The 243922-nt window shown below is 38.5% G+C and overlaps 1 protein-coding gene across 1 annotated transcript; it reads left to right on the plus strand.

Annotated features, from left to right (window-relative positions):
- The first annotated feature begins 18230 nt into the window (after window positions 1-18230).
- Window positions 18231-154630, plus strand: chodl (chondrolectin). Its single transcript, XM_069189725.1, is given in 8 exon segments — window positions 18231-18240; window positions 19064-19382; window positions 54488-54645; window positions 87113-87142; window positions 123128-123183; window positions 125355-125406; window positions 125802-125898; window positions 154558-154630. Coding segments are annotated over 8 exon segments (795 nt in total).
- The last annotated feature ends 89292 nt before the right edge of the window (window positions 154631-243922 follow it).

Consider the following 243922-nt stretch of genomic DNA (forward strand, 5'->3'; position numbering starts at 1 on the left):
TTTGGGTCTTAATTGCACCCGGAGTTCTGAGGCTCTGAATCGGTGTGGGCCTTAATTGCGCCCGGGGTTCTAGAGCAAGTGGTGCATTAAATGCACGTAGTTCAGGACTGGTGTGGGTCTTAGTTGCACCCGGAGTTCTGAAGGTCAGAACTGGTGTGGGTCTTAATTGCACCCGGAGTTCTGTGGCTCGGGATCGGTGTGGGCCTTGATTGCGCCCGGGGTTCTGGAGCTGAGTGGTGCATTAAATGCACGTATAATCCAGGATTGGTGTGGGCTTTAATTACGCCCGGGGTCCTGAGATTAGCTACGCCTTGATCGTGCACAGATTGGCGTGGCGTGGTTTTTTTTTTGTTTTAAAGGAAGCAGGAGTGGAGGAGATATATGTATGTATGTTTTTGGTGTTTTCCTTGTTTGTGAAATACATATACACACGCACGACACTAACATAAACACACCTCATAATAAAAGAGCAAAGCATTAATTAGCAGGATTTCAAGGACGTTGAGACCCGAGAATCGCCCTGATTGAGCTCAGTGCGTAAGTCCACCCCGGGGCAAAAGCAGCGATGCTGGCATTCTGGGGATGGTGAATTACTGATCAAGAAAGGGGGTTTTCGAGGTCTCGTTTCTTACCTGTGAACAGTGCGGTGTAAATCCTCTCTAAAGTCTCTGAGAGGTATTTAGATCCGGAGGTAACAGACGCCGTTAGCTGAATGAGTGCAGGAATGCACAGGTTTTTCCAAGTGAAAACATCCCCCTACTGAATGAGCTGTTACCTCACACACAACAAAAGTAAATCTTAAAGAGACCGAACATGTGCGCTAACTGATGGTTTGAGAAAGTGGTGGAAGGGTCCGTTTATATATCGGAAAAGTGTAAGTTGACGGAAAAGAAGGAGAAAAATATGGAAAAAGCTGAGCTTGTCAGAGGGAATTTGGGGCGAAGACGCCTGGAAAGAAAGCATATATGAGTATTGATTGGCAAAAGCACAAGCATGTAGCTCCCACCCTGGTGCACGGCCGGCACCAGTAGTGGCAGATACATGACGAAAAAGAAAGAAATTGGGATGTGACTTAAAAGTGTGTTTACGGGGAAAATAAAAACCCGGAAAAAAAATATACTTTACTCACTACGAAAGAGTATAGGAAAAAAAAGCTAAAAGAGGCAGTACAGGAGAGTGAGAAACGAATTAGGAATTAACTCCTGGTCACGCTGCACTGGTAAATGTGCTGCAGCCAGCGACTAAGTTATGTCCTGCTCTCCCACAGGGGAACAAACAGGCAGGAAACGAAAATAATTGGGATCAATTCCCACAGTGGCCATATGGAGAAGGGGGGTCTGATTGGTATAACACTTGGTATGAGTGTGATAAAAACGGATCAGGGTCTCCCCTGTTAGAGGGAGGGCGCCCGCAGGTCTGTACTCTCACTCGAAGTGGGAAAGGACTTGATGTAGCAGGGGCTGGTGCCGTTGATGACAGCGCCACTCTAACACTGTCTCGCACCCCGTCGAGGGGGTCTGCAATCGCACCTACCTTCCCTGATTTCCCCCATACGATCAAATCCAAAACCGTAAGATATTGACCGGTGGGCTAAAGTACCGCACCCGAAATTAGAAATGCAGCGAACCTGGAGTGCGCTTCAGGAATTAAAAGGATTCATGTAAAAGTAAAACAAGAATACAGCACATTGTATTACGAAGAGAAAAATATATTCTCGATGTGTATGTGTGTTTTATGAATTTGTGTGCCGGCATGTATGTGTGTAACTGTGAGTTTTGGTCTACTAAATGACGGTGTGAGTGTGTTTAGCCAGCGGGACTGGCTAGAGACGTAACTAAAGAGACTTGACGAAAATCAACTTAAGGAGATTGGAAAATATAAGAGCGTCTGAAACGTATAAGTACAGTACAGGTGGACGTAAAAGTAGTTAAACAGTTTTTGTATTATTATAAATTATTATAAATTGTAATTTATACAATTAGTTGTAATAGTGGAAACAATTTGGTTTTATTCGAATGTCTCGAAACCAGACATGCTGAAACGCTGTAGGTTTAGAATCGAGACTGGGGAGAATAACGTCTTGTGAGAAAATCTGTTTACCTAACGATTAGATCCTGTAAATCCCTTGTAGCCTCCCTAAGTCTGTCCCAGTCCAGTGGATAAAAATGTACTGTTAATGGAGTGGTGGTTTCTCTGTTAGGGGATACTGGAGCACTACTGTCATGCTTGTTTCACTCCTCTGTTCAACAGTGTACTATAGAGCAATGTATATGGGAAGATGGCAGGAGGCCACAGGAGTATTGGGACAGCAAGTTTTACTTGCCGAGTACCAGATTTTAATGGGTGGTTTGATCCCAGATCTATTGGGTTGAAATATTATGCATTACAAAGAATGACTATGCAGAACAGGGTATCACGTGGCTTCAACTGGCTGTGATCACTCAGTATGTTGATGGTATTCTGAGTGCTTCCCCTGACGAGGAAACCCACAAGTCTGAGTTGCTTCAGCTTTAGAGTGTCTAATAGAAGCAGTTATGATAAGGCCCTTTTGTGTCTAGCATTGTGAAATTTTAACAGGGCCTGGGTGCAATGTTTTTTACAGGGTGAGCACAACTCTTAACAGATCTGCTTAAGGGGGGAGTGCAGTACAAGGACAAGATTGCCTTGGTTCCTGCAGCAAAAGCCGCCTTTAATAATTTGAAACAAGTTCTCTTACAGGTGCTGAGACTGGGGTTTCCTCAGATGGGATCAACCATTCCTTTGTATTATTGCAAGTAGCTGACAGAGGCCACCCAAGGAGCCCGCGAGCAGGTCCTGGAGGCGTGGGGACCACCACCTGAAGGAGGGCACAACCTCATCCCAGGAGAGTGGGTGTGGATCAGGAAATTTCCTTCACAGGTTCTCCAGCCCAGGTGGGATCCAGATCCTGTTGACAACCGAGTCTGCGGTTCGAGTGGAAGGAAAAGATCGCTGGATCCACGCGCCACACTGCCGACGAGCCTCATCCCCATTTACAGACTCAGAATGAAATCATTTCTGTTTATAACAATAATTGTTGCTGTAGGACTATGTTCCGCAGGAATTAATGATCATCTCTCCCACAAAGGAGAACATGGAATTAATTCCTTTTTAGGCCTCTCCTATCTGACAGCTAAGAAAACCAACCAAAGTGCCTGCTGGGTGTGTGCCGCATTACCCAAATATGTACAGGGAGGACTTCCTATGGGAGCCATTACTTGGCGTCGCGAGGAAGTCATAGGCATGATCATTTGGAGGGATAATTTAGGAAATTTTAATATGACAAACTATGGGGGGTTGCCATAACACGACTTTAACCTGCACAACATTACAATATCTACAGGAGCGAGGCTTAGAGCCCACGAGTTTCACAGGCTCTTACGCTCCTAAATATAACAGAAGCCATACACCACCATACCTGACTCTAAATAAGGAACGTGAGGGAAACATATGCTTTCAGCACACTAATGGTCTGCACTTGGTTGGATGGAGTCGTTGCAACCTTACCATCGCTGCAAATATATCCACCTCTACCTTCCAAATTCCAGGATGGGATCGGCACACCCCACAATTCGGTATAAGCTTCTTATTTTCAGAGGCATGGGGAGCGCCAAACGGAACATATTTCATTTGTGGAAAACGAGCCTACCCATGGTTGCCAGCCCAGTGGTCTGGCTCATGTTATTTAGGATATGTGGTTCCTCATATCCGTGTTCAAACCCACAGCCCCTTCGGACCTAACCACAGACCACAAAGAAAATTGGCTGATTGGGAATATTATTTAGGTATAATATTTCCACAAGCCGGCATGAACTTTCTGAGTCGAGAGTTAATTCAAATGGCCTCGACTTTAGAAGAATTAGCAAATTCTACCTCATCTAGTCTGAAGGCTGTTAATGATGAGATGGTAGCCCTCAGAACAGTGGCCATGCAGAACCTACTAGCTTTAGATTATGTACTGGTGGCCCAAGGAGGAACTTGTGCAGTAATTGGCACTGAATGCTGCACATATATTCCTGATAATTCTGAGCACATCTCAGATCTGGCCCAACACATTTACAATGAGGGACAGAAATATCAGGACTATTATACTGAAAATTGGGGAATTGGGTCTTGGGTAAAGTCTGTGTTTGGGGCCTGGGGTGGAACCTTTTTATAGTATTTATCTGTAGGAGTAGTATTGTTTATATGTATAATTGTAATCATCACATTCACAAAAACATGTATCACATCTTGCCATAACCGTGGAACGAACAATGTCATGGCAATACATACCTGTTCGCCAAGAAAGGAAAGATCTGCCCTGACATTGTATGTATAAAAATAGGCTACACTGACGTATGCCATATTTTATAAGGGGGGAATGAAGAAAGATGTGAAGACGGGGGTTTGAATTTAATCTTTTCTGTAGGGGGTTTAGACTTCCAAGTCACAAGCAGGGGTTTATGGCAGGAAAGGGGGTTAACTGATAAGGATTGCAGATGCCAGCTAGGAACCCCCTGGGTGTAATGTTAAACTGACCATTTGCCCAGAACATCGTAAACTGGCCAAATACCATGAACCCCCCTCTTTACCATCATACCGAGTGACGTCAGAAACGGAGAAGAAAACACTATATAACCCAAAAGTTTGTAACAGTACGTTGAACAATACTTCGGTTTTGTTGTTTCTTGCGGGAAACAAGACTTCGGCTTTATTGTTCCTTGCATGCAATAAACTCATCTGTTTCACTTCATCTCGGGATCAAGAACCTTATTTCTTCTGTTACAACACTGTTAAGCCTTGGCTAGCTGAAGCTAACAGCCATGGGTTACTGATAGGCTTGAATCCCAATGCAGGAGCTCAGTGATCTCTGAAGGCTAGTGAAGATTGTCCAGAGAATGGTTTATGAAGACAGCCAGAGGCAGTGTAACGAACAGTTCTTTCCGGACCCTATGCGGACAACACAATCCGAAGTAGTGAGGAAACACTGGGGGAAAAGGTCATGCAGGAATACGGGGATGAAAACTGGGGGGTGTATCCTTGGTGTGCTGGTATACGCTGGGTGTAGGCGAGGCAAACAATCCAAAGAATAAGTCCATAGGCGAATTCCAAAAACACAAGCAAATGTCCATGGCCAGGTGATCCATCCAAAACGAAGGATTAAAAATAGGAGGGGAACAGGAACAGGCATTGAAACTTAAAAACATAACGGAGCCAGGCGCAACCAGGTCCCGGGCTCGCACAATATGGAAATCAGAAGCAGAGCCCAGATTAACGTCAGCGACTGGCTTTTAAGGGGGGCTGGAAGGAGGCTAGAACAAGGAACAGGTGCGGGGAATGAGGCAAACAAGGAAGAGCCGGAGCGCCCTTAAGGGGGGGGGACTACAATGGTGACAAGTGGCCGAGGAATATAAAGATGATGAAGAGGATTGGCAGATCTGAGGAGGTCTCTGTAAACCATAGACAATTAAAATAGTAAGGGCCATCAGGAGGGAAGTATAACTGTGCTGCACTCCAGAGTGAAACTGCACTGGTGTGAGAGCACTGGTGTGAGAGCAGTTGTCTTAAAGTTAGGCACCAATGCTGAGCAGTAGGCTGGTGTTCTTGGATTCAGGACAGATTATGAAATCTTCAGGATTCAGGCAGAGAGAAGTTCTCAGAGACAGGTCAATATTGCAATTGCAAATAACTTAAAGTCAAAGCCCTGCTCCAGTGGCAAAACAAGGTTTAAATAAGGGAGAATCTTTGGTGATGCACCCATTAATTAGATAAGGGGGCTTAGATAATCAACCCCAGTGTGCTCTGATAGTCCCAGGAGGTACAGACACAGCCATTCAAAATGCACAGAGCATACTGCGTTAAAATGCAGTATGTGTGGCACGTCATAACGTGTCATAATGCATCATACCACACCATATCACAGTTATGATAATAGTATCTGGAATCACCTTGTAAAACTGCCAGGTGGAGCTAATGAAGCATAACATTTCATATACAGCATTTAAGCTGTTGCCAGAAAATGCCTACGTTCAAATCCCGGTCACTGCTGACGGACCATATTTTTCCAATTAAGAATTTAAGTTGTATACTCTTTAGACTTTTAATAATTTTAAACTGTGTATTACAGCATGATAATCATTAAACATTAAAAAGTCTGTATATTTTATAAAAGCAAGATTGCTCAGTTGGACAAAAGTACACAACCTTCCAGCTTCATCATGAATATGTTAATTATGCAGAAATATTTTATGCATCAAAGTCTTTACAGAAGATATTACTAATTGTATTAATAATGAATGACCTTGGACAAGCTGTAGGCTCAAAGTATAACTGTGGTCAACTTTCTTTGTAACCGTCTGCACCAGTTTCACTGTTGTGACACGAAAATACTTTATTTTTTCATTGACAAAAAGTAACACTACAGCATTTCGTTGATCTGATCACATATTCGTTTCCAATCATACAAAGTAAGTTTTGAGAACCTCCAAGTCACCATGCCTGTAATGGTTTCCCAGAGATTGCTCATAAACAATATTAATTTTGGAACATAAACATATTATGCAAACTGTATATGGCTGGTATTGGTAGTTTAAATTAAAAAATACACACCGGTATTCCACTTTCTTCCTAAACATTTTAAGAATCAAAGTCTTTCATTCAGTTACATACAGATGCAGCCATTCAAAATGGGGGAGGTATTTCGTGGCATACCCCGGTGGGCGTGTCGCGGTATCACGCGGTATCACGCGGTTAATAGCGCGTCATTTGACGCTCTGCCGGAAACTATCCGGCGTCACCTTGTAAAACCGCCAGGTATTACAGCATGTTAATCATCAGTCATTAAAATGTTGGTATATTTTATGAAAGCAAGATTGCTCAGTTGGACAAAAGTACACAACCTACCTTTATCAGAAATATTTATGCATCAAAGCCTTAACTGAAGATATTACTAATAGTATTAATAATGGATGGCTTTGGACAAGCTGTAAACTCAAAGTATAATTTCTTTAGCACATTTGTACAAGCACTTGGAATCTGTCCAAGCCATACTTTGTCAGGCATTTTGTTTTACTTCAACGGGCATAAAAACTTCCTTGCTTTTAACACGGCGTTTCATAATTTCTAACTATATTTAAAATATTTTTTTGAATCCCCGGCAGAACACACTCCATAGGAATCAGCGCTTTTATATTTGATTATATTGATTGATTATATTGATTATATTTTATTTAAATCAAAACGCGATTCAAATCAATATAAATGTATATTTTGTAACTCATAGGTGACTATTCATTGTTATTAAAAAGACTTAAATTCGATCATGTCGTGATATTTAGAAATATAAATTTGTTTGGTGTGAGTGAGGTTTTATTTAATCTCTGACCAAGGGAAACATTTCATTTTTTCAAAGAAATGTTTGTTAAAAAATTCATGCCTACCTCAGACATTGTACTACACTCATACTGTAAGTATAAAAATAAAGTCATAGTTCCATGGGATTCAATCACAGACCATGTGACATGGGAGTCAGGAAACTAACACACAGCGCCACTGGATTTAATAACGCAATAAAAACGCTATAAAATAATGTGACTAGGCACAGAAAAAGTTTACAGCACAGTACAATAATAAATGCTGACCATGACTTTAGAAGCATAAATTACCTTACACTCAATTTAAACACAAGCTGTCTTTCTGTATGAACCTCTAAGCTGGTTCATACAGAAAATGCAGAAATGCATTAGCCTGATTATGATTAAAAAACACATAATTAAACACGCGTTTGCGATTTAAATCAGAACACATTTAAATCAATATAAATGTTTATATTGTAACGCATACCGTCCAGCCTCCATTTCTCTATAAAAATTTACTCTGTTGCACACACACACACAATAGAAGCAGGAACCGCTGTCAGAAGGGAAAATATGTTCAAAATATCACAAATATCGATCATGTTGCGATATTTTGAAATATAAAAGTCAATTGATTGTCCATAATATCGCTATTCTATTTTTTCGAAGAAATGTTTGTTAAAAGAAAAGTCCAGCACCAGCTGGATTCAAACACACAACCTGCCAGTTGGTAGTCACACACCTACACCAGTCGGCTACAAGACAGCTCGCATGAACAGGCAGGCGAAATAGCCCTACACAGCCCTGTCGCAGCACATGAATACCGTTATTAAATTCTTTAGATACGCGATTCCATATTATATTCCCTTTTAATCAAATTCTAAAAGTATGCTTGTTGACTCCGGTATCACGTTAGTTAAAGACTTCAAAGCTTACAATGTTTAGGGAGAAATGGAAAACTGGTGTGTATTTTTTTCTTTAAAGTACCAAGACCAGCTATATACTGTATGTTTATGTTCCAAAATTAATATCGTTTATGGCCCAGATTATGGCCCTTCACACGCGTTACAGTATGCTCCTATTCTTTTTATGCTCAGCTACTAAGATTTCCCTTCAGTGGTAAAATTCAATATCTACAACGGCACAGTAAAGACGTTTACAGTAAGTCTTTCTACGACAGACCAACGGACCACGAGTGCCCCTGTTGGTCAACCAATCACGTACCGCGGTACCCAGCATCATCTTGCGTCATGATACGCGACACCGCAGCCAATTACCTGCGGTACTTTGAATGGCTGTATCTGTACTATGGTTATTTTGGAAAAGTGTTTACGTGTTCCTCCTGACTATATTAAGTTTATATACTTTGGAAAATGTTATAATGTTTTAACCATTTCTGTGAATATTTACTCTTGTTATTGTAACGAACAGTAAAAAACACATTTTTAAATACAATACAATCTAAGATTTGATGTTATTTTTACTTTGAAACCGTGATCTTGACAAACTCATTCAGAGCGCCCTACATTACAAACTTTCTTCGTGGGATTGTACCATGCATCTTGAATGTTGTCTCTCATGGAAATGTGGCTGGACCCCAAGACAACCTAAAGCTGTCAGTTCCCACCCACTAGTGTGTGACAAAGTTAATATCTTTTGAAGAATTTTGAACTCTTAAATTTAATCTATTTTGCTTTAGTTCTTCAATTATTAATAATTCAGTTATTTTAGCATTTCAATGTACGGTACTGCCCTTCTTCAGGCCAGGTCCAGGAAAACAATATTGTCTTTCAATGTATCAACCAAAAATGTCTTGTCTAAGCATCTGACATACCCTTTGTCAACTGTGCGCTCTTGATATGAGCAAATAGAAAAATGATTAGTATCTAATTCCATTGAAATATTGAAATATGTAAGCATGTTTAAGCTTGATAAACTTATCCTAACATACATACTGTATAGAATGTCTAGTGCCATAAAAAGTAAAACTTCCTACAGTCTTTACTTTGTACTTCTGTTAAAGTGCTGTTTTTCTCAGGAGCAATATAAATAGTACCGAGATTTTTTCAAAGTTTATTTTTAATAAGTGTATTTCACATTAAATTTATAACCTAATTCCTCAAATAATTGTAAGTTTTGAGGTTGAGTTCTTACTTCAGAGTATAAAAAAACAAAGCATTTTAAAAGTATTTTACGTGACTTCTTAATCATAGAGCAACATTCATTATTATGCAATACACTCGAGACCATTTTAGATGTAAGGGCATCTCAATTGATTAAATAAAAATGATTGGATCTGAGAATTGCTAAGCAATGGTGAAGAAGAAAAAAAATCTACTCTTCATTTTGACAAGCTCCAGTGCTCTTGCATTAACATCATCTCTTACTCCACATTCCACATGTGGAAGGAACTTGTCAAGCCCATCCCAAATGAGCCAATGTGGGGCTTTTCACCTTGTTAAGGGAACCACCCACTATTTAAGCCCAGAGGAACCATTCCAGACTAGGAATTCCATTTCTCTACCCTAGAGTTTGTGTTGGGTCCTGCACCACATTCTCCAGGACTTCCTGCCTGCTTCACTGTGCATATCTCCTGTGGCTGTTCCCCTACCTATTTTACCTGAGCAGCTTGGCTACCTACTGCCTTTTTGTTTCCATCATTATCCTCCAATAAAATCCACATACCTTCACTGCTAAAAAGACTCTAGGAATGATCAATTTGCGATGCCCCCTTTTCCATTCACAGGCCCAGAGTTACACTGATATTAAGCATTACCCATGTTTTATATATATTGTGTTTATCCTTTATGCTTTTAAAAACCAATGAATTCCCTTCTTTTTCAAGTATTTATAACATTTTATATCTAGATATCCTGTGTGTTAGTCATGTAGCTCAGCAATGATTTGTTTTTCATGATGTCTGCACATCCTATTTAATTTCAGTGTTTTTTTATTTATAATTTTATTATCTTTTAGGAAAGGGCCACATGGTGGTGTGGTAGTTAGCATTGCTCCCTCACAGAGCTAGGGACTGCTTCAATTTCTGGGGTGCTTTTTGCGTTCTCCCTGTGTTCATATAAGTTTCATTTGGTGTTTACTCCCACCAGTCCAAAGACTAGCTAGCTGGCTTCTGGGAGAAAAAAACCCTGGTGTGTGTGTTTGCATATATGTTTGTGCTTGTGCTTGTGTCTTAATTAATTAATCGTACTGTATGTAATGCCTAACAGGCCAAAAAAGAGATAATCCTGCCTAGTAGACCAAAGAAAATACAACGTTGAGTTAAATCTCTCTCTATAAATCACTGTTGATGAAGATGAATGACAGCAGCTGAAATTTCTGTAAAAGTAGAATCATTGATTGAATTATTGAGTCGTTTATTGACTTAACCCACTTGGTTGAGGGCCAACCTCCGGGCTACAGGATGGGGAGGCTAGAATCTCCATGCTTGGTGAAAATGTGACCAAGGGGAAGCTCCAAAGGTGGAGATGAGGTGGAAGATGGATACCTAAATAAGCGAGGAAGAGGAGAGGGTGATGTGTGGTATATATGAGCTGAGGCAATTAGGAGCAAGTTGAGATGGCTGAGCTTAATTAGTTTGGCTGCCTTCATCCCTCCCAAACTTTTGTTAAAATCCATTAATGCACGTTATGTCATCTGCACATATTCCTAAAAAGTATTATGCATTTGATTATAATGTCTGTGTAGCAGTTATGAAGACATTACCAGAAATTATTATACAAATAATTAGCTGGAAAATATTGTTCATAATACTGTAGCGCTTTTGGGTTCACGTGGGTATTGCCACTGCTACCTCAGGTCAGCTCAATCCTGGGCTTCCGGCGTCACTATACAGGGAATCAGCCAGCTGAGCTAAAGGGAGACCTCCCCCTAGCCTGGCAGCTGAGGTCCCTGATATTCACAGGGAAGGGCTGTGACGTCACCACACTGGCAAGCCGCCTCGCACAACCTGTAATGTCAGCTGTATGTGTTACACTCTCCCCCGCTTAATTCGCTGTCCTTGGCGAAAGGCTTTCCCATCCCACTCGAGGTGAAAAACACGTTTCGGGTTCACGTGGGTATGCACCCTCACTGCTGCCCCAGCTGGGCGCTCTTCAGCCGCAGTGCCAGGCGAATGCACTATACTGCCCCCACCTGAGATGCCTGGCATCCTGCCAGCGTCAAATAGTCCCCTACATCCAGCACACAATCCTGCAGCCTTTGCTGCACCCGGCAAGTGCACCTGCTACATCGAGGTGGAGTCTGGCAGTCTGCCCCCTCAGCCCCCCTGGCTGCTCCCTGGCTCCTCTGTGCCCTCCTGTTCCAGCACCCCACACAAGCCCTGAAGGGAGCCAGGCGGTCTTGTGCAGGACCACCACCCTCCCTCGTTTCCCGAACCGGCCACAGTAGCTGACCTCCCCTACGACCTCTAGGACCTCCCAGGTCCCTCTCAGGCCGGTGCCAGCTTCTAGCTGAGGCCCTTGGGGCACCATGGGTTGTAGACCCAGACCTTGCCTGTTTCCACCCACTATGCCTGTTGTAGACCTTGCCTGTTGTAGAGCTTGACAGAGTAGTTCTTACCAACAGCAATTTGGACACAAACACCAAGTCTTAGGCCTGACCTAGACCTAAAGCAGGCCAGTCATGACATAGCATGACTACATTCCATGCAAGGACCATTACTGCTTTACCTGTACGATAGTCACATTTTTCTTAAAGATAAGTTTTTGTTTCTATTATACTTAAATGCCCTTTAGCACATAATTCGGAAAATGACTGTTATGGAATTATTAGAGAATATCAATAATAATTGTATTGATTATTTAATTGCTGTTTTGTATTAATTTAATGTTTTAATATGGTAATTGATATTTTGCAAAATGGCCATGATTGCTCCTCATTGTGGGTGTCTTTTATGATTTACCAGTTGTTGGATTATTACATATTCTTTAAATTGAATGAATTATAACAGCTACACAGATATCACAAGGTTTAATGATGAATTGGTGATTGTTTTAATGCCCCAGTGAAATTAAATTTTAAAAATATATTTTTACATAGATTACAATTCTCATTTTGTTAGAAAACAAAGAAAGACAGAAACTGTTTTTACAATTTGTCTACAAGTCTACACATCACTGTTTAAGTATAAAACAAAAAAAGTGCTTTAAATCTGTTTCTTCACTGAACCTTTAACACCCTGCCTTACATCCTCAAGCATCTGAAATCATTTCCTGAAATCCATCATCTTTCTAAATATGTTAAATGTAAATATACTCAGAAGCATCACAGAAATATCAGAAAAAAATATGATTACAGAGAGGCTGTCTGTAGTCACGTGAAGAATAAAAAAAATAAGAAAGGTTAGAATACCATTTGGACACTTTTAGTTGCTTATTGTTACAAGAAAATGGTCAAAATGCTTTTTGAATGATCCCTGGAAAAAAAGTGAATGAGTTAATTTTTCAAATTAATTTTTCAAATTTTTCACTTACAGTATCTCTTTCTGTTAAAGATGTGCCTTACATCTAAGAAAATGACCTTTTCTTTTCAGTCTTAAATACACTAGAGGTAGCATACTTCCCAATTGTATTGGTTACTGTGAAGCTTGATTTTCTAACACAGAAAGAGAGCAGAGTGGCTGTCAGTTTTAGACTCTCACAACATAACACACACCACAGCAAGAGGGTTGGGAAAGCACCAGTTACTTGTTTTGCTCCATCAGCTTATTTAAGAGGCTTAGAGATCATCTCAGAGAACACAATGCTATCTGACACACTGATCTACTGTATCTGATCTCTGGACTACATTCTGACTCTATTCTTTTGTTATTTAATTTAAAACAAATCTTTATTTTTTCTTTAATTTAACAATGCTGTTTGTTTCTCTGAACAGGAGTTGTAATTTTAAAATGATCCTTTTATTATGGGGAGTAGTATTCATGACTAAGGGCAGCTTTGGCTTCCGAGTTGTAAGTGGTGAGTATTGTAAAACTTTTTGTCTTCTAAAATGTAATATTCTTTCACCAGCAAGAATGTCATTGCATGTTTCCTCAACAAACTATTACAAGTTGAGTTTTTTTTGCATTCAAGTGAAAATTTAAATGATTCCAATAATTGTAAAAATAATTTTAACTACAACCGATGCATTATCTTATATTTATTCAATAGTTGAAGAACATTGTTGCAATATCTGTAAAGCTAAATCGATCTTATGCTTAGACTAATTAAATTTTTAAATAAAAAATATAAAATATGTAATAATGATCATGTTATTTCATAATACACCACTGGCTGATAAACTACATTTGTGATAAATAGAAAGTAGTAAACTAATTTCTTATATTATAAATATTGAAGTCTCTAATATTATTGGAAATGTGATGATGAGATTGTGTTATGAAATGTGTTTCTTTTCCTTAGTACAGGCTTCACTCTGGTCCTGTTTCAGTAGCAAACATGATAAAACCCCATAGTATACATACTGTAAACAGCACTCATAGTAGGCGAAAGGTACCACATACTGATTAATCTTGAACAAGCAGACTTGATGTTTTCTTCATACTGAAATTATCTCAAAAACAGAAATAAATAAGATATATATATATTTCAGAATTAATGGGATTATTCAAAGCAATATTTAAAATACCTTTTTCGTATATTTATTAAAATTACTCCATTTTTTAAATGTTGTTTTGAGCTTTGGAAACAAAGAATCATACAGAGCATTTCACATATAATCTACTGTGCAATCCACTGTGATGATATACAGTATATATATAGAAAAGCATAAGTCTAAGACAAATATACAGTATATATATTATAATTTATATAGTTTATATATGTATACTTAAAATGCCATTTTTCATGGCATTTGAGAAAAAAAAAACTTCATGGATTTTGTTCCATCCTTCTATTTACCAAGAACTACTGCAAATTTTAATTTTTCCGAAGAAAAATAACGCAACATAAATAAAAAGAATAACTCTAAAATGAGCGATTATAATGTAAAAATAGAAAAAAAAACATTACATTATTTTCCTACATTGTTCAATCTAAGAATGAGATTTGTGCAGGTCTGGACATTATATATGTCCGAACCCCAGTGGACTTTCTAGAATATCTAGAATAATGAAACAACATACTGTATCATAAGTGTATTCCTTGGGTTCTGGCAAATACAAAACAAAGTTCATGTTTGACTTTCCGTATGGCTGGTATAGCACCTATGGGGGTAATCATAATAAGCATTTTATAGATTACTTTAGCATTCTCTTTGTGTTGTGTTGTCATGTTCTTAAGTTTTATGATATAATATGCAAGATGAAATCTAAAATCACTGTATAAGAAGAATGTCAACTTATTTTATGTCAATATGGCACTGAAATGAGAGCTAAATGTATCAAAAAGTATATTTTAAGCATAATTTTTATTCCTCTAGCGAGACAGACAATCACATGGTGATGAAATAAGATAGATACTTTATTGATCTCATGAGGGAAATTGCAGTGCAACAGCAGCTTAACACAGACCACAAGCCACAGTGTAACAAATGATACAATAATAATAATATAATACATACAGTACAATCAGTACAGTGAGAAGTGCACTAAGAAGAGTTACTCACAGTCTAGAACACACAAAGAACAAACCAGAACAGAACAGTACACTAAAAAGTTGTATTGCACAATGTGAATATAAATATAAAATATAAATAAAATAACAAATGAGTTAAATCTCACAAAATAATGACTTCTAATGAAATTAAATTGAAAAGTTGACTTCAAAATTAGATAATCTATTTTTAGTTTTAGTAAATAATTAAATGTTTAATAACATTAAAGAAAAGTAATTTTTCAGTATGCAGACATATTTTTCTATCAGAGCACATAACTCTACCAATAATAACTTACAAAAAACTAACTTTCAATCATTTAGTGCACATTCAAATTAGAAAACGTATTAAAAAATTGTAACAAAATAAGCAAATTTCATGCAAACACCAGTTCAGAAAACAAAAGGGACTTCATTTGTATGCAAAATAAAAGTATTAATATTAAATAATATGACTCACAAGCTTGTTTTTTTTAATTATCTCTTTAGAATAAATGTTAACACATTGACATTAGAAATGTACGATCACTACATAAACATGTACAAACATAATCCAACCTGCATTACACCCAGTTAATATCAAGATTAGGAACACTGGACCTGGAGAGCTAAATATAAAACTGTTATGGATGGCTTGTCAATCAGGCTTGTGTTAAAGAACTGAAGATAAGAGGTAGCTATACAATTTTGAAATGCTTTCTGGATAGCTCTTTTCTACTACATCTGCAAATTCTGACACATTTTAATGTACATTAAATGAGATTAATTTCTCAGGTTTTTTCAATCGGATTGGTCTGATCTGACACCCGTAGGGCTTTGCCTTAAACAGCAGGAAAAAAGTGCTGAGTCCACCTTTGAGCTCTGGAGAGTCCATTCTCATCTTAAAAGCATGAAGTGATGATTATGCAATTTGGTCCTTGCAATTATTTAAAGTGCATCTTAGGCAGTGAGCTAATGTGATTATAAGACTTTTAACAGTGTATGTATCAATCATAGTAATTATCCCCACACCACAGTGTTTATGAGATGCATGATCATAAAATATATCTAAGGAATGTAATTAGCGATGGTCCTTGTTTAACTGGTTAATTTAACAGAAATAGCTGTCATAGATGATTGTCCACAAAGGAGCTTAAGAACAAGGCTTTAAACTAGGATACAAAAAAGACTGATCCGATAAGAAATATGTTTAGATTTGGAAATTGGAGTCCATGTGTTTTTTGAATGTTTAATTAAATGGCAATGATTTACAGCAATTGTAACATTTTTACATTTAACTAAAATACATTTTAAAATTAAATTATTAATTTGTAACTACTGCAACATTAGAATATGTACAGTGTGTCATAATCACCCCTCATTCTTCTGAACATTGTTAAATTTGGAAAATGAAAGCAAATTAATATTTTGTTTTCAATGTATTTACAGTATAATAATTAAAGTGAACCTCTTTCCCGAGGTTTATATAATTCAAGTAACAGAATTACAGAAACAAAGGAAAATGTGGGTATATCTTGGTATAAATTATATTTACAGTGTAATTGTTTATCCGTCTATTTTCAAACTGCTTCATTTGACTCAGGGTCACAGGGGAGTTAGAGCCAATCCTGGAAAACAACGTGCACAAGGCAGTGTACACAGTGCATGGGACGCCAGTCCACTTCAGGACACACAGACACAAAACATGTACACACTCACACCAGGACCAATATTTCCAGAAGCCAATTAACCTAACTGGCAGGGCAGTTTAATTCAAGGTAAAAAAAAATCAAAACAGAGTGGCAGGGTGGTGTGCTGTGTGCTGATTAAATCTCCTGCCCCAAACCACCAGATTCAATTCTTAACCAGGGATCTTGGGTGTATGTTTTCCAGGGTTACAATCAGGTGCTCTGATTAGCTCGCAGCTTCCATGGACGGGTTGGTTGTGTTTCACTGGGGCCTCAGTGTGAGCACTCTGCCAAGGACTGCTGTGATCTAGACAATGAGGCAATAACACATTATATTACATTAAAAAAAGAAATGTGCAGTAATATAGCAAATTAATTCAATCAAACTTATTTTATTCGATCAATGCTTTTATAAAAACCACCATCAGATTTATTTTCTTTGCAGGCAATTGAAAACTTGAACTTTGGTTTCAACTTTAAAACATATCAGGATTGCCTTTCTGGCTAAGAGAGATTTCATTAGGAATTCCACTTGAAACCTTTGGCTCTGGAGAAAATGAAAAAGATTCCTGATTCACAATTTCATTTGGGTTTGAGCGTTTGTATGACTAGTAGTGGATACCTCTTGCTAAACATCCATCACAGAGCACACACAGACATGAACACACTCACTCCATGGCCATTTTTCGCTGAGACCAATTAATCTAACATTGTAACTTTGGACCACTGAAGGAAACCAGAGCACCAAGATCAAAATCATGCATAATGGGAGAGAACATGCAAACTCTACACAGATAGCACACCAGCATTGTCTAGCAGTTTCCCATTTCATACACACACTAACATAACCATACTTTACTTCTAAATCTGTTATTGCTATTTGTAAAGAAATCACACACACACAAATATAATGTTGTTTTTTTATTTATTTGTACCTTTCCTTGTAGAAAAGACTGTACAGACGTCTTACTTTTTTCTTGTTGTCGTTTATTACTGTGCGCCTTGAGTAGTCTGACTTCTGTATATGGGGTCCAAACCTGAACACTTTGATCAGTTTGGCTTTGTGATGTCAATGTTGAGTGGTGCATGTGCACATCTTTCAGAATAAGAAGTACCATTATTGCGAATACATTTGGAAGGGGTAAAATGTTTTGCTTGTGTTTTCATTATTTTTTTAGATTCTTTATATTCTTTTCTTTAAAAAGTATGAATTAATTTTTATGGGGAAATTATAAGTTTATTTGAAATATGGATCTGGGTCATTTTAATGGGACAATGGTAAGTTCCGAGGGGGGCAAGGCTATACCTATTTTGGAAGTTCCTTTAGCTATGAAAGGGATATTTAGGCCGTGTCCTTATTTGTCACTCTATGCTTTAAGCCCTTCATCCAAGTCCACACATCTGTGACGTAGAGCAAGCGTGGATTTCAAGTGGGCCAGTATTCGAGGGTGCATCATTATGAAAAGGGTAATGGGACACCTCACGTGATGTCGCTCATTGGGTACATGACACGTGGTCAAAATGCTTTCACTTATTGATGCTGCTTTTTGATGTTTTGCTTTCTATTGTTAATGCTGTACTTTCCAGTGGCTAAGTGCATGTTGGCAGGTATGTTTTAAAGAATCTTTCATTCTCCGCTCGCAGTTTGATGAAATTGAAATTCATCTCGTCTATCCTTGCACAAAAGTAGTCACACATCGTGTTCATTCATGTTGAGCAGGCTCGACTCAAAACAGCGAACTGAGTAAACTTGGCAATACCACTCTCTGTTTATTAAAAGATTCGTACTACTATGCAGAACTGACCCAGAACAAAAATGGACAGTACGAGGAACATAATGAATTCATTCATATTCATTCAAGTTAAACTAAATAATGTAATCCAGGTGGGTAGCTGTGTCAGCAATGGACTGGCAACCTTGCACCAATTGCTTGTTGGGATATTTTCTGGCTCCCCTATGACACTGTTATGGATAAAGCAGATAGAAAATAGATGGATGGAATTGTTTCTGTCAAAATACAGTTGCAAACAACTGCACAGAAAGCATAGAAGAATTTTAATTTCCATTTGTAAAATCACAGTTACTTGTGACGGAGCCTTTACAGCCAAGATGTCTTCAAAAGATAACATAATCAACACTCTATTAACAACTACACTGATTTGCTTGTTTAGAAAAAAGCATGAGAAATTCTAAAACAGGGGTCTCAAACATCATTACCTAAAGACTGCAGTGACTTCTGGCATTTGTTTTTTTTTATTTTTGCTTATTTAATTTAATAGTTTAATTAACTGGATAGTTTCTGTTATTATCTCTAAAATAAATAAAGTTTAAAGGTAATGCACATGGAAAATTATTTAACAACTTGACAGAGAAATTAAAATATGCCATCATGGTACATATTTTCTTATGTATTCTTCATTAATTTTACAGGTCAGAAGTTGTGTTATGGAGGACCAAAGCATCCATGCTATAAGATTGCCTACTTCAATGAAATGTCCAGCAGAGTGGCATTTGAGGAAGCACGTAAGGCCTGTGAAATTGAAGGTGGGGCTCTTCTGAGCATAGAAACTGAGACAGAGCAGAAGGCCATTGAAAAACTTTTACAAGACCTGACATCTTCAGTCTCAGGGATTTTTGATGGAGACTTCTGGATTGGACTGATGAGAAATGGGGGAACACAAGAGCACACTTCCTTCACTACCTGCCCAGAACTCTACAAATGGACAGATGGAAGTGTTTCACAGTTCAGGTGAATTAATTTAACTCTGTAATACATTTTAATTAAATTGCATTGAGTAAAAGGGAACAACCAGTGTCTTCTGCACATTAACTCATACCATAATGCCATCATGGTATTCTAAATAACTTTATTATTTTATTTTTCTCTACGTTTTTCTCCTATTGCATTGCAATGGCAATGCTCTGCCTTTTATCAGAAAAGATAATTATACTGCACATACAGATGCAGCCATTCAAAAGGAACGGGGTAAGCTGCGGTAAAATGCGGTGGACGTGTCACATCAAAACATGTCAAAACACGTCATACAGTATAATACCACATTTATCATAATAGTATTCAGAATGGAGGTGGAGCTAATAAAACTTAATCTCTCATATACAGCATTCAAGCTGTCGCCATTAACACCTGGTTTCGAATCCCGGTCACTGCTGAAGGACAAACGTTTTCCAATTAAGAATTTAAGGTGTATAATCTTTAGACTTTTAATTTTAAACTGTGTATTACAGCATGTTAATCTTTAAACATTAAAAAGTCTGTATATTTGATAAAAGCAAGATTGCTCAGTTGGACAAAAGGACACAACCTACCACCTTTATCATAAATATTTTAATTATGCAGAAATATTTTATGCATCAAAGTTTTTAAGGAAGATATTGCTAATAGTATTAATAATGAATGACCTTGTACAGCCTGTAAGCTCTAAGTATTACTGTGGTCCACTTTCTTTGTAAACGAAAATACTTTATTTTTTCATTGACAAGAAGTAACACCACCATAAACGATATTAATTAAGGAACAAAAACATATTATGTAAACTGTATATGGCTGGTATTTGTAGTTTGAAGAAAAAATACACACCAATATTCCACTTTATTCCTAAGCATTTTAAGTATAAAAGTCTTACATTTGGTTATTTCAGAAACATTTTTACTTGCTCATTCTGACCATATTAAGTTTTTATACAGTATTTTTAGAAAAGTCATAATGTTTTAACCTTTTCTGCGAATATGCTTGTTATCGGAGTAAAAAAAAAAATACTTTTAGAATTTGATTAATGTACATTAAAATACATTCATGTACTGTAGTTCCAATAGTGCATTATACTACTTTCTATGGATATGTGTGCTTCAGTTTTACTGCTTAAGTGTGTGCCTTATAAGCCTGAGGTCTGGCATTCGAACCTAGCTGTCGCCATGAGTTTTCTTTTAACAAATAAACATTTCTTTGAAAAACTAAAATAGCAAAGATGGACACTATACTGACATTTTTATATTTCAAAATATCACAACACGTTCGAAGCTAAGTAATTTATTAATAACAACAAATAATTTCAAACTGCTACACATATTATTACTGACAATAAATATTATCGACACTCTATTGTCATTACAAACATGTATGTAATGTCGGCCACACAGCATACGCATTACTAAAGTTGAAAGTTTAGCCTTTGTCACTAATGTAACCACTAAATAAACACATAAATATAGAAATCCCTACATTACAAATTGTATATGGCTGGAATTTGTGGTTTAAAGAAAAAATACACACCAGTATTCCACTTTCCTCCTAAACATTTTAAGCATCAAAGTCTCACATGTGGTTATTTTGGAAATGTTTTTATGTGCTCCTTCTGACGATATTACATTTATATACTTTGTGAAAAGTCATAATGTTTCACTGCGTAATGTTTCAGTTTAACTGCTTCACATGTGATTACATCTGTGGTGTGATGGATTAAGTCACGCTGGCAACCTGGGAACCCACTGAAGCTAAGCAGGTGTGAGCCTGGTCAGTACCTGCATGGGAGACCTCTTGGGAAAAACTAAGGTTGCTGCTGGAAGAGGTGTTAGTGGGGCCAGTAGGGGGTGCTCACCCTGCGGTCCATGTGAGTCCTAATGCCCCAGTATAGTGACGGAGACACTGTACTGTAAACAGGCGCAGTCCTTCGGATGAGACATAAAACTGAGGTCCTGACTCTCTGTGGTCATTAAAAATCCCAGGGCACTTCTCGAAAAGAGTAGGGGTGTAACCCCTGTGTCCTGGCCAAATTTCCCATTGGCCCTTACCAATCATGACCTCCTAATAATCCCCCTCTATGAATTGGCTACATTACTCTACTCTCCTCCCCCCTGATAGCTGATGTGTGGTGAGTGTTCTGGCGCACTATGGGTGCTGTTGCATCATCCAGGTGGATGCTGCACATTGGTGGTGGTGGAGGGGAGTCCCCATTACCTGTAAAGCGCTTTGAGGAGCTCCACGGCCGAAACGTTGTTTTCTTTCTTCTTTTTTTTCAGCATGGAATAAACAAAGTACTTGTTCCTTTGCATTATATCTTTATTATTTATTTATTTTTCAAAAAATTTAAAAAATTGTTTGCCCAGCCTAAGGGGGTTTATAATATTGTGGTATTCTCAGGTTTGGCGAGGACGGACACAGTGACTCAGACACTCATTGAATGAAAAAAGGCGCTTTATTTTTTTGGCACAGCCGGCACAGCCAGCACAGCAGCCCCCACATGAGGTCACACTGTTGGATATGTACTCGATCCTCCAGAGATGTAACGTTTTACTGTATATGTCAAACACATTGCAGATGTGCTCCCGCGGAGACTTTTTTTTCTCCAAAGCCTCCGTTTTAGCATTTATACACTATGCCTATTCCAGAGACATTTTCATTGTCGATAACGATGTGGGCATTTTTAAAAGCATTGTGAAAGTACTCCAAAATGTGTTTCAGTTGTATAGACAGAACATAATTTCTTGCTGTAAAACAACATCCCTAGGCATAATTTGTTTGCTATAGATTTGTTCCCAAAAAGGAATAAAAAAGCCATTTGATTCAAATAGCTCTTGCAAAATCTATGGATACTTTGCCGTTGAGCTGTGAAACGTTTAGGTTCTTTGGGTCCTTTATGCAGACCTTTCAACTGTAGGAGCAGCCATGATTTAAAAGATTTAAAAAACTATGGCTTTCATAAAAATGTGAGAGTAGCTTCATGCATTCCTCCCCATAGCACTTTACACTTAGAGATCAATTTAGCCAATGTCCGCCTGGAATTTCCACCCCTTAAACATTTTGTTATATCTGCAGCAGAACATAGCAGGAGCCTGGTTCAGGTCTTAAATTGAAGCTAACCCCCTTGGCTTTGAGTGTGAATGGTCAATTTTTTAATTTTTCTTAATGTGTCCACTCATTAATGTGTCCACTTGTTTATGTGAACAAAACCCCCAAACAGCAGGCAGAAATATTGTTTTGGTCATCAGAGGTCAGAAAGTTCAATTCTAGGCCTGTGAATATTCTGGGAATTATTTGAAAACTTTGTTCTTGGTGACTACGAGTTTGGAGAAAAATCTGGGACAAATTGATCAATTAGAAAAAATTCAACATAATGTTTTGTGAAGACTGGACCTGGAATGAAAGTTCACGCATATAATAAAAATCATAAAAATATTGAAAATAATAACAATAAAAACCATTACAATTGCTATAAAAACCTTTAGACACTGCTAGAGAGCTTTATCTGCTGTTATGTAATGAAAAGAAAACTCAGAGTTGCCTTCTGGTGCCTTCTGGTGTACTGAACTTCTGATGCCTTTTGGTGTACTGAAAGGAGCACTGATAGGAAAATGATAAAAATCCGATTGATTACCCCTTCTGAGTCAATGTTTGACAGCTAGAGGAAGTTTTACTCCCTAAGGCCTCTGAATGGCTGAAAATATAATGAATGACAGCACTTTTTACCAAACAGATCGGCTTATTTCTGGCAGTTCTGCTTCAAACATTTACTACTAAATCAATAATGTTCAGTAGCCTCCAGTTCTGGAGATGAGCTAGTTTAGGCTTCTGTAGATATATATCATGCTTCAGAATAAGGTAAAAAAATGTGATATATGTTTTGCTGGTTTTTGCTTTTGCGGTCTTATTTTGCAGGCTTATTGATTACGGAATCGATGCATTTTGGAAGTTTGGAAGTGCATTATCAGATAAAAATTAATTTTGTGAATGTTTTTTTAAAGCTCCGGTTTTCCTTTTAGGATTGAGACAATGGTTATGTGGTTTTGTTGGTAAAAAAACGATTAAAATTACGAAGGAATCAAAGGTAGATATTGATTTACACTGCGGACGTTTACCCTGGAGCTCACTCGTTCTCTCTCTTTCACACTCTCACTCTCAGTCTGTCTTTCAATTAAATTCAATTCAAGGTGCTTTATTAGCATGACTGATGAGTACAGTCAGCGTTGCCAAAGCAAATAAAAATAATAAAATTAACATGAAACAAAACAAAAGATAAAAATAAGATACAATCTACAGACATATTACAGACATTTACAACCAAGACATATAATAAAATATTTACATATACTGTTAATTTATTACTTTAAATATATACTTGAAATATATGACAAATATATTACTTTTTTATATAGCACCTTTAAAAGTGGCATCTCAAAGCAATACAGGATTCTTGCTGTCAAATTCTGAACATATTGGAGATTGCTCAGTGTGGATTTAAATACCCCAGTGAACAGGATGTGCATTTATTAATTCTATTAAAAAAGCCTTTCTTTTCTCTAGTACCCTTTAAAAGAAACTATTAATCCACAATGTGGAGTACTACATGGCTGGTATTTACAAATGATATTTGTGATTTAAACCAATTAACATTGGCAGTTTTGGGGGAATAAGTGTTGGCTGAGTTATTGCAGAATGTAAGACTAGAGATGTAGGTAGGAAAAAGAAAATGTGGGAAAAGTTTCACTTCCTTATGTACAATGGGTCTAAACATAGTTTCTTTTAACACCAGAGGTATCAACGACAGAGTTAAATGCCAGTCTGTCTTTGATTACCTCCAGCAGAGAGAGGGAGATGTGTTGATGTTGCAGGAGTGTGCTTTAGCTTATCAAGAGAGGTATAAAAGCTTTGAAGATAGGTGGGATAAAGGGCTTTCTGATTGGTCAGGGACAATAACAACAGAGCCTCTGATGTGGCCTTAAGTGATGGGCCTTAAAATTGAAAAGTATCCAGAGGGTCATAGATGGCAGGTTGCCCCTTGCTGTCTGTATTAAACCTAGTTCACTCAGTAGTTTAAACTAAGTATAAAGTGCTATGGGGAGGAATGCATGAAGCTACTCTCACATTTTTATGAAAACCATCATTTTTTAAATCTTTTAAATCTTGGCTGCTCCTACAGTTGAAAATCTGCATAAAGGACCCAAAGAACCTAAACGTTTCACAGCTCAAGGGCAAAGTATCCATAGATTTTGCCAAAGCTATTTGAATCAAATGGCTTTTTTTATTCCTTTTCGGGAACATACAGATGCAGCCATTCAAAATGCGTGGGCAATACCGCATTATTTTCCGATACGCTATACGCAGTCTACCGCGAGTTACCGGTAAATACCGCAAGTTACAGGTAAATACCGCTAGCAAAATAATAGTATCCGGAATTTCCGCAAGGTGGAGCTAATAAAGCTCAACCTCTCATGTTTGAGCTGTCACCATCAAAGTCTTTAACGAAGATATTACTAATAGTATTAATAATGAATGACCTTGGACAAGCTGTAAGTGTAAACTCAAAGTATTGCCCTGGTCCACATTCCTTTTTTCATTGACCGTCTTTGTAAAAGTAACACCACAGCATTTTGCAATCACACATTTTTTTCCAATCATGCAAAGTACAGTAATTTTTGAGAATCGATTCACCATGCCTTTCACATGCTCATAAAATAGATTGATTTAGGAACATAAACATATTACCGTATGCAAACTGTACTGTATACAGTATGTATATGTATATTTAATGTCTTAACTGTGCCCGTTTAAGTATTTAATATTCATATGGAATTTTACCACTGAAGGGAAATCTTAGTAGCTGAGCATAAAAAGAATAGGAGCATACTGCAACGCGTGTGAAGGCCATAAACGATATTAATTTTGGAACATAAACATACAGTACAGATGCAGCTATTCAAAATGGGTGAGGTATTTCGCGGCATACCCCGGTGGGCGTGTCGCAGTATCACGCGGTATCACGCAGTTAACGTGTGTCACATGGTTAACTATCCGGCGTCGCCTTGTAAAACCGCCAGGGGGAGCTTAACCTCTCATGTACAGCATTTGAGCCTTTAATTTTGAACTGTGTATTACAGCATCAGTCATTAAAATGTTGGTATATTTTATGAAAGCAAGATTGCTCAGTTGGACAAAAGTACACAACCTACCTTTATCAGAAATATTTATGCATCAAAGCCTTTACTGAAGATATTACTAATAGTATTAATAATGGATGACTTTGGACAAGCTGTATACTCAAAGTATAATTTCTTTAGCACATTTGTACAAGCACTTGGAATCTGTCCAAGCCATACTTTGTCAGGCATTTTGTTTTACTTCAATGGGCATAAAAACTTCCTTGCTTTTAACAGGGCGTTTCATAATTTCTAACTACGAAAATGATTTAAAATGCGACACCTATCATTCAACTAGAGCTTAAAATATCACAAGGATCCTCATGAGCACAGCAAAGAGTGTATTAAAAGACACTTGTATTTATCAACGCTTTCTTTTCCGTATACCAGATTTTATGGAACCACTTCAGAGGGGTGTCAGCCAGTCAGATTCCAGGAATCGGCACTTTAAAGGAAAAATACACACCGGTATTCCATTTCTCCCTAACGATTTTAAGCATCGAAGTATTTAACTAGCATGTGAAATAGCGTGTGAAAAAGTGGTAGTTTTAAGCTTTTCTGCTAATATCATATGGGATCGCGTATCTAAAGAATTTAATAACGGTATTCGTGTGCTGCGACAGGGCTGTGTAGGGCTGTTTCGCCTGCCTGTTCATGCGAGCTGTCTTGTAGCCTACTTGTCTAGGTGTGTGACTACCAACTGGCAGGTTGTGTGTTTGAATCCAGCTGGTGCTGGACTTTTCTTTTAACAAACATTTCTTCGAAAAAATAGAATAGCGATATTATGGACAATCAATTGACTTTTATATTTCAAACTATCGCAACATGATCGATATTTGCGATATTTTGAACATATCTTCCCTTCTGACAGCAGTTCCTGCTTCTATTGTGTGTGTGTGTGCAACAGAGTAATTTTTAATAGAAAAATGGAGGCTGGACAGTATGCGTTACAATATAAACATTTATATTGATTTAAATTGTGTTCTGATTCAAATCGCAAACGCGTGTTTAATTATGTGTTTTTTAATCATAATCAGGCTAATGCATTTCTACATTTTCTGTATGAACCAGCTTAGAGGTTCATACAGAAAGACAGCTTGTGCTTAAATTGAGTGTAAGGTAATTTATGCTTCTAAAGTCATGGTCAGCATTTATTATTGTACTGTGCTGTAAACTTTTTCTGTGCCTAGTCACATTATTTTATAGCGTTTTTATTGTGTTATTAAATCCGGTGGCGCTGTGTGTTAGTTTCCTGACTCCCATGGTCTGTGATTGAATCTCATGGAACTATGACTTTATTTTTTAACAAACATGTCTTTGAAAAAATGAAACGTTTCCCTTGGTCAGAGATTAAATAAAACCTCACTCGCACCAAACAAATTTATATTTCTAAATATCACAAAATACATTCATTGTCTTCCAATCGAGTCGAGTTGACATTGGAAGCCTGCCACACCCGGACTGTTAAACCAACGCATTAGCATGTTAAAGCCCATTGAGCCAGTATTGGCTTTAGTATTCCCCCCTCTCCCCTCAATTCAATTCAATTCAAGGTGTTTTATTTGCATGACAGATGGGTACAAGCAGTGTTGGGTATGTATATTGTAACGCTTACGGCAGACAGGCACTGTGTAAGAGCCAGCGCACCAGAGCAGCGCACCGAGGGAGCGTCTGCATTTATAACTTAGTTTTTAAAATTAGTCAAGCAATATGAAGCATCTCCTTTTACTTTTAAGTCCCTTAAATACATTCAGCACAGCTTTCTCACCACTTAAGATTGCTTTTGATACCATCCTTACACAAAGCAGAAGGGAGATCTTAGTGCTTGAGCATAAAAAGAATAGGAGCATACTGCAACGCGTGTGAAGTCCATAAACGATAATAATTTTGGAACTTAAACATACAGTATATGGCTGGTCTCGGTACTTTAAAGAAAACATACACACCAGTATTCCATTGTATGTGCTGTCCTCGGCCAAAATGCAATTTAAAAAAAGTCAAAAACCGTGCTCAAAATGCAATTTAGAGCTTAATAAGATACACTCCACAGGCAAAATTAAAGACAAAATTAAAGACGATTAAAATCTGTAATCTTTCCACTTGTACTGTGAGTCATCAGACAGTTTCTGCTTTGTGTAAGGATGGTGAGAAAGCTGTGCTCAATGTATTTAAGGGACTTAAAAGTAAAAGGAGATGCTTCTTATTGCTTGACTAATTTTAAAAACCAAGTTATAAATGCAGACGCTCCCTCGGTGCCGCGCCGGGTGTAAATATCAAAGTATACATTCCCAACAAGAATTGTACCCATCTGTCATGCAAATAAAACACCTTGAATTGAATTGAATTGAGGGATAGAGGGGGGTAGTGTCTGTCTGTCTACAGAGATACTGTAGACAGACTCAAGGCAAATAAGATACTTATGGGTACGCAGGCATTCACGACAGCAACATACGAAACGTTTGCACGTACTGTATAGTTAAGTTATTACTTGGTTTTCAAAGTGCAATGAAATACAATATTGTTGTTGCTGCTGTTCTGGTTGTTTTTATCCCGTAAAGCGTTTTGAGAAGCCACCTTTAAAGGCGATATATACTATAAAACCGCTGATTCTTATGGAATGTGTTCCGCAGGAGATTCAAATTTTTATTTATTTATTTTTTAATCGCGTATCTTAGGAAATCTCAGTATAACTTTGTTCATGAACAGTGGCATGTTACATTATCATTCGTTTTTTTTAAAAAAAACGTTTTTTTAACGTTTTTTTAACAATGCTCGCCAGCTAATGTGAATCGAAACCTGTCTTGCTAGCTTTTAAAGTCGTGCATGTGTAAACTGTACTAGAGGGCATACAAGTTACTCTGCCCCTTTCAGCTGCAGGGAGTCCCTCTGCTGCAACACACAGCAGACAGAACGGGAGACTATTGCCTTTCATATTTGACACCAGTGAAGTAAAAGGGGTGTCTAAAGGGGTGATTTCAGACCACATTTTAGTTACTTTATTTTGTTTACTTTTAACATTTCTGTAATTTACAGTAGATGTCACAATAGAAGCCCAAAGCCTATTATACTCAGTCTAGCCTTGGATCCTCTGAGTCCCATGACTCAGTCCTGTCTGCTTTCCTAGAATAAAACCAGTTAAGTCTTGTGTACTATACAATTTATATTTTCCGATTCCATGCATTCCCTTAATGTTTAGAGTTTACTATATTCTCCAGACTCAAACACATAAGTACTAATAGCTCTGTCCCTTTAGGAGACTCTTTGCAGTACTGTGTCCCACTACCCCCATGAATTATTTAGGTTGGGTCTAATATTTTCCAGTAATATACAGAATGGGATACAAAATGCTGTTAGGCAGGTAACAGAAAAGAGAAAAATATAAACATTTCCATTTTACAGACGTTCACACATTTATAACATTTTGGCTCAATAAAAAGCTAACCCAATAATTAAATGTGATAAAGTATAGTGTGGATGTTTATACATTCATGTTAATCGTATTCTTGATTTATTTCAATAAGTGTTCATGTTTCATTTGCTAACTTAGAGCATATTGTGCAATGAAGAATAAAATAGCTGCATGACAAGTGACTTCCTTCTCTCAGTGGAAATTAAAAGGTAGCCTGATAAATTATAAGACAGTAAGAAAGGTTTCAATCAGGAGGAAACAATTCTTTCCATAATTTTATTTGATCTGAGGATCTACTCCAGCTCTTTCTCTTTTTATCATACAGTAAATTTTATTTTCTTGCTTTCTGAAACACAATATAACAAAAAATAACCTCACAAACTCAAAGAAAAAATCCTTGCTCCCCCCCCCTCCCCTTGGCAGTACTTCCTCCCATGCTTTTAACTAAGGGAATCTAAAATACTGTCAAACAGCTACAATGGTATCTCTGTACAAGGCTTTGACTGTGTCAATCACAGCACCTACCGTTCCCTTACCAGCAACAACATGGATTCTAACACTCAGACATTAAAAAAAGTCAGGCCAAGAGAGAAAATACCGAGCTTTACAACATGCGGTACCAGTAACATTTTACCCACAGTAGACTCACCAACCAGATGTGTTTCAGTTTCTGTGATAAGCCTAGATTAATCATATCCTCTCCTCTAGTAGGAGCACCAAGTGTAAACATGTAACGCCCCTATTAAAAATAATGGCAAAACAGAAGTTCACTCTTTCTAGAACATACCTTCCTATGGACACTCCTAAAATGTATAAAATAGTGTCCACAGCATCTCATAATAGAGGGAAATGGGGAACTACAAACTAATTTCATACAATGCCATCCATGAGGGGTTAAATACACCCTGAGAGAAATTAATTTCTGGATAATTCAACGGCTGTGATTTCTGGAATATGTATTATCCCAAATATTTTCAAAAGAAATTGAATCATTTCAATGAATCTGTGCCATTCAAGTACCTGCTCCAGACAGTAACCACTGCTAAGGGTTTATATGAAGCTTGCATTAAAGGACTTTAAAAAAATGTCATGTTCCCATAAAAAAGTCATGCCTTGGAGTATAGACCCCCAAAGGAATGCCATAGGCTCAAACTGCAAAATAAACACATACAGAAAGAAAGTATTTGTATTGTAATTGCAAATCCTGGTATGAGTGATTGGTATGACTTTCCTCATTACAAATCTCTTATTAGAATTTAAATTTCTCTGTAATTCCAGGTCAGAACAGAGAAAATGTAACTGCCTTAAGGAGTTTACGATTATGAAAAATAGAAGGATAAGCATGATACGTATGGCTTCTGTCATTTTCTAAGTCATGTTACTGAGCACCAAATCTTATTGAGAATATGAATCCATTTAAGGTTTATACCATTAAAGTAAAGGTTTATTCCTTGCTGAAAATGTTTGTACCAGACTTTTTTGAGGCCTGTTTAATTGTGTCTGAAGTCTGATGTTGTAAATTTTATTGTTAAAAAGATCCATGAAAATGTCACTACTAAAGTTAGCTGGTACTGTTGGTATTGTAAGTGCCAAGTAGAGCTCATATTTTAGATTTTGTGTAGTTGCTAGCGTTGAACTGTGTGTTGGATGCACATGAATTGAAGGAATGGGCAAACATAGCTGATGCGGATCCACAGAGCCAGCATATTAAGATGTCTATAATTGGAGGTAATTTGTTTAAATAACTAGGTATGGATACTGATGTGCAAGAGAGGTGGAAAGGCTGTTTCCTTAAGCCAGCACTATAAAATGTTTTATTCTCAGTGAGATGCTGCCATTTCATAGTGGGTTTCTAACACTGTGTATAGTTCCATCCACACAGTGCCTTTACTTCCATCCATTTCTAATCTCTTTATCCAGTACAGAGGATTTGGAGCCTATCCCAGTAAGCGACGGACACAAGGCAGAATGCACCCTGGACATAGCGCCAGTCCATCACAGGACAGACAGACACAAACACACACACACCAGGGCCAGTTTAAATCTAACCTCAGAACCTTTCTTTTCAGAAGACTTAGTGTCTGTATCTGCTTCATTTTCTAATTTTGGTAGCACCTCTAACTGCTTGTCTTTCTTATATGCATTTACTTTGTAATCTGTGGTCCTTTTATCTGTTTTTACATCTACTGTATTGCTTTGAGATGCCACCTTTAATGGTGATATATCAAATAAAGTTTTTTTATTATTGTTATAGGGAAACATGATCAGATTTTCCCTGGTTCAGAAAAAAAGATCTAAAGTATACTAGTTTGTCACTCTTCTCATTCCCTTTGCTAAATGACTTTTCATACTAATCTGATCAATCTAACTGCCAGTTTTCTGTGCTTTCTCTATCCTGCTAGATTTGCAATTATTCTGAAAATTTTCATCTTGACATAACTCATTTCTAAATACATGTTTCACTGTTAACATCTTGCAGCAACTCTGCAAAAAAATATACACTCTGACAGTTCATCCTGCTACCAACATTAAATAAAACAAATCTTAAGATTTCTATATTTATGTCTTTATTTAGTGGTTTCATTAGTAACTAAGGCTAAACTTTCTTGGAAAAATGTATTTTATGTGTTGCGGAAAAAACTGACTTGCTTTAACAAAATATGTTTACAAATCCTTTCACCTGGCATTTTCGTAGTTAGAAATTATGGAACGCTCTGTTAAAAGCAAGGGATTTTTTTATGTCCGTTGCAGTTCTTTTGCAACATGAATATAATTATATCGTTATTAATTTCTTGAGATACGCGATTCCATATTATATTCCCTTTTAATCAAATTCTAAAAGTATGCTTGTTGACTCCGGTATCACGTTAGTTAAAGACTTCGATGCTTAAAATGTTTAGGGAGAAATGGAATACTGGTGTGCATGTTTTCTTTAAAGTACCGAGACCAGCCATATACTGTATGTTTAAGTTCCAAAATTAATATTGTTTATGGACTTCACACGCGTTGCAGTATGCTCCTATTCTTTTTATGCTCAGGCACTAAGATCTCCCTTCTGCTTTGTGTAAGGATGGTATCAAAAGCAATCTTAAGTGGTGAGAAAGCTGTGCTGAATGTATTTAAGGGACTTAAAAGTAAAAGGAGATGCTTCATATTGCTTGACTAATTTTAAAAACTAAGTTATAAATGCAGACGCTCCCTCGGTGCGCTGCTCTGGTGCGCCGGCTCTTGCACAGTGCCTGTCTGCCGTAAGCGTTACAATATACATACCCAACACTGCTTGTACCCATCTGTCATGCAAATAAAACACCTTGAATTGAATTGAATTGAGGGGAGAGGGGGGAATACTAAAGCCAATACTGGCTCAATGGGCTTTAACATGCTAATGCGTTGGTTTAACAGTCCGGGTGTGGCAGGCTTCCAATGTCAACTCGACTCGATTGGAAGACAATGAACATATTTTAGCCCTAAATGAATTAATAGCAAACATGGTTTACATAAAATACATTTTTCCAAGAAAGTTTATAATAATACGATCTATAGTTGAAATCTGAGCCTACTTTAAAAATAAAGGAAAAGCATTTTCAGAGAGCAATCACGCTGTGTTTATGATAAAAAAGCGATTAGGTTTATGAGCAATCAAATTACCTATTCGCTTAAAACGCTATATAAAATAAAGTTTATTTAGAGATGAATGATCAGTGTCGCAGTTTAAATAATGGGAGTCAGGAAACTAGCACACAGTGCCACCGGATTTAATAACGCAATAAAAACACTATAAAATAATGTGACTAGGCACAGAAAAAGTTTACAGCACAGTACAGTAATAAATGCTGACAATGACTTTAGAAGCATAAATTATCTTACACTCAATTTAAACACAGGCTGTCTTTCTGTATGAACCTCTAAGCTGGTTCATACAGAAAATGTAGAAATGCATTAGCCTGATTATGATTAAAATCACATAATTAAACACGCGTTTGTGATTTAAATCAGAACACATTTAAATCAATATAAATGTTTATATTGTAACGCATACTGTCCAGCCTCCATTTCTCTATAAAAATTTACTCTGTTGCACACACACACACAATAGAAGCAGGAACCACTGTCAGAAGGGAAGATATGTTCAAAATATCGCAAATATCGATCATGTTGCGATATTTCGAAATATAAAAGTCAATTGATTGTCCATAATATCGCTATTCTATTTTTTCGAAGAAATGTTTGTTAAAAGAAATGTCCGGCACCAGCTGGATTTGAACACACAACCTGTCAGTTGATAGTCACGCACCTAGACCAGTCGGCTACAAGACATCGCACATGAACAGGCAGGCGAAACAGCCCTACACAGCCCTGTCGCAGCACATGAATACCGTTATTAAATTCTTTAGATACGCGATTCCATATTATATTCCCTTTTAATCAAATTCTAAAAGTATGCTTGTTGACTCCGGTATCACGTTAGTTAAAGACTTCGAAGCTTACAATGTTTAGGGAGAAATGGAATACTGGTGTGTATTTTTTTCTTTAAAGTTCCAAGACCAGCTATATACTGTATGTTTTTGTTCCAAAATTAATATCGTTTATGGCCTTCACACGCGTTACAGTATGCTCCTATTCTTTTTATGCTCAGCTACTAAGATTTCCCTTCAGTGGTAAAATTCAATATCTACAACGGGCACAGTAAAGACGTTTACAGTAAGTCTTTCTATGACAGACCAACGGACCACGAGTGCCCCTGTCGGTCAACCAATCACGTACCACGGTACCCAGCGTCATCTTGCGTCATGATACGCGACACCGCAGCCAATTACCTGCGGTACGTGTCTGTACTGCGCACTTTGAATGGCTGCATCTGTATATGGCTGGTCTCGCTACTTTAAAGAAAACAGACACGAAACTTGGTTTCATTATGACCAGAATCGGTCTTGAGATATTTTTAACTTGATTTACAGTATTTGAGAGGTATGTCTTAACATCGATACTACGTAAATACTGCTCACGTATATGTTTCTAGGTTTATATTATGCATTTCATACGGTCAAATTACTTTTGAGCAACTAATAAGAAGCTCGAAACGGTATGCCCAGGACGTTTTAGTTTCGTTTTGTGCTGGGACTCTGCTTTAACAATGTCGCCGTGGATTGATTAGAGATATCAAGTACATACAAGTCATTTTTTAAATGTTGTAGTTCGTCTTGTAAAAATGTTACGAGTACATCATCTATCAACAATTACACAGGTTCTGTCTCCATATTGCGGATTTTGGTTACGTAATATTATTTTCTAAATTTCACATTGTGAATATATGATTTGGGCAAACAGAGCCACAAAGAAGTACATTGTGGGTTGTTGTTTTTTTTTGCAGTTTTATCTAGAACAAGCGATGCTTAAACCTTTGTCTGATTCTTTTGAAACTATCCACACGACAGTTACAGTACCTAGGAGTTGACTTCAGTGATGTCACTGATGGGATGTTTCTAAAAATAGCATCCTCTGTAAAAGGTCTTCTCTAGTTGTCCTGCATATGTATTCGCTAATGAAGCTGTGTGTTCTGAGCCTGGATCTCTACATTTCTGTATGAACCAGCTTAGAGGGCTAAAGACAGCTTGTGTTTAAATTGAGTGTAAGGTAATTTATGCTTCTAAAGTCATGGTCAGCATTTATTCTTGTACTGTGCTGTAAACTTGTTCTGTGCCTAGTCACATTATTTTATAGCGTTTTTATAGCATTATCAAATCTGGTGGCGCTGTGTGTTAGTTTCCTGACTCCCATGTCACATGGTCTGTGATTGAATCCCATGGAAACTAACTTTATTTTTTAACAAACATTTCTTTGATAAAATGAAACGTTTCTCTTGGTCAAAGATTAAATAAAACCTCACTCGCACTAAACAAGTTTATATTTCTAAATATCACAACATGATCGAATTTAAGTCTTTTTAATAACAATGAATAGTCACCTATGCGTTACAAAATAAACATTTATATTGATTTGAATCGTGTTTTGATTTAAATCATAAACGCGTGTTTAAATATATGTGTTTAAAGGCAATATACTGTATAAAAGCATTGATTCTTATGGAGTGTGTTCCGCCTGGGATTCAAAAATTTATTTTTTTTAATCGCATATCTAAGGAAAATTGCAGTATAACTTTGTTCATGCACAAACAGTGGCATGTTACATTATAATTTGGGTGTGTCCTCTTGCCAGAAAGCTCTAAATTGCATTTTGAGTGCGGTTTTTGACTTTTTCTAAATTGCAACCCATAAATAAAGCTGATAAAGTTTAGACTAACTGTATTCTAAACTGTATTACAACAGCACATTGGACAATGCAACGTAAATTGCAAAAATACACTTGGAATCTGTCCAAGCCTTCCTACAAAAAATTATTTAAACTGCGACACTTATCATTCATCTCTAAATAAACTTTATTTTATATAGCGTTTTAAGCGAATAGGTTATTAGATTGTTCATAAACCTAATCGCTTTTTCTGCATAAACACAGCGTGATTGCTCTCTGAAAATGCTTTTCCTTTATATTTAGGCTCAGATTTCAACTATAGATCATATTATTATAAACTTTCTTGGAAAAATGTATTTTATGTAAACCATGTTTGCTATTAATTCATTTAGGGCTAAAATACTTTCATTGTCTTCCAATCGAGTTGAGTTGACATTAGAAGCTTGCCACGCCCGGACTGTTACACCAATGCATTAGCATGTTAAAGTGATTTTATTGAGGAGCCTAACTACCAGTTAACACTGTACTTCCTACTTTGAAAATACCTGTGAAACCGGTTTAATTTGTCACAGCCAGCAATCCGGCAGAGAGGGGGTTGTACTCGTAAAGTAGAAGCAGGCGAGATTTCCAGCGAAAGACACCCCCTCAAAAACCCGGTAAGTACAGTACTAGTTAAGAAAGGCGAGGCTCCTCAATGAAATCGCTTTAACATGCTAATACGTTGGTGTAACAGTCCGGGCGCGGCAAGCTTCTAATTTCAACCCGACCACGGCGAAAGGAACCCTTCTTTCATTTGAAGACAATGAACATACTTTAGCCCTGAATGAATTAATAGCAAACGTGGTTTACATAAAAGCCCTTTTAGCCTTTGTCACTAATGAAACAAAGGTCACTAGCCTTTGTCACTAATGAAACCACTAAATAAAGACATAAATATAAAAATCTTAAGATTTTTAAAGTACATGACTTTGCTAAAATTTATTTGAAAATAAAAACGATTACAAACACCAGGGGAGAGAGAGAACAGGGGAGGGATGTTGGTTTTACATAATGGGCTATGGAAATGAGGTCTGTTTGGGAATATGGAGTTACATGTTCTGGCTGTTTGTGAATTATCGTTGTTGAGTATGGAGTGTTGAGGTATTGATTTTGTGTAATGCTTTATGTTGAAGATTGAGGTGGATTTTGTTTATGATAAAGAGGATAAACTGGGATGGGAGGAGGGTTTGGTTTTGCATAAGGGGCGGGAGTATGATAATTGGAGGAATTTGCGTGAGTATAATGGTTTGATTTATTTGATTTTGTATTGTGGTCGTTATCTATGTTTTTGGTTGGTATTATGTTTATATGGTTGTTTTTGTTGGTTGGTTGTTATTATGGTTATTAATAATATGATCTATAGTTGAAATCTGAGCCTAAATAAAAAGAAAAAGCAAGTGATTAGGTTTATGGGCAATCTAATTACTTATTCATTTAAAACGCTATATAAAATAAAGTTTATTATTAATTTGCTGGACAGAGCGGTGAACATTATTATGCATAAGACAAAGATAACGATCCTGATCAGTTTAGAAATCTGTGTACGCTGTAAGGTTTTTACTTCTTAAACTTTTAAAATACACGTTTCGAATAGAAAGAAATCCTCTTCCTGGTACATATTATATTAGCAGAAAAGCTTAAAACTACCACTTTTTCACACGCTATTTCACATGTTAGTTACATTTAATTTATTTATATATTATATATTTATATCTCTGACCAAGGGAAACATTTCATTTTTTCAAAGAAATGTTTGTTAATAAAAGACTTATAGTTTCAGTGGGATTCGATCACAGACCGTGTGACATGGGAGTCGGGAACATAACACACAGCACCACCGACAAGGTCACATGGAGACTGCTGAAAAAGCACTACAGAAACATTATCGACAGACAATGTACAGCGTGTACTATTCTTGTGTTGCGGTACATGAATATGATTATATCGTTATTAATTTCGTTAGATAAGGGATTCCATATTATATTCCCTTTTAATCAAATTCTAAAAGTATGCTTGTTGACTCCGGTATCTCTTTAGTTAAAGACTTCGATGCTTAAAATGTTTAGGGAGAAATGGAATACTGGTGTGTATTTTTTACTTTAAAGTACCAAGACCAGCCATATACTGTATGTTTATGTTCCAAAATGAATATCGTTTATGGCCTTCGCAAGCGTTACAGTATGCTCCTATTCTTTTTATGCTCAGCTACTAAGATTTCCCTTCAGTGGTAAAATTCAATATCTACAACGGGCACAGTAAAGATGTTTACTGTACTGTAAGTCTTTCTACGACAGACCAATGGACCAAGAGTGCCCCTGTCGGTCAACCAATCACGTACCGCGGTACCCCGCGTCATCTTGCGTCACGATGCGCGACGCCGTAGCCAATTACCTCTGGTACGTTACTGTACCGCACACTTTGAATGGCTGCATCTGTATCTATAACAAACAAATTCTGCCTAGGGATGTTGTTTTACAGCAAGAAATTATGTTCTGTCTGTACAACTGAAACACATTTTGGAGTACTTTCACAATGCTTTTAACAATGCCCACATCGTTATTGACAATGAAAATGTCTCTGGAATAGGCATAGTGTATAAATGCTAAAACGGAGGCTATGGAGAAAAAAAGGACCACATCTGCAATGGAAAGCAACCAGTTTGACATATACAGTAAAAAGTGACATGTCTGGAGCATCAAGTACATATCCAACAGTGTGAGCTCATGTGGGGGCTGCTGTGCTGGCTGTGGCAAAAAATAAAGCGCCATTTTTCATTCTATGTCTGAGTCACTGTATCCGTCCTCGCCAAACCTGAAAATACCACATTATAAACCCCCTTAGGCTGGGCAAATGATTTTTTTAATTTTTAAAAAAGAAATCAATAATAAAGATATAATGATGTGTTCCTGCTTAACTTAGACATTGCATGATTTTAACAGGTATAAAAACAGGTTTCGATAGTTAATAACCACTTTTATGCATGAGAAATGGGTGATCTCTCTTCCTCGTAATCAGTTAAGTACGCTGTAAGTTTCACTTTTTTCTCTTTTCTCTTTTTGCACTCGCTGTGATTCGGGCACAGAAGGGTTAAAAAGAGGTCAGATAGGCAGAGGGATGGGGAGGGGTGAAACTGTTACCTGTCCTTGATAGAGCGATTAGAAAATAGGTGGATTTACACCTGTGAAAAGCATTCCAATTTTAATGTGATATGGAAGACATTATTCATAATAAATTATCTTGGACAGTCTGTTAACTGAAAATTTATAGAAGAGACACATTGTGTATTGCCTCTTTTTACGCTTAGAAGAACATTCCATTGTTAATGTGACACTGAAGATATTATTAATAACCTTTTAAATCTGAAGCTGTTAACTGTACTAAGCTGTTAACTCAATACTAAGTATATTAAACATGCACAGTAAAGAGATTAAATGATTAAATAACAACCAATGCACCACAAGTGCCCCTGTAGGTCATTTTTGCCAGCCGTCAGAGGGGAAGGCAGCACTGAGAGAGAGAGGAGGTGCAGAGCTCAGTATTACACAATGGCTGTTCTACAGAGCAGAGTGAGAATGGCACCAATTGCATCTGCATTCATAACTTAGTGTTTAAAATTAAACAACGTAAATGTAAATAATTTTCTTTGACTTCTAAGTCCCTTAATCATCATTAAGCACAGCTTTCTCACCACTTAGACTACTTTTTAATACCATCTTTATACAAAGCAGGAACTTGTTGTACTTTCTAATGACAATACATGTGGAAAGATTACAGATTTTAATCGTCTTTAATTTTGTTATACATTTTAGTAAAGTTTAATCTATACCAACTCCACAAAACTATTCTCGGTTGTATTTCTGAATGTTATATTACACTTAGTTCATTGTTTTAAATACATCTAATTATGAAAGTTAGGTGTTAGCATAAACTATTAGTAATCAATAATATTAAATTTAGCACTGTAATAAATTGTTACACTTCTCCCCACATCTTGTATAAATATATTTTCATTGTTCAAATATACATTAAATCTGACTATCATAAAATAAGTTAAATACAAAATTAAAGAAAAAATAGCTCTGTGTAGTTGGCCCCCCTACAGACAGCACAAACGATGAAACCCACCTCATTCGTTAGTGTTACGTTTGTGCCGTTGAAAGTAGCGTTTGTGCTTCTTTCGTTTCCAAGATATAGCGCCTTTTTTTCCGGGGTCGTAACATCACTCAGCCCTCCTACAACGTCGTAAGGGAACCGGTCTGGTTCAGTTATTAGTGCTGTTTGTGCCAGTTTGTGCCATTGAAAGTAACTTCCCAGCTTCTTTCTTTCCCGAGATATAGCGCCTTCTTTTTTTGGGTGTGATGTCACTCAGCCCTCCTACAATGTCGTAGGGGAACTGGACCGGTCTCAATCATTAGTGCTGAGTTTGTACCGGCTTGTGCCATTGAAAGTAATGTTTGTGCTGTTTTCGTTCTCGAGATATAGCGCCTTGTTTTTCCGGTGATCACGTGACCATGCACTGTGACTTTGACCTCCAGTGACCCTGTCTGCTGAGTTCAAGCGCTTTGTTACCGGCACGAGAGTAACAGTTCTGCAACTTTGTTCCTCTGTTTGCCCTAGTGAGGATATCTCTAATATCATACCCGAATCAGAAGAGTTGTGGGTGTAGCCTTAAAAAGCGAATATTAGCAAACAATTGTATGTTCTTACAGAGAGGCTTTAACGAACACATCTTAATACCTCGTAGCAGTGTCCTTTTATAAAAATCTGAAGAAGTAATCAGTTTCGCATTGTCTCCTTCTTAATAAACATAGGCATCAAGGGACATGTGAAGATTCAACCTGTCAGCATTTGAGCTGTCGCCAGAAAACACCTGGTTTCAAATCCTGATCACTGCTGAGGGACAATCTTTATTCAATTAAGAATTTAAGTTGTATACTCTTTAGACTTTTAAATTTAAACTGTGTATTACAGCATGTTAATCATTATACATTAAAAATGTGGTATATTTTATGAAAGCAAGATTGCTCAGGTGGACAAAAGTACACAACCTATCACCTTTATCATAAATGTTTTAATTATGCAGAAATATCTTATGCATCAAAGTCTTTACCGAATATATTATGAATAGTATATTAATAATGAATGACCTTGGAGAAACTGGAAAGTGGTCCACATTCTTTGTAATTGTCTTTGTAAATGAAAAGACTTTATTTTTTCATTGACAAAGAGTAACACCACAGCATTTCATTGATCTGATCACACATTCGTTTCCAATCATACAAAGTAAGTCTTGCCTTTCACATGCTCATTTATTTTAATTTAAGAACATAAACAAATTACTGTATGTAAACTGTACTGTATATGGCTGGCCTCTATGCTCACCACCGCCCACAGATGCAAGTGCAACATACAGTTCTCCCAGATATGCAACCGTTGCTCATCAGTCAAGAGAAGGAGGGGGGGTTGTACTTGCAGTGCATCGGCATAGATGGGAAAGCCAGAGCCGACCACTACGCCGCCATTATTAATACTATTAGATATTAGTAGTATTAATAATGAATGACCTTGGACAAGCTGTAAACTCAATGTATTGCCCTGTTCCACATTCTTTGTAACCATCTTTGTAAACGAAAATATTTTATTTTTTGTATAGCGCCTTATTGTGCACGTTTTAGTATTGAATATTTATATGGAATTTTACCACTGAAGGGAAATTTTAGTAGCTGAGCATAAAAAAAATAGGAGCATAACGCGTATGAAGGCCATAAATGATAATAATTTGGGAACGTAAACATACAGCATTATGTAAACTATGGTAGTTTAAAGAAAAAATACACACAAGTATTTCATTTCTCCCTAAACATTTTAAGCATCAAAGTCTTTAACATGTGAAATAATGTGTATAAAAAGTGTTAGTTTTAAGCTTTACGGCGAATACGCTCGATACCGGAGTAAACAAGCATACTTTTAGAATTTGATTAATAAGAAATATAATATGGAATCGCGTATCTAAAGAAATTAATAACAATATAATTATATTAATGTACTGCAACACAAACGGTAGTACTGTATACGTACACTGTACGCATCAGTGAAAAACCGGAAGTTTTTTAAAAAAAGAATTAGCTCACTAATACTGTAGTTTTCTGTGGAGACTGTGAACATTCTCACAAGTCTTTTAAATACATTTCAGAAAAGTGTAATCCATACTGAAAAGCTGTATTTATTAAATTCAAGTGTGGTAAAAAAATGGCTTAAAAACGACATAGTGAGGGCTGAGATGTGATTGAGATGTGCTTGTCACATGAGTGCCTCAGCGGTGTGATTGCTTAAGTAACTGACTTATACACCTAAGGTTGAGTGTTCAAACCCAGCTGTTGCCATCAGTTTTCTTTTAAAAACTAAAATAGCTAATATTATTGGGATTATATTGACTTTTTTTATATTTCTAAATATCACAACATGTTATTGTTGTTTTTATCCTGTAAAGTGCTTTGAGAAGCCACCTTTAAAGGCACTATATAAAGGCGCTATATAAAGGCACTGATTCTTATGGAATGTGTTTTCTTTCTTCTTTTTTTCACCATGGAATAAACCTATTACTTGATTCTTATGGAAGCCCGATTCCGCCAGGGATTAAAAAAAAGAGGAAACTTCCCATTAAAAAGAGGAAACACTTTACACTTTAACTCTTCAGTTCACAGCGAAATTTCACCAGAGCCACCCACTAATAGTTTATGCTAACACCTAACTTTCTTAACACACGGCGCCCCCCCGGGGGTTCCAATTAGTGCGTGATTACGCATCAGTGAAAAACCAGAGGTTTAAAAATAAAGAATTAGCCCGCTAATAGTTTTCTACAGCTACAGGCAAAGTCATCTATAGAAAAAAGTTGTATTTAATACCACTCGACAGCCGGCTGGCTGTGCTGAAAAATAGATACAAACTGGTTTAACAGCTCTGTTGTTTTTATCCCATAAAGTGCTTTGAGAAGCACCTTTAAAGGCCCTATACAAAGGTGTGTATGGCTGGTCTTGCTACTGTATTTTAAAGAAAAAATACGCACGAGTATTTCAATTCTCCCTAAATATTTCTTACATGACTTATATGTAGTTAATGTCTTATATGTAGTTAATACCACTCGAGTGGTATTAAATGCAACTTTTTTGTATAGATGACCTCACTGACGCGTAATCACGCACTAATTGGAACCCCTGGGGGGGGGGGTGCCGTGTGTTAAGAAAGTTAGGTGTTGTGGGTAGTGGGTAGCTCGGGTGAAATTTCGCTGTGAACTGAAGAGTATAAAAGTATAAAGTGTTTCCTCTTTTTAATGGGAAGTTTCCTCTTTTTTTTTAATCCCTGGCGGAATCGGGCTTCCATAAGAATCAAGTAATCAGTTTATTCCATGCTGAAAAAAAGAAGAAAGAAAACACATTCCATAAGAATCAGTGCCTTTATATAGCGCCTTCAAAAAAGCACTTTACAGGATAAAAATAACAATAACAACAACAACAACAATATTGAATTTCATTGCACTTTGACAGATCGTCTTTAAATCGATTGTTGATTTAAATTTTGACAGTAAATGTTTATATTGTAACGCATACAGCCTCCATTTCTTTATGAAAATTTAAAAAATAGTTTGCGCAGCCTGAGAGGGGGGGTCTGCTCTCATTGACAGCTGACACTCCTCCATACACTCAAGTGAAAAATTAATAACGCCAATGTAAACGTCATATTTACAATTTGTTGAAGTTCTCTAAAACTTTCTCAGTCAAGTATGATCGTTTACCCAGGGAGCTGTGTAAGCATGCGTAGGTAGCAAAAGATCAGCTAAACTGGGAAGATGCTACACCGAAGATATTATTAATAACCTTTTAAATCTGAAGGGAGATCTAAAGGGATCCCCACACGATACCAGTTCCTGCTTCTGGAGCGATTCAGAGGGAAAGACAGTGATAAGTATTCGTTGTTATTAAAAAATGACTTAGGTTCAAACATGTTGTGATATTCAGAAATATAAAAAGTCAATTAATTGTCCATAATATTGCTATTTTATTTTTTCAAAGAAATGTTTGTTAAAAGAAAATTAATGGTGCTAGCTGGGCCATCATGGCACTTAGACCATCACGCCACTCGCATGGTCACATGACAAGTGGTGAAACAGGTTTGTGTTGCAGTACATGAATATAATAATATCGTTATTAATTTCTTAAGATATGGGATTCCATATTATATTTTCTATTAATCAAATTCTAAAAGTATTCTTGTTTACTCCGGTATCGAGCGTATTCGCAGAAAAGCTTAAACTACCACTTTTTATACACACGTTATTCCAGATGTTAGTTAAAGACTTTGATGCTTAAAATGTTTAAGGAGAAATGGAAGACTGGTGTGTATTTTTTCTTTAAGTACCAAGACCAGTCATATACAGTTTACATAATACTGTATGTTTTTGTTCCAAAATTAATATCGTTTATGGCCTTCACACGCGTTATGCTCCTATTCTTTTTATGCTCAGCTACTAAAATTTCCCTTCAGTGGTAAAATTCCATATACATTTTCAATGTTAAAAAGTGCACAGTAAAGACATTTAAATCTTTCCACGACCAACCAACGCACCACGAGTGCCCGTCAGTCAACCAATCAAGTACCGCGGTATGATGCGTTATGACCACATAGCCAAATGACTGCATATGTAAATCTCTAGTTGTATATCCTGCAATAACTCAGCCAACACTTAAATCCCCAAAAGCTGCTTGCGTTCTTTAAATCACAAATATCATATGTAAATACTGGCCATGTAATATTCTGCATTTTGGAATTATAGTTTCTATTAAAGGGAACTAGAGAAATCAAGGCAGGCTTTTTTTTTTAGAAATAATAATAAATAATAATAAATAATAAATGCACATCCTGTTCACTGGATAAATTAAATCCACACTGAGCAATCTCCAATATGTTCAGAATTTGACAGCCAAAATCCTGATCGGGATGCATTACACCTGTATTCAGGTCCTTGCAGTGGCTTCCTATCAGGTTTCGAGTTAACCTCAAATTCCTCATCCTCATTCAGTACCTATCTGGCTAATTATCTGTCTACGCCCCACCTTTGTCCGTCTGCCTCTGGTCTTCTAGCTGTCTTAAAGAACATCTACATTCTGACAGGACCTTCTCTAGCTGCACCCCAGAGCTCTGAATTTGAATCCCCAGTGATGCCAGTCACCTACCCTGAGTGCAATTAAATCTAACCTCAAAACCTTTCTTTTCAGAAGACTTAGTGTCTGTATCTGCTTCATTTTCTAATTTTAGTAGCACTTCTAACTGCTTGTCTTTTTTATATGTATTTACTGTACTTTGTAATCTGTGGTCCTTATAACTGTTTTTACATCTACCGTATTGCTTTGAGATACCACTTTTAAAGGTGATATATAAAATAGTTTTTTTATTATTGCTATAGAGAAACATGATCAGATTTTCCCTGGTTCAGAAAATAAGATCTAAAGTGTACTAGTTTGTCACTCTTCTCATTCCCTGTTTGCTAAATGGCTTTTCATACTAATCTGATCAATCTAACTGCCTATTTTCTGTCCTTTCTCTATCCTGCTAGATTTACAATTGCAAACATTTTTCTTCTTGAAATGACTCATTTCTTAGTACCTGTTTTCACTGTTAAAATCTTGCAGCAACTCTGCAACAAAATATACACTTAGCTCAACCTGACAGTTCATCCTGCTACTCACATTGAATAAATAGTCTTTAGATTTCTATATTTATGTCTTTATGTAGTGGTTTCATTCGTGACAAAGGCTAAACTTTCTTGGAATAATGTGTTGCGAAAAACTGACTTGCTTTAACAAAATATATTTACAAATCCTTTCGCCTGGCAATCTACCTGAATGCCCAACTATCTGAGAAGCCCTCCATGAAACCATGTTTTCTATTTATTTATTTAAGGCTCTCTGACAGAATTGCTGTTTTTTATGTGTGCTAATTTTCTGATTCCTCACTCATTTCATGTTTGCATATTCTTTTGTAACATACAGCTTTCTGTGATTTATTTGTTTATCTAAGCAAGCAACAAACTTTTAGGTTATATAGTCCTTGCTTGCTGCTTCAGACGTCATTCGGTGTTATGGTAAGGGGAGGGGGTCATGGTATTTGGCCAGTTAAAAAACCCTGGCCAAATGGTCAGTTTAAGATTATGCCCCCAGGGGGTTCCTAGCTCGCATCTGGAATCCTTATCAGTTAACCCCCTTTCCTGCCATAAACCCCTGTTGCTTAGAAGTCTAATTTTCAGGCAGAACTGACTTAAGTTAACCCTTTTTACATCTTGTCTCTTACTACATTCCCCCCTTATAAAATATGGCATACGTCAGGACTGCCTATTTTTACACATACAATGTCAAGGCAGATCTTTCCTTTTTAGATGTACAGGCATGCATTACCATGACATTGTGCGTTCCACGGTTACAACAAGATGTTATTGATGTTTTTGTACAAGTGATAGTTACAATTATACATATAAAACAACCCTAATCCTACAAATACATAAAGTCCTACTCCAGGACCAAAACGCAGACCTCAGCCATGTGGAGATCTATCGTCAGGATCTTGGAATAGCAATATTGATCCAGCTTCGATTATATTTTTTGGCTGATAGATATGCCAACACCGGGAATGTATTGATACCATATCCCCAGTAATGCTCCTCAGGCCTAACAAGCACACTGTTCGTCTAAGGAAGCATCAGACACAGAAATGGTAACAACATCCTTCTTTCTGTTCACTCAGTCTCTGGTGCCGTGGGTCGGTGAAAGTGCGATGCGCGGATCCAGCGATCTCATCCTGTCACTCAGATGGCACAATCAGTAGTTAGTGGCACTTGATATGGTCCCTCTCAGCAGGATTGCAACGTCTGGCAGGGTATCTCTTCTTCACCTACACCCACTCGCCAGGTATCCGGTCGTGTATCCCCTCTACTGGAGGTCCCCAAGCGTCCAGCACCTGTTCACGAGCCCTGTGCACCGCTTCAGTTAACAAACCTACAATACTTTAATAGAGAGTTAGTAAATTCATCAGTGCGTTAGCCAAACTTGGCCTCCAGGGAGTTTCTTTGGCTGCCCATGATGATCTCAAATGGGCTCAGTCTCACAGTTCCGTTTGCTCCAGCCTGCAAACCGCACAGGACTGCAGGTAGAGCATCTACCCACGGTGTTCCTTCAGTTGATATTTCCTTAGTTGGTCTTTCAGACTCTGGGTGATGGGGTCAATGTGACTTCCAACTTACCCCTAGTGAGGCAATTACAGCCTGGCACACCTTCCCAGTGTCGTATGCCCCTAGATCAGTATCCAAGGGACAGGGCAGTCCGTACCATGGGATCATCTTTGTCATACACTTGGGTATGTGCCAGCCCACATCCCATCATCATACAACCCCACATTCTTTACACATTTGTTCTAACCACTATTAAACATCTATTAAAGGCCTCAACCTGAATTCTCCCTTTTCCCCAATAGAGGTTTCACAAGGGTCTCAGACTCCCGCTCTCCCAGTGCCGCTCGTCTGGCATCTGCATCTGCATGGTTGTTACCTTGAGTTACTGGAATTCTTCATTTATTGTGTTATTTACACCTTACTCAAGCTGCTTCTGTTGGCAGCTGTAAAACTACAAATCAGTTCAGAGACAAGCCCAGTATTCTTAACTGGAGTCCCTGCCGTTGTGAGAGAATCCTATTTCTCCATAGCCATCCAGAATTGTGGCCTACATGCAACAAATACATACATTATATACATATACAGTAACCCTTTAACATCTTTCTTTTTACAATCTTCCATCAGTGCTCTTAATTGGCTTGCAGCGCTGAGGCAGTGGAGGGGCATTTTTCCGATTGTTAGCACCTTGAATTCTGTTGTAACAGCTCAACCTGTTCTCTGTTCTCCCTCATGCATCAGAGAGGACCCATCAGTAAACAGTATTATATTTTCTTAAATTTTCACGGTCCCCCACCTTTTGGCTACAGCATCTAATGGTATAATAGTGCCTACCTCCATGCTCCTGCTTCAGCACAGCTGCCCAGAACCCTTTGTCCACACTTACAAAGGAATGGTTGATCCATCTGAGGAAACCCCAGTCTCAGCACCTGTAAGAGAGCTTGTTTCAAATTATTACAGGCGGCTTTTGCTGCTGGAACCAAGGCAATCTTGTCCTTGTACTGCACTCCCCCCTCAAGCAGATCTGTTAAAAGTTGTGCTCACCCCATAAAAACATTGCACCCAGGCCCTGTTAAAATTACACAATGCTCGACACAAAAGGGCCTTATCATAACTGCTTAATATTAGACACTCTAAACCTGAAGCAACTCAGACTTGTGGGTTTCCTCGTCAGGGGAAGCACTCAGAATACCATCAACATCCTGAGTGATCACAGTCAGTTGAAGCCACTTGATACCCTGTTCTGGATAGTCATTCTTTGTAATGCATAATATTCCAACCCAATAGATCTGGGATAAAACCACCCACATTCGTGTGATAAGTGCACGTGAATGTTAAAATCTGGTACTCGGCAAGTAAAACTTGCTGCCCCAATACTCCTGTGGCTACCTGCCGTCTTCCCATATACATTACTCTATAGCACACTGTTGAACAGAGGAGTGAAACAAGCATGACAGTAGTGCTCCAGTATTCCCTAACAGAGAAACCAACACTCCATTAATGGTACATTTTTATCCACTGGACTGGGACAGACTTAGGGAGGCTACAAGGGATTTACAGGATCTAATCATTAGGTAAACAGATCTTCTCACAAGACTGTTTATTCTCCCCAGTCTCGATTCTAAACCTACAGCGTTTCAGCATGTCTGGTTTCGAGACATTTGAATAAATCCAAATTGTTTCTACTATTACAACTAATTGTATATACATACAAAAACTGTTTATCTAACTCCTTTTACGTCCACCTGTACTGTACTTATACGTTTCAGATGCTCTTATATTTTCCAATCTCCTTAAGTTGATTTTCATTGTCTCTTTAGTTACGTCTCTAGCCAGTCCTGCTGGCTAAACACACTCACACCGTCATTTAGTATACAAAAACTCACAGTTACACACATACATGCCGGCACACAAATTCATAAAACACACATACACATCGAGAATATATTTTTCTCTTCGTACTACAATGTGCTGTATTCTTGTTTCACTTTTACATGAATCCTTTTAATTCCTGAAGCGCACTCCAGGTTCGCTGCATTCCTAATTTCGGCTGCGGTACTTTAGCCCACCGGTCAATATCTTCCGGTTTTGGATTTGATCATATGGGGGAATCAGGGAAGGTAGGTGTGAGTGTGAGAGTACAGGTCTGTGGGCGCCCTCTGTTTAAGAAGGGAGTTCCTGTTCCGTCTCTATCACACTCGTACCAGGTGTCATCCCATTCAGACCCCCTGTCTCCATATGGTCAGTGTGGGAATTGATCCCAATTATTTTCATTTCCTGCCTGTCTGTTGCCCTATGGGAGGGCAGGATATAACACATTAACTAGTGCAGTGCGACCAGGAACTAATTCTTTTAGTTTCCGATTCACCTGCACTGCCTCTTTCCGCTTTTGTTCATACTCTTTCGTAGCGAGTAAAGTATCTTTTCTTCCGGGTTTTTGTTTTCCCTGTAAACACACTTTTAAGAAGTCACATCCCAATTTCTTTTTTTTTCTCTCATGTATCTGCCACCACTGGTGCCGGCCATGCACCAGGGTGGGAGCTACATGCTTGTGCTTTTGCCAATCAATACGCATATGCTTTCTTTACAGGCGTCTTCGCCCCAAACTCCCTCTGACAAACTCAGCTTTTCCCATATTTTTCTCCTTCTTTTCCGTCAACTTACACTTCTCCGATATATAAACGGACCCTTCCATCACTTTCTCAAACCATCAGTTAGTACACATGTTCGGTCTCTTTTACTTTTGCCGTGTGTGAGCTAACAGCTCATACAGTAGGGGGATGCTTTCACTTGAAAAACCTGTGCATTCCTGCACTTATTCAGCCAAGGGCGTCTGTTACCTCCAGATCTAAATGCCTCTCAGAGACTTTAGAGAGGACTTACAACACACTGTTCACAGGTAAGGAACGAGACCTAGAAAACCCCCTTTCTTGATCAGTAATTCACTATCCCCAGAATGCCAGCATCGCTGCTTTTGCCCCGGGGTGGACTTACACACTGAGCTCAATCAGGGCGATTCTCGGGTCTCAATGTCCTTTAAATCCTGCTACTTAATGCTTTGCTCTTTTATTATGAGGTGTGTTCATGTTAGTGTTGTGCGTGTGTATATGTATTCACAAACAATGAAAACACCAAAAACATACATATATATATCTTCTACTTCTGTTTCCTTTAAAACAAAAAACCATGCCACGCCAATCTGTTCACGATCAAGGCGTAGCTAATCTCAGAACCCCGGGCGCAATTAAGGCCCACACCGATCTTGAGCCTCAGAACTCCGGGCGCAATTAAGGCCCACACCAGTCCTGAATTACGTGCATTTAATGCACCACTCAGCTCCAGAACTCCGGGCGCAATTAAGGCCCACACCAGTCCTGAACTTCGCGGTAAAGGTCCAAAACCCGTTCAAAAACTCCATGTGCAATTAAGGCATACACCAGCTTCAAACGCCTGTACACAATACCGCGGACCGCCTGCCAGACCAAATTCTGGGCTTACAGCAAACCACCCATTACATACACTGTGTCTTCCCCGGGCCAGAGGAATTCAGGAACTCACGTTTACTCCGTCATCTTGGGCGATTCTCGCAGGGAACAGAGACTTCCCAATCGGTCAGAGAGAGTCAGGACTTTTTTTTAAAAAGAAGAGTCCTTGCCCTCTTAGTAATGTGAGCGCTCCTCCGTCTCTCCTGCCGCTGGGAAGTTCTGCGCCTTCTGGAGCATCTGCCGACTACGCCAAATTTGTTGTAACAGAAAGAATAAGGTTCTGGATCCCGAGATGAAGTAAAACAGATTAGTTTATTGCATGCAAGGAACAATAAAGCCAAAGTTTTGTTTCCCGCAAGAAACAACAAAACCGAAGTATTGTTCGATGTGCCAGTACAAACTTTTAGGTTATATAGTCCTTCCTTGCTGCTTCAGACGTCATTCGGTTTTATGGTAATGGAAGGGGGTAATGATATTTGGCCAGTTAAAAGACCCTGGCCAGATGGTCAGTTTAAGATTACGCCCCCAGGGGATTCCTAGCTCGCATCAGGAATCCTTATCAGTTAACCCCCTTTCCTGCCCTAAACCCCTGTTGCTTAGAAGTCTAATTTTCAGGCAGAACTGACTTAAGTTAACCCTTTTTACATCTTGTCTCTTACTTCAGTATTGAATATTTATATGGAATTTTACAACTAAAGGAAATTTTAGTAGCTAAGCATAAAAAGAAGAGGAGCATAACGCATCTGAAGGTCATAAACTATATTAATTTAGTAACATAAACATTATGTAAACTGTAAATTGCTGGTATTGGTAGTTTAAAGAAAAAAATACATACCAGTATTCCATTTCTCCCTAAACATTTTAAGTGTCAAAGTCTTACATGTGGTTATTTTGGAAACATTTTTACGTGCTCCTCTGACCATATTACTGTACGTTTATATTCTTTGTGAGAAAAGTGATAGTTTTAAGCGAATACGCTCATACACCTTAATCGGCTCTGTACCCCACAATAACCCAGTTACAGATCCTGTCTGGGAGAGCGCTCGCTCAGGCGGAACCTTTTTCTCCGGGGGAATCGAGCACTCCGGATTCTGTCTGTCAGGAATGTTCAGGAGGTCTCTGAGTCTGAGAATGTCCAGGAGGTGCTCTGAGGGGCTCTTCGATGTAGGAGAGAGGGACTGGCAAGGGAGAAGAAAATTTAATTCCTGTACTTTAATAAGCCTGGCCGCTACATCGGAATAAACAAAAGGGCAGTGGTGGACAGTTTGCTATTTTGTCAGTAATCTGATAATCTTTTTAAAAACTGTAGAAAACATGATTTTATTTCTCTACGGAATGGGTGATAAGTTTAAAAAATTAAAGTGTTTCAAATGTTTAACAAAGAAGTAGTGTAGTCTGCAAAGGAACAAGTAATAGGTATATTCCATGCTGAAAAGAGAAGAGAGAAAATGCAACATTTTGGCTGTGAAGACTGATGCAGGGAACAGGGAGCAGTTTACACAAAAACAGGTGATTTCTCCAGACTGAACATCCGTTTCGCAGTGATTCAGCGGCGTTCCTAATCCCCGCCCTGATCACTACCACTCCCTTCCTGCCCCTCGCCAGGCGCTCTTCACCCGCAGCGTCAGGCAAATGCACTACGTTCATGTAGGGCTTTTGGGGGTCATGTTGGTTTGCGCCCTAGACCCTGCACTAGAGCTGTGTACATACAGTACGAACATGTGATATTTAGAAATATAAAAATGTCAATAGAGTGTCCATAATATTTGTTTTTTTAGAATTGTTTATTTGTTAAAAGAAAACTCATGGCAATAGCTGGATTTGAGCACCCAACCGCAGGGTTATAAGTCAGTCACTTAAGCCATCACGCCACAGATGCAGTGATGTAATGTTTTAAATACTGAAACAGCTGTACACATATTAATAGAAAGTCTTATACTACTGTTTGTGCTACAGTACATGAATATAATTATATCGTTATTAATTTATTTAGATACGTGATTCCATATTATATTTCCTATTAATCAAATTCTAAAATTATACAATTGTTTACTCCGATAATGAGCGTATTCGCAGAAAAGCTTAAAACTATCACTTTTCTCACAAGGTATATAAACGTACAGTATTATGGTCAGAAGGAGCACGGAAAAACGTTTCCGAAATAACCACATGTAAGACTTTGATGCTTAAAATGTTTAGGGAGAAATGGAATACTGGTGTGTATTTTTTCTTTAAACTACCAATACCAGCCATATAAAGTACAGTTTACATGATATGTTTATGTTCTTAATGTAGGCATCCTCTCACGAGGTACCAATAAATGTAGGGGTTTTGTGCATTTACTGGGACATTTATTAATTGTAGCAGTAAGTCACAAAATGATTCTTTGATGGCTATTAAAAGACCAACCTTGCGGGATAACTCAGCATGCACACACGTGGATACTAATACACAAGAATACATTTATTAATACATAAAATGTGCATATAAACATAACAGATCTTATCGGTGAGAGTTAGCAGAATACAAAAGGTATATATTCAATCATATAGAGTTACAAACCAAGAGGGACATACATTCAGTATACCATTCATTTAGACCGTTTCGTAAATGAACTTGGTTACAACTTGTACACTAGATACTCAAAAGCAAGTACATCACTCGTAGGAATTAAATTGATATCAACTAAGGTTGAGGTAACAATTGAATTCTTGAGCTGTAATGCAGAATGTTGAATACTCATCCAATCTGGGTGATCTCCCGTAGACACAAAGAAACAGTGGCAGGCTGTTGCTGTGTCCAATCCGTGCTCTCTGGCCTGGATCGGCGTGCGATGTGGGAGGAGGGAGAGATTTCTGCTGCGACGCCCTGTTGATGCTTTCTGAAGAACGGCTAGTTAGTTCTGGCTAAATAGCAACAGTTTGAGCACATGAGAAAAGTGACTGCGGGTCCAAGTAGGTCACACTCTTTAGACAGGTAGAAGACTGGTTCGTTCCTGATGTAGTGCTAGTCCTGAATCCTGAGATTCAGCTGTCCACAGTTCCGACCGTAGTTCTCTTGTTGATCAGGTGAGCTATCGTGGTGGGTTCATGAGAATTGCTGCTGGGCTAACCTTCGGGTGGATCCTTTGGTTACGTGCTGGCGACTCTTAGAACAAAGTAAAGTCCTGACACTCGGACACACTGGTCGTTACGTGATTGTCCAAGCTGAGTCTGAGAATGTCCTGGAGGGGCACAGAGGAGCCCTGTGCTGCCTGTTTTACCTGGAGGAACTACGGTCGTTCATTGGTTGAAAGTTTTGTGGGCATTCGAGACCCACATGGGGTTACCCTACCCTACCAGTTCCTGATTGGCTGATGATGAGTAACAATGCACTCTGACCTTAGAGTTGTAATCAACCTGGGATGAGACTCTCCCTTGGAATCTCCCAGACAGTAAGGCAACAGAGATGACCATTGATTAGGGTTGCTGGAGAATCTCAGCACTGGGAGTTATTCCTTATCAGGACACTCTATCAGCTAGAAAAACATGTTAAATGTGAACTAAATGGAATGGCCTCTCTGTATCCAGCAACACTGAGATGAGAGAGGGAGATTGGCAAGGGAGCAGCAAACTTAATTCCTGTATTTTAATAAGGCTTGCCGCTATTCTAAATTAATATTGTTTATGACCTTCAGGTGCGTTATGCTTCTCTTCTTTTTATGCTTAGCTACTAAAATTTCCCTTTAGTTGTAAAATTCCATATAAATATTCAATATTAAGTGGATTAAAACAGATTAAATTATTAAATCTTTTCACTACCGACCAATGCACCTAGAGTGCCCCTGTCAGTCATTTTGGTTATTGTATTGGTTTGTACCGTGCACTTTGAATGGTTGCATTTGTATGTATTATGTTATGCTACTGTTTTTATTTTCAGCTACCAAAATCACAAGCTACAGTATAATTATAAACTTTTTTATAAATCCAACTGAGCAATCTTGCTTTTATAAAATATACCTATACCTTAATTAGTTCAATATTTAACATGCTATAATACACACTTTAAAATTAATAAAAGTCTAAACAGTATACTATTTAAATTCTGTAATTGGAAAAATATTGTCCCTCAGCATTGACCCAGAAATCAGGCAATTTTTGGCAACAGCCTAAATGCTCTACATGCCACGTTAAGCTTTCACTGCTCAACTGGTGGTTTTACAAAATAGTGCAGCCCCACATCTAAGTATTTTAAAAAAACTGTGGTACCCAGCAGCCCCTGAACTGCAAGCTACTGCAGTATCTCCTGTGAATTCTAAATGGCTGGGTCTGTAACATTGTGGATTTTATCTGAGTCTGTTAATTAACTATGCAACATTTTTCTCTCAATCTACTGTGACAGTGTACTGTCATCTTATTCCATTTCCATGTGCTAACTGTGATTAACACATTTACAAGAAAATTGATTACATTTATAATAAAATTATGTAAATATATGGAAATTATTAAAAGTACCGTGCCTATTACTATGTAATATTTTTCTTCCAGAAACTGGTATTATGATGAGCCATCCTGTGGAGGGGAGGCTTGTGTGGTGATGTACCATCAGCCAACAGCACACCATGGCCTGGGAGGAGCCTATCTCTACCAGTGGAATGATGACAGGTGCAATATGAAGCACAACTTTATCTGCAAGTATGAACCAGGTACAGTTCTTTATGTTTAGAAAGATAGGTAGACAGATGCCTAAATCTTCTACATTACAGGTGATGTAAGTGCTTGCATTGTTCAGTGGCTGAGTCTCATTAATTCTACTGTTAAAAATCCTTTTTTTTCATTAGTCATGCTATAATTATTGGATCTAAAGCTAAGTTGATATTTGTTCTGGACTTCAGACATTATTCACATGTCATCCCTATCTTCTATTAATGCAATCACATAAATCTTGCAGTGTGGCTAATGAGGTTATGTCTTCAAAGTCAGATTTTCACATATGTTCTAAAGCTATTACAATAATCTTTATCAGAGTTCAAAAAGTTACATTTATCTTGGAAACAGCTGAGCAAGCAGCCTTTTTTCTGGATGCCACTAACAATAAAAACCATATTAACCTTGGGGGTAAAATCTTGATGCTAGTTAATTAGTATTAACATTTACCAAGTGAGCCCTTTGGATTAAAAATGTATGAAAGGCAAATTAAAAAGTACTGAACATTTGGAATACTAAGCAGAAATGTTATATTCTTGTAGTAAGGCTTGTCAGTCATGTTCAATACATACAGTAGGTGGGCTGGTTTTCTGGTGTTTCATTGTATTCTTAAAGCCTAAAGCCATTTGGTTAAACAGCCTAATAGAGCTTTCTATGAAGATACCATCTATTAAAACAATTTATGTATTAAACCTATTCGTGAGCAATTATTATGTGTGTACAGTATAAGTTTTATTTGACATTAGGGTAAAAGCATCTGTCTATGTAGGTTCCTTCAGTTAGATTTTGTAGATTTTGTATTTTGTATTTTAAACTCAAAAAGAGATTCAACACATAAAACTTTATTTGAAATTTACTTATTTTCAAGACATACGTTTGTAAATCAAGGGAGTGTATAGGTAATTCCTTAAAAAAAAACAGGCCAAAGATCTAAAACAAATTTCCATAAGACAGGGACCCAGCAGTTAAACCCGTAAAAACCCATCTAAAAACATTGACAGCAGTTATTGCTGACAAAGGTTTTTCACTGAATAGTGACTAACAGTAGTACTGTATGTATTCAGTAAATTTTTATTTACATATTTTGCAGACATTTAACTTTCTTCACAGATGAAATTATTTTGTGTTTATTATCACCAAACCAAATAAATAAATAAATGTTTGTTGTTTTTAATTGTTGTGTCATACAAATGACAAAGGTCAGGTGTCTGTGTAGTAGAAGTATCTTCATTTCATATGCATATGGGCTTGCAACCACCGAAGTTGAAAATAAATAACTAAAGATGGTCTTTTATACCGTGGGACAAACAAGCTAAAGTGACACTCCCCCTAATAGTTAATAAAACAGAATTATGTCTATATACAGATGCAGCCATTCAAAATGGGTGAGGTATTTCGCGGCATACCCCGGTGGGCGTGTCGCGGTATCACGCAGTTCACATGTGCCACGTGGCTACCTATCCGGCGTCGCCTTGTAAAACCGCCAGGGGGAGCTTAACCTCTCATGTACAGCATTTGAGCCTTTAATTTTGAACTGTGTATTACAGCATGTTAATCATCAGTCATTAAAATGTTGGTATATTTTATGAAAGCAAGATTGCTCAGTTGGACAAAAGTACACAACCTACCATTATCAGAAATATTTATGCTTCAAAGCCTTTACTGAAGATATTACTAATAGTATTAATAATGGATGACTTTGGACAAGCTGTATACTCAAAGTATAATTTCTTTAGCACATTTGTACAAGCACTTGGAATCTGTCCAAGCCATACTTTGTCAGGCATTTTGTTTTACTTCAACGGGCATAAAAACTTCCTTGCTTTTAACAGGGCGTTTCATAATTTCTAACTACGAAAATGATTTAAAATGCGACACTTATCATTCAACTAGAAAATTAAAATATCCCAAGGATCCTCAAGAGCACAGCAAAGAGTGTATTAAAAGACACTTATATTTATCAACGCTTTCTTTTCCGTATACCAGATTTTATGGAACCACTTCAGAGGGGTGTCAGCCAGTCAGATTCCAGGAATCGGTACTTTAAAGGAAAAATACACACCGGTATTCAATTTCTCCCTAACGATTTTAAGCATAGAAGTATTTAACTAGCATGTGAAATAGCGGGTGAAAAAGTGGTAGTTTTAAGCTTTTCTGCTAATATAATATGGAATCGCGTATCTAAAGAATTTAATAACGGTATTCATGTGCTGCGACAGGGCTGTGTAGGGCTGTTTCGCCTGCCTGTTCATGCGAGCTGTCTTGTAGCCTACTGGTCTAGGTGCGTGACTACCAACTGGCAGGTTCTGTGTTTAAATCCAGCTGGTGCTGGACTTTTCTTTTAACAAACATTTCTTCGAAAAAATAGAATAGCAATATTATGGACAATCAATTGACTTTTAGATTTCAAAATATCACAACATGATTGATATTTGCGATATTTTGAACATATCTTCCCTTCTGACAGCGGTTCCTGCTTCTATTGTGTGTGTTTGTGCAACAGAGTAAATTTTTATAGAGAAATGGAGGCTGGACAGTATGCGTTACAATATAAACATTTATATTGATTTAAATCGTGTTCTGATTTAAATCACAAACGCGTGTTTAATTATATGTGTTTTTTAATCATAATCAGGCTAATGCAACATAAATTGATACAGTATCTTTGTCTTCTAAGTATCTTAATAAACTTTCAGCATAGCTTTCTACCCGTCAAGATTTATATTTCTTGGGATTTTGGGATCAAACGTGGAAGGATTAGATTATAATCGTTTTTATTTGTCAAATACGTGATTGTATTTCTGAATGTTATGTGACACCTACAGTAGTTCACTGCTTTAAATACATCGAATTAAGAAAGTTATGTGTAGCACTTTAGATCTTTTTTCTGAACCAGGGAAAATCTGATCATGTTTCTCTATAACAATAATAAAAAAACTTTATTTTACATATCGCCTTTAAAAGTGGCATCTCAAAGCAATACAGTAGATCGAAAAACAGTTAAAAGGGACCAAATTTAATACCAGACAATCGCAAACGCGTTTTCAATAAAATTATTTTATTCATTCAGCAGTTTGTGAGAGGGACATCCAGCAGAGAGAGACACACACACCAGTTTTCATTGATAAAATTGTTTTTTTTTCAATTCCTCTTGTCTAACAGGAATGTCTTGTTTGTGGACAGACTGTTAGACTAGAGGAAAAGACTGCCACCTCCTACGAAGCATTAATCGCGTATCTAAGGAAAATTGCAGTATACCTTTGTTCATGCACATCATTATACAGTATCTCAATTTGTATTTCGATAAAAAAAATCGTTTGCCCAGCCACTACTGTTGTTATTGTTTTTATCCTGTAAAGCGTTTCCTTTTTCTGTGTTTTCCATTTCCTTTTTCTGATCACTCGCTTTCTGGATGCACATCTCACCTGTCCTGTTCTTTGTTTTCCTGGTTTGCTGATTATGCCTGCTGCGGTCCACTCCTACCCTCACACCTAAAGAATACTATTTATATATTAAAAATAATGGCAAAACAGAAGTTCACTCTTTCTAGAACATACCATCCTATGGACACTCCTAAAATGTATAAAATAGTGTCCACAGCATCTCATAATAGAGGCAAATGGGGAACTACAAACTCATTTCATACAATGCCGTCCATGAGGGGTTAAATACAGCCTGAGAGAAATTAATTTCCGGATAATTTAACGGCTGTGATTTCTGGAATATGTATTATCCCAAATATTTTCAAAAGAAATTGAATCATTTCAGTGAATGTGTGCCATTCAAGTACCTGCTCCAGACAGTAACCACTGCTAAGGGTTTATATGAAGCTTGCATTAAAAGACTTTAAAAAAATGTCATGTTCCCATAAAAAAGTCATGCCTTGGAGTATAGACCCCCAAAGGAATGCCATAGACTCAAACTGCAAAATAAACACATACAGAAAGAAAGTTTTTGTATTGTAATTGCAAATCCTGGTATGGGTGATTGGTATGACTTTCCTTACAAATCTCTTATTAGAATTTAAATTTCTCTGTAACTCCAGGTCAGAACAGAGAAAATGTAACTGCCTTAAGGAGTTTATGATTATGAAAAATAGAAGGATAAGCATGATACGTATATCTTCTGTCATTTTCTAAGTCATGTTACTGAGCACCAAATCTTATTGAGAATATGAATCCATTTAAGGTTTATACCATTAAAGTAAAGGTTTATTCCAAGCTGAAAATGTTTGTACCAGACTTTTTTGAGGCCTGTTTAATTGTGTCTGAAGTCTGATGTTGTTAATTTTATTGTTAAAAAGATCTATGAAAATGTCACTACTAAAGTTAGCTGGTACTGTTGGTATTGTAAGTGGCAAGTAGAGCTCATAGTTTACCACTCCTGTCTTTCTGAGCAAGGAAGAGCTCTTCATCTGCAACATATCTTTATGAAAGCGACCCTTTAAGAACAAAACAAATTCCATAATTTGGAAACACCGTGGCTGAGTCATTCATGCCTACCTCAGACATTGTACTACACTCATACTGTAAGTACTTCACACAAGTGCCAGACATCTTTTTCAACCTTCACTTTTGCAAGTGACAGAACTATAACAATAATTTATTATTAATTACTGGCAAAGGATTGTGTACAGCATATAAAAATTCTCACATACACATACTGTATATCATTAAAACCTACACTTGTTCTCTCAAATCTATAAACAATAGTTTTATATATTTATTTATTGGAAACTAACAAGTGCACAAAAACCAGGCAGACAGTTGGTAATTCTGTTTGATAGGTATGCTCAGTATTATATCAGGGCAGTACCAGGACCGTTCAACACTCTGTAATGACTATAGGTTATTGTGAAGTTAAAGGGAACTTCAGAGATTGTGCACTTTAAAAGTGTTTAATAACCTTGCAAGGTTTTGTTGCTTTTAGTTATCTGTCACAACTTTTTTTTTCCTTTGAGCAGGAAAAAGCCTGGATGAATTTATGAGAGATTTAAATGGTTGAGCATGTGAGTTTGAGGTAACATGCAAATGTGTGTTTCATGCATGAAGCACAAGATATGATATGGCGGCAGATGGTTCACTGAAATTGCTGCTGCAGACAATACAAGGTACAGTATAAAGCTACTGTAACTGCTTATCATTTTTGTCAGAAGTATGAGATTTTATTTTGAAGATGGGTACAGTACAAAACAAATGTTTTCACATTAAAGGACACATCAGTCTTCTGCATTTGGAGAAATTAGCTTTCTAATGTAGAGTATTGAGATTATTTTATTTCAATGAAATTCCTCCAAAATTTAACTTCTGGACATATACTAGAGAAATTGAAGATTGAAGACTTTTGTTCAATGTTACATGTTGTGGCCTGAAAAAAGACACAGGCACATCCTTGCTTGTGACCTAATCTTCTTGCTGAAGTGTCAAGAAATTCTGCTAATAGGCAAAATCCCTACTCAGCAAGCTGTGTGAATTGTTATGTGTAATGTTCAACCGTATCCATAAACTTTGGATAAATTAATTGCTTTGGAAGTACAGGGGTATGACTCATATTCATTCTATTCTATTTCGCCACAAAAGCCTGGCAGAACACTGAAGTGCTTTGTGAACAGCTGTTGTGAATGGCTATGAGTTACTAGTAGACCAGCCAGCAGCCATATCACCCTGCAACTTACAACTGGCAACCCACTGAAGCTAAGCAGGTGTGAGTACCTGGATGGGAGACCTCCTGGGAAATCATAATCAGGCTAATGCATTTCTACATTTTCTGTATGAACCAGCTTAGAGGTTCATACAGAAAGACAGCTTGTGTTTAAATTGAGTGTAAGGTAATTTATGCTTCTAAAGTCATGGTCAGCATTTATTATTGTACTGTGCTGTAAACTTTTTCTGTGCCCAGTCACATTATTTTATAGCGTTTTTATTGCATTATTAAATCCGGTGGCGCTGTGTGTTAGTTTCCTGACTCCCATGTCACATGGTCTGTGATTGAAACCCATGGAACTATGACTTTATTTTTTAACAAACATTTCTTTGAAAAAATGAAACGTTTCCCTTGGTCAGAGATTAAATAAAACCTCACTCGCACCAAACAAATTTATATTTCTAAATATCACGATATGATCAAATTTAAGTCTTTATATGCTCCTATTCTTTTTATGCTCAGCTACTAAGATTTCTCTTCAGTTGTAAAATTCAATATCTACAACGGGCACAGTAAAGACGTTTACAGTAAGTCTTTCTACGACAGACCAAAGGACCACGAGTGCCCCTGTCGGTCAACCAATCACGCACCGCGTCATGATATGCGATACCGCAGCCAATTACCTGCGGTACGTGTCTGTACCGCTCACTTTGAATGGCTGCATCTGTACGGGTGCAGCCATTCAAAAGCACAGTACAACCCTGTACCATGCAAAATTACCCACAGTTCACCGCTTTGTACTGCAGTACATAATTTGGGCAGTCGAAATGACTGACAGGGAAACTCGTGGTGCATTGGTTGTTAGTTAAATGATTTAATAATTTAATCTCTTTACTGTACATGTTTTAATCCACTTAGTATTGAATATTTATATGGAATTTTACAACTAAAGGGGAATATTAGTAGCTGAGAATAAAAAGGAGAGGAGCATAACGTGTCTGAAGGCCATAAACAAGATTAATTTAGGTACATAAACATATTATGTAAAATGTATATGGCTGGTATTGGTAGTTTAAAAAATACACACCAGTATTCTACTTTCCTCTTAACGATTTTTAAGTTTTTCATTTGGTTACATACTGTGGTTATTTTGGAATAGTTTTTATGTGCTCCTCCTGAATATATTAAAATTATATACTTAATACATTTTATAATGTTTTAACATTTCCTATGAATATGCTATCGCAGTTAAAAAATGCATATTTTTTAGAATTTGATTAATAGTGAATGTGTATCTAAAGAAATTGATAACGATATAATAATTTTCATATAGCTCAAATTATCACAATAGTAAACTTTCTTTAGAAATGTCTGCATCAGTTTAACTCATTCCCACGTGATTATGTGTATGGCACAGTGGCTTGGACATGTGCTCTGTGTGTGGAGGTCTGGAGTTTCAACCTACCTGTTGCCATGACTTTTCTTTTAACAAATAAACATTTCTTCAAAAAACTAAAATAGTAAATAATAATTTGTTGGTATTTCTAAATATCACAAAACGTTCAAAATTAAGTAAATTAAGTGATTAACCTTTTCATGAATAGTTGTGCTCGTTATCATGGTAAAAGAAACGCATACTTTTAAGAATTTAATTATTAAGGAATATAATATGGTATCAGGTATCTAAAAAAAGAATATATGTATTTATATAGCTGGTAGTATTACTGTAATCCACTTTGTAAACACATTTTATTTTTAATTTGACTCATTCATGCATGATGAATTGTGAGCATGATAGAATGAGACAAGATGGAGGTTCTTGTCATAACTACATTCCCCAGAATGCAGTGGGAAATAATTTGCCATCCTCAGTCACCTGACCAGGTGATGCACTGCATCAGAGAAAATGACTGAAGGATTAGTCCATTAAGAGTGAGTTCATAAAGCCAGAATTACATACTATACCATTACTATACTATAATGATAAGTACATTGTTAAATGGGAATGACATTACCCATATATACCCACACCCATATCTATATCACTGTACAACACAGGTTTGAGTCGGAGTATCTTCAAATAAAACAGAGCGCCTTCAAATACATATGACTACTGCATGATTTCTTTATCTGTTTCAGCTAAATGAGGGGAATTAAATCAGTCAGAATGCTACAGTGCTAACTGTAAATTCATCAAAGAGATTTACAAGTTCTGGGAGGAGGAGCTGACAGAACAAAGTTGCAACAGTTTTATTAACAGCCTGTTTCGTGCTCTTCCTAAGATTGTTGAGTGCAGTGGGGGACATTCGGGAATGTGATTTCACAGATGCTTTTGTTCTGTCTTGCATTGTAAAATTGTGAATCAATAAAAGCATTTATTTAAACACGCGTTTGTGATTTTAATTAAAAAATAAATGAAAAGAGTATGAAAATGTCTTTTCACCCACTGACCCGCTGTGGGATAATGGGGACTCTCCATTATAAACGTAAAAGTATAAACCCTAAAATAAATACACAGATTATAAATAATGTGTTCTATATGGTCTATTTATTAAGTGATAGACAAAAAGCAGGGCAATGGCTTTCTCTGCTAGCTAGTCGAAGAAGTAAGTAGGTGACTTGAAGCTCAAAGCCCAGCAGCAACAATAATTAATACAGTGTGTATTCTCCAGCATGGTATAAAATAGAACAATGTAGAGAACATTAAGATGCAGCCATTCAAAATGCACGGTACAAACCCGTACCATCTACGCATGCGCCCCGCCCTGTACCGCGGTATGTGTTCGGCTGGCCAAAATGACCGACAGGGGCACTCGTGGTGCATTGGTCGGTAGTGAAGAGATTTAATCATTTAATCTCTTTACTGTGCACATTTGAATCCTCTTAGTATTAAATATTTATATGGAATTTTACCACTAAAGGGAAATTTTAGTAGCTAAGCATAAAACGCAGAGGAGCATAACGAAGGTCATAAAGATCATAAATGATATTAATTTAGGAACATAAACATATTTTGTAAACTGTATGTTGCTGTTATTGGTATTTTAAAGAAAAAATACAAACCAATACTCAATTTCTCCTACAGTATATTGACAATTTTATATTTCAAAATAACACATTTGTACTGTATGTACAGTACACAGCGGTACTGCAGGTTGAACTGTAGGGCGCAAATTCACCCGAGCCCAAAAGCCCAACATATTAATGTGCATTCCCCTGGTTCTGCGTGGTTTTCATCACTCTATGCGGGAGTGCTGGCTGTGACTAATTAAAATGGTTTCACAGGTATTTTCAAAATAGAAGGGGGCAAGACACCCCCTCCTCCAAAACCCCTTTTTCTGCTTACAGTAGTAGTACTTAAGTACTTACTTACAGTAGTACTTCTCGCGTTAAGGAAGCTTGGTGTTAGCATAAACTATTAGTAATCAATAATATTAAATTTAGCACTGTAATAAATTGTACTAATAATAAATTCTATACTACTCTGAGAAAATAGGGGGGAGAAAGAATGCCCGTGGTCTTTTCACTGATAAACTTGTGTCAAGCTGTCAACAAAAAACAGCTGAAAAAAAAGTTGTTTTTTTTAAAAGTCAATTGTGTGTCCATAATATTGCTATTTTGATATTGCTAATTGCTATTGCTATTGAGTCTCAGTGTCTATAGTACATTGTTTGTACAGTACGCTGCACCTCAGTTGGCACCAGGGCCCAGAGGAACGCCGGGAGTGCTATCTCCCGGTGGGGCTCCTCCGGGAGAGTAGGGTAACCCTGGCGGGCTAAGTAGGCCACGTCTGCGGCGACTGGACCCAGTGGCTCTCCCGATAGGCAGCAGTGTTGGGCCAACCTTGCCCGCAGCAGTCCTGGCGCCTCCCCTCTCCTGCCAAAACGCCTCCAGAGGGCCAACGCCAGCGCCCCGGGTACATCCAGCAACGCCTGGCAGGCCTTCCCCTCCAGGATGGCGGCGAGATGGTCCACCTGAGACCAGCCGTTTGCCCAGGCCGCCATCTGGAACTGGGCCTCAAACATTTGCCATGGGATCTCCCCATTATAACGGCTCGGTCTCACCAGCCCAGGCTGGAGCAGGGGTGGTGGGCTGGACCCCGCTGGTCTGGTGTCTCCTTCCTGCCACACGGCCTGAGGCGACCCAGGAAAGGGCCCCCCTTCCGCTGAGTAGGTCACCGTGGGGTAGCCCTGATAAGGGTTGTGGCGACTGGCGGTGCTGAGGGGTCGTCCCAGCCCCTGGCTGCTGCTGCTCGCCCCCAAAAGGCGCTTTAGTGGGTCACTCGGCTGCTGGGGGAACCGGCGCTTCTCTGAGTACGACATCCTCAGCCGCTTACTGTCCATCCTCCGGCTTCTGACACCAATGTAATGAATTTGGGTTTGTTGAGGACGAACACAGAGACTCAAACTTGTAGAGTTAAAAACTGAGCTTTATTTCTTCTCTGTCACCACTCTCCAGCAGCACTCAAAACAAGCCCAACAAGAGCGCGGGCCTGAGAGAGACAGAGAAAGAGAGAGAGAGACACCAAGGGGTGCGGAACCAGGGAACTATTTACATGGAAAACGGGTGATCTCCCCAGACTGTACTCCCGTTTAACTGTTACCTGGATACCTCTTGGGGGATATCCTCTTGGGGGATATTCTAACGACAAGTGATTATAAGACGATCTGTCAAAGTGCAATGAAATACAATATGCTGGACAGTATGCTTTTCAAAGCGCTTTACAGGATAACAACAACAATAACAACAGCAATTTTACAAGTCCTGGGAGGAAGAATATCATCAATATTAATAATAATAATAAACTTTATTTTATATAGTGCCTTTAAAGGTGGCTTTTTTAAACTTTTTTTAAATGCATTTGCATTTGCACACAGAGAAGTGTTTACTTGAACATGGAGATGCCATACTGAATAATTCCTGCACACAACCATTGCAGCAGACTTTGCATCGTTTGGCAGGGCTATGATTCATAAAAGTGGTGGTGGATTTAGAGACAAAATGTATTTACATTGGGTTGCTGTCAATGGAGCACTTATAAGCCCAAAGCTCTACTTATTATTTTACAAGAGAATGCACCTGACAAGCTGGACAGTATGCTTCTCAAAGCACTTTACAGGATAACAACAACAATAACAACAACAATTTACAAGTCCTGGGAGGAAAAATATCATCAATATTAATAATAATAATAATAAACTTTATTTTATATAGCACCTTTAAAGGTCCTCAAAGCGCTTTACAGGATAACAACCGATGAAACAACAGTGGCTGGGGGTTGAAAATACCTGTGAAACCGGTTTGTTCACAATGTACTGTAGACACAGAGTGTTACACCAACGCATTAGCATGTTAAAGCGATTCCATTGAGGAGCCGGGCGCGATAATTGTTTTGTTCCTTGATTTTATGATCTGCAAGGCCATTTGGCTGCAGCGAATGTGAATTCTGTCTGGCATTACCAGATTGTGAAAAATTAAAAGTATTTTAATCAAGATTCCCTTATAAAATTAACATGAAACAAAACAAAAACTAAAAATAAGATACAATCTACAGACATTCACAACATAAACATATCTTTAAAAAATTACATATATTGCTAAATTATTACTTTAAATATATACTTTAAGTTACTGAAACAGCCAGTTAATAAAATCGTTGCAGTTTTGTTCTTGATTGGAGGTGGGGATATTCTGACAACAATTGATTTAAAGACAATCTGTCAAAGTGCAATGAAATACAATATTACAGGAGTACCTTTAAAGCGGAGACGACGAAAATAAAGTGTATTATTAATTTGCTGGACAGAGAGGTGAACATTATTATGCAGAAGACAAAGATAACGATTTAAGTTGCATTGCCAGATTGTGAATCAATGAAAATATTTAAACACAGGTTTGCGTTTTAAATGGAAATGGGGGTGATGGGAACTAAATAAAATAAAAGAAATAAATCTAAATAATCTAAATAAAAATAAAAGAAATAAAACAGGTTTCGAAAGTTAATTACCACTTTATATGCGCGAAGCACTGATTTTTCTTCCTCCTGATCAGTTTAGAAATCTGTGTACGCTGTAAGGTTTTTACTTCCTAATTAAACTTTTAAAATATGCGTTTCGAATAGAAGCAGCATATGCTGCTGTCTTCCTGCTATGTAGAACAGATCAGCAAGTTTTTTTTCCTCCAGTCAGAGGGGTGTCAGATGGTGTCAGCCAATCACCATTCTGAAGCCTACCGTAATCTCTCGTATAGGGACACCTCAGAATTCTGTCGCATTTTCATTTTAGGAAATTATGAAATGCTTGGTTAAAAGCAAGGGAGATTGTCCGTTATAGTGGACATAAAAACAAGAGTTTGCTGCAGGGTTATTGGAAACTCAATTTTAACACAAATCGCCGGCATTATTTCCTAGAAGACACAGACCGGTCCCAGACTGGGAGAATGCCCAGTGCATAAAAGAAAATGCAGACGAACTAGGGATTGGACAGTTTCCAAGTGCTTATACAATCGATGGAAATGTTCAAATAAATGTGCAAAAGAAATTAAAAAATCATTTATTCCTTTATCATATTGGCAAGCTAATGTCCTCTCTTTGCTAGTTACCTGTGGCTGTTTCAGCGTTGCGTAGCAACGAGTGACTATATTCTCAGGTGGAGGAACATAAACAGCTTAATTTTCGTGTTAAATTTTTTTTTAATTAAAATTCTTTCTTTACAGCAATTGCATATTTGGGGACCGTTTCATAAAACTTTGATGCTTAAAATATTTAGGGAGAAATGGAAGACTGGTGTGAATTTTTTCTTTAAACTACCAAGACCAGCCATATACAGTACAGTTTACATACAGTAATATGTTTATCTTCCTAACTTAATATCATTTATGACCTTCAGGTGCGTTATGGTCCTCTTCTTTTTATGCTCAGCTACTAAAATTTCTCTCTAGTGATAAAATTCCATATGAATATTTAATACTAAGAGGACTAAAATATGCACAATTAAGAGATTAAATGATTAAATCTTTTCACTACCGACCAATGCACCACGAGTGCCCCTGTCGGTCATTTTGGCCAGCCAATCACTTACCGCGGTGGACTGCGGTGGCTTGTGGGTAGTTGCGTGCGGTACGGGTTATGCATTTTGAATGGCTGCATCTGTATGTACTCTGCATTGTTCTATTTTATACCGTGACAGAAGAATACACACTGTTAAAATTATTGTTGCTGCTGGGCTTCGAGCTTTGAGTCGCCTACTTACTTCTTTAACTAGCTTGCAGAGTAAGTCACTGCCCTGCATTTTGTCTATCACATAATAAAAAGACAATGTAGAACACGTTATGTATTACTGTTAATTTATTTTTGGGCATTTATAATAGAGAGTCCCCATTACCCTCATTTTGAGTAACATTGCAAATGCGTGTTTAGTTAAATGCCTTTATTGATTCACAATCTGACAATGCAACATAAATCGTTATCTTTGTCTTCAAAGTCCCTTAATTAACTTTAAGCATAGCTTCCACACCATTTAGATTTATTTTTCATACCATCTTTAAACAAAACAGGATCATATTGTAATTCCTAATGGGATCACACGTGAAAAGATTAGATTATAATTGTTATTATTTATTAAATAAATTTTAGAAAACTGTCATTTATACAAAAACGTTGTATTTAAAACCACTTGATAGTTATATTAATAGAGATAAAAATTTAAGTAATATACTGTTTAGATGTTTTATCATTTTAAACTGTTTTACAGCATGTTAAACATTAAACATGAAAAGTCAGTATATTTTAGAAAAACAAGATTGCTCAGATTGACAAAAGTACACAACCTGCCATCTTCATCATAAATATTTTAATTACGCATAAATACTGAAATGGACAGTTTTAGTAAATTTGTTGAGAAATATCTGAATTATTGAAAGATAAAATTGTATCCAGCTGTGAATCAGTTACTTCAATCAGAGTGTTTTAGTACACTGTACAGTATAGCAGTATTAGCAAGTATATTTTTTAATATTTGTTATCACTTTTCTTTCATTTTGTATTCAGTTAGTTTCATTGAGTTAGCTGGTAGGTAAATGTTGAAGGTGAAAATTCTTCCACGAGGAGTGTACCTTTAAAGCAGAGAAGAATGCACCAAACTATTTCGGCTCTGTATGTTGCTCAAGCCATTTCTTTTTGAAACTTTCTTTAGTCATAGAGGTGGGAAGATACCTCCCCCTTCTTCTTCCTCACCTGTTCCCATTTTAACCAATTTAGTGGTTTCATTAGTGACAAAGGCTTAACATTTTTGGAAAAATGTCTTGTATGCATTGAAAACAACTGACTTGCTTTAACAAAGTATATTTTCAAATCCTTTCGCCTGGCAATCTACCTGAATGCCCAGCTATCGCCTCTTTTTACACTTCTAAAAAAGAACATTCCAATGTTAATGCAACATGGAAGACATTATTAATAATGCAGTGGCCTCACGTGGATTTGCAGCTGAAATGTCACTGTTTATACTAATAAGAGATTAGATTGCTCATGAATCTAATCACTTAGTCTACATAAATACAATCTAATAGCTCTCTGAAAATTCTCTTTTTCCTGTTTGTTTAAAGTTATACTGGGCAGTGGTGGACGATGCGCTATTTTGTCAACAACCTGCTAATCTGCTTAACACCTGTAGAAAACATGATTTTATTTCTGTACGAAATGTGCGTTGCATTTACAAAATTAAAAAGTTTCAAATGTTTAATTAAGAAGTAAAAATAACTTACAGCTTACACAAAGACTCAAACTACACTATGGAAAAACGAATGTTAAGAAAAACAGGACATTTGATTGCTGGCTATCTTATATTTATTTTTAAAAATGCTTTAATTTATTCACTATCTGACAATGCAAGACAGAAGAAAAGTATCTGTGAAATCACATTCCCGAATGTTCCTCACTGCGCTCAACAATCTTAGGAAGAAATTGAAACAGCCTGTTAAAAGCCTGTTTTTGCCTAATATGTCTACTGCTAAAAAATCACACCCAGGTTTTCAATAGCAGCAGACAGATTACCTAATCAAGGAAGAAAACAATTATCTGCCGTCTTCTGCTGAGGCTGGGAGAGAAAATCACGCCCAGCTTCTCTATAACTCTTCAGTTTACAGAGAAATTCCACCAGAGCCTCACAACATTGTCCAATAATACTCTTCTTGTGTCTAATTTCTAGTTTAGCAGATTTTGGGCTACAGTATATGAATATAATTATATTGTTATTTATTTCTTTAGATACGCTATTCCATATTAAATTCCCTGTTAATCAAATTTTAAAAAGTATGCGTTTTATATAAAAGTTTTTTATATAAACTTAACATAGTAAGAAGGAGCAAGTAAAAATGTTTCCAAAATAACCACAAATTGTAACCGGAAGCAAGACTTTGATGTTTAAAATGTTTAGGAAGAAAGTGGAATACTAATGTGTATTTATTCTTTAAACTACCAATACCAGCCATATACAGTTTACATAATCTGTTTATGTTCCTAAATTAATATCGTTTATGAGCAATCTCTGGGAAACTAAAGACAGAAGGCATTATGATATATGTTTTATGTATCAGTTGAAGCCTTCTGAACATAAAAAATACAGGATTTACTTTTTTCTGTCTCTTCCTTCTCTTTTTCACCCGCTGCGATTCGGGCACAGAATGATTAAAAAATGGGAAGAGGTCAGATAGGCAGAGGGAAGGGGGAGGGGTGAAACTGTTACCTGTCTTGGATAAAGCATTTAGAAAATAGGTGGATTTACCCCTGTGAAAAGCATTCCAATTTTAATGCGATATGGAAGATATTATTCATAATAAATGACCTTGGACAGTCTGTAAACTGAAAATGTATATAGGAGACACATTATGTATCACCTCTTTTTACACTTGGAAGAACATTCTAATGTTAATGAGACACTAAAGATATTATTAATAAAGTTTTAAATCTGAAGCTGTTAACTCTACTTCACGCCTGCATGTCAAGATCATGGTTTCAAAATAAACAAACATCAAACCTTAGATTGGATGAGAAAGTCTTGATTGTTTCACAAGGATGTGAAATGTGACGCTTTGTTACAGTTACATTCAGAAGTAAAACGTCAATGTAAATGTCATATTTACAATTTGTTTAAAATAAAAATGTAAAGTTCTTTAAAGCTTTCTCAGTCAAGAGGTGACTCAGTTTCAGGTGTGAAGAATACAGGATCAGGTGTTTCGCAGACATAGGGATAGTAAGTAATTCTGGTTTTATGAACTCACTCTTAATAGGCTAAGTCATTCTCTCTGATACAGTGCATCAGCTGGTCAGGTGACTGAGGGTGGTACATTATTTCCCACTGCATTCTGGGGAATGTAATTTTGACAAGACACCTTAATCTTGTCACTCTCTATCACTCTCTCACAATTCATCATGTGTGAATGAGTCAAATTAAAAATAAAATATGTTTACTAAGTGGATTATAGTAATACTACCATCTAAATAAATACATGTATTTAGATCCTTAAATTAATATCGTTATTAATTTCTTTAGATATGCGATTCCATATTATATTCCCTAATAATTAAATTCTAGAAAGTATGCATTTCTTTTACTGCGATAATAAGCGCAAGTATTTATGGAAAATATTAATCACGTAACTCACTTAACTTTAAACGTTTTATGATATTTAGAAATACCAACAAATTCAATATCGTGTTGATAATATTTATTATCAGTAATACCAACAGTAGTTGCAGTTTGAAATTATTCGTTGTTATTAAATAACTTAGCTTTGAACATGTTGTAATATTTAGAAATATAAAAAAAGATATTCAATTTCTCCCTAGCTCAGTCTATAGTTCCTTCCTGCTTTAAGAAAACTACCATTGTCCCTGTTCCTAAAAAATCCAGAGTCAGCTGCCTAAATTACTACCACCCTGTTGCACTCACATCAGTTATCATTTAGTGCTTCGAGCGGTTGGTCAAAGCATACATCACCTCACTGCCTGACACCCTAGACCCACTGCAATTTGCATACTGCCAGAACAGATCAACAGAAGATGCTATTGCCACTGCCCTCCATACTGCCCTCTCACACCTGGATAAGAAAGGAACATATGTGAGAATGCTGTTTGTTGATTGCAGCTCAGCATTCAATACCATAGTGCCCTCAAAGCTCATCATCAAGCTCCAGGACCTGGGACTGAACACCTCCCTCTGTAATTGGATTCTGGACTTCTTGATGGAACGTCCGCAGGTGGTGAAGGTGGGCCTCTATATCCTCTACCCTGACTCCAAACACTGGAGCCCCACAAGGCTGCATGCTTAGTCCTGACCTCTACTCCTTATTTACTGATGACTGTGTCACCAGGCATAACTCAAACTCCATCATCAAGTTTGCGGGCGATACAACAGTCATTGGCCTGATCACAGATGGTGAGGAGTCTGCAAACAGGGAGGAGGTTGAAACCCTGGCAGTATGGTGCCAGGAGAACTACCTCTCTCTGAACATCAGTAAGACTAAGGATATGATTGTGGACTATAGGAAACATCAGGGTGGAGACCACACACCTATTCACATCAATGGGACTGCAGTGGAGAGGGTCAGCAGCTTTAAGTTCCTGGGAGTTAACATCGCAGAGGATTTAACCTGGACCCACCACACCAACACCGTGGTCAAGACAGCACGGCATCGCCTGTTCTTTCTCTGCAGGCTAAAGAAGTTCGGCATGCCATCACATATCCAGGCCAACTTCTACAGGTACACTATTGAGAGCATACTGACTGGTTGCACCACTGCCTGGTATGGGAGCTGCTCCGCACGGGATGGCAAAGTATTGCAGAGGGTGGTGAAGTCAGCGCAGCTTATCACCAGCTGTGAGCTACCAAGCATCCAGGAGATCTACTCAGCTAGATGTCTGAAGAAGGCCAGGTCCATTCTCAAGGACCCCAGTCATCCCAGTCACAAACTGTTTTTCCTCCTACCATCCGGTAAACGGTACCAAAGCATTCGGTCCAAGTCCAACAGACTACGGAACAGCTCCTACCTCCAGGCAATAAGACTGCTAAATAGCCAACCTGTAGCTCCTTAGCAAATCACCTGTAATGGCGACATGGACACACAATTCTCACTATATTCAGCATAACTGCACTACGTGTATATATTGTACACACCATGGACACATAACAGCTCTACTCCTATTCAGTTTTATTCAATTTTAAAAATGTAACCTCAATTTTGTGATTTTTGTGTTTTTGTGAATTTTTGTGATTTTTGTGATTCTTTTAATTTTTGTGAGCTCGCAGAAAAAGACATTTCAGTGCCAGCAACTACTGCTGCACGCCGTATTGTTGTGCATTTGATAAATAAACTTTGGTTTGAAATATTAATATAATGTCCATGATATTTGCTATTTTAGATTTTCAAAGAAATGTTTAGTTTTATTTTATAAGAAAACTGATGGCGACAGCTGGAATTGAACCCCTGATTTCCAGCACAGAAAGCACACGCCTAAACCATTACTTCACAGATGCAAATGCAGACATATTTTATGCACTAAAATTGTATGCATCTTTACGGAAGATATTACTATTAATAATGAATGACCTTGGACAGGCTGTAAGCTCAAAGTATTATCGTATTCTTTGTAACCGTATGAATCAGTTTAAAGTGTTGCAACATGAAAATACTTTATTTTTCCATTGACAAGAAGTAACACCACCACATTTCATTGATCCGATAACATATTTGTTTCCAATCATACAAAGTAAGTTTTGAGACTCTCCGAATCACTATGCCTTTCACATGATCATAAAATATATTAATTTAGGAACATAACCATATTATCTAAACTGTATATGGCTGGTATTGGTAGTTTAAATAAAAAATACACACCAGTATTTCACTTTCTTCCTTAACATTTTAAGCATCAAAGTCTTTAATTTGGTTACATGTGGTTATTTTAGAAACATTTTTACGTGCTCCTTATCCCTATATTAAGTTTATATACTTCCTAAAAAGTTATAATGTTTTAACCATTTCTGTGAATACTTAAGCTTGTTATCGCAGTAAACAAAAGCATACTTTTTAAATTTTATTAATAGGAAACATAATATGGAATTCCGTATCTAAAGAAATTAATAACGATATAATTATATTTATATACTGTAGCTCAAATTATAACTGTAGTACACTTTCTTTGGAAATGTCTGCTTCAATTTCACTTCTTCCTGTGTGATTACTTCTGTGCCATAATGGGTTAGGTGTTTGCTTTCCATGCTGTAAGTCGGGTGTTCAAGACCAGCTTTTGCCGTGAGTTTTCTTTTAACAAATAAAAATGTATTTGAAAAACTAAAATAGCTAATCTTATGGACACTATATTGACATTTTTAGAATTTGATTAATATGGAATATAATATGGAATCGTGTATCTAAAGACATTAATAATGATATTATTATATAAATATATTGTAGCTCAAATCCTGCTAAAAATTATACACAAGAAGAGTATTATTGGACAATGTTGTGAGGCTCTGATGGAATTTCTCGGTAAACTGAAGAGTTATAGAGGAGATATGCCTCTTTTTACACTTGTAAAAAAAAACACTCCAATGTTAATTTGACACAGAAGATATTATTGTAGTGCATTCGCCTGGCGCTGTGGCTGAAGAGTGCCTGCCTGGGGTACGTGCCGAGGGGCAGGACGGGAGTAGTAGTGGTCAGGGCAGGGAGTAGGAAAGCTGCTGAGCAGTGCAGCTGACCCATTGCAAAATGGGCGTACAGTTTAGTGAGATCACCCAGATTCTTGTTTTGGACCCCTGTTGTACTTTTACCCAATATCCACCCTCTCCCTGAGTAACTCCCCGAATAGACCCCAGTGTATTGCTCTCTTTGGGGCACACTTGTTCTCTCTCTCTAGCTCTCTTTGTCGCTCGCCTTTTCTCACTCTCTCTCACTCTCTCTCTCAATTCAATTCAAGGTGCTTTATTAGCATGACCGATGGGTGTTGCCAAAGCAAATAAAATTAACACTTGTTCTCTCTCTCTAGCTCTCTTTGGCACTCGCCTTTCCTCGCTCTCTCTCAATTCAATTCAAGGTGCTTTATTAGCATGACCGATGGGTGTTGCCAAAGCAAATAAAATTAACATGAAACAAAACAAAAAATAAAAATAAAATCTACAGACATATTACAAACATTTACAACAAAGACATATCATAACATATTTACATCTTCTTCTTCTTCTTCTTTTTCACAGCCTTAGTCCCAGACTGTCCTGGGGTCAGCTGCTTTGGTTGCTCTTCTCCATTTGTCTCTGTCGAGCACATCTTCCTCACTCACTTCACATACCTCCATATCTTTTCTCACACAATCTATCCATCTCTTTCTAGGCCTGCCTCTTCCTCTGTTACCTTCCACCTCAAATTCCATTACCCTCTTTGTTACTTCCTCAACGTCCCTCCTCATGATATGTCCATACCACCGTAACCTCGCCTCTCGCATCTTCTCAACCACATCCACCACCCTACATCGTCTACGGATTTCTTCATTTCTGATCTTATCCTTCATTGAAATCTGCAGAATCCATCTCAACATCCTCATTTCAGTTCTTCTCATCAAGTTCTCTTCCCTCTTTCCAACTGCCAAGCATTCAGCTCCATATAGTAGGTCTAATCACAGGTCTAATCACAGTCTTGTACATTTTGCACTTTAATTTTCTGGGAATTTTCCTGTCACAGATTATTCCGGTTATTTCTCTCCACTTGTTCTATCCAGCTTTCACTCTTTGTTTTACTGCCTCCAGTGTTTCTCCTCCCTTTACCAGTTTTAATCCAAGGTATTTAAAGTCATCAACTTGTTTCAGTTTTCCTCCATTTGTCTCCTCAACATTGGTCATAGTATCTCCTCTTCTCTCCATTACCATTATTTCAGATTTTTCTGCATTCATTTTCAGTCCACCCTTTTCCAGACTCCTCTGCCATTTGAACACTTTCTCCTGTAGTTCTACTTCTGAGTCTGCCATCAGTGCCACATCATCAGCAAAGATGAGTTCCCAAGGCACTTCTGTTCTTACCTCCTCTGTCAGTGTGTCAATAATGTTTATGAAAAGGAAAGGACTTAGTGCTGATCCTTGGTGTACTCCAACTGTGATTTCAAACTCTTTTGTCTCTCCCTGTTGTGTTATCATCTTCGTAGTTGCATCTCTATAGGTTGCTTGAACTAACTTCACCATGCTTTCTGGTACTCCTTTCTTCCTCAAGCACCAATACACCACCTCTCTGGGCACACGGTCATATGCCTTCTCAAGTCCAGAAAGGCCACATACAGCTTTTTCCCTTTCTCTAGTGTCTTCTCCTGTAACTGTCTCATCACAAAAATGGCATCTGTTGTGCTTTTCCCCACTGAGAATCCAAATTGTGAGTTGTGGATCCTGATTATCTTCCTGAGTCTCTTGTCCAGAATTTTTTCCAGGATTTTCAATCCATGTTCCAGAAGTTTTATTCCTCTATAGTTTTTACACTCCATTGGGTCTCCTTTCTCCTTGTAGATGGTAACCATACTGCTTTTTGTCCATTCTTCTGGAATTCTCTCTTCCTTTGCAATATTGTTTAGCAATCTCGTCAGCCACTGAATCCCCTCTTCATCGAGGTTCTTAAAGTGTTCTGCTGCTATTCCTGATGGTCCAGTTGCTTTGCCCACTTTCATCTCTTTGATAGCTTCTGTCACTTCCTTTACTGAAATTTCTTGGATTGGTCCACACACTACGTCTGCCTCCACTAGGTTCTCCCTCTCATTTTCTACATTTAACAGATTTTTGAAGTACTCCAGCCATCTTTGCTTGATCTGTTCTTCTTTAATCAAGACTCTGCCTTCTCCATCCTTGAGTACTGCCACCCGGATAATATCTTTTTTCTGTCTCGCTCTATGTTTAGCAATCTTGTAGATTTGGTCCTCTCCTTCCTTTGTTTCAAGTTTCTCATACCATTCTTTCCAGGCTCTTTCCTTTGCTCTTGCTACACTTCTTTTTGCTACCTTCTTTAGTCTCTTATATTCTACATATTTACATATACTGTAAAAGTATTTAGCATTACTGGGAGACAGGCTCACTGTTCCTCATGCTGTGACAGGAAATCACACTGGGCTGCCAGTTCAACTGAGTTCCCTCCTCCCTCTCCCAGTACGATTGGGACCTGTTGTGATTCTGGCAGGTGTGGAAAATCTGGAATTAGATTTCTGAATTCAGGGAAGAATGTTTCTCTAATCCCAGAATATCTGTTACAGTGCAGTGAAAGTGCACATCTGTCCCTATTTCTCCCTGTTGGCAGTGGCAGTCTGTCCTGGCAGCCTGTCCTCTCTGGGCAGCCAGGTCTGCCTGTGTCACTCAGTTTCTATGGCCAGGCTGTGGTCATCGAGCCTGTAGTTCATCAGGGTCTGTTTCTTTTTGCTGTTTCTTATCTTGGTCAAATATTCGGCTAGTGTGTATTGTCTGTTTAGGGTTCTGTACTTTATGTTGTGTTTGTACTTGCAAGAATAGCGATTACAAACATAAAAAACATATATGCTTTATACTATGTATACTGTCCAACTGAGCAATCTTGCTTTTATAAAATATACCAACCTTTTCATGTTTAAGGTTTAACATGCTGTAATACAGTTTAAACTGATTAAAAGTCTAAACAATATACAACTTGAAATCTTATCTCTATTAATATAACCATCAAGTAGTATTTAATAAATACAACTTTTTTGTATAGATGACACTTTTCTAAAATTTATTAAAAATAAAAACGATTACAATCTAATCTTTCCACATGTGAACCCATGAGGAAGTACAATAGGCTCCTGCTTTTTTTATAATTGTATGAAAAATAAATCTAAATGATGAGAAAGCTATGCTTAAAGTTAATTAAGGGACTTAGAAGACCAAGATAATATTTTACGTTGCATCGTCAGATTGTGAATCAATCAGGGCATTGTAGGCATCCTCTCACGAGGCACCAATAAATGTAGGGGTTTTCTGCATTTACTGGGACAATTATTTGTAATTAATTGTAGCAGTAGGTCACAAAATGATTCTTTGATGACTATTAGAAGACCAACCTTGCGGGATAACTCAAACAATGCACACACACTGATACTAATACATGAGAATACATTTATGAATACATTAAATGTGCATATAAACATAACAGATCTTATCATAAGGGTTAGCAGAATACAAAATGTATATATTCAAACATGAAGAGTAACAAACCAAGAGGGACATACATTCAGTATATCATTCATTTAGACTGTTTCGTAAATGAACTTGGATTACAACTTGTACACTAAATACTCAAAAGCAAGTACATCACTCATAGGAATTAAATTGATATCAACTGGGGTTGAGGTAACAATTAAATTATCGAGCTGTAATGCAAAATGTTGAATATTCATTCAATCTGTGGGGATTCAGATCTCCTGCGGACACATAGAAGCAGTGGCATGCTGTTGCTGTGTCCTATCGGCACTCTCTGGCTCGGTGCCAGCAGTGGTGTTGCGACTTGCGACGTGGTGGGAGAAGGAGAATGAGGGAGAGATTCCTGCTGCGACGTGCTGCTGATGCTCTCTGAAGACCAGCTAGTTAGTTTTGGTTGAAACTAGCATAGTTTGTGTACAGGAGAAAAGTGACTTCGGGTCCAAGCAGGTCACACTCTTTAGACAGGAAGAAGACCAGTTCGTTTCTGATGTAGCGCTAGTCCTGAATACTTAGATTCAGCTGTCCACAGTTCCGACCGTAGTTCACTTGTTGATCAGGTGAGCATTTGCAGTGGGTTCACAAGGCTTGCTGCTGGGCTAACCTCGAGTGGATCCTTTGGTTACGGGCTGGCAACCTCTGTTCTTGACTCTTAGAACAAAGGGAAGTCTTGCACTCAGACACACTGGCCGTTACGTGATTGTCTGAGCTGAGTCTGAGGATGTCCAGGAGGAGCTGAGTCTGAGAATGTCCAGGAGGTGCTCTGAGGAAGCCCTATGCTGCCTGTTTTACCTGGAGGAACTATGGTCGTTAATTGGTTGAAAGTTTCATGGGCATTCACGACCCACGTGAGGTTAACCTGCCCTACCAGTTCCTGATTGGCTGATAATGAGTTACAATGCACTCTGACCTTAGAGTTGTAAACAACTTGGGATGAGACTCTCCCAGACAGTAAGGCGCCAGAGATGACCATTTATTAGGGTTGCTGGAGAATCTCAACATTGGGAGTTGTTCCTTATCAGGACACTCTATCGGCTAGAAAAACACCTTAATTGTGAATCAAATGGAATGGCTTCTCTGTATCCAGCACCACTGAGAGGAAGGAGAGAGGGACTGGCAAGGGAGCAGCAAACTTAATTCCTGTATTTTAATAAGCCTTGCTGCTACAGCATTTAATTAAACACGCGTTTGCGATTTTAATCAAAATGGGGGTAATGGGGACTCTCTATTTTTTCTCTGTTATTATCAAAACTCGTTCAATTGTAGTTATTTTGGAAACATTTTGACACTGCTGTCGATATTGTAGCAATAAACAAAATGAAACGCTTGGAGTTTGTAATGTAGGGATTTCTATATTTATGTCTTTATATAGTGGTTTCATTAGTGACAAAGGCTAAACTTCCAGCTTCTGTAAAACATACGCCGTATGGCCGACATTATAGGTATTGTGTGAGCCAACTTGCCAGTGCGTTAATGTCAATGTCTTTCATGTGAATAGCAGGAACCTGATCCGTCAAGGGGTGAGGGCAGATCTCTCTGTAGCTCGACTGGCTGGTTCCCTGTTGAGTGTTGCCACTGGTCATTCCAGCTGGTAGGGTGCATACCCGCATGGCCCTAAAGTGCTACATGGTTAATAATATCTTCCATGTCACATTAATATTGAAGAGGCGATACACAAGGTGTCTCCTCTGCAACTCCTCAGTAACTCTTCAAATCCCGCCAGAGCCTTGCAACATTGTTCAGTAATGCTCTTCTTATGTCTAATTTTTAGCAGGATTTGAGCTAATGAATATAATTATATCATTATTAATTTCTTTAGATAGGCGATTCCATGTTATATTCCATATTAATCAAATTATAAGAATGTCGATATAGTGTCCATAATATTTGCTATTTTAGTTTTTCAAAGATTTTTTTATTTGTTAAAAGAAAACTTGTGGCAACAGCTGGCCTTGAACATCCAATTTACAGCAAGGAAAGCACACGCTTAAGCCATCATGCCAAAAGGAGTGAAACTGAAGCAGACATATCCAAAGAAAGTGTACTACTGTGATAATTTGAGCTACAGTTTATGAATATAATTATATCGTTATTAATTTCTTTAGATACGCGATTCCATATTATATTCCCTATTAATCAAATTATAAAAAGTATGCAAAGCAATACGCCCACTGCGTTGTACCACAGCGTACCAGGCTCATTTTGAATGGCTGCATCTGTACATTTTGTATTGTTATTCAGTTTGTGTCTGTGCGTTAGACGGTGGGCAAACGTTCAAAGTGAAAATTCTTCAACGAGTAGGGAACCTTTAAAGCAGAGAAAACGGCACCAAACTTTTTCAGCTCTTTATTTTTAGGCTTGGTTCGGCTTAAGGAATGCTTAAGCCATTCCTCCTTGGCACTTTAGTCATAGAGGTTACATTTACAATTATGTTACATTTTTATGTTTATTGACAGCCTTCAAAAGGCTTCAACTGGTGCAATAATTGTAGCAAATTTATTCTGGCATTATGAAGCTGCTTACACCTGGGATCCGCTTTATTTTAAAACTAAGGTTTCTAAAAATGAAACCAGGTACTGGATATGGTTAAAATAAAAGATGTGACAATTTTCACAAATTGATATCTTTTAAATGCCTGTGGTTTGAAGGATCTGTCTCATCATTCACAAAGTAATTGACATCTAAACAATCTAAAAAATCGTGGTCTCATAAATAGGCAATTTAAGAAGCGAAGGTTCTGAAAACCGGAGAAAACTAATGACTCTGGCATCTCAGAGCTCGAAACCCAGAATGTGCAGCAACAACAATAATAATTTAATAATAATTTTATTAGACAACTCAGGATTATTATTATAATTTGTCTATTATGATCAAATTCCTCAACTCAACTTGACTCGTTCACTTGCGTTATTTTGGAAACATTTTGACATCTTCCTTTTAACAACTGATACTGTTGCAATAGGTGATGAAATGCCCAGAGTTTGTAATGTTGGGTGCTGTGAACAAATTAGACTTTGATACAGTACAAATAAAAGTATTTCCCACAAGCTTTGTTGTAGTGGCTTTATGACTATATAGCATCACGCTGTATGCATGTGGCACGTCTTTGTTCAAGTTTCAAACTTACAGTACAGAAAAACTTGTGTTTAGAAACAATAGGACATTTGATTGCTGATTGCCTTATGTTAAAGAGCGACAAACACAACAGAGGGCGTGCTCCTGAAATTGCATCCCCACCCCCAAGCACTGTCAATTCTACATAACAAACACAGTGGAGTGTAACATTTCTAGCCTTTGTGACAGCTATTTGTTAACGACGTACGGAGCTGCGTTACATGGCTGCAATGGAATACGGAAAAGTTAATTCCATGTTGAAAATGAAAGACTCAACATGTCTCCTCTATAATTCTTAATCTTACAGATCATCCAAAGTCATTCATTATTAATAATATTAATAATATCTTCAGTATCGCATTAAAATTGGAATGTTTTAACACATGTAAATCCACCTATTTTCTAACTGCTTTATCCAGGACAGATAGCAGTCGCACCTATGGTAAAGTTAGCTTGATATTCGAAAATGATATTGGCATGCCTGTAGCTTTTTCATGAAACCTCCTAGAGTTAAGAAAACACTTGCTGTGTGTACAAAGTACATTGTGGCTGTTTTCACAGTCTTCACTATGTCATTTTTAAGCCATTTTTTTGACCACGCATGAATATTCTTATGTCCATATCTTCGCAAGGGAAACACAGAAAGCCTTTTAAAGACCTTTACTTGTGAAAATTTTTCACATCCTCCACATAAAACTATTAGTGAGCTAATTCTCTTAAACCTCCAGTTTTTCATCGATGCGTAATTATGCACTAACTTGAACCCGGAGGGACCGCTGTGTACACATGTTCACAACGCGAGAAATACTGCTCAATATGGCTTCGTGCAAAACAACCCGTATGTCACCATAGGAAGCAGAACAGCGCGGTCTCCAATTACCCAGACTGTAAGCACTAGAATAAAGCTTTGTTTGATTTCTGAAACCCTTTCTTTATGTCCTGTTTTCATTCTGGTAAGGGTCAACTATATACACAATGCTGCTGACAGCAGGAAAATTCCTAATCTTTACTCAGCAGCTTATTAAAAACAGCACCCATGATGTTCAAACTGAATTTTACACAGAAGACTGACACAGCTTTGCATTGTGAATCTCTTTTTCTCGTGCTTTTATTGAATGTGGCACTATGCACTGGGATAGAGGGATGCTGTTCACAAGCCAATAGCATTTAAACCACAACACCCACAATGCTGCAAGTAAATGTTTTACAAACTAAGCAGGTCCTCTGACCTTTCCAAGCCTTGCTTTGGGTTGGGAAACCTCTTATAGTTTTTCAATATGGCACCATTAGACATGCAAGACACTGGGATAGGGGATCTTCTTCATGACTAGCTTTTTAAGCATGGCATTTATAGTGCTGCAACCCAGTGTTTTACACACCAGACAGTAGATAGCATCATTAGACAAGCAATACACTGGGATGTGGAGTGCTTCCAGTAATTTCTGGGTTTTCTGTGTTTTATTTCAGTTTCACATTCGCTCTGAAAGTTAACACTTATGCAAGACATACTGTTCCTTGATCACATTGAAACTTTCTTAATTTTCTTTGTGAGGGGAGTTATCCTGAGAAAATATGTACTTGTCACGCTCATTACACCTAGAGGGCGCTCTATGTTCCTTCTGTTCCTAGTTCCCTGTGATTATTCATGTCTTTCTGGTGTGTCTTGTTGTGTAACCTATTTATTTACTGCTTCTGCTCTGCTACTCGCTCAGCGTTGTTGTTCAGTTGCCCTGAGACCCGCCTAGCACCAGGTCACTCCTATCCTTGGCCTGAGGGCATAGGTTTCTATACGGCTTCTCCTGAACAGCTGAGCCCGGGCTAACCCCTGTCTCACCGCTACGCATAGGGTCTTTATCGCTCTCCTTACACGGTTCGTCCTGTCGGACTTATGTGACAGTACTTTTTTAACTGTTTTCTTGATTTTCAAACATAGCTGTTATGCTATACTGTGCAGTATGTGGTGGCTGTTTACTTATCAGTAGTGCCTGGAATCTAAAACCATTAGAAGGGTTACAAACAACAGTAGGCGATTCGCTCAATCTAGCTAATGTAGTAGTTAATCATATATTAAACTGAGGACCTTATCCTTTTTTTTTAAAGAAGCCCAAGTAAAATGATCAAAAACAAAATTGGACAGTTGTTGAAGTTGACCCACAACTGGCTAAAGAACTGCCCCTTGCTGTCTGTATTAAACCTAGTTCACTCAGTAGTTAAAACTAAGTGTAAAGTGCTATGAAGAAGAATGCATGAAGATACTCTCACATTTTATGAAAGCTATAGTTTTTTAAATCTTTTAAATAATGGGTGATCCTACAGTTAAAGGACCCAAAGAATCTAAAATCTTCACTGCTCAAGGGCAAAGTATCCATAGATTTTTCCAAAGCTATTTGAATCAAATGACTTTTTTTTATTCCATTTTAAGAACATATTTATAGCAAACAAATTATGCCTAGGGATTTTTTTTTTCCGCAAGAAAATATGTTCTGTTTGTACAACTGAAACACATTTTGGAGTACTTTCACAATGCTTTTTTATTTTAATTAATCCAAACATTTCTGGCTCCAGCATGCCAAACAACGTGGTCTTTAACATCATCCATGAAGATATGGTCTTCCCCCCTTTGTTTAAATATTACTGGATATAACACTGAATTGCATACATATTTTATCATCAAATTTGTTGCATCAGATTTCTATCATTGCAATGGTTGTGCATGCATGTAATAAGGAATACAACAATTAAATAAAGATTTGATTTATCTATAAACACTTCTGTGTTTCCTTTTTGTATTACTGTTGGATTCCTTTTCCCTAGTTTATAGAACCAATAGTCCTGCAGATAAGCTTATAGTCCTTCCACTGAACTATGCTTTGTTTCTTTTAAATCTATCACTACATATCCTGCAGGCAAAACCTACCACTGTGACATTGTGCATACCATACCCTCATCAGACCAGGGTTTGAAAAATGTACATATCCAGGTACCTGAAAAAATAGCCAGGTATCTGAAAGAAAGGTTTCACATATCAATCCAGCATTATGAGTATGGTTGTGCAAAAGCTATTGACTTGTAAAGAGCATATCCCCATGTACTGACTGTCTTATTGTGCCATATTGGAAAAAATCATAAAAAAAATAAAGAAAAGTTTCACTACCCAAAGCAAGGTTGTATAAGGTGAATGTTATGCTTAAGAAGCTGTTGAGTCACAAAGAAGACCCCCCTATCCCAGTGTATTGCATGTGTAATGGTGCCATATTGAAAAACTATAAGAGGTTTCACAACCCAAAGCAAGGCTTGGAAAGGTCAGAGAACCTTCTTAGTGTGTAAAACACTTACTTGCAGCATTGTGGGTGCTGTGGTTTAAATGCTATTGGCTCATTAACAGCATCCCCCTATCACAGTGCATAGTGCCACATTCAATAAAAGCATGAGAAAAAGAGATTCACAACCCAAAGCTGTCAGTCTTCTGTGTAAAAAATCATGGACCTCATGATTTGAACATCATGGGTTCTGTTTTTAAAAAGCCATTGAGTAAAGAATTGTAATTTTCCTGCTGAGTGAAAACAGGAAATAAAGAAATCATTTCAGAAATAAAACAAAGCTTTATTCCCGTGCTTACAGTCTGGGTAATTGGAGACTGTGTTGTTCTGCTTCCTATGGTCATATACAGGTTTTTTGCATAAAACTCTATTGAGCAATATTTCTCACGTTGTGAACATATGTATGTATACAGCGGTCCCCCAGTGTTCCAGATGGTGCGTAATTGCGCATCAATCAAAACCCCAAGTGTCAGAAAAAAAAATTAGTTCACTGATACGTTTATGCAGGGGTTGTGAAAATTTTCACCAGTTGTGGTCTTTAAAATATATTTGGTTTGAAGGCTTTATGTGTTTCCCTTGTGAAGATATGGACATAGGAATTTCGTGCATGGTAAAAAAAAGGCATAAAAACGACAAAGTGAAACCACAATGTACTTTATACACAAAGCAAGTGTGTGCTTTCTACAAATGCTACAGGTGTGCCAAAATCGTTTTCGAACTTCAAGCTAACTTTATCCCAGTCACTATTTGGATATTTTTTAGGCTTCAGAATGCTTCAACTGATACTTAAAAATAGAATATAATGCGCACTGTGGGGAAAGAGCTTTTGAGCACAGAACATCTTTCAGACTTCGAAAAGACTTGCATATGTAGTTTTTCTCATCTGTGTGAAAACAGGAAACATAGAGGAAGCTTCTCAAATTAAAGAGAGGTCTGGAACACCCTGTCTCAAAAATAAGCGTTTTAACCAGCGAAGGTTGTGAAAACAGTGACAAATCACTCCGAACAAAATACAATTTCAAACTACAAGTTTGAAATGTTTAGTTATTAACAAATTCATATTGTTAATAAATCTCAGATACGTTATTATAGTTCATTTTCAGTGGTCTTTTTAATACTGTTTTGTTATTCTCGATCATAATTACAATATATATAATATATATTGTTGTAAAGGTTTGTCTTTAATTGCGCCATTTGAATGAATAAGATATTTTGAATTGACTTGAATTAAACTGGTTGAACTGGTTTTTGCTCCCACTCTTGAAAGTATTAACGTTTGCCCATTCATGTTGTTAATATAATTTAACTTTGAACATGTTTTATATTTAGAAATATCAAAAAAATCTATTTCAAATTTTTCAAATTCAAAATTTGTCAATAATATTTACAATTTTTGTATTTTTTAAAAGAAACGCATATTTGTTCAAGGAGAATTCATGCTGCGAGCAGGATTCACACCCCAGCTTCCAGAGTACGAGTCATGCACCGAAGCCATTGTGCCATCTTAGGCTATAGCTGAAAAGGGCAGTCAAAACAAAGAAAGTGAACTACGGTAATACTTTGAGGTATATAAATATATTTAGATCCTTAAATTAATATTGTTAATTTCTTTAGATACAATTCCATATTATATTCCCTATTAAGCAGATTCTAAAAAGTATGCAGTTTATTACTGCGATAACGAGCGCAAGTATTCATAGCTTTTTATAAAGTATATTATAAGCTTAAAATAGAACGAGAACGCCATTACTCTCCCAAAATAACCACAATTACTGACCGAAAGTGAAAGACGTTGATGCTTAAAATGTTAGTTTATGAATAAAGATGAATACTGTGTATTTTTTATTTAAACTACCACTACAAGCCACATACAGTTTGATAATGTATTTATATTCCTAACTTAATACCGTTTATGATGTTCAGAGACGTTATGCTCTTTTTATTTTTATGGTCAGCTACCAAAATTTCCCTTTAGATGTAAAACTCCATATTTATATTCAATATTAAGCTGATTAAACATGCACAGTAGAGATTAAAAGAAGGAATAGTTTCATTAACAACCTATGCACCACAGGTGCCACCTGTTGGTCATTTTGGCCAGGCAATCACGTACTGTGTTATTCTGCACTATTCTGCAGATAATTTCATGTGGTATGGGTTTTTACAACGCATTTTGAATGCCTGCATCTATAGTGTGCTGCACCAATGTGGTTCAAGGCCCAATCAAAATTAAGTTTGTTTCTTACATAGCCGAATATATAAAAATAGTCCAGTATTATAGCTTGTTGTGAATGTGATATGTCTGTTTTAGGCTTACATCTGAATTAAAAAAATATATATTTGGTCTTAATCCAAATTTCAGCAGCCAGTAGTCAGCCAACAATTTCACTTTAAATTAAAACTTTAAACCGTTTATTCTGTAAACTAAAGAGTTACAGAGGAGACACATTGTGCATTGCTTCTTTTAATAGTTGCAAAAATGTTATAATTTAAATGAAACACAGAATATATTATTAATAATGTTAATAACGAATGACCATGGAAAAGAAGACACGCCGATTCTTGTCTTTTCAGCTTGGAGTTTATCCTTTAGAGCGATCCTTTTAACTTTATATTTTTATATTTTTTATATAGCCGGATGTGGAAAAATAGTTGCGAACCCGATGTGCCTCTTTCAGGTTTACATCCACGTTAAGAAAATCTATATTTTGTCTTAATACAAATTTCAGCAACAAGAAATGTAACCTTTAAATTTGGATTTATAAAAAATATTTCACACGAATTGTACTGTAGTGGCTTGGAAACCATACGGTCTCATACTGTATATACAGTATATTTCTACAGTATACAAACTCACTGCTGTTCATTGCCGTGTGAGCTACTGTTTCAGTGTATCTGTGGATCTGACTTCATGGGATTCGCATGTGAGGAACAGCGGGAGGTGAGACCCGGCGGGGGGATCATTTTGATTATACAATGAATGAGTCCCTGAGGCATATAGTGCAATAAGCCTTTAATGAGTTTGCACGAGAGAAAGTGGTACCTTTCCAGAAGTTGCATACTGTGCAAAGTAGGTAAATTTGACAAACAGCTAATGTTGCTTAAAGAACTTAAAATCTAAAATCTGACTGTACTGTAGCTCTCACGTAATTGAGCAGAAAGTCACCTTGCTTTCACAAGTGGCTCTGTTCAAGTTTGTGTTAACACACAGCACACTTTTGAATTTACTTTTATCACCTTTATCACCTTTGTCTGTCTGGGGTGTAGGAGTATATTCCTTCCTCAGTTTTAAACCTGATACGTCCCCAGTAAAGTGAGAGACTAAAACCTGCTATGGATAAAACCTTGTGACACTTCTCAAACTGCTCCAAAGTCGGCCACAGAGTAAAATGCCATCATGGACACCACAATTACCTGTAATAGAAATAATATCTAACATATTATTTCTATTTCTAATAATATCTAACATATCATGATTGTATTAACAGTTACAACAGATGCAAATCCAAAACCTTTTAAAACAAAGCTGTTAAGTCTACTTCACACCTGCATGTCAAGATCACTGTGTGCTCAGCAGCTCTTTTGTTTGGATTACACTATGAATTAGTCCCTAAGACATACCATCCAAGGTTTCGAAATTTAGAAAAAAAAATCAAACCTTTGTTTGATTGAAAGCAATGCGTATCGTTTGAGACGTCGTGTACTGATTGGAAAGAATCTGATTTTGACTAACCTTAAAGAGCTAATTTTAATTGAAGAATTTAAAATCTGTCTGCCTGACTGTAATGCAAATTATTTCATTGAACTCTCCGGACATCCACGGAGATACCCAATCTAAATTTAAACCTGCTTCTTTCACGGTTTTGTTGACAACTTTGACACAACTCCAAGATCCTGACTGATTTGACTTTATTTTTGCTTTATATTTATATTAAGTTGAAACAGAAAAAGAAGATGATTTGTAGTTAATCTCTATGGAATTCAATTCATTGAATTATTTGTTAATTATGATTATTATTATTGTTATTGTTAATAATTTTTATTTTATATGATAAAACCACTAATATCGACACAGGTGCTCCTGCTGTTCATAGCCTCTCATTAATTTAAAATGCTCTGAACTCTGCCACTGCCACTGGCGCCCCTTTGAAATTGTATCACCTTTGTCTGTCTCGGGGGATGGGGACACCAGTACCCCACTATGAGAACATTAATGTGAATTGAACATTTAAATACAGTGTATATATTGTAAATGTACAATTAATACTCTGATAAAACCAACTATATGTATATCAATAAATTAAATTGTTAACCATGCTCAGAAACCTATTGGCAACAAATTCTTCAAAAACTAAGACATTTCATATTTCGGAAAAGTCATGATAGTTACACAAGGAAGTGAAAATGTCACAGTTTGTTACAGTAATGATCAGGAAAAATTCCCGGCTGCTGCAGTTGCACCCTTGCAATGGCTAGATAGTTAATTTATTTTGTATAGCTCTACTCTGAAACTCGCAACTGGTAACCCACTGAAGCTAAGTAGGTGTGATCCAGGTCAGTACCTGGATGGGAGACCTCCTGAGGAAAAACTAAGATGGCTGCTGGAAGAGGTGTTAGTGGGGTCAGCAGGGGGCAGTCACCCTGCAGTCCATGTGGGTATAGTGACGGGGACACTATTCTGTAAACAGGTGCTGTCCTTCGGACGAGATTTAAACTGAGGTCCTGACTCTCTGTGGTCATTAAAAATCCCAAGGTGTTTCTCGAAAAGAGCAGGGGTGTAACCCCGGTGTCCTGGCCAAATTTCCTATTGGCCCTTACCAATCATGGCCTCCTAATAATCCCCATCTATGAATTGGCTTCATTAGTCTGCTCTCCTCCCCACTGATAGCTGGTTTGTGGTGAGTGTTCTGGTGGACTATGGCTGCCGTCATATCATCCAGGTGGGTGCTGCACATTGTTGGTGGTGGAGGGGAGTCCACATTACCTATAAAGTGCTTTGAGTGGAGTGTCCTGAAAAGTGCTATATAAGTTTAAGCAATTATTATTATTTTGATATTTCTCTGCAAGCTAGTCAAAGAAGTAGGCGAATGCAGCAGCATTGTCTATATTGCAATAGACAATGAAACACTCATAGCTGTACTTTAGTGACTTTAAAACTGTATAACATAATGCTATATGCACGTTGTACATCTTTGTTCAAGTTTTAAAACTACAATACTGAAAAACAAGTGTTTTAAAAAAACAGGACATTTGATTGTTAATTGCCTTATATTAAAGCACAACAAACAATGACAAGAGAGGGCATGCTACTGAAAATTCCATTCTAATCCCCCAACCAAAACTGTCTATTCTACATAACAAACAGTGGAGTGTAACACTTCTAGCCTTTGTGACAAATAAAATGTTTGTTAAAGAAGTGCGGAGCTGTGTTACATAAATTGGCTGCAATGGAATACGTAACTAATTAATACGTAATTAATTAAAAGCTGAAAAGAATCAATGTGTCTGCTCTATAACTCTTCAGCTTACAGATCATCCAAGGTTATTCATTATTAATATTATTAATAATATCTTCCATATCACATTAAAATTGGAACCTTTTTACAATTGTAAATCCACAAGTCTATCTTTTTTCTAACCTGCTTTATCCAGGACAGGTAGCAGTCTCACCTACACTATTTGGTTACATTTTTTTTATGATTTTGACAGACTTCAGAATGCTTTGACTGATGCTTAAAAATGTAACATTATGCGTACTGTGGTGAAAGAGCTATTGAACATGGAACACATGTTCTTTTAGCTACATAATTATATTATATTTAGGTCCTTAAGTTAATATCGTTATTTTCTTTAGATACGCGATTCCATATTATATTCCCTATTAAGCGGATTCTAAAAAGTACAAGGTTTTTTACTGTGATAACAAGCAAAAGTATTCATAGGAAAGGTTAAAATATTATTGCATTTCATAAAGTATATAAACTTAATATTGTCAGAATAAGCACATCAAAACATTTCCAAAATAACCACAGTAAGTGACTGAGTGAAAGACTTTGATGCATAAAATGTAAATGAAGAAAGTGGTCTACTGTTGTGTATTCTTTATTTAAACTACCACTACCAGCCATATACACTTTGTATAATATATTTATATTCCCAAATTAATATAGTTTATGACGTTCAGAGACATTATGCTCCTGTTATCTTTATACGCAGCTACCAACATTTTCCTTTAGTTGTAAAATTCCATGTTAGACAGATTTGAACATGCACAGTACAGAGATTAAATGCAGTGATAGTTTCACTACCAACTAATGTACCACAAGTAGCCTTAATTCCCTCGGTATAAGGTTTTACACTGCATTTTGAATGGCTACATCTGTAAAGAGAAGAAACAGAAACATTGTTCTGCACCCACTTTTACTTCTTTCCCCAACATTCAATGTGACAACATAACATCTTTGGTATCTTTGACTTTGGCTTCCTCCCTCTCAGCCACTACTGTTCTTCAGCTCATCTTCTTGGCCATGGATCTGTCTAACTTCCTACCTTCGGCTCAGCCAGGTGGCATTCTCCAGACTTCTTTTTTATGTCTGCCTTTCCTCCTGCTGCTATTCCAGGCATTCAAAATGTTTGGTGCCTTCAGCCCTGGTTTCCTCCCTCTTGGCCACAGCTGGTCCTCATGCCACCTCCTATCCTGGCTGTCCAGGTGCGCCTCATGCCATCTCCTGTCCTGGCTTACCTCTGCCTTATCATCAGGCATCTTACCATCAGCATTTCCCCGGCCTCTCTACATCTAACATGTATCTTAGATGTAGATCTTCATTGATTTTCATCCAACTTTTAGATGGCAATAGAAGCAGTTAGCAAGGTCAGTGATTTGCAGCACACTGCCCTTCTGTATTTTCTTTAATATTGCCATATTTTCTTCAAATGCTGCATTTTTTCAATATTTTTCTGCCCTTTTTGAATGGTACCCAATCACTATTGCTGTCTTTTTTGGGATCACAAATGGAAACAAAAGTTCATTCTCATTCATTCAGATTATCATACAGATACTCATCCTCCATTGTCTCAAATGGCTATCTATTGTTAACCACTGTGTTATTGTTGTACCTCAAATTCCTGGCTATTGAAATAAAATGTAAATGCTATTTTTTCCACATTCTTTTTTAGTTAATGAGAAACATTTTTGAAATTGACACAAGTTACCATATTAATACCGTTTATTCTCACATAGTAACGCATGGTACCGGAAGTAAAATAACAGTATCCGGAATTTCCACAAGGTGGAGCTAATAAAGCTCAACCTCTCATGTTTGAGCTGTCGCCATCAAAGTCTTTACCGAAGATATTACTAATAGTATTAATAATGAATGACCTTGGACAAGCTGTAACCGTCTTTGTAAACAAAAATACTTTATTTTTTCATTGACAAAAAGTAAAACCACAGCATTTCATTGATCCAATCATGCATTTGTTTCCAATCATACTAAGTAATTATTGAAAATCTCCAATTCACCATGCCTTTCACACGCTCATGGAATTTTACCACTGAAGGGAAATCTTAGTAGCTGAGCATAAAAAGAATAGGAGCATTCTGTAACGCGTGTGAAGGCCATAAACGATATTAATTTTGGAACATAAACATACAGTATATAGCTGGTCTTGGTACTTTAAAGAAAAAAATACACACCAGTATTCCATTTCTCCCTAAACATTTTAAGCATCGAAGTCTTTAACTAACATGTGAAATAACGTGTATAAAAAGTGGTAGTTTTAAGCTTTTCTGCAAATATGCCGGAGTGAAAAAGCGTACTTTTAGAATTTGATTAATAGGGAATATAATATGGAATCGCGTATCTAAAGAAATTAATAATGATATAATTATATTCATGTACTGCAACACACGAATAGTATACGCTGTACAATGTCTGTTGATACTGTATGTGTAGGGCTGTTTCACCACTCATCATGTGACTGGGTGGTGGTCTAAGTGCCCAACTTCTAAGTGAGAGGTCAGCTGTTCAAATCCAGCTAGCGCCATCGGTTTTCTTTTAACAAATAAAAATGTCTTCAAAAAACTAAAATAGCTAATATTATTGGCATTATATTGATATTGATAAGTTCTTGCTTTGTGCTGGGTTTAGCAGTTTTCCGAACATAGTCTTTCAGCAAATGCCATAACATCTCTATTGGATTTAAATCTGGGGATTTGGCTGGAGTTTTCACCCAGTTCACTCCTTCTGCTATAAGTACGCTGGTCAAACATTCCGTGGTCAAATTCTTCCAGGAAGGGGGTACCTTTAAAGCAGAGACAACAGCACCAAAAATATTTTCCGTGCCCTCTCTTTAAAGCCCTGGTCAAATATGAAGACAGTAAGTACAGTTATAATTCAAACTGAATTAAAAACTACACATCCCAGTTACCATGGTGGTGCTTTTGATTATTGTGTTTAACCAATGAAACAGGGAAAAAATCAGTCACATGACTTTGAGGCTGAGTTTCAAAAGCTTAACCTATCAGCAACAAAACAAAATCTACATCCTAGGTTACCTCAAACTGTCAGGTACACAACTGTGTATGTCGCTTAAGCCACTCCTATTTACCATTTTAGTTATGGAGGTGGGAAAACTACCCCCCCGTGGGTGCCTGACTTAACCATCTTTAACCGTTCTGTGTCTGAATCGCAGTCGGTACACGTATAAAAAAAAGTTAATTCCAGCTACAATACATATATATTTTTGTGGTAAATGGGAGCAAAATATCAGCATTTACTGCTAGTAATTAGTGTATGATTTATAGTTGAAATCTGAGCCTAAATATAAAGTTAAAATCTCAACAAAGCCATGTAGAAAGTGCGCACACAGAAATACAGAGAAAATAAATCCTTTCTGACATCTAAAATCAGTTTCGATCAAGGTCTCCAAAACGAACAAGAAAAAGAGCATTTTCAGAAGGCAATTACGCAGTGTTTATGTAGAATAAGTGATTTATGAGCAATCTAATTTCTTATTCGCTTTAAACAGTGAAATGTCAGCTGCAAAAGATCGCACCAGAGACAGCACTATCTCTGCCTGTCATAGACGTTCAGGAAAGGGTGAATGAAGTCATGTCAAGTACAAGAATTTGGTGATCAATAATAACAGTTGTAGGACAAGAAACAAAAGATAGTGAAAACTTAAGCTTTTTAAGGCTAAAACTAAAATTCATTCTACATATTAAGGCAAATGAAAATTCAGGACATTAAAGTGCTGAATACAAAAATACAAAAATACACATGAGCAAAATGTTTTAGAAATGGAGCAGGTGTTACTTTGAAATAAGCAAACAGAAAAAAGCCATATATACTATATAGTGCAGAAGAGGGATGCAGGAACACTTGCTTAGATATATACAAAAAATCAAAGAAGGTGTATGTTACAAAAGAACATGCAAACATGTTCATCATGTACATGAACATGTACATCAATTTCCCTTCGTGATCAATACAGTCTTATCTCTCTCTAAACGTGAAAAAATTAAAAAATTAAAAAATTAAAAAAAAATTAGCATGCATAAAAAACAGCAATTCTGTCAGTGATCCCTAAATGAATTAATAGCAAACATGGTTTCATGGAGGGCTTCACAGATAGTTAGGCATTCAGGTAGATTGCCAGGCGAAAGGATTTGTAAATATATTTTGTTAAAGCAAGTCAGTTTTTCGCAACACATAAAATACATTTTTCCAAGAAAGTTTAGCCTTTGTCACAAATGAAACCACTAAATAAAGACATAAATATAGAAATCTAAAGATTTTTTATTCAATGTTGGTAACAGGATGAACTGTCAGGTTGAGCTAAGTGTATATTTTGTCGCAGAGTTGCTGCAAGATGTTAACAGTGAAAAAAGGTATTTAGAAATGAGTCATTTCAAGAAGAATTTTTTCAGAATAATTGTAAACCTAGCAGGATGGAGAAAGCACAGAAAATAGGCAGTTAGATTGATCAGATTAGTATGAAAAGCCATTTAGCAAACAGGGAATGAGAAGAGTGACAAACTAGTATTTTTTTTTCTGAACCAGGGAAAATCTGTTCATGTTTCTCTATAACCATAATAAAAAAAAAACTTTATTTGATATATCACCTTTAAAAGTGGCATCTCAAAGCAATACAGAAAATGTAAAAACAGTTATAAGGACCACAGATTACAAAGTAAATACATATAAGAAAGACAAGCAGTTAGAAGTGCTACTAAAATGAGAAAATGAAGCAGATACAGACTTCTGAAGTCTTCTGAAAAGAAAGGTTTTGAGGTTAGATTTAAATGCACTCAGGGTATGTGACTGATATCACTGGGGATACAAATCCAGAGCTCTGGGCTGTAGCTAGAGAAGGTCCTGTCACCCGTAGAATGTAGATGCTCTTGAGGACAGCTAGAAGACCAGAGTCAGATGGACAAAGGTGGGGAGTAGACAGATAATACCCCAGATAGGTACTGAATGAGGATGAGGATTTTGAAGTTGACTCGAAACCTGATAGGAAGCCAGTGCAAGGACTTGAAGACAGGTGTAATGAATCCCTATCAGGATTCTCGCTGTCAAATTCTGAACATATTGAAGATTGCTCAGTGTGGATTTAATTTCCCCAGTGAACGGGTTGTGCATTTATTAATTCCAGAAAAAAAAGCCTTTCTTGATTTCTCTAGTTCCTAGTTTCTCTAGTTCCCTTTAAAATAAACTATTATTCCACAATGCAGAGTATTACATGGCCAGTATTTACATATGATATTTGTGATTTAAAGAAATTAACACAATCAGCTTTTGGGGATTTAAGTGTTGGCTGAGTTATTGCAGGATAAAAGACTAGAGATGTTGGTAAGAAAAAGATAATTTGGGGAAAGCTGAGGAATACACTGATAACAAGAACACTTCCTAACGGGGTTAGGCATACTTTTGATGAAGATTATGAAGTTAACAGACTGTATGTTTACATAGATACTGAAATGAGAATTGTATTTTAGATTTTGTGTAGTTGCTAGCATTGAACTGTGTTTTGGATGCACATGAATTGAAGGAATGGGCAAACATAGCTGATGCTGATCCACAAAGCCAACATATTAAGATGTTTATATTAAGAGGCAATTTGTTTAAATAACTAACTAGGTATGGATACTGATGTGCAAGAGAAGTGGAAAGGCTGTTTCCTTAAGCCAGCACTATAAAATAATTTATCCTCAGTGAGATGCTGCCATCTCATAGTGGGTTTCTAACTCTGTGTTCAGTTCCATCCAGACAGTGCCTTTACCTCCATCCATTTTCTAATCTCTTTATCCAGTACAGAGGATTTGGAGCCTCTCCCAGTAAGCATCAGAATACACCCTGGATACACCCTGGACATAGCGCCAGTCCATCACAGGACAGACAGACACAAACACACACAACCAGGGCCAGTTTTCCCGTAAGCCAATTAACCCACCAGTATTTGGAGTGCGAGAGGAAATCATATCACACATATAGAGAAAAACCACAGAACCCAGAGAGAACATGCAAACTCTTCACACACAGGATGGCAGTGTTACGATTCCTGCCTCCCGGCAACGGAAGAGGCAGAAAAATGGGGTAGCCTTACTCCATCAGTTTACCTATCAGTTTTCTTATTCACCACCACACCCCCGTCTCATCCTGTACTTAAACACCTGTCTTTTCCTACCTCCTTGCTCAGTATTGGTTTTCCTTTCGAGCTTCCTAGTTGCGCTACTCCTTCTTCTGCTTTGTGTCATTCTTGGTTTTCGGATTACGGTTTTTCCCCCTTTGACGACGGTTTTTCGGATCATAGCTTGGCTTCGGTACTCATGCTCTGTTTTGGATCTCTGGCTTCCCCTGTACTCTCGGATTGCTCTATTGTCTACGGTTTCGGATCACGCTTTGGCTTCGGTAACTCGTTCCCTATTTGGATCTCTGGCTTCCCCTGGACTCTCGGCTCGTTTCTTCGACTACGGCTTTCTTTGGATCACTGTTAGGTTTTATCAGCTCCTGCAAGTGGATTCATTCACTGGTTTTGGTTTCTCTTACCGAATCCATAACAGAATACTGAGCCCTTTAACATGGACCCGGTGGAGCAAGAGGAGATTCGCTCGGTTTTGGATCAGCACTGGCAAGCCTTACTCCAGTTGCAGGCTTCCGTCCAACAGATTTCCACGCACCTGTCGGCAATGCCGCCCACCAGCAATCGAGAAAGCAACGCTGGAGCTGCCACTTCGGCTCCGCCCCTGCCAGCTCCTACACCTGCCCCTCGACCTCTTCCACTTACTCCACCTGATAGGTTTGACGGCAACCCTATGAAATGTCGAGGCTTCTTAGCACAGTGTGCGCTGGTTTTCAGGCTCCATCCGGAAACTTTTTTTTCTCCTCAGGACAAGATTGCATTCATAGTTTCACTGTTAACTGGCCGTGCTTTGGAATGGGCTACTGCCCTGCTAGATCGTGGGGCCCCCGAAGTTCAGGATTATGATCTCTTTTTAGGAAAATTTAAGGGGGTTTTTTGTCGTCCCTTAGTTGGTCAAGACTCCGCCTTCCGCCTCTCCTCCATCCACCAGGGCTGCAGGTCTGCACAAGATTATGCCATAGATTTTCGAGTAGCAGCAGTGGAGACTCACTGGGATGATGAGGTCCTTATTTTTCTTTTTCGTCAAGGACTTAGTGAAGAAATAAAGGACCACCTGGTAAATATGCCGCAATTAGGGAGAACCTTGGAGGAAGTAATTTCCCAGGAGTTGGAATTAGAGCTTAGAATTCGTCAGAGGAGTACAGAAAGATCTCTGACACCAATGCTAGAGGCTCCTCGGCCATCACCTACCAGAACTTTAGACTCGGTACAACCTATGGAAATAGCCCGCACCCGGATAACCCCTGAAGAAAGAGAGAGACGCCAATGAGAGGGTCGCTGCATGTACTGTGGAAAATTAGGACACTTTAAAGCTGACTGTCCTGCTTCATACTCATCCTTGAGGCGCCGCCCACATTCTCAAGATCCTAAAGTGAGTGAGATAACTCAATCCCCTCAGTTTTCCTCAGGATTTTCTATTCTATCTACACTATTCTGGGGTAATAAACGGATGCCTCTTCTTGCTTTTATTGACTCAGGGGCGGCAGGAAACTTTATAGACGCCTCCATCGCTTGAACTTGGAACTTACCCTTGACCCTGGTGACTCCACCTCTTCGTGTTCAATCTATTGATGGTTCCCCAGTATCTCCAGGACTTATTAGGTGGCAAACTGAAATTATAAACTTGCAGATTGGCGCCACCTATGTGGAAGACATCTGGTTTTATCTCCTTGAGACCCCAACACATCCCCTTGTACTAGGCTTTCCTTGGCTACAACAGGATGACCCTAACATTTCATGGTCCCGTAAAGAAATTTAAACTTGGGGACCCAGATGTATTAGGAATTGCTGTCATCTACCCGTAAGAATTGCACTCACGGCTACGTCCCCTTCTGGTGTTCTTACCATACCCCCTCAATATTCTAATCTAAAGGAAGCATTTAATGAGCAGGAGACCTTGGCCCTCCCACCTCATCGACCATATGATTGTGCCATTGACCTTTTGCCAGGTACTATCCCTCCTATAGGTCGTATATTTCCGCTCTCCAATTCTGAATCTGAGGCCCTGAAAGTTTACATACAAGATTCTCTGAAGGCTGGACTTCCATCCACTTCACCTTACATCCATCCACTTCACCTGCATGTGCCAGTTTTTTTTTGTGGAAAAGAAGGATGGTGGGCTCCGTCCCTGCATTGATTATCGTGGCCTCAACGAGATCACAACCAAGAATCGGTACCCTTTGCCTCTAATTCCAGCAGCACTTGAGTCTGTGCATGGGGCCAAGATCTTCACCAAACTGGATTTACGAGGGGCCTATAATCTAATCCGCATTCGGGAAGGGGATGAGTGGAAGACGGCATTCATGACTACCCATGGACATTACGAATATTTGGTCATGCCTTTTGGTTTGGTTAATGCCCCAGCAGTGTTTCATTCTTTTATTAATGACATTTTTCATGATCTGCTACAAAGATTTGTCTTGGTTTATTTAGATGACATTCTAATTTTTTCTAATTTCTTCCAGGATCATGTTCTCCATGTAAGATAAGTACTCTCCCGGCTCATTAGGAATAAACTTTATGTCAAACTGGAGAAGTGCACTTTCCATGCTTCTAAGATTCATTTTTTAGGTTACATCATCTCTCCAGAGGGGGTGGAAATGGATTTGAATAAAGTCTCCGCAATTACTGATTGGCCCACACCCAAGAATCTCAAACACATACAACGATTTCTCGGCTTTGCTAACTTTTACAGGAGGTTCATTCGAAACTTCAGCTCGGTGGTCGCTCCAATAACCTCTTTAACTCGGAAAGGACCAAGACAAGGTAAATCGACCCCTCAAGCAGAAGAGGCATTTCAGCACCTGAAACACCTATTCACAAAAGCCCCCATCCTAAAACACCCTGATCCTTCCTTGCCTTTTGTTGTCGAAGTGGACACTTCTGGCCATGGTGTAGGTGCTGTTTTCTCTCAACATCATGGAGAAAACCAAATTCTTCACCCCTGTGCCTTCTTCTCTAAGAAGTTATCCCCTGCACAGATGAACTATGACGTTGGTAACCGTGAGCTCTTGGCCATTAAGTGGAGGAATGGAGGCACTGGCTAGCGGGTGCTCATCATCCATTTTTGATTTACACTGATCACAAAAACCTGGAGTATTTGCAATCAGCCAAACGTCTTTGTCCTCGCCAGGCCAGATGGTCCCTTTTTTTACCAGGTTTAATTTCCTTATCACCTACACTCCAGGCTCTAAGAACATCAAAGCAGACACTCTCTCATGGATCCACGACCCTCCTGAGGCCGAATAGATTCCTGAACCCATCATCCCTTCTGGTAAGTTCCTGGCAGCTGTAAGATGGGACATCGAGGTAATTGTTCGATGAGCCTTGGTTGGACAGACGGTACCTCCTCAGTGCCCTCAGGACAAATTATTTGTCTCAAATCCAGTCAGATCTGCAGTTTTACAATGGGGACATGACTCCCGTTTTGCTGGACACCCTGGATTCCAACGTACCTTGGATTTAATCTCCAGAGACTTCTGGTGGCCAACTATGGCCAAAGATGTCAAGGAGTATGTCCAGGCCTGCTCTATCTGTTCTCAAATGAAGTCTTCCCGGATGAGGGTGGCAGGCCTTCTTCAATCCTTGCCCATCCCTGACCGTCCCTGGACCCACCTCTCAGTTGATTTTATTACTGACCTTCCACCTAGCCAAGGACACACGACTATTATGGTAGTGGTAGATCGCTTCTCCAAATCTGCTCATTTTATTCCCCTGCCTTCTTTCCCTACGGCTCAAGAACTAGCAGAATTGTTCGTACTGCATATCTTCTGTCTGCATGGCATCCCTAAAGATATTGTTTCAGATAGGGGCCCTCAGTTTGTCTCCTGATTTTGGAAGGCCTTCTGTAAGTCGCTGGGCGCTTCAGTTTCACTTACTTCAACTTATCACCCTCAGGCCAATGGTCAGACGGAACGCATGAATCAAGAACTGCTGACCTACTTACGGACCTATATCTCCTCTACCCATGATAATTGGGTGTCCTTGCTTCCATGGGCAGAGTATGCACACAATTTGTTGTATACTGCATCTACTGGCATGTCTCCCTTTAAGTGTGCCTTAGGTTATCAGCCTCCTCTTCTCCCAGACTCCCATCCCATTACGGAGGTCCCATCTGTTCAGGACTATATCACAAACCTGCAGACCTTCTGGAGAAAGGCCAAAGCCACCCTTCTTCGCACCGCAGCTCAGCAGAAGAAGGTGACTGATCGGCGCTGTTGAATCCCACCCAGATTTCGACGTGGTCAATTTGTTTGGTTGTCTACCCGTAACCTTCCTCTAAAGCAACCTTCTGGCAAGCTTGCTCCCAGGTACATTGGTCCTTTTCGTGTCCTCACCCAGATTACCCCAGTAACTTATCGGCTGGCCTTGCCTCCTACCCTTCGGATCCACCCTACTTTCCATGTTTCCCTCCTTAAGCCCTTTCACAGATCCACCCTGTCTAAACCACAACAAAAACCCTTACCGCCTTGAGTAATTTATGGACTCCTTGCTTACACTGTCAATAAGATCCTGGATTCCCGATGGTCTCGTGGATTCCTGCAATATCTAGTTGATTAGGAAGGCTACGGTCCAGAGGAGCGTTCGTGGGTTACGGAGAAGGATATTCTGGATCCCAACCTCATCCAGGACTTCCACCTCAACTTCCCTGATCGTCCCGCTAGGGCGTCAGGAGCCGCCCGTAGAGGGGGGGGTAATGTTACGATCCCTGCCTCCCAGCAACGGAAGAGGCAGAAGAAGGCGTAGCCTTACTCCATCAGTTTACCTATCAGTTTTCTTATTCACCACCACACCCCCGTCTCATCCTGTACTTAAACACCTCTCTTTTCCTACCTCCTCGCTCAGTATTGGTTTTCCTTTCGAGCTTCCTAGTTGCACTACTCCTTCTTCTGCTTTGTGTCATTCTTGGTTTTCGGATTACGGTTTTTCCCCCTTTGACGAGGGTTTTTCAGATCACGACTTGGCTTCGGTATTCACACTCTGTTTTGGATCTCTGGCTTCCCCTGGACTCTCGGATTGCTCTATTGTCTATGGTTTCGGATCACGCTTTGGCTTCGGTAACTCCTTCCCTATTTGGATCTCTGGCTTCTCCTGGACTCTCGGCTCGTTTTTTCGACTACGGCTTTCTTTGGATCACGGCTAGGCTTTATCAGCTGCTGCAAGTGGGTTCATTCACTGGTTTTGGTTTCTCTTACCGAATCCGTAACAGGCAGGAATTGAACCTAGGGCCCAGTGCTGCAAGATAGCAATGCAAACCACTTCACCACCATTAGAAATGGATGGATATCTTAGTTATCTTTCTAGTTCACAGGTTTGCATGCATAATTTAATTTTGAAAGCCAGTGAGACATCTGGTACTACTGTTATATTTATGAAAAAGAAACAAAACAAAAAGCATACTAACAACTGTGCCATCCTACTCCTTAGTTAATACATTGTATTATTTATATACAGTTAACATTGTTAGCAGAATATTTTTAATTATATTTTACCTGATTTTTTCTTTAATTTTGTATTGACCTTATTTTATGATAGTCAGATTTTATGTATATTTGAACAATGAAAATATATTTCTACAAGATACGGGGGAAAGTGCAACAGTTTATTACAGTGCTAAATTTTATATTATTGATTACTAATAGTTTATGCTAACACATAGCTTTCTTAATTAGATTTATTTAAAACAATGAACTAAGTGTAACATAACATTCAGAAATGCAATCGAGAATGGTTTTGTGGTGTTTGTATAGATGTATACGTTTTTTAAATGTATAACAAAATTAAAGACGATTAAAATCTGTAATGTTTCCACTTGTAATGTCATTAGAGAGTACAACAAGTTCCTGCTTTGTCTAAGGATGGTATCAAAAAGTAGTTTAAGTGGTGAGAAAGCTGTGCTTAATGATAATTAAGGGACTTTGAAGTTGAAAGAGATGCTTGATTAATTTTAAAAACTAAGTTATAAAGGCAGACGCGATCGGTGCCATAAGCGCTCCAGGCAGCAGAACGTTCGTTCTGTACTGCTGAACTCTATACGCTATATAAAGGCGCTATATAAAGGTGCTGATTTTTATGGAATGTGTTTTCCTTCTTCTTTTTTTCAGCATGTAATAAACCTATTACTTGATTCTTATGGAAGCCTGGTTCCGCCAGGGATTAAAAATCAAACAGAATCGCGTATCTAAAGAAGTAACGAAATTTCTTGCATTGTACACCTTTTCAGCTAAATATATTTATCGCGACAGCCAGCTGGCTGTGCCAAAAAATAAATAAAAACCGGTTTGACAACTCTTAAGCATACTTAAGCATACTATGGTTTTTGTTAACACAAGTTTATCAGTGAAAAGACAATGGGCATTCTCAGAGTAGAATAGTTGTGTTTTCAAATCAAAGACAGTCCCCCTTCCCCCCACGGAAAGACAGACAAATGTTTTCACTGCCTATTCAGCTACAGGCTACAGGCGTGCGAAAAAGCTACAGGCGTGCCAATTGTAATCATTTTTATTTTAAAATACATTTTAGCAAGGTCATGTGGCATAAAAGTACGGTAATTAAAAACCATTAATACTTTCGTTGGAGTTTAAATAAAGTTGATGTTTTCTCTTTTGGCTAGACTTGACTATTTAGCCATGAGATTATGTTTATGTTTTTTAATCTTCCTTGTTATGCACTGTGAGAATGATAATGTAGCCTTTGGCTACAAAACTAAAACCAAAACTAAATTATCTGGCTAGCCTTGTTTTGTCAAAGAACCAGAGATCATCTTGCTTTCAAAGGACAGCACAGACTTTCAAAAGGCCGCACAGATACTAGCAAGGGTTAATTGCACTATGACCCGCATAAAGAAATGTAAAATAGTCTTCTTTAGATGTGAGGGCAGGAGTAGATTGCAGCAGGAACACAGCAAATAACAGGAAAACAAAGAGCAGGGCAGGTGAGACGAGTATCCAAAGAGTGAGTGATCAGAAAAAGGAAACAATTGTTATACCCGGCTTTTCGACACAATTTATTTTTAACTTGCTAATGCATCCGACACATTTCCTGGTATAGATTGGAAAGCGAGAGCTGACCCCTATGCCACCTGCCTGTTTCGAAATCTTGTGACTTTTGAAATTTACTGTTGGTAGACCATATCGGTAAATTTCGATGGGTCCAGAGGCAAAAGCGCCTTGCATGGCAATCTCCGGGAAACCATTAGTAGCATGGTGAATCGGAGATTCTCAACACTTACTTTGTGCGACTGGAAAATAATTCATGATTGGATCAATGAAATGCTTCGAAGAAGGAGGCTCTCTTTTCCTCTAGTTTAACAGTCTGTCCAGAAACAAAACATTCCTGTTAAACAAGAGAAATGTAAAAAAAAATTGTACAAAAGTAAAAAACAATTACTTTTTGACAATGAAAAACTGTGTGTGTATATCTTTCTCTCTCTGCTGGCGCGCGGACGCGGTGGGGTGCTGTACAGGCTGAACAGAAAATTAAAGTGTCCCTTTTCCATTCAACGGGTGTCTGAGTCGCTGTGTCCTATCTTATGACAGCCACGGTAATTGCTTCGTTCCTTGATATTCTGATCTGCAAGGCCCTTTGGCTACAAAACAAAATATAAGATTTCCTCTACAGACATTCACAATAGCGACGTATCATAAAACATTTACATATATTGTTAAATTATTACTTTAAATAAATACATTGAGTTACTGAAAGAGCCCGTTAATAAAATTGTCACAATTTTGTTCTTGTTTGGAGGTAGGGATATTCTGACAACAATTGATTTAAGACAATCTGTCAAAGTGCAATGAAATACAATATTGTTATTGTTGTTATTGTTGTTTTTATCCTGTAAAGCGCTTTGAGAAGTTACCTTAAAAGGTGCTATATAAAGGCACTGATTCTTATGGAATGTGTTTCTTCTTTTTTTCAGCATGGAATACACCTATTACTTGATTCTCATGGAACCCCGGTTCTGCCAGGGATTAAAAAAAAAGCACCACATCTCTTCCCGTTAAAAATAGGAAACACTTTACACTTTAACTCTTCAATTCACAGCGAAATCTCACCAGAGCCACTCATTAATAGTTTATTCTAACACCCAACTTTCTTAACACACGGCGCCCCCCCAGGGGTTCCAATTAGTGCGTGATTACGCATCAGTGAAAAACCGGAGGTTTAAAAAAAGAGAATTAGCTCGCTAATCTATTCTGTGGAGGCTGTGAACATTTTCACAATTTGTGGTCTTCAAAGTGCAAAGTTGAAGGCTTTCTGTGTTTCCCTTCCAAAGATATGAACAGAAGAATATTCGAGCGTAGTAAAAAAAAAAGGCTTAAAAACGGCATTTTGAAGGGTGTGAAGACAGTCACAATGTGACACACAAAGCAATGTTTTCGTAACTCTAGGAGGTTCATTAAAAAGCTACAGGCATGCCAACTGTTAATCGTTTTTATTTTTGAATACGTTTTAGCAAAGTCATCTATACAAAAAAGTTGCATTTAATACCACTCGACAGCCGGCTGACTGTGCCCTAAAATAAATAAAAACCTGTTTAACAGCTCTGTTGTTTTTATCCCGTAAAGCGCTTTGAGAAGCCACCTTTAAAGGCGCCATATACAATAAAGTTAATTATTATTACTATTGTTAATTTGCTGGACAGAGAGGTGAACATTATTACGCAGAAGACAAAGGTAGTGATTTACGTTGCATTGTGCCACAGAACCGGGCTTCCATAAGGTGGCTACAGCCCATACACATACAGTATCAACAGACATTGTACAGCGTATTCTATTCTTGTGTTGCAGTACATGAATATAATTATATTGTTATTAATTTCTTTAGATACGCGATTCCATATTATATTCCCTATTAATCAAATTTTAAAAGTATGCTTGTTTATTCCGGTATCGAGCGTATTTGCAGAAAAGCTTAAAACTACCACTTTTTATACATGTTATTTCACGTTAGTTAAAGACTTCGATGCTTAAAATGTTTAGGGAGAAATGGAATTCTTGTGTGTATTTTTTCATTAAAGTACCTAGACCAGCCATATACAGTTTACATACTGTAATACTGTATGTTTATGTTCCAAAATTAATATCGTTTATGTCACGACATGATCCGGAATGTGAGGATACAAGGGGAAAAATAGTCATGCAGTAGAAGGGTCAAGAGACGGGGGGCATGTCCAGGGAGTGCAGGTGTCCAGGGGGAGTGAATCCAAGGTGAACAATCCAAAGGTATATCCAAAAGGAGGAATCCTAAACGGGAGGTAGAGTCCAAGGGCAGGGGATCCATCCGAAGTAAAAACCAGAACTGGGTTGAGACCGGCGGGGCAGGGAATCAGGAACAAGAAACTAAAAGCATAACAGGGCCAGCCGTAGCAGGACCCCGGGCTTTCACGAAATGGGATTCAGTGAGAAGCGTCGGGGTGACGCCTGCGTCTGGCTTTTAAGGTGGGGCGAGAACTAAAACAGATGCAGGTAATGGGGCAGAACAAGAAAGGGCTGGAGCGCCCTTAAGAGGGGTAGTAGCGATTGTGAGTTTATGGCCTTCACATGCGTTATGCTCCTATTCTTTTTATGCTCAGCTACTAAGATTTCCCTTCAGTGGTAAAATTCCATATAAATATTCAATACCAAAATGGGCACAGTAAAGACATTTAAATCTTTCTACAACCGACCAACGCACTACGAGTGCTCCTGTCGGTAAACCAATCATGTACTGCGGTATGACGCGCGATGACGTATCCAAATTCCCGTGTCATGTGTTTGTGCCGCACAATCCATTATTATAGCTTATTGTGAACATGATGTGTCTTTTTCAGGTTTACATCCAAATTGAGAAAATCTATATTTTGTCTTAATCCAAATGTCAGCAGCCAGTAATGAACCAACAATTTAACTTTGTAGAAACCAAGAAATTCATTCGTTCCTCAAGCCAAGCTTTATTGTATGCATACAAGGAACCACAATAAGGAACATAATAGTTATAGTATCTATCATAGTTCAAAGGGGATATGGCTCTGCACAGCTTATGTATACGTTTCTCTACATCCTCCCCCTCCTGTCTTTGAGGTACATTTCTCACGATACTCCAGGACTCAGACAGCACTTAAACCTTCCTTTCTCATCAGGAGTTTAGTGCAAACATTCACCATTTGGGGTTTAGTACAGGGGGGAAGCATCTGTGCATTAGTAAGTGTGATGGTCAGAGTTCAGCATGTGGATTCAGCAGGAGGTCACAGCTGCTACCACTACATGGGTATAAAGTAACACACAGATTCTGCTAGCAGGCTCCATCAACTTTAAATTTAAAACTTTAAACCATATGCTCTGTAAACTGAAGAGTTATAGAGGAGACACGTTGTGTATTGTTTCTTTTTATATTTGCAAAAATGTTCCAATTTAAATGCAATACGGAATATATTATTAATAATGTTAGTAATGAATACCCATGGACCAAAAGTTTGAACTATACTATATTGTACACCGCATTGAATTGAACCTGGTCCATTAGCGTCATTCATCAAGGAACAGCTGGATGAATTATTATACATGATGGTTTTGTGTTTAAGGATTTCTTTACGGGAATCTTTAAATTAAACGAGGGAGGGTTATTTTTTTGCCAGTAATCGGAGAACAGCTTATCAACACAATGGGCACACAATTTTTTTAATTTTTAAGACCAAAATCAAAAATAAGATACAATGACATATTCCTGCCTAACTAAAACATTGCATGACTTTAAAAGCTGTAAAAACTGGTTTAGATACAGATGCAGGCATTCAAAACAAGCAGGGTATGCTGCGGTACAACACGGTGGGCATGTCGCAGTATACCGCATCATACCATATGCAAATTAGATTATGTTAATAGAATCTGGAATAACCTTGTAAAACCGGCAGGTGGAGCTTATAAAGCTTAACCTCTCCTATACAGCATTTGAGCTGTCACCAGAAAATACCCAGTTTCGAATCCCAATCACTGCTGAGGGACAATCTTTATTCAATTAATAATATAATTTAAACTGTGTATTACAGCATGTTAATCATTAGACATTAAAAAGTTGGTATATTTTATGAAAGCAAGATTGCTCAGTTGGACAAAAGTACACAGCCTACACAGTACAAACCTTTATCATAAATATTTTAATTATGCAGAAATATTTTATGCCTCAAAATCTTTACCGAAGATATTACTAATAGTCTGTTAATAATGAATGACCTTGGACAAGCTGTAAACTCAAAGTATTACCCTGGTCCAAACAAAGACAACAGAAAAAGATATATGTATCAGATACATGAGAATTCAAGCTTTTTTATCCACACTAAGAAATAGTCTTTAAAATTTCTTCATCACACAGTGAAGTCAAAATTCCAGGGTGTGCGTATATTAGAGAATATAGGACTTGAATGTGTGTCAGCCAATCAGATTTCAGGACCGAAATTATCCGTTTTATAATAGGGAATATAGTATGGAATCACATATCTAAAGAAATTAATAATGATATTAATTTAAGGATCTAAATATCTAAAAATCTGTAACTATATAGCAGGTAGTATTACTGTATTCCACTTTCTTTGTAAAATTGGAAAAACAGATTCACAACACGAAGCTGTGTCACTCTTCTGTGTAAAAAAAATCATCCAATCATACAAAGTAAGTCTTGAGAATCTCCTATTCACCATGCCTTTCACATGCTCATAAACGATATTAATTTAGGAACATAAAGATATTATGCAAACGTACTGTATATCTCTGGTCTTGGTAGTTTAAAGAAAAAATACACACCAGTATTCCATTTCTCCCTAAACATTTTAAGCATCAAAGTCTTACATGTGGTTATTTCGGTAAAGTTTTTACGTGCTTCTTCTGAGCATGTTACTGTTTACCGTTACTGACCATATTACCTGCCCTGCCTGCGGGCACTTTTCCTGACCATGGGGGAGGGTGGACGGTCTTTAATTAGAAGGTTAGCCTATTCTACTCTGAGAATGTAGAGGGGGTGGAAAGTGCCCGCGGTCATTTAATTAGTATTACAATTCGCACTGATTCCCTTGCTAAGATATAGACATAAGAATATCCGTGCATGGTAAAAAAATGGCATTAAGCACTTAAACTTAATATGGTTAGTAACAGTAAACAGTAACATGCTGTAGCAAGATCAGCTAAACTGGGAAGAAAATGCTTTCAGAGAAAATGTTTCAGGTGCGAAGAACACAGATCCCCAATGCAATTTCAATCAAACCTGTCCCCACACACATTGCCCCCACTGCGATTAGAATATACACAAAGCACTGAAATCTTTTGAGCAGATGATCAGGTGTTTCGTAGACATAGGCATAGTACGTAATTCAGGCTTTATGAACTCAGACCTGGAATTCAATTAATTAGAGTTATTAATTATTAGAGTTCATCAAGCCTGAATTATGTACTATGCCTACGTCTGCAAAACACCTTTGCTAGTTAATGCAACAGTACTTCACTTTCTCTGGCATGATTTTTTTAGGGAAAAACCAGGCTAACAGGCTTGTTTTGTGATCTTCCTATTTGTATTGGGAACATTGAGATTAGATTGAGAAGAACATATTTTATTAAAATTCACTAGATATCCACAGTACAATGAATTACATGGAAGTAACTGGGTTTCAGTATGGTATTATAAAAACATTAAAGATGGCTGCAAAGTGCTACAAATCTGTATATTTGGCTTTACAGAGTAAAGAGCTTTCTGTTTGTGTATCAAGCACTATAAAAGGAGTGCAGCTCACTACTAATGCTCTCCACTAAAAATAAAAATGTGGCTTTCCCAAATTATGTTATTCTTGACGTGAAACTGCAGAAACATGTACCATACACAGGTTTTTGCTGACTCACATTGTTTCACATCAAGAATAACATATGTTTGGAAAGCCGTGTCATTTCTACTTGTCACAGAAATTATGAAAACAATATGCATTTACTGACATGGTGTTGTACTTCATGTATACAAAAGACAGAACACGTGCTCCTTTAGATTTTTATTTTCAAAACAAGGAGTGTGATGACATTCTACTGTTGTCAAAGTCAATTCTACTTTGCACAGGACAATATTATCACATATATAATACAATATATTATATTGCATTCTAATATAAATACAATGCATTATGTTATATTGCAATATATTATATGGCAGTGTGGTGGCTCTGTGACTAAGGATCTGCACCTGTGGCTGGAAGGTTGCTGATTTGGTTCGTATCCTGCAACAAGCAGAGGAATCCTACTCCGTTTGGCCCCTGAGCAAAGCCCTTAACCCCAACTACTCCAGGGACACCGTATAAATGGCTGACCCTATGCTCTGACCACAAGATTCTCTCCCTGTTTGTGTGTTTCATGAATAGCAAGTTGGGGTATGTGAAAAAAAGACAAATTCTTAATATAAGAAATTCTATGTGACCAATTAAGTTATTTCTTTTCTTATACAGATGCAACCATTCAAAACGAGCGGGTTATACTGCGTTAAAACACGGTGGGCGTGCCACGGTATAACAAGGGTTACCGTATAATACCGTATAATACTGCATAATACCGCAAGTAAGATAATTGTATCTGGAATTACCGCCAGGTGAAGCTAATACAGCTCAACCTCTCATGTACAGCGTTTGAGGTGTCGCCATCAAAGTTTTTGCCGAAGATATTACTAATAGTATTAATAATGAATGACTTTGGACAAGCTGTAAGCTCAAAGTATTACCCTGGTCCACCTTCTCTGTAACCATCTTTGTAAACAAAAATACTTTATTTTTTCATTGGCAAAAAGTAACACCACAGCATTTCATCAATCCAATCACGCATTTGTTTCCAATCATACTGAGTAATTCTTGAGAATCTCCAATTTACCATGCCTTTCACATGTTCATGGAATTTTACCACTGAAGGGAAATCTTAGTAGCTGAGCATAAAAAAATAGGAGCATAATGTGTGTGAAGACCATAAACAATATTAATTTTGGACATAAACATACAATATTACAATATTTAAACTGTACAGTGCCTTGCGAAAGTATTCGGCCCCCTTGAACTTTTCAACCTTTTGCCACATTTCAGGCTTCAAACATAAAGATATAAATTTTTTATTTTATGTGAAGAATCACCAACAAGTGGGACACAATTGTGAAGTGGAACGAAATCTATTGGATTTTTGAAACTTTTTTAACTAATAAAAAAATGAAAAGTGGGGCGTGCAAAATTATTCGGCCCCTTCACTTTCAGTGCAGCAAACTCACTCCAGAAGTTCAGCGAGGATCTCTGAATGATCCAATGTTGTCCTAAATGACTGATGGTGATAAATAGAATCCACCTGTGTGTAATCAAGTCTCTGTATAAATGCACCTGCTCTGTGATAGTCTCAAGGTTCTGTTGAAAGCGCAGAGAGCATCATGAAGACCAAGGAACACACCAGGCAGGTCCGTAATACTGTTGTGGAGAAGTTTAAAGCCGGATTTGGATACAAAAAGATTTCCCAAGCTTCAAACATCCCAAGGAGCACTGTGCAAGCGATCATCTTGAAATGGAAGGAGTATCAGACCACTGCAAATCTACCAAGACCTGGCCGTCCCTCTAAACTTTCAGCTCAGACAACGAGAAGACTGATCAGAGATGCAGCCAAGAGGCCCATGATCACTCTGGATGAACTGCAGAGAACTACAGCTGAGGTGGGAGAGTCTGTCCATAGGACAACAATCAGTCTTACACTGCACAAATCTGGCCTTTATGGAAGAGTGGCAAGAAGAAAGCCATTTCTCAAAGATATCCATAAAAAGTCTCGTCTAAAGTTTGCCACAAGCCACCTGGGAGACACCCCAAACATGTGGAAGAAGGTGCTCTGGTCAGATGAAACCAAAATCGAACTTTTTGGCCACAATGCAAAACGATATGTTTGGCGTAAAAGCAACACAGCTCATCACCCTCAACACACCATCCCCACTGTCAAACATGGTGGTGGCAGCATCATGGTTTGGGCCTGGTTTTCTTCAGCAGGGACAGGGAAGATGGTTAAAATTGAGGGGAAGATGGATGCAGCCAAATACAGGACCATTCTGGATGAAAACCTGTTGGAGTCTGCAAAAGACCTGAAACTGGGACGGAGATTTATCTTCCAACAAGACAATGATCCCAAACATACAGCAAAATCTACAAAGGAATGGTTCACAAATAAACGTATCCAGGTGTTTGAATGGCCAAGTCAAAGTCCAGACCTGAATCCAATCGAGAATCTGTGGAAAGAGCTGAAAACTGCTGTTCACAAACGCTCTCCATCCAACCTCAATGAGCTCGAGCTGTTTTGCAAGGAAGAATGGGCAAGAATTTCAGTCTCTCGATGTGCAAAACTGATAGAGACATACCCCAAGCGACTTGCAGCTGTAATCGCAGCAAAAGGTGGCTCTACAAAGTATTAACGCAAGGGGGCTGAATAATTTTGCACACCCCACTTTTCATTTTTTTATTAGTTAAAAAAGTTTCAAAAATCCAATAGATTTCGTTCCACTTCACAATTGTGTCCCACTTGTTGGTGATTCTTCACATAAAATAAAAAAATTATATCTTTATGTTTGAAGCCTGAAATGTGGCAAAAGGTTGAAAAGTTCAAGGGGGCCGAATACTTTCGCAAGGCACTGTATATGGCTGGTCTCAGTACTTTAAAGAAAAAATACACACCAGTATTCCATTTCTCCCTAAACATTTTAAGCATCGAAGTCTTTAACTAACATGTGAAATAATGTGTATAAAAAGTGGTAGTTTTAAGCTTTTCTGCGAATATGCTTAATACCGGAGTAAACATGCATACTTTTAGAATTTGATTAAAAGGGAATATAATATGGAATCGCGTATCTAAAGAAATTAATAATGATATAATTATATTCATGTACTGTAACACAGACAGTATTATATACTGTACACATACACTATCTATTGATATGTGTATGGCTGTTTCCCCACTTATCTTGTGACCGTGCTAGTGGCGTGATGGTTTAAATGCCTGACTTATAAGTGAGAGGTTGGCTGTTCAAATCCAGCTACCGCCACAAGCTTCCTTTTAACAAACATTTGTTTGAAAAACTAAAATAGCAATATTATGGACAATTAATTGACTTTTTTATCTTTCTAACATGTTCGAATCTAAGTCATTTTTTAATAACAATGAATAGTCACCATCTTTCTCTCTGAATCATTCCAGTAGCAGGAACCTCTATCGTGTGAATCCCTTTATATTTCCCTTCAGATTTAAAAGGTTATTAATAATATCTTCAGTGTCGTATCTTCCCAGTTTAGCTGATCTTTTGCTGCCTATGCATGCTTACACAGCTCCCTAGGTAAATTATCATACTTGACTGAGAAAGCTTTAGAGAACTTAACATTTTTATCAACAAATTGTAAATACGACGTTTACAGTGGCATTATTAATTTTTCACTTGAGTGTATGGAGGAGTGTCAGCTGTCAATGAGAGCAGACTCCCCCTCTTAAGCTGGGCAAATTATTTTTTTAATTTTTAAAAAAGAAATAAAAAATTAGATATAATGATATTGTAACACTACAGGGTTCACATGGGTACCCTCACCGCTGCCACATCAGGTCAGCCCCCCACTGTCAGGGACTCAAACCCAGGCCTCCAGCATCACTCAACAGGGACCCAGCCTCTTGAACCAAAGGGGAATCTCCTGTCAGCCTAGCGGCTGCGGTCCCTGCTAGACACAGGGAAGGGCGGTGATGGCACCATGCTGTTAAGCAAGCTCTCACAAGCAATGGAGGCAAAAAAAAACAAGCAATGGAGGCCATATGCATTACAATATAAACATATACTGTGTAGTGTGCTCTCTGAAGGCACCAGTTCTGTACGGTTTGGGCATTTACTGGGACAATTATTAATTGTAGCAGTAAATCACAAAATGATTCTTTTGATGGCTTTAGAATCCAACCATGCGACATAACTCAAACAACGCTCACACACAGGTACTAATACACGAGGATACATTTATTAATACATAGAATATGCATGTGAACCTAACAGATCTTATCGAGAGGGTTAGAAGAACAAAAGGTATATATTCAGTCAGTTTACAAGGAGTTACATATATCAAGAGGACATACGTTCAGTATATCATTCATTAAGACCGTTTCGTAAAGTGAACTTGGTTACAACTTCTACATTAGATACTCAAAACAAGTACATAACTCTTAGGAATTAAATCGATATCAACTGGTTGGGATAACAATTGAATTCTCGAGCTGTAATGCATTGAAGTTGAATACTCATCCAATCTGTGGGGATTCAGATCTCCTGCGGGCACAAAGAAACGGTTTCAGGCTGTTGCTGTCCAATCCGCGCTCTCTGGCTCGGTGCCAGGCTGTGCTGTGCGGCTTGCGACGGTGCGCTGCTGATGCTCACTGACCGGCTAGTTAGTGTTGGCTTAAACTAGCAAAGTTTGTGCACAGGAGAAAAGATGTCTGTGGGTCCCAGCAGGTCAGGAAGAGGACCGGTTCATTCCTGATGAATTTCTGAATAGTGATTCAGCTGTCCACAGTTCCGACCTGTTCAAGAGGCTTGCTGCTGATGCTAACCTCGGGTGGATCCTCTGGTTACTCTCTGGCAACCTCCGCTCTAGACTCTTAGAACAGAGGAAAGTTCTGGCACTCGGACACACTGGCCCTTCCGTGGTTGTCCGGGCTGAGTCTCAGGATGGTCAGGAGGCGCGCTGCAAGAATGTCCTGCCCTTGGGAGCCTTCTGCTCCTGGGCCGTCCTGCCCTGGAATTCTCCTTTGAATTCCCTTTAGAAAAGTCCACAAAATAGTCTCTCAGGCCCTCTGTGTTGCTTGTTTTTACCCGGAGGAACTTCAGCTCGTTCATTGGCTGAAAAATCCATGGGCATCTGAGTCCCACATGGGTTACTCAGCCCTACCAGTCCCTGATTGGTTGATCAAGGTGAGATATGAGTCACTTACTCCTGACACCTCGGAATGCAGTCCAGATGTCCATCTGGCACTCCCTAGACAGATAGGCGCCAATGGATGACCAAGCCTCGCTGCTACAACTGCAATACAATACTGCAAGATTTCAGCTGTGAATCCTTCTTCAGGTGTGAGGGTAGGTAAGCCCAAATCATAGTTGAACCCGTTCAGAGCCTACATTACATTTTAGCGTTTCATTTTGAGCAGAAGACCCTCACACCTGAAGAAGACTTCACAGCTGAAACATTATGTTTTCTCTCTTCTCCTTTAAGTATGTGTTAATATAACTATCAAGTGGTATTAAATAAACACAGCTTTATACAAAAAAGTTGCATTTAATACCACTCAATATTCATATATTTACAGAGATAAGCTCTCTATTAAAGCTCAGATCAAAGATCAAGCACAGATCGAACAGCAAGATCTCACACACTGGGACTGATCTGTGATCAGTCCGCTGGCTGAGCTGAAAAAAAAACTGGTTGAATAACTCTTAAGCATACTGTAGTTTTTGTTAACACAAGTTTATGAGTGAAAAGACCATGGGCATTTTTCCTCCGCCCTACATTCTCAGGGTAGAATAGAATTTATTATTAGCACAATTTATTACAGTGCTAAATGTTATATTATTGATTAATAATAGTTTATGCTAACACCTAGCTTTCTTAACACGAGAAGTACTACTGTAAGCAAAAAAAAAAAATGATTTTTTTTTGGGGGGGGATATTCTGACAACAAGTAATTATAAGAGAATCTGTCAAAGTGCAATGAAATACAATATGCTGGACAGTATGCTTCTCAAAGCACTTTACAGGATAACAACAATAACAACAACAATTTACAAGTTCTGGGAGGAAGAATATAATCAATATTAATAATAATAATAAACTTTTTATTTTATATAGCGCCTTCAAAGGTGGCTTCTCAAAGCACTTTACAGGATAACAACTGATGAAACAACAGTGGCTGGGGATTGAAAATACCTGTGAAACCGGTTTGTTTACAAACAAATGTAGACACAGAGACTCAGACAGTAACAATCGCTACTGCTGCCGGGCACGGTGCAGTATGCTGGCAGCTGTGTGACGCAGTGGTGGCCGGCACGGTGAGGTGCGGGAGTAGGGGTGTGTGTGGGTAGGTTTGTGGGGGTGTTTGCGAATGGAACTGTGGGGCCCGGCGGGTCCTAGCTGTGGTCTGGCCAAAAACTAAAAAAAAGATACAATCTACAGATTTTCACAATGTGTAAATGTTTTATGATATGTCTATGTTGTGAATGTCTGTAGATTGTATCTTATTTTTAGTTTTTGTTTTGTTTTACGTTAATTTTATAAGGGAGAGTGTCATAGGGAAGACTCCCTTACCCCCATCTTGATTAAAATCGCAAATGTGTGTTTCATAAAATACTTTTATTTTTCACAATTTGGCAATGCCAGATAGAATCCACATTCACCGCGGCCAAACTGCCTTGCAGATCAGAACATCACGGAAGAAAACAATGATTATGCCTGGCTTTTCAGCGTAATTGCTTTAACTTGCTAATGCGTTATTGTAACAGTCCGGGTGTGGCAAGCTTCTAACGTCTCCTAACTGATCTGTGACCACATCACAGATCACAGATCAGTCCCAGTGTGTGAGATCTTGCTGTTTGATCTGTGCTTGATTTTTGATCTGAGCTTTAATAGAGAGCTTATCTCTGTAAATATATTAATATTGTATGGTATTAAATGCAACTTTTTTGTATAGATTACACTTTTCTAAAATGTCTTTAAAAATAAAAACAATTACAATTGGCACGACTGTAGCTTTTTCACGATAACTTCTAGAGTTACTAAAACACTTGGTGTGCGTACAAAATACATGTGGCTGTTTTCACAGCCTTCACTATGTTGTTTTTAAGCCATTTTTTTACCACGCTGGAATATTCTTCTGTCCATATCTTTGGAAGGGAAACACAGAAAGCCTTCAAACCAAGTTCATTTTAAAGACCACGACATGTGAAAATGTTCACAGTCTCCACATAAAACTATCAGTGAGCTAATTCTCTTTTTTTCATCTATGCGTAATTACGCACTAACTGGAACCCAGGGGGACCGCTGTGTACACACGTTCACAACGCGAGAAATACTGCTCAATACGCCTTCTTGCGAAAAACCATATTACCATAGGAAGCATAACAGAGTAACCTCCAATTACCCAGACCACAAAACAAAGGAATAAAGCTTTGTTTGATAGGGCTTTCGGGCTCACGTGAATTTGCACCCTACAGTATAACCTGCGGTACCGCTGTGTACATACAGTACGAACATGTTGTGATATTTAGAAATATAAAAAATGTCAATATAATGGCAATAAAATTTGCTATTTTAGTTTTTCAAAGAAATGTTTATTTGTTAAAGGAAAACCCATGGTGACAGTTGGGTTTGAACAATTGACCTAAGAGTTACAAGTCAGTCACTTAAGCGATCAAGCCACTGAGGCAGTCATGTGACAAACACATCTCAATGGAAAGTCTTATACTACTGTTTGTGCGACAGTACATAAATATACCATTATTCATTTCTTTAGATACATGATTCCATATTATATTCCCTATTAATCAAATTCTTAAAGTATGCTTCTGTTTACTCCGATATCGAGCATTTTTGCAGAAAAGCTTAAAACTATCACTTTTCTCACAAAGTACTGAATACTGTATAAACGTACAGTAACATGGTCAGAAGGAGGAAGGAGCACATAAAAAAGTTTTCGAAATAACCACATGTAAGACTTTGATGCTTAAAATGTTTAGGGAGAAATGGAATACTGGTGTGTATTTTTTCTTTAAAATACCAAGACCAGCAATATACAGTTTACATAATATGTTTATGTTCCTAAATTAATATTGTTTATTACCTTTAGATGCATTATGCTCCTATTCTTTTTATGCTCAGCTGCTAAAATTTCCATTTAGCGGTAAAATTCCATATAAATATTCAATACTAAGCAGATTAAAACATGCACAGTAAAGAGATTAAATGATTAAATCTTTCCTTGACCGACCAACACACCATGGTTTGTACTGTGCATTTTGAATGGCTGCATCTGTATATAGTAGGCAACATGTTCACAAATTAACTATTGCATTTTAACGCAATAGTTTTCTTGTTTAAATTAGATAATTGTCTCATATAAATGCAATATTATCTCGTACAAACAAGATTTTTTATCTCCGGGTCGCTAATACATACAACTCCCTACATACAAGTAGTGAATAAAATGTGCATATATGGATCTACATAAATTGACAGAATGTATAGCAGCATACATCCAGCTCTATGATGGACTATGGATGGACTATGAAATTATATAAATAATTATTACTGATGTCATAATTGCTTGCAGAGGAAGTGAAACCAAACAAAGCAGGTGTTTAAAAAAACATGCAATATGAAAATAAAATGCTGAATGAAACCTTACATAAAATACTGAGAAACACACCAAAAAACAACATATAATAAATAAAAAACAAAACAGTTTTACTCTTTTCTTTAATCTTTTTCATACGTATCCTCTTCCAGCTCTGCATTTCCTATTTTGTATTTATAGTTCACATTTTTTATTACCTGAATGCAAAACCCTGCTCTTATTAACATTAAACATCACCTGCCAGCTGTTTTCCTAGGTGTAAATTTTATCAAAATCTTTTTGAATTTTATCATCTGTATCTAAAGTGTTGGCTAATACTCCTAAATTGGTATTGTTATGACAGAGTCCTGCTGTCTGTGAAAGAAAAGTCGTTTATTTCATATGCATATAGGAGAGCAGCCTGCACCGGCCAGTCTCTCCAAATGGTTATAAAGTTAGTCCTTCTATTCAGTGTAACAAAGTTTGGTGTAGACAACACATAACACAATATCCTTAACAAATGTTAACACACAATGTTCTTGAGCTGGGTTAACGGACAAACCATTCTATATATGGTAAGTTTTAGAGCACAGAAAAGAGCTTCAGAAAAGAGGATATGTGGCAAATGTTTCATAAGGCGTTGTGTTCATGTTATTCTTAGTCATGCTGAAACAGCACATATCCTGTGGTGCTTGCAGGGACACAAGGACTGAACAGTTCAATTCTTTACCAAGAAGCAAGAAAGATTAAAGAAGAGTAGTTTAACATTTTTTAATTCCTCAGTCCTCCCTTAGAACATATTGCAACATCACCGATCATGTTCTATAATATGAGGTTTTCGCATTTATGACTATATTAAACAACCATAACCGAGTTAATTACGTTAACACATATTGCTTTAAGACATGTTACACAAAGAATAAGAATGACCAGCAAAACTAAACCTATAAAAAAAACTGCACAAGGGATCCTTTCCATGCGCCGAACACAGATTGTAGCCATTTTCCTACCCCCCAAATAGTCCAATAGATTGTAAGGCATGGGCATGAGGGGAAACCTCCCCTCATATATCTGGGGATTGCTAAACACACCCAATATGAACTTTTGTTAGGGTCTCAAGCCAGCTGATTGGAGAGAACTAAAAATGTATTGACATCATGCTCTCCTTTGTGTAGACAGTGCTGTGCATGTTGCGGGATATCCCCCCCAGTTACACGTATTAAAAAGATTTACCCCAGGAGTCCCCACATTATTTCAGTCTTTCTGAAATATCAGAATCTGTTGCCCTCATGACCCAGTTTTGCAGTTGCGCTCCAGTATGTACTGGTCACTTGGGTCAGACAACAGGGAGGCTGGATTAAGAGTGCCTTTCCTCTCTATCATGATGTTGGGAGCGTCTAGAAGAGTCTGTCATTTGGCAAAGCGACTTGTGCTCACTTAACTCACCCTATTAAGTGACAGAAGAGTGTGTACAACGTGTGGACACCTCACAATCAATTGTTGATCCAGCACCAGGCTTTTAACTGTTTGCACGACCAGACTGATGGCTTGTAAGGCTCTTAAACAAGGTCCCCAACTTTCGGCTACTGCATCCAATTGTTCGGAGTAATATGCAACCTGCTGGAACCTACCTCCATGGTCCTGGGGCACCACAGCAGTCAAAAACCCGTTACACTCGCTTACATATACAATGGTGTGAAAAAGTGTTTGCCCCCTTCCTGATTTCTTATTTTTTTGCATGTTTGTCACACTGAAATGTTTCAGATCATCAAACAAATTGAAATATTAGACAAAGATAACACAAGAAAACACAAAATTCAGTTTTTAAATGAAGGTTTTTATTATTAAGAGAAAAAAAATCCAAACCTTCATGGCCCTGTGTGAAAAAGTGATTGCCCCCTAAACCTAATAACTAGTTGGGCCACCCTTAGCAGCAACAACTGCAATCAAGCATTTGAGATAACTGGCAATGAGTCTTTTACAGCACTGTGGAGGAATTTTGGCCCACCCATCTTTGCAGAATTGTTGTAATTCAGCCACATTGGAGGGTTTTCAAGCCTTAACCGCTTTTTTAAGGTCATGCCACAACATCTCAATTGGATTCAGGTCAGGACTTTGACTAGGCCACTCCAAAGTCTTAATTTTGTTTTTCTTAAGCCATTCAGAGGTAGACTTGCTGGCGTGTTTTGGATCATTGTCCTGCTGCAGAACCCAAGTGCGCTTCAGCTTGAGATCACAAACAGATGGCCGGACATTCTCCTTCAGGATTTTTTGGTAGACAGTAGAATTCATGGTTCCATTTACCACAGCAAGTCTTCCAGATCCTGAAGCAGCAAAACATTCCAAGACCATCACACTACCACCACCATATTGTACTGTTGGTATAATGTTCCTTTTCTGAAATGCTGATTTACTTTTACACCAGTTGTAATGGGACACACACCTTCCAAAAAGTTCAACTTTTGTCACGTCAGTCCACAGAGTATTTTCCCAAAAGTCTTGGGGGTCATCAAGATGTTTTCTGGCAAAACTGAGACGAGCCTTTATGTTCATTTTGCTCAGCAGTGGTTTCGTTTTGGAACTCTGCCATGCAGGCCATTTTTGCCCAGTCTCTCTCTTATGGTGGAGTCATGAACATTGACCTTAACTGAGGCAAGTGAAGCCTGCAGTTCTTTGGATGTTGTTGTGGGGTTTTTTCTGACCTCTTGGATGAGTCATCGTTGCGTTCTTGGGGTAATTTTGGTCGGCCGGCCACTCCTGGGAAGGTTCACCACTGTTCCATGTTTTCGCCATTTGTGGAAAATGGCTCTCACTGTGGTTCGCTGGAGTCCCAAAGCTTTAGAAATGGCTTTTTAACCTTTTCCAGACTGATAAATCTCAATTACTCTGTTTCTCATTTGTTCCTGAATTTGTTTGGATCGCAGGATGATGTCTAGCTTTTGGGGATCGTTTGGTCTACTTCACTTTGTCAGGCAGGTCCTATTTAAGTGATTTCTTGATTGAGAACAGGTGTGGCAGTAAACAGGCCTGGGTGTGGCTAGAGAAATTGAACTCAGCTTTCCAAAGATGTGATAAACCACAGTTGATTTATGTGTTAACAGGGGGGCAATCACTTTTTCACACAGGCCATGTAGGTTTGGATTTTTTTTCCCCTTAATAATAAAAACCTTCATTTAAAAACTGCATTTTGTGTTTACTTGTGTTATCTTTGTCTAATATTTCAATTTGTTTGATGATCTGAAACATTTCAGTGTGACAAACATGCAAAAAAATAAGAAATCAGGAAGGGGGCAAACACTTTTTCACACCACTGTAAGTAGAATGGCCTGTCCTCTCGAGGGAAACCCAGAGCCTGTAAGAGAGCTTGTTTCAAATGATTAAAGGCCTCTTGTGCTTTGGTAGTTAAAAAGTTAGGGTCATCAGACTGTCCCCCACCTTTCAACAGGTCTGTTAGAGCCTGGGCTCTTTCTGAAAATGAATCTACCCATGAGTGATCAAAGTTGCATAGTCCTAGAAATGCCCTGAGTTCCCTTACAGTACTAGGAGGCAAAGTGACGAATTGCTTGAGCCCAATCTTCTGTGAGCTCTAGTTTCCCCTGGATGATCTTCTGGTCTAAATATATCACTGAGTCTGAGCATATTTAAGCTTTTTCTAAACTATCCTTGTGTGCCGTGCTGGTCAGATGATCTAAAATGAGTAATTACTCTTGCTTGTGGGTTTCCTTGTCAAACGTGGCTACCAAACTGTCATCAAAATATTGTATAACTACCGATGAGAGTGGGGGTAGTTCCCCCATCTGCTGTCTCAAGGCCATATGGTACACTGCTGGACTATTATGAAACCCATGCAGCAGTTGAGTCCAGGTACATTGATCCCCATCAGCCACAAATACAAACCAGTCCTCTACATCTGGGTGCAATGGCACTGACCAGAAACCATTAACCATATCTACAACTGAGAACACATTTTGGTCAGGCTGCAGTAACTTGAAAATAGCAGAGGGATCTGCCACAAAGGTTGTCAATTTGTAAATATGTTGGTTTGCCACCTGGTAGTTGACAGTGAATCTTCAAGCACCACTTGCCTTTTAGTCTGGCCAAATTGGGCTATTTCTTTTATTTTGAGTTTTCTTAATGATTCCTTGTTTCAGCAATTTCTGTACCACAGGTTGTATGCCCTCCTCCACCACGGGACTAATCCTATGTGGTTTCGTATAAGGAGGCCAACTCCCTGTAAACATAGCAGGTGGCATAAACAAAAGCTCACACTCATCCTTGTCTTTTGACCATATAGCATGCCCTTTAATGTAATCTTTTTGCAGATACCAAATGTTTACTTGTACAGTACTTTGTTGTACTAACAACGAAACTCCCTATAAATATTGCAGGGCGTCCCATCACAGTAGATCTGGAGTGTCCCTCATCCACATGGGCAATTTAAACTGTATATCAACCCCCATATGAATGGTAACAGCTTGTGTTTCTTTCAGACACACTTTTTGCCCCCCTACCCCAGTAGCCTCCAAACATTTCAGAGTATTGTATCTGACATTGTTTTGCAGTTTTAGTAGATAAACAGGATATTTGAGCTCATGTGTCCCATAACAGCAATATCGGGACATAATTTACAGTACATTGTAACATTAGTTCCCTTTTCCCTAGGCTCTGTGTCAAACTTAGGGAGGCCACAAAGAACCTGTCTACTTTAAATCAAACACGTCTCTTAAAGCCCTTTTTTCTGCTTCTGTGGTATTTTCAACAGAGACAGAGAATTTTCCCCTTCTGTTCTTCCCAACCTGTTGGATTAAAAGCTAAGTCTTTATCGTCTCTCCTGCCGTTTTCACCGGCCTCTGCCCTCTTCTTGAGGCAATATCTTGCAATGTGACCTGGTTTATTGCAATAAAAGCACACCATTCCTTTGGCCTCAGGGCCTCCATTGCCCTTACATTGAGAAGCTACATTACTACCTCCCATTTGCACAGCCCTCACTTTGGCAAACATGCTCTGCTCTACTCTGCGGGCTTCCCTGGTAACCATTTTGAATCTTTCATCTCCTTATTTTATATCGGGGTGGCATAAAATAATGGTTGTAGCTATATCTGGCTTCAAACTGCTCAGATAAATCTGTTTTATCACTGACTATGTATCATTTTTTACCTCCTCTTCATTTGCTAGCCCTGAATATTCTATACATAATGTAATTAACCTTTCGGTAAAATCTGAAACGTCCTCACTTTCCTTCTGTTGACATGCGGAAACCTTTTTCCAATCTGTCAGGGGTGGGTAGTGTTCCTTCAAGAACGCCCACACAATTTCCCACCCCCTTTTATCACTATGATCCTTTCATGAGGTTCTTAGTTGTCCTGCCTTTTGCTCTCCTACTTGTCTCAATATCATTGCAGCTTTTATTGGTTTGATACCATATGTATCTTTTAATTCTTGAAGAGCACTCCGTGTCTGCTGCACACCAGATTTAGGGTATGGAACCTCTTTAGCCCAACAGTCTATATCTTCAGGCTTAGGTTTATATTTTCTAATGTATGATCTGCCCCAGGGATCTCCCACCCTAGGCATTTATTTGTCTCCGTCTGATTACATGCCCCCGCTTCTTGTTGTCAGGAACAATTTTAGACTGGGTGGGCGCGACCCCATCCCGGTCCCAGTCATATCAGGTATCATCCCAATCTGATCCCCCACCTTGTTGGAACGGTCCCAGGTCGAGATATAATTTGGGTGTCATATTTATGTCGCAACATTTTTCTACTTCCTTATTCAGTTTATCAACTTCTCCCTTAACTTTATTCTTTTCTGCAAACAGAACCTCATTTCGTTCTGCCATTGCTTTTAATTTTTCTGTCAGGGACCTCTGTGTTTTATCCCATTCAGTCTTTTCAATAATATTCTGTCTACTTCTTAGGTGTTTTCCTAATATGAGCCCTGACTACGTTTGCTTATTTTTATTCCAGTACTCCTACACTTTTCTACACTCTTGCTCTGTCCACACACCGTCTGACAAGCCATATTTCTTTTTCACTTTCTTTTCGCATTCTCCTAGTTTCTTTTTCTCTGACACCCAGTCAGAAACCTCCATTAACTTCTCCTTGCACCAAATCATTTTTTCTCTTTTTTTCTTCTCAACAACCATCAGATTCTACCTGATCTGATAACCACCCCCCCGCTGTCCCGCAATCACAGGCTAACAGACAGAGGTCCTCTGTCCTGCACTCGGAGGCTAACAGAGGGACCGCGCACCAGGTTACGACCCTGGGTTTACCGCACGTCCTGAATGGACCCTATGAAACAGCTCTTCTTGCACAGACACAAAGGCTCTTTGTTCTTTACTGTACTCGCTGTAGCATTAGGAAAATACCAGTCAGCGCCGTGAAGAGGAGAAGGGACTTTTTACAAAGAGGAATCCTTACCTCATCACAAGTGCGGCGCCTAACTTTTCTCCTCCATCGCCAAACTGAGTCACCTCAGCTGGGATTGTTGTTGAGTCCTGCTGTCTGTGAAAGAAAAGCTGTTTATTTCGTATGCATACGGTAGAGCAGCCTGCACTGGCCAGTCTCTCTGAATGGTTATAAGGTTAGTCATTTTATACAGTGTAACAAAGTTTGGTGTAGACAACACATAACACAATGTTAACATACAATGTTCTAGAGCTGGGTTAACGGACAAACTATTCTATGCATGGTAAGTTTTAGAGCACAGCTTCAGAAAAGTGTATATGTGGCCAACGGTACATAAGGCATTGTGCTCATGTTATTCTTAGTCATGCTTAAAAAGCACATATCCTGTGGGACTTGCAGGGACAGAAAGGGTGGACAGTTTAATTCTTTGTCAAGAAGCAAGGTAGATTAAGGAAGAATAGTTTAACATTTCTTAATTCCTCAGTATGATTTTCAAAAATGACTAGTTTACTACCTTTCATTTACTTTTCATATTCAGAAAGGTTAGCAATGTTTACTGTTCACATTTTGATTGATTGCCTTAATCAGAAACAAGATGTTGCAGAGCAGTTCAGTCAAGTTGAAACGTTTACACCTGGTGACAGAGTGTAATACATCTCCCTGATAGGATTAATGTAAAATCACAGTGATACAAGGGGTATGCCACACACCCCATAATGCTTTTAGACTTATTTAGAATCTTCTGTTTGAATAGAGCAAATTAGAGTATTTAGGTTTATTTGATTTGCTTCAATGATTTTGCTGCTTATCTTCATTAATTTTACCAACCTATTGCAACTAATGGTACTAATGGTTAGCAAATCAACGATGGGTTAGACTCTGAAGTACTTTAATATATTGTCTATAGGAAGACAAGAAATAACATCTCAGGCTTTGTGAGCTATTTCTGCTACAAGTATGCCATTGTATATTTCCCAAAAATATTTATAAAGACATATTTGTTGTTCATTTAATTGGTCTGATCTAGTGATACATGCCTTTCTGGGTTTTGTAAGAGGACACGGGGAAGGGTCATCTCTAACAGGTATTTCTGAAACGAAACGCTGAAAATGCTAGAGATTGACCTTAGCAAGATGGCGGACAAAAAGAATCAGCTGACCAGTAGATGGAAAGGGTCTACCTTAAGAAACAACGAGACACAGCTGAGACACATCAGGAACCGGAATATAAGTGGCCCGGAGGCAGTGAACAGGGTGGAAGCCGGTAAGGTGAATGCGTTTTGGAGGAAAAGAGTGGAAAGAGGTGCTTGTTAAGGATCGGGCTAAGGAACAACGAATGACTGCAAAGAGAAAGGTTTATGATTTTGGATTACGGACACTGGTTTAGGATACATCGCGGATTGTCTTTATTACGAACTTTTGGAACTCGGAACGAATCAGGACTAAGGGAACGGATTATTTTCAAAGTGTTATAGTCAATGAAAAAAGTTAAATTAAATTTTGCTGCTCCAGTGTTATGGAATGACCTTTCTCAGACCTGAAGAGAGACAACGTCTTTAACTCTCTTCAAATCCAAACTCAAAACTTACCTTAACATGTACGCTGATTGCCTACAACTGTGAAAACATGTTGCTCTTCAAGTGGGTAGCTCCATCAGCATATGTAGGCTGCAAAGAAACAAGTAAAGGTTTATTCCATGCTAAAAAGAGAAGGAGCCTTCTTCAGGTGGGTCAGTGGGTCTTTTTTCCCTCCTTTTTTCTCTTTTCAGCATGGAATAAACATTTACTTGTTTCTGTATGCTCTTGTTTTTTTTTCTTCTTTTTTTCTTTTATGTTTTATTTGCTTTTTATTTGTCTTTATTCACGGTGTACAGTGTCCTTGGGTTTATAAAAAATGTTATTATTAAACATAGAGTAAGTCATTTCTGTTGTTTCACTTTTATTTTCAGAAATCTCACCTACCAAGGACAGTACTGGAAAGGAGATGTCCAACACACATGAGGAAGACCAGCAAGTCATACCAGCAGGACCCTCTGGTAACTCCTTCGAATCACCATACACAGAGTGCCATACTCTGTGTACAACAGCATGCAATGACCTGAATATATTTAGAACATGCACTTAAAGAGGAAGGCATACTTATAATATGCAAAGGAGCAAGTAATAGGTTTATTCCATGCTGAAAGATAGAGAAAACACAATATTTGGCTGTGAAGCCTTCTTCAGGTGTCAATACTTATAATATTACACAACATATATGTATTATAGTGCATTTTATTAAATAATCTTACAACTGCATTCTACGACTGTGATCCCACATCACCAGTAACCAGATGACTTCTGCTCCTTCTTTTTGTCTGCTTTCTGATATTAACATTGAATTTAACAGTATAAACTGTTTTTCATTTTTTTATTGTTTTCTTTGTCGTAGGTCTGCTGCTTATTTATGTCATCATTCCTACAATTCCTTTGCTGCTATTGATTCTTGTAGCTTCAGGTACCTGCTGCTTTCAGATGTTGAGTAAAAGGTAAAACAATAGGCTATAGACTTTTTCTACTGATATAGAGCTACTATGACTGGAAAAATTGGCTCTGTGTGAATGTGTGTGTTTGTGTGCCCTGTGATGGTCTGGGATCCTATTCAGGATGTATCCTGCCTTGTTTTCATTGCCTGCTGCACCCCTGCAACCCTGTATAGGATAAACTGATTTAGAAATGGATGGATGTATTAAAATTTAGTTTCGTAACTGCCTTATATACAGGTAGGCTCTTAATTCTGAAGGTTAATTCTGAATAAGCTTTTGTATTATATCTGGAGGCATTAGAAATACAGATGCAGCCATTCAAAGTTCACGGTACAAACCCCATACCGCACGCAACTATGCACAAGCCCCTGCGCCGTACCGCGGTAAGTGATTGGCTGGCCAAAATGACCGACAGGGGCACTTGTGGTGCATTGGTTGGTAGTGAAAAGATTTAATCATTTAATCTCTTTACTGTGCACGTTTCAATCTGCTTAGTATTGAATATTTATATGGAATTTTACAACTAAAGGGAAATTTTAGTAGCTGAGCATAAAAAGAATAGGAGCATAACGCATCTGAATGTCATAAATGATATTAATTTAGTAACATAAACATATTATGTAAACTGTATATTGCTGGTATTGGTAGTTTAAAGAAAAAATACTCACCAGTATTCAATTACTCCCTAAACATTTTAAGCATCAAAGTCTTACATGTGGTTATTTCAGAAATGCTTTTACGTCCTCCTTCTGACCATACTGCTGTGTGTTTATGTACTTTGTGAAAATGGATTGTTTTAACCTTTTCTGAAAATACGCTCGTTTCGGAGTAAACAAAAGCATACTTTTAGAATTTGATTAATAGGGAATATAATATGGAATCGCATAGCTAGCTAAAGAAATTAATAAAAATAATAATAATATATGTGTATTTGTTCTTTAAACTACCAAGACCAGCCATATACAGTATAGTTTACATACAGTGATCTGTTTATGTTCCTAAATTAGTATCTTTTCTGAGCATGTGAAAGGCATGGTGAATCGGTGATCCTCAAGACTACTTTGTATGATTGAAAACGAATGCGTGATCGGATCAACGAAATGCTGTGGTGTTATTTTTTGTCAATGAAAAAATAAAGTATTTTTGTTTACATGTGAACCAGGGTAATACTTTGAGTTTAAAGCTTGTCCGAAGTCATTCATTACTAATACTATTAGTAATATCTCGGTAAAGACTTTGATTAATAAAATATTTCTGCATAATTAAAATATTTATTATAAAGGTGGTAGGCTGTGTACTATTGTCCAACTGAGCAATCTTGCTTTCATAAAATATACCAACTTTTTAATGTCTAATGATTAACATGCTGTAATACACAGTTTAAATTTGAAAGTCTAAAGAGTATACAACTTAAATTCTTAACTGAGTAAAGATTGTCCTTCAGCAGTGATCAGGATTCGAAACCAAGTGTTTTCTGGTGACAACTCAAATGCTGTACATGAAAGTTTTATTAGCTTCACCTGCCGGTTTTACAAGGTGATTCCAGATACTATTAACATAATATAAATTGCATACGATAAAGGACGGTATGACGCAAAATGACACGAAATGACGCGTTATGACATTATTTGATGCGATATGCCTACCGCGTTGTACCGCAGCGTACCCCGCTCATTTTGAATGGCTGCATCTGTACAACAAATGCTATGTCAGTACCTATTTGTTGCATATTTACAGAGTATATGTATCTCAGTATATATTGCTAAGGATCTGTGAAATATATTGTTACGGCTTTGGGTGACTTGAGAAGTGTCTCTTAGATTTTAGATACAGTTTGTGACACTGGGAAGTCAAAGCAGAGATAATGTTTGCTGAGGCCTGGGGGGTTTCTTGAGAGAATCAATAGTAAAGTTTATCCTAGTATACCTAAGCAAGTTGTGGATTAATGATTGCAAAGGAGCAGGGCAGAAAGACATAGTATAAGTTCTCCATAAGAGCACAGGAGAAAAAAGAGGGGGGAAGAACAAAGGAGAACAGAGAAAAGAGAGAGGAGTCTAGAAGAGTTGGGACTTGAAGCTTGCGCTAGACGAGAGCCCCTACTTCTTGATCACCAACCAGACTGGACTAGAACTAAGTATTTGAACCTCATTACAGCATGTTATTCTGTGTTTTTAGGGAACTTGGGTTTCCTGAGTAAAAGATACCTCAGTTAGAAACAAACAATCTTTCTAAATTAGGGTACATTTTATGGATAGGGATATAGGCTCCCATTTATTTTGTTGCATCTGTAGCGCCCCTGAAGAGGGAAATTATTAAATAATCAGTCACTCAACTCATTGTTTCCTCATCATTGGCTTTTAGTGTGAATCTATATAGGATATACAGTTTACAGTAATACAATATAACAAAGAAAATAAGCTGAAAGTTACAAAAATGCTTCTTAATATTTTTCTAATTATATATTAAGAAAATATTCTGCATTATGTCTTCTTCAGTCTTCTCCTTCTACATTTCAGTAAAAAAAAATACGAAACACTAGAACACAATGAAATTGGCGATATCGCGAGACCACATTAGTATTTCTTTAAAAATGTAATGTTCACTAGCAATATAAATGCGATAGCACTTTGGTTATTAATATAAAAAAAAACATTAATAAATATAGAAAACCAGGAACAGTGAAATAAACTAATGCAATTACCGAACATTAACTAAATTGTTAATCACTAAAACATTCACATTTAACATACCAAATACATGGCCTTTATGCTAACCACGAGGATTCACGCTACTAACTTTCTTCTAATAATTCGATATAACTTAACAAATACACTCAAATATGACCGGAAAATACTTTTGTCATAATAACAAATCATTGATACAGATGCTGCCATTCAAAATGAGCGGGTTATACCGCTTTAAAATGTGGTGCGCTTTTCGCGGTATAACCCAGGTTACCGTATAATACTGTATAATCTCACATAATACCAGATAATACCGCAAACAAGATAATAGTATCTGGAATTACCGCCAGGTGGAGCTAATAAAGCTCAACCTCTCATGTACAGTGTTTGAGCTGTCGCCATCAAAATCTTTACCGAAGATATTACTAATAGTATTAATAATGAATGACCTTGGACAACCTGTAAACTCAAAGTATTAGCCTGGTCCAGATTCTTTGTAACCGTCTTTGCAAATGAAAATACATTATTTTTTCATTAACAAAAAGTAACACCGCAGCATGTCCTTGATCCAATCACGCATTTGTTTCCAATCATGCAAAGTAATTCTTGAGAATCTCCAATTCACCAAGCCTTTCACGTGCTCATAAAAGATAAACATATTACTGTATGTAAACTGTACTGTATATTGCTGGTCTTGGTATTTTAAAGAAAAAATACACACCAGTATTCCATTTCTCCCTAAACATTTTAAGCATCAAAGTCTTACATGTGGTTATTTTGGAAACGTTTTTACATGGTCCTTGCTCCCTCTGACCATGTTACTGAACTGGACGTTTATGCAGTATACAGTACTCTGTGAGAAAAGTGATAGTTTTAAGCTTTTCTGCGAATACGCTTGATATCGGAGTAAAATACTTTTAGAATTTGATTAATAGGGAATATAATATGGAACCGTGTATCTAAAGAAATTAATAACGATATAATTATATTAATGTACTGTAACACAAACAGTATTATATACTGTACACATACCATATCTATTGATATGTGTATGGCTGTTTCTCCCCCAGATGCTGTGACTGTGCTAGTGGCATGATGGTTTAAGTGCTTGACTTATAAGTGAGAAGTTGGCTGTTCAAATCCAGCTAGCGCCACAAATGTTCTTTTAACAAACATTTCTTTGAAAAACTAAAATAGCAATATTATGTACAATTAATTGACTTTTATATATTTCTAAATATCACAACATGTTCGAATCTAAGTCATATTTTAATAACAACGAATAGTCACTGACTTTCCCTCTGAATCGCTCCAGTAGGTTATTAATAATATCTTCAGTGTCGCATCTTCCCAGTTTAGCTGATCTTTTGCTGCCTACACATGCTTTCACAGCTCCCTGGGTAAACTGTCATACTTGACTGAGAAAGCTTTAGAGAACGTAACATTTTTATGATCAACAAATTGTAAATACAACATTTACATTGGCGTTATTCATTTTTCACTTGAGTGTATGGAGGAGTGTCAGCTGTCAATGAGAGCAAACCCCCCCTCTTAAGCTGGGCAAACGATTTTTTTTATTTGTAAAAAAGAAATAAAAAAATAGATTTTCGGCTGTGAATCCTTCTTCAGGTGTGAGGGTGAAACACCTGGAGTTTGTAATGTAGAGTGCTCTTGACGGGTTAAACTTTAATGCAGGAAAAATTTCCCAGAGCTACAGTATACTGATTCTTATGGAATGTGTTTTCTTTCTTCTTTTTTTCAGCATGGAATTAACCTATTACTTGATTCTTATGGAAGCCCATTTCCGCCAGGGAGTAAAAAAAACACACACACACTTTTTCATTGACAAAAAGTAATACCACACTCTCTTGTTTAAAGCGTCACGTCTCTTCCCGTTAAAAGGAGGAGACACTTTACACTTTAACTCTTCAGTTCACAGAGAAATTTCACCAGAGCCTCTTCTCTTCTTGTGTCTAATTTTTAGTTTAGCAGGATTCAAGCTAAATTTCAGATGAAAGGCAGTGACCTCAATCAAGCCCAAATCAAAGTTGAGCTCCTTCAGAGCCTATATTACATTTTAACGTTTCATTTTGAGCTGACCCTCACACCTGAAGAAGACTTCACAGCCGAAACATTGTGTTTTCTCTCTTCCCTTTTAAGCATGTGTACGATGCTGTAATACAGTTTAAAATAAAAGTCTAAACAGTACCAACTTGAATTCTTATCTCTATTAATATAAATATCAAGTGGTATTAAATAAATACAGCTTTTAGTATAGATGACACTTTATTATTAAAATTATTAACATTATTTAAAAAATAAAAATGACTACAATCTAATCTTTCCACGTGTGATCCCAAGAGGAATCACAATACGCTTCTGCTTTGTTTAGTGATGGTATGAAAAAAAAATCTAAATGGAGAGAAAGCTATGCTGAAAGTTGATTAAGATACTTAGAAGACAAAGATAATGATTTACGTTGCATGGCTGGCTGAGCTGAAAAACAAACAGTTGAACAACTCTTAAGCCTACTGTAGTTTTTGTTAACACAAGTTTTTCAGTGAAAAGACAATGGGCATTTTTCCTCCCCCCTGCATTCTCAGAGTAGAATAGAATTTATTATTAGCACAATTTATTACAGTGCTAAATTTAAAATGATTGATTACTAATAGTTTATGCTAACACCTAACTTTCTTAATGCGAGAAGTACTAGTGTACACAAAAAAAAAGGGTTTTGGAGGGGGGGATATTCTGACAACAAGTGATTATAAGACGATCTGTCAAAGTGCAATGAAATTCAATATGCTGGACAGTATTCTTCTCAAAGCGCTTTTCAGGATAACACCAACAATACATTTAGAAGTTCTGGGAGGAAGAATATTATCAATATTATTAATAATAATAAACTTTATTTTATATAGCGCCTTTAAACTCAAACAGTAGCTATAACAATTAGCAATAGCAAAATAACAATATTATGGACACTCAATTGACTCTTTTTTTAAAAACATTTTTTTGACAGCTGGTACAGCACCCACTATTGCACTTTGACATATTGTCTTTAAATCAATTGCTGTCAGAATATCCCCACCTCCAAACAAGAACAAAATTGCAATGACTTTATTAACTAGCTGTTTCAGTAACTTAAAGTATGTATTCAAAGTAATAATTTAACCATATACAGATGCAGCCATTCAAAATGCACAGTACAAAGCCGCGGTACGGTAAACTACCCACAAGCCACAGCAGGACACTGCGGTAAGTGATTGGCTGGCCAAAATGACCGACAGGGGCACTCGTGGTGCATTGGTTGGTAGTGAAAAGATTTAATCATTTAATCTCTTTACTGTGCACATTTTAATCCGCTTAGTATTGAATATATGGAATTTTACCACTAAAGGGAAATTTTAGTAGCTGAGCATAAAAAGAAGAGGAGCATAACGCATCTGAAGGTCATAAACGATATTAATTTAGGAACATAAACATTACTGTATGTAAACTGTACTGTGTATGGCTGATCTTGGTAGTTTAAAGAAAAACTACATACCAGTCTTCCATTTCTCCCTAAACATTTTAAGCATCAAAGTTTTATGAAACTGTAACCAAATATGCGATTGCTGTATAGAATGAATTGTAATTAAAAAAAAATATTTAACACAAAAATTAAGCTGTTTACATCTTCCGCCTGAGAACAGTTACCCGTTGCTACCAAACACAGAAACTCAGCCACTAACTAGCAAAGAGAGGACATTAGCTAGCCAATATGATCAAGAAATAAATTATTATTTTGTTTATTTCTTTTGCACATTTATTTGAACATTCCCATCGATTGTACAAGCACTTGGAAACTGTCCAATCCTTAGTTCATCAGGCATTTTCTTTTTCGCTGTGGGCATTCTCCCGGTCTGGCGCCGGTCTGTGTCTTCTAGAATATAATGCCAGTGAACTCTTGTTTTTATGTCCACTATAACAGACAATCTCCTTTGCTTTTAACCGAGCGTTTAATAATTTCCTAAAATGAAAATAATTTACTTTATTTCCCTAAATCAATATAATATAAGGGTCAATAAAAGTATCTATCATCTATCTACAGATGCAGCCATTCAAAATGGGTGAGGTATTTCGCGGCATACCCCGGTGGGCGTGTCGCGGTATCACGCAGTGTCACGCAGTGTCACGTGGTTAATCGCGCGTCATTTGATGTCGTGCCGGAAACTATCCGGCGTCACCTTGTAAAACCGCCAGAGGGAGCTTAACCTCTCATGTACAGCATTTGAGCTTTTCATTTTGAACTGTGTATTACAACATGTTAATCATCAGTCATTAAAATGTTGGTATATTTTATGAAAGCAAGATTGCTCAGTTGGACAAAAGTACACAACCTACCTTTATCAGAAATATTTATGCATCAAAGCCTTTACCGAAGATATTACTAATGGTATTAATAATGGATGACTTTGGACAAGCTGTATACTCAAAGTATAATTTCTTTAGCACATTTGTACAAGCACTTGGAATCTGTCCAAGCCATACTTTGTCAGGCATTTTGTTTTACTTCAATGGGCATAAAAACTTCCTTGCTTTTAACAGGGCGTTTCATAATTCTATCTACGAAAATGATTGAAAATGCGACACTTATCATTCAACTAGAGCTCAAAATATCACAAGGATCCTCAAGAGCACAGCAAAGACTATATTAAAAGATACTTGTATGTATCAACGCTTTCTTTTCCATATACCAGATTTTATGGATCCAATCGAGAATCTGTGGAAAGAGCTGAAAACTGCTGTTCACAAACGCTCTCCATCCAACCTCACTGAGCTCGAGCTGTTTTGGAAGGAAGAATGGGCAAGAATTTCAGTCTCTCGATGTACAAAACTGATAGAGACATACCCCAAGCGACTTGCAGCTGTAATCGCAGCAAAAGGTGGCTCTACAAAGTATTAACGCAAGGGGGCCGAATAATTTTGCACGCCCCACTTTTCATTTTTTTATTAGTTAAAAAAGTTTCAAAAATCCAATAGATTTCGTTCCACTTCACAATTGTGTCCCACTTGTTGGTGATTCTTCACATAAAATAAAAAATTTATATCTTTATGTTTGAAGCCTGAAATGTGGCAAAAGGTTGAAAAGTTCAAGGGGGCCGAATACTTTCGCAAGGCACTGTACGTTTTAGGAATGTTTCATCTAAACAAACACCACAAAACTATTCTCGATTGTATTTCTGAATGTTATGTTAAACCTAAAGTAGTTCACTGCTTTAAATACATCGAATTAAGAAAGTTATGTGTAGCACTTTAGATATTTTTTTCTGAACCAGGGAAAATCTGATCATGTTTCTCTATAACAATAATAAAAAACTTTATTTTACATATCACCTTTAAAAGTGGTAGTACCTTTTTTAGTACTATATTTTTGTATTATATTCCCTATTAATCAAACTCTAAGAGTATGTATCGGCTTGTCAGTCAGGTCTTTTTTCTCTATTTGAATTGTGGTTTACACATTGCACGACTTTAAAAGCTAGAAAGACAGGTTTCGATTCACATTAGCTGGCGAGCCTTGTTAACAAAAAAAAACAGACAATACCCATGGAGGGGGAGGTCAACCCAGAGAGAGAGTTTTTTACCCTCTGTCTAAAAACCCAAATAACCCGGGGCAGAGACTCCGGGGGGATCATTGCGTGGTACAGAGCGGAGCTCAATCAATTCTTATGGAATGTGTTTTCTTTCTTCTTTTTTTCAGCATGGAATAAACCTGTTACTTGATTCATATGGATGCCCGGTTCCTCCGGGGATTCAAAACATTTTTTTTTTTTTAATCGGGTATCGAAGGGAATAGGCAGTATAACCCTGTTCATGCACAAACTGTGGCATGTTACAATGATTTGGGTGTCTCCTCTTGCCAGAAAGCTCTAAATTGCATTTTGAGCGTGGTTTTTGACTTGGGCGCGGACAGCACATACAAGGGTTAATGAACTGCACCAAGACATTTAAAATAGTATTCTTTAGGTGTGAGGGTAGGAGTGGACCGCAGCAGGCATAATCAGCAAACCAGGAAAACAAAGAACAGGACAGGTGAGATGTGTATCCAGAAAGCGAGTGATCAGAAAAAGGAAATGGTGTCTTTCCCTGGCATTAGCTCATCGGTATGGTGTAAGTTTACCCTTACTTCGTGTGACTGGAAAAGAATTCGTGATCGGATCAACGAAATGCTTCGTAGAAGGAGGCGCTCTTTTCCTCTAGTCTAACAGTCTGTCCACAAACAAAACATTCCTGTTAGACAAGACGAATTGAAAAAAAAAACAATTTTGTCAATGGAAACCGGTGTGTGTGTCTCTCTCTGCTGGATGTCCCTCTCACTCTCTGCTGAATGAGTAAAAGCATTTTATTAAAAATGCATTTGCATTTGTCTGGTATTTACTTTGGTGCCTTTTAACTGTTTTTCGATCTACTGTATTGCTTTGAGATGCCACTTTTAAAGGTGATATGTAAAATAATTATTTTTATTATTGTTATAGAGAAACATGATCAGATTTTCCCTGGTTCAGAAAAAAAAGATCTAAAGTGCTTAACATAACTTTCTTAATTCAATGTATTTAAAGCAGTAAACTACTGTAGGTGTCACATAACATTCAGAAATACAATCACGTATTTGACAAATAAAAACGATTACAATCTAATCCTTCCATATTTGATCCCAAAATCCCAAGAAATATACATCTAAACGGGTAGAAAGCTATGCTGAAAGTGTATTAAGATACTTAGAAGACAAAGATACTGTATCAATTTATGTTGCATTAGCCTGATTATGATTAAAAAACACATATAAATAAACACACGTTTGCGATTTAAATCAGAACACGATTTAAATCAATATAGATGTTTATATTGTAACGCATACTGTCCAGCCTCCATTTCTCTATAAAAATTTACTGTATTGCACACACACACACAATAGAAGCAGGAACCATTGTCAGCAGGGAAGAAGGTGACTATTCATTGTTATCAAAAATGACTTAAAATCGATCATGTTGTGATATTTTGAAATATAAACGTCAATTGATTGTCCATAATATCGCTATTCTATTTTTTGGGAGAAATGTTTGTTAAAAGAAAAGTCCAGCACCAGCTAGATTTGAACACACAACCTGTGAGTTGTTAGTCAGGCACCTAGACCAGTAGGCTACAGGGGAAGTCGCATGAAGAGGGAGGCGAAACAGCCCTACACAGCCCTGTCGCAGTACATGAATATAATCATATCGCTATTAAATTCTTTAGATACGCGATTCCATATTATTTTCCCTATTTATCAAATTCTACAGTATGCTTGTTGACTCCGGTATCTCTTTAGTTAAAGACTTCGAAGCTTAAAATGTTTAGGGAGAAATGGAATACTGGTGTGTATTTTTTACTTTAAAGTACCAAGACCAGCCATATACTGTATGTTTATGTTCCAAAATTAATATCGTTTATGGCCTTCGCAAGCGTTACAGTATGCTCCTATTCGTTTTATGCTCAGCTACTAAGATTTCCCTTCAGTGGTAAAATTCAATATCTACAACGGGCACAGTAAAGATGTTTACTGTACTGTAAGTCTTTCTACGACAGACCAATGGACCAAGAGTGCCCGTCGGTCAACCAATCACGTACCGCGGTACCCCGCGTCATCTTGCGTCACGATGCGCGACGCCGTAGCCAATTACCTCCGGTACGTGTCTCTACCGCTCACTTTGAATGGCTGCATCTGTACATAAACTATCGGAGAGAATTCTGGGGTCTCCCTATACCAGAGATTATGGTAGGGCTTCAGATTGGTGATTGGCTGACACCATCTGACAGCCCTCTGATTGGAGAAAAAAGACGTGCTGGTCTGCTATACATACTGTACCAGTATTCGAAATGTGTATTTTAAAAGTAAAAACCTTACAGTAGGCTGGGCAAACAATTTTTAATTTTTTTTAAAAAGAAATAAAAAATGAGATATAATGATGTGTTCCTGCTTAACTTAAACATTGCACTGTGATTTTTCTTCCTCGTGATCAGCTCAGAATCTTTGTGTGCGCTGTAAGGTTTTTACTTCTTAAATGTTTAAAATACACGAATTTCAAGACAACACACGTTTCGAAGAGAAAAAATCCCATTATTTTCTCTTCCTGTTGTGTGAAACTCATCAGCGGGTCTTCTTTTCCCAATCAGAGGCTCTGAAAATAGTGTACCACCCACTGCACTCCGTCAGAGAGGGGTGCGGCACCAAGAGAAGGAGGAGGCGCGGAGCTCAGAAGTACAGAACGAACGTTCTGCTGCCTGGAGTGCTTATGGCAGCAATCGCGTTTGCATTTATAACTTAGTTGTTAAAATTAATCAAGCAATATGAAGCATACTTTTAAGTCACTTAATTATCATTAAGTACAGCTTTCTCACCACTTAGACTACTTTTTGATACCATCCTTAGACAAAGCAGAAACTTGTTGTTCTGTCTAATGACATTACAAGTGTAAAGATTACAGATTTTGTTACGTTATACATTTTAGAAACGTTTCATCCATACAAACACCACTAAAACTATTCTCAATTGTATTTCTGAATAGTATGTTACACTTAGTTCACTGTTTTAAATACATCTAATTAAGAAAGTTAGGTGTTAGCATAAACTATTAGCAATCAATAATATTAAATTTAGCACTATAATAAGTTGTTGCACTTTCCCCCGCATCTTGTAAAAATATATTTTCATTGTTCAAATATACATTAAGTCTGACTATCATATAATACGTTAAATACAAAACTAAAGAAAAAATAGGGTTAAATATAATTCCAAATATTTTTCTAACAATGTTAACTGTTTATGAATCATAAAATGTATTAACTAAGGAATAGGATGGCACAGTTGTTAGTATGTTTTTTGTTTTGTTTTTTTTTCATAAATACAACAATATTACCTGATGTCTAAGTGGCTATCAAAATTTAATTATGCATGCAAACCTGTGAACTAGAAAGATAACTAAGATATCCATCCATTTGTAATGGTGGCAAAGTGGTTAGCATTGCTATCTTGCAGCACTGGGGTCCTAGGTTCAATTCCTGCCATCCTGTGTGAGTGGGGCTTACATGTTCTCTCTGGGTTACATGGTTTTTCTCCATATGTGTGATATGACTCCCTCTCGAACTCCAAAACATACTGGTAAGTTAATTGGTTTATGGGAAAACTGGCCCTGGTGTGTGTGTGTTTGTGTCTGTCTTTCCAGTGATGGACTGGCGCTATGTCCAGGTTGTATTCTGCCTTGTGTCCGTTGCTTACTGGGATAGGCTCCAAATCCTCTGTACTGGATAAAGAGATTAGAAATGGATGGAAGTAAAGGCACTGTATGGATGGAACTATACACAGTGTTAGAAACCCACTATGAAATGGCAGCATCTCACTGAGAATAAAATATTTTATAGTGCTGGCTTAAGGAAACAGCCTTTCCACCTCTCTTGCACATCAGTATCCATACCTAGTTATTTAAACAAATTGCCTCTAATTATAAACATCTTAATATGCTATCAAAATTATCTGTGGATCCGCATCAGCTATGGTTGCCCATTCCTTCAATTAATTTGCATCCAACACACAGTTCAATGCCAGCAACTACACAAAATCTAAAATACAATCCTCATTTCAGTATCTATGTAAACATACAGTCTATTAACTTCATCATCTTCATCAAAAGTATGCTTAACCCCATTAGGAAGTGTTCTTGTTATCAGTGTATTCCTCAGCTTTCCCCAAATTATCCTCTTCTTACCAACATCTCTAGTCTTTTATCCTGCAATAACTCAGCAAACACTTAAATCCCCAGAAGCTGACTGTGTTAATTTCTTTAAATCACAAATATCATGTGTAAATACTGGCCATGTAATACTCTGCATTGTGGAATAATAGTTTATTTTAAAGGGAACTAGAGAAACTAAAAACTAGAGAAATCAAGAAAGGCTTTTTTTTCTAGAATTAATAAATGCACATCCTGTTCACTGGGGAAATTAAATCCACACTGAGCAATCTTCAATATGTTCAGAATATGACAGCGAGAATCCTATCAGGGATGCATTACATCTGTTTTCAAGTCCTTGCACTGGTTACCTATCAGTTTTTGAGTCAACTTCAAAATCCTTATCCTCATTCAGTACCTACAGTATATGGCTTATTATCTGTCTACTTCCCACCTTTGTCCGTCTGACTCTGGTCTTCTAGCTGTCCTCAAGAACATCTACATTCTGTGGGTGACAGGGTCTTCTCTATCTGCACCCCAGAGCTCTCAGTTTGTATTCCCAGTAATATCAGTCATGTACCCTGAGTGCATTTAAATCTAACCTCAGAACCTTTCTTTTAAGAAGACTTAGTGTCTGTATCTGCTTCATTTTCTAATTTTGGTAGCACCTCTAACTGCTTGTCTTTCTTATATGTATTTACTTTATAATCTGTGGTCCTTTTATTTGTTTTTACATCTACTGTATTGCTTTGAGATGCCACTTTTAAAGGTGATATATAAAATAAAGTTTTTTATTATTGTTATAGAGAAACATGATCAGATTTTCCCTGGTTCAGAAAAAAATATCTAAAGTATACTAGATTGTCACTCTTCTCATTCCCTTTGCTAGATGACTTTTCATACTAATCTTATCAATCTAACTGCCTGTTTTCTGTGATTTCTCTATCCTGCTAGATTTGCAATTATTCAGAAAATTTTCTTCTTGAAATAACTCATTTCTAAATACATTTTTTTCACTGTTAACATCTTGCAGCAACTCTGCAACAAAATATACACTTAGCTCAACCTGACAGTTCATCCTGCTACCAACATTGAATAAAAAAAATCTTAAGATTTCTATATTTATGTCTTTTTTAGTGGTTTCATTAGTGACAAAGGCTAAACTTTCTTGGAAAAATGTATTTTATGTGTTGCGGAAAAAACTGACTTGCTTTAACAAAATATGTTTACAAATCCTTTCACCTGCCAATTTACCTGAATGCCCAACTATCTGAGAAGCCCTCCATGAAACCATGGTTGCTATTAATTCATTTAGGGCTCACTGACAGAATTGCTGTTTTTTACGCATGATAATTTTCTGATTCCTTACTCTGTTTCATGTTTACAGATAAGACTTTATTGATCGCGAAGGGAAATTGATGTACATGTTTATGTACATGATGAACATGTTTGCATGTTCTTTTGTAACATACACCTTTTTGTGTTTTTTTTGTATATCTAAGCAAGTGTTCCTGCATCCCTCTTCTGCACTATAGTCATGGATTTTTTTCTGTTTGCTTATTTCAAAGCAACACCTGCTCCATTTCTAAAACTTTTTGCCCATGTGCATTTTTGTATTTTTTACACCTCTAGCACTTTAACGTCCTGAATTTTCGTTTGCATTAATTTGTAGAATGAATTTGAGTTTTAGCCTTAAAAAGAAGTTTTCACTATCTTTTGTTTCTTGTCCTACAACTGTTATTATTGATCACCGAATTATTGTACTTGACATGACTTCATTCAGCCTTTCCTGAATGTCTATGACAGGTAGAGAGAGTGCTGTTTCTGGTGCGATCTTTTGCAGCTGACATTTCACTGTTTTAAACTAACAAAAAATTAGATTGCTCATAAATCAGTTATTCTATATAAACACAGCGTAATTGCCCTCCGAAAATCCTCTTTTTCTTGTTCGTTTTAGAGACCTTGATCGAAACTGATTTTAGATGTCAGAAAGGATTTATTTTCTCTGTATTTCCTACATTGCTTTGTCGAGATTTTAACTTTATATCTAACTTTATATCTAGGCTCAGATTTCAACTATAAATCGTACAGTAATTAATAGCGGTAAATACTGATGTTTTGCGCCCTCTTACCACAAAAATATATGTTTTGTAGCTGGGATTAACTTTATTTCGTACGCGTAGCTACTGCGATTCGGACACGGACAAGTTAAAGATGGCGGCAAATCAGACACCCGGGGGGGGGGGGGGGGGGGGCGTCTTCTTGCCTCCATAACTAAAATGCCAAATAGGAGTGGCTTAAGCGACATACACAGTCGTGTAACTGACAGTTTGAGGTAGCATATTGTGTAGATTTTGCTTTGTTGCTGATAGGTAAAGCTTTCGAAACTCTGCCCCAAAGTCATGTGACTGATTTTTCGCCCTGTTTCGTTGGTTAAACGCAATGATCACAAGCACCACCATGGTAACTGGGATGTGTAGTTTTTAATTCCGTTTGAATTATAACTGTACGTACTGTCTTCATATTTGGCCAGGGCTTTAAAGAGAAGGCGCGCCAAAAAAGTTTGGTGCCGTCATCTCCGCTTTAAAGGTACCCCCGTGCTGGAAGACTTTGACCTCGGAACGTTTGCCCAGCGTACTTACATCATACACAGATTTCTAAACTGATCAGGAGGAAGAAAAATCACCCATGTTTTGTGCATAAAAAGTGGTTATTAACTATCAAAACCTGTTTATTTATTTTATTTTTATTTAGATTAAGAGTTCCTGTCACCCCCATTCCCATTTAAATCACAAACCGTGTTTAATTAAATGTATTTTAATGTAAATCTTTATCTTTGTCTTATGCATAATAATGTTCACCACTCTGTCCAGCAAATTAATAATAAACTTTTTTTATATAGTGTTTTAAACGAATAAGTAATTAGATTGCTCATAAACCTAATCACTTATTCTAAATAAACACAGTGTAATTGCTCTCTGAAAATGCTTTTTCTTTTTATTTAGGCTCAGATTTCAACTATAGATCGTATAATTAATAACCATAATAACAACCAACCAACAAGAACAACCATATAAACATAATACTAACCAAAAACATAGATAACAACCACAATACAAAATCAAATATATCAAACCATTAAACTCTCAAAATTCCTCCAATTATCATAATCTCGCCCCTTATGCAAAACCTAACCCTCCTCCCATCCCAGTTTATCCTCTTTATCATAAACAAAATCCACTTCAATTTTCAACAGAAAGCATTACACAAAATCACCTCAACTCTCCATACTCAACAACGATAATTCACAAACAGCCAGAACATGTAATTCCAAATTCCCAAATAGACCTCATTTCCATAGCCCCGCCCCTCATGCAAAACCAACATCCCTCCCCTGTTCTCTCTCTCCGCTGGCATTTGTAATCGTTTTTATTTTTTAATAAATTTTAGCAAAGTCGTGTATTTTAAAAATCTTAAGATTTCTATATTTATGTCTTTATTTAGTGGTTTCATTAGTGACAAAGGCTAAACTTTCTTGGAAAAATGTATTTTATGTAAACCATGTTTGCTATTAATTCATTTAGGGCTAGAATGTGTTCATTGTCTTTCAATGAAAGAAGTGTTCCTTTCGCCGTAGTCGGGTTGACATTAGAAGCTTGCCACGCCCGGACTGTTACACCAATGCATTAGCATGTTAAAGTGATTTCATTGAGGAGCCTAGCTTTCTTAACTAGTAGGTACTGTACTTACTGGGTTTTTGAGGGGGGGAGGTGTCTTTCACTGGAAATCTCGCCCCCTTCTACTTTGAAAATACCTGTGAACCCAGTTTAATTCGTCACAGCCAGCACTCCCGCAGAGAGGGGGGTTGTACTTACAGTGTATCGGTATACAGTAGCCAGAGCCGACCGCTACGCCGCCCACGTGTTATGCTCTTCGTTAATGTCTAAACCAGAACACATCGCATTGAAGAGCCACCTTTAAAGGCACCATATACAATAAAGTTCATTATTATTATTACTATTGTTAATTTGCTGGACAGAGAGGTGAACATTATTACGCAGAAGACAAAGATAGTGATTTACATTGCGTTGTGCATTGTGCTGCTGTAATAAAGTTTTAAATAATAAAAAGTCTAAACAGTATCAGCTTTATTTATGGGTTTTAAATAAAGGCGATTTAAACGTGATTTAAATCAATATAAATGTTTATATTGTAATGCATAGGTGACTATTCATTGTTATTAAAATGACTTAAATTCGATCATGTTGTGATATTTAGAAATATAAATTTGTTTGGTGCGAGTGAAGTTTTATTTAATCTCTGAGCCAGGGAAACGTTTTATTTTTTCAAAGAAATAAAAAATAAAAAATTAGATATAATAATATAAACATTTACTGCAATACATTTACTTTGGTGGGTTGCCGCGTCAGCCTGCAAAGTTTCAGCTGTGAATCCTTCTTCAGCTGTGAGGGTCTTCAGTTCAAAATGAAACACTTGGAGTTTGTAATGTAGGGCGCTCTGAACGAGTTCAACTTTAATGCAGGAAAAATGTATTTCCCAGAAGCTATATTGATTCTTATGGAAGACAGTTTCCACCAGGGAGTAAAAAAAAAAAACATACTATGGTATTCTCTCCGATGCAGTGCAGTTAAAAACATATCTCTGATGCTGTTCCTAAATGAATATCGCTATATGCTCCTTTTCTTTTTTCCAGTGGATTGAACAGGGAGAGGCATTTCATTATGTACGTTTCACCGATGAAACAACAGTGGTTCTGGAACAGTTTTCAACCATGTCGTTTTATAAAAAGGGGAGATATGTGAACAAGCAAAACCCAAAACAAACATGTATGCCATACGGTGTGCGCGTTACTGAAGCTAAAAGTTTAGCCTTTGTCACTAATGTAACCACTGAATAAAGACATAGAAATCCCTACGTTACAGACTGTATATGGCTGGTATTGGTAGTTTAAAGAAAAAATACACACCAGTATTCCACTTTCTCCCTAAACGTTTTAAGCATCAGAGTCTTGTGGTTATTTCGGAAGTGTTTGTACATGCTCCTTCTGACCATGTTACTGTTTACTGTTACTGACCATATTAAGTTTAAGTGCCTGTGGGCACTTTTCCTGTCTGTGGGGGGTGGACAGTCTTTCATTAGAAGGTTAGCGTTCTACTCTGAGAATGTAGAGGGGGTGGAAAGTGCCCGCGGTCATTTGATTAGTACAAAAATTCTCACTGATTCCCTTGCGAAGATATGGACATAGGAATATTCGTGCGTGGTAAAAAAATGGCATAAAAATGACAAAGTGAAGGCTGTGAAACCATTCATAATGTACTTTATACACAAAGCAAGTGTTCTCACAACTCTAGGAGGTTTCGTGAAAATGCTACAGGCATGCCAAAATCGCTTTTTTTTAATTCAAGGTGACTTTAAAACGGTTTTCACTTTCAGATTTTGAATAAAAAAAGGCATTTAATTAAACACGCGATTGCGATTTTAATCAATTACTGTATTGATTGAAACACACATTCTGTACATTCTCCTGTCGTCCAGTGGTGTAAAATGAATTAGCAGGTGATTGAGATAACAATGCACCGCCCACTGAGTGGAATGTTCTCATTTGTTCTCAAGTGTAAAAAGAGGTGATAATTCTTAATGATTCCGTGTCGCATTAACTAACCTCTTCAGTTTATTCCGCCAGACAGTACATTAATATAATTATATCGTTATTAATTTGTTTAGATACGCAATTCCGTATTATATTCCCTGTTAATCAAATTTTAAAAGTATGCATTTGTTAGATAACAAGCGAATTCACAGAAAAGGTTAAAAGACTATCACTTTATATATTAGGATATAATCCTAATATGGTCAGAAGGAGCACGTAAAAACGTTTCCCAAATAACAACATGTAAGACTTTGATGCTTAAAATGTTTAGGGAGTAATGGAATACTGGTGTGTATTTTTTCTTTAAACTACCAAGACCAGCAATATACAGTACAGTTTACATACAGTAATATGTTTATGTTCCTAAATTAATATCGTTTATGAGCATGTGAAAGGCATGGTGAATCGGAGATTCTCAAGAATTACTTTGTATGATTGGAAACGAATGCATGATCGGATCAACTAAATGCTGTGGTAGTTACTTTTTGTCAATGAAAAAATAAACTCTTTTCATTGACATAGACGGTTACGAAGAATGTGGACCAGGGTAATACTTTGAGCTTACAGCTTGTCCAAGGTCATTTATTATTAATACTATTAGTAATATCTTCGGTAAAGACTTTGATGCATAAAATATTCCTGCATAATTAAAATATTTATGATAAAGGTGGTAGGTTGTGTACTTTTGTCCAACAGGACAATCTTGCTTTTATAAAATATACCGCCTTTTTAATGTTTAATGATTAACATGCTGTAATACACTGTTTAAATTTAAAATTCTAAAGAGTATACAACTTAAATTCTTAACTGAATAAAGATTGTCCCTCAGCATCGATAGGGATTCGAAACCGACGTTTTCTGGTGACAGCTCAAATGTCATGCCCTCTGCAGCCAGAGGGCGCTCCTTCTCTGTCCTGTCCCTAGTTTCCGGTCTGCTGTCCTTCCTGTCCCTTTCTTCCTTGGGCTATATATTTCCGGGTCTTGCACTCTGTCCTCGCTCAGCATTGATGTTCGGATGTCCTGAGACCCGCCTAGCACCAGGGCACCCCACGGCCGCTCCCTGAGGGCATAGGTGTCTATATGGCATTCCTGAACTCTTTGCACTAATGAGCCCGGGCCTTTTTCCCGTCTCGCCGCTACGCATATGGGTCTTTTTCTGCTCTCCTGCTCCCCACAGTTAGTCCCTTTGGACGTCCGTGACAGAATGCTGAGCCACCTACTGAACCCGCGAGCGGCGTTTTTTTTTTGTCTTGCCGCAGTTTTTTTTCTTGTTCTCTGGGCTGTTTTTTTTTTCAGTTCCTCTATTCTAATCACTGGATATCACTCCGATCTTCCGTGCCTGTGAGCGGGTCCTGTACCTGGCTTTCCTCGGGTAGATCACTCCAATATCAGTGATTGAATGTTGAGCTGGCTTGCCTATTCTTATTACTGGATACCACTCCGAGCTTCTGTGTCTGGAGCGGGTTCTCGTGCCTGGCTCTTCCTGGTCTTGCTCTCTCCGATATCAGTGACAGAATGGTAAGCTTTCTGCCGTTCCTCCATTCTTTTCGCTGGATATCACTCCGGGCATTTGTGTCTGTGAGCGGACTTCGGTCTGGCTTTCCTCAGGTTGTCCACTCCGAAATCAGTATACTGTAGCTTCTGGGAAATACATTTTTCCTGCATTAAAGTTTAACCCGTCCAGAGCACTCTACATTACAAATTCCAAGTGTTTCACTCTCACACGTGAAAAATGATTCACAGCCGAAACGTTGCAGTATTGTATTGCAGTAAATGTTTATATCATTATATCTATTTTTTTATTTCTTTTTTACAAATAAAAAAAATTGTTTGCCCAGCTTAAGAGGGGGGTCTGCTCTCATTGACAGCTGACACTCCTCCATACACTCAAGTGAAAAATGAATAACGCCAATGTAAATGTCGTATTTACAATTTGTTGATAATAAAAATGTTAAGTTCTCTAAAGCTTTCTCAGTCAAGTATGACAGTTTACCCAGGGAGCTGTTTAAGCATGTGTAGGCAGCAAAAGATCAGCAAAACTGGGAAGATGCAACACTGAAGATATTATTAATAACCTCCTGGAGCGATTCAGAGGGAAAGACGGTGACTATTCGTTGTTATTAAAATATGACTTAGATTCGAACATGTTGTGATATTTAGAAATATAAAAAAGTCAATTAATTGTCCATAATATTGCTATTTTAGTTTTTCAAGGAAATGTTTGTTAAAAGAAAATTTGTGGCGCTAGCTGGATTTGAACAAACCTCTTGCTTATAAGTCAGGCATTTAAACCATCACGCCACTAGCACGGTCACATGATAAGTGGAGAAACAGCCATACACATATCAATAGATACTGTATTTGTACAGTATATAATATTGTTTGTGTTACAGTACATGAATATAATTATATCATTATTAATTTCTTTAGATATGCGATTCCATATTATATTCCCTATTAATCAAATTCTAAAAGTATGCTTGTTTACTCCGGTATCAAGCGTATTCACAGAAAAGCTTAAAACTATCACTTTTCTCACAGAGTATTGTATAGTGTATAAACATCCAGTTCAGTAACATGGTCAGAGGGAGCAAGGACCATGTTAAAACATTTCCGAAATAACCACATGTAAGACTTTGATGCTTAAAATGTTTAGGGAGAAATGGAATACTGGTGTGTATTTTTTCTTTAAAGTACCGAGACCAGCCATGTACAGTTTACATAATATGTTTATGTTCCTAAATTAATATCGTTTATGACCTTCAGATGCGTTATGCTCCTCTTCTTTTTATGCTTAGCTACTAAAATTTCCCTTTAGTGGTAAAATTCCATATAAATATTCAATACTAAGAGGATTAATACATCCACAGTAAAGACATTAAATGATTAAATCTTTCCACAACCAACCCACGACCGACGAGTGCCCCTGTCGGTCATTTTGGCCAGCCAATCACGTACCACGGTATGACGTGTTATGACGCGTTAGAACGTAGGGAAATCCCTGTGGTACATGTTTGTACCGCACACTTTGAATGGCTGCATCTGTAACTGTTTTCTGCAAATCGTGTTTTCTACACTTTTTACCTGAAGAGAGAAATTATAAAATTATCAGTTAATCGTTGTTTCCTTATCAGTGGCTTTTAATGTAAATGAAGAAAGGCAACGGGAGCTCCCTCTCACTGTGTTTCACAGACATAAGTAGTAAATTATCGATTAAAACTGTAGACAACCCATTACACATCCAGGGTATGGAAGGAGTATAATCTATTTTGAGGGAAAAGGGTAGGGAAAAGACCCTGTGCTGAGTCTGAGAGAGAAAATTGAATTCCAAGGCGAACATAATCCAAATCGTGAGACTAGAGCGAGGTCGGAGATCAGAAGCGGCAAGTCGGAAATCCAGGGGGTCACAAGAACGAACGAGAAGTCGGATTAACTGGATACGTAGCTCAAGCTCAGGAAACCTCAATAGGACACGTTGCAGAGTGGAAGTTTAAACAGACAAGGTGAGTGAAGTTAATTAGTGAGTGATTGGCTGCTTGCGGGTAATGCAACGTTGTCTGTGTGACCGGGGTAAAGTTAACTTGAAGTTCAAAAACGATTTTGGCATGCCTGTATTGCTTTCATGAAACCTCCTAGGGTTATGAAAACACTTGCTTTGTGTATAAAGTACATTGTGACTGTTTTAAAGGCCTTCACTTTGTCGTTTTTATGACATTTTTTTAACACGCTCGAATATTCTTTTGTCCATATCTTCGCAATGGAAACACAGAACGCCTTGAAACCAAATGCATTTTGAAGACCACGACTTGTGGAAATTTCCACAGCCTCTACATCTATCAGTGAGCTAATTATCTTTTTTTAAACCTCCAGGTTTTCATCGATGCGTAATTACGCACTAACTGGAACCCAGGGGGACTGCTGTGTACACAGCTTCAAAACACGAGAAATACTACTCAATACGGCTTAGTGCGAAAAACCTGTATATCACCATAGGAAGCAGAACAGTGCAGTCTCCAATTACCCAGACTGTAAGCATGGGAACAAAGCTTTGTTTGATTTATGAAACCCTTTCTTTATGTCCTGTTTTCAATCAGGTAAGGGTCAACTATATGCATAATACTGCTGACAGCAAGAAAAATTCAAATATTCTTTACTCAGCAGCTTATTAAAAACAGCTCCCATGACGTTCAAACTGATTTTTTACACAGAAGACTGACACAGCTTTGCATTCTGTATCTCGTTTTCTTGTGCTTCTATTTAATGTGGAACTATGCACTGGGATAGGGGAATGCTGTTCACAAACCAATAACTTTTAAACCACAGCACCCACAATGCTGCAAGTAAGTGTTTTACATACTAAGCAGGCCCTCTGACCTTTCCCAGCTTTGTTTTGGGTTGTGAAACCTTTCCTAATTTTTTTTATGTTTTTTTTTTTTAATATATAGCACCACAGGTAATACATTGCAATAGGGGGGTCTTCTTCATGGCTCAATAGCATTTCAAGCACAACAGCCACAATGCTGCAACCAAGTGTTTTACACACCGGACAGCACCCCTAACTTTATACAATCTTGCTTTGGGTTGTGGAACCTTTTTTATTTTTTTATTTTTTCTTTAAGATAACACTACAGGTAATACACTGGGATAGGGGTCTTCTTCATTACTCAATAGGTATTTAATCACAACAGCCACAATGTTGCAACCAGGTGTTTTACACACCAGACAGCCCCCCTCTAACCTTATATAATCTTGCTTTGGGTTGTGGAACCTTTCTTTATTTTTTTATGATTTTTTGAAGATAACACTACAGGTAATACACTGGAATAGGGGGGTCTTCTTAATGGCTCAATAGCATTTCAAGCACAACAGCCACGGTGCTGCAACCAAGGGTTTTACACACCAGACAGCCCCCCTTACTTTACACAACCTTGCTTTATCATAATCTGACAAGATACATTGTTTAGGGGAGACCTGACCACCCACTGTCCCCCCGGAGCCCCAATTAATTCTGGTTTTGGTAAGCTTTTGTTGAACTCTCTTCAGCCTAAATACAGGGGTGCCCAGGCCCAGAATGTTACACATACTGACAGAGAGTGATCTCATTATGTGTGTTTGGATTTTAACAACTATTATTATTGGTTGCTAGAACCAAAACAAATCTATGTTAGACATTTTCATCTTCAGCCAAAAAATACAAACCTGTGTGTTGTAAAAAACTGTTGGTTCAGCTCGTGAGCTTGGTGCAGATCAAGCTCACGAGGTGCCATATGTCCCCCAGCTCCGAGCCCATTGGACCTGCGGGTGTGACCAGAGCTGCAGGATAACCATGCTGGTGAGGGTCAGTTCAGCTTTTCTATTGGAGTGAACATGGGGGTTACATGATGGTGCTGTCTGTGGTCTGGCTGTCCTGCTGGTCTGGATGAGGAGTGCATAGTGTGGTGCAGGTTCTTGTCCCATCCTGTTGTTGGTCCAGGTTGGAGGGTTGCACCGATTCTGAGCCTTGTTAGCTGGTATGGATTGGTTTGGGGGTGTTGATACCAGAGTGGTTCAGGAGGGGGGTGGAGGTGTCTTGGGGGCATTCTTGTTTTTCTATGAGTTCAGGTTGATTCTGTTTGTTCTGAGTGTCTTGGATACATCCGTTTGTGTGTATAGATGAAAAAGTTATTGAAGAGCACCCCACCCATCTCGGAGGAAGCTGCCATGTTAAAAAACCCTAAAAAGAGAATTAAAGTTTCACACAACAAAGCATGTCAGGAGGCCTGCCTAGTATGCACAACACCTGATTGCAGTAAAAAAATCATAAAAAAATAAAAAATCCAAAGCAAGGTTGTGTGAGGTGAGGGGAACTGTCGGGTGTGTAAAACACTTGGTTGCAGCACTGTGGCTGTTGTGCTTGAAATGCTATTGAGCTATGAAGGAGATCCCCCTATTCCAGGGTATTACCTGTAGTGCTAAAAAAAAAAATAAAGAAAGGTTCCACAACCCAAAGCAATGTTGTATAAGGTTAGAGGGGCTGTTTGGTGTGTAAAACACCTGGTTGCAGCACTGTGGCTGTTGTGCTTAAATAGCTATTGAGTCATGAAGAAGACCCGTATCCCAGTTTATTACCTGTAGTGTTATCTTAAAAAAAATCATAAAAAATAAAAAAGGTTCCACAACCCAAAGCAAGATTGTATAAAGTTAGGAGGGCTGTCTGGTGTGTAAAACACTTGGTTGCAGCATTGTGGCTGTTGTGCTCGAAATGCTATTGAGCCATGAAGAAGACCACCCTATTCCAGTGTATTAACTGTAGTGTTATCTTAAAAAAAAAATAAAGAAAGAAAGGTTCCACAACCCAAAGCAAGGTTGTATAAGGTCAGAGGGGCTGTTTGGTGTGTAAAACACTTGGTTGCAGCACTGTGGCTGTTGTGCTTGAAATGCTATTGAGCTATGAAGGAGATCCCCCTATTCCAGGGTATTACCTGTAGTGCTAAAAAAAAAAAAAAAGAAAGAAAGGTTCCACAACCCAAAGCAATGTTGTATAAGGTTAGATGGGCTGTTTGGTGTGTAAAACACCTGGTTGCAGCACCGTGGCTGTTGTGCTTAAATAGCTATTGAGTCATGAAGAAGACCCGTATCCCAGTTTATTACCTGTAGTGTTATCTTAAAAAAAATCATAAAAAAATAAAAAAGGTTCCACCACCCAAAGCAAGGTTGTATAAAGTCAGAGGGACTGTTTGGTGTGTTAAACACCTGGTTGCAGCACCGTGACTGTTGTGCTTAAAAAGTGTCATGAAGAAGAACCCCTATCTCGGTGTATTACCTGTAGTGTTATCTTCAAAAAATCATTAAAAAATAAGGAAAAGTTCCATAGCCCAAAGCAAGGTTGTATAAGGTGAGGGGGGCTGTCTGGTGTGTAAAACACTAAGCATTGTGGGTGCTGTGGTTTAAATGCTATTGGTTTGTGAACTGAATACCCCTATCCCAGTACACTGTGCCATGTTAAATAAAAGCACTTGAAAAAGAGATTCAGAACACAAAGCTGTGTCAGTGTTCTGTGTAAAAAAATAGGTTTGAACATCATGGGAGCTGTTTTTAATAAGCTGCTGAGTAAAGAATATTTGAATCTTTCTGCTGTCAGCAGTATTGTGAATATAGTTGACACTTACCTGAATGAAAACAGGACATAAAGAAAGGGTTTCAGAAATCCAACAAAGCTGTATTCCCGTTCTTACAGTCTGGGTAATTGGAGAAATTGGTTCTGCTTTCTTTGGTGATATACAGGTTTTTCGCACGAAGCCGTATTGAGCAGTATTTCTTGCGTTTTGAATCTGTGTACACAGCGGTCCCCCAGGGATCCAGTTAGTGCATAATTATGCATCAATGAAAAAACTGAGGTTTAAAAAAAGATTATTGGTTCACTGATAGTTTGATGTAGAGGCTGTGGAAATTTCCACAAGTCGTGGTCTTTAAAATGCATTTGGTTTGAAGGCGTTCTGTGCTTCCATTGCGAAGATATGGATAAAAGAATATTCATGCGTGGTCAAAAAAAGTCATAAAAACGACAAATTGAAGGATGAGAAAATATTCACAATGTATTTTATACACAAAGCAAGTGTAAGAGGTTTAGTCAAAACGCTACAGGCGTGCCAAAATCATTTTCGAACTTCAAGCTAACTGTACCCCAGTGTCTGTGTGCCTGTGTGTGGTTTGTGACAGAGAGAGATTTAACTGCATGTTGCTTTGTATTCAGTTAGAAAGTAGATCTCTCTTGTATGGCCTCTGTAGGCATATTAAGTTTGGTGCTTAGCAGCAGTCTTGAGGTTTTATGCAAAGCTGTAATAATATCTTTGGAACATCGAGATACATTTTTGTCTTTATTTCTTTTGAACATTTGACTATACAAGGTCAGAACACCTATTAAGATCTGTCCTAGTATAATTAGTAAATGTAAAGGATACAAATGATGCACATAAAATTATTCTGCTTTTACAAAAAGACTGTAATATTGCAGTTTGTACTACATGTATTGTAGTACAATTCTTGTGAATTTCTGAAGAAAAGCCTTTTTGTGTGATTAAAACACGGAAGATTCTAGAGGGTTAGAAGTCCATTTAGGTAAGGAGGGAATAGCACTAGAGAGTCCTTATTTGTCTTGTAAAAGTGTATGATGGGACAAAGCAGAACAAACACACAGAGATGACAGATACCACGCAGTCCAACTTCCCCAGTCTCTGTTTGGACTGTATTAAAAGTACAATAAATGTTCCACTCAGTTCAGTATCAGCTCACCAAGCCCCTTTCTTTGCTCCTTGCCTCCAGGAAGTAAAAGTCTCAGCACAGTATCTTCATTCTGCTGCCAGTGTCTTTCTTGCTCTGCAGTTTCTAAACCAATAATTCACCTCCTGTATTGTGCAGGGGCTTGTGGGAAGACAAGAGACAGCCTCCTCCATTCAGGCTCAGATCTTTTTATTCTTTTATTTAGCTAATCCGCCTCATGGGGTTTTCCCATAGTCTAGGTCAGGGGCATCTGTGTCCAGTAGATTATTAGGAGGAAACTGTTTTTAGAACTGTGAGTGGGCAGACCTTCATGTGTCATGGGCTCTATTACTTCTTTGTCTGCTTTCTTGCACACACCCCCACCCAAGCTGTGGTCCAAAGTGGTGCAGCAACCCCGCACACCTTCATGCTTCAGTAACTAAGGTGTGGTAATTGCTTCGTGTCAGGACAGGACAACCAATGTGTTCTTAAACTGTTCCTTAATGTTTCCTGCCCCATTGTCTGCATTAGAAAACTTTAAAACTTTGGGGGGCATACATTGACATAATCCTGGCCATTAATACAAGTTAATTAATCACATCCTGTTCCTCATTTAATGGTTTGCATTCTTTGCCACATACACAACACATCTAAAGTAGCTACAATATAACAGCTGTACCACAGCAGCATATTTGGCATTGTTTGTTGCAGCAAATGCATCAAAAACAATGCAGTGAAAAAATATTTGCCCCATTCCTGATTTCCTCTGTTATTACAAAATTTACACACTGAATGTTTTCAGGTCTTCAACCAAAATCTAATATTAGATTAAGGGAACCTTAGTAAACCAATGACATTTTTTAATTTATTTAACAAAGTTATCCAACACCAATTTAATAATTAATAAGGGGATAATTTAGAGTCAGCTGATTGAACACAGCCAGGCTTGATTCAGCCAGGCCTGCTCAATCTAAATTATTTTATTTTGACCCTTACCACTTCGGAGTCAAGTTGCCAGCACAAAGATTCAACAATCACATTATGGTATGATCAAAGGAAATTCCTGAAAAGATAAAAAAAAGTTGTTGATATCTATCAGTCTGGAAAGGGTTACAAAGCAATTTCTAAGGCTCTGAGACTCCACTGAACCACAGTGAGAGCCATGATCTCCAAATGTACACTTGGAACAGTATTGAATCTTCCCAGGAGTGGCCGACCTGCCAAAAGTTCTCCAGAGTAAATTTATCCAGGAAGTCACAAAGGATCCTAAAAAAACATCCAAAGAACTGCAGGCTTCTCTTGCCTCAGCTAAGGTCAGTGTTCATGACTCCACAATCATAAAGAGATTGGGCAAAAATGGGTTTCATGGGAGAGTAGCAAGGCGGAAACCATTGCTAACCAAGAAGAACATAATTGGTCATCTCTCATTTGCCAAGAAACACCTGGATGATTCCCAAGCCTTTTGGGAGAATGTTCTATGGACAGATGAGTCAAAAGTGGAACCTTTTGGATGACATGGGTCCCATTATGTCTGGTGTAAAGCAAACACAGCATTCCACAGTAAGAACATCATACCAACAGTCAAACATGGTGGTGTTAGTGTGATGGTGTGGGGATGGTGTGGGGACCTGAATGACTTGCCATAATTGAAGGAACCATGAATTCTGCTCTGTATCAGAAAATTCTTAAGGATGATGTCCGGTCATCTGTCTGTGAGCTGAAACTAAAGCGTAGTTGGGTCATGCAGCAAGACAATGATCCAAAACACAAAAGCAAGTCCACATCAGAATGGCTGAAAAGAACCAAAATTAAAGTTTTGGAGTGGCCTAGTCAAAGTTCAGACCTAAACCCAATAAGAGATGCTGTGGCAGGACCTGAAATGTAGTTATCTACAAAGCAGTTCAAGGGGAGAAGCAGGGATTAGTAAAGTAGCGAAAGGGAACTCAAGTGGCCGATTGGGTTGGCTGACTTGTACCTGGTTACTGAAGTATCCACAGCAAAGTGGATCGGGTTAGACGAGCATAGAAGGAGATAGGCTTCCTGGAAGAAGCTATTGGAAGTGCTGTCTGGATTCCACGAAGTGCAAGATGTAGTGCTGGAATAGAAAGCAGTGAGGATATTAAAGAGACTGAACCATGAGGCAGAACTGAATCCCAGAGGTAAGATCCTGTAGCATTTGGAAAAAAGCTGGGTGGAAATTTGATTCTGGACGAAAGAAGATTGTTGAACTCCGGAACTTGAAGAGGAAAAAAGCTGTAATGGGCATCAGCATGTGGGATTTGGGTAACTGTGAACCATAAAGTGTGTTTTTTTGCAGCATTGGAAAGGCCAAGGAGGTGTTCATCGCCAGAGCTGAAGGAAATCCAGGTGAGATGGTGAAGGAGGCTTGAAATTGGGGAGAAGAGGTTCTTCCTTTATCGGTAATGGAAGTGGTGGATTTGATATATAAAAAAAATATTGATTACCCGTCCTTTGGTGTCCCCAGACATGATGGTAGCAAGAATAGGGTAGAGTTCCAGAAGGACCTGATGATCATACAAGGGGAGAGCGATCCTGAATATGAGAGGGTGAGAAGATACAAAAAAGCATTCAGCATTGAATACTACTGCAAAACTGATAGCAGAACCATTAGTGAAAAGAGACAGGTCATACAGAGTAGAATATCAATTATTGTAGAACAGAGAGGCAGTTCCAGTGGCAGAGTAAAAGACCCACATTCTGATATCCTTCTGATAGTCAGCTGATAAGCTAATGTGGGCATTGAGAGATTGACAGTTGTAGAAAGCAAGAAGATGGGAGAAAGGTTTGGTATAATGTGAATAATGTCATTTTAATGCCCCACCTAGGATAGCAAGTTGCATTTAGTAATATGTTTAGAAAATCTGAAAGTGAAAGAGGAGGGAGCAAATAGAGACAGTTTGTCAGGAGGAAAGTGAGTTGCAAATTTAACCATTTCTAAAGTGATAAGGCTTTCTGTTGGAAAGCTTATGATAAGCAATACCAAAAGGGTTTGACCCAGTATGACTGAGGAGGCTCTTGGAAGGAGTCAATGAGAAAACCTTTTGGAGCTCAGCTGGGATCAAGAAGGCAATCGTCTCAGGCTTAGCAGTAGAAGAAGGGAGATTGGAACAAGAATAAGATGGAATTGAAAACAAGCCAGTAGAAGCATTTTGAAGACCATCTAGAAGGTAGTTAACAAGAGGGGAGGGAAGATCCTCAAGGGGATGTTCTAGGGTGGGAATACAAATGGGTGTATGAACTTGGAAGAAAGAAGAGAATCATTTTGGAGCAGTGGGACAGATGAGTCTACAGTGGGCCAGACCACAACGTCATGAATATGCAAATAGGTACACGGCTTCACAAAGAACCACCTTAGTAAACAAAGATCAGCTGTAGTAGTCCACTGCTGGCACTTGAGAAGGTGGAAAGAACAGATGACATTCCAGAAAATAGAGAATTTCAGAATAAATTTGCCCAGAGTTAAACTTGAGAAGATGTGTATCCCAGTATTCAGAGCAAAGGTGATATCTCCAGATTCCACTACTGAGTAATTGCAATTAGCTGTCAATTTTATTCTATTAGACATCTTCACATTCATGGATTTGGCAATGGAAACGAGGAGGTAAAATGAGGATGCCCTGTGAGCAGCACAGAATCTAAGGCAGTAGCTTTGCTGAGGGTGAAATCTGACACGGAGTTGGGTATAAGGGGAGACAGGCAGGGCTGAAGCAAAAGGCGGAGCTGAAAGGAGAGAAGTTGAAATTTAAGCAGATATGACTTAATGCTGGCTACAGAGCAACAAGGGGATTCAAAGATCTGAGGAACCTGCTGGGAAATTTGAAGATAAATATGATCTACTAGAGAGCTCGGTGGCTGTGCAGGAGGAGAAGGCAGAACTGGACAGCCAAGGGAAAGAGGAGGAGCTGCCCATTTTGCAGAAGCCAGAGCTGAGGAATCAATAGTGGAGGGAGAAGGAAGAACTGTTTCATCCGGGATGGAATCATATAAGAGTAGAGAAAAAATATCAAAATAGGAATAGAATACCTGTTGAAGAGCAATTTAAGGAGCTTTGAAAGAGGCTGGTCCTTTAAAAGACAGGACAGTGAATCCGTGGTGGTGGAGCACCGTAACGCAGGAGGCTGGAAAGGAGAAGAAATGTCAGCAAGGTGGATTAATTTGGATCCAAGGAGGTCAACGAACAAACAAGAAAATGAACAACTGGGGAGTCTTCATGGTGTTGAGGGAAAGAAAGGTGGTCTGAGGATGGCAGAGAATAGGCATGCGATCCATTACAGGTCTAACGCTCTGAACTCAAAATTCTTGAATTCAAAACTTAATATGTGTGGTTAGGGTTTAAATACAAAGGGGGAAACTGAATGATAGAGGAAGGGGCGGAGCACCCTCAGCTTCTCCCCTAGAACTCCACCTATTCCCATTTTTTTCTCAAAATCCTACCAATGTTTCTGAATTAAAGCAGTTCTGTGAGGAAGAGTGGGCTAAAATACTTCTACAGCGATGTGAAAGACTGATATTGAATTATAGGCAGTGTTTGGTTGCAGTCACTGCAGCTAAAGGTGGTGCAGCCAGTTATTTAGTGTTGGATATACAATTATTTTTTCACACAGGAATATGGGTGTTGGATTACTTTGTTTATTAAATAAATGAAATATCATAATAAAAATATATATTTGTTATTTCTTCACTCACATTCTCCTTATCTGATATTAGATTTTGTCTAAAGATCTGAAAACATCCATTCTGACATATATGCAATAATAGAAGAAATCAGGATGGGGGCAAATACTTTTTCATGGCACTGCAACTATTACATTCACCTTTTTAATTATATACTCTATATATTTACTATTTAATTTATTTAAAAAAATACTTTTTTATTCTAAAAGCTATTACTGCCTCAAGAGCACTCGGAGTAGGAGACTGAATTTTAATATTTCTTGAATATTTTAAAGTTATAAAATTCTTAATGTATTTCAGCTGTGCTATTAGGCTTTTACAGGTGAGAATAAAAAGCTGAATATAAGCAGCTATGTGCTTACACATTGAATAATGTACAGATAAATAAGTAATATATTATTGATAATTAAATTACAGCACAATGTTACTGTGTATGGATCTAAAATATAAACTAAAAGGAACCAAACATGGGCTAAATTGATGTCAAAAGAAATTCGTATCTTATATGTTATTAGTATCAAATAATTTGTTACTTAAATAAAAGCAGAACATGTTTTGACTTTTGTTATAGCCAAGATTTGTTTTTCCTTACAGCAAACCACGAACAAAAAACAACTCAAATCAGTCAACACTTTGGATTTCAAAGATGCCGAAGAATGAAAACAACATGGAAATGTGAAAATTGATGGAACTGGTGGGAAATTGAAAGGCTAGATTCCGATGTCCCATTCTATTATCCTGTGCTTAGGCTCATTGAAATGTATAAATATGCCCACAAAGCAAAGGAGTCCTTTGTGTTCCCCATCTGATCAGTTGCTTCATTCATTAGAACTTTTTAAGTAGAAAATATATAATTTCACCAAGCAGGGAGAATGATTGAATTTGTATAGATGTGATTATATTTGTCCATAAAATGTCCTGTAAAGTGCTCATGGATGCAAATTATTTATCCTTGTAACTTCTTGGCTGTAATAAGGTTTTGGGCGAAAGAGCACTATGAACAATACAGATCCAGAATGCATGCCGAATAATAGAGAAAATTGCAGTGTGCATACCACAGCACACCACACCCCACCACACCACACTTTTTAAAAATATTTGGTTGTGGGGCTGCACTATTTTGTCAAACCACCAGGTGGCAGAGTAAATGCTTAACATGGTGTGTAGATGCATTTGAGCTGCTGCCAGAAATCACCTGGTTATGAATCCCGGTCAATGCTGAGCCACTTGAGACAATCTTTTTCCAACTGATAGAATTTAGACTTTTAATAGAATTTATTTAATGAAAGTTTGGGAGGGATGACAACAACCACGCTCAATCATTCCCAGCCGTCAGTGATTAGCAATCACTCCCTTCGTCCTTCGTCCACAGAACGCTATACATACCAAATGCGAGGGAGAGAGATATCACGTGCGACTTGTGCATATTCGGGTTAGCCTTTCGCGTTGCACAAGCCCGTGCTTTTTTCCCTTGCGTTTCGATCACCCTCGGACCCGTAAATTTTCTGCTCCAACGAAGAACGTTTGGCAGCACAGAGGATTCCCCTACACTCCTCGACCAGCCAGATCCTCCTGCTTTTCATTCCAGCGCCTCGTCGGCTCCATCCCCTGCCTTCTTACCAGCAGTGCTAATCTCCGGCCAGCTCTCTCAAGATTCAACTCGTCGCTGAAGTCCACATTCTGCAATTATCACCCCTGCCTCACAACAAATCCAACTCTCCTTCCTCCGTGGCGAATTCTCCAAGCAGCCCCTGCCTCATATGTAAACGTTACCACTGCAGTCACGCATATCCGTTTCTCCTTTTCTCTGGTTTTTCCCACGATTACAGACCTGAAGCCGTGATCTGAAAGCTTGTGACAGCACAGTTAAAAGAAACGCTTCCAAATTTCCCGGAACCCTCTGCTGACGTCACCAACACAGCCGTTTTCCAGCCTTGTGCTGCAGTAGCTACAGAGTGGAGAAAGCCAGTCGGTTCGCATAATTTCTGGGACATTAAACAGTTTTATTAAGCCAATTGACATGGGTTCCTCAATGAAAGGGTTCACAGCCATTTAAAACGACCACTTTCACAAAGAAAAAAAAAAGGGAGGAAAGAAAAAAGAATGAAACGTGAATACGCAAGAACAGAAAGAGAAAAAAAAGCTAAGCTGCCCATGCCTCTGCCTCTCATCTTCCATCGTCTCGTCCCGCTACACATTTGTCTGCATCTCGCTTTCACCGGGCAACGGCAGTCCTTTTCTGCAAACCTGCTGTCAACGGTGTCCAAGTCCAAGCACACCCTTAGGTAGCCATCCTCTTTGTATCCATCGTCGAAAGAATGTGAATCCAGGGAGAGGCCCCCCAGCTCATTGTCTCCTACCTGGCCGCCACCCTTGGCTCCATCTTACACAGCTTCTCCTGGGAGCCCTGCTCGTCACTCACGACAGCCACCACCATGCCCTTCCCCAGGGCGAACACTGGGAGAGTGCTGATCGGGCCTGCCGCGCTACGTCTCCGCCATCTCCAGCCGACCCCCGTACGCCCTGCACATCTCCACAGGCCCGTGCAGGCCATGTCTTTCCCAAGACCAGGACCTGGTGTTCCTAACCATCCATTCTGAACGCCTAGCATCTGAACATTCAGATACTTCTCGTTTTAAAACAATCAGGCTGCTCTCGGCAAATGCACGCTCACTGCCATGTTTGTCGGCCCTGGGTTCGCCCAGCCTCCTACCCCTGCCTACCCAACAAATGCCCTCGATTCAAATCCCTATCCCCGACATCCAATTCAGCACCAGGATCATTTCTCCCACTCCACACCGCTACCTCTCGGATCCAGTACTGCTCACACTTCACATAACATCCACACGTAAATTCCATGAGCTATAGTACCACAGCCAGAGTCTGGAGCTACCCAAAAATGCCTAGCTTCCCGGAGAGGGTTGCATCCATTGGGCATGGACCCCTGGAGGTTTATTTTCTCCCAACTGGATTTTTGTTTTCCTCTCGCACATGGATCTGTCATAAAGAGTCGCAGCAGTTAGCTCCTTACACTTAATTTATCATTGGATAGCAAAGGAGTCACTTGTCACAAGGTTTCATGCCACCACATTTCCTTCTAGCTAGCCACTCCATCCGTCCAGGAAACCCTCATCAAAGGTAACGGCTACAAAAGGCCTAGCTGCTACTGTCTACCTCCATCTCTCCCTCTGACCACCTCACACATCAAGTGCAGGAGTCTCCAATTTCAATTTCTGCTTTTGGGGGTTACAATTACAAACACGGGTCCCCATCCAGATAACACCGGCACCACTAACCTAATCCAATTTTAGCAGCAATTTCCTTTCCCATCTGTGAAGAGCTTTGATTTTGGCATTGTCATTCCTTGTGAAATGGAATTTATTTAATGAAAGTTCGGGAGGGATGACAGCAACCACGCTCAATCACTCCCAGCCATCGGTGATTAGCAATCACTCCCTTCATCCTTCCTCCACCAAACACTATAAATACCAAATGCGAGGGAGAGAGATAACGCGTGTGACATTTGCATCCCACCTCCACCCCACCTCTGCAGCTGCCCTTGGGTTACCCTGCATGGGGGTCCTGGTCTCCTTGTCCTATGGCCAGGAGGTCAGCCCTCAGCCAAGCGAGTTAAGCCAAACGTTCACTCCTCAATAGTTCGTTACACTTTGATTTTGAACGTTGTCATTCCTTGTGGATTAATTTTAAACTGTGTATTACAAAATGTTAAATATTAAATTAATTTAGAAAAGAAAATAGGGCTATTTTACAAAACACAATTACTCAGTTGGGTATATCAAAATAGTTTATTATTATACTGAGGCTTGTTTTGAACATGATGTGCTTATTTCTGGTTTATAATCTATAGCTTCTTTCTCTGTCTGTGTGTCTGTGTCTCATGGAGAGCAAGCTGGGGTATGCGAAAAGATGAATTCCTAATGCAAAAAATTGTATATGGCTAATAAAGTAATCTTATCTTATATTTTGTCTTAATGCAAATTTCAGCAATGAGTAATCAAGAAACAATTTCAGTTTTTGATTATGAAAAATCTATTTCACTCATACTATACTGGAGTGGCTTTAAAACCATATGGTACATTATTATATATGGAATATACACTTCTCATGGTGTGAGCAACCTGACACCTGAAGATGGCTCCACTGCCGAAACGTTGTGTTTTCTTCTTTATTCTGCATGAAATACACCTATTACTTGTTCCTTTGCAGCCTACGCATGCTGATGCAGCTACCCACCATTGTTATACAGTGCCTTGCGAAAGTATTCGGCCCCCTTGAACTTTTCAACCTTTTGCCACATTTCAGGCTTCAAACATAAAGATATAAATTTTTTATTTTATGTGAAGAATCACCAACAAGTGGGACACAATTGTGAAGTGGAACGAAATCTATTGGATTTTTGAAACTTTTTTAACTAATAAAAAAATGAAAAGTGGGGCGTGCAAAATTATTCGGCCCCTTTACTTTCAGTGCAGCAAACTCACTCCAGAAGTTCAGCGAGGATCTCTGAATGATCCAATGTTGTCCTAAATGACTGATGGTGATAAATAGAATCCACCTGTGTGTAATCAAGTCTCTGTATAAATGCACCTGCTCTGTGATAGTCTCAAGGTTCTGTTGAAAGCGCAGAGAGCATCATGAAGACCAAGGAACACACCAGGCAGGTCCGTAATACTGTTGTGGAGAAGTTTAAAGCCGGATTTGGATACAAAAAGATTTCCCAAGCTTCAAACATCCCAAGGAGCACTGTGCAAGCGATCATCTTGAAATGGAAGGAGTATTAGACCACTGCAAATCTACCAAGACCTGGCCGTCCCTCTAAACTTTCAGCTCAGACAAGGAGAAGACTGATCAGAGATGCAGCCAAGAGGCCCATGATCACTCTGGATGAACTGCAGAGAACTACAGCTGAGGTGGGAGAGTCTGTCCATAGGACAACAATCAGTCTTACACTGCACAAATCTGGCCTTTATGGAAGAGTGGCAAGAAGAAAGCCATTTCTCAAAGATATCCATAAAAAGTCTCATCTAAAGTTTGCCACAAGCCACCTGGGAGACACCCCAAACATGTGGAAGAAGGTGCTCTGGTCAGATGAAACCAAAATCGAACTTTTTGGCCACAATGCAAAACGATATGTTTGGCGTAAAAGCAACACAGCTCATCACCCTCAACACACCATCCCCACTGTCAAACATGGTGGTGGCAGCATCATGGTTTGGGCCTGCTTTTCTTCAGCAGGGACAGGGAAGATGGTTAAAATTGAGGGGAAGATGGATGCAGCCAAATACAGGACCATTCTGGATGAAAACCTGTTGGAGTCTGCAAAAGACCTGAAACTGGGACGGAGATTTATCTTCCAACAAGTCAATGATCCCAAACATACAGCAAAATCTACAAAGGAATGGTTCACAAATAAACGTATCCAGGTGTTTGAATGGCCAAGTCAAAGTCCAGACCTGAATCCAATCGAGAATCTGTGGAAAGAGCTGAAAACTGCTGTTCACAAACGCTCTCCATCCAACCTCACTGAGCTCGAGCTGTTTTGCAAGGAAGAATGGGCAAGAATTTCAGTCTCTCGATGTGCAAAACTGATAGAGACATACCCCAAGCGACTTGCAGCTGTAATCGCAGCAAAAGGTGGCTCTACAAAGTATTAACGCAAGGGGGCTGAATAATTTTGCACGCCCCACTTTTCATTTTTTTATTAGTTAAAAAAGTTTCAAAAATCCAATAGATTTCGTTCCACTTCACAATTGTGTCCCACTTGTTGGTGATTCTTCACATAAAATTAAAAAATTATATCTTTATGTTTGAAGCCTGAAATGTGGCAAAAGGTTGAAAAGTTCAAGGGGGCCGAATACTTTCGCAAGGCACTGTATATACAGTATATATATATACAGATGCAGCCATTCAAAGTGCGCGGTACAAACCCGTACAGCGGGCAAGTCCCTACGTCATAGCACATCATAACCCGTCATACCACGGTACATGATTGGCTGGCCAAAATGACTGACAGGAGCATTCATGGTGCGTTGGTCAGTCGTGGAAAGATTTAATCATTTAATGTCTTTACTGTGCAAATTGAATCCGCTTAGTATTGAATATTTATATGGAATATTTATATTTTACAACTAAAGGGAAATTTTAGTAGCTGAGCATAAAAAGAAGAGGAGCATAACGCATCTGAAGGTCATAAACTATATTAATTTAGGAACATAAACATATTACTGTATGTAAACTGTACTGTATATGGCTGGTCTTGGTAGTTTAAAGAAAAAATACACACCAGTCTTCAATTTCTCCCTTAACATTTTAAGCATCAAAGTTTTAAAAAATGGTCCCTAAATATGCGATTCCTGTATGGAATGAATTTCATTTTAAAAATTTATTTAACACAAAAATTAAGCTGTTTCCGTTCCTCCACTTGAGAATATAACCCCTTGTTGCTACGCAATGCAGAAACACAGCCACAAGTAACTAGCAAAGAGAGGACATTAGCTAGTCAATATAATAAAGGAATAAATTACTTTTTTTGTTTATTTCTTTAGCACATTTATTTGGACATTTCCATCGATTGTACAAGCACCGAATAACTGTCCAATCCCTAGTTTGGTAGGTATTTTCTTTTACACTCCAGGCATGCTCCCACTGGCACTGGTCTGTGTCTTCATGGATATAACGCCAGCGATTTGTTGTTAAAATTGGGTTTCCAATAACGCAGCAGCGAACTCGTTCTTATGTCCACTACAACAGACATAATCTCCCTTGCTTTTAACCAAGCGTTTCATAATTTCTAAGAATGAAAATTATTAAAACAATGCGACACTTATCATTCAACAAGAGCTCAAAATATCACAAGGATCCTTTTTTATCTATACTTTCTTATCTGCGCTAAGAAGTAGTCTTTAAAATTTCTTTATCATGCGGTAAAAAGTCAAAATTCTGGGTTGTGCGTATACCAGAGATTATGGCATGGCTTCAGAATGGTGATTGGCTGACACCATCTGACACCCCGCTGATTGGGGAAAAAAGACCTGCTGATCTGTTCGACATAGCAGGAAGACAACGGAATATGATTTTTTCTATTCGAAACGTGTATTTTAAACGTTTAATTAAGAAGTTAAAACCTTACAGCGTACACAGATTTCTACGCTGATCAGAAGGAAGACCAAAAGAACCACAATTAAACTAGTGTTGATGATAGGAGAGAGAGATTCCCCGTTACCCTCATTTTGATTTAAATCGCAAAAGCGTGTTTAATTCAATGTCTTTATTGATTCACAATCTGAATAATGCAACATAAATCGTTATCTTTGTCTTCTAAGTATCTTAATAAACTTTCTTGGGATCAAACGTGGAAAGATTATTTTGTAATCGTTTTAATTTTTAAATACATTTTAGAAAAGTGTAATCTATACTAAAAAGCTATATTTATTTAATACCACTCGATACTTTTATTAATAGTGTTTAATTGATACTGTTTAGACTTTTAATAATTTTAAACTGTATTACAGCATTGTACACATGCTTAAAAGAGAAGAGAGAAAACGCAACATTTCGGCTTTGAAGCCTTCTTCAGGTGTGAGGGTCTTCAGCTCAAAATGAAACGCTAAAACGTAATGTAGGCTCTAAACGGGTTAAACTATGATTTGGATTTGCTTGATGTCACTGCCTTTCATCTGAAATCCTGCTTGAATCCTGTTAAACTAAAAATAAGACACAAGAAGAGAAGAGGCTCTGGTGAAATTTCTCTTTTTTTTTTTGGAAAAATATCTTACCAGGTGCAATCCGGGCATAGAAGGGTTAAAAAGAAAGTCAGACAGGCAGGGGGAGTGTGAGTTGTGAAACTGTTACCTGGATAAAGAGGCTAGAAAATAGGTGGATTTACACCTGTGAAAAACATTCCAATGTTAATGCGATACAGAAGACATTATTCATAAAAAATGATCTTGTATGGTCTGTAAACTGAAAATGTATGAAGGAGACACATTGTGTATCGCCTCTTTTTACACTTGGAAGAACATTCCAATGTTAATGCGACACTGAAGATATTACTGAAGATATTACTGTAAATCATTATCTTTACATTCTAAGTCCCTTAATTCACTTTAAGCATAGCTTTCTCACTATTTAGATGTATTTTTAATATAATTGTTCAACAAAGCAGGAGTGTATACATTAATGTACGGCTTTCGGGCTCATTTGTGCCTACAGTACAACCTGCAGTACAGCTGTGTACATACAGTACGAACATGTTGTGATATTTAGAAATATAAAAAATGTCAATATAGTGTCCATAATATTTGCTATTTTAGTTTTTCAAAGAAATGTTTATTTGTTAAAAGAAAACTCATAGCGATTGCTGGATTTGAACACCTGACCTCACGCTTATACTGTAAATCAGCCACTTAAGCTGTCATGCTACCAAGCCAAGTCATGTGACTTGTTTACAGTGCATGTGACATGCACTGAAAAAGCAACACACATACAGTAATATGGTCAGAAGGACCACATAAAAACTTTTCGAAATAACCACATGTAAGACTTAAAATGTTTAGGGATAAATGGAATATTGGTGTGTAGTTTTTCTTTAAAATGCCAATACCAGTAACATACAGTTTACATAATATGTTTATGTTCCTAAATTATTATCGTTTATGACCTTCAGATGCATTATGCTCCTCTTCTCTTTATGCTCAGCTACTAAAATTTCCCTTTAGTGGTAAAATTCCATATAGACATTCAATACTAAGTGGATTAAAATGTGCACAGTAAGGAGATTAACTAATTAAATCTTTTCACTAATGACCAATACACCACAAGCCCGAAAGCGCAACATTATTAATAATATCTTCCGTGTCGCATTAATATTGGAATGTTTTTGTGTAGAAAGTGTAGAAAGAGGCAATACACAACATGTCTCCTCTATAACTCTTCAGCTAACAGAGAAATTCCGCCAAAGGCTCACAACATTGTCCAATAATACTCTTCTTGTGTCTAATTTTTAGTTAAGCAAGATTTGAGCTACAGACCATAACAAAAAACAGAATCCACCTGCTATTTGGGTGTTCACAAAACGTGTTTACAAAGAATGTGGAATACAGTAACACTACCAGCTATAGATACATAGATTTAGATATTTAGATCCATAAATTAATATCATTATTAATTTCTTTAGATACGTGATTCCATATTATATTCCCGATTATAAAACAGATCATTCCGGTCCTGAAATCTGATTGGCTGACACCTTTCTGAAGCCGTGCCATATTCTCTCATATACGCACACCCCAGAATTTTGACTTTTTACTGTGTGATAAAGAAATTTTAAAGACTACTTCTTAGCGTAAATAAGAAAGCATAGATAAAAAGCTTGGATTCTAATGTATCTGATACCATCTTTTTCTGCTGTCTTTGTTGCACTCTTGAGGATCCTTGTGATATTTTGTGCTGTATGGTACACCAATCACACTGCAGTTCATTGATGTGTACGCTATTGTTTCTGTATATCTGTGGATGTGACTTCATGTGATTTGCGTGTGTAGGACATTGGGATTTGTAATCTTTTGTAATCTTTGTTCTTATGTTTGATTCACATAGATGATGTTTAAAACTGCATTACACACTGTTACATTTACACCCCCAATACATTTCTTAAAAAAACAACTTTAAAAATCATGATTTTTTTTCTCATTGCAGTATATATTCTAACAGTGTGATTTAAGAATATGTAAGACAAATTATTTCACGAATAAATAAAAATGTGAATTTCATTTATTGTAAAACCAACAACATCATCACAGCATGTGAATTTTTTTTTCAATGTGAAATTCTGACTGAACCTGGGAGTAATCCCCAACAACTACATCACTGCTACAACACACATTTATAACACAGTTTAATGCAATATACTGCGATACTGCAATTACATCCGCTATTGCATTAACAACATATACAAATCTTTGAAAAAATCTGAAGCCTTTTAAAACAGAAGTTATTAACCTTACTTTATTTACAAAATGTCAGATCACAGTGTGCCCAGTGGCTGTTTTGTTTAGATGAATTAATCCCTGAGGCATACTGTCAAAGGTTTAAAAAGTATAAAAAAATCAAACCTGATTTTGCATGAGAGAAAGGGGTACCTTTTGAGAAGTTTTGTACTGCTTGCAATTTAACTGATTTTTACAAACTTAAACAGCTAATTTTGTTTGAAGAAATGAAAATCTGTCTGATCGCAATATTACAATGATCATATTGTAACCTATTTGAGTAAGTAGAAATTTACTGTGCTCTTACAAGTAGCTGAGTTAGAAGATTAATTTTAGTTAACACATGTGTCTACTACCTTTATTCAACTCTCCTCTCACAGCAAGTATAAAAACTCACCATTTCTAACACCTACTGTAATATGCGATCTGCTTCTTTAACAGTCTTGTTTTTTTTAACAATATGTTTATGTTACATAAAACAATTAGGTAATTGTTGTACCAAACATACTGAACCTTTCCACCCACAGTCCCAAAGAGGAAAAATGATTTAAGATTATTAATGCGACACTTGGTAAAGTTAATTCTTCTGAAAGCTAGAAATAATGGAAAAAAAGAAAAATAAAAACATAAAATGTATAACATTATAACAGGTTGTACAGATGTAATCGCAATCAATTACTTACATTTTTAAATGAAGGAACATTTGACGTGAAAATAACGAATTTCCACAAGATGTTTTCAAATACATGTTTTTTTTCACAGATTATACGGTATTTTTGCTGGTAGCACAGAAGAAGAAATCTCTTTTAGCAACATTGAGAGATTAGGTACTGTACTAGGATAGGTACTGTTTTTAGATAAATTAGGTAGTGTACTGTTTTCCATTTCAGGGCTTTGCATTTGTTGCCAGCAATTAACAACATTTTAATAAATCTTAAATTAATGTAATTGGTCAGAGGTAGCACCAAATCATCCCCTAATCATCCTGTCAGTGTAGGATTCACTGCAATTTCTATTCCAGCTACTGCTTCTATAATCTCTTTTGCCTCTCTTCAGTATCTTTCTAAGTGAAATTATTATTCATATTCTCCGACTTGTAAGTGATTTTCTAGCCATATACACGAGTGCCTGGTATAACTAGAGGCACGTGAAGTCTTTATCGTCTGGCAAAGCACAGCTTTGTTGAGAAGAGTAATAATCCAGGCACACTTGGCTAAAACATATATTCATTATAATAAACTACACGAGACACAAAACATACAATATAAAAGTTACATTATATTGTTACAAATGGGGCTGGACAGATATTTTAAAACAATGACACAACACACAACAAAACATTTTACTTATATACAGATGCAGCCATTCAAAGTGCACGGCACAAACATGTACCGCAGGCATTTCCCTACGTCATAACGTGTCATACCGCGGTACATGATTGGCTGGACAAAATGACCGACAGGGGCACTCGTGGTACATTGGTCGGTTGCGGAAAGATTTAATCATTTAATGTCTTTACCGTGCACATTTTAATCCACTTAGTATTGAATATTTATATGGAATTTTACCACTAAAGGGAAATTTTAGTAGCTGAGCATAAAAATAATAGGAGCATAACTCATCTAAAGGTCATAAACAATATTAATTTAGGAACATAAACATATTATGTAAACTGTATATTGCAGGTCTCGGTACTTTAAAGAAAAAATACATACCAGTATTCCATTTCTCCCTAAACATTTTAAACATCAAAGTCTTGCATGTGGTAATTTTGGAAATGTTTTTACGTGCTCCTTGCTCCTTCTAACCAAGTTACTGTATGTTTATACAATATTCAGTACTTTGTGAGAAAAGTGATAGAAAAGTGATCGAAGTAAACAGAAGCATACTTTTAGAATTTGATTAATAGGGAATATAATATGGAAGCACGTATCTTAAGAAATTAATAACGGTATATTAATGTACTGTTGCACAAACAGTAGTATAAGACTTTCCATTGATAGGTACTTGTCACATGACTGCCTCGGTGGTGTGATTGATTAAGTGACTGACTTGTAACCCTGAGGTCAAGTGTTCAAACCCAGCTGTCACCATGGGTTTGCTTTTAACAAATAAACTTTTCTTTGAAAAACTAAAATAGCAAATATTATTGGCCTTATATTGACATTTTTTATATTTCTAAAATATCACAACATGTTCGTATTGTAGGGCGCAAATTCATGTGAGCCCGAAAGCCCTACATTAATGTGCAAAGGTTGTTATCACATCTCTCTCTCTCTCTCTCTCTCTCTCTCTCTCTCTCTCTCTCTCTCTCTCTCTCTCTCTCTCTCTCTCTCTCTCTGTCTACATTGTAAAGAAACCACTTTCACAGGTATTTTCAAAGTAGAATAAGGGCAAGTCGACCTCCCCCACTCACATGTTTTCTTAGAAAACCAGATTCACAACGCAAAGTTATGTCAGTCTTCTGTGTAAAAAAAATTGGTTTGAACACCATGGGTGCTGGTTTTAAGACACTGTTAAGAATAGGAATTTTCCTGCTGTAAGAAAACCGGCTCAGGGACGCCAAATATGTAATCATAGTGGCTCTCTGAAGGCACCAGTTCTGTAGGGTTTGGGCATTTACTGAGACAATTATTAATTGTAGCAGTAAATCACAAAATGATTCTTTTGATGGCTTTAGAATCCAACCATGCGACATAACTCAAACAACGCTCACAAACAGGTACTAATACACGAGGATACATTTATTAATACATAGAATATGCATGTGAACCTAACAGATCTTATCGAGAGGGTTATAAGAACAAAAGGTATATATTCAGTCAGTTACAAAGAGTTACATATATCAAGAGGACATACGTTCAGTATATCATTCATTAAGACCGTTTCGTAAAGTGAACTTGGTTACAACTTCTACGTTAGATACTCAAAACAAGTACATAACTCTTAGGAATTAAATTGATATCAACTGGTTTGGATAACAATTGAATTCTCGAGCTGTAATGCAGTGAAGTTGAATACTCATCCAATTTCTGGGGATTCAGATCTCCTGCGGGCACAAAGAAACAGTTGCAGGCTGTTGCTGTCCAATCCGCGCTCTCTGGCTCGGTGCCAGGCTGTGCTGTGTGGCTTGCGACGGTGCGCTGCTGATGCTCACTGTTGGCTTTACTAGCAAAGTTTGTGCACAGGAGAAAAGATGACTGTGGGTCCCAGCAAGTCAGGAAGAGGACCGGTTCGTTCCTGATGAAGACCTAGTTTTGAATAGTAATTCAGCTGTCCACAGTTCCGACCTGTTCACGAGGCCTGCTGCTGGTGCTAACCTCGGGTGGATCCTCTGGTTATTCTCTGGCAACCTCCGCTCTAGACTCTTAGAACAAAGGAAAGTTCTGGCACTCGGACACACTGGCCGTTCCGTGGTTGTCCGGGCTGAGTCTCAGGATGGTCAGGAGGTATGCTGCGAGAATGTCCTGCCCTTGGGAGCCTTCTGCTCCTGGGCCGTCCTGCCCTGGAATTCTCCTTTGAATTCCCTTTAGAACAGTCCACAGAATCCTCTCCAGAATCTTACTGAATCTTACTGAATCTGAATCTCACAGGCTCTCTGTGTTGCCTTTTTTTACCTTGAGGAACTTCAGCTCATTGATTGGCTGAAAGTTCCATGGGCATCAGAGTCCCACGTGGGTTACTCGGCCCTACCAGTCCCTGATTGGTTGATCAAGGTGAGATATGAGTCACTTAGTAATGTAGTCCAGATGTCCAACTGGCACTCCCTAGACAGATAGGCGCCAATGGATGACCATTGATCATGATAGCCAGGCTTAGCTAATGCACTTTGGGAGCTGTCCTAGGACCTTAAATCACCCTGCACTAATGGTCTCTCTGTGGCTGCACCACAGAGATGAACAGAGAAATGGGGCCTCATTTGGGAAGCTCAGAAACACTTAATTGTGCCTTATTAATAAGCCTCGCCGCTACACTGCTGTCAGTAGTTTGTGTATATAGTTGACCCTTACCTGAATGAAAACAGGACATAAAGAAAGGGTTTCAGAAATCAAACAAAGCTTTATTCGTTTGTTTTGTGGTCTGGGTAATTGGAGGCTACGCTGTTATGCTTCCTATGGTGATATGCGGGTTTTTCGTACAAAGCCGTATTGAGCAGTATTTCTCGCGTTGTGAACGTGTGTACACAGCGGTCCCCCTGGGTTCCAGTTAGTGCGTAATAATGCATTGATGAAAAACCCGAGGTTTACAAAAAGAGAATTAGCTCACTGATAGTTTTATGTGGAGGCTGTGAACATTTTCACATATCGTGGTCTTTAAAATGCATTTGGCTTGAAGGCTTTCTGTGTTTCCCTTCCAAAGATATGGACAGAAGAATATTCTAGTGTGGTCAAAAAAATGGCTTAAAAACAACATAGTGAAGGCTGTGAAAACAGCCACGTGTATTTTGTATTCACACCAAGGGTTTTCGTAACTCTAGGAGTTATCGTGAAAAAGCTACAGTCGTGCCAATTGTAATCGTTTTTATTTTTAAAGACATTTTAGAAAAGTGTCATCTATACAAAAAAGTTGCATTTAATACCACTTGATTTTAATATATTTACAGAGTTAAGCCCTCTATTAAAGCTCAGATCAAAGATCAAGCACAGATCAAACAGCAAGATCTCACACACTTGGAATGATCTGTTATCTTTGGTAGAGTGTGAATTGTTGTGCTCTAGCTGTACAAAAAAAAAACAGTTGAACAACTCTTAAGCATACTGTAGTTTTTGTTAACACAAGTTTGTCAGTGAAAAGACCATGGGCATTTTTCCTCCCCCTACATTCTCAGAGTAGAATAGAAATTATTATTAGCACAATTTATTACAGTGCTTAATTTAATATTATTGATTACTAATAGTTTATGTTAACACCTAACTTTCTTAACGCGAGAAATACTTCTCAATACGGCTTCGTGCAAAAAATCCGTATATTGCCATAGGAAGCATAACAGCATAGCCTCCAATTACCCAGACCACAAAACAAAGGAATAGTTTAGCAGGATTCAAGCAGGATTTCAGATGAAAGGCAACACTGATTGTACCCGTCGGTCATGCTAATAAAACACTTTGAATTGAATTGAAATTGAATATGCTTAAGAGTTGTTCAACCGTTTTTTTTTTTCGGCTCAGCAAGCGGACTTATCACAGATTTATCACAGATCACACTATTTACTTTTTCCTTTGCAGACTATGCATGCTGTACACGGCTACCCACCCATATTAAACCTATTTCACTCAGTAGTTTAAACTAAGTGTAAAGTGCTAGGAGGAAAAAAAGTCTCCGCGGGAGCACATCTGCAATAGAAAGCAAACGGAAACCAAGAGAACCACAACGAGTTTTGACAATGAGAGAGAGAACAGAAAAATAATAAGATAGTCCCCTTTAGCCCCATTTTAAATTAAAACATAAACACGTGTTTAATTAAATGCCTTTATTGATTGACAATCTGACAATGCAACGTAAATCATTATCTTTGTCTTCTAAGTATCTTAATCAACTTTCAGAATAGCTTTCTCTCCTTTAGATTTATTTTTCAAACCATCACTAAACAAAGCAGGAGCGTATTCTGATTCCTTTTGGGATCACAAGTGGAAAGATTAGATTGTAGTCGTTTTTATTTTAGAAAAGTGTATACTATACTAAAAAGCTGTATTTATTTAAACCACTTGATAGTTTCATTAATAGAGATAAGAATTCAAGTTGGTACTGTTTTGACTTTTAATTATTTTAAACTGTATTACAGCTTGGTACACATGTTTAAAAGAGAAGAGAGAAAACGCAACGTTTCGGCTGTGAAGTCTTCTTCAGGTGTGAGGGTCAGCTCAAAATGAAATGTTAAAATCTAATGTAGGTTCTGAAGCGGTTCAACTATGATTTGGGCTTGATTGAGGTCACTGCCTTTCATCTGAAATCCTGCTTGAATCCTGCTAAACTAAAAATTAGACACAAGAAGAGAAGAGGCTCTGGTGAAATTTCTCTGTGAACTGAAGAGTTAAAGTGTAAAGTGTCTCCTCCCTTTAACAGGAAGAGACATGGTGCTTTAAACAAGAGAGTGTGGTATTACTTTTTGTCAATACAAAAGTGTGTGTGTGTTTTTTTCTTTACTCCCTGGCAGAAACGGGCTTCCATAAGAATCAAGTAATAGGTTTATTCCATGCTGAAAAAAAGAAGAAAGAAACACATTCCATAAGAATCAGTATACTGTAGCTTCTGGGAAATACATTTTTCCTGCATTAAAGTTTAACCCGTCCAGAGCACCCTACATTACAAACTCCAAGCGTTTCACCCTAACACGTGAAGAAGGATTCACAACTGAAACGTTGCAGTATTGTATTGCAGTAAATGTTTATATCATTATACCTATTTTTTATTTCTTTTTTAAAAAATTAAAAAATTGTTTGCCTAGCCTAAGAGAGGGGGTCTGCTCTCATTGACAGCTGACACTCCTCCATACACTCAAGTGAAAAATTAATAACGCCAATGTAAATGTCATATTTACAATTTGTTGATAATTAAAATGTTAAGTTCTCTAAAGCTTTCTCAGTCAAGTATGATAGTTTACCCAGGGAGCTGTGTAAGCATACGTAGGCAGCAAAAGATCAGCTAAACTGGGAAGATGCGACACAGAAGATATTATTAATAACCTTTTAAATCTGAAGGGAGATCCATAATATTGCTATTTTCGTTTATCAAAGAAATGTTTGTTAAAAGAAAATTCGTAGTGCTAGCTGGATTTGAACAGCTGACCGCTCCCTTATAAGTCAGGCACTAAAATCATTGCGCCACTAGCATGGTCACATGATAAGTGAAGAAACAGCCGTACACATATTAAAAAGTTACTGTTTGTGTTCAGTATATACTACTCTTTGTGTTACAGTACATTAATATAATTATATCGTTATTATTTGCTTTAGATAAGCGATTCCATATTATATTCCTTTTAATCAAATTCTGTTTACTTTTAGAATTTGAATATGGAGCGTATTCGCAGAAAAGCTTAAAACTATCACTTTTCTCACAGAGTACTGTATGCTGTATAAATGTCCAGTACAGTAACATGGTCAGATTCAGCAAGGAGCACATAAAAATGTTTCCGAAATAACCTCATATAAGATTTTGATGCTTAAAATGTTTAGAGAGAAATGAAATACTGGTGTGTTTTTTTTACCAGACATATACAGTACAGTTTACATACAGTAATATGTTTATGTTCCTAAATTAAGATATTTTATGAGCATGTGAAAGACATGGTGAATCGGAGATTCTCAAAAATTACTTTGCATGATTGGAAACATATGCGTATTTGGATAAACAAAATGCTGTGGTGTTACTTTTTGTTAATGAAAAAATAAAGTATTTTCGTTAACAAAGACGTTCAATGAAAAAATAAAGTATTTTCGTTTACAAAGACTATTACAAAGAATGTGGACCAGGGTAATACTTTGAGTTTACAGGTTCTCCAAGGTCATTCATTATTAATACTATTAGTAATATCTTTGGTAAAGACTTTGATGGCGACAGCTCAAATGCTGTACATGCGAGGTTGAGCTTTAGTAGCTCCACCTGGCGGAAATTCCAGATACTATTATCTTACTTGCGGTATTATGCAGGATTATACAGTATTATACGGTAACTCGTGTTATACTGCGACAAGCACATCGCGTTTTAACGCGGTTTAACCCGCTCGTTTTGAATGGTTGCATCTGTACCATATTTACAGAGAAGACATTTCAGAGGCCTAACATTCTGGTCACCCATAAAACCCCAGACTTCTACTGAACACTAAACTCTTAATACGCCTACAGAGGCTGCAAAAGAGATGAGCTGCCTTATAACTTAATAAAAAGTAACCTGCAGTTAAATCTGTCTCTCTCTGCACCCTGGATGTCAGAAAATAAATGGGAGCTTATTTTCCTATCCATAAAATGTACCCTAATCAGGAAAGATGTTTCTAACTGAGGTACCAGGAACACAAGTTCCCTAAAAACACAGAATAGAATGCTCTCTCTAACAAGGTTCAAATACTTAACTCCAGTCAGGTTTGATTTGGATGATCATGAAGTAGGAGCTCTCACTTGGCGCAAACTTCAAGTTCCAATCCCTCTCGACTCCTCTCTCTTCTCTCTGCTCTCTTTGTTTCTTCCCTCTCCCTCCTGCTTCTCCTGCCTTTCTTTCTCTCTTCTCCTGTGCTCTTAATGTTAATTTATACTGAGCCTTTTTCTGTACTGCTCTTTGACAGCTATTAATCCACAACTTGCCTAGGCATACTGAGAAAACATGTACTTTTTAACCCCCCCCCCAGACCTCAGCAAAGATCTTCTCTGCTTTGACCAGAAAGAGTAGTGTCTGTGGTAAGGCCTTATTCCATTTGTAGCCAGGGTGGAGGATGCTGAAGATTTGATTGCCATGACCAAATGATTAGAGACTATGCTTCAGAACAGTACAACTGGAAGTCAGGTAGGCCTAGGCCAACTTTACTTGAGGGTCTACAGACGCAGCCATTCAAAATGGGTGAGGTATTTCGCGGCATACCCCGGTGGGCGTGTCGCAGTATCACGCGGTATCACGGTGTCACGTGGTTAACTATCCGGCGTTGCCTTGTAAAACCGCCAGGGGGAGCTTAACCTCTCATGTACAGCATTTGAGCCTTTAATTTTGAACTGTGTATTACAGTATGTTAATCATCAGTCATTAAAATGTTGGTATATTTTATGAAAGTGTAACAACCACTAACCAGCCCAGACCAGCTCCGAAGAGGTCTAATCAGTCCCAGCAGGTGGGTGATAATTACAAACGCCGCCGCACGTGTTAATTCTCTTCAGACGTCTTACCGTGCGGCAGGCTGCATTATTTAAGCCACTCTTACTCGCATATCAATGCTCAGTATTGAGTTCCCTACTTGTGGCTCTACCTAGCGTTTCTTGCACTTTGCCTTCTGGATTTTCTGACCTCATCGTTTTGCCTTCGGACTACGTTTCTTGCCTTGCCCCGTGGATTGTTTACTACCTGTGATTATTTTTGGTATCGACCCTGTTGCTCTTGTCCCGACCACGTATCTGTCTCTCGTTTTGGATTGTTCGCCACCAGTGCTGTTTACTGATCTTGACCTACCTTTCGCCTCCGGATTACGACCCAGCTCCTGGATAGCTCTGTCCGCCTACTCACCGCCCCAGGAATCCTGCATCTGCATAGGATCCTTTCATCACAACCCAGCCATCGTTACAGAATACCGAGCCTACAGTATGGATCCCGCGGATGCGCAAGCTCTTCGTTCTCTCCTCCACCAGCACTCCCAAGCTCTAACTCAGTTACAGCAGTCGGTTCAACTGCTTACCAATCACGTTGCCTGGCTTTCGTCCCCCCCAGCGCCCCCAGCACCTTCAACAGCTCCTCCTGCAGTTTCTTCCGCACAAGCCGCGGCCCCGCCCACCCCTCCCTCAACCTTACCATTTGTTCTTCCTGAAAAATATGACGGTAATCCTTCTGGTTGCAGAGGCTTCATTACTCAATGTTACCTCTCTTTTCATCTGCATCCGGAGCGTTTTCCTACGTCGCAAGAACAGATTGGTTTTGCGATCTCCCTGTTGACAGGCAAGGCTTTAGATTGGGCTTCCGTTTTTTTTACCAGAGCTGACCCGCAACCCATGGATTTCAACGGCTTTGCGGAACGTCTTCAGGCACGTTTTTCGCAAAACAATCTGGACTTGGTTCACCTTCGGCTCTCGGCGATTCAACAGGGTGATAGACCTCTACAGGACTATGTGGAAGAATTTCAGTCTCTTGCCACAGAATCCGCCTGGAACCCAGAGGCGCTGGTTTGCCTTTTTTGTAAGGGTTTGTCAGAGGAGTTAAAGGATCACTTGGTGTTCATGCCAATTAACTCTCATTCCCTGGAAGCAGCAATCTCCCAGGTCCTGGAATTGGACACCCGCATCAAAATCCGGAAAGCAGACAGACTCACTGGAAGCAGATATGGTCCTCCGGAGGCATCGCTTCCTGCTTTGCCAGCTCTGCCACATGCTCCTCTTTCCCTTCAAGAAAAGGAAAGGCGCCGCCGGGAGGGACGATGTTTATACTGTGCCTCCCCTAACCATCGGCTTGCTGCTTGTCCTTCAAGACCTTCGTCTGCACCTCGTGCTCTACCGCAGCCTTCAGCTAAGGTCAGCAGTGGTGTTTTTTCCTCTGCCTCTTCGGGCACGCTGTTTCCGGCGGAACTGTCATGGTCTGATATTCATCTTCCCCTGTCAATTTTTGTTGATTCAGGTGCAGAAGGATCATTCATAGACGCTTCCTTCGTCCACCGATGGAATATCCCCGTGGTCTCTGTATCACCCCCCGTCAGCATCCTAGCCCTGGATGGTTCTTCACTCACCCCTGCTCAGGTTTCTCTACAAACCATCCCACTCTCTCTCAGGGTGGGGGCCACTCATACAGAAGAAATCTCATTTCTTCTCTTGGACTCGCCTGCATACCCGCTAATCCTGGGCCTTCCCTGGCTCAGGAAGCACGACCCCCACATCTCCTGGGCCAAGAATGAGATCATTGCCTGGAGTCATTTTTGCCATGCTAATTGTTGTCGTCTCCCTGTTAAGGTCTCCGCCGCTATTCTCCCTGTGGATGCTCTACCTTCCATTCCACCTCAATATATTCACCTGAAACAGGCATTTGACAAACAACGGGCTCTCTTGCTTCCCCCTCATCGAACTTATGACTGTGCCATCGATCTATTGCCAGGATCACTCCCTCCCAAGGGTCGCATTTACCCTTTAACCCAAAAGGAGAATCAGGCCTTACAGGACTACATTAAGGAAGCCCTGGACTCTGGTTTTATTCGCCCCTCCTCTTCTCCTGCCTGTGCTGGTTTCTTTTTTATCGAAAAGAAGGATGGCTCATTGCGCCCATGCATTGACTACAGGGGGCTGAACTCAATCACAATTAAACATCGCTACCCTCTGCCTCTAATTCCAGCGGCTTTGGAGTCCTTACTTGGAGCCACCATCTTTTCAAAACTGGATTTACGTGGGGCTTATAATCTTATCAGGATTCGGGAGGGGGACGAATGGAAGACGGCTTTTATGACTACGCATGGGCACTATGAATACCAAGTCATGCCCTTTGGCCTTGTCAATGCTCCAGCTGTCTTCCAGTCTTTTATGAATGATATTTTTAGGGATATTATTGGTAGCTTTGTCCTGGTATATCTTGATGACATTTTGATTTTTTCTACCGACCCTCATGATCATGTCCGCCATGTACAGGAGGTCTTGTCAAGATTGATTGACAATAGGCTCTATGCTAAGTTGGAAAAGTGTGTGTTCCATGTTTCCAAGATCCATTTCCTCGGTTACAGTATCTCTCCTCTGGGTGTGGCAATGGACTCATCGAAGGTAGCAGCTATTAACGACTGGCCAGTCCCGCGCAATCTAAAGCAGATACAGCATTTTCTGGGTTTTGCTAACTTTTACAGGCGGTTCATAAGGAATTTTAGTTCAGTTGTTGCACCCATCTCTGCTCTAACTCGCAATCGACCTGGCCGAGGCAAGTGGAACACAGAGGCGGATAAGGCATTCCTACGCTTAAAGCACCTTTTCAGCACCGCTCCTCTTCTCCGTCACCCAGATCCCTCCCGGCCCTTTGTAGTGGAAGTGGATGCCTCTGCCTATGGGGTTGGGGCAGTCCTCTCCCAACGTCAGGATGAAGGACAGGTTCTACATCCATGTGCCTTCTTCTCCAAGAAGCTCTCTCCTGCCGAAGTGAATTATGATGTGGGTAATCGCAAGCTCCTTGCAATCAAGCTGGCCCTTGAGGAATGGAGGCACTGGCTGGAGGGGGCTCAGCATCCTTTTGTTATTATCACGGACCACAAGAACTTGGCCTACATTCAATCGGCTAAAAGCCTCAATTCTCGTCAAGCTCGCTGGTCTCTGTTCTTCTCGCGCTTCAACTTCATGATCACCTATACCCCTGGATCTAAGAATGGTAGGGCGGATGCACTTTCCAGGCTTCACGACCCCCCGGATTTGGATTATGCACCCGAACCGATAATTTCAACTGACCGTGTCGTGGCAGCAGTTCGTTGCTCGATTGAGGATCAAGTCAAGCGGGCCATGGACAAGACTACCATCCCCCACCATTGCCCCGTGGACAAACTATTTGTGGTGGATAATTTACGTTCGGCGGTTTTACAGTGGAGCCATGATTCACGGTTCGCAGGCCACCCTGGGGTCAAACGTACGTTGGATCTCCTGAGTAAGGACTTCTGGTGGCCTACCATGAGGGCGGATGTAGCAGAATATATTCGAGCATGTCCTACCTGTGCCAGAACCAAGACCCCGCGTGCCAGAAAGATGGGTCTCTTGCACCCCCTCCCGGTCCCCTACCGCCCTTGGTCTCACATAGGGGTGGATTTCATCACGGATCTCCCCAACAGTCAAGGTAATACGGTTGTCATGGTGGTCTCGGATCGATTTTCCAAATCAGCCCACTTTGTTCCGCTTTCAGCCTTACCCACGGCCCAGGAGATGGCAATGTTGTTTGTCCAGCACATATTTCGTCTTCATGGTTTGCCCAGGGATGTGGTCTCAGACAGAGGTCCCCAGTTTATCTCGGCCTTTTGGAAAGCTTTTTGTCAAGCCCTGGGTACTCATGTGTCCTTAACGTCGGGATATCACCCTGAAGCCAACGGGCAGGTGGAGAGAACTAATCAGACGCTCCTGGCTTTCCTTAGAGCCTTCACTTCATCTTCCCAAGATGATTGGTCATCTTTACTTCCTTGGGCAGAGTACGCTCATAACTCCCTTACATCCTCCTCCACAGGCATCTCCCCCTTCCTTTGCTCCTTAGGCTACCAACCTTCCCTCATCTCAGACGCCCCTCTGGTTACGACAATTCCTTCTTTGAGACAATACATCTCGAAGTTAAGAAGGATCTGGAAGGTGGCTAGGACATCTCTCCTCAAGTCAACTCAGCGCCAGGCCGCTTTTGCCAACAGACGTCGTAGACCTGCCCCTAGGTTCAGGAAGGGTCAGTTCGTCTGGCTGGCCACAAAGAATTTACCCTTGCGCCTATCCTCCAAGAAGCTAGGTCCCAAGTATATAGGCCCTTTCCGGATCCTCTCTCGAATTACACCGGTCACCTACCGACTAGCGCTCCCCCCCACTTTCAGAATCCATTCTGCCTTCCACGTCTCTCTTCTGAAACCATTTCACCGTTCACCCCTGGTGGCCCCTCCTGCTCGTCCTCCACCTCCTCGTACTGTTCAGGGGCGTCCGGCGTATACTGTTAATAAGATCCTGGACTCGAGATGGCACCGTAATACTTTGCAGTATCTTGTGGATTGGGAAGGGTATGGACCAGAGGACAGATCTTGGGTTCCAGAAAGGGATATTCTCGATCCAGCGCTCATCACTGACTTTCATCGCAATTTTCCCCAGCGACCATCTCGGGCGTCAGGAGCCGCCCGTGAAGGGGGGGGTACTGTAACAACCACTAACCAGCCCAGACCAGCTCCGAAGAGGTCTAATCAGTCCCAGCAGGTGGGTGATAATTACAAACGCCGCCGCACGTGTTAATTCTCTTCAGACGTCTTACCGTGCGGCAGGCTGCATTATTTAAGCCGCTCTTACTCGCATATCAATGCTCGGTATTGAGTTCCCTACTTGTGGCTCTACCTAGCGTTTCTTGCACTTTGCCTTCTGGATTTTCTGACCTCATCGTTTTGCCTTCGGACTACGTTTCTTGCCTTGCCCCGTGGATTGTTTACTACCTGTGATTATTTTTGGTATCGACCCTGTTGCTCTTGTCCCGACCACGTATCTGTCTCTCGTTTTGGATTGTTCGCCACCAGTGCTGTTTACTGATCTCGACCTACCTTTCGCCTCCGGATTACGACCCAGCTCCTGGATAGCTCTGTCCGCCTACTCACCGCCCCAGGAATCCTGCATCTGCATAGGATCCTTTCATCACAACCCAGCCATCGTTACAGAAAGCAAGATTGCTCAGTTGGACAAAAGTACACAACCTACCTTTATCAGAAATATTTATGCATCAAAGCCTTTACTGAAGATATTACTAATAGTATTAATAATGGATGACTTTGGACAAGCTGTATACTCAAAGTATAATTTCTTTAGCACATTTGTACAAGCACTTGGAATCTGTGCAAGCCATACTTTGTCAGGCATTTTGTTTTACTTCAACGGGCATAAAAACTTCCTTGCTTTTAACAGGGCGTTTCATAATTTCTAACTACGAAAATGATTTAAAATGCAACACCTATCATTCAACTAGAGCTTAAAATATCACAAGGATCCTCAAGAGCACAGCAAAGAGTGTATTAAAAGACACTTGTATTTATCAACGCTTTCTTTTCCGTATACCAGATTTTATGGAACCACTTCAGAGGGGTGTCAGCCAGTCAGATTCCAGGAATCGGCACTTTAAAGGAAAAATACACACCGGTATTCCATTTCTCCCTAACGATTTTAAGCATCGAAGTATTTAACTAGCATGTGAAATTGTGTGTGTTCGGATCCAGCCGGTGCTGGACTTTTCTTTTAACAAACATTTCTTCGAAAAAATAGAATAGCGATATTATGGACAATCAATTGACTTTTATAGTTAAAAATATCGCAACATGATCGATATTTGGGATATTTTGAACATATCTTCCCTTCTGACAGCGGTTCCTGCTTCTATTGTGTGTGTGTGTGCAACAGAGTAAATTTTTATAGAGAAATGGAGGCTGGACAGTATGCGTTACAATATAAACATTTATATTGATTTAAATCGTGTTCTGATTTAAATCGCAAACGCGTGTTTAATTATGTGTTTTTTAATCATGATCAGGCTAATCCATTTCTACATTTTCTGTATGAACCAGCTTAGAGGTTCATACAGAAAGACAGCTTGTGTTTAAATTGAGTGTAAGGTAATTTATGCTTCTAAAGTCATGGTCAGCATTTATTATTGTACTGTGCTATAAACTTTTTCTGTGCCTAGTCACATTATTTTATAGCGTTTTTATTGCATTATTAAATCCGGTGCCGCTGTGTCTTAGTTTCCTGACTCCCATTATTTAAACTGCGACACTGATCATTCATCTCTAAATAAACTTTATTTGATATAGTGTTTTAAGGGAATAGGTAATTAGATTGCTCATAAACCTAATCGCTTTTTCTACATAAACACAGCATGATTGCTCTCTGAAAATGCTTTTCGTAAAAGTGCCTTTCGTAGTTAGAAATAATGGAACGCTCTGTTAAAAGCAAGGGAGTTTTTATGTCCGTTGCAGTTCTTTTGCAACATGAATATAATTATATCGTTATTAATTTCTTGAGATACGCGATTCCATATTATATTCCCTTTTAATCAAATTCTAAAAGTATGCTTGTTGACTCCGGTATCGCGTTAGTTAAAGACTTCGATGCTTAAAATGTTTAGGGAGAAATGGAATACTGGTGTGTATGTTTTCTTTAAAGTTCCGAGTCCAGCCATATACTGTATGTTTAAGTTCCAAAATTAATATCGTTAATGGACTTCACACGCGTTGCAGTATGCTCCTATTCTTTTTATGCTCAGGCACTAAGTAAAAGGAGATGCTTCATATTGCTTGATTAATTTTAAAAACTAAGTTATAAATGCAGACGCTCCCTCGGTGCGCTGCTCTGGTGCCCCGGCTCTTACACAGTGCCTGTCTGCCGTAAGCGTTACAATATACATACCCAACACTGCTTGTACCCATCTTTCATGCAAATAAAACACCTTGAATTGAATTGAATTGAATTGAGGGGAGAGGGGGGGAATACTAAAGCCAATACTGGCTCAATACCCTCAATGGGCTTTGACGTGCTAATGCGTTGGTTTAACAGTCCGGGTGTGGCAGGCTTCCAATGTCAACTCGACTGGATTGGAAGACAATGAACATATTTTAGCCCTAAATGAATTAATAGCAAACATGGTTTACATAAAATACATTTTTCCAAGAAAGTTTATAATAATACGATCTATAGTTGAAATCTGAGCCTACTTTTAAAATAAAGGAAAAGCATTTTCAGAGAGCAATCACGCTGTGTTTATGTAGAAAAAGCGATTAGGTTTATGAGCAATCTAATTACCTATTCGCTTAAAACGCTATATAAAATAAAGTTTATTTAGAGATGAATGATCAGTGTCGCAGCTTAAATAATGGGAGTCAGGAAACTAACACACAGTGCCACCGGATTTAATAACGCAATAAAAACGCTATAAAATAATGTGACTAGGCACAGAAAAAGTTTACAGCACAGTACAATAATAAATGCTGACCCTGACTTTAGAGGCATAAATTACCTTACACTTAATTTAAACACAAGCTGTCTTTCTGTATGAACCTTGTCATGGAAATATAACTATCAAGGAAGCCACAAGAGAGAGTTCTCACCTGAGTAAGGTCTTTATTTCAATATTGCAATATTGGGAGCCCTGCTGCCACTTCGCAAAGTGCAACCAGAGACTCAATTTGTTACAAGCAGTACAGGGTTTTTATAAGATGTTGCGCTGTAAAAAAGTTCAGCACTTGGTCCCTTCTAAAACTTCCCCTTTCTCTAAGAGAAAACAGATTACATCATAGAGCGTGAGAAGAAAAACTAGATTTGTTATTCAAAGCTTATCAGTTACTTTCAGCTAATTCTAATGACCCAGACAGCATATATTGTTTTGGTACATTGTCTTCTAAACTAACCTAAACAGTGTACTTTGTTGACGAACTGTTTTCTAAAATTCTGCACGCACTGCAAGTTACATCCTTGAAATATATTATCTAAAAGCACCAATATATTTCTCTACATTTTTAAGAATCAATTTACTTATTAGATTTCCACTTCAATTCCCTCCTTTTTATTCTTGAAAATGATTAAAAGTTAGATTCTTCATATGGACTCCCAGGAGGCTCCCATACTTCGGATTCTTGTGTTCCTATCAGAACATACTGATGCGCAAACATATTCATTACCCTATTTCAAAGCATTGGAATAATATATTTTGTACAGCAACACAAAAACAGAAAGACAAGTATCACAGCTACTATAATCGGTGTTAGTAATTTAAAGAAAAACATTCCCCCTGGCCCAAACAGTGATTCTAACCAGGAGAGAAATGGGTGAGGCTGTAGAATGAGGCATTAAAGCACATACATAACAAGATGCATTAAATTTCTTTAACTTTACAGTATGATTTATAAATTTGTACCACAAATTACTCATATCCCCCTCATTATCAGTTTCATTCAGCCAGTTTGTATACAAAGAGGCTTCGCGTTTAGATTCTTCCTCTATCTGGGCTTCTGGGTGACAGGCTTCCACATAAAAAGGAATAAGGCTGTGCACATCAGTCCCAAGCATGTGATCCCCATCTATCCCTGTGGAGACATCACTCCTGCTCTTTGCTCAGTTCGTTTGTGACCTTTTTACAGTGGGAGGCATGAATTCAGGGCACCTGGCACGGCCCCCTCCACCTGAGCGAACAACACCTCTTTTTCCTGTCTTTCAACAGATTCCAGTCTCCTTATTCACGCATTAGTTCTTACAGCACAGGTAAATCCCTGTGGGCTGGAGCCCAGCATTTTTCTTAGGTTTTTTTTTTTACAAGATTGGTCAACAGCTGGGTAATAACTCTTAGAAAAATCTACACATTGTTCCACTGCCTCAGCTGTGCCGTTTTGCAGAACAATTCTAGCTGAAGTTGTAAAATTTCTCTTTGGTCCGTTCCTGCAAAACATCTTATTATGAACAAACAAACCATAATAATAATGTGCATCTATGGGAATCACTCCCAAGGGTAACCCCACTTAAAACTATATTGTTCTACCCATCAGGTTCTGCCACTAGATAGGAGAACCTTTCCCATGAAATCATTTTTTGACCTTCATGATCCCTTCAGGGCGTACAATTAGCACAGAAGCAGCAGCTTTAGACCACATGTTTTTCAAGCAGGATATTAACAGTATGATCATAACGAATAATACCAGACACACAAATATGTATTGAACCAGAGACCCTCTCCAGGTTCCTAGCACAGACTGTAGCCATGCACCAATGCTCCAATCATCTGGATTATAATTATGATATATATTTTTCTTCATCATAGATGTGCTTTGCTAAGTCATTAATTTGCTAATAATTGTCTAGAAAACAAGTACTGTTTAGTCTATGCTCACCTAGACAGCTGTCTATCACCCTAATAGAGAATGGCCTAAAACTGTGATTATAGCGAGGAGCATACAGTTATTTCCATTCTAATACATCTGAGTTACACTCAGACTAAAAGCAGGGCTATTTACCCATGCCAGTAAACCTAAATAATCACCTCTACCAAAGGGGATTACTCCCATGAGCATCTTTTATAGCAATACAATCCCAACATGAGCTCTGATTATTATTTGTGGCTGACTGATAAAGTATTGATTCCATATCCCCATTTATCAAAGTAAAACTCCTTACACTTAACAGGTACACTGTCGCCCCCCCTCAGAAAGCTCAACAAACACAGAAACAGTGACAATATAATAATTAATGTTCACTCAGTCTCTGGTGCAGTGGTTCGGTGTCGGCGCAATGCGTAGATCAAGCGATCTCGTCCTGTCACTCAGATGGCAGAGTCGGTAGTCAGTTGCACTTGATATGGTCCTTCCCAGCAGGGTTGCAACATCTGGCAGGGTATATCTTTCTCACCACACCCACTCGCCAGGTATCAGGTTGTGTCTTCCCTCTACTGGAAGTCTCCAAGCGTCCAGCACCTATTCACCAGCCCCATGCACCACTTCAATTAACAACCTACAATACTACAATAGAGAATTAGCAAATTCAACAATCCATTAGCCAAATTCATCCCTCCAGGAAGTTTTGTTGATTGGCTTGTGATGATATCAAACAGGCTCTATTACACAGTTCTGTTTGATCCAGCCCGCATTCCATGGCGTTCCTTCAGTCTGATGTCTAGTCGATCTTTTAGAGTTCTGTTCCTTCATTCCACTGTTCCAGCAGACTGAGGGTGATCTCAGTCCATCTCACCCTGAATAATCCAGCCACAGCCTGTCCCTTGATCATAATACAAGCGGTAGGGCAGTGCCCACCGAGGGCTTATCTCCATCATCAAGTGTTTGGTAGACACAGAGGCAGTGACAGCAACCCACTGGGAAAACAGATTAAAAGAGCCAAGGTTTCCCTTTACAATTGTAAATTGTAAACATTTGCTACTGCATGAAAGGTTTCTCAGGAGCAGGCCTTTTGAGCTGTAGCAACTGCACCTGAACTGTAGTTGAGTTCCTTTGATAAGCATCACATTGAGATACCACATAAGTGGCTACTGCTTCAAACACGGTCCCCACCCAGGTTTGGGTAACCAGCACACCATTTGACTCACACCCAGGTGTCCGACAGAGTGCATTTGTTGAGCTACAATGGGCATTAGGCTGTGAGGGCATGCAGAGCGTCCAGTGTGCTGGCAGCACCACACTCTTTTCTAACCATGTCCTTTTCTCTGCTTTAGAGGCCTCAGCCTGAATATCCTGTAGCTGTCCCCTTTTCACCAACAGAGGTCTCACAGGGGTCTCAGACTCCTGTTCTACAATTACTGCTCACCTGACAGCTACATCTGCAAAGTTGTTCCCTCGAGTTACTGGAAACATTTCTTTATTATGCGATTTACACTTTACCACAGCTACTTCAGTCAGCAGCTGCAAAGCTTCTAACAGTTCAGAGACAAACCCAGCATTCTTAACTGGAGTCCCTGCCATGTTGGGGAAATCCCTATTCCTTCACTGCCATCCAAAATTGTGGCATACACCAAATGTATATATACAGTCTATATAAATTGCTACAGTTTTCCATTTAGCATATTTACAAGTTTCAATTAAATCTTTTCATTCGGTCTGCTAGTTCTACACAATATTATTCACAGTTTATACAGCCAGGCAGGTAGCCTGCACAACACATAAACAGGGCCCCTTGGCCACCACATCAAGGGGTCCTGAATAATAATAAACCCACCAGACGATGCCTATCTCCATGCCTCCTGCACCAGCACAACAGCTCACGATCCATTTCTTTCACTTACACACAGATTACATACAGATGATCCGTCTGAGGGAATCCTGTCCAGGGCCAGTGCCTGCAAGAAAGCTTGTTTCAAAAACATCAAAAACGGTTTCTGCTGCAGGGGTCAAGGCAATTTTGTCTTTAGACTGCACTACCCCACTCAAACCAATACGTCACTAGACAAGCTCGTTCTGAGAAGGCACCCTGGCTTTATCATGTAGTTGGTTTTATACTCCTTTTTCTTCCTCTCAAGATCCAAAACTTGGAGTAGCCCGGCCTTATGGATTCCCTCATTAGGTAAAACAATCACAATATCACATAACTCTTTCGAGGTAGTTCACATAAATGCTATTTCATACAGAAATTCCTTATAAATGCTGCAGGGCATCCTAGCCCAATAGGTCTGGGGTGTCCCCCACCCACATCAGTAGTTGGAACTGTACATATTTTCCAAAGCAGACTGTGACAGCTTATTTTTGCTTTAAACACAACCCTTGCACCCCTTCTCCTGTAGCCTCCTGTTACCCGTTAGAAAACTTTATATCACATTTTCATGCTGTTTTAGTCTAAAAACAGGACAGCTGTGCTCCTGTGTCCCACAGTTACTGCACACTGTAAGATTATTTCACTTTTATTTAAATCCTGAGATAAATTTAGGAAGGCTACAGAGGGGTTTACTAGATTAAAACTGTTAGTTCACATACGGCTCTCGTTCAAGCTTCTGACATGTTCTTTAATTGTGAAATCAAGCCTCTTTCTTCCAATTTCTCCAAAAAACATTTTTTTTAGTAACTGCACACCAGCTTATTAGTAGTTTTGTCTTTGAGGTTTTATATCTCGGTATAACATTAAAGTCGCACAATAATTTCGACAAACTGGCGGCTCCCTTTTCTCCTCCTTGGGAGTCTTTTTACCTCCCATTTGCAGCGCTTGCACTTCTGCATGCATGCTTCGCGAGTTATTAAATCACATCTGTCTCTGTTCGTAATATCAGGAAAGTATCTTCATTCACTTCCTTTTCATCTGCTAACCCCGAGTATACAACCCATAAAGCTATAAACCTTTCTGTAAAATCTGAAAACATCCTCACTTCCTTCTGCTGACATGCTGTTACTTTTCTCTAATCAGTTTTCGGTGGGTAACGCTCTTTCAAAAATCTCCACACTAATTCCCACCCTTCTCCCAGATTCTCTCTTAAGGCGTTCTATTTCTTCTTTTGCTTTTTCTTTTTCTACATATACAACTTCGTTTCGTTCAGCCATTGCTTTTAGCTTTTCCATCAGGGATTTTTCCGTCTCATCTATGATATTCTGTTGAATTCTCAAATATTCCTCTAAATATTTTTATCCAAAGGTTCATACACTTTTCTACATTCCTGTTCAGCCTAAATTCCGTCTGACAGTCAATATTTCTTTTAAGTTTCACTTTGGATTAATCAAACTTTTTTTTTTCCCTTCACACCAAACCATTTTCACGTCTCCCACGCGCCCCACGGAATCCCCCAGTCGAGACAAACTGACAAACTATCACAATACGGGAACACGGACCAGGTTCCAAATCCTGGCTTTAAACACACAGTTGAATCGAGTTACCATTTTCGGCTCTTCTGCGAGTACAGTCTAGTTACTACCTTCAGCCGTACTGCAGTCGTGTACCAGGATGCAACACCTGGATTTTTTCGCACGGGCAGGGCGAGATGCTATTCCTTCAGCAATCCCTCCTTTTCTACCCCACCTTCACAAAACAGGCATCTAAAACACATACACCATTAACTCATTTTTCTGTTGTACTCGCTTCAGCTTCAGGAAAACCCTGAACCCACCACAGCAACATGGAGAGGACAAGGGACTTTTTAGAAAAGAGGAGTCCTTACCTCTTTTTAGAAGCGGCCGCCTAACTTTTCCTCTCCATGTCCGTGTGGTTTAATTTAGATGTATACTTCTTCATTTGGGTCACGTATCCCCCAATCTCCCTCCTCCTTTTTAGAGGACGTTGTAAACATTTAGGAACAATATGATCTAGCAACAAGGTTATGTCACTGTAATTAGGCTTAAGACAATCAAGAACAAGGCGCTTGCCTTTCTTCTAAATTCTTTACGATCATCAGGCAATTTAGGAAAAGACTTAACTAATGCAAATAATTCACTAGGAGACCAATGTCAATGTACTGTACATATGCTGGAGTTCCTTCTGGACCTGGAAAAGTGCACATTGGCATTTCACAAACAAGTGGCTCCGGACCGCTTTCTAATTTCGGTGGAGACTTTTTCTTTTAAATACGCATGGCCATGACTTTAGCTGCAGCTTGCTGTTCTTTAGTTTCAAGACTAGTCTTTGTTTTAAGCTTCCCATTATTTCTGTGATTCCTCTTTCCATTCAATAAGTTTTCCAATTCATTTTCTTTCATTTCTTCTCCTTCTCTTCTAAGTTCCCCCTTCTTCAGGAAACTTCTTTTTCCTAATTCAACTTTCCTCTGTCCATTCTGATTCACTTACAAAGATCCTTCATAGTTATGGGCCCCTAATTATCATATATAAATTATGTGCAAGTTCCCTTACACCTATTACCCTAGCTTTACAGTTCATGAACATATTTTTTTTTTTACTCTAACCCAGGCTATAATTGTTTCTCCGAATTTGTCGTACATGTACTTTTGCTGGACTGCTCGGTCCCATTTTCGTCTTTGAATTTTAATTTCCCATTTTTACCGATCGGTGCCTTACTTAGAACCTTATCACATTAACTACTCCGCAGAGCAAAAACCACACGTCTGTGTTAAGATAAGATCTTTATATGAGTCCTGGACTCATCAAACCCGCGTGAGAACACCCCTGTGGCTCGCTTCTCAAACTATTAATTTTTAAGGATCACTTACTGACGTCAGACAGCTGCCAATTCTCCAGACGCGTCTCTGGAAGGATAAACAGTTTATCCTCCGAGGTTCGTCCAATTTGCTAAAATTGTCCAGGTCCGGATGGAGTTTCAGCAGCCGTTCGCGTTCAGGTTTGTGATCCCGGACGAGCCCCCAAATTGTCATGGAAATATAACTATCAAGGAAGCCACAAGAGAGAGTTCTCACCTGAGTAAGGTCTTTATTTCAATATTGCAATATTGGGAGCCCTGTTGCCACTTCGCAAAGTGCAACCAGAGACTCAATTTGTTACAAGCAGTACAGGGTTTTTATAAGACGTTGCGCTGTAAAAAAGTTCAGCACTTGGTCCCTTCTAAAACTTCCCCTTTCTCTAAAACAGATTACATCATAGAGCGAGAGAAGAAAAACTAGATTTGTTATTCAAAGCTTATCAGTTACTTTCAGCTAATTCTAATGACCCAGACAGCATATATTGTTTTGGTACATTGTCTTCTAAACTAACCTAAACAGTGTACTTTGTTGACGAACTGTTTTCTAAAATTCTGCACGCACTGTAGCACAGCAGTTACATCCTTGAAATATATTATCTAAAAGCACCAATATATTTCTCTACATTTTTAAGAATCAATTTACTTATTAGATTTCCACTTCAACCTCTAAGCTGGTTCATACAGAATATGTAGAAATGCATTAGCCTGATTATGATTAAAAAACACATAATTAAACACGTGTTTGCGATTTAAATCAGAACACGATTTAAATCAATATAAATGTTTATATTGTAACGCATACTGTCCAGCCTCCATTTCTCTATAAAAATGTACTCTGTTGCACACACACACAATAGAAGCAGGAACCGCTGTCAGAAGGGAAGATATGTTCAAAATATCCCAAATATTGATCATGTTGCGATATTTTGAAATATAAAAGTCAATTGATTGTCCATAATATCGCTATTCTATTTTTTCGAAGAAATGTTTGTTAAAAGAAAAGTCCAGCACCAGTTGGATTCAAACACACAACCTGCCAGGTGGTAGTCGTGCACCTAGACCAGTCGGCTACAGGACAGCTCACATGAACAGACAGGCGAAACAGCCCTACACAGCCCTGTCGCAGTACACGAATACCGTTATTAAATTCTTTAGATACGCGATTCCATATTATATTCCCTTTTAATCAAATTCTAAAAGTATGCTTGTTGACTCCGGTATCACGTTAGTTAAATACTTCGAAGCTTACAATGTTTAGGGAGAAATGGAATACTGGTGTGTATTTTTTTCTTTAAAGTTCCAAGACCAGCTATATACTGTATGTTTATGTTCCAAAATTAATATCGTTTATGGCCTTCACACGCGTTACAGTATGCTCCTATTCTTTTTATGCTCAGCTACTAAGATTTCCCTTCAGTGGTAAAATTCAATATCTACAACGGGCACAGTAAAGACGTTTACAGTAAGTCTTTCTGCGACAGACCAATGGACCACGAGTGCCCCTGTCGGTCAACCAATCACGCACCGTGGTACCCCGCGTCATCTTACCTGCGGTACGTGTCTGTACCACTCACTTTGAATGGCTGTATCTGTATATAGCACCCTGAGCTTTGTTCTGGGAACTTTTCCCTTCCAAAGGAAACTAGACATTTGGGCCAAAATAATTTTTTCAAGGACAGTAAATAGATAATCCCATTCAACACAGTCAAAGGCTTTCTCCACATTCAGGGAAACTGCCACAACTTGACCATCCACCTCCTTAGCCCAATGTAAAATATAATCTCTGAACATTGTCACAAACAGAGCGGTTTGGAATAAAATGAGTTTGGTCCATAGATGTAAGGTTAGACAATTTATTCCCCAATCTTTTGGCTATAATTTTAGTTGAAATCTTAGTCTGAGTTTAATCAGAAAAAAGCTTGGGATCTTTTCCTGGCTTAACTAATTGTGATTAATGCTTGCTACAAGATTTTGGACAGTTTTCCATTAACATATAGTTTACTATCCATGTCCATCAAAGGGTTAAATAATTTATGAATAAACGTTTTGTAGAAATCAATTGGGAACCCATCCAGTCCAGGTGATTTTCCCCCTGCCAAGTCCACGATAGACTAATAAACCTCTAAACTATCCCGCTCCTCATCAGACAATGTTGGAATTGCAAAGCCTTCTAGAAATGTCTTTATTTGAGCAGAATCACAGCCTAGAGACTTAAACAGTGTTTTATAATAATCTGTAAAAGCTAAATTGATATGTTTGATTTTTATCAATTATTCAATCTGCCAGTTTTACTGAAGAATTTTATTATCATTTTATTTACTTCTTCCTTACGTATTTGCCAAGCTAGTAATATTCTCGCTTTCTCACCATCATAGTATTGTGTTTTCATCCTAAGGAGGGCATTTACAACTTTCTGACAAATGAGGATATCATATTATAGCTTTTTAGCATTTAGCAATGGGAGAACTTGCTCATTGCAAGAGAAAATATGTCTCTCTTCTATTTTTTATATCAGATTCTATAGCTTTAAGGTATGCTGTGTATTGTTTGTGTTTACCTGATGAATAAGAAATTATATGGCCCCTAAGATACACTTTCAGGGCCTCCCAAATAACAAGTGGGGATACCAATTCTCTGTTAATATTTAAGAAAGTATTTATATTTGTATTGATGAGGGCAATTCAATCTGAATCATTTAGAAGATGAGTATGAAATGTCCATCGTATGGGCTCCTCTGTATCCTACTGTTAATTAATCAGAAGCAAAAGTGGAGAATGATCCGATAAAGTTCTAGCAAGATAAATACATGAAGTAACTAGATGTTCCTTCCCTGCATGAATGAAAAATAGATCAATTCTAGAGAAGGTTTTATGTTTATGTGAGTAAAATGAATATTCACGGATTAACTTATTTAGAACTCTCCATACTGTACACTTTTTTTTAGATTATGGTACAATATGTTTTCTTTAAATGCTCTAGCTGCTTTAGTTAGGGTTATCGGCTTAGAGGATGATCTATCCTTTGAATCCAAAATCAAATTTATATCTCCACCAATTATGAGCTCTGAAGGTGCTGAATTCAGTTTAAAAAATAAATTACGATAAAACTGGGGAATGTTAAGGTTTGACCCATACTGTAAATATTAACAAGAACAATTGGCTCTAAATATATCTCCCTGCCTTATTTTTTTTTTCAATATTACCTGGTTTGATCCTTTACTGACCAAAATGGCTACATCTCTTGACTGAGATGTAAAAGGGGAAAAAATAATTGCCATCTCCACTGGCACCTTAGCTGTGCAAATTGGTTAAATGAGTCTCTTTTAGGAAGATAAAATCTGCATTGTGTTTATTTAAATAACATAAAAACGTTTGCCTCTGAGAACCAGTCATGACAAAAACCTAACAACATAACATAACATAACAACATCACTTTATTAGCCCTATACAATTTCTTGCATTAGGAGTTTGTCTTTTTGCATACCCCAGCTTGCTCTTCATGAGACACAGACACAGAAAGAAGTTTAGGGTCAGAGTGCAGGGTCAGCCATTGTACAGTGCCCCTGGAGCAGTTGGGGCAAAGGGTCTTGCTCAAAGGCCCAATGGAGTAGAATTCCTCTGCCAACTGCAGGATTTGAACTGGCAACCTTCCAGCCACAGGTGCAGATCCTGAGCCACCGCTCTGCCCCTAAATATAATTCCTGTATGAATGAATTGCAAAGAATTTCCAACCTTCCAAATTTGTGTTGCAGTAAATGCTCCTTCTAGTGTTGTGCTAAAATACAAGAAGGTGCTGAAATTATTCAGAACAAAGGGAACCATGAAGAAAGCATTTCAGAGGATGAATGTGGACAGGAACACAATTGTTTCAACAGCTGCCATTGCAGAGCTAACAATAAGTGCACCTGAGAAATACAATGAGGTTTTACAGTCTTATACTGGGGGGATAAAGCTGCTTGATTTTGCAAAGCTCTATTCAGCAGCAATAGATAAATAAAATAAATAAAACCCAAATTGGAAAAAATGAAAATGGAAGCAAGTTGCTCCCTCTGAAGATGTTTGCTGCTAAGTGTTGAATTAGGTCAAGAGTTAAAGTTGTTTTACTGCATTTAAATAAGTCTTTCACATTTTTAATTTATCATCTTATTATTTCTCACAGTAGATTTCATTTTATACCACTTCTGAGATCTGTACAAAAATATCTTGTACATTGGAGGCAAAAAAAGGAAACTTGAAGCATTGTATGTTTTTCATGGCTTTTAAATTATTGAGCTCACCTTTCCTATAGGAAGATATACATGAAAGGTATTCTTCTAATCTTGCTGTTTTTGTATTTGTTAACCATCTTATTTAATTTGATCTATTTTTTCTATATTAATAGTTTATTACTTTGTTACCATGCCTCAATGTTGTTGTTGGGAATATAGGGTATTTTTTCAATTTAATTTCTGTTTAAAATACAAATATTTTTCAATAAGATACTGTAAAGTGACTTTGTCCAAGAGTTCTGTTTTTGTACTTGAATTTGCAAAATATTTTTATTACTAATACAATGGCTACAATTATTGTCGTTAAAAGAATCTTGTTTTAAAAATGTGATATGTATTATTGGCACATTTAATATGTGATTTACAAAGGCTTTATTAATGTCTAATAATAGTTTACTACAACATGGTTTTGCATTAAAAAGCATGAATAGGTTAACACTTCACATGGGGTACTGAAAAAACATGGACATGCTGTGAACAAGAGCTTTATTAATGTCTATTAATAGCTTACTGTAACATGATTTTGCATTAATAAGCATGAATAGGTTAACACTTTAAATGAGGTGCTGCAAAGAATGTATAAAAGGCTTATAAAGCCTTTAAAAATGTGTGTTAATAATATACTGTATATCAACACAATGTGGGGTAAGTAAATAGGAAGGTTGTTCATAAGGCTTGATCTGAATGTGGTTGTTGGTTATAAATGGCAGAATACTGCAACAGCACATTCATAAAAGAACATACTGCAATTCTACCACTGTCCTGGATGAAAGGAGTCAACAGCCAGAGACTGCATTCACAGTCTCTTCAACACATTTATGTTTCCCATAAATATCTAGTATACCTTCAATTGTGATCTTGTCATTGAGCAAGCTATAGATCTCTTCAAAGGGTGTTCTATAAAGCACTTAGGTGTGCCAGTCACAGCTTGTGTTGCACTTCCACAGAGCAGAGAATTAATGTTTAGCAAAACTATTGACATCTGTTAATGTATTGTTTATACTCTATAAAGTACGAGTTTGTGTTAGATCCATTTTAAGAAAACATGTACAAAGCATGAAAATCACAGTTAATAAAGGCCTAAGAACATCTTTGTTAATCCTTAATTAATACTTTGTTGATTTTTAATAAACTATGAATCCTTGTCAGTTCATTATTAATAGAACATTTATGACAGAAGCGCATTGCTGCCACCAAGGGAAAAAAATTGCTCCCTTATCTCGTAGATACCAGATGACGAATTATCTCGTAATTACGAGATAACAATGGTTACATCAGTGTACAACCTGTTACTATGGCCGTGCCCACGCTGGCAGCAGCCCAGTGAGCTCTATTAAATTAATCTTTTTATCTTTGTTTTTTTTTTCTTCATTCTTTCTTTTGTTACAGTTCTTAGCCCTCAGTTTCCCTCTCCACAATGGTCACGTACATAACTTATGATCCACAAACACTTTTAGATATCGGAACAAGATCCGCAGGACTATCACTTAGTCTGTAAGATCTGGACTGCATCAGCTCACAAGGACTTCTCTGACAAGGCCTGGAAACCACAGTATCACCTGAACAAGGTAACCAAGCCAGGAAGCATCGCAAACGATGTGAACGAAAATGGAAACGTGGCAAGCAAGCTGGGCTACAAACAAGACTAAAGACCGAATGGAACAAACATCCTTTACCAACCATTTTACTCGCCAATGTCCGATCCTTAGACAACAAACTCGATGATCTCAGACTGAGAATTTCCACAGAACGAAAAATTAAAGAATGCTGTGCTTTTATTTTTACTGAAACATGGCTAACAGACAGTATTACGGACTTGGCGATACACCTAGACGGATTTTCTGCCTTCCGCATGGACAGAACTACAGAGTCCGGTAAAACCAGGGGTGGGGGAGTGTGCATTTTTATTAACAACACATGGTGCAACAATGTTGGAGCCATTCAAAGTGTGCGGCACAAACACATAACGCGGGCACTTGGCTATGTCATCGCATGTTATAACGCGTCATACCGCAGTACGTGATTGGTTGACCGACAGGGGCACTCGTGGTGCGTTTGTTGGTCGTAGAAAGATTTAATTGTCTTTACTGTGCCTGTTTTAGTATTGAATATTTATATGGAAATTTACCACTGAAGAGAAATCTTAGTAGCTGAGCATAAAAAGAATAGGAGCATAACGCTTGTAAAGGCCATAAACAGTATTAATTTTGGAACATTAACATACAGTATTACAGTACAGTATGTAAACTGTATATGGCTGGTCCCAGTACTTTAAAGAAAAAGTACACACCAGTATTCCATTTCTCCCTAAACATTTTAAGCATTGAAGTCTTTAACTAACGTGTGAAATAATGCATAAAAAGTGGTAGTTTCAAGCTTTTCTGCTAATATGCTCGAAGCCGGAGTAAACAAGCATACTTTTAGAATTTGATTAAAAGGGAATAAAATATGGAATCCCGTATCTAAAGAAATTAATAACAATATAATTATATTCATATACTGCACCACAATAGTTTACGCTGTACAATGTCTGTTGATACTGTATGTGTAGGGTGGTTTCACCACTCATCATGTGACTGAGCGAGTGGGGCGGTGGTCTAAGTGCCGGACTTGTAAGTGAGAGGTCGGCTGTTCAAATCCAGCCAGCACTATGCCTTTTCTTTTAACAAACATTTTTTTGAATAAATAAAATAGCAATATTATGGACAATCAATTGACTTTTTATATTTCTAAATATCACAACATGTTCGAATCTAAGTCATTTTTTAATAACAATGAATAGTCACCTTCTTTCCTTCTGACAATGATTCCTGCATCTGCTTCTGCTTCCTGCTTCTATTATGTGGGGTTCGTTTAGATCTCCCTTCAGATTAAAAAGGTTATTAATAATATCTTCTGTGTCGCATCTTCCCAGTTTAGCTGATCTTCTGCTGCCCACGCATGCTTACACAGCTCCCTGGGTAAACTATCACAAAGCTTTAGAGAACTTAACATTTTCATTATCAACAAATTGTAAATATGACGTTTACATTGGCGTTATTAATTTTTCACTTAAGTGTATGGAGGATTGTCAGCTGTCACTGAGGGCAGACCCCCCACCAGAGCCACTGATTAATAGTTTATGCTAACACCTAACTTTCTTAACACACAGCGTCCCATCATGCCCCGCCCTCCTCCGGGGGGGTTCCAGTTAGTGCGCGATTACATATCTGTGAAAAACCGGAGGGTAAAAAAAAGAGAATTATCTCATTGATCGTTTTCTGTTGAGGCTGTGAACATTTTCACAAGTCGTGGTCTTCAAAGTGCATTTGCTTTGAAGGCTTTCAATAAGCGAAGCGAAGGCTTGTTCCCCTCTCCCACCCCGGAGGGTTAAAAAAAGAGAATTATCTCACTGATCGTTTTCTGTTGAGGTCTTCAAAGTGCATTTGCTTTGAAGGCTTGTTCCCCTCTCCCACCCCTCTGTGTGTACAGTAGAGCCTCCTGTCATGACTGGAGGAGCTCATCCAGCTGTGTCTGGAGAGAAGCCTGGGTATCAGCTTGTTCCACACTTCCACCCCTCTCTGTGTACCCAGGGCGGGAGGGGTTTGATTAATAGGGAATATAATAAAAAAATATAGTACTAAAAATAAGAAACACTCTACAGACATTCACAACAGCGACTGTCAGAAGATAGGACACAGTGACTTAGACACCCGTTGAATGGAAAGGGGCACTTTAATTTTCTGTACAGCTAATATTAAAGTCAATGCTTTAATATTCTTTTCTGTATGTTTATCAATAGTAGGTACTGGCCTATTTCGGCCCTGCACCCGTTGTTAGGTGTTTTTCTCTGCACACAGAGTATCTCCATTTGCAGAGTTTCTGTGGGGTGTTTGTCCCATTGAGTGTAATCCTGGTCTGTGAGGGGACCCCACATTTCACTGCCGTATAGGGCAATAGGTTGGACTACACTTTCAAATATTTGGAGCCAGATTCTTGTTGGTGGATTGATGTTGAAGAGCCTCCTTCTTATTGGGTAGAAAGCCCTGAGTGCCTTCTCCCTCAGTGCCTTCACTGCCAGGTCAAAACTTCCAGATGAGCTGATGGTATATGTGATATGTGATATGCCGAGATATGTGTAGCTGGATGAGTGCTCCAATGTGTTGTTGTTAAGTGTGAATTTGTACCTGTTTCCCTGAGGTCTGGCTTTTTTCTGGAAAACCATAATTCTGGTCTTATCCATATTGACTGTCAGCGCTCAGGTCTGACAGCGCTGCTCCAGCAGTGCCAGGTTCTGCTGCAGCCCCTGTTCTGTGGGCGACAGCAGGACCAGGTCATCTGCATAGAGCAGGAACTTGATTTCTGTGTCGTGTAGTGTGAGACCAGGAGCCGCAGACTGTTCCAACATTCCTGCTAATTCGTTGATATAGATATCAAACAGTGTTGGGCTCAGGCTGCAGCCCAGTCTCACTCCACGGCACCACGGCCAGTGGTGGTGATGTAATTAATAAATCTTTAATAACCAGTGAAATCCAGGAAACATTCAATGTCCTTTTTGAACTTTGGAAGGGAAACACAGAAAGCCTTAAAACCTGTTAAGTTCCCTAAAGCTTTCTCAGTCAAGTATGAAAGTTTACCCAAACACCCTCCCCACACACCCTGTCCCCTGACCCTGTTTTGCATCAGGGATGACGAATACGAACCTATTTCCCTTTGAAACTCATCAAAAAAGACACAGTCACCAGAGCTTGCACAACTATTGTATAACTAAAACATATACATTTATGCAGGTGTAGAGAAAACCGGTTTAGGGACGCCAAATATGTAATCATAGTGGCTCTCTGAAGGCACCAGTTCTGTAGGGTTTGGGCATTTACTGAGACAATTATTAATTGTAGCAGTAAATCACAAAGTTGATTCTTTTGATGGCTTTAGAATCCAACCATGCGACATAACTCAAACAACGCGCACACACAGGTACTAATACACGAGGATACATTTATTAATACATAAAATATGCATATAAACCTAACAGATCTTATCGAGAGGGTTATCAGAATACAAAAGGTATATTCGGTCAGTTACAAAGAGTTATACATCAAGAGGACATTCAGTATATCATTCATTAAGACCGTTTCGTAAAGTGAACTTGGTTACAACTTCTACATTAGATACTCAAACAAGTACATAACTCTTAGGAATTAAATTGATATCAACTGGTTGGGATAACAATTGAATTCTCGAGCTGTAATGCATTGAAGTTGAATACTCATCCAATCTTTGGGGATTCAGATCTCCTGCTGGCACAAAGAAACAGTTGCAGGCTGTTGCTGTCCAATCCGCGCTCTCTGGCTCCGTGCCAGGCTGTGCTGTGCGGCTTGCGACGGTGCGCTGCTGATGCTCATTGTTGGCTTTAACTAGCAAGGTTTGTGCACAGGAGAAAAGATGACTGTGGGTCCCAGCAAGTCAGGAAGAGGACTGGTTTGTTCCTGATGAAGAGCTAGTTCTGAATAGTGATTCAGCTTTCCACAGTTCCAACCTGTTCACGAGGCCTGCTGCTGGTTACTCTCTGGCAACCTCCACTCTAGACTCTTAGAACAAAGGAAAGTTCTGGCACTCGGACACACTGCCCGTTCCGTGGTTGTCCGGGCTGAGTCTCAGGATGGTCAGGAGGCGCGCTGCGAGAATGTCCTGCCCTTGGGATTCTCCTTTGAATTCCCTTTAGAATTGTTGAATCTGAATCTGAATCTTGTTGAATCTGAAACGGAATCTCTGTGTTGCCTGTTTTTACCTGGAGGAACATCAGCTCATTGATTGGCTGAAAGTTCCATGGGCATCAGAGTCCCACGTGGGTTACTCAGCCCTACCAGTCCCTGATTGGTTGATCAAGGTGAGATATGAGTCACTTAGTCCTGACACTTAGTAATGCAGTCCAGATGTCCAACTCGCACTCCCTAGACAGATAGGCACCAATGGATGACCATTGATCATGATAGCCAGGCTTAGCTAAGTGCATCCCCCTTTGGGAGCTGTCCTTGGACCTTAAATCACCTTGCATGAATGGTTTCTCTGTGGCTGCACCACAGAGATGAACAGAGAAATGAGGCCTAATTTGGGAAAGCTCAGAAACACGTAATTCTGCCTTATTATTAAGCCTCGCCGCTACATATCCCCCCTTTTTGAAGGCCACGAGGTCCCGAGGCATTGTTGCCTTCAAAACAAAACAGAGTTAAGTGATGTCCCTTGCCATTAGAACATTAATCTTAAATGTCTACATTACTCCTCGAGAATTCATACCAGAACCAGCATTGGGAACAAACAGGATGAATAACATCTGGAGTATGTATAAACACTGTAGGAGACATTATCTCAGTCTAGGAATTACACATCAGGAAGTTCACTGTCAATATCTGATACCTCTGTGGTAGATATTTGGGGAGAAGTCACTTCCTTTCTTTTGACATGCTACCTTTGACTCATTCATGCTACCCAGAGTACATCTTGATGTGAGACTACATCATTCAGAGTACACTGTCAGTCATGATCCAGCTACCCGGCAGCAGTGTTACAATAACAACGGTTCCTGTTCCCAGCCCTCCGATAAACCACAACACCTGTGTTGGGTATCTGCTAGGGTGGTTTGGAGGTTTGTTCCATTAAAGCAAACTAACTACCTGTACCTCTTCAGGGCTTACTGTTTCTTGGATTTCTATCCAATTGAATAGTGTGGCACCTGAAGGCATCTTAGACCTCAAGTTTGGTCTTATATTGTCTGGTTCCAGACCGTACAGTGTTAAGTTACCATGCTGTACTATGGCCTCCTCGGGAACTTACAGGAAAACTATTGGTTAGGTAGCTGCATTGCGGTAGCTGTATCATGCCTGTCACAAGTCATAGTGTCAGTTAAATATGGTGTGCTGACCAGCCATTTACTTCCCACCTGCTCTTCGTGGGGTTCATTAACCTCCCTCTGCTCGTCAGTAGCTTTACACCCTTCATTGGTGAATCATTTAGACACAGCCAATGGATAGCTTTGGTAGCCATACCCATCTCAAGATTTGGAACCGAATTCAATCTTGGATTGCCTTCTGGGTGAGCTATGAGCGATGGGGTTAATGTCACGCCCTCCTCTACTGAGAAGATTGGAATCAAGTGGGTTGGGAATTGTGCCATGGTTAGACTGGCTACAGTGGCACTAAACTCCCTTAACAGGTCTTGTGTCAACATTCTGGCCTGTTGCACACAAGCATAAACCCACTGTATAACACCAACAATCATGTCCACTGTTTGGGGAATAAGGTTTAACCCTGTTGCATAGGAAGTTGCCTGTAGGGTTTCCCCTAAGCTTTCCAACTTTTGCTGCTGTTGATACAGTCTGTCACTACCCTCTGGCATCTCTGACACCTGCCTTCTTGGGGCAGTCAGGGTGAGAGTGCCAGTACCACACAAACCTACCAGAAATAGCAAATGTGCAACAGTGGTGGCAGCAATCAGTCCTCCCAAAAGTCTTTTCGGGTGGCTAATCCCAGTCATCTCCTTCTGAATGACTTTTGCCTTTCTAAGCTGGCGCAGCATGTACATGGTGTCTTTCTCAGTATGCCCTGTGGCATCTTGGGCACCAACATCCTGGAAATCTGGGGAGATCTGACGCAGCGGCTGATGCTGCTCCTCCTTTTCCAGGGCATCTGCTTTTTCGATTTGTTCATGCCTGTGCTCTAGGAACCCTGCAGGGGGCGGTGCAGCGGTGGAGCATGCCTGACCCTCGGCTGAGTGGTCATCTGGAGCACCTGAGTGATCTGGGATTGTTATCCCATTCTCACTGTTCAGGTCCACCCTGCACACTTCCTGATTGAGGAATCCCTCTATCGGCATGTTTACAATCGTTCGCTGGGGGTAGGTGTAGGACACCTGCTCGCTCCCCCCTTCCCTCGCTAGGGGTTCAGGGAGCTGCCCCAGCACTGGGATAGCTAGTTCACTGTCTTTGAACTTACTATCACTCACCAGGCCCATGTCAGTGCAGGCTGGGGTTCTGACACCCCTCTTTGCGATGTCCTGCACTGGCAGGCGGGTGGCTTGACCATCCAGCTCCAGTCTGGGTGAACCACTGTTGGTCAGACTCAGACTGACAGACTGAGCTGGTGGCTGTAAGAAAACCGTCTCGGCTTTCATTCCCTGTCCCTTCTGGGGGACTGGGTGTGTTGGCAACCCTGCCGTTGAGGCAGGAACAATCAGGTCAGTCTCACTCACTACCTGGTAGTTGTGAGAAATAATGTTACCTGACTGCAGGTTCCCTGGGTCAAAGCAGAGGGAATCGGCATCTGGGAACAGGTGTGTCCACAGCGCAGTAGTCTCAGCGTCCAACTGGACCTCCTGTCTAACCTGTGAATGTTGCACCAGGGGCACCTGGCGGTGGCCCTGTGACAGCTGCTCAAGCAGATCCTCACTAATGGAGGACCTCTCAGAGCTAAGGGTGAGGGCTACATCACCAACCTGTTCTCCTGCCATCTGGATCCCTTCCACCACTGCAGGGTGGTGGTCCTTACCCCTCTTGGGTCCCAGGGTGTACAGGGAAAGCTCCTTTTCATCGCCAGGTGGGGAGATCTGCTCCTCTTTAGGGATGTTAAAGGTGTGTGCTTTACCTGGTGGATCAGGCAGCTGCTCGGAGCAGCGCTCCTGTGGCAGGGAGGCTGTTGGGACCTCAGCCGGGACAGGACTTCCCTGTATATCTGGGGAACAAGGAAATATTTTTATTTCTTGTCCAGAGGGAACAGAAAGAATCTCCGCATAGGCTTCTGTGTTCGGTGGGCACTGTGTGAGCACAGTCTGCCTCTTGGCCCCCCTTTCCTTCTGTACAGAAGGCTTAGGAGCCTTGACCTGTTTCCACACCTTGCCTTTCTGGTGATTCACCAAAGGTTCCTCTCTGAGTCGCATGCCCTTTCCTTTTTCTACCCGTTTGAGCTTGCCGTGTGACATCAAACACCTTTCAACCTCAGTGTCAATCAGTGTCTCACTGGGTAAGACATCTCCCATGGCAGCCTTGAAGTAAAAGCTTCTTGCTTTTCCTCTGCGTTTTACTGCCTGCTCTGTGACTTCAGGGGTGGAGTCAGCACTCGCTTGGGAGTGGCTGACCTCATCCAGGCAGGAACTCCTCCGCTCAATCAGATAGACTGAGGGAGGGAGAGGGGGCGGGTCTCCGCCTCCTCCAGTGGAGAGTATCAGCTCATTCACGCTTCCGGCAGCCTTGGGGAGCGGTTGTCCCTGTCCTAATAAAGCTTGTTCAAGCCTGGCCAGGCGGGCGGCCACTGAATCCTTTTGTTCAGCTTTTTCTAGCCCTTTCCCTCCCCCGGTGTTCTCATGGCACTTAGGACGCTGGGTGCGGTCCAGTGTGCCTGCTTTGGAACGGGGCTTAGCCAGCTCAGGAGCCTGTGCTCCTTCGAGCAGGGGGGAATTAACCCTCCTGGCTCTGACGGCGAACACAGTCGCTTTAACAGCTTTTTGCTCAGAGCGACTTTGGACATCATACTCCCAGGCTTTCTGCACGAATCTCTTAATATCAGTCATTTTCATGGTCTGTGCATCTGTATGCATTAAGATCATCTTTCTGACTGACGGGTGGAGATTCGCAATGAATAAACCCTTGAAATGTGTTTTCTCTTCGCAACCCTCATCATTTCGCCCTGCAAAATAAGTTCGTCTAAGTCTCTCGTAATATTCGCGAGGGGACTCTGCTCTCTCGTGCTTAATGTTAAGAGCGGCGGCTATCGCAGCAGTCGGGTCAATAAACGCACTGTATTCTTCGATAAGTGCTTGACAAAGCTGCTCAAAATCATTACAGACTTCTTTCATCTGCCTAGCCATCCACTCATGTACAGCTCTGCTGGTAGTTTTTCTAAGCAGAAACACTTTCTCCTGTTCTGTGGCGTTTGGCAGGTACTGCAGGTTATACCTGAGGTCTTGAATATAACTCTCGATATTATTCTCTGACACTGCGGGGTCAAATCTCTCTCTGTCCTTCGCTAGCTCTCTCAGAGAATGGAGATTTCTTCTCCTAGCTTCTCCGCTGACGGAGATATGGAAGAGATCGTGGTCAGACCTGTCGCTGCTAGAGAGAGTGCTTAATAGCGACTCGAATTCAGACCTTTTAGCAACCATCGTTAAACTTAAAGAGTATTACTTTTAAGTACGAAATCACAGTTTTACCACAGAAAACCACAAGATCAAGTATGCAATCAACCCGGTAGATTGCAAAAGATCACAAAACAATCAAGCACTGCTTAAAGAGCAAGGGGAACTTTTTCTTTCGGCTTTCAGCACACTGTATTGTCGTGTATGAAACCCGCGGCGTTTTATATTGAATTATTCCGCTTGGTTGACTCATTTCAGTCTTGCCACGCCCGTGCCAGGGACGCCAAATAAGGTAGATTAAGCCCACCCAGGGACGCCAAATAATGTAGAGAAAACCGGTTTAGGGACGCCAAATATGTAATCATAGTGGCTCTCTGAAGGCACCAGTTCTGTAGGGTTTGGGCATTTACTGAGACAATTATTAATTGTAGCAGTAAATCACAAAGTTGATTCTTTTGATGGCTTTAGAATCCAACCATGCGACATAACTCAAACAACGCGCACACACAGGTACTAATACACGAGGATACATTTATTAATACATAAAATATGCATATAAACCTAACAGATCTTATCGAGAGGGTTATCAGAATACAAAAGGTATATTCGGTCAGTTACAAAGAGTTATACATCAAGAGGACATTCAGTATATCATTCATTAAGACCGTTTCGTAAAGTGAACTTGGTTACAACTTCTACATTAGATACTCAAACAAGTACATAACTCTTAGGAATTAAATTGATATCAACTGGTTGGGATAACAATTGAATTCTCGAGCTGTAATGCATTGAAGTTGAATACTCATCCAATCTTTGGGGATTCAGATCTCCTGTGGGCACAAAGAAACAGTTGCAGGCTGTTGCTGTCCAATCCGCGCTCTCTGGCTCCGTGCCAGGCTGTGCTGTGCGGCTTGTGACGGTGCGCTGCTGATGCTCACTGTTGGCTTTAACTAGCAAAGTTTGTGCACAGGAGAAAAGATGACTGTGAGTCCCAGCAAGTCAGGAAGAGGACCAGTTCGTTCCTGATGAAGAGCTAGTTCTGAATAGTGATTCAGCTGTCCACAGTTCCGACCTGTTCACGAGGCCTGCTGCTGGTTACTCTCTGGCAACCTCCACTCTAGACTCTTAGAACAAAGGAAAGTTCTGGCACTCGGACACACTGGCCGTTCCGTGGTTGTCCGGGCTGAGTCTCAGGATGGTCAGGAGGCGCGCTGCGAGAATGTCCTGCCCTTGGGATTCTCCTTTGAATTCCCTTTAGAATTGTTGAATCTGAATCTGAATCTTGTTGAATCTGAAACAGAATCTCTGTGTTGCCTGTTTTTACCTGGAGGAACTTCAGCTCATTGATTGGCTGAAAGTTCCATGGGCATCAGAGTCCCACGTTGTTTACTCGGCTCTACCAGTCCCTGATTGGTTGATCAAGGTGAGATATGAGTCACTTAGTCATGACACTTAGTAATGCAGTCCAGATGTCCAACTCGCACTCCCTAGACAGATAGGCACCAATGGATGACCATTGATCATGATAGCCAGGCTTAGCTAAGTGCATCCCCCTTTGGGAGCTGTCCTTGGACCTTAAATCACCTTGCATGAATGGTTTCTCTGTGGCTGCACCACAGAGATGAACAGAGAAATGAGGCCTAATTTGGGAAAGCTCAGAAACACTTAATTCTGCCTTATTATTAAGCCTCGCCGCTACACAGGTAAATAATTGAAATTAGGAATGATTTTTTATTCTATCAATGTTAGATAAAAACAAACATGTTGCCCGACGTTAGAAAGCATCTTGCATTACATTGCTTGAAAAATAATTTTATTTCGAGACACTGGATAAGTAAAGTGTTTTTTAACTTCCTAAAAAACAAGTAATAATTTAACAATATATTTAAATGTTTTATGATATGTCGCTGTTGTGAATGTCTGTAGAGTGTATCTTATTTTAAGTTTTGTAGCCAAAGGGCCTTGCAGATCAGCATATCAAGGAACGAAGCAATTACTGTGCCCAGCTCCTCAATGGAATCGCTTTAACAGTCCGGGTGTGGCAAGCTTCTAATGTCTCTCAACTCCAGCGAAAGAAACATGTCTTTCATTGGAGGACAATGAACATGTTCTACCCGTACATAAATAAATACACCAAGGGTTGAGTCCCCATCACAACAAAATCCGCGAGCCTGCACTACAGTGACCATAGAACAGTATGGAGACCAAGACCTTTTACAGGAAGAGACGAGGTTCTTCTGCCACCCTGGCTTGCAAAGAGCGAAGGGTAAGCAAATACAGCAATTATAGCTCATATTACAAGGTATTATTGCCGTATTGAATTATACATTCTATTATAAATATTTCTTCGCAGTCTGTTCTACAGGAAAACACTGCATGGGCGAAATGATCTTCAAAAAAGACCAGGACAGTAAAAAAGAAAGCGGTAAGACAGATGAAAAGATTTTGACGTCTGTTCTGCAACTGATGAATACTACTGTGTGACTTTATTTCTTACATGAATTATGTTATTTTGACACAGGCTGTGGGTCTCTGCTCTCGGCCACTGGCAAGGGTGCCAACCTGTAGAAGCAGCACCTGTATGGAGACTTTTCAGCAGCAGCGGGAGCAGTACAACGTAATACTGGGGAGGATTGGGAGGTTAGAGACACTCCTGAAGATGCAGAAGCCGGAGACAGTGTGTACCGGCAGTCAAACGCTAGAGCAGCTGTCTCCCAATAAATGCCTCCCCCCGCCGGGCAGGTTGCAATGCCTGGCGGAATCTCTGCCCCCCACAGAGCACACACCGCCTCAGGACACACCATCCCGGCCTCTCTGCTCACCCACTCCCAGGAAGTGGCTGGTGCTGTCCCCGCCGTCTATCTCCCCTCAGGAAGCACCGTTTACACAGCAGAATTCACAGATGCCAGTGGAACGAACAATTCTCCCAGATATTCTACTGTTGCCCATCACTCAAGAGAAAGAGGAGGGGTTGTACTTGCAGTTCATCGGTATAGATGGGAAAGCAAGAGCCGACCGCTACGCCTCCCTCGTGTTTCGAAATCTTGGGACTTTTGAAATTTACTGGGGGTGGACCACATCTGTAAATTTCGATGGGTCCAGAGGCAAAAGTGCCTTGCCTTGCAATCTCCAGAAAACCATTAGTAGCATGGTGAATCGGAGATTCTCTACACTTACTTTGTGCGACTGGAAAAGAATTCATGATCGGATCAACGAAATTCGAAATTTGAAGGAGGTGCTCTTTTCCTCTAGTTTAACAGTCTGTCCAGAAACAAAACATTCCGGTTAAACAAAAGTAAAAAACAATACGTTTTTGACAATGAAAAACTGTGTGTGTGTCTCTCTCTTTCTGCTGGCACGCGGGGTGCTGTACCAGCTGTACAGAAAATAACAGTGCCCCTTTCCATTCAACGGGTGTCTGAGTCGCTGTGTCCTATCTTCTGACAGTCGCTGTTGTGAATGTCTGTAGAGTGTATCTTATTTTTAGTACTATATTTTTATATTATATTCCCTATTAATCAAACTCTAAAAGTATGCTTTTAAATGTGCAGTGACATGGTCGGAAGGAGCAAGGGGCACGTAAAATGTTTCCTAAATAACCACATGTAAGACATGTAAGAAATGTTTAGGGAGAAATGGAATACAGGTGTGTATTTTTTCTTTAAAACACAGTACCAAGACCACCCATACATGCCTTAATATAGCGCCTTTAAAGGTGGCTTCTCAAAGCACTTTACAGGATAAACACCACAATAACAACAACAACAATGTTGTATTTCATTTCGTTACTCTAGGGGGTTTCGTGAAAAAGCTACAGGCGTGCAAATTGTAATCATTTTTATTTTTAAATACATTTAAGCAAAGTCATCTATACAAAAAAGTTGCATTTAATACCATTCGACAGCCGGCTGGCTGCGCCGAAAAATAGATAAAAACTGGTTTAACAGCTCTGTTGTTTTTATTCCGTAAAGCGCTTTGAGAAGCCACCTTTAAGGGTGCTATATACAATAAAGTTCATTATCATTACTATTGTTAATTTGCTGGACATTATTACACAGAAGATAAAGGTAGCGATTTACATTGCATCGTGCAATGTGCTGCTGCAATACAGTTTAAAATAATTAAAAGTCTAAACAGTATCAGCTTTATTTATGGGTTGTAATTTTAAAAAAGTCATAAACCGCACTCAAAATGCAATTTAGTGCTTTCTGGCAAATCTGAATTGAATCTGAATCTGAATCTTGTCTGAATCTGAATCTCGCAGGCTCTCTGTGTTGCCTGTTTTTACCTGGAGGAACTTCAGCTCATTGATTGGCTGAAAGTTCCATGGGCATCAGAGTCCCACGTGGGTTACTCGGCCCTACCAGTCCCTGATTGGTTGATCAAGGTGAGATATGAGTCACTTACTCCTGACACTTAGTAATGCAGTCCAGATGTCCAACTGGCACTCCCTAAACAGATAGGCGCCAATGGATGACCATTGATCATGATAGCCAGGCTTAGCTAAGTGCATCCCCCTGTGGGAGCTGTCCTTATCAAAAGAAAACATCTTGCATGAATGGTTTCTCTGTGGCTGCACCACAGAGATGAACAGAGAAATGGGGCCTCATTTGGGAAGCTCAGAAACACTTAATTTTGCCTTATTATTAATAAGCCTTGCCGCTACATATCCCCCCTTTTTGAAGGCCACGAGGTCCCGAGGCATTGTTGCCTTCAAAACAAAACAGAGTTAAGTGATGTCCCTTGCCATTAGAACATTAATCTTAAATGTCTACATTACTCCTCGAGAATTCATACCGGAACCAGCATTGGATACAAACAGGATGAATAACATCTGGAGTATGTATAAACACGGTAGGAGACATTATCTCAGTCTAGGAATTACACATCAGGAAGTTCACTGTCAATATCTGATACCTCTGTGGTAGATATTTGGGGAGAAGTCACTTCCTTTCTTTTGACATGCTACCTTTGACTCATTCATGCTACCCAGAGTACATCTTGATGTGAGACTACATCATTCATGTGGTAGCTGTATCAGTCATAGTGTCAGTTAAATGTGGTGTGCTGACGAGCCATTTACTTCCCACCTGCTCTTCATGGGGTTCATTAACCTCCCTCTGCTCGTTAATAGCTTTACACCCTTCATTGGTGAATCGTTTAGACACAGCCAATGGATAGCTTTGGTAGCCATACCCATCTCAAGATTTGGAACCGAATTCAATCTTGGATTGCCTTCTGGGTGAGCTATGAGCGATGGGGTTAATGTCACATGCTCCTCTACTGAGAAGAGTGGAATCAAGTGGGCTGGGATTTGTGCCGTGGTTAGACTGGCTACAGTGGCACTAAACTCCCTTAACAGGTCTTGTGTCAACATTCTGGCCTGTTGCACACAAGCATAAACCCACTGTATAACACCAACAATCATGTCCACTGTTTGGGGAATAAGGTTTAACCCTGTTGCATAGGAAGTTGCCTGTAGGGTTTCCCCTAAGCCTTCCAACTTTTGCTGCTGTTGATACAGTCTGTCACTACCCTCTGGCATCTCTGACACCTGCCTTCTTGGGGCAGTCAGGGTGAGAGTGCCAGTAGCACACAAACCTACCAGAAATAGCAAACGTGCAACAGTGGCGGCAGCAATCAGTCCTCCCAAAAGTCTTTTCGGGTGGCTGATCCCAGTCATCTCCTTCTGAGTGACTGTTGCCTTTCTAAGCTGGCGCAGCGTGTACATGGTGTCTTTCTCAGTATGCCCTGTGGCATCTTGGGCACCAACATCCTGGAAATCTGGGGAGATCTGACGCAGCGGCTGATGCTGCTCCTCCTTTTCCAGGGCATCTGCTTTTTCGATTTGTTCATGCCTGTGCTCTAGGAACCCTGCAGGGGGTGGTGCAGCGGTGGAGCATGCCTGAGCCTCGGCTGAGTGGTCGTCTGGAGCACCTGAGTGATCTGGGATTGTTACCCTATTCTCACTGTTCAGGTCTACCCTGCACACTTCCTGATTGAGGAATCCTTCTATTGGCATGTTAACAATCGTTCGCTGGGGGTAGGTGTAGGACACCTGCTCGCTCCCCCCTTCCCTCGCTAGGGGTTCAGGGAGCTGCCCCAGCAGTGGGATAGCTAGTTCACTGTCCTTGAACTTACTATCACTCACCAGGCCCATGTCAGTGCAGGCGGGGATTCTGACATCTCTCTTTGCGATGTCCTGCACTGGCAGGCGGGTAACTTTACCATCCAGCTCCAGTCTGGCTGAACCACTGTTGGTCAGACTCAGACTGACAGACTGAGCTGGTGGCTGTAAGAAAACCGGCTCGGCTTTCATTCCCTGTCCCTTCTGGGGGACTGGGTGTGTTGGCAACCCTGCCGTTGAGGCAGGAACAATCAGGTCAGTCTCACTCACTACCTGGTAGTTGTGAGAAATAATGTTACCTGACTGCAGGTTCCCTGGGTCAAAGCAGAGGGAATCATCATCTGGGATCAGGTGTGTCCACAGTCCAGTAGTCTCAGCATCCAGCTGGACCTCCTGTCTAACCTGTGAATGTTGCACCAGGGGCACCTGGTGGTGGCCCCGTGACAGCTGCTCAAGCAGATCCTCACTAATAGAGGACCTCTCAGCGCTAAGGGTGAGGGCTACATCACCAACCTGCTCTCCTGCCATCTGGATCCCTTCCACCACTGCGGGGTGGTGTTCCTGAACCCTCTTGGGTGCCAGGGTGCACAGGGAAAGCTCCTTCTCATCGCCAGGTGGGGAGATCTGCTCCTCTTTAGGGATGTAAAAGGGGTGTGCTTTACCTGGTGGATCAGGCGTCTGCTCGGAGCACCGCTCCTGTGGCAGGGAGGCTGTTGTGACCTCAGCCGGGACACGACTTCCCTGTATATCTGGGGAACAAGGAAATATTTTTATTTCTTGTCCAGAGGGAACAGAAGGAATCTTCACATAGGCTTCTGTGTTCGGTGGGCACTGTGTGAGCACAGTCTGCCTCTTAGCCCCCCTTTCCTTCTGTACAGAAGGCTTAGGAGCCTTGACCTGTTTCCACACCTTGCCTTTCTGGTGATCCACCAAAGGTTCCTCTCTGAGTCGCATGCCCTTTTCTTTTTCTACCCGTTTGAGCTTGCCGTGTGACATCAAACACCTTTCAACCTCAGTGTCAATCAGTGTCTCACTGGGTAAGACATCTCCCATGGCAGCCTTGAGGTAAAAGCTTCTTGCTTTTCCTCTGCGTTTTACTGCCTGCTCTGTGACTTCAGGTGTGGAGTCAGCACTCGCTTGGGAGTGGCTGACCTCATCCAGGCAGGAACCCTTCCGCTCAATCAGATAGACTGAGGGAGGGAGAGGGGGCGGGTCTCCGCCTCCTCCAGTGGAGAGTATCAGCTCATTCACGCTTCCGGCAGCCTTGGGGAGCGGTTGTCCCTGTCCTAATAAAGCTTGTTCAAGCCTGGCCAGGCGGGCGGCTACTGAATCCTTTTGTTCAGCTTTTTCTAGCCCTTTCCCTCCCCCGGTGTTCTCATGGCACTTAGGACGCTGGGTGCGGTCCAGTGTGCCTGCTTTGGAACGGGGCTTAGCCAGCTCAGGAGCCTGTGCTCCTTCGAGCAGGGGGGAATTAACCCTCCTGGCTCTGACGGCGAACACAGTCGCTTTAACAGCTTTTTGCTCAGAGCGACTTTGGACATCATACTCCCAGGCTTTCTGCACGAATCTCTTAATATCAGTCATTTTCATGGTCTGTGCATCTGTATGCATTAAGATCATCTTTCTGACTGACGGGTGGAGATTCGCAATGAATAAACCCTTGAAATGTGTGTTCTCTTCGCAACCCTCATCATTTCGCCCTGCAAAATAAGTTCGTCTAAGTCTCTCGTAATATTCGCGAGGGGACTCTGCTCTCTCGTGCTTAATGTTAAGAGCGGCGGCTATCGCAGCAGTCGGGTCAATAAACGCACTGTATTCTTCGATAAGTGCTTGACAAAGCTGCTCAAAATCATTACAGACTTCTTTCATCTGCCTAGCCATCCACTCATGTACAGCTCTGCTGGTAGTTTTTCTAAGCAGAAACACTTTCTCCTGTTCTGTGGCGTTTGGCAGGTACTGCAGGTTATACTTGAATAACCTGGTCTTGAATATAACTCTCGATATTATTCTCTGACACTGCGGGGTCAAATCTCTCTATGTCCTTCGCTAGCTCTCTCAGAGAATGGAGATTTCTTCTCCTAGCTTCTCCGCTGACGGAGATATGGAAGAGATCGTGGACAGACCTGTCGCTGCTAGAGAGAGTGCTTAATAGCGACTCGAATTCAGACCTTTTAGCAACCATCGTTAAACTTAAAGAGTATTACTTTTAAGTACGAAATCACAGTTTTACCCCAGAAAACCACAAGATCAAGTATGCAATCAACCCGGTAGATTGCAAAAGATCACAAAACAATCAAGCACTGCTTAAAGAGCAAGGGGAACTTTTTCTTTCGGCTTTCAGCACACTGTATTGTCGTGTATGAAACCCGCGGCGTTTTATATTGAATTATTCCGCTTGGTTGACTCATTTCAGTCTTGCCACGCCCGTGCCAGGGACGCCAAATAATGTAGATTAAGCCGGCCCAGGGACGCCAAATAATGTAGATTATTTTGACCCAGGGACGCCAAATAATGTAGGGAAAACCGGTTCAGGGACGCCAAATATGTAATCATAGTGGCTCTCTGAAGGCACCAGTTCTGTAGGGTTTGGGCATTTACTGAGACAATTATTAATTGTAGCAGTAAATCACAAAGTTGATTCTTTTGATGGCTTTAGAATCCAACCATGCGACATAACTCAAACAACGCGCACACACAGGTACTAATACACGAGGATACATTTATTAATACATAAAATATGCATATAAACCTAACCAATCTTATCGTGAGGGTTATCAGAATATAAAAGATATATATTCAATCAGTTACAAAGAGTTACACATATCAAGAGGACATACGTTCAGTATATCATTCATTAAGACCGTTTCGTAAAGTGAACTTGGTTACAACTTCTACATTAGATACTCAAACAAGTACATAACTCTTAGGAATTAAATTGATATCAACTGGTTGGGATAACAATTGAATTCTCGAGCTGTAATGCATTGAAGTTGAATACTCATCCAATCTTTGGGGATTCAGATCTCCTGCGGGCACAAAGAAACAGTTGCAGGCTGTTGCTGTCCAATCCGCGCTCTCTGGCTACGTGCCAGGCTGTGTTGTGCGGCTTGTGACGGTGCGCTGCTGATGCTCACTGTTGGCTTTAACTAGCAAAGTTTGTGCACAGGAGAAAAGATGACTGTGAGTCCCAGCAAGTCAGGAAGAGGACCAGTTCGTTCCTGATGAAGAGCTAGTTCTGAATAGTGATTCAGCTGTCCACAGTTCCGACCTGTTCACGAGGCCTGCTGCTGGTTACTCTCTGGCAACCTCCACTCTAGACTCTTAGAACAAAGGAAAGTTCTGGCACTCGGACACACTGGCCGTTCCGTGGTTGTCCGGGCTGAGTCTCAGGATGGTCAGGAGGCGCGCTGCGAGAATGTCCTGCCCTTGGGATTCTCCTTTGAATTCCCTTTAGAATTGTTGAATCTGAATCTGAATCTTGTCTGAATCTGAATTTCGTAGGCTCTCTGTGTTGCCTGTTTTTACCTGGAGGAACTTCAGCTCATTGATTGGCTGAAAGTTCCATGGGCATCAGAGTTCCACGTGGGTTACTCGGCCCTACCAGTACCTGATTGGTTGATCAAGGTGAGATATGAGTCACTTACTCCTGACACTTAGTAATGCAGTCCAGATGTCCAACTGGCACTCCCTAAACAGATAGGCGCCAATGGATGACCATTGATCATGATAGCCAGGCTTAGCTAAGTGCATCCCCCTGTGGGAGCTGTCCTTATCAAAAGAAAACATCTTGCATGAATGGTTTCTCTGTGGCTGCACCACAGAGATGAACAGAGAAATGGGGCCTCATTTGGGAAGCTCAGAAACACTTAATTCTGCCTTATTATTAATAAGCCTCGCCGCTACACTGTTATTTCTTTAGATATACAAGCTGAAAGGTTAGCCTTTTTCATTAATGGAACCACTAAATAAAGACATAAATACAGAAATCCCTACATTGCAAATTACAAGCATTTCATTTCATTCAGCAGTGCAGTTACAAGGAACATGTCAAAGTGTTTCCAAAATAACCAAAATTTAACATTTTGAGGGTTTTGATAATAATAGTAAAGATTTATAATGTTTTAACCTTTTCTGAGAATGTGCTTGTTATCAGAGTAAACAAAAGCATACTTTTAGAATTTGATTAATAGGGGATATAATATGGAATCGTGTATCTAAAGAAATTAATAATGATATAATTATAAATATAAATTATTAAATAATGTACTGTAGCTCAAATAATAGGCAGTGAAAACATTTTTCAGTCTGTCCGTGGTGGGAAGGGGGACTGTCTTTCATTGGAAGGCTCGCCTATTCTACTCTGAGAATGTAAGGAGGTGGAAAAGTGCCCATGGTCATTGTTTTCACTGACAAAGTTGTGTTAACAAAAACTACAGTTTAACATGCTTAAGAGCTGTTAAATCGGTTTAATTTAAAACACTTTATTTACTGGGGCAATTTAACAGATGCCTCATGCCTTTGAAAGGCTGCTTTGAAAAATTAAAATAGCAAATATTATGGACATTATATTGACATTTTTAGAATTTTATAAATACGGAATATAATATGGAATCGCATATCTAAAAAAATTAATAACAATATAATTATGTTCATATACTGTAGCTCAAATCCTGCTGAACTAAAAATTAGACACAAGAAGAGTATTATAAGACAATGTTGTGAGGCTCTGGTGGAATTTCTCTGTAAACTGAAGAGTTATAGAGTTAGATACAGTAAGAGTTATTTAAATATATTGTAGTATTTTAGGGTTTGGCAAAAATTGGAGATTCCTTAGTGTGGATTTAAATACCCCAGTGAACATTTATTAATTCTATGAAAAAGCCTTTCTTGATTTCTCTAGTTCCTAGTTTCTCTAGTTCCCTTTAAAACAAACAATTATTCCGCAATAGTTCAGGTGGGTAGCTGTGTCAGCATGCATAGGCTGGAAAGGAACAAGTAATAGGTTTATTCCATGCTGAAAAAAAGAAGAAAGAAAACACAACGTTTCGCCATGGAGCCTTCTTCAGGTGTGAGAGAGACAAGGCAGTAGGCAAAGGTAATGTAGCGGGAGAACAAAGGCTGGGAGGGAGTGAGGGATGGGAGCAGGGGACAGAAAGAGAGGCCAATCAAGAGGTGTGAAGTCAGAATGGGTGCAGAGAGGTGTGAAATGAAACTTCCAATGAATGGAGAAAATTTAAAAGAAGAGTAGTCTGTTGTTAAGAGAAGGGGGAATGTGTGATCCTAGCTGCAGGATAAGTTTGGTTTTGGTAGTCTTTCTGATGTATGAGTTCAGAAAACTGTGTTTGAGAACACAGATGGAGAGATTAGAGTGTAATGGCCATCAGAGGTGAAATGAGAAACAATGGGCTTGGAGAGATCTTTAATCTTCACAGCCCTGACATGTTCTCTGAAGCGGTCTCCCAGTCTCCTTCCTGTTTCTCCAATGTAGATGGCTGGGCATTTACTGCAAGAGATACAGTAAATAAGGTTGCTGGAGGTACAAGATGCCATCTGGGTAGCTGAAGGAACTGTGAAAAAAGGGAAGAGTTTTAGTGTGTTTGGGGTGAAATGAGCTATACAGGAGATAGCTGTGTGAATCCGTGGGTTTGTAATAACCCCAAGTGGAGAGTCGGGGGTAGTTGATGGAGAAGTTGATGTCTAGAAACGGAAGAGCAGTGGAAGATATGTTAACCGTATATTTGAGGGACGGGTGGAAGTTGGTGAAATGGTGCAGGAAGCACTCAAGCTGATCGTTGGAGCATGTGGTGGCACCGACGCAGTCATCAATATATCGCTTATAGAGGTCAGGGACATAGCCAGTGTAGGAAGCGAAGAAGTGTTCTTCTACACAGCCGACAAAAATATTGGCATAGCTGGGTCCCATTCTGGTGCCCATGGCAACTCCACTCACCTGTTGGTAAAACAGATCATTAAAAGAGAATTAGTTCAGTGTGAGGACCAATTCTGCAAGGTGTACCAGGGTGTGGGTGGGTGGATCAAGCACTGTGCGTTTGATTATTTGATTATTCCACAATGCAGAGTACTACATGGCCAGTATTTACATATTATATTTGTGATTTAAACCAATTAACACAAGCGGTTTTGGGGGATTTAAGTGTTGGCTGAGTTATTGCAGAATGTAAGACTAGAGATATACTGTAGGTAGGAAAAAGATAATTTGGGGTAAGTTTCACTTCCGTAGGTATATTGGCTCTAAACATAGTTTCTCTTAACACCAGAGGTATCAACTACAGAGTTAAATGCCAGTCTGTCTTTGATTACCTCCAGCAGAGAGAGGGAGATGTGTTGATGTTGCAGGAGTGTGCGTTCTGTCAATGAAAATGTGCGTGTTTATGTGCACGTGCACGTATGTGAGTCTCTCTCTGCTGGTGCACGGGCAGGGGGGAGTGCTGTGCAGGCTGTGCTGAAAAATAAAGCGCCGTTTTTCATTCAATGAGTGTCTGAGTCACTGTGTCCATCCTCGCTGAACCCGAAAATACCACAATCGTATTTACCCCCTTAGGCTGAGCAAACGATTTTTTAAATTTTTAAAAATTAAATCAATATAATGATTTGTTCCTGCTTAACTTAGACATTGGATGATTTTTATAGCTATAAAAACAGGTTTTGATAGTTAATAACCACTTTTTATGCACGACAAATGTTGTTTGATGGTGATGTTTCTTCCTTGTGATGAGCTAAGAATCTTTGTGAATGCTGTAAGTTTTTTTCTTTTTGATTAAATGTTTAAAATACATGAATTTCATAAAGACAACACATGTTTAGAGCAGAAAAAAACATTCTGAATTCTCTTTCTGGTATGTAGAACAGATCAGGAGGTCTTTTTTCCCAATTTTTTCCACTGTATTTATCATATTGGCTAGCCAATATGATCTCTTTGCTAGCTAATGTTACTTGTGGCTGTGTTTCTGTGTTGCGTAGAAGCACACATTTCCATAGAAAGTGTATTATACTAGTAATTGAGCTACAGTACATTAATATAATTATATCGTTACTTATTTCTTTAGATACGCAATTCTATTTCTACAAACTAGTTACGCGCATGAAACCCACCACATCTGTTTTAGATCCCATTCCCACCACTTTATTCCAGTCCTGTTTCTCTTCTCTCTGTCCCATTGTCCTCAATATAATACATGAATCCTTGAGCACCGGCATTGTACCAACGGTCCTCAAAACTGCTGCTATTACCCCAGTGCCAAAGAAGCCTAACATGGCTCTCGACAATCTTAACAACTTTCGCCCCATCTCCAACTTACCCTTTCTCTCTAAAATTCTAGAACGTGCTGTCACACTTCAGTTACATAACCACCTCATGACAAACAACCTTTTCGAACCCCTCCAATCTGGCTTCCATCAACTTCACAGCACAGAAACCGCCCTAGTCAAAGTCACCAACGATCTCCTAATAGCTTCTGATTCTGGTTCTCTTTCCATACTCATCCTTCTTGATCTCAGTGCTGCCTTTGACACTGTTGACCATAACATCTTGCTTTCTCGTCTCGAGACTGTGTTTGGAGTCTCTGACACTGCCCTCAAATGGTTTAAGTCTTACCTCACTGATCGCTGTCACTTTGTCTCTCTCAATGGGTACAGGTCTGAAATTGGTCTTGTCAAGTCTGGTGTCCCTCAGGGCTCAATACTGGGCCCCTTGCTCTTCAGCATTTACATGTTCCCACTTGGTCAGCTTTTAAGATCACATGGCCTCAGCTTTCATTTTTACGCTGACGATACTCAAATATACATCCATACCAAACCCGACACTGATGTGGCTGTCTCTATTCTATCTAATTGCATCTCTGACATAAAAATTTGGATGACTCAAAACTTCCTTCATCTTAACTGTGACAAGACTGAAGTCATGCTTATTGGTACCCCCCATCAACTTCGTAAAGCCAGTCCTGTAACCCTGTCTGTAGATGGCTCTGTACTTGAGCTCCAATCAAAATTGAAAAACCTTGGGGTTATATTCGATTCTGGCTTAACATTCGACCCACATGTACAGCATACTGTCAAAACATCTTTTTTTCACCTTAGAAATATCGCAAGACTACGCCCTATGCTATCATTAACTGTGGCTGAAAAGCTGATCAACATATTTGTATTCTCTCGAATTGACTACTGCAATGCTCTGCTCCCTGGGGTATCTAAATCTACTCTGAACAAGCTGCAGTATGTCCAAAATTCAGCAGCCAGAATCCTGACCAGATCTAGTGCAAGTGTTCACATTACTCCTATCCTGGAGTCCTTGCACTGGCTTCCGGTCAAATTCCGCGTAGACTTTAAAATCCTCATGCTCACCTACAAGGCTTTACATGGCTTGGCACCTCAATACCTGTCTGAACTTTTATCGCCCTACTCCCCACCTCGCAACCTCCGCTCTTCAAATTCTGCCCTCCTTACTGTCCCCCAAGCCCGTCTACATTGTATGGGCGACAGGGCCTTCTCCTGCTATGCCCCCAAGCTCTGGAACTCCTTGCCCAAGGATATTAGAGAGTCACCTTCTCTAAACTCCTTCAAATCCAGACTCAAAACCCTCCTTTTCAGAAAAGCCTTTACTTAACTGGTTCCATTCTTCACCCCTCTGCTCTTCTTAATACCATCTTCCACGGTCTCCTCTATTGTTATTGTTGTATTGTTGTAATTATAATTGTGTCCTGTCTTGTGAAATTTTCTTATTTATTGTTGTAGTCTTCTTATTTATTGTTATTGTCATCCTGTAAAGCGCTTTGAGAAGCCACCTTTAAAGGCGCTATATAAAATAAAGTTTATTATTATATTATTATTATTATTATTTTATATTCCCTATTAATCAAATTCTAAAAGTATGCTTTTGTTTACTCCAATAATGAGTGTATTCACAGAAAAGGTTAAAACATTACGACTTTTCACAAAGTACTGTATATAAACGTAATATGGTCAGAAGGAGCATGTAAAAAACGTTTCCAAAGTAACCACATGTAAGACTTTGATGCTTAAAATGTTTAGGAAGAAAGTGGAATACTAGTATGTATTTTTTCTTTAAACTACCGATACCAGCCATATACAGTTTGTAACATAGGGATTTCTATATTTATGTCTTTATATAGTAGTTACATTAGTGATAAAGGTTAAACCTTCAGCTTCAGTAACGTGTAAACCGTAACATGTAATGACAATATAGTGTCGATATTTATTGTCAGCAATAATATCTGAAGCAGTTTGAAATTATTTGTTGTTATTAATAAATGACTTAGTTTCGAACATGTAATATTTTGAAATATAAAAAATGTTAATATAGTGTACATAATATTTGATATTTTAGTTTTTCAAAGAAATGTTTATTTGTTAAAAGAAAACTCATGGCAACAGCAGGATTTGACCCGCGGGCCTCAGGCTTATAATGCACACAGTTAAGCCTTCACACCACAGACATAGTCACATAGGAAGCAGTGAAACACAAGCACACATTTCCATAGAAATTGTCTTATACTAATATTTGAGCTACAGTACATGAATATAATTATATATCATTATTAATTTCTTTAAATACACAATTCTATATTATATTCCCTATTAATCAAATTCTAAAAGAATGCTTTTGTTTACTCAGATAATGAGTGTAGTCGCAGAAAAGGTTAAAACTATAACTTTTCACAAAGTATATCATTAATATCTATTATGAGCATGTAAAAGGCATGGTGAATCAGAGATTCTCAAAACTTACTTTGTATGATTGGAAAGGAATACGTGATCGGATCAACGAAATGTTGTGGTGTAACTTTTTGTCAATGAAAAAATAGTCTTCTCGTTTACAAAGAAAGTGGACCACAGTAATAATTTGAGTTTACAGCTTTATTAACAAATAAACCTTGGACCTTGTCCAAGGTAATTAATTATTAATACTATTAGTAATATCTTCAGTAAAGACTTTGATCCCTAAAATATTTATGCATAATTTAAATATTTATGATAAAGGTGGTAGGTTGTGTACTTTTGTCCAACTGAGCAATCTTGCTATTGGTAATCTTGCTAATATACTGACTTTTTACTGTTTAATAATTATCATGCTGTAATACACAGATTTAAATTATTAAAAGTCTAAAGAGCATACAACTTAAATTCTTAATTGGAAAAAAGATTGTCCTTCAGCGTTAACCAGGATTTAACGTGAATAACTCACGTTGTGATGCGACACGCCCACAGCATTTTACTGCAGCGTACCCTGCTCATTTTGAATGGCTGCATCTCTATGTACAATTATCCGAAATGTGAATATAGTTTGCATATTATTTATTGTGAGAGAATTGCAATTATATTCACCATTGTATTAATAGTTACAACAGATTAAAAAATTAAAACAAATCTGAGATATTTTAATAAAGAAGTTATTAACACTATAGAAAGTGTATTTCATGCCTGTATAAGAAATTACATTTTTTATTTTATGTGAAGATTAAGTGAGCACTGAAGCGCTATTTAGCACAGTGAGATTACTTTTACTCAGCCGGGTAACTTTAGTAAATATGTTGACAAAAGTCTTTTCGGGTTTCATGAGGCAAGATCAAATTGTATCCAGTTCAGAATTAGCTACAGTATGTGTACTTAGTCCCTTAGTTAAAACTTAGTTAAGTTTTTCAGAAAGGGAGTTAGTGGGCAGCGTCCCCCACTGTGTAAAGCCCATAGAGTGTTAGTTTTAATATAAGAATATATTATGATGAACGTGATCTTGCAAGTACATGTTTTAAATATCTGTAATTGCTTTTTCTTGCAAATACGGTTTGTATTGTTATTCAGTTTGTGTCTGTATGTTAGTTATACTGTATAATTTACTTTATTCGTTAAAAATAAAATGTGTTAAAAGTATATGTAAAACCATCCAGGAAGTGAACCTGGGACATTCTTGGTGATAGACAAGAACTTTACCACTGTGCAAAAGCATCGCTTTAAAATGGACATCTTAAAATGTTTCCGAAATAACCAAAAGTGAATGAGTCAAAATTGATGCGGATGTTTACAAAGAAAGTGGAATATGGTACTTCTACCAGCTATATAAATATATTCAATCTTGATCCATAAATTAATATTGTTAATGACATTCAGAAGGTACAAATGCAGCCATTCAATATGCGTGGTAAAACCCAGTACTGCACAAAGTTATCTACAGTTTAGCGTGTTATACCACAGTAGGTAATTGACTGGCCAAAATTACCGACAGGTGGCACTTATGGTACATTGGTTGTTAGTGAAACCATTGCTTCATTTAATCTCTTTACTGTGCATGTTTAAATCTGCTTAATATGGAATATTAATATGTAATTGTACAACTAAATGGACATTTTAGTAGCTGAGCATAAAAAGAAGAGGACTATAATGTGTTTGAAGGTCATATTAATTTAGGAATATAAACATACAATATTATGTAAACTGTATATGTCTGGCATTGGTAGTTTAAATAAAATATACACACCAGTATTCTGCTTTCTTCATAAACATATTAATCATCAAAGTATTTCATTCAGTAATATACTGTGGTTCTTTTGGAAAAGTTTTTACGTGCTCTTTTTGACTATGTTAAGTTTATATACTTTATAAAAAGTTATAGAGTCAATTGCAACAAACTTCCCAAGTTAGTATGCAGCTGCGTACTAAGTTGTGGTTTAGTTAGTACGGTACTTTCTGGAGATCATCTCCAGCTCTGAGTTCAAACACAGCGAAAAAACATGCAGAATAAAGTTGGAGTTCAGCTGAACTTAATCAGGTTCCCAGGGCCCAGCATTGTTGTTGTACTAATTAACATGAACTGCAGGGCACTTTAGAACATTTTAATTAATCTGATTAGTTTAGGGTTTATATATGGGTATAATTTGGGTTAATATGTTGGCCATGTAAATATAAAATTATTACTTTGCTTCTTGTTTACATTTAATCTAAATTTCCTGACAAATTAATATTAGTTTTTAACTTAAGATCTGCATTTACACTACAATTTACCAGATGAGGTTAATTAGCTATTAATGAGATACTCAATTGCTATTAGTCATGAAACAAATAAGAACCGCAGCTGCGCTACTCTATTATTGCGGCTTTCATTTCCTTTATTTAACGAGACACTCCAAATGAACAATTGAAAACATCGCTATTGCTAAATAGTTGCAAAAGACACCAACTAATGACCAGTAAAGTTAACAGTTTTATTTTTAACAGAACTGGAAATTAAACTTATAAAATTACTTGAGCAAAAAAGGAAACGTTTATTGTTCTTCTGACCTTCTAAGCATTTGTATTTTTTAAGGTAATACATTTCTTTAGGACAGTGTGCCTTTTGCTTACTTTTGAGCACTTTCATTTTCTCTTGAAATAACGTTTTCTCTCTCCTTCTGTGTCAGTAGGAGCTTACATTTCAAATTAAGTTCTTTTGTAGTCAGTTCAAACATCTTCCTTTCAAAGTGGGGAAGAGCTCACTGGCGTGTTGCTCTGCTAAATTGTGTTTGCTGATCTCCCTCTGTCGGAATCTTCTGCACCACTCTCCTCCACATCAGCACTCTCCACTCCATTTCACCGGCTTACATGAGTGTCCAGACCATAGGGACCTTTGCTGTCAGAGGCAGTCTCGTCTTGTGGCTGCAGAGAATGTCCTTTCTGTTGGGATGTTATATCTGAAATGTGTTCTATGTTTGAGACAGTCGATGATGTTGCAATATGTACAGAGAAGGGACAGTGTACCGAAGAACTATCATAAATAATCACTTTTAAGTTGACAAGTTTTTTTTGTATGCTTGCATTTGCCTACAGATATTACTCTCTGTACCATCCATTTCCTCATTATCCCTGCTTTCCCCTGATAACCAAAATAAAATATTTAACAAATCTATTCAGTTGACTCCCAGATTTTAAAGAACACATTAAAGGCTCATGTTCCATTTATATAACTATTTGCTTAAGTTCTGTTTTATTCACTCTCTAGGATATCTTAAAATTCACAGCTAGTAATAATGATTGACATTAATTGTAATTATAAGTAAATGACACTTTTGTTAATACATGTATATTAAGAAACTTCATTATTAATAACTGTGGTATGAGTGTTAAGCAATTTTAATTAAATATTGCAATAATTTTCCAAGCGATGGATGCATAAATTCAGTACATAGTGACGATATTATTTCCACTACATTCAGGAGCCTTCTAATGCAATCTAGCATTACACCAAGTATGGTACTAAGTTGCTTAAACCATATGAAGAGGTGATTTAAGTTAGTCCACTACTTAAGTCAACTCTAGATAGCAGCAACTGTTACTTTGTGTTCATTGCAATTGAGAACAGGTTTAGTAAGGTGTTGAGGCAAAGTTCGTTGCAATTGGTCTTAAGGTGGAGCACAAGTTTAAACTGCAGCTGCGTACCAAGCATGGGTTGGACTCCTGTTAGTACGCTACTTTCAGTTTGTTGCAATGGATCCGTAATGGTTTAACCTTTTCTGTGAATACTTGCGCTCGTTATCGTAGTAAAAAAGCTGCATACTTTTTAGATATTTTTTTTAAGGAATATAATATGAAGTTGCATATAAAGAATTAATAACGATATAATTATATTCATATAGCTCAAATTATTACAGTAGTACACTTTTTTTGTAAACATCTGCATCAATTTGACTCATTCACACGTAATTACTTGGAAACTTTTTGCCTGCCTTTTTGAGTTATAGCTAATGTTGTCATTTCTAAATATCTCAACACTTTCAAAGTTAAGTGATATATTAATAACAACTTATAATTTCAAACTGCTTGTATTATAAAATTATATTTTGTTTGGGTGATTTGTCACTGTTTTCACAAACTTCAGTTTATTAAAGGTCTATTTTCGAGACAAGGGTGTTCCAAACCTACATTTCTGAAACTCCCTCTGTATTCCATGTTTTAACCTTTTTTAATGAATGTTTGCACTCTTTATCACAGTAAAAAATACCTTTTAGTCTGCTAAATAGGGAATAAATTATCTAAAGAAATTAATAATATTAATTTAAGAAACAACATATATGTATTTATGTAGCAGGTAGTATTACTGTAATCCACTTTCTTAGTAAACACGTTTTATTTTTAATTTGACTCATTCACGCATGATTACTTTCAAAACATTTTTAAGCTGTTCGTCTTAGCTTTGTATCCGAGTAGCTCGTTGGTACAGCATGTTTGCCAGAAGGGGTTCTGTCTAGGTTATCCAAGTTCAATACCCAGTTTAGGAACAAGTTTTTCTTTTAACAAAGACTTTAAAAAAATAGAATGGTAAATATTATGTATACTATATTAACATTACAACATTTTTTATATATATTATAACATATTGAATGTTAAATGATACTGATAATGAAATAAAAATGTGAATGACACATAGACTGCAACCTACCGTTTTAAAGACCGCGATTTGTGAAACACTTCACAGTTTTTATTTAAACAATATCTAGTACCTGGTTGCGTTTTTAGAAACCATAGTTTGAATAAAGCGGGTGCCAGGTGCAAGTGAATTCAAGCTATATTTTTTATGCATCAGTTGAAGCCTTCTGAAGTCTCTCAAAAACATAAAAATGTAACAAAATATTGTGTGGCACGATGGACAACCGATTCTTTTAAGTTTAAAGAATATCTAAAATAGGAAACAATAACTTGTGTGCCTAAAATAGACATTGCATGGTTTTAAAACCCATAAAAATGGGTTTAGTTAACAATACGAAATCCATGAAAAACTGATTATTTTTCTTCCTTGTGATCAGCTTAGAATCTTTGTGTAAGCTGTAATTTTTTTTATTTTTTTATTAAATATTTTTAAACACTTTAATTTTGTATACACAACAGGCATTTCAAAAAGAAACAGTACAATCACATTCCCTTGACTTCAGATGGTGTGAAGCGAATAAGCAGGTGGTTGAGAAAACAGCACACTGCACCCTGAGCTAAGTCAGAAAAGAGGCAGCGATGTAAGGAGATGATTCTGCAGCCTGCAGTGTTTATGGCACTGAGTGCGTCTGCCTTTAAAACTTAATAATGGAATGTAAATAATTTATTTTAAATTGAAATCTTTTAATTATCATTAAACATAGCTTTCTCACCAGTTAGTTTTATATTTGAAACTATAGTTAAAAAAGGCAGGGGCATATTGTACTTTCTAATGACATTACACATGAAATGATTATACATTTTAATCGTTTTTAATTTTTAAAAAAGAAAAAATGAATTTTAGAAAAATTGCATCTATATAAATATCACAGGCTATTTTTAATTGTTTTTTTCTGAATGTTATGTTACAGTTAAATATTTTATATACATCTAAATAAAGTCAGGTGTCAGGTGCATAAACTATTAGTAATCAATAATTAGTATTAAAATTCACACTGTAATAAAATGTTGCACTTCCACATCTTCTAAAAACATAAATTTGCAAGACTGTGTTCAAAGAGACGTTAAATCTGACTATCAAAAAACCAGGGCTCACTTTTTTTCTGTCTCTCCCTACTTTCTCACCCACTGCGAGTCGGACACAGAATGGTTAAAAATGGGAACAGGTGAGGCAGGCAGAGGGAAGGGGGAGGTGTCTTCCCACCTCTGTGACTAAAACTACAAAGAAAAATGGCTTGAGGAACATAGATAGCCGAAAACATTTGGTGCTGTCTTCTCCGCAAGGTTGAAGGTGGAAGAGTTTCCACTTCGAACGTTTGCCCACCAGCCAACACACAGAAGCAAACTGAATACAAAACGTACTTGCAAGAATAGTGATTACAAACATAAAAAAACATACTTGTTTTATACTGTTATATTGTACAGTGTATTAAAACTAACACTCTATGGGCACTACACTGTGAGTAACACTGCCCACTAAAAATCTTTCCCACAATTTCATGGGGGCAAGGTCACGTAGCAGATTTACAGCTAGATACAATTTTATCTTGCCTCGTGAAAGTAGAAATTCAGATATGTGTCAACATATTTACTAAAACTATGCCAGTAATCTCACTAATCTTACTGTACGCCCCGGTGTCACTCAATGTTCACACTCCCAGTAAAATAAAAAAAAACATTTTCCACATTATCTCCTCACACCAGGGGAGAAGGAAAAGTGCTGCTTGTAAAAGCAAGGTGATTTTCTGCTCAATTAAATTAAGTACAGACAGATTTTAAATTCTACAAGCAAAATTAGCTGTTTGTCAAAATCAGCTACTTTGTAACCAGTACACAAGTTCTCAAAAGGTACCTTTTGTCTAACGTGCAAACTCAACAAAGGTTTATTTTGTATAATTCCAAAATTAGAACAATATACCTCAGGGACACATTATAGTATTGTAGTGAATACGGTTAGTGCAGGAAAATCAAAATACGGCCCCCCCCAGCCGGATCTCACCTCCCACTGTTCCAAAGCCGTATGGTTTCAAAGTATGTGAAATATCTTTTCTTACTCCAGTTTTTCATCTAATCTATATTTACTCATCCGGCTATGTATACAAATATAGCCAAAAGGATCGCTTTAAAGGTTAAATTCCAAGCTGAAAAGGCAAGACTCAAGTGTCTTCTCTAACTCAGTTTACAGCTTCTCCATGGTTATTAATGATTTATATTGTAAAGGCATACAGATGGTACAAGCCAGTTGCAGCGCGGTGACAGTATAGCCCTCTACTCCCCTGTGCATATAACAGGGATGTTTTCTGCATAGTTTATGAAAGTCTTCTGTAGCTCTTCTGTAACTCTGTATTTTGAGTAATGCAAAAGACCCTGGTTCGAGCCTATGCGGGGAAGAATGAACGAGGACAGGAGCAGCGAGAGCACAAGCCCAAAACCCGAATTCGTTAAAATATTATTAATAATATATTCCGTATTGCATTTAAATTGGAATGTTTTCACAAATATAAGAAGAGGCAATACACAACGTGTAAATATAACCATTTTTCTTCCTTTAACTTTCATGAAACCATAACTTATAATAATTCATCGTAGTAAACAACAAGCTATAATAGTGGACTATTTTTATATATTTGGCTATGTAAGAATCAGAGTGAATTCTATGATCAGGTTTTGAACCTATTACCACTATAAGCTCAATATTATTTATATATATATATATTTAAAAAAACAACGTCAAATGTTTCCAAAATATTCCCTTGTGATATTTTAGCTGCTTAGTTACACTACATTACTATCAAGAGGTATTTAATCAGTACAACTTATTATTAGAAAAGGATAAAACGTTATAATTTTTAATGAAGTACAGAATATAAGCTTAATAATATTAGAAAAAGCACGATAAACCCAGAGCCCATGTACTTTACCAAGACTTTGATGCATAAAATATTTATCCAGAATTAAATTATTTATGATGAAGGTGGAAGGTTGTGTACTTTTGTCCAATTGAGCAATCTTGCTTTTATACCGACTTTTTAATGTTTAATGATTAACATTCTGTAATTAACTTTAAGCATAGCTTTCTCACCATTTAGATTTATTTTTCATACCATTGTTAAACAAAGCAGGAGCATATTATACTTCCTAATGGCATCACACGTGGAAATATTAGATTGTTATCATTTTCATTTCTAAAATAAATTTTAGCAAAGTGTCATCTATACAAAAAAGTTGCATTTATTTAATACCACATATAATTTGTATACTGTTTTAAATTTAGATTTTAAATAATATTTAACTGTATTACAGCATTTTAAACATTAAACATTAAAAAGTCGGTATATTTTATAAAAACAAGATTGCTCAGTTGGACAAAAGTACCCAACCTTCCAACTTTATCATAAATAATTTAATTATTCATAAATATTTTATGCATCAAAGTCTTTAACTTCTTTTAACAAAGTTTTATTTTCCTTGTAGCGGTAATGGACAAAGCGCTGCACCCAATGGTTCAAAGCGCAATCAGAGTGTCACTTTCGGTTTGTTTCTTACATAGTAAATACCTAAAAATAGTCTACTATTATAGCTTGTTGTTGGCTCTGGCGTGAATTTGTGTATCTGGATAAATTGAGTGATGGTATTGTGAATAAGGATTTCTCCATGAAATTCCTTAATTTAAGCATAGGAGGGAAGAAAGAAATCATGCAGTAGTTATATGTATTGGAAGGTCCTCTGTTTTATTAACAGAGACTCTGACTCAAACCTTTGTTGTACAGTGATATAGACATGCGTAATGTCATCCCCATTAAAAAATGTGCTTATTGCGGACCCCTGCTAAACAAGAAATTAGAAACAAAAAGAGTATTATTGGACAATGTTGTGTGGCTCTGGGGGAATTTCTCTGTAAACTGAAGAGTTATAGAGGAGACATGTTGTGTTTTGCCTCTTTTTAAACTTTTAAGAACATTCCAATGTTAATGCAACACAGAAGATATTATTAATAACCTTTTAAATTTGAAGCTGTTAACTACTTCACATCTGCATGTCAAGACCTTGGTTTCAAAATAGTAAAACCTCAAACCTTTGATTGGATGAGAACGTCATGATTGTTTCGCAAGGATGTGAAACGTGACAATTTGTCACAGTTACCATCATAAGAAAAAAAAAATATTTATTTGTTGCTGCTGAAGTGGCTTGCAATGGCTGGATAGTTAACACTTCAAAATTGCTTTGCCAGTCTGTCTGTGGGGAAAGCAGGGGAGCTCTCCTTGACAGCTGACACTCCTCCATATGTTTAAGTGAAAAATTAATTAAAACACCCATGTAAACATCATATTTACAATTTGTTGAATATAAAAATGTAAAGTTCTCTAAAGTTCTCTCAGTCAAGAACAAGAATTCACTTAGGCAGCTGTGTAAGCATGTGTAGGCAGCAAAAGATCAGCTAACGAGGGAAGAAAACGCATTCAGAGAAAACAATGTTTCAGGTGTGAAGAATACAGATCCCCAATTAAATTGCAGCCTAAACCTTTCCCACACACCCTGCCCCCGCTGTGATTAGAATATACACAAACAAAGCACTGAAAGCTCTACAGTAGATGATCATGTGTTTCCCAGACGTTGGGATAGTACGTTATTCTGGCATTATGAACTCAAACCTGGGATTCGATTAATTCAAAATTAGTTTAGTTTTAAAAATTAATTTATTTCTGTACGGAATGTGTGTTGTCTTTACAAAATTAAAGTGTTTAAAATGTTTAATAAGAAGTACAAAGAACTTACAGCTTACACAAAGACTCTAAAAGTATCGCGTGGAAGAAAACCCCCCCTTTTTGTGCATAAAAGTTTTTTTGTGATTTATATATTTTCTTGTTGATTTAAGTGTCCTTCTTTTATTTGGATTTCATGATTATTGTTAAGATTTCTTTATTATTATTGAATCCATCAACTCGTTCACCTCTGATTATTTTGACATGTTCCTTTTAACTTGGAGTTTGTAATGTCGGGCGCTCTGAACGAGTTAAGCTTTGATGAAGGACAAATAAATGAATTTACCACAAGCTATACTGTAGTGGCTTTAAAACTATACAAAACCACACTGTTTGCATGTGGCATGTTCAAGTTTGAAAACTACAGTATGGAAAAAAGAGTGTTAAGAAAAAACAGGACATTTGATTGCTGGTTTGATTGCTGGTTGCCTTATGTTAAACAGCAATAATGACAACAGTGCATTCTACTGAAAATTCCTTCCCATCCCCCAGAACTGTCTATTCTAAATAACATTATAAAGCGGGGTGTTGAAAGTTCTAGCCCTTGTGAGACGTACAGAGCTGCGTTACATAAAGTAGCTGCAATGGAATATATTAGTAGGTAAAAGTTAATTCCAAGCTGGAAAGAGAAGACACAACATGTCTCCTCTATAAACCTTCAGTTTACAAACCGTCCAAGGTATTTTATTATTAATAATATCTTCCATATCGCATTAAAAGTGGAACGTTTTTTACAATTTTAAATCCACCTATTTTCTAACCTTTATCCAGGACAGGTAAGTTTCACCCCTCCCCCTTCCCTCTGCCTGTCTGACTAGTTGTGTCATGATCGTAAGCCCCTCCCTTTAAGGACGCTCCAGCTCTTTCTTATCTGTCTTTGATTTTAGCACCTGCCTCCGGTTCCAGCCCCCTTCCTTAAAAAACCCAGATGCTTCTACTAATCTGGGCTCAGCTTTGGAAGATGGACACCTGGAAGCCCACCTACCTTTGAGTCCAGGAGGTGCTCGACGGCATAGGCTTCGCAACTACATCCTGACCATCTGGGTCCGGGACTGGGAGCGCCTGGCCCTGTTACCCCTTTTTATCCCCCCTACCCTTTGCTGGATCCCGCTCTGGATTTTAACTGTCTTGTCTGTCAAGGATGGATTACCCAGCTCTGGACTTTTTGCTCACCCATGGATTTTCTTACAGACACCCATTGGACTTTTTTGCCTTCGCCATGCCCCCCCGAGCACCAGTGTACCATAGGCACGCCCCCTGTTCTTCCAGCCCCACTCCAAGTCTTTTTTCCCCATGTTTGTTGCACTCCCTTCCGGATTTTTGTGTCTGCATAGGGTCCTGAAAAATTCTTTGTGACACCTGGGATCCGCTTTATTCAAACTAAGGTTTCTAAAAATGCAACCAGGTACTAGATATTGTATAAATAAAAGCTGTAAATTGTTTCACAAATCGCAATCTTTAAATCTGTAGGTTGCAGGCTCTGTCATTCATGTTCTTATTCTTATTATCAATATTACTTAACATTCAATATGATATAATATATCCAAAAACAAATAATGTTAAAATAGTGTACATAATATTTACTATTTCATTTGTTAAAAGTCTTTGTTAGAAGAAAAACGCGTGCCCGAACCAGGTATTTAACTCGGATCACCTACATAGAACCACTATCGACAGACGACCTGCTAGGATACACAGCTGAAACAAACAGCTTAAAAATGGAAAGTAATCATGCGTGAATGAGTCAAATTAAAAATAAAACTTGTTTACAAAGAAAGTGGATTACAGTAATAGCCAGTAATAATGGCCAGCAGCCATATCACCCTGCGACTCACAACTGGCAGCCCACTGAAGCTAAGCAGGTGTGAACCTGGTCAGTACCTGGATGGGAGACCTCCTGGGAAAAACTAAGGTTGCTGCTGGAAGAGGTGTTAGTGGAGCCAGCAGGGGGCGCTCACCCTTCAGTCCATATGGGTCCTAATGCCCCAGTATAGTGACTGGGACACTATACTGTAAACAGACGCCGTCCTTTGGATGAGACATAAACCAAGGTCCTGACTCTCTGTGATCATTAAAAATCCCAGGGTGTTTCTCGAAAAGAGTAGGGGTGTAACCCCGGCATCCTGGCCAAATTTCCCATTGGCCCTTACCAATCATGGCCTCCTAATAATCCCCACCTTGGCTTCATTACTCTGCTCTCCTCCCCACTGAGAGCTGGTGTGTGGTGAGCATTCTGGCACACAATGGCTGCAGTTGCATCATCCAGGTGGATACTGTACATTGGTGGTGGAGGAGGGGAGTCCCCATTACCTGTAAAGTGCTTTGAGTGGAGTGTCCAGAAAAGCGCTATATAAGTGTAAGCAATTATTATTATTACTAATATTACCAGCTATTTAAATACATATATTTACTGTAGGTCCTTATATCAATATTGTTATTAATTTCTTTAGATAAGTGATTCCATATTATACAGATGCAGCCATTCAAAGTGCGCGGTACAAACCCATACTGCACGCAACTCATTACATCATACCGTGTCATACTGTGTTACGTGATTGGCTGGCCAAAATGAACGACGGGGGCACTCGTGGTGCGTTGGTCGGTAGTGGAAAGATTTACTGTGCACATTTTAATCTGGAAATTTACAACTAAAGGGAAATTTTAGTAGCTGAGCATAAAAAGAAGAGGAGCATAATGCATCTGAAGGACATAAACTATATTAATTTAGGACCATAAACATATTATGTAAACTGTATATGGCTGGTATTGGTAGTTTAAAGAAAAAATACACACCAGTATTCCATTTCTCCCTAAACATTATAAGCATCAAAGTCTTACATGTAGTTAATTTGAAAACGTTTTTACGTGCTCCTTCTTACCATAGTACTGTACGTATACTTTGTGAAAACTGATCATTTTAACATTTTCTGCGAATATGCTCGTTATCGGAGTAGACAGAAGCATACTTTTAGAATTTGATTAATAGGAAATACAATATGGAATCATGTATCTAAAGAAATTAATGATATAATTATATTCAGGTACTGTAGCACAAGCAGTAGTATAAGACTTTGTATAGATATTTGTTTGGCTGTTTCACCACAGTGCTGCATCACTGCATCCATGGGATGATGGGTTAAGTAACTGACTTATGAGTGTGAGCTCAGGTGTTCAAATCCAATAATTGCCATGGGTTTTCTTTTAACAAATAAACATTCCTTTGAAAAACTAAAATAGCAAATATTATGGACACTGTATTCACATTTTTAATATTTCTAAATATCACAACATGTTCGTACTGTATGTACACAGAGGTACCGCAGAGTGTAAAAGCTCTACATCATTAATACAGTAATATCTTCCATGTCGCATTAACAAGTTTAAAAGGAGGAGACACTTTACATTTAACTCTTCAGTTCACAGAGAAATTTCACCGGAGCTTCACAACATTGTGCAATAATATTCTTTTTTTGTCTAATTTTTTGTTTAGCAGGGTTCAAGCAGTAGTTCATATGAAAGGCAGTGATGTCACCGCACTGGCAAGCCCAAATCAAAGTTTAACCTGTTCAGAGCCTACATTAGGCTAGCGTTTCATTTAGAGCTGAAGACCCTCACACCTGAAGAAGGCTTCACAGCCGAAACGTTGTGTTTTCTGGCTTCTCTTTTCAGCATGGAATAAACCTATTACTTGTTCCTTTGCAGACTACGAAGGCTGAAATGGTGTTGTACAGTGATAATAGATGTGGTAATGTCATCCCCATTAAATTATGTGCTTATCACACAATTCCTGCTAAACTAAAAGGGTGTATTGTCTGTTTAGGGTTCTGTAGAATTCCAATTGATGTTGTGTTTGTACTTGCGATTACAAACATTAAAATCATATTTGCTTTATACTGTCCAACAGAGCAATCTTGCTTTTATAAACTACAGTATACTGACTTTTTTCATGCTTAATGTGTACAATGCTGTAAAACAGTTTAAAATAATTAAAAGTCTAAAGAGTATCAACTTGAATTCTTATCTCTATTAATATAACTATCACGTGGTATTACTGTAAATAAATACAGCTTTTTAGTATAGATAATACTTTTCTAAAATGTATTTAAACGTGTATAGTACACGTTTATCTGTACCATATGTCGGTACAGACAAATTACTGCACTATAGGTTTGGTAAGGAGATGGATAAAAGTGTACTATACTGATTAGCTAATACCTGGGAAGAAACACTCTAATCTTTTTAGAACACAGACAACACAATACGCCAGGAAATTTGTGAGAAGCATTAGCAAGTTAAAGCAATTCCATTGAAAAGATTCCATTGGGCGTGATAATTGTTTACTTCCTTGATTTGCTGATCTGTTAGGCCGTATACAATGTGAATTGTCTTTTATTGTCAGATTGTGAAAAATAAAAGTATTTTATGAAACACACGTTTGCGATTTAAAAAAAAACTAAAAATAAGATACAATCTACAGACATATTACAGTAATTTACAATAAAGACATATCATAAAACATGTACATATATTGTTAAATTATTACTTTAAATATATACTTTAAATTACTGTCAATATATTACTTTATTTTATATAGCACCTTTAAAAGTGGCATCTAAAAGCAATACAGGATTCTGGCTGTCAAATTCTGAACATATTGGAGATTGCTCAATGTGGATTTAAATAACCCAGTTAACAGGATGTGCATTTATTAATTCTATTGAAAAAAGCCTTTCTTGATTTCTCTATTTTCTAGTTTCTCTATGTTCCCTTTAAAATAAACTTTTATTCCACAATCCAGTGTAGTATATGGCGGGTAGGGAAACTAAAGGTAAATTTCAGTAGCTAAGCATAAAGAGAAGAGAAGCATAAAGTGTGTGATGGTCATAAACGATATTAATTTATGAACTGCATCAAAGATATTTTTTTAACTGCACTGCATCGGGGAGAATCAATTTAGCTTCTGAGAAATACATTTTTCCTGCATCAAAGTTTAACCCGTTCAGTTTAACCTGGAGGTGATCTTCTCCAGTCATGTGTGCACACAGACCCCTGCATAATATATATTGCAAACTTCAACTCCTGCCCAGACTGTATACAGTAAAAAACGATAAAATTATGAACCATATGTGATGCATAAAATAACTGCAACATGCAAGAAAATCTGTACCAGGATGAAATAAAAGAATAACAAACATCATTGATATAAAACAAATAGGATGTTATGGAACGATGACCTACTGTACACACAGGCAGTGTTTTTATGCTACAATCAGCACACTTCTACAATGAAAGAAAATAGAACTTTCTGAAACAATTAGGATGACAAAACAGTTGTGAAACTGTTAAACCACTATAGTGATTGAATGGTTGAAAAGTTTGAGTCATGTTTGCCATTAAATTGTCATTCTGAATATTGAAACTGAGTACTAAGTAGCTACTGCATTCATCTGATAGTTATTATCACAAGAATACTTTTGTTAAATTAAGATCACAACCAAACAGTATGTCAAAATGCCCCATTTTTACTGCATGTACAGTATTTAAAGTCCATCAGAAATACACCTACAGTATGAACCACTACAATTCCAAAATACATTGGAAAAAAACTTTCACAACTCTTAACCAATCACAACTACAAGCCCATTTAGCATTAATCTGGTTCTTTTCTACTGAATCTTCAATTTTGTTTCGGCATAAATCTCAGTTCTCAGAACTGCATTAGAAACAGGCATAGTTTAGGGTTCTTTAAGTTGAATATTTCCAGTTAATTAAAAATCATATAATCTGTATACATCTTACTTTATATCTAATGTCTAATTATATGTGAGAAATATCTCAGAATATTAAATCTGAATGATATAATACCTTCTAATATACAGGTAACTTTAAAGGTAATCAACTCACAAATGTCTGTGAGGAGGCTAGTGCCATGCTGGCAACAGTGTTTTATAGCTGTAACTTCACCAGTAGTAGTCAATGTTGGACATCTGGTTCCCTTGATATCTGTTCAGACTCCAGACAGAAGGAATTAATTTAGGTTCACGTTTCAGGTGTTCCTCTGTCAGAATGCTTGTTATGAAAAATAATACAGCAAACCTAACAGAGGAATAGGAGACATGTAGCCTTTTTGTACCTGAACAATGTTCTGCATAGTAATGTTTACCTCTCTGTCCAGCATATTTTATTTCACAGATTGTCTTATAACCAATTGTTGTCAGAATACCCACCCCTTCAAAAATCTTTTTTGTTTGTTTTGCTTGCAGTGAGGTCAATCTAAACATCACTGGGGATTTTCTATATTTTAATCGAAAAAGGCATTCTTTCATGTGGTCAAACCCAAACCTCTCATCTGTAAATGAATTGCACTCTAAAGGTTTGGCATCTACTTAACTAAATAATTTATCACTCAATTTCCGCATTAATATGCTGGTAAAATGCATGGTGAAGCTGTAGGAGGAGCCGTCTCTCAGACGTGACATGAAACTCAGGCCCTGTCTGCTTGGTTATTAAACATGCTATTGACGTTTGTAGGAGCTTAAATTAAATAGTAAGAGTTTACCCTGGTGACCTGGCAAAACTCCGTTCTAGGCTTGTACAGTCTGGCCTCCCTAAAATTCAATTGATAAAGCAATTTCTCACATCATCTGATTTTCTGTGGAGTGGGGCTGCTGGCACAGAGTAACTTCAGTGTCACCCACGTACCCACCTGCACTTCAGGTGGTGTAAGAAGTGCCTCCCTTTCTACGTGCTATGAGCTTTGTGAACCTCTGTAATAAAAAGTTCTATACAAATGCAGAGAATCATCATTACATACTGTATCACTATATATGTGTCATTATCTTAGCTTGTACTACAGTTAATCAGTTCTCAAATTAGTGATCTTGTATTATCTGATCAGTAATTATCTATTATTTTATTGATTTCTATGTTGTTTTTATTCATTGAGTATGTCAATTATGTTGTTCAATTGCATTTTTATATAATAAAATTGTGAATAATAAGTAAAATAATATTTGAGTGGTACTGTCAGTGTGGATTGGCTGCAAAGAAACAAGCAAAGGTTAATTTCACTATGAACCGCATGAAGAAATGTAAAATAGTCTTCTTTAGGTGTGAGGGCAGGTGTGGATGGTAGCAGGAATAAGCAGTAAATCACAGGAGAACAAAGGGCAGGGCAGGTGAGAAAGAGCATCTAAACAGTAAGAGATCAGTGGGAAGAGGTGTGAAGATAAAATCGGTAAACAAACGCAGTGATTTAAAAAATAGATCAGTCTGTTATTGAGAGCTGGAGAAAGTGTAAGAATTTAATCTTAAAGAAAAATATTATTTTGTTTGCGCTTGTTTGGGTGGTGCGCCAGCTATACTGAAAAATATTTTTTCATTTTTCATTCAAGGAGTCTGAGTCACTGTGTCCGCCCTATATAATTATACCACAATATGTCTTTTATGTGTCTCAAAAAACTGACTTGCTTTAACAAAATATATTTACTAATCCTTTCACCTGGCAATCTACCTGAATGCCCAACTATCTGAGAAGCCCTCTGTGAAACCAAAAGAAGCACAACTGAACGAGTTTTGATAATAAGAGAGAAATAATAAGAGAGTCCCTGTTACCCCCATTTTGATTTAAATTGCAAACTTGTGTTTAATTAAATGCCTTTATTGATTCACAATCTGACAATGCAATGTAAATCTTTGTCTTCTAAATATTTTAATAAACTTTCAGCATGGCTTATTTCACCATTTAGATTTATTTTTCACACTATCACTAAACAAAGCAGGAGCATATTATACTTCCTCTTGGGATCAAAGTGGAAAGATTAGATTGTAATCGTTTTTATTTTTTAAATAAATTTTAGAGAAGTGTAATCTATACTAAAAAGCTTTATTTATTTAATACCACTTGATAGTTATATTAATAGAGATAAGAATTCAAGTTGATACTCTTTAGACTTTTAATTCTTTTAAACTGTTTTACAGTATCATACACATTAAGCATGAAAAGGTTGTTATATTTTATAAAAGCAAGATTGCTCATTTTGACAGTATAAAGCAAATATGATTTTAATGTTTGTAATCGCTATTCTTGCAAGTACAAACACAACATAAACTGGAATTCGACAGAACCCTAAACAGACAATACACACTTTGAGTTTAGCAGGAATTGCACGATAAGCACATAGTTTAATGGGAATGACATTACCACGTCTATTATCACTGTACAACACCATTTCAGCCTTCGTAGTCTGCAAAGGAACAAGTAATAGGTTTATTCCATGCTGAAAAGAGAAGAGAGAAAAAGCAATGTTTTGGTTGTGAAGCCTTCTTTAGGTGTGAGGGTCTTCAGCTCAAAATGAAATGCTAAAGCGTAATGTAGGTTCTAAATGGGTTATATCATTATTAATTTCTTTAGATACGCAATTCCATATTATATTTCATATTAATCAAATTCTAAAAGTATGCTTTTGTGTACTCCCATAACGAGCGTATTCATAGAAAATTTTAAAAACTATCACTTTTCACAAAGTATATAAACGAACAGTAATATGGTAAGAAGGAGCACATAAAAATGTTTCCGAAATAACCACATGTAAGACTTTGATGCCTAAAATGTTTAGGGAGAAATGGAATACTGGTGTGTATTTTTTCTTTAAACTACCAAGACCAGCCATATACAGTTTACATAATGTTCCTAAATTAATATAGTTTATGACCTTCAGATGCATTATGCTCCTCTTCTTTTTATTCTCAACTACATAAATTTCCAGTTGTAAAATCCCATATTAATATTCAATATAAAGAGGATTGAAACATGCAAAGTAAACAGATTTAATTAATAACACCCTGAACTGTAGATAATTTTGCACGGTACCAGGCTGTACCGTGGATTTTGAATGGCAGAATGAGTCAAAACGTTTCCAAAAAAGTTAAAGAATTTGATTTAGAAATTGTTTATGAAGAAGTGGAATACTGTTGTGCCCTTAATTATTTTAGCTTCCACTATCAGCCATATACAGTATATATAATATATATTCCTAAATTAATATTGTTTATGACGTTCAGAGATGTTATATTTCTGTTATTTTCATTGCCATCTTTTGTTACAAGATTCCATATTAAGTTGATTTAAAATGAGAAACAGTGGAGAAACAGATTAAATGAAGCAACCATTTTACTCACATCTTATGCACCACATGTGCCACCTATTGATCTTCTTTGGTCAGTGAATCGAGTTTCAAAGAAATGATGTGCGTGAGTGGCTGCATCTGTATGGCTTAATGATAATATTTTTTTCCTCAATGATAGAGTGCACAGTTAGGTTGAGATGCTATGAATTTCTTTCATGTTGCTTTGATTATGCTTTTGTTTTCAAAATGCTTATTTCACTGTGGCAAAATTATGTCTTGCATAAAATGTTGTTTTGTTGGCTGCAAACTGGGAAAAGTCTATAAATGTCTCCTATTTTAAAATTTCAGACATAAGTAATAATCTTGTTTAATTCAACGAGGGTAAAGTTCTTATGGATTAAATACATTTTGTCATTTATTTTTCAGTAGGTGATTCAGAAAGTTACTTTCTTGACCAGAGCTTGTCAAATTGCCAAAACCTTCCCAATTAAGGTGTCAATCAAGTATCCTAAATAGCTTTTACATAAGTTCATGAGGAATAGCAACTCCCAAAAATATATACACACTTAAGAATGTTTACGAATTTTCGCGAATCCGATCCTAAAAAAAATGTAAATTCGCTAATCCGAATTTTGAAGTTCGAAAAGTGACCTTATTTTAGCCGAGAACCTTCTGCCAACATTTGAATTCAGCGCTGCCGAACAGTTGTTTGTTTCTGCGCATACTCAAGGCATCGTGGTTAAGGACTCCTTGAGCCAGTAGTCCGTTGTTTATGATCATAGTGAAAGCTTGTGCTCTCATTTTCAAAGTGTTTTTTGTTTTGTTTTGTAGTTGTTATTCATTAGGGGGTTTTAAGGAAGAGAAAAAGATTTTCTTGCACAATAGTCAACAACATGTTGTTCTAGCCGATCTCTTGGATAGCAATCTATTACGAAAGAATGAAAAATGTAAATATGATATCATTAATTATTTGTCAGCTACTGTTGGCTTATTTGAGTAGAACTACACTGTTCACTATATGCTTAGGGTGGTTTTATAGTGAACTTATCTTTGGTTTGGAACGGGGTGGAAGTTTCACCATAATAATTCAGGAACTAATTAGGTTCGGATACCGGGGTATGACTGATATTGAACATTTTTATAGTTTTTTTTATTTAAATTTCGCTTAACCCACTTGTATGAGGGCTAATGGCCATAGGACAAGGAAGTTGTTCAACATCCAGGTGTACAACTCCCAATTCCTGAGATTCTCCAGCAACCTTAACAAATGGTTATCTGGCGCATTAAAGTCTGAGATTCCAAGGGAGAGTCTGATTCAAAGTTTGTTTACAACTCTAAGGTCAGAGGACATGGTTACTCATCATCAGCCAATCAGGAACTGGTAGGGCAGGTTAACCCCACATGGGTCTCTGATACCCGTGAAACTTTTAACCAATGAACGACCGGCAGTTCCTCCAGGTAAAAACAGGCTACAGAGAGCACCTGCAGAACAGTTCCCAGGAGCAGGACAATGCTTGCAGAGCACCTGCTGGACATTCAGCCTCAGGGCTCCTCCTGAACATCCTCAGACTCAGCCCGGACCACCACATAACGGCCAGTGTGTCTGAGTACAGGACTTTTCTTTTGTTCTAAGAGTCGAGCATGGAGGTTGCCAGTGCGTAACTAAAAGATCCACCAGAGGTTAGCATCAGCAGCAAGCCTCGTGAACAGGTCGGAACTGTGGACGGCTGAATCAGTATTCAGGCCTAGCGCTTCATCAGAAACGAACCGGTCTTCTTCCTGACCTGCTGAGACATGCAGTCACTTTTCTCCTGTGCACAAACTTTGCTAGTTTTAGCCAACACTAACTAGCTGGTCTTCAGAGAACATTGGCAGCAGGAATCTCTTCCATCACGTCGCACGCCGCGAACAGCACTGCTTGGCACCGACCCAGAGAGCGCCGATGGGACAGCAACAAGCCTGCCACTGTTCTTTGTGTCTGCAGGAGATCTTAATCCCCACAGATTGGATGAGTATTCAACTTTCTGCATTATCACTCGAGAATTCAATTGTTACCGCAACCTGAGTTGATATCAATGTAATTCCTATGAGTGATGTACTTGCTTTTGAGTATCTAGTGCGGAAGTTGTAACCAAGTTCATTTACGAAACGGTCTAAATGAATGATATACTGAACATATGTCCCTCTTGGTATTTGTAACTCTTCGTGACTGAATATATACCTGTTGTATTCTGCTAACCCTCACAATAAGATCCGTTATGTTTATATGCACATTTAATGTATTAATAAATGTATTTCGTGTATTAGCACCCGTGTGTGTGCGTTGTTTGAGTTATCCCGCAAGGTTGGATTCTAATAGCCATCAGAAGAATCATTTTTGTGACTTGCTGCTACAATTAATAATTGTCCCAGTTAAGTACAACCCTACATTTACTGGTGCCTCGTGAGAGGATACCTACACAGGTAAGATACAGTTGTGAGAAAAAGTTTGTGAATCCTTTGGAATTATTTGGATTTCTGCATGAATGGCTCCTAAAATGTGGTCTGATCTTCATCTAAGTAATAATAATAAACTTATTTAACAAAAACAATGTTCAAACAATCAATGTCATTAAGTGAAAAAGTATGTGAACCTCTAGGATAATGACATCTTGATAAGAAGGTAATTGGAGTCAGGTATTTCAATCAATTCAGGTGTGGGTTTGACCTGCCCTTCCTGATCAAAAATCACACAATTTTGGTTACCTGCTCTTCAATAGTATTCTGTTTAATTGCAATATGGCCCGATAAAAAGAGATTTCAGAGAGCCTCAGAAGTAGAGTTCTTGAAGCTAATAAAACTGGAAAGTGTTAGAAAGGGAATTCTCAAGATTTGGGCATCCATCAGTCCAAAGTTTACAAATAGATAGTTTACAAATGGAAGTAATTCAGCACCGTTGCTACTCTCCCTAGGATTAGGCGTCCTACAAAGATCAGTGCAAGGGCATGCCGTATAATCCTAAAACATTTGACAAAGAAACCTAGGGTAAAAGCCAAGGATCTGCAGGCATCTCTTGCACTTGAATATCTGTGTTCATGAGTCTACCATATGAAAAGCACTGAACAAGAGAGGTTACCATGGAGGAAACTACTGCTCTCCAAAAAAAACATTGCTGCCTTTCTCAAGTTTGCTAAAGACCAACTGGATGTTCCACAGCACTGCTGGAACAATGTTCTGTGGACAGATGAGACAGAAGTTGAACTTTTTGGTAAATTTACACAGCATTATGTTTGGAGAAAACAAAACACTGCATACCAACACCAAAACCTCATAACAAACTGTGAGCATGGTGGAGGGAGTATAATGGTGTGGGACTGCATTGCTGCCTCAGGGTCTGGATGGCTTGCAATCATTGTGAGACAAATTGATTCCAAGTTGTATCAGGAAATTCTATAGCAGAATGTTAGCGCATCTGTCTGTGATCTAAAACTCAATAGAAGTTGGGTGACATGACAATGATCCAAAACACAGGCATACATCGACAACAGAGTGACTGAAACAGAAGAAATTTTGTATTTAAAATGGCCAAGTCAGAGTCCTGACCTCAGTTCCATTGAAATGCCGTGGCGTGATCTGTAGCAGGCCATTCAAGCAAGACATCCCAAAAATATACATGAACAATTTTTGTATAGAGGAATTGGCCAAACTATCTACTAACCGTTGTGCAGGTCTGATCAGCAGCTACAGAAAGTGTTTGGTTATTGGTTATTGGCTAAAAAGGAGGTTCCACTAGTTACTAAATACAAGGGTTCTCATACTTTTTCCATTACTGACCTATTTGTTTAAACCATTTGTTAAATAAAGATATGGCTATGTAAAATGGTGTGTGTGTTGTTTGCTAAATAAGACTTTTTATTTATTATTACGACTTAACAATAGATGAAGATCATATCACATTATAGGAGCCATTTGTGCAGAAATCTATAAAATTCCTAAGGATTCACACATTTTGCCTCACAAATGTATTAACCAAAAATCAGCAAAGGTGTAGATTTAGCATCTTTAGCATATCCAGAGGTGGACTGTGGACTGTTTGAGTTTGGTTTTCTACCATATTGAATCAGATGTCATTCCAGAGTTACATAATTTGCATATAACTACTTAGGAATAAGTAATGGTTTATTCCATGCTGAAAAAAAAGAAGAAAAGAAACACAACATTTTGGGTGTGGAGCCTTCTTTGGGTCCTCTTCACACAGTTAAGTTTTAAAGCTCTTTCAAAATTTTAACACTAATGCTTATTGGACACATATAGTTATACATATAGCATAACTAGACTAGGTACGAAATGAACCCTTATGTATCTACATGGACATAGTACAGTATCCGTCTACCCATTTTCTAGCCCCTTCATACAATTCAGGGTCACTAGGGAGCTGAAGCCTATCCTGGCAAGCAGCAGGTGCAAGGCAGAATACAGGATGCCAGTGCATCACAAGAAACATGCAGATGGCACAGAAACGCACACCAGGGCAAATCTTCCCAGAAGCCAATTAACCTACCTGTATGTCTTTGAACTGTGGGTGAAAAACTGACGGAAACCCAACAGGGAGAACATACAAAATCCATGCAGATAGCACTGCAGATCTTGAATTGAACTCAGGACTCAGTAGAGTAATAAAGCATACAAAGGTAACAGGCTTTACCTTTACTGAGATCCTATACTGAACTACATTGAGCAAAACCCATCATCATTTCATTTTAATGTTAATTTGATGTATTTACAGTGACTAATGTGATTACATTTTTTTGGGCAACTGCCACAACTAAAATTTCACACCACACCGTAGTCATAAAATATTGCAAATTAATGTTGAATTACTAATTATGAACCATTTAATTGACAACTAGAATAAATTCATTGTGTTTACTATTTTGTAACATCTAAGAAAAACAATGTTTCTGCAACATTTCAAACAAAGTGAGAATGTATGTCATAAGCACTTGTTAACAGATGTGCTGTGAATATGCTTGTGTTGAATGTAACTTCCTGATTGAATCATTGCATGATTTCTGGGTTGATTTGTGGCTTTTGGCTCAAAACGTATATTTACACTGTATTTTTCCACTTGTGAATTAAATAACTTACAATATTATTTTTGTGGCCTATGCATATTCATAAAAGCTTGTCTTTTTTCTGCAACAACAAC

Source organism: Lepisosteus oculatus, chromosome 5, assembly GCF_040954835.1.
Source record: "Lepisosteus oculatus isolate fLepOcu1 chromosome 5, fLepOcu1.hap2, whole genome shotgun sequence".
In the NCBI taxonomy this organism is placed as follows: Eukaryota; Metazoa; Chordata; class Actinopteri; order Semionotiformes; family Lepisosteidae; genus Lepisosteus; species Lepisosteus oculatus.